The sequence below is a fragment of the Lissotriton helveticus genome, chromosome 7, assembly GCF_964261635.1.
Source record: "Lissotriton helveticus chromosome 7, aLisHel1.1, whole genome shotgun sequence".
Lineage (NCBI taxonomy): Eukaryota > Metazoa > Chordata > Amphibia > Caudata > Salamandridae > Lissotriton > Lissotriton helveticus.
The window spans coordinates 400,035,177-400,323,534 of NC_136068.1; the positions used below are offsets into that span (position 1 = coordinate 400,035,177).

A 288,358-nucleotide genomic window follows, 5' to 3' on the forward strand; every position below is an offset into this window, starting at 1 on the left:
GACATCTGGCTTTAATTAATGTAATCATTTGAAGCTTCCTAATGACATAGATATATTCTTTTAGAGAGCTATTGCAAGGAAGCTGCCAGCTAAGAGTAAAGTGTGTGCTTTTATAAAAAAACACATTAAAAAAATGCTTCCTGATGACACATTTATTTTTTAGGAGGGGAATGCTATATTGAAACTTGTAAATAGGTTTAAAATGTATACAGCGGTGGTAAGGAGTGAGAAGGCTAGATGGGTGCCACTCAAGAGTAGCACACAGTGGAAGCACAGGTGAAGGTGGCACCAGAGGATGGTTGACAGATGTGAGTGGGGAGAACATTTTAGGATGGGGAAAGTGTAGTATTGTTTTGGACTGTCATGAAGATAACCTGCCCAGAGGATGTATGTGTGAAACTAAACTTTTTACAAAGCAATAATAGTCCCTACTACAAATATACAATACCACTATTACCACCTACGTGGTTATTAATTCAAAGCATAATATTCATCTAAGCCAAAACGCAATTCAAAGTACGTCAGTAGATTACTGCACTATATAACATCAAGGCAAAAATTACTTAAAAACATCAAATTTTATTATAAAAAAGAGGGATTAGACTCCACATAAAAACAAGCACTGGCGTTGCCAATATGTTTCGCATTTGGAAAGTTGGAGCTATTGGTTTTGTAAATGACATTTTATATTTATATATCGTTATTGGCATTGTCAATAACCATATATAAATATAAAATGTCATTTACAAAACCAATAGCTCCAACTTTCCAAAGGCGAAACCTATTGGCAACGCCAGTGCTTGTTTAATTTATCTGCTTGTATGTAATAGAGAATATGGTAGTGGAAAAGGATGAGGAGATCCTCCTTTTTGGACACATTACTAACTTGCAATCGTCATGATTGGGCATTTCATTTGATAAAGGTATTAAAAATAGTGTCTGCTTAACTAACTTTGTGGAAAGACATAATTGTAAGAACACTGTTGGAGGGTTTGCTCTGAAGTTAATGTATAACTGGATACTCCCATTTTTGGAACTGTCTTTGGTGATAACATGGATTTCAATTCTCAAGGATCTTTACTTAAAGGGACGATGGATGGCATTGCACCGTTTCGTCAATCATCCTTGGCATAATGCATACTGAAAATGGCTAAAAAATAGAAATATTGAGTGGACTGGAGGGTAAAGAATGAGGCCATCATGCTTCTCAGGATATCCCAGAAAAACTTAAATGATAAATCAGATTAGCTTCAGCAGCAGTGGCTCTAGCTCTGTAAGTCTCTAGAGCTAAACTACTTTTTCGCAACATATTCTACATGGTTGTAAAGTGGCAATACCAAAACCAGTATAGCACATAATGTAAGAAAATTGGCATTCGTTTTCATCTTTATATTCCAGTAACACTAGAGCCACTGTTGATTTATGCAGAGCTTCAACTGATGACACATCAATGGCCACCCTCGCCATCTGTAACCATTTACACTGAATGAAGCTGTCCAGGTTATCAGGTCAAAAAAGTAGGAGGGTGCCTGCCTTGTATATACTTGAAGAGTCCCTATTCTGGAGCGGTTACTTTTTATCATTACTTCACACAATCAATGCAATGATTTCCTCGTTAGATTAATTTATAAGTCAAAGCATATTTGGGAAGAAGCTCCTGCCTACATTAGGAACTTGGGTTAGGAATTATGACTAATATTTTAACCAACTATTATGTGGGGTTCAGAAAAGATTTTCAAAGTAAAGCAATGAGCTTTAGGTTCAACCAGTTGGTGAAAGAATGTAAGAAAAGAGAAAAATACCTTCAGTACCAACATCTTGTTTTATGACCTTAAAGCCTACTTTTTGATAATATATCATGCCAGTGGCTTTGGAAGGAATTGGGGACCTGTACGATATTTAGATTCATCTGCAAAGGTGGAATTTTTTCAGGGAGGTAGAGGATATATAGGGAGGCTATCATCTCTTTTCCGGTTGGTCAAAGGATGCGCCAGGCTTGTGTGCTGGCTCCAACTTTGTTTACACTTTACATTAACCATGTAAAGTGCAGAATTACCGCGAAGATTAAGGTCCTTATTAACCCTGGGCGAAGCACTACGCTACGCTCGCGTAGTTTGCGCAACTTCGCACTACGCGAGCTGCACGTAGCACAGTGCGAACACGCGTAGTGCAGCGGTCACTTTTTGCTTGTTCGCGGTCCTCAACATCATGTTCGCGACCGCAAGCAAGCAAAATTACATCCCGGCGAGACTCAACGCGGGTAGTTCAGGTTTCTCATTGCGAGTGGTCGTGCATGCTCGCAACCGCTCACAATGAGAAACTACCAGTTCGCGTTGAGAAAGCTGCCGCTCGAGTAAAAATCTACTCGAGCGGCAGAAAAACTACAGCTCGCACTGTGCAAGATGCCGTTTTCAATGATTGCACAGTGCCGGATGCTTGTTCGCACTGTGCAATCATTGAAAATGCATCTTGCAAAGTGCGAACATGCTACTACGCAGCTCGCGTAGTGCTACGTGCACCTAACTTGGAAGAGTGGGGTCCATAATATTGTCAACTTATTGTCTGCGGATACCACAGTCTCCTGAATACCACTAGGAACGTAAATCCTACTGGACAAATTTACTATGTGCTTCAAGATGAGGTGACTTAATGTAAAGACCAGCAGGGCTTAGATCATGGCTTTCAAACTGCTTAAATCGTTTAGAAATAACTTGAGTCTGGATGACTCTCTGCTGGAGAAGGTGACAGACTGATTATTTAGGAATAAATGCCGATTCTCTGTGGCTGTTAAAAGCATTGCTTTATTATTCAAGCAATCAGGGCTTAAATTAAGTATTGCTATAAAAAATATAAAAATGAGGTTTATCTTGTTTACATGAGAAATCAAGTGTCTTAAAAGTCCACTGAAGCACACTTACAGCTCTGGTCTGTTACAAACTTCTTCCTCAAAAAGTCAAGTCACTGGTATTGCTGAAACATCTATAATGTGTGCAGATCTGGAATATTTTGAATCTGTAATCTTTCAGAGAAACACTAAAACAGGTACGGAGTATGAGAGGGAGTAGAGTAAGATGGAATAAATATGCAAGAGAAATTCTGCAGTAATGTTCCTTTGCCATATGAGTATACCAGAACTAATTTCAGAGGGTACAACTTATTCTGTCAATAGTGCATATAAGAGATGATTTGAATACATCTTTTACTGCTGTTAAATAATAGAGGCATTCCTTACCACCAGGCATCCCTTCGGATATGTAAACCTCACACAGATAAAACCCAGATTTTTTTTTTAGTATAACTAAATATTTGTTATGAACTTGGAACATTCACTTGAAATAACATAAGAAAACAACATAAAAAAGGTAGGTCATCTGATAGATAAAAATTGTTATTAGAAAGAATACCTGTAAGGAAATTCCTTTTTTTGTACAGTCTTTTGTATGGTTCGTATGGTCACCCCCATGTTTTTGACTGATGATGCTGGTTTTTAGACTCCGAGTGCACAGAGGTCTGCTAACCAGACCTTGGTGCCTGTGCCCTTTCCCATAAACTGGTTTGCCGAATTGGATCTTACCCCATTGGCTGAGCTAACGTATCTGAAAGTCCCTAGTAAATAGTACCCGGGGTACCCAGAGCCTCCAAGTTAGAGGATCCCCCAGGACTCGTTGGGCCACCCTGGGTGGTGACATGGGTAAAACAAGACTCCCAGACTGCCATCTGCAAACTGGAAGAGCAGTTTTAACTGCCTGGCCCAACATTTCCATTTAATGCAATGGCAAAGCCAAACTCCCATTGGTATATGTTCAGTTTCATAATCTTTTATTCGGTTACCACTTGTTTGCAACCATAAAAAGTACAGTTAAATGACAATAGGAAAAATAAAAATTATTATATATGCAAAAAAAAAATTTTAAATAAGTTTTTCAAACATAAAATAACATATTAGCCATCAAAAGATTGTCGAAGCTTAATGACAGATTTTAAAAATGTGGCTATACATTTTGCCGAATGAACAGTGTCCAGGAGTTGCAAAGAAAGAAATGCTTGCCGGCACGACCTAAGGCCGAGTGAACGTAGGAGCGGTAAAATCCAAATTTTTCGCGATGATTTGCAGTATGTACAGAAAAAAGTAATATGCATTGTTGATTGGGTTGATAGTTCATCACATGGGCAGTTCATAATATCGCTCGACCAGTTCTGTTTCCGTGGAAAAGTTACCAGCCGAAAGAAAGTGTGAAAACGAAATCTTGTTAACAAGTATTTTTCAAAGTTAGACAGATAATACAGTAAATAAGGTTGGATGGTTCTGTGGGGTTGAATTAATTGAATTTGGGCATTGAGAGGTTTTACAATCTCGATTGAACTGCGGAGTTCTCTTAGATGGGCCATGCTTATTTCCTTTAGCTCTTTTCTCGAGATGTCCTACACACTTGGTGGATCATCGAAATATGAGCTACGGCCAATGTCTCTGAAGAAGTTCTCCACGTACGCTAGCCAAGGTATCTTTCTCCAGTTCGTTAAAGCCATACAGTCCGTAATCAATGGGTCAGATGACACTCTGGTTTAGACCATATGCGTTGCCATAGAAGAATTGGTTGGGAACGTATATAGTCAATAATGTAGTCCATACCCAGCTCATTTTGGGAGGCGTAGATGGGAGCGCTTTCTGGGAGGGCTAGTAAATATTTGACAAACTTGTTCTCTACTGTTTGAATTGGCCCAACTGGGCCATAGCCCCAGACACCCGCACCATATGTGGCCACACTGTGGCATTTTGCGTAATACATTTTTAGGAGTTCTGGGGGTGCCGGTTTGCCAAATTTTCTGGAAAAGGAGATTAAAGCTGTTGTTGCTCGCTGAAAAAGTAGTTTTCGGCTAGCCACAGCCTGCCGCCAGCTCAAGGAATCGTCCACCAGGATGCCCAGGTATGGGTATGCAGAGGTTTTTTCCAATCTTGACTTTAACATAAATTGCTTTAGGGTTCTTGACCTTTGGGCCAATATGCATGGTAAACGTTTTTTTTATGTTAATTTTTAGGCCTAACGAACCCATAAAGGAGCAGTATTTGTTAAGTTGTTTTTGTAGTTGTACAAGTGTTCTAGCTATAATGACTGAGTCATCTGCATAAAGCAGCGTAGGTATGGGGCAGTGATTGATCTGGGGGTAAGTCCTGGCTCCCTTCTAGCAAGGCCAGCTCAAGTCCATTGGTGTAAAGATTGAACAGGAAGGGAGCCAGTACACATCCCTGCCTTACCCCTTTTTGAATGGAAAAAGGTGAGGATATCTCGCCATTTACTCCAAATCTAACGCAGGCTGTTGCGTCCGAGTAAAGTTCTCGCAAAAAAGTGATGAGTGATGGATCTACCTTGAGATCACTAAGGATAGTCCAAAGTTTGGAGTGCAGGACACAGTCAAAGGCTGCACTTAAGTCAACATACACAAGAAAGATGTTCCCTCCTTTTGCTGGGACGTACTTCCCGATCATAAGGGCAAGATTCAGGGCCTGCTCCACGGTTCCAAGGCCCTTCTGGAAGCCATATTGCAGGTCGGTCATGATGTTATTGGTCTGGGCCCAAGTTTGTAGTCGGTCCAATACAACCCGTCCCGCAACTTTGCTCATGGAGTCCAGAAGGGAAATAGGCCTATAACAGGCAGGATCATTTCGGTTACCCTTTTTAAAGATTGGAAGCAAAATAGACTTTGACCATGATTCTATCAGCCCAGTTGATGTTGTAGCAGAAAGGACCTGAGTGAGGAGAGGTGACCAAAGTTCAAAGTTGTATAAAAAGAAGTCTAAAGGAACACCATCCGGCCCAGGAGCCTTACCGGATTTAGATGCCTTGAGTGCTTTTACAACCTCCGCATGCGTAAACGTTATATTCATCGGGTAGATGGTTTTCTCCAACATATTGTCACTTCTCGACGGTTCTCGAGGAGAATCTGGTTGAAGGAATCCAAAGATTTTAGAGAAATAGGAAACCCATTCATCTGCTGTGATGGCTACATCCAGGTGCTGGTCCTTCGACGTATCAGCCAGAAATGGAGATCTTATTACTTGCCAGAAAAGAAGACTATCCTTATTCTGGCAGCTGAGATGTAGCTGAGCCCAAAGTTTGTTCTTAATTTCTCTCTTACGTTCCAATCTGGCTGAGTTATAAATTTTTCTTAAGCTAGAGATTTCAAGGGGGTCCCTCAGGGGTCTACAGAGAGCAGCCTTTAGATCCGAGAGCGCCTTACGACATTTTACGTTAAACCATCTCTCCGAATTAGTTTTTTTGTTTCTATATTTACCAATGAACTCCTCTTTGATAACCTCTAAAACTTTCTGGAAACTGGCCATGATTTTCTGCGGAGAGGAATCAATCGATAGGCAGTCTAGAACCCATGTTCTGGCTTTCTCGAGAACCCGTTCCGTGATTTCATGTGGATCAACCTTAGCCCATTTAACCGTATACCCATTTATCTTATTCATGGATAGAAGATTTTGCGTTAGGTGGCTAGTAATTGTAGAATGAAAAGTAACATTTTTAGGGGTGACTGTTACACTAATGGGGAAGTGGTCGCTACTCACATCTGACCCTGTGTAGAAGTTAATCACTTGGCCCTTTAGGCTCTGCGAGGTCAAGATGTAGTCAATAGTAGTTGAGTAACCCCTCCCATGAAATGTTGGAGAGAAGTCTGTTGGAATTTCTAGTAAGTCGTTTGCAAACTCAAGTTCTAATAAGAATAGGGACTCGTTTAATTTGTTGCCGCAGGAAGAGTGTACAAAATGTGACAGCGGGTTACCATATTCATCTAGCAATCCACAATTCCCGTTTCTATGATTGGGACATAGTGAGAGATTAAAATCACCGCCCCAAATCACATATACTGTAGTTGGGTGGAAATCATTTTTCAACAATTCTAAAAAAGTGGTAATTTCACTAAGCAATTTTATACAATCCGTTGTTACGGAATTATTATAATAATTGACCAGAATAAAAGTACTGTTTTTATTAAAATTTAATCGTAGTATTTGGTAACTTGGATCTTGTTTAAGATTTTGTATGGTTAGTGGAGGCAGAGTATTGGCGATATAAACGGCCAAACCCCCCTTAGGTCTGCCCATAGGTCCCTGGGTGGCTGGAATATGGAATGTTTTATAACCAGCTAGGTGATGGGAGTTGACTGACCAAGTTTCCTGGAAGCAGAGTACCTGGTGTTTAGTGATTGTAGCCAACCATGGTTGCAGTGATATTTTGGTTCGGAGACCTGCTACATTCCAGTATAGTATAGAAATGGTCAGGTCTGTGCTTGGTGGTGGATCAAGTAACTGAGCTGTTAGGGTATTGGAGGCTGTAGAAACTACTTGTCGATTAGACATATAAGCAGTTGAAGTCGATTGATTGGACTGCTTGCTGTCAGTAATTCTAATCTGATGTAGGTTTGTAGCCTTAGCCTCAAACAGAGCCTCCGTACTTTCATCTGGCGTTGTTTTTAGGTAAGCACAAGACGATTCTAGCAAGAGACCAGTTTCGGCTATTTTTTGAATGGGACATAGTTGTTGGACGAAAAATGTATCTGCAGCCTTACATGATAATGATTCAGGACTGTTATGGGCTTCAGGAGTTATTGAGACCTGGGGCGTAGTTAGAACGATTTTTAACGGTCAATCCACCCTTTCGAGGCAATCGTAACGATTTCTGGTTGGAAAACCCTGCCAACACTCCGTGGGGAAGAGGGGCCCTCCAGAGGGCCTATATTGGGGCTGCCAATTCTGTGGGTGCCAATCTCTGTTTCTGGTTCTGTGGCTATAAGCCACCTGGTTCCAGTGCCCTTCAGAGGGTTGTTGCCAGTAGGGAAATATTGATGGGTACTCTTTGGGGGGTAGAAAAAAGAGAGGTGGCAAGCATCAATGCCTCCCCTTTTTTCCAGTGATGGCCAGGAGCAGATATAGTTGACTGTTGTAGGATCTACACAGTTCACTATAACGCAGTTGCCCTGCAAGGATTTTCTTTCCTCCCCAATCCAAGTTACTCTACGAACTGAAGTTATTCCGCTAGAGTGATGTGGCTGTAGAGGTCTATTTAAACTTAACCACTGTATAACTTTATTCTTAAGAGACCAGGAAGATTCATTAGTACCTTCTGAAAGTTCGGGGACACCGGTAAGAATGACTACATAAGGAGAAGCCTCAGGTGGAAGATATACGGGACGCCTTGGACGCGCTCCCCTTTTAACTGTCTCTGGAGGTTTAATTGCCTGCGTTTTAGATGGTAGTGGTGTCTGATTAATATTTGCAGTTTGTTTAATGCTAGTCATAGCGCTTTGGGGGGCCTGAGACGGCCCAGGAGTAGCTCCTGTCAAAGTAGCTCCTGTCAAAGTCACACCTGTAACTGGGATAATCTGGGGAAGTGCTGTTGGAGTGGGATGTTTAGATTGTGTGATAGATACATTTATTGGTGGTAATAATTTGCTGCCAGCATCCGATTGGATCACTTGTGGAACTTTGGTTGAGGGTATCTTTTTTCCCTTCATCTGATTTGTGTGTTCGACAATAGACTGTGTGGATGGATTAATAGATAGTTGTGCTATCTGCTTTCCTAACTGCCTCAAGCTATTTTCCAAAGGTTTTAGGTGCTCAGTAAGGAGTTCCCTGATAGTTAATAATAGGAATGGAGTAGCATTGCAAACTGTACAAAGACTTTCAGGATGCAAGATTTTTGGTGTATTAGAAATGTCGTTCTCCATATTAATGTTATTCACTGAGAATTTATTGACAGTTTGTACGGTAGTGTTAGTAGTAGAAGTGGATTGGGGTGGCTGAAATAAATGGGCCCCCTCTAGCTCTGGTGGGGCCTCAGATCTGGGAGAGTTACAATGATGTTGTTTCCCATTTCCCCGTTTTGGAACGGCACCCTCCCTCAACCCCCGAAGACGCTTGTCCAATGATGTTTCCAGTGTTTGGCAAAGCTCTAAGTTGGGGGTGGTCTCTAGATCTTCCAGCGAGATTAAATCAGATATAGATTGAGTTGCTGAAAGATCCACAGAACAAAGAACTGTGTGGATTTCAGCGACATGCATAGGTGGAAGGGTCAATGTTGATGTAGTAGTAGGGCCATGGTGGATAGGAGATGCCGCGGTGGCCAGGAGACCCAAAGAGGATCGTTTGGCATTTACAAGATCTAAAGAGACTCTCCACTCCAATAAGGTGATACTCTGGTCAATGACCTCGTTTGTTCGTGAAATGAATTGGTCTATCGGACCAGTAAGCTGTGTTACACTTTGGACAGTTTTAGCGTTTTTCCTGGTTCCACGAGTCATTTTACTCGATTTGTGAGACTGGCAACCGATCAGGTAGATATTTCTAAAATTATTTCGAAGAGGGGGGGGCTCGGTTCGGTCCTTACCGGTCACTAACGGGCAACAACGGGCCCGCCCTTGGCCCGGGCTTTGCCCGGGCGCTCCCGCGACGCGGGTGATGGCGATGTTTTAATGCGCCTCCTGGCGCGTGGCTGGCGTCGCTGCCGCTCTGCCTGCTGGGACAGGTAGTCCCCCACTCGGCGGCCGCTTGGTTGTGATAGCGGCGGCGGGGGGACTACAAGGCAGGGCCAGCAGTCAGTGGGCAGATCGTGGAAGGTTCTGTAATTTCAGGCAGCATGGGAGAGATACAGCGGAGCGCCCTGCTCCAACGCTGTGAATAGGCAAAAAGCGGAACACCCGCTCCCCAGCGATGGCGATGTTTTAATGCGCCTCCTGGCGTGTGGCTGGCGCCGCTGCCGCTCTGCCTGCTGGGACAGGTAGTCCCCCACTCAGCGGCCGCTTGGTTGTGATAGCGGCGGCGGGGGGACTACAAGGCAGGGCCAGCAGTCAGTGGGCAGATCGTGGAAGGTTCTGTAATTTCAGGCAGCAGGGGAGAGATACAGCGGAGCGCCCTGCTCCAACGCTGTGATTAGGCAAAAAGCGGAACATGGTATATGTGTAAGTCACAAAGCAGGGTGCAACATATTCCACGATCAGGACCGGTCATTTTACATGTTCTGATAGTAAAAACATGGAACTGTCATTTTTATGGAGGAAAAGGGTGGATGCCCAATTGGAGAGTGCACTTACACGCCGATACCTTAGCTGTGCTAACTCTGGAACAATGTGACTAAAGTGGGTCATCCCAGATATCAAACAGCTTGTTACATTAAGCCAAACTTTATCCTCCGGTCGAAACTGCAGTGTGCAACTTAGGCAAAGTTTTCACTTTGTTGCCTTTAGTACCCTGTGCCTATACTGGTTGCGCACAGGTCCTGTTACAGAGACAGCTTTCTGCCCTCCTGGGGAGAGGTACTAATGATTCCCAGGAAAAGACACAATAGGGACCAGCTCTGGAAGGAGGTGTCACCTTCCTCCTGCAAAAAGCCACATGGGTGTTGGCCTAAAAGGCAAACTTCAAAGGCGAAGCCATCTTTGAACTGCAAATGGGTAACACTTGGGAGAGGGATTGCTCCATTGTTCAGGCAGACAAGCTGGCAATTGGGACATAAGGGAGGAAACCAGTTGCCACACTGGTTTTCAAGGCCCCCTTGGTAGCCAGTTAGCCGCCCCTCTGGGTTGGACTAGGGAGTTCCACATGCCGGGAGAGTAATTCTGCCATCTTGGGTGTGGGCAGAACGGTGCATTCTGGGATGCCCAGATGCCACACTTTACAGGTAGTGGTCACCAGGTCGGAGGGAACCTGGTAGCCCATTGGGTATCAACTGCATCCTGCCTCGAGGGCATTATCTGAGTATAAGGAGGGCCTTCATATCTTAAATGGACGGTAAGAAGGACCGAAGAAGATTGCCCTGCTGCACTATGGGACCAGCAAAGAGAGGCTGCACCGGCTTTGACTGCGCCTACTAAACCTGGTGGCTATTAACCCCTTCGACGCTCATGACGAGCTCAGCTCGTCATGAGGTACACCTCTCGTACGCTCATGACGACCTGAGCTCGTCATGAACCGCGGGTTTTTTAAAAGCTCAGCGCACAGCGGGAAAATGCGCCGCACGGATGGTGTTAAAGACGAGGGACTGTGCCTGCTGTGTCCAGCTCGAGGAGAAGTTGTGACCAGGACCCAAAACACACAAAGTTGTACCCAAAGTTTACTGAGCCCGGGTGTGCCATCAGAGTGAAGCTGGGACCCAGGAAGGATTGGCGTGTTACCACAATACTCTGCATCCGATAGTCCAGTGACAAATTAACTTCTGCCAGCACTGAGAGAACTTCAACGGACGTCGACTCTGAACCGCCTCACCAGCTTTGTGGACCGAGGAATAGTTGCAGCAAGGTCCCCTGTCGACCGCATCACATCCACAGCATCCTTTGAGCATCTCCAGCATCCTTCATCCCTTGCATCAGGACCACTTCCATAGGAAAGCCCTGTAAAGGATAAAAGTACCTGGAACTGACTGAAGACTGCTTCACCTGCTGATGTATCTGTTTCTGTGGACTTTGTCGATCCCTGTGACTGGCTCCATACTGGAGTTGGTCGCCTAAAGTGACTCCAAGTAATCAAATTCCAACTAGTTCAAACTTTTTAGTGAACATTTTTTTTAATTTGACACTGTTTGCTTGCAGTTGAGTGAAATAGCTTGCTATACTATACCTTGTAAATTCTTTAACACCGGAACCCTCTGTCAGATCTTTTTAGTTGTGGAGTCTTATAGTACAGTCTATTTTTATAAATTGGAATTCGACTTCTTTGGTGTCTTGTTGAGTACTTCAATTGTTTTGGTGCAGTTTAAATGCTTTACACTTGCTCCTTTGTGTAAGACTTGATGCTTACAGCCGCAGCTGCTCAGGGGTGAGCTGAAGGTTTGACAAACTAAACCTAAGGGTCCTAAAAGTGTTGATAAGTGTATTACATGCTGAGGTCACACAACCACACCATACATCAGATTTCCTCACACTACCCAAGGATGTTGCATCTCTGTACTTTTTGATTGTACAATGCATGGTATTTGCCTGTGAAATTTTAAAAGGACATATATGGTATCTTATCCCTGAAATGATTGCATAACAATTTTATGTTTTATGAATGTATTCATCGCATGTTTTACTGGTTGATATGTATCCGAAATAAAGTCTTTGAATACATTATGATTATTAAGTATGCATTGCATTGTATGGTAATAGAACAGTCCTACAAAAATAGATTTTAATGGTTGTTTTTTTGTGTTTATATTATCGATGTTGTATGCAGCAGTGTATAATCGAGATAGTTTTCTTGCTAAGCAAATAATGAAAAAACGAAACATAAAAAAAACATATTTACAAAGCCATTTTAGGCACACTATTACCAATAAAGACAGTCTAGGCAAACAGACTAAAACAGTAGCCTGGTCATGATTTTTCTTATTTATTATATTATGTACAAAATAGATTAGGACACAGTCGTATTGAGCTTTCTGACAGACAAGTCTTCATTAGAGATGTCTCCTGAAGGTGGATGTTCTAATCTCAAGGGCGAGGCAAATTAAGTATGAAGACTTTAGCAAACACTGGTTATTCCAATACAAACAACCACTGTCGAACATGTCAAATCCAATCTCTGAGAAGTTTAACAAAGTCAACGCTTGGTGGAGCAGCGAAGAGCAGAGGACTGAACAAGGGATTCATACAGGGAAAAACTGGCATTCTGCAGTTGCGGGGTAATGAGCGGAAACAACTTTCTGAAAAGGAGGATACGTGAGAAAAGAGACCAGAAGGGCCAATACTTAGTCCATGTTTTTAGCAACTGAAACAGCTGCGCATAGGGCTTCCTTCAGAACATTCAAGGTATATTTGCTCTCTTATCCCTGCCATCTCTCCTCCATCACTCCTCCTTCAACGTAAGTGTTTAAGAAGTAGGCATTCAGCTCCAGACTGCAACATCCTCTGGCTTGGTCTCCAGGACATTAGTAACCAGGCCGGTCCCGATGGTTCGGTTGCCGTCCCGCAGGGTGAATCGCTGGCCCTTCTCCAGCACCATAGGCTGCCGCAGGGTAAGGATCAGAGATGTGTCTTCCCCTGGCATTACCAGCTCCTATACGAGAGAGACAGTAAAGCAAAGCTCAGGCGAAAATCCAGTAAAGCAAAACTTGAGGGAAGAGGGCAGGTAAGGTGTGCAAGAAATAAAACAGGAGGAAGGATAAGCACATCTGCTGAGTAAGGCAAATCACAAAAAAGACGTCACGGCATGTGGCAAAAGGGAAAGCATGCAATACTAAACAGGATGGCAAAGTTACACAGGAAACACAAGCAAGCTAAGTTGGGGAAAATAAACATTAAGTTATAGAGCGAGATAACATTTAGGAGAAAGCTATGGTCAGGTCAGTATAGTTGTGTAGGAGTTTGATGCAGACGGGGAGTGCAACGGGGTAGAGGTCAAACATGATCACTCCAGGTGGAGCGAATATTTCCCATTACTAAGCTCAAGCATTTATTAGCTATAAATTCAACAATAAAAAAAACACTGGACTGTAACAATGTTTGTGTGCGTGTCTTCAGCTGCTTAGAGGGACTCGTGACAGCAGTGTTGTAATAGAATTTGATAGAGGAGACATTGTATACTAGTTATATTGCCAAGTTTAAGCTTGGCATGCTTTCCTGGCTTCTCCGCTAGACCCCACTGTGCAATAATGAGCACACTACTACATCACTGAGCTTCATTCCATTTACTTTCTAGCTGATTAAAGAGGATGTAATCAATTCTAAAAAAAAATTGAAGAGGGGCGTGGCCAAGATGGCAGCAGAGTAGCACCGTTTTCTAGGGGCTCCGCTCGCAGAGGCCGAATTAAGGCACCCATCAGCGACATTTGGACCTTAGAAAGGGCTACGCAGTGTCCCCAGGGTGCGCTGTGCAACGAGTGTTCCGGTGGACTCCTGAACACTGTGGGCATCGGCTGCGGAGCCCCGTGGTGCTGAGAGGGCTGTCCCGAGGTGCCCACTAGCAGCGGACCGACTCCGAGATAGCGGCATTCACGGCGTAGAGTGCTGAAGGTGTCCTGGTGGCTGAAAGTTGTACGGAACGGAACGGAGTGAGGCAGACGAGATCGTGGCCTCGCCCAGAGTTGGGAGAAGGCCTCCCCGGGGTCGGGACTCGTGCGGCAGTGGTGGCCTGAGGGGCCTGGATCCTGCAAAGAGACGGGGAGGTGCGGCCATCCCCTGTAGTCCCGGCCACGAGGGGGTGAGTGGCGGCGCCCCTCCAGACCCAGGGAGCAGGTCGGAGACGTGAAAACAGCATCCAGAGATTGCTGCTGCGGGTGCCTCGACGCGGGAGGCGAGGTCCGGCGGCCGCACCTGGAGCGGAGGGCGATGGCCACGTGTTGCGGCCGGCGAGAGGTGAACGCAGGGCCCCTAGAGGCCTGAGGGCGTGGAGCAACGCCAGAAGTCCCAAGGAGCAGGGGTGAGTGGCCTATGGCAGTGGCCTTGTGGAACCAGGTAGAGAACTGAGATCTAAGAGTGGGGTGCCAGCACCTGTATCTGTGGCAGGCCTGCTGACTGATCTGCTGGTGCACCGTCCCGAGACGGACGAGGGAAGTTAATGGATTTGTAGGCTTGGCGGGGGGACCACCTGCCCGCCGTGGCTGGACACGGTCCGGGTGCCCCTGTGAGAGTGAGGGTGGATGAGTCGGTGGGCCTCTATTTCTTTACCTGAAGCATCGCGTGGGGTGGACATTGCAGCCCTGGGACCTGCGAGCTGTGGCCATGGCCACACAACGCTCCAAGAAAGACACCAAGAGTAAGGACCCCTCCATCAAAGATCTGCTTCAGAAAACAGGTGGAAAGAAGGTTGGCGAGGTGGGGACGGATCCAGAGGCCGGCCATGCTGCTGAACCGATAACAAAATAATTCATGGAACAGCTCTTCAGTTCGCTCCGAGAGGACTTGCAGGCCTACGCCAAGAGATGGACTCCGAGGTCAAGGAGCTCCGGACGGAGCTCACTGAGGTGGGGGACAGAGTGGAGACTCTGGAACGCAATGGCGACCGCCGAGAGGAGGAACTCACTAACCAGGCCCAGGAACTCATCGACCTTCGTGAGCGGAATGAGGAGCTATACCTCAAGCTAGAAGATCTGGAAAACCATTCGAGGAGCTCCAACATCCGTATCCAGGGCGTGCCACTTCAGGCAGACTGCGGCAAGCTGAAGGATTGGGTCCTTTGTCTCTTTCGGCACATGGCCCCGGAGCTGCGGGACAAGGAGGTCACGTTGGATCGCACTCACCAAGCCAGGCGGCCTGCTTCCAGCCCTGGCCAACTGCAAGATATCCTGACCTGCCTGCATTCCTATTGACCGAAGGAGATTATCATGGCCGCTACGCGCGATCGGACGACCGTGGAATTTGAGGGCCTCCAGGTGGGAGTCCTCCAGGATCTCTCACCTCACACTGCAGGGGCGTAGGGAATTACGGCCGGTCACATCCTTCCTCCACGAGCAGGGTGTTCGGTACCGATGGGAGCACCCATTCAGCCTATCCTTTGTCTGGCAAAATGAAACGCATGGAGTGCGGAATCTACAGGAAGCGAAGGCTGTGCTGGGTAGCGCCGGACAGTGGCGGAGGACTCAGATGCGCTGGAGGGAGGTCCAGCACCCAGGAAGCCGCCAAGAACGGGTAGAAGACGTGGTCCTAGGAGGGGTGCCCAGACGAAACCGGAGGAGGAGGAGTGCCAACAAGAAAGGGCGGCCTTCCTGCGACAGCTATAAAGCCAGGAGAGCTCTGCGGACGGCAACCATTGAAGGACTCTGGGGGTCGGTGTCCTGTGACCTGCAGTCTGAACGAATAGTCCGAACCGAGTAGGTTGAGATATCGGTCTTGGTGGGGGGGAGCCCAATCCTCTGAGTGGTGATGTCCGATCGTCAGACACATGGAACCTTGCACGTCAGTGTGATCTTTTTTTCTTGGAAGAAGACATTGATGTCTTCCTTTGTTCTTCTCTTTCTTTTTCAGCTCTCTTTCTTTTGCTCTCTTCTTTTGCCTTCTCTTCCAGCCCATGAGAGACCTCATCAACTCACGGACAGGTAGGGTGAATAATCGACTCTGGTGGCCGGGGGCAGCGGGGGTGAGGCAACCTTGGGGAGCAGGATGGGCCTGCTGTACATATGGGGGATGCGCTGCTTATGTGTTGTATCCGCTTTTCCACTTCAGGGGCGCTCTGGACACTTGGCTCAACGCCCTGGGCCTACCTCCTCACACACAGATTGGATCTGCGTTGTATGGCTAGAGGGCTACCACGGGGAGCAGCAGTGGGGAGGGGGACCATTAGTGAGGCGTGGGAGGGGGGGCACATGCATCACGCTGCTGCTGGTTTCCTTTGTGACGGGCTCGGCCTGTGCACATCCGAGTCTCCTTAGATTCCCACATGACACGATTTAAAGTTGTAATTATGAGCTTCACTGTGCGGGGTCTTAACTCGCCAGCAAAGAGTCACGTGCTTCTTACCTTTTTGAGAGATACTATGTGTGATACCTCCCTCCTACAGGAGAACCACCTCATGCAGGCAGACTGGAAATGGCTTAGGTCCAAATGGTTTCATAGACAATATTTTAATCGAGGCCGGGTAAGAAGGCTGGAGGGGCGATTCTTTTGGGTTCGCACTTTCCTGGGACGGTGGTGGGAACCCACATGCAGGTCACTGGGCGTCTTCTGGCCTCGAGGGTACTGCTGGGGGAACGAGTGCACATGATAGCCTCGGTTTATCGCCCTAACAAGCAACAGGAAGCCTTCTTACGGGACACGATAAGATACATTTTGGAGTCTCCCAATAAGTATCTCATAATCGTGGTGATTTTAACTTGGTCCCTGCTGTGGAGCTGGCTAGGTCGACGCTTAAGGTGGGACACACAGACTATCTCTGACGGTATGCTTCAGAGACTGGGGGAGGCAGGTCTCACGGACACCTGGTGCCACCACGTTCCGACAGCAAGGGAATACACCTTTTTGCCGGCAGCCCATCAAACGTACGCCCGCATTGATCTATTTTGGACGTCAACTAGGGTCACAGCGTGCATTGAGGATGTGTCAATTGGGTTGGCGGCGCTCTCAAACCACTCCCCGGTTGTATTGATGTTGGTACTTCCAGGTGACGCACCACGTCAGAGCACTTGGCGTTTAAACCATAACTTGCTCACATATGATGTAATATCACTGAACAGCGGGGCGCTATCAAATCCTATTTGGAAGTGAATGACGTAGATTCGGTGGGGGTCGACATGCTTTGGGTCGACGTGAAGACTGTCCTTCGAGGACGCTGTATTGCCATTGCCGCCGGCCTGAATAGGGACTGTAAGGCAAAGAGGGGGGAATTGAGGATCAAATTAGAGAGGTGCATTGCCGCACTGGGGTGGTCCAAACACAGCGACCACTTACGCAAGCGAGGAAGCAACTACAGGCGTTAGACCTCAATCGCGCTGAATATGCCTTGCTCCACACTAAGCAGCGATATTACGAGGGAGGGAACAAGGTGGGGAGACTCTTGGTGCACGCTCTACGAGCGGAGATGGTGGCACGTCGGGTCGTGGAACTCACGACTGAGCAGGATGAGACCTTGCGGCGGATGGGGGCATAGCGTCTGAATTTGAGTCCTTCTACATGGCTCTATACGTAGCCGAGAGCCTGGACCCTACTGCGGCTGAAGAGTATACGCAAGTGCTGCCAGTGACCCCACTTCTGGACTCTGTTGCGATCAGGCTAGATGCGGACATTTGTCCTCATGACGTTCTTCGGGCCATCCAGGGTCTTTCGGTTGGTAAGGCCCAGGCGAAGACGGCTTCCAGGTCGACTTTTAGAAGATCTTCGCTTTAGACCTTGCTCCCCTCTTGGCGCGCCCGTTCAACACCTTTAGCACGTCTGGGAAACTTGCCCCATCTATGTCCATGGCAGAGGTTGAATATGCTACTTACCAGTATGCATCTGTTCTTGGCATGTAGGGCTGCTAACATTCATATCTATTGCATAGATCGCCGCCTAGTGTTGGGTCCGGATGATTGCACATTGTTGTCCTGGAAGAGTCTTCGAAGTATCACGAGATAGGTGGCTCCTCCCCTGGACTACAGTGCGCATGGGCATCGACTCCATCCCCAGATTGTTTTTAGCCATTGTGGCAGAGATGGAGTGAAATAGTGTAAAGGATGTCCATGCTAATGATGAATGCAAGAGAGTATCTGCAGCCGCTACGGGCACCGGGGAGGAGCGCGGGCGATATGAATGTTAGCAGCCCTACATGCCAAGAACAGATGCATACTGGTAAGTAGCATATTCAGTTTGAGGCATGTGGGCTGCTAAATTCATATCTATTGCATAGAATACACAGCAGTCCCTCCATTAAGGGCGGTTGCCCGTGCCAGCTGCAGAAGCTTGAAAGTGTCTTGAGAACAGCCTGTCCTACAGCTGCTTGCTGTTTGGAATGCACGTCAACACAGTAATGTTTGGTAAATGTGTGTGGTGTAGCCCATGTGGCTGCTCTACAAATGTCTTCCAAAGGAATGTTCCCCAGGAAAGCCATGGAGGCCCCCAACTTGCCTGTGGAGTGCGCCCTTGGGGGTATTGTTAAAGTACGCTTAGCCTTTTGATAACAGATTTGAATGCACTTAACAATCCATCTGGCTATTCCTGCTTTGGAAATGGGGTTGCCTTTGTGCTGCGATGAGAAGGCAACAAAAAGTTGTTGTGTTTTCCTAAAGTGTTGCGTTCTGTCAATGTAGTACATCAACGCCCTCCTAACGTCCAATGTATGAAGCATTCTTTCCGCTACGGTTTGTGGGTTTTGGAAGAATGCGGGTAGGTCAATAGTTTGGTTGATATGAAACTGTGACACTACTTTAGGAAGGAATTTGGGGTTAGTGCGGAGCACTACCCTGTTTGAATGTATTTGGATGAATGGCTCTTGGATTGTGAGCGCTTGCAGCTCACTAACACGTCTGAGCGATGTAATAGCAATGAGAAAAGCCACTTTCCATGTTAGAAATTGAATTTCGCAGGAGTGCAGTGGCTCGAAAGGTGGACCCACCAGCCTAGTGAGGACCACATTGAGGTTCCACACTGGAGCTGGTGGTGTTCTTGGAGGAATGACTCGCTTCAGTCCCTCCAGGAAGGCTTTAATGGCAGGCACCCTGAAAACAGAGAGATGCTGCCTATTCTGGAGATAAGCCGCTATGGCGGATAAGTGTATCCGAATGGAAGCGTACGCTAGATTGCATTTGTAAAGATGTAACAAATAGCAGATGATGTTAGGAATGGATGCATCTAGCGGGTTGATATTGTGGTCTGTACAGTAAATGACAAACCGCTTCAATTTTGCTGCATAGCAAGCTCTGGTAGTGGGCTTTCTTGCCTCCCGGATGATGTCCATGCATTCTGGAGGCAGGTTGAGGTAGTCAAATTCTAAGACCTCAGGAGCCAGATCGCCAGATTGAGCTGTTGCGGATCTGCATGCTGAATGTCTCCATGGTTCTGCGTCAGGAGCCTGGATGTGAGATGCAGCCTTTGATGCGGTACCCGGAAAGTTCTAGAAACGAATAGTTTTCTTACCTGTCGGTGTAGTTTTGCAGCTTGAAGATCTTTCTGGATTCACTATGCTGTGCATTATTCCGCGGTCTTGTGGTTGGGTCCGGATTCGTAGTCTTTTCTTTTTTTTTTTTCTTCGCCCAGGTGGGCGTCGGCGTCACACCCCCTTGGGTGTATTTCCGGTGACGTCGGCATGCTTCCTGCGGAAGCTCCCACTCTTGGGCGCCATCTTCGGGTTCTTTTTTTCCGTGTTTCTTTCGTTTCCGAAGTAATGGCAATGTTCTATTTCGTTTGTATTTACCGCTTTGTACTTTCAAAGTCCATTCTTTAGTTAACCACCTCTTCTCTCTCCAGTCTCATCTTTCTGGCGGAGGTGGGTGGGTTCGCTAGTGAATCCAGAAAGATCTTCAAGCTGCAAAACTACACCGACAGGTAAGAAAACTATTCGTTTTGCAGCGTGAATCTTTCTGGATTCACTATGCTGTGCATAGATTTTGTAGCGGTTTCTCATCTCTGTGGCGGCTGGGTGGAAGATGAGCGTTGGGTGTTGAATATGTGCTGTAGCACCTTCTGTCCCACTTGAGCTTCCTTGTTCATTTGTATGTCCACACAGTAGTGCTTCGTGAACGTGTGCACCGAAGCCCATGTTGCCGCCAGGCATATGTCCTCTATGGGTGTGTTAGCCAGGAAGGCTATTGTAGCGCCCTTCTTCCTGGTGGAGTGGGCACGTGTCCCCTCAGCCAGTTCCTGTCCTGCACGTTTGTGGCAGAGTTGAATTGTCTGTGCGATCCATCGTGCAATGGTCTTTTTGGTTACTGCTTTGCCCATGAAGCTGTTTGCGAATGACACAAAAAACTGTTTTGTTTTCCTGTGTCCCTTTGTCTTTTCAATGTAGTGCATGACTGCCCTTCTGGCGTCCAGGGTGTGCAGAGCTCGCTCTGCGCTGGTTGTAGGTTTTTGGAAAAAACTCGGTATCTGTATAGACTGGTTCATGTGAAATTTGGATACCACCTTCGGCATGAAGTGTGGGTCAGTCCTCATCACAACTCTATCGTTGTGTATTTGTATGTATGCTTCTTGTAGCGTCAGCGCTTGAAGCTCGCTTACTCTGCGTAAGGACGTTATTGCAACCAGGAAGGCTGTTTTCATAGTTAGCATCTTTAGGGAGGCCTTGTGAAGTGGTTCAAAGGGCTCTTTCATGAGTTCCGTTAGGACTGTGTTCAAGTTCCATGCAGGTGGCGGCACCCGCTTGGGTGGTGCGATCCTTTTCGCTCCTTCTAGGAATCTCTTCACCACGTGTGATGTGAAGAAACTCCTGCAAGTTTCTCCCCTTGTGTAGGCGACTATCGCTGCCAAGTGGACTCTTAAAGAGGATGAGCTAAGGTTCTTCTCCAGCAAGTGCGTCAGGTACCTTAGCACTGTGGAGTCCCTCTTCATTCGATTGTGTAGTCTTTCCTGTCTGCACCATATTGTGAACCTTTTCCATTTCGCAACGTAGCACTTTCGAGTGCTGGGCCTTCGTGCCTCCCTAAGTACTCTCAGGGTGCTTTCTGGTAGTCTCAAATGTGCGAACTCTATGTCCTCAGGAGCCACGCCACTAGGCTCATGCTCTCTGGCTCTGGATGTAGTACCTCTCCGTTCTGCATGGAGAGTAGGTCTTTCCTCCTGCTGAATCTGTGGGGTGCACACTGTGTCATCTCCATGATCTGCGAGTACCATGTCTGCCTCGCCCACTGTGGTGCGACCAGTATCAGTGTCATGTTGCTCGCTCTGCACTTGCTCAGCACTCTGTGCATCAGTGGTATCGGGGGAAAGGCGTAAGCAAATGTCCTTGACCAATCTATCCATAGGGCATTCCCCAGTGACCCCTCCTGGGGCTGCCTGGATGCGAAGTTTTGGCATTTTGCATTCTGGCGTGTGGCAAACAGGTCCACCGATGGTGTCCCCCACCTGTCGAACAGGCACCTTGTCTCCTGAGCATTGAGCTCCCACTCGTGGGATGCCGATGTCTGCCTGCTGAGCCAATCGGCTTGTATGTTGTCCTTCCCTGGTAGGTGTATGGCTAGCAGGTCTATCTTGAGAGGGATGGCCCATCTCCATATCTCCTGCGCCAGCGTTGAAAGCGGTGCTGACTGTGTGCCCCCCTGCTTGTTGATGTAGAACATCGCAGTGGTGTTGTCTGTTTGTATCAATACCTTGTGTTTGTACAGTCTTGTTTGAAAGGCTTTCAGTGCAAAGAAGATCGTCTTCAGTGCTAGGTAATTGATGTGCTTTGCCGCATCTGTTGTCGTCCACAGTCCCCTCACCTTGAGCTCCTCCATGTGAGCGCCCCATCCCTTCAGGGATGCGTCTGTGGTGATGGTCACTGTTGGCGTTGGGGGCGTTAGAGGCTTTCCCCTTGTTATGTTCTCCATGGTCCACCATGCCATCTCCTTCTGCACTGCGTGCGTTACAACCACTAGATCCTCCCAACCGCCTGTGGCTTGTGACCATTGCTCCTGCAGCCATTCTTGAATGGGTCTCATGTGGAGTCGTACATTTGGTACCAGGTGGATGCATGATGCCATCATGCCCATGATCTTGCTCGCAGTCCTCACTGTCCGAGCTTGTCCCTTCAGGTAGAGGCGAGTTTCCTTCACCAGCGCCCTCACCCTCTTCTCGCTGGGGAACACCTTACCCTGTAAGGTGTTGATCTGTGCCCCCAGGAAGATTTTGACCTGTTCCTGCTCCATTGATGATTTTTTCCAATGGATGGAGAACCCCAGGTTTATGAGCGTGCTCGTCACTGTATGTGCGTGCTGCTTGCATTTCTGGTATGAGTTTGCTTTCACCAGCCAGTCGTCCAGATAAGGGTATACGTGTATACCTTGCCTTCGTAGGTGTGCTGCGACTGCTGCGAGGCACTTTGTGAAAACTCTTGGTGCTGATTTTAGTCCGAAGGCCAGTGTCGTGAACTGGTAGTGGCTTTCTCCAATGGTGAACCTGAGCATGTGTTTGTGCTTTCTGTTCATTGGGATGTGCAGGTAGGCGTCTTTGAGGTCTATTGTGACCATGAAGTCCCCGGTCTGCAACTGTGGGAGCACCTCTTGCAGGGAGGTCATTTTGAATTTTTGCGTTCTTATGAATTTGTTCAGGAACCGTAAGTCTAGAATGGGCCTCATTGTCTCGTCTACCTTTGGTACCAGGAAGTACGTTGAGTATATTCCTGTGTTTCTTTCCTTGAAGGGTACCCGTTCTATGGCCTGTTTCCGCAGGAGTTCCTTCGCCTCCTCCTGAAGGCACTGCAGCTGCTTGCCTGCTAGTGGCTTTCTTTTTGGTTTTCTGCTTGTTGGTCTCCCCCTCCAATTCTATGCAGTATCCGAATTGGATAATGTTGAGGATCCATTTGTCTGATGTGATTTCTCTCCACTCTCGGAGGTAAAATCTTAATCTTCCTCCCACTGGTGTCATGTGGTCGTAGGTGTCTAGTTTGTCTTGACCCATCTGTACGTGCTGCCCCCTGGGACCTTTTTTGTGGGCGGGCACACAGAGTTTTTTGAAGTCACTTAGAGGTGGGCTGCTGCCCTCCTCTCCTATTTTGTCCCCGTCCATTTCTCCCTCGAAAGGACTGGCCTCTTTGTTGGTACTGCCAGGACTGCTTCTGCTGACCATGCTGAGCTTGCGGGTCTGACTGGTGCGTTTGCTGGAAAGCCTGGTGTGATGTACCTGGCTGGTTTCCGCCTCTCCCGCCGGGCCTCCGTGACGGGGTGCCCCTCTTGTTCCCTCTGAACTGCAATGCTCCCATGGATCTTGCTGTTTCGTTATCTTTTTTCAGTTGGCTGAGCGTTTCATCAACTGTTGTCCCGAAAAGCGTGCTGCCGTTGAACGGTGTGTTCAGGATGCTGTGTTGCACCTCCGGTTTGAAACCTGAAATCCTGAGCCAGGCGTGCCTCCTTTCCGTGACACCCATCATCATGAGCCTGCTGGCTGTGTCTGCCTCATCCAGGGCCGTCTTAAGGCAAGAATTAGCTGCGTTCTTTCCCTCTTCAACCAGCTTTTCGGCCTTCTGCCTGCCATCCTGGGGCAGGTCCTTCACCAACTGCCCCAGCCCCTCCATGATCTGGTACATGTGCCTGTTTATCAGGGCGTTGGAATTAGCCATACGCCAGTGGGTCGCGGCATTCCGTTCGATCCTTCTGCCCACCAGATCCATCCTTTTGCTCTCCTTATCCGGTGGCGGGCCCGAGGTAGTGGGTACTTTAGCCCTCCTCCTTGCTGTGGCCGTGATAATGGAGTCTGCGGAGACCGTGCCCTGAATGTAGGCTGGGTCCTTTGCGGCATGTTTGTACTTTTTCTCAGTTCTGGGAGTTCCTGCTTTGCATGTTGCGGGCTCCCTGAATGCTTCCTTCCCCTGTGCCAAGACGCTTTCGAGCATTGAGAGGAATTGGCTCCTCGTTTGCGTTGGGAGCAATGTTTCTAGAAGGAAGTCTGCTTTCTGCTTCTCTTCGTCGAGCTTGAGCTTGAAAGCTGCTGCGGCAGATTGTATCACCGAGTTGTAGGCCCCGATGTCGTCCGGCGGCGAGGGCCTCGAGGGGTAAGTGTCGACCACCTCCTCCGGGCTGTCGGTGTCGACATCGATGTAATCTACCTCCTGAAGGTCCGAGGGTGCCGACTCTGTGTCTGTCCTGCCATCCTCTTCCTCCCCATAGTTGTAACTATCGTAGGGATTCTCGTACTCCTCCTGGTCGTCGATCACCTCGACGTCCTGGTCTTGTTCCTCGGTGACTTCGGCGATCCCCTCTTCCTCCTCGACCGCCTCCACCACCGGTGGCTTGGTCTTGTGAGGGATCGTGAAGGCTTTCATCTTTGCGTCGAAATCTTTCTTCCGCTGCATGATGTTCTCCATTTCTGCCTCGAGGCGCCTTCTTTTCTTCTCCATCTCGGCCGCGTGTTCCGCGTCGGATGGGTCGGCCGCTCTCTTCGGCGGATGGCTCGTCGCCGTGCCTCTCGGAGTCGAAGGTTTCGACGTCGAACCGGATTTTGGGTCTCTGGTCGTCGTCGTCAGTTTTGGGTCTTTCTCCCTCGGCGTCGATCGATCCTTTTCGGGGACGATTTTCGACGTTTTCTGCTGATCAGCAGTCCTCGGCGCCGGGGACTCCTTCTCGGAGGATCCGCTGGGCCTGGGAGTAGTCGCGGACGCCGCCTTTTTTGGCGTCGGCGCTTTCGGGGTCTTGCCCTCGATTTTTCTAGACTCCGAGTCTCTCGGGTTCTTGGGGGCCGAAGAGTCTCCTACCTTGTCAGAAGTCTTCGTGTAATCGGTCTCTACGACCGTGTAGCTGTCGTCTTCGGCGGCAGCGTTGTCTTCTTCCTCGGAGGACATCCCCAGCTCGTAGAGTGACGGAGTCGGGGCCTTCCCCTGCAGGGCGGCGTGTGCTACCCTCTGCCTCTCTCTCACACGAAGGGTCTTCGGGGTGAAGGCGGAACAGGCGTTGCAGTCTCCGCTTTCGTGATCCACCGGTAGGCAAAGGTTGCATACCGGGTGCTGGTCCTTCTGCGCGTACTTGTGGTGGCAGTTACGGCAGAACTTGAACGGTGTGTTGTCCATCATCGAGCGTCCAGGGCCTCTCTGGTCGCGTGTTCGTCGACGGTCGAAGATCTCGATGGAAAACGCCTTATCCTTGCTGGTTTTTCGTCGATGAAGTCCCCTGGAGTCTTCAGATGACTTTTCCTCGTATTTTCTGTATTTTCTTTCTTCTTTCTCCAAAAATGTCTGGAGCCCAAATGGGAACGATCCAGACCCGACTGCGGAAAAAAAGAATCTGAAGATGGCGCCCAAGAGTGGGAGCTTCCGCAGGAAGCATGACGACGTCACCGGAAATACACCCAAGGGGGTGTGACGCCGACGCCCACCTGGGCAAAGAAAAAAAAAAGAAAAAAATAAATCTAAGAAAAGACTACGAATCCGGACCCAACCACAAGACCGCGGAATAATGCACAGCATAGTGAATCCAGAAAGATTCACGCTGCAAAACGTGGTGTACCATGGTTGGCGTGCCCATGTTGGAGCAACCAGGATGAGAGTCATCGAGTGTTGCTTTAGCTTTCTTGCCACCAGCGGAATGAGAGGCGCTGGGGGAAAAGCGTACGCAAATTTGCCTGACCAGTTCATCCATATCGCATTCCCTTGCGATTCCGGGTGAGGGAACCTGGCGGCAAAGCTTTGGCATTTTGCGTTTTCCCTTGTGGCAAACAGGTCTATCTCTGGATGACCCCACTGCTGGAAGTACGGGTGGAGTACTGATGGATGCATCTCCCACTCGTGCATTTGATGGCTGTATCTGCTGAGCAGATCCGCCATCTGATTGTCCTTGCCCGGGAGGTGTTCTGCCATGAGGAAAATGTTCCTCTGAATGGCCCACTTCCACATGCTCTGAGCCAGATGAGACAGCTGTGGCGAGTGAGTGCCTCCCTGTTTTTGGATGTAGTACATGGCTGTCATGTTGTCCGTCCGGATCAACACGACTTTATTGCACAGATGTACTTTGAAGGACTTTAGCGCCATGAATATTGATATCAATTCTAGGTAGTTGATGTGCAACTTCTGTTGCTGGGTGGACCACAGTCCCTGCACAGTGTAGTGGAGCACATGGGCTCCCCACCCTTGGAGAGATGCGTCCGTCGTTAGGATAATCTGTGGCACTGGCTCTTGGAACGGTCGTCCCTTGCAAAGGTTGTGTGGATTCCACCAATGCAGAGAGTTGTATGCCCGACCGGTCACCAACACTAGGTCTGTCAGTTGTCCCTGAGCCTGTGTCCTCTGATTTGCCAAGCATTCTTGGAGCGGACGCATGTGCAACCTCGCGTGCGGGACTATGAAGATGCAGGAGGCCATCATGCCTATCAACTGCATGAACACGCTCGCTGGTAGGGATTGTTACGGTCTGAACCTCTGGATCAGCGATTGAATTGTGTCGATCCTGACTGGGTTTGGCTGAGCCATAGCAGTCAGGGTGTTTATTGTCGCGCCCAGATACTGCCGCACATGGGCTGGTTGAAGGTGCGACTTTGGGTAGTTTAGCGAGAACCCCAGACTGTGAAGGAGGTGAATAGTGTGGGACATGTCCGCGGCGCACTGTTGTTCCGACTTTGCTTGAACAAGCCAGTCGTCTAGGTACGGGTAGACCTGTATGTTCTGCCGTCTGAGGTGCGCCGCCACTGTCGCCAGACACTTTGTAAACACTCTGGGGGCAGTAGTCACCCCGAAGGGTAGGACTTTGAACTGATAGTGCCTGTTTTGAATGGTGAACCTGAGGTATTTTCTGTGGGATGGGTGGAGTGGGATGTGGAAATAAGCATCCTTGAGGTCCAAGGTTGCTAGGAAGTCCCCTTGGTTTAGCAGTGGAAGAATTTGCTGCAGTGTCAGCATGTGAAAGTGTTCTGACAGTATATACATGTTGAGAGGGCGTAGATCCAGAATGGGTCTGAGGGATCCGTCCTTTTTTGGGATGAGGAAGTATAGGGAATAGACTCCTGTTCCTTCCTCCTCCATCGGTACGAGCTCGATTGCGCCTTTTCGCAGCATCACCACAACTTCCTGCTGCAATAAGTGCAAGTGCTCTGCCGACATAGGACGGTGTCTTGGGGGAATGTTGGGAGGAGTGGATGTTAACTCCAAACAATAACCGTACTGGATACGTTTTCTCACCCACCTGTCCGTGGTGATGGACGTCCAGACTGGCAGGAACTGCTGGAGTCTCCCCCCGACAGGTGTTGGATGGTCGTGGGGCAGTGACAGAGAGTCACTGTTTGTTGGCGGCAGAGGAACGGGAGTTGTTGTTCCCTCTGCCCCTGCCTTTGGCACTGTTACCTCTGTAACCCCCTCTACCCTGCTTGGGGTACGAGGATTGTGCACCACTTTTTGCGAATTGTGTTTGTTGACCCAACTGTCCTCTGGTAACACCACGTGCTCCTGAGCGACGAAAAGTGCTTCCCCTGAATTGTTGAGACTGAAGCGCCCCCATGGACTTAGCAGTCTCATTGTCCTTTTTAATCTTTTCCAGGGTGGTGTCAACATCTGGACCAAACAGTCTGTCTGGATTGACGGGCTGGTTGAGTATTGTAGTTTGAATATCGGGTTTAAATCCAGATATGCGAAGCCAAGCTTGTCGCCTTAACATGACGCTAGTGTTAATTCCCCTAGCCGCTGTATCCGCCACATCAAGTGCACACTTTATTGCTGCGTTTGAGATGAGCTTTCCCTCTTGTATGAGCATTTCGGCCCCTTCCTTAAACTGATCAGGTAGGTGTTGAAGGAGCTGTTCTAGGGTGTCGTAATGCGCCCTATCGTATCGTGCCAATAGTGCCTGTGTGTTTGCTATACGCCAGATATTGGCAGCTTGCGCAGCTACCCTTTTGCCGGATGCCTCAAGCACTTTCGACTCCTTGTCTGGGGGAGGAGCTTCACCCGTTGTTTGGGAGTTCGCCCTCTTGCGGGCATTGGCGACCACCAACGAATCCAGAGGCAACTGTCCCCGAATATATGCCGGGTCTCCAGGTGCTGGCCTGTATTTCTTTTCGATACGTGGGTTTACCACTCTCGCCCTGGTAGGTTCCTTAAAGATTTCTGGTGCATGTTTAAGGACACCTTTGAGCATAGGAAGTATTTTAACTGTTCTGTCTGAGACAGAGAAAGTGTCAAACAAAAAATCCTCCTCTACCGGGTCAGCATGCATGTCCACATCATGATTTGCTGCTGCCCTCTCTATCAAAGCATTAAACGCTGCTGAATCCTCTGTTGGTGATGTACGTGCCCCAAACCCTTGTGGATCTTGTACCACCTGATGTCCACCTTGGTCCCCAGTATCGCCATATGAGTCCAGTTGAACATCAGGGTCATTGTCAACTGGGAAATTGTACTGGTCATCTTGGTCATCATCCTCTCCACCTGATTGGTTGGGGGAAGGTGATGGGACTCCTTCTTGGTGGTGGCAGAACAGGTTCAACAAGGGCAGGAATGTCCTGTGCCGACCTTTTCTTTTTCAGTGGAATGACATAGGATTCCAGTGGTTGGCAAGTGATTTTCCTTTTGTAGAGTCAATTTCCCCATTTGGGCATCGATGTAATGCTCTGATTGGTCTTCAGAGGCGTGATGTCGATCCAAGCTTTTGTGCGTGGAAGTGTCCGACGTGTCAGCGATTTTCGGCACCGATCTGGGTGCAAATGCCTTCGGTGCCACCTTAGGTGGCAGAGAGTAGAGAAGCTTGGTCGAGGTCTTCGGAGGTGTGTCCACCGATTTCGGAGCCGACGGCGTGGGAGCCGTTGACGACAAAGTCTTCTCCCGAATACGTTTGAGGGAGTCGGTGACCTGCTTAGTGAAGGAAGCAGAGGGTTTAGAAACCGACGGCCGATGTTCGGTAGCGTCGGAGTCCCTCGGTGTCGACGAGTTTTCCGTCGACGAATCTTCGTTACTAACGGGTCGCGGCTCAGTTGCAGCCTTTGGCGCCGACGCCGTTGCTGCCGATCCGGCATCTTTGTGCCGATGCGTAGTGCCCCCTGTCTTCCGGTCATGGCTTTTAGTTGACTTTGACTCGACTGTGCGCTTACTGGTAGGCGCCGCAGTGGCGGCCGAAGGCGTGTCAACAGTCTTCGAGGTCCGCGCCGGAGCAACTGTGCTTGACACTTGATGGACGTCCTTCTTAGAGGATGATTCCTTGGGCACCTTTTGCGGCGCTGTCGACTCGACAGCCTTAGTCGACTTCTGTGGGCCGGAGGTCGACGGAGTCGATGAAGGAGCAGGCTTTGCTATTTTTTGTTGGACGTCGGCCATTTTAGGTTTTGTCGAATCCGATGGTTTCGATTTTGATGGGACGTCGGCCATCTTTGGTGCCGTCGAATCCGAAGGTTTCGGTTTGGATACGTGTAATGGCGGCTCCGCGTGATGTCCATTGCCGGGCCAGAAGGCGGGGCCGGGGATAGCGGTGCTGGGTCGTGGGTAAGGCCGAGTGGCGATCCCGTGACCTGAGCCTGAGTCATGTAGCTTTCGGGGCATAGCTCTTCCTCTGAGCTATCTTCCGCGGCCCCATAAACTTCGCCGTCGTCCCCTACCTCCTCGACGTATTCAAGGTCCAGGGCCTGTCCTTCGACTTGTTCTTCGGGCTCCGCCTCGACCTCCGTCGACGGTGGAGAAATCTGAAGATGATGGCTACCGCCTTCTTCTGCGGGGTCGTCGAATATGTCGTCGGGTGCCAGGGCCGCTCGCTGGGCCTCGAGGCGCGCCGCGCGCCGATGCTTGAGCGTCTTCTTTGACCTGAATTTTGAACAGGCCATGCAGTTTTCCTCGTTGTGGTCCGGCGAGAGGCATTTATTACAGACCGGATGCACATCGATATGTGGATATTTGGATCCACAGACGGGGCAGAACTTGAACGGGCTCCGCTCCATGTTAAGTTCGTCGGGGTCTTGCTGCGACGAGAGGGCCTCGATGTCCGAAGAGTTACTAGACTCCGCAGATTCCGGCTCAGAGAGTCGGAGGATGCTCGAGACCGTACGCAAACAATACCGACGCAGGTAACGAAGGCCTTTTGGCCTTAAGAACAAAGTTTTTCGGTTCCGACACGGAGACGTCGAAACCACATCCAAACCCAATGGCGGAAAAAAACAATCTGGGGATGGAGTCGATGCCCATGCGCACTGTAGTCCAGGGGAGGAGCCACCTATCTCGTGATACTTCGAAGACTCTTCCAGGACAACAATGTGCAATCATCCGGACCCAACACTAGGCGGCGATCTATGCAATAGATATGAATTTAGCAGCCCACATGCCTCGAACAGTGGTCATTCCTAAACTGGGAAAGGACCCTATAGAGTGTGCCTCCTACCGCCCTATCTCTCTGCTTAACGTGGACCTGAAGATATTCACCAGTATTTTGAACTCCCGCCTGGCCCCCCACATGCAAGGCCTGGTGGACCCAGACCAATCAGGTTTTATCCCAGACCGCAATTGCGGTGATGGGGCTTGACGATTATGGCACTTACTGGACAAGACGCAACGAACCGAGACCCTGGCGCTTCTCCTATCGGTGGATGCCGAAAAGGCATTTGACCGGGTCCATTGGCCCGATCTGCAAAAGGTTCTCTGCCGCTTCGGGCTCAGGGGGCGATATCGGAAATGGGTATGTTGCGTGTATACTGGTCCACAGGCCCGCATTCGGGTCAATGGGGTGTTCTCTCGTCCCTTTCAGACTGGACGCGGCACGAGGTCGGGGTGTCCCCTTACTCCCCTCCGCTTCGCACTCTATATGGAGCTGTTCACCGAAAGTGTCCGCCAAATCCCGGCGATCACTGGGATACATATGGGAGATAGGGACCACAGGATCTTGTTGTACGCCGACAATGTGCTCCTTTTCCTAACCAACCCATTGCTATCTCTCCTCCCTCTGCTGGCGGAGGTCGAGGCCTTAAGTGTGGCGTCAGGCTTTAAAATCAACTTGAAAAGGACTCGAGCTTTGAGCCTCACGCTGCCAGCGGGGGAACACCACCAACTATTGTTGCACTTTCCATTTTCATGGGCTGCTAGCGACATTATTTACCTGAGGCTCCGGGTTTTTTCAACCACTGCGAAGACTTCCCAGGTGAACTCTTCGGAAGCATTGGCCAAGGTCCGCCACAAACTGAACAGTTGGAAGAAACATGCCCTTTCATGGCTGGGCAAGATAGCAGCCGTCAAAATGACGATTCTGCCCCATCTGCTCTACATTATGCAGACACTCCGCCTATGTCCACCACCTACGACACTGGCTCAAATGCAGCAACTCATCAATAGCTTCATTTGAGGAGGGGGGAAAGAAGCCGCACATGGCTAGTCACCTCAAGTACTGGAGGAAGGACGAAGGGGGCCTTGATGTCCCCCGTCTCGGGCGCTACTACGAGATGGCGTAGCTGCAGTGGATGATAGAATGGTACCAACTAGAGTCCGAAAAACATTGGTGCTTCATGGACAGAGGTGTAGCAGGGATCCACATTTGGAAGGTCCCCTGGCTCCCTCGGCGTCACCGCCCACGGGGCGTGTACATCCCCCCCAGTCCTACGCGCTACTATGAAGGTGTGGGACAGTGTTCAGGAGAGGTGTCAGCTGTCCTCGGCCATGTCACCCTTGCCCCCCTTCATCGGGAAACCCAGACTTCCCCCGGCTTTAGTAGGGAACGCCTATTTGAAATGGCAAGAAGCAACTGTAAGCGTATAGGTGACCTTTTGATGAACAGGGAATCCTGGATTTTCCCCGGTTGGTAGCCCACTATGGGATCCCAAGGACGCGTACTGGCAGTATTTCGCACTGCGCCACTGGGTCACAGAACCCCAGGTCTGTCTGCATGCAGGTCGGCTCCTCATCTCAAACAAACGCCTCCTGTCAGATATCTATGTTTTTCTCAACAAGGCAAAGATTCAGGCTAAATCCGCAGCGCAGGTGGGAATCTGAGTTGGGTTGGGAGTTCTCACCCAAAGATTGGGTGGACATTATTCACAGGGCCCGGGCATCATCTTGCAGTACCTCGGGGAAGGAAATGCTCCTAAAAATTGTGGACTATTGGTATTACAGCCCGGTGCGGGTCGCCAAGTGGAAGCCTCGCAGCAGCGACCTCTGCTGGCGCCAATGCGGGCAAGCGGGTACAGTGTCCCACATTCTCCGGCATTGCCCTAAGATACAGGCATTCTGGGGAACTATTGTGCCCTTAATTGATCACATATACCAGACAGAACTCCCTAGATTCCCTAGGTACATACTGCTGGGTCTACCCAACCCTCTCACATACCCTCTCCGGTCCTGTAGGGGCAGGGCAATCACTTTAGCGTTGGGGCGGCCAAGCAGGTTCTCTTGGCAAAACGGGGCACGGCCGACATCCCGACTAAATTAGATTGGTTGTACAAACTGTGGGAAGTGGTGGGGATTGAAAGGATCAATGCGGGGATCAACCTCGCACATTGCCTATATTCGACAAGACCTGGGAGTCCACTGTGGCGTACTTATCCTCAGAGTCCATTGAGCTTACTTGCCCCCGATATTTAAAGGTCCTGAGATTCCCCACGACTCCTCTAACGGACCAGCAACTCCACCTGAAGGAAACACAGCCCTAGATCCCCATCAAGTCCTATCTCGAGTTGTGGGTGGCTACCTATCCTCTCCCTCTCCTGCATCTCTTGGGCTTCACTTTCTTCTAATCTCTTTTCTCTTTCTCTCTTCCCTTAATAATGTTTGACATTGACTCAGATGTTCCCCGCCGTTCAGTGGTAGTAGGTGGGTGTATTGTTCTAGCTTGTTGCATACTCAATAAAAACGACTTAAACCATAAACCAACTTGAATGATAATCCATTTTACCTCTTGCTGGATGAGAGCAAGAAAGCGTAAAAAACAGCATACAGTTAATAAAAACAAGTTAATTTAAACACTACTACTAATACTTAAAAAGCTACTCCTCCCGCCAAGCATGCCGAAACAGCCTCGTTTCTTTGGACACATTCCCTGGCTGACTCCGCACACACAGAGCATAGAGTGAGAATCCACGAGATCACTTGGCCCTGCCATTAGAACATTGTCACAACAAAACCTGCTATTTACAAATGGAACAAATGTGACAAGGAGCACAATAAAAAAATAACAACAAAGATGGCTCCCTCTGGGTTAACACTGTTTCAAATTAAGCCAATCTTAAAATCAATATGCTAAGGAAGGTCACCATTGAAAAGACACCCCATATCATCTAATGAGGCAGGGTTACCTTGTTTGAGGGCAATACGACCCTACAGGCCATGTCCCATGTCAGCGAGAACATCACAGGCATAAAGTTGGTGACAAAGGGTTTGTGTCGTCCGCCCTCCTCCTTACTGAGAATATAAACCTGCATGAGAGAGATAGGCAGGGAATCAGAAAACAGAGTAGTGAAACAAAGAGTAGGCTATGTATTTCCCCCCCTTCTAGGTAAGAATATCTCAGAAAACGACGAATCCCAAAACCTTTCTTGACTACCATATTAAACAAGCATTGGAAATGCAATAGGTCTCGGATTTATTTGAGTTAGAGCTAATGGCATTGTAAATGGCAATGTCTTTTAGCCATGTGTTATGGAGTGTATGCATGTGGTGTGTAGTGGAATTATGTGGTTTGGATTGGAATTGTTCACCCTACACACTCACACACTGTTTACCCTGCACACTCACACACTGTTCACCCTGCACACTCACACACTGTTCACCCTGCACACACACACTGTTCACCCTGCAAACACACACTGTTCACCCTGCAAATACACACTGTTCACCCTGCAAACACACACTGTTCACCCTGCACACACACACTGTTCATCCTACACACACACACACTGCTCACCCTACACACTCTCACACTGCTCACCCTGCACACTCACACACTGTCACCCTTCACACTCACACACTGCTCACCCTACACACTCACACACTGCTCACCCTACACACTCACACACTGCTCACACTCATACACTGCTCACCCTACACGCTTCACACACTGCTCACCCTGCACGCTCACACAATGTTCACCCTGCACGCTCACACACTGTTAACCCTGTATACTCACACACAGCTCACCCTGCACGCTCATACACTGCTCACACTACACACTCACACACACTCTGCCCTCAACAGCTCTCTGCCCTCAACTGCACTCTGCCCTCAACAGCACACAGCACTCTGCCCTCAACAGCACACAGCACTCTGCACTCAACAGCACACAGCACTCTGCACTCAAAAGCACACTGCCCTCAACAGCACACGGCACTCTGCCCTCAACAGCACACAGCACTCTGCCCTCAACAGCACTCTGCACTCTGCCCTCAACAGCACTCTGCACTCACACAATGTTCACCCTGCACGCTTACACACTGTTAACCCTGCATACTCACACACTGCTCACCCTGCACGCTCATACACTGCTCACACGACACACTCACACACTGCTCACCCTACGTAATGCGAAAAGACCTAGCTCTGCCCTTTGGCCTGTGCTTTAATCGTACAGTAGGTTGTGAGTAGTTGCGCTTGATTGGTTGAGGCGTCCCCTCCTTGCTGCTCCCCTCACAAAGGGCCGGCTGCCTCAATGAAGCTCCCAAGACACGTGCTCAGCTGTTCTTTGTTTGAGCTCCTGTGTGTCAGTGCACCGTGTAAGCGCACAAGCATACCCTGCTCTCTCTGGAACAGTCACTCTGCACTCTGCCCTCAACACTCTGCCCTCAACAGCACTCTGCCCTCAACAGCACTCTGCCCTCAACAGCACACAGCACTCTGCACTCAACAGCACACAGCACTCTGCCCTCAACAGCACACAGCACTCTGCCCTCAACAGCACACTGCCCTCAACAGCACACAGCACTCTGCACTCAACAGCACACAGCACTCTGCACTCAACAGCACACAGCACTCTGCACTCAACAGCACACAGCACTCTGCACTCAACAGCACACAGCACTCTGCCCTCAATAGCACACATCACTCTGCCCTCAACAGCACTCTGCACTCTGCCCTCAACAGCATGCACTCAACAGCACACAACACTCTGCCCTCAACAGCACACAGCACTCTGCACTCAACAGCACACAGCACTCTGCACTCAACAGCACGCAGCACTCTGCCCTCAACAGCACTCTGCCCTCAACAGCACTCTGCACTCTGCCCTCAACAGCACTCTGCACTCACACAATGTTCACCCTGCACGCTCACACACTGTTAACCCTGCATACTCACACACTGCTCACCCTGCACGCTCATACACTGCTCACACTACACACTCACACACTGCTCACCCTACGTAATGCGAAAAGACCTAGCTCTGCCCTTTGGCCTGTGCTTTAATCGTACAGTAGGTTGTGAGTAGTTGCGCTTGATTGGTTGAGGCGTCCCCTCCTTGCTGCTTCCCTCACAGAGGGCCGGCTGCCTCAATGAAGCTCCCAAGACACGTGTTCAGCTGTTCTTTGTTTTAGCTCCTGTGTGTCAGTGCACTGTGTAAGCGCACAAGCATACCCTGCTCTCTCTGGAACAGTCACTCTGCACTCTGCCCTCAACAGCACTCTGCCCTCAACAGCACACAGCACTCTGCCCTCAACAGCACACAGCACTCTGCACTCAACAGCACACAGCACTCTGCACACAACAGAACACAGCACTCTGCACACAACAGAACACATCACTCTGCCCTCAACAGCACTCTGCACTCTGCCCTCAACAGCATGCCCTCAACAGCACGCAGCACTCTGCACTCTGCCCTCAACAGCACTCTGCCCTCAACAGCACTCTGCCCTCAACAGCACTCTGCCCTCAACAGCACTCTGCCCTCAACAGCACTCTGCCCTCAACAGCACTCTGCCCTCAACAGCACTCTGCCCTCAACAGCACTCTGCCCTCAACAGCACTCTGCCCTCAACAGCACTCTGCCCTCAACAGCACTCTGCCCTCAACAGCACTCTGCCCTCAACAGCACTCTGCCCTCAACAGCACTCTGCACTCACACAATGTTCACCCTGCACGCTCACACACTGTTAACCCTGCATACTCACACACTACTCACCCTGCACGCTCATACACTGCTCACACTACACACTCACACACTGCTCACCGTACGTAATGCGAAAAGACCTAGCTCTGCCCTTTGGCCTGTGTTTAATCGCACAATAGGTTGTGAGTAGTTGCGCTTGATTGGTTGAGGCGTCCCCTCCTTCCTGCTCCCCTCACAGAGGGCAGGCTGCCTCAATGAAGCTCCCAAGACACGCGTTCAGCTGTTCTTTGTTTTAGCTCCTGTGTGTCAGTGCACCGTGTAAGCGCACAAGCATACCCTGCTCTCTCTGGAACAGTCACTCTGCACTCTGCCATCAACACTCTGCCCTCAACAGCACTCTGCCCTCAACAGCACTCTGCTCTCAAAAGCACACAGCACTCTGCACTCAACAGCACACAGCACTCTGCACTCAACAGCACACAGCACTCTGCACTCAACAGCACACAGCACTCTGCACTCAACAGCACACAGCACTCTGGTCTCAACAGCACACAGCACTCTGCCCTCAACAGCATCTGCACTCTGCCCTCAACAGCATGCACTCAACAGCACACAGCACTCTGCCCTCAACAGCACACATCACTCTGCACTCAACAGCACACGGCACTCTGCACTCAACAGCACACGGCACTCTGCCCTCAACAGCACTCGGCACTCTGCCCTCAACAGCACTCGGCACTCTGCCCTCAACAGCACTCGGCACTCTGCCCTCAACAGCACTCGGCACTCTGCCCTCAACAGCACTCGGCACTCTGCCCTCAACAGCACTCTGCACTCTTCCCTCAACAGCACACAGCACTCTGCCCTCAACAGCACTCTGCCCTCAACAGCACTCTGCCCTCAACAGCACTCTGCACGCAACAGCACTCTGCACGCAACAGCACTCTGTACTCAACAGCACACAACAATCTGCACTCAACTGCACACAGCACTCTGCCCTCAACAGCAGTCTGCCCTCAACAGCAGTCTGCACTCAACAGCAGTCTGCACTCAACAGCAGTCTGCACTCAACAGCAGTCTGCACTCAACAGCAGTCTGCACTCAACAGCAGTCTGCACTCAACAGCAGTCTGCACTCAACAGCAGTCTGCACTCAACAGCAGTCTGCACTCAACAGCAGTCTGCACTCAACAGCAGTCTGCACTCAACAGCAGTCTGCACTCAACAGCAGTCTGCACTCAACAGCAGTCTGCACTCAACAGCAGTCTGCACTCAACAGCAGTCTGCACTCAACAGCAGTCTGCACTCAACAGCAGTCTGCACTCAACAGCAGTCTGCACTCAACAGCAGTCTGCACTCAACAGCAGTCTGCACTCAACAGCAGTCTGCACTCAACAGCAGTCTGCACTCAACAGCACACAGCACTCTACACTCAACAGCACACAGCACTCTGCACTCAACAGCACACAGCACTCTGCACTCAACAGCACACAGCACTCAACAGCACACAGCACTCAACAGCACACAGCACTCTGCACTCAACAGCACACAGCACTCTGCACTCAACAGCACACAGCACTCAACAGCACACAGCACTCAACAGCACACAGCACTCAACAGCACACAGCACTCTGCACTCACCAGCACACAGCACTCAACAGCACACAGCACTCAACAGCACACAGCACTCTGCACTCAACAGCACTCTGCACTCAACAGCACTATACACTCAACAGCACTCTGCACTCAACAGCACTCTGCCCTCAACAGCACTCTGCCCTCACACAATGTTCACCCTGCACGCTCACACACTGTTAACCCTGCATACTCACACACTACTCACCCTGCACGCTCATACACTGCTCACACTACACACTCACACACTGCTCACCGTACGTAATGCGAAAAGACCTAGCTCTGCCCTTTGGCCTGTGTTTAATCGCACAATAGGTTGTGAGTAGTTGCGCTTGATTGGTTGAGGCGTCCCCTCCTTCCTGCTCCCCTCACAGAGGGCAGGCTGCCTCAATGAAGCTCCCAAGACACGCGTTCAGCTGTTCTTTGTTTTAGCTCCTGTGTGTCAGTGCACCGTGTAAGCGCACAAGCATACCCTGCTCTCTCTGGAACAGTCACTCTGCACTCTGCCATCAACACTCTGCCCTCAACAGCACTCTGCCCTCAACAGCACTCTGCCCTCAACAGCACTCTGCTCTCAAAAGCACACAGCACTCTGCACTCAACAGCACACAGCACTCTGCACTCAACAGCACACAGCACTCTGCACTCAACAGCACACAGCACTCTGCACTCAACAGCACACAGCACTCTGGCCTCAACAGCACACAGCACTCTGGCCTCAACAGCACACAGCACTCTGCCCTCAACAGCACACAGCACTCTGCCCTCAACAGCATCTGCACTCTGCCCTCAACAGCATGCACTCAACAGCACACAGCACTCTGCCCTCAACAGCACACATCACTCTGCACTCAACAGCACTCTGCCCTCAACAGCACTCTGCCCTCAACAGCACTCTGCACGCAACAGCACTCTGTACTCAACAGCACACAACAATCTGCACTCAACTGCACACAGCACTCTGCCCTCAACAGCAGTCTGCACTCAACAGCAGTCTGCACTCAACAGCAGTCTGCACTCAACAGCAGTCTGCACTCAACAGCAGTCTGCACTCAACAGCAGTCTGCACTCAACAGCAGTCTGCACTCAACAGCAGTCTGCACTCAACAGCAGTCTGCACTCAACAGCAGTCTGCACTCAACAGCAGTCTGCACTCAACAGCAGTCTGCACTCAACAGCAGTCTGCACTCAACAGCAGTCTGCACTCAACAGCAGTCTGCACTCAACAGCAGTCTGCACTCAACAGCAGTCTGCACTCAACAGCAGTCTGCACTCAACAGCAGTCTGCACTCAACAGCACACAGCACTCTACACTCAACAGCACACAGCACTCTGCACTCAACAGCACACAGCACTCTGCACTCAACAGCACACAGCACTCAACAGCACACAGCACTCAACAGCACACAGCACTCTGCACTCACCAGCACACAGCACTCAACAGCACACAGCACTCTGCACTCAACAGCACTCTGCACTCAACAGCACTATACACTCAACAGCACTCTGCACTCAACAGCACTCTGCCCTCAACAGCACTCTGCCCTCACACAATGTTCACCCTGCACGCTCACACACTGTTAACCCTGCATACTCACACACTACTCACCCTGCACGCTCATACACTGCTCACACTACACACTCACACACTGCTCACCGTACGTAATGCGAAAAGACCTAGCTCTGCCCTTTGGCCTGTGTTTAATCGCACAATAGGTTGTGAGTAGTTGCGCTTGATTGGTTGAGGCGTCCCCTCCTTCCTGCTCCCCTCACAGAGGGCAGGCTGCCTCAATGAAGCTCCCAAGACACGCGTTCAGCTGTTCTTTGTTTTAGCTCCTGTGTGTCAGTGCACCGTGTAAGCGCACAAGCATACCCTGCTCTCTCTGGAACAGTCACTCTGCACTCTGCCATCAACACTCTGCCCTCAACAGCACTCTGCCCTCAACAGCACTCTGCTCTCAAAAGCACACAGCACTCTGCACTCAACAGCACACAGCACTCTGCACTCAACAGCACACAGCACTCTGCACTCAACAGCACACAGCACTCTGCACTCAACAGCACACAGCACTCTGGCCTCAACAGCACACAGCACTCTGGCCTCAACAGCACACAGCACTCTGCCCTCAACAGCACACAGCACTCTGCCCTCAACAGCATCTGCACTCTGCCCTCAACAGCATGCACTCAACAGCACACAGCACTCTGCCCTCAACAGCACACATCACTCTGCACTCAACAGCACACAGCACTCTGCCCTCAACAGCACACAGCACTCTGCCCTCAACAGCACTCGGCACTCTGCCCTCAACAGCACTCGGCACTCTGCCCTCAACAGCACTCTGCACTCTGCCCTCAACAGCACTCTGCACTCTGCCCTCAACAGCACACAGCACTCTGCCCTCAACAGCACACAGCACTCTGGCCTCAACAGCACACAGCTCACTGCACTCAACAGCACACAGCTCACTGCACTCAACAGCACACAGCACTCTGCACTCAACAGCACACAGCACTCTGCACTCAACAGCACTCTGCACTCTGCACTCAACAGCACTCTGCACTCTTCCCTCAACAGCACACAGCACTCTGCCCTCAACAGCACACAGCACTCTGCCCTCAACAGCACTCTGCACTCTGCCCTCAACAGCACTCTGCACTCTGCCCTCAACAGCACTCTGCACTCTGCCCTCAACAGCACTCTGCACTCTGCCCTCAACAGCACTCTGCACTCTGCCCTCAACAGCACTCTGCACTCTGCCCTCAACAGCACTCTGCACTCTGCCCTCAACAGCACTCTGCACTCTGCATTCAACAGCACTCTGCACTCAACAGCACTCTGCACTCTGCATTCAACAGCACTCTGCACTCAACAGCACTCTGCTCTCAAAAGCACACAGCACTCTGCACTCAACAGCACACAGCACTCTGCACTCAACAGCACACAGCACTCTGCACTCAACAGCACACAGCACTCTGCACTCAACAGCACACAGCACTCTGGCCTCAACAGCACACAGCACTCTGGCCTCAACAGCACACAGCACTCTGCCCTCAACAGCACACAGCACTCTGCCCTCAACAGCATCTGCACTCTGCCCTCAACAGCATGCACTCAACAGCACACAGCACTCTGCCCTCAACAGCACACAGCACTCTGCACTCAACAGCACACGGCACTCTGCCCTCAACAGCACTCGGCACTCTGCCCTCAACAGCACTCGGCACTCTGCCCTCAACAGCACTCTGCACTCTGCCCTCAACAGCACTCTGCACTCTGCCCTCAACAGCACTCTGCACTCTGCCCTCAACAGCACTCTGCACTCTGCCCTCAACAGCACTCTGCACTCTGCCCTCAACAGCACTCTGCACTCTGCCCTCAACAGCACTCTGCACTCTGCCCTCAACAGCACTCTGCACTCTGCCCTCAACAGCACTCTGCACTCTGCATTCAACAGCACTCTGCACTCAACAGCACTCTGCACTCTGCACTCAACAGCACTCTGCACTCAACAGCACACAGCACTCAACAGCACACAGCACTCAACAGCACACAGCACTCAACAGCACACAGCACACAGCACTCAACAGCACACAGCACTCAATAGCACTCTGCACTCAACAGCACACAGCACTCTGGCCTCAACAGCACACAGCACTCTGCCCTCAACAGCACACAGCTCACTGCACTCAACAGCACACAGCACTCTGCACTCAACAGCACACAGCACTCTGCACTCAACAGCACTCTGCACTCTTCCCTCAACAGCACACAGCACTCTGCCCTCAACAGCACACAGCACTCTGCCCTCAACAGCACTCTGCCCTCAACAGCACTCTGCCCTCAACAGCACTCTGCCCTCAACAGCACTCTGCCCTCAACAGCACTCTGCCCTCTGCCCTCAACAGCACTCTGCACGCAACAGCACTCTGCACGCAACAGCACTCTGCACGCAACAGCACTCTGCACGCAACAGCACTCTGTACTCAACAGCACACAACAATCTGCACTCAACTGCACACAGCACTCTGCCCTCAACAGCACACAGCACTCTGCCCTCAACAGCACTCTGCACTCTGCCCTCAACAGCACTCTGCACTCAACAGCACTCTGCACTCAACAGCACTCTGCACTCAACAGCACTCTGCACTCAACAGCACTCTGCACTCAACAGCAGTCTGCACTCAACAGCAGTCTGCACTCAACAGCAGTCTGCACTCAACAGCAGTCTGCACTCAACAGCAGTCTGCACTCAACAGCAGTCTGCACTCAACAGCAGTCTGCACTCAACAGCAGTCTGCACTCAACAGCAGTCTGCACTCAACAGCAGTCTGCACTCAACAGCAGTCTGCACTCAACAGCAGTCTGCACTCAACAGCAGTCTGCACTCACCAGCACTCTACACTCACCAGCACACAGCACTCTACACTCAACAGCACACAGCACTCTGCACTCACCAGCACACAGCACACAGCACTCTGCACTCAACAGCACTCTGCACTCAACAGCACTATACACTCAACAGCACTATACACTCAACAGCACTCTGCACTCAACAGCACTCTGCACTCAACAGCACACAGCACTCTGCCCTCAACAGCACTCGGCACTCTGCCCTCAACAGCACTCGGCACTCTGCCCTCAACAGCACTCGGCACTCTGCCCTCAACAGCACTCTGCACTCTGCCCTCAACAGCACTCTGCACTCAACAGCACTCTGCACTCAACAGCACACAGCACTCTGCACTCAACAGCACTCTGCACTCAACAGCACACAGCACTCTGCACTCAACAGCACACAGCACTCAACAGCACACAGCACTCAACAGCACTCTGCACTCAACAGCATCTGCACTCTGCCCTCAACAGCATGCACTCAACAGCACACAGCACTCTGCCCTCAACAGCACACAGCACTCTGCACTCAACAGCACTCTGCCCTCAACAGCACTCTGCCCTCAACAGCACTCTGCCCTCAACAGCACTCTGCCCTCAACAGCACTCTGCCCTCAACAGCACTCTGCCCTCAACAGCACTCTGCCCTCAACAGCACTCTGCACGCAACAGCACTCTGCACGCAACAGCACTCTGTACTCAACAGCACACAACAATCTGCACTCAACTGCACACAGCAGTCTGCACTCAACAGCAGTCTGCACTCAACAGCAGTCTGCACTCAACAGCAGTCTGCACTCAACAGCAGTCTGCACTCAACAGCAGTCTGCACTCAACAGCAGTCTGCACTCAACAGCAGTCTGCACTCAACAGCAGTCTGCACTCAACAGCACACAGCACTCTGCACTCACCAGCACACAGCACTCAACAGCACACAGCACTCTGCACTCAACAGCACACAGCACTCAACAGCACACAGCACTCAACAGCACACAGCACTCAACAGCACACAGCACTCAACAGCACACAGCACTCAACAGCACACAGCACTCAACAGCACACAGCACTCAACAGCACACAGCACTCTGCACTCAACAGCACTATACACTCAACAGCACACAGCACTCTGCACTCAACAGCACTATACACTCAACAGCACACAGCACTCTGCACTCAACAGCACACAGCACTCTGCACTCAACAGCACACAGCACTCTGCACTCAACAGCACACAGCACTCTGCACTCACCAGCACACAGCACTCAACAGCACACAGCACTCTGCACTCAACAGCACACAGCACTCAACAGCACACAGCACTCAACAGCACACAGCACTCAACAGCACACAGCACTCAACAGCACACAGCACTCTGCACTCAACAGCACTCTGCACAATACAGCACTCTGCACAATACAGCACTCTGCACTCAACAGCACTCTGCACTCAACAGCACTCTGCACTCAACAGCACTCTGCACTCAACAGCACTCTGCACTCAACAGCACTCTGCACTCAACAGCACTCTGCACTCAACAGCACTCTGCACTCAACAGCACACAGCACTCTGCACTCACCAGCACACAGCACTCAACAGCACACAGCACTCTGCACTCAACAGCACACAGCACTCAACAGCACACAGCACTCAACAGCACACAGCACTCAACAGCACACAGCACTCAACAGCACACAGCACTCAACAGCACACAGCACTCTACACTCAACAGCACACAGCACTCTACACTCAACAGCACACAGCACTCTGCACTCAACAGCACTATACACTCAACAGCACACAGCACTCTGCACTCAACAGCACTATACACTCAACAGCACACAGCACTCTGCACTCAACAGCACTATACACTCAACAGCACACAGCACTCTGCACTCAACAGCACACAGCACTCTGCACTCAACAGCACACAGCACACAGCACTCAACAGCACACAGCACTCAACAGCACACAGCACTCAACAGCACTCTGCACTCTGCCCTCAACAGCACTCTGCACTCAACAGCACTCTGCACTCAACAGCACTCTGCACTCAACAGCAGTCTGCACTCAACAGCAGTCTGCACTCAACAGCAGTCTGCACTCAACAGCAGTCTGCACTCAACAGCAGTCTGCACTCAACAGCAGTCTGCACTCAACAGCAGTCTGCACTCAACAGCAGTCTGCACTCAACAGCAGTCTGCACTCAACAGCAGTCTGCACTCAACAGCAGTCTGCACTCAACAGCAGTCTGCACTCAACAGCAGTCTACACTCAACAGCACTCTACACTCAACAGCACTCTGCACTCAACAGCACTCTGCACTCAACAGCACTCTGCACTCAACAGCACTCTGCACTCAACAGCACTCTGCACTCAACAGCACACAGCACTCTGCACTCAACAGCACACAGCACTCTGCACTCAACAGCACACAGCACTCTGCACTCAACAGCACACAGCACTCTGCACTCTACAGCACACAGCACTCTGCACTCAACAGCACACAGCACTCTGCCCTCTACAGCACTCTGCCCTCTACAGCACTCTGCCCTCTACAGCACTCTGCCCTCTACAGCACTCTGCCCTCTACAGCACTCTGCCCTCTACAGCACTCTGCCCTCTACAGCACTCTGCCCTCTACAGCACTCTGCCCTCTACAGCACTCTGCCCTCTACAGCACTCTGCCCTCTACAGCACTCTGCCCTCTACAGCACTCTGCCCTCTACAGCACTCTGCCCTCTACAGCACTCTGCCCTCTACAGCACTCTGCCCTCTACAGCACTCTGCCCTCTACAGCACTCTGCCCTCTACAGCACTCTGCCCTCTACAGCACTCTGCCCTCTACAGCACTCTGCCCTCTACAGCACTCTGCCCTCTACAGCACTCTGCCCTCTACAGCACTCTGCCCTCTACAGCACTCTGCCCTCTACAGCACTCTGCCCTCTACAGCACTCTGCCCTCTACAGCACTCTGCCCTCTACAGCACTCTGCCCTCTACAGCACTCTGCCCTCTACAGCACTCTGCCCTCTACAGCACTCTGCACTGTACAGCACTCTGCACTGTACAGCACTCTGCACTGTACAGCACTCTGCACTGTACAGCACTCTGCACTCAACAGCACACATCACTCAACAGCACTCTGCACTCAACAGCACACATCACTCAAAAGCACTCTGCCCTCAACAGCACTCTGCCCTCAACAGCACTCTGCCCTCAGCAGCACTCTGCCCTCAGCAGCACTCTGCCCTCAGCAGCACTCTGCCCTCAGCAGCACTCTGCCCTCAGCAGCACTCTGCCCTCAGCAGCACTCTGCCCTCAGCATCACTCTGCCCTCAGCATCACTCTGCCCTCAGCAGCACTCTGCCCTCAGCAGCACTCTGCCCTCAGCAGCACTCTGCCCTCAGCAGCACTCTGCACAATACAGCACTCTGCACTCAACAGCACTCTGCACTCAACAGCACTCTGCACTCAACAGCACTCTGCACTCAACAGCACTCTGCACTCAACAGCACTCTGCACTCAACAGCACTCTGCACTCAACAGCACTCTGCACTCAACAGCACTCTGCACTCAACAGCACTCTGCACTCAACAGCACTCTGCACTCAACAGCACTCTGCCCTCAACAGCACTCTGCCCTCAACAGCACTCTGCCCTCAACAGCACTCTGCCCTCAACAGCACTCTGCCCTCAACAGCTCACAGCACTCTGCACCCAACAGCACACAGCACTCTGCACTCAACAGCACACAGCACTCTGCACTCAACAGCATACAGCACTCTGCACTCAACAGCACACAGCACTCTGCACTCAACAGCACCTAATGCTTATAGAGTGGTCTGTATTCCGGTTTGTACGGAGGACACATGGGTTGTCGACAAAGGGAAAGAAGGAATGGAAAGCAACAAAAGTGCCCAAACGCCTTGGATGGCATCCCTATGAGGCAAAAAGGGGCCTCGGAGAGGCTCTGTGGCACTGGCATACGTATAGTGTACAGGGGCCACTTTTTACAGACGCCTCACCTTGAATCCAACTGGTACAGAGTTTGAGGAGGATAGCATAACCTCACAGCGATCACACAATGAGCCAATGGAGAGCCCAGGATTGAAACTGAACATGGGGCCAACACTGGGGTTTAAGATGCCAAGGAAAAAGGCACAGGTGGGATTAAATGCACAGAATGCTCGTACATTTATTGTTTAAGCGCTGAGGTATTTCACAGGTACGGAGTAAGTGTTAGGAGGCTCAGGCAGGAAGGGTAGGGTTCACTTCATCCAGTGGGTTCTCTACTGTGTAACCCAGACACCAGGCTAGAGGTAATTTGTTAAAGCTTTTGCAATAAATTATAAGAAACACACCTCTGAGAAGCACCAACATTTTTTTTTTCATTTGAAGCACTGATACCCAGTAAATACCCAATACAGGAGATAACAACAATATTGAAGTAAAGTAAAGGACTGGGATGCGGCCGTGCAGGAGGGACTAGCACAGAGTTCAGGTCTGGGAAGGTTATTGACGGAGGACGAGTGTCTGCTCACAATTTGGAAGGCGTGTGGGGCCCTTGGGTTTCTGTGGCTGAATACATGATTTTGTTTAGTTGTGTCTAAATATGTTTTCCTGTCCGTAGAGCCTCCCCCTGCACCCGAACAACGCACGCAGAATAAATTATTATCTTGAAATAATATCACTGTAAGTAATCTCTGTGACCCCCCCCCATTTCTCACATGTGGTCCTGTTTTAGATCTAAAATAACCTTTTTTTATGGATGTTACGTTAAAGCAAATATATTTCTCTGCAAATTGTCTGTAATCGACACTCACACACCACTCAGAAAATTAAATCAAAGGAAAACGCAATTGAAAACAATCTGTTTAAAGAATTTTTCTGGGGCATCAGGGCAAGGTCTCTGCAGAACAAAGCTGGGTGGAATCAGTGTGCGCAATATATAATTGTACTACTGTGACTGGTATGGTAGAATTGCTGCAGCTGATACAGTGGAATTCTTGATCCGGAGTTCGTCCGGCTTCTTGCCCCGTTCACCTTTTCAGCAGTGTTTAAAAAGCTCCATTTGTGCCCGTGCCGGGTGGCAGAGGGCATCTAAATACCACGCCTACTTGCCTCTGGCAGCTTTGCCGAGGGGGTTGTGTCTCCTCCCTGCTGCTTGTCGCTATCAGCTGCCATTTGTTGGAGGGCTGCCCACCCAGCTGTGCAGAACGGGATCTGACAAATTAGGCTTGGAAGGAGCCACTCATAGACGGCTGGGGGCTGCTTGCTGCTGGGCTCAGGCACACTGGGTGCGTCGGTGGGGCCGTGCAGGAGGGACTAGCACGGAGTTCAGGTCTGGGAGGGTTAGTGACGGAGGACGAGTGTCTGCTTACAGGTTTAAAGGCGCGTGGGGTTCTCTGCTTTCTGTGGCTGAATTGCAAGATTTTAAAACAACACAGTATGATAAAATGTAATCTTCAAAAAACCGATAAAATATAATCTCGAAAAACGGACATACATTAAGCAGCTGCTAATACAACAAGGAAGCTGCGCGCTGAGCGCTGCAGAATTGTGAACGCGCCCGTTCACTAACGGAGGCACCCTGACAGCTCCTAATTATAATTTATGTACTTCTTTGCGCGAGCACGAACGAAATATGCCCAAAATGGCGGAACAAAACTACATTTACCCTATCACTTCAAGCCTATTAAAACGAAAACACAAGGAAGACGAATCACTGACCAGATGACAGAAAACGCTAAGGAATGTGTGGAATTCCTCTCACCAAGGCCCTAGGAGATACTTCTTCTTTTTTTTCTCCTTTAACATTAGTTCTCGAAACTCCTCCCAGTTTCACTGGGAGGAGTCAGTCCGAGCCCTAAAAATAATAATTTAGGCAGTCTATACCTCCTAATGCTGCCCTAAAACATTGTAAGTAAATCTCCCAAAAATAAAACTTCTCATTAGTTCTAAAAAAAGAATTCTTAACAAAAAAAAAAACATTTCCCTACTGTTGTGTAGTTTCAAAAAATATATAGGAGCTTAGTGACAAGACTGGTTCCGGGCACCGCGTAGGATATTTCTGCCTTTAGACCAGATATCGCTCAGTGCCACCATAAGCCTCCTAACCTTACCAAGGAGCGAATAGTTACTGGCAACCATTGAACAAGATAACCCTTGACCCTTCAGGGATCATGGAAACAGTACAGCACTTTTCGCTCAGTTAATCGTGCTCACTTAGTCTCAGAGTGAAACGTTGGGGAAGCTTTTCAATTAGCATTTACTGAACCAGTGCCATTCTAGTATAAAACATATGTGCTGCAACAATCAGTAGACAGAAGCAAACGTAAGAGATTACAAGCACTAAAACAGTAGATCCATTTCTCCCATGGTGCTAAAGCTATGAATATATGTAGGCATATATAAAAACAGTAATCTCTTCATACTCCTACGATGCAGATCCTACCTAAGAGTACCTAGAATGTATGTGGGTGTGAAGCCAGGAACCCCCTAGAAAGGAGCCAACCACATTACTTGATGGGAGAGAAGGAAGGACCCCGTCTTGGTCACGAGTCGGACACCCCTCAAGAGATGTCAGACCACTGCATGTTGAAGCTTCAGTGTGTTGGGACCTCAGTGTCAGCGTAGAAGCGTCTCCTCAAGCTACCTAGTGAAGGTGCGGTTCTTTTATATCAAAGGGGTAGCCCTGGGGGTTCTACCTAAATTGATATGTTATGATTTGGATTATGTAAATTAAGCGGAAACAATAATTGTAACCATGCAGAGTAGCCCTGTCGCCCAAGGATGAAGATCGGGATGACTTTAGTACAGAGAATGTTAATCCTGTTATATACGTCATGTGCAGGGGATTAAGATATGATGCTAAGAACCCTCATGCATAATAAAGGAGGCTAGTTTCAAGGAACCCAATCGACATTTATTCAGCACATAACTGGGTAAAAGGTTATTGCTAGAACCGTTATGTAGAGCAAGGTAGGACAAATGTAGGTAAAAGGTCGCTTTGCTATTAAGGCCTAGGTTAGGAGAAATAACACTACATGTTTTTTCCCAAAATGTATTGAATTAATGTCAAAGGGATATAGGTTATGGGTGTAGAGAAGAGGGGTTAAGTATACAAAGTTAGGTTTAACGATATAGGGTTATTAAAGTTTTGAGATTATAAGGGTTAGATGTTAAGGGTCAGGTGTTAAGAGTTTAGGGTATAATGGTATAGGTTTAAAGGTTAAGGGTATCGGGTTAATAGTTTGAGGTAAGGGGTTAAAGGTATAAGATTATGATAAAGAGATGATGGTTACAGAACGGTGTAGGTGAAGGGCATCATGTAAGAGGTTTGGTTTTAATGGTACCGGAATAACTCCTTCAATTATATATGCATGGTATCATGGTAGGATATGTTTAATTGTATTTATCAGGGACAAATGCAATAGTTTTCACAGTGTTTCTGCATTTAACTAATTTGAACAGAAAACAAAGTGATGCTATTTCTCAATGAATTAACTAGGAACTGCCTACCTACCCGTCAGATAATTCCTGAATCGTATGCAAATTCCAGGACATTTATCCTGGTTATACCAGCACTTGACAGAGGTTATTTAAGGCAACACCTCCAATCACATAGTTCTAGAATGTAGTCTCTATCCTAAGATTCTCCTCCCGTTAGACAATCTGTGAATGAGGAGGATAATCTAGGACTCTGTAAAATCCACATGAATCATCACATACCCTGTTTTTCCTCAAATCACACTTACCTGTGCCTCAACTTTCTGGTGGGGTTTTATGGAACCCGGCTTGCACATCACCATCCCCCTCCGAATATCTTCTCTCTTCAGCCCTCGCACAAGGGCACCGAGGTTATCGCCTGCCTCAGAACGGTCCAAGCTCTGATGGAACATTTCAATACCTGCAAAGTAGTAATAAAATGAGGTGCACAAAGGCTCCCCAAAAATCGATAAATATTTCTTCACCATCTATAAAATGTGAGGAAAAGCGTGTACAGAAGTAATAAGGTCAAGATGGACAGAAGCAGAGAAGAGGCTACCAAACAGATAGCAATAACACCTATAGCATTTTTCTGAACCAGAGGTATTAATCGAGCCCAAAAAGGGAGGTTCCAAGACATTACTGGGAAGTCTATCAACAGAATGAGATTATGTCCTCCTGCATGTATGCAGCTGAAACAAAACCTCAACAGTGATGAAACCAAAGACCATGGTCTGCACAGTAAGGTAAGCTGTATAGTGGTTGGTGACAGTTGGTAGACGTGCTAGGCGTCGGACCACTTATCCAAGCGGGGGCACAATAAGCAGTCAGTGTTTCAAATGCAACCATTTAGAAGTAGGTACATAGGTACATAGTACATAGTAGGTACATAGTAGGAATCTGACCTGTTACAACAGAGCGAATGTGTTTATTATGTCCAATAAATTCACATTCATCTCCTTTCTTCACTGTTCCTCTCTCCATTGTTCCAGTCACCACTGTTCCACGACCTGCCAGACATAAATGGACTAAATTACAAAAGCAATATAAAAAGGGCAACATTTACTTCCAACATGGAGGATTCATTAAGCAAATAAGATTCTAACCCTCACTTCATCCTTGAATTGATGTCCACATTCCTCACCATTCAAACTAAACATATGCCTCAACACTAACAACTCTCATGCCTCACCTTGATGTACTGATATTAGATTTCAGTAAGTATGTATACATTGCGCTCTGACGTGGGGAAAAGATGGTGGCGCGTCAAAATAAACAGATTAATATAAAAAATATTCACTCAGTGCTTCAATTGAAGAAAACCTCTAACTGTATCTTGGTAAAAAAAAAATTAAATTACACATCTAAAACCCTTTTCAGCAGGACAAGTCATGTGCCATACGCGGGCACGGTGGTGGACAGATTACTTGAGGTTTACCATGAGGCCCTCCAGAAGGGGCAGTTGCTAGACACCATGCGTGAAGCACTGATCCTGCTGGTGCATAAACCAAGAAGGACACAACTAAAGCCTCCTCATGTAGGCTACTCTCACTTTTAAACGTGGATGTTAAAATCCTCAGTGGCATATTGGCGGCATGTTTGTTGCCCCGACTACCAGCTTTAATTCGCACTGACCAAAGTGTATTTATCCCACAAAGAAGTACGCTTAATAATTTGAGACAACTGTTGCACGTCGTTCATGTACCGCAGCTAAGAGGTGATGATTATGTCCTGGCATGCCTGGACATCGAACAAGCACTCGACTCCGTGATCTGGGGCTACCTTTGGCAAGTACTGGAGATGGTGGCCCAAGTATATCAACAGGGTCAAACTACTCTGTACTAGCATGTAGGGGTTTTGAGTAGATTTCAACTGCATAGTGGCACTCGGCAGGGATGTACTCTACCACCCCTCCTATTTGCATTGGCTGTGGAGCCAATGGCGGAGGTGCTGTGCCGTTCCATGGACCCCAGGGGGATTGCAGAGGGTGAGACCAAGCACGTGGTTTAATTATGCGCTGATGATGTCCCATTTGAGGAGCCCTGAGTATTCTGTACCTATACTCCAGAATGCATTGCGGGAGTTTGGGGAGGTATCAGGACTTCATGTCAACCAAGGAAAATCTAAACTGTTCCCTCTGGGAGAGCTGGCTGAGATTCTTGCAGAGGCACTTCCACATGTGGGACTCCCCTGGGAGTCTGACAGCGTGAGATATCTGGTAATCATGATCGCTCACACAGATTAGAAGTTCCTGAATCTTAACACTGGCAGGGTAGTGGAGGGTTTGTGGGTGTCTGTCAGGTTCTGGAGAGACCTCCCTTTGTCCCTGATAGGCAGGGCTGCCATAGTAAAGTTGATCATGCTTCCCCGTTGTCTGTATACTGTACAGGGCACGCTCTATGAGATCCCAGACGATATTTCATGTAAATAGCCCAATTGTGGATCTGCTTTGGGTGAGTAGGAAGAAACGAGTAGGACTGACCATGCTCAAACCAACATGGGGCTGGGAAGGCTTTGAGATCCCAAACATGGAACTCTACTACAAGGCAGCTTACTTGCAGCACGCTATTCACAGGTTGGATCCTGAGGTCAACTGTGAAAAGGGGCTCCTGTGCAACTGCCATGGTGGGGAGACATTGCTTGCTTTGCTAATTTGGGGGTGTGGGAGGGGGTGTCCTATGGGTCCACCTGATGTCATTTCCAGGTGTGTAGGATATGAGAGACGGCGGTCACAACAATAATACGCCGAGCCCCGTACGCAAGGGAAATGCCAATATGGTATTTGAAGCGGTTCTTGAAGATCGCCGGGACCATATCTGTAAAGAAGTGAAGGGATGGGGGCTGCGAAGTAGTTAGTGACTGTAGTAATGTGCTTATTTCCCGGTCCATAGGCCTGATATACAGTGTGTTCATTTGAGTAGCACCATGGTGATAGAACATGGTGTTCTCAGATTGTTGAGGAGTTAGTTAAGTTGTACCTAGCACAGCTTGCTGGATGGATGGGACCTTTTGTACTTGGAATAAACTTCTTCCTCTACTCTGGATCTTCCTTTTATTCATGCTTCTTGATTTTACACTGGTGACGAGCTAAGGAGACTAACCCCAATGCGCCTACATGGATTTGAACATTCAACTACGTTTGAAGTGTGCGGTTCCAACGAACAAGTTACTTACTTTCGGTAATGATATATCTGTAAGAAACATTAGTTAGTGATAGATTCCTTACCTTAGAATTACCCCCAGGCGTCAGTCTGGATCCGGAAAGTTTTCGTCAGCAGTAACCCTGCGCGTCGGTAGGCGTCGTTGTGCGGCTCCGCGTACGTCGTAGTCGCCGAGATGACATAGTTGGAGCTACTTCGACACGCCAACGCGCGCGGACGTCAGTTCTGTACACTACTTTCCGCACCAGGATTGCAGTGCCATGCAAGATACTGACCACTGGTGTATTGAAACTGAGACCCTAAAAGAGATGACCTTAACCCAAGAAATCCGTTTGCAGAACGGGGAGAAGGGGTGGGGTGGTAAGGAATCTATCACTAATTAATCTTTCTTACAGATATATCGTTACCGAAGGTAAGTAACTTGTTCATCTGAAATAAACGCTTTATTGATAGAATCCTTGCCTTCCAAGATCACGGAAAACAGAACGGCCAAAGAAGAAGTCTCTCGGGACTTGACTGTCAAGGCAATAATGCTTAGTAAAAGAGTGCAGCGAGGCCCAAGTGGCTGCCCGACAGATGTTTGGCAGGGGGACACCACGTCCCAATGCAGTAGTAGCTGCTGTTGCCCTGGTAGAATGGGCGTGCAACTCCACCAGAGGTTCCTTTTTAGCCAGAGAATAACTGGCCTTGATACACAAGACGACCCAGCGGGAGATAGTCCTCTTGTGTACAGCCCGGCCTTTCTTGGCGCCGACGTAGCCGACAAAGAGCTGGCCATCCACCTGGAACTGTTTGAGTCCAGACGGTGGAGCCTCTCTTTCTCTCTGGAAGGGTGCGGAGGTGGAAAGAAAGTGGGCAAGGTGATAGTTTGCACGATGTGGAAGACAGTGACAACCTTTGGCAAGAAGGAAGGACGGGTGCGAAGCACAACCTGATCCGGATGAATCGACAGAAAGGGAGGCTTACAGGAAAGAGCCTAGAGCTCACTCAAGCGCCTAGCGGAGGTGATGGCAACCAGGAAAGCAGTTTTCAAAGTCAATAAACGAAGAGGACAGTTGTGAAGTGGCTCAAAAGGAGCGCACATCAAATAAGTAAGAACTAGATTCAAGTCCCACTGCGGCATAACAAACGGAATAGGAGGGAAAAGGTGTGTAATGCCTTTGAGAAATCCATTTAAAACTGGGAACTTGAAAAGAGAGGGCTGATCTGAGAAAGGCTGAAATAGCAGAAAGATAGCCCTTAATAGTGCCCAGAGCAGAGCCCTGCTGGGCCAGAGAAAGAAGGAACAAAATGACTTGTGAAAGGGGGAGAAAGGGGAACCACAGCCTTTGCTGTGCACCATGCCACAAATGTGTTCCACCTGCATGAGTATACCAATTTAGTTGAGGAATGCCTGGCTGCCAGAATGATATCACAGACTTCAGGAGGCAAGTCAAAAGGAATGAATCAACTGTCGCCAGTCAATCTCCACGCATGTAGGTGTAGGCTGGACAGGTTTGGGTGGAGGACCGTCCCCTGCTGCTGCTACAGAAGATCTTCCTGAAGAAGCAGTCGGATCGGGGATCCATGCTCATACTGAGTAGCTCGGGATACCAAACTCTTCGAGCCCAGTCTAACTTGGGCCCGGTCGCACCTGATCTTCTTCAGCACTCTGGGTAGAAGTGGAAAGGCCGCAGCTCCACTTGTGACGAAAGCGTCGCCGAGCGAGTGTCGCCTTGGAAAATTCCAACGCGCAGAAGAGATGACATTGCGCGTTCTCTTCGGTGGCAAATAGATCTAACCAAGGCTCTCCTAACTGTTGAAAGAGACCTTGCGCCACCTACGAGTGCAGACGCCATTCGTGATCCATCATGCACATGCGTTCAAGGAACCTGCAAAGTGTTGAACCGTCAAGGAAATACCTTCACGTTCCAGCCATGTCCAGAGACGCAGAGCCTCCTGACAGAGGGTCCACGCCTTGCTTGTTGCAATACCACATGGCGGTGGTGTTGTCTGTGTGCACCTGCACTACTCTCCCCTTGACAGAGGGAAGGAATGCCTTCAGTGCAAGTAGGATCACCCGCGGTTCTAGGAAGTTGATATGGAGCCTGGACTCCGCCGGAGACCAGAGGCCTCTGATCTCTGCCTCTCCCATATGGCCGCCCAGTCCCAGGAGGGACGCATCCGTCACCACTGTGCGCTCCGGTTGGGGGAGGGAGAAGATCTGCCACTGCAACTGCTGTGCAGTGCCCTCCGAGATCTGGAAGTGCTCGGACAGGTCCCCTTGATGCTGGGCCCACTAGAACTTCAGGTCCCAATGCAGAGCCCGCATATGCCATCTGGCATGATTGGTCAGCGGGATGCAGGAGGCCATGAGACCCAGCAGCCTCAAGGTCATCCTGACCGAAACCCAGTACAAGGGCCAAAAGATCAGAATCATAGCCCGAATGTCCCAGACTTGCTGTTCGGGGGGATAAACCCGAAACTGCACCGTGTCCAGAACTGCTCTGATAAAGAGGAGCATCTGAGAGCAAAGCAGGTGCCACTTCGGCACGTTGATGAGAACCCCAGCAAATGCAGGAGGTCGCAGTAGTCTGGAGGTGGGAGACGACTGCCTGGGGAGAGCCCGCCTTCAACAGCCAGTCATCGAGATAGGGGAAGACCGAAACCCCTGATCTGCGCAGATGAGCTGCGACCACCACCATCACTTTCGTGAACACCTGAGGGGAGCTGGTAGGGCCGAAAGGGAGCACGGTTAACTGAAAGCAGTTTTACATGTACAAAGTGCTTGTGGCCTATCGGGAACCGCTGGTAACGCCAGTGGGCCGGCAGGATAGGGATATGAAAATAGGCGTCCAGAAAGTCCAACGCTACCATACAGTCTTGCAGGTCTAGGGCAGACAAGACCTGAGAGCAAGCGTGAGCATCTTGAACTTCTCCTTCCTGAGGAAGCGATTGATCCGAAGGTCCACGATAGGACGCAGGCCCTTGTCCTTCTTTGGAACCAGGAAATAGTGGGAGTAACAACCACGATCTACTTCTGGCGCTGGAACGCGCTCGATGACCCCCTTGGCCAAGAGGACCGCAACTTCCTGTTGGAGAGGTACTAAGTGATCCCCCAACAAACAATGGTACTGAGGTGGCATGGCTGGAGGGGTTGTCTCGAAGGGGAGGGAGTATCCCTTTCGGACTATCTGCAAAACCCACCCGTCACCCCTGGGCCTTGGAGAAGAGGACCAAAGGTGTCCCCCCCCCCCTTCCCCAAGCATTGGAAGGCCTGAGCCCACTGGTTGGTTCAGCTCGACTGGCTTCCTAGTCAGAGCCTGCAGCCTCTTTTTACCGTGAATGATCCCCACTGAAAAGCATTGGGTTCCTGACACTGGTTTGCACCCTGCACCCTGCACCCGACCACCCTCATGCCGTTGATGGTTTACTGTTGGTGCTGCCTTGGACCTTGCCCACCACTCACCTGAACTCCTGGAGATTGGTCCTGTAAGTCGATGTGCTATACCTGTTGCAGAACTTTTTCTTCCTTCCATAGGAAACCATTGCAGAACTCAGAAATCGCATTAAGTGACCACTTTTTAAAGTGAAAAGAATTTATATTTAAAAATGTTCTCAGCTGAACTATTTTTCTCCAATTCCAAATCAGATATAAAGGTACTTCGTATTTTTATTAATTGATGTGGCTCTCTTTCTTGAGTCGTGTGTCTCATTTATTGATCATTGTGTGTATTTTGCAAATGTCTTGCACTCCTCTGTGCTAAGCCTAAGGCTGCTCAACCACACTACACCCTAACAGAGCACTTTGGGATTGCATAGCAAGCCCTGTCCACTCATAAGGGAATGCCTGTACTCTTTACACAGTAGATTAGATTTTTGATATATCACGTTAAGAGCCAGATTCCTACAGTGAGAGTGCACCAAGTGGTAAAGAAGGTTAGCTCCAATGCTAGATTTAAAAAAAGATAAGTTTTCCACAAAGGTTATCAGGCGTGCATATGCTTTAGTTATAATATGTTGTTAAAAACGTTGCATTTCCTTGCTTCTGTATAAATATTGTTGCCGTGGTTTATGGCTAGGGCTTGTTTTGGGCTACTCCCACCCCGACATTGTTCTTGTTTTTTTCCCCAAGTTGAAGCCCACTAATGCTTGTATGTCAGTGGAGCGAAAGGGGGAGGTGGGGGGGGGGGGCTACTTTGTTACTGAAAACCACTAGAGAAACCGAGCTGGGTACTGTGAAAGCCAGAACCAGTTCTCAGACAATGATCACAGACATGGTTAGTTAAGTTCTATGTGGGTCTGCAGACAGTAAAACAGTGCTTAATTTGTGCAGGTGCCCGTGGTGAGCACCAGCGCTAATTTTGGGGCTCAGGACTTCTTGAACATGGTTGCTTGTCTGGTTCCACCTGTGCCTAGACGTGATCTACACTTTCACAGCGCCATTCTCATCCACAAAGTCCTGTGAATCTGGAGTTAGCTGCACAGCTAAATGAAACCTTAACTCCGAGTGACCAAAGAGAAATCTGGCATTCTGCGCTCTGTGAAAGATGAGGTGGCCTGCAGTCTTGGCTCAACGCCCATTGGTTCTGGATTAATCACGTGCTAGCCCGTTCCTAAAAACGTGTAACTGGTCTGGTCCTCGCAATGCTTTGGGCTGAAGTTCGCTTCATATAAAACTGCAAAACAACAAACATGATTGCAGGCTTTGCATAATTGAATTTCCTTTGAGTGTTCCTGGGACAGGCAACGTAGGTGCACGAGAGAGGAGAGCAGTCAGGCTCATACAGCTCTTGCGGAGCTTCCCGTGTCCCTGGCCGGGGCCTCGCTTCCTCTGAGTGTATCCTGGGAGCCGTGCAGAGAGGCGGGACATGGTCCTTACACTTATTGTGCTGATATGTCACAGCATTGCACTGATCACTGGAAGGCTACATACTATGCAGAGATGATGATGGACGCCTGTCACAAGTAAAAACAAAGGTGGCACATCCTTAGTTTTTGTGCATATCTGGTAGATTTGTTTGTGGTATTTCAGTTGACAGAAGGCTCATTGCGGTGCTCATGTGATTTGGATTTTCAGGCTGCACTGTGCTACCCTGGGCTAGGAGTTAGTGATACACTGGTTGCAAGAAAAACCGGGCTGGGGCCCCATTGAGTGGAGCGCTGCGTGAGATAAGAGGGACCCTGAGACACGCACTGGTTCCATCCGCAGCTGGTCACATCCCTGCACTGATCAATGGGTTGGAGAGGACCTGTGGCTCAGAGCTCACTACACACCCGCCCCTCCCCCACAAACATTCACATTGTTTCTGCAAGGTGTTCCTGGAGTGACGCAGTTCGCCATGGCTCATACATACATCCACTCTCTGACCTTGCTCTCATTTTATTTTACTGCACAGTTTCTAGGTGAAAGCTCCGTTGAGTTCCGTTTACTCTTAATTTGAGGGTTTGCAGGCCAAGATCATAGAATCGAAAGTAAACGAAAAATACATTTTTTTGTTACCTTTATTTATGGTGCATCCAAAGATGCAAAACACAAACTCACTCCAGTCTCCAAATAACACAACCAATAACTTCCCGCCGTCATCGCGCAGTGATAGTTTGTGTAACAACAAATAAACAAGCTGCGCGGAAAAAAACAAATGCCAGCCAGTGGTGAAAGTCTTCAGCCGGTTGCTAAAGTCGTACATCTCCCAGTACTGGTGCAGTATTTCAATCTTCGCAGGGGAGCAGAGGCAGGAGATTACTGGGGTACAGAAGGCAAGAGGGGGAAACAAAAGGCAGCAGAATGGGGCAAAAACAAGAACAGGACAACAGAGGCACAAATTAAGCAGAAGCAGCAGGAAAAATAACTAGTCTTCCACACATCCGGCGTGCACACTATTACGTTCGTTGATTTGCTTTATTCTCCTGAAAATGAACGCTCTCTGCAATTGCGTAGGAAAGACATGATACTTTCCGACGGATAAAGGGTCCCTGAGAAGAGGGCATCCTTCCAGCCTTTTGGTAGTGGGGCACAGCAGCAACCTTCCTCTCTCTTATCCCTGAAGCCTAGGGGGGGGGAGCTCTCTCCAGCCCCTCGTCTGCATCTACTCCCCGGATAGGCGTGGGGGCTTCAGCAGGACGGAACAGGGATGTGTGCTGGAGTGAAACAAGCTACAAACTGAAAATAAAACGCTGCGATGTGGGCACTCGTGTGTCTGTGTGCGTGTGTGTGTGTGTGGGGGGGCCTGTATGTGCGTGCGTGCGTGCATGGGCGCTTGTGTGTCTGAAAGAATACAGCGAGCGCGTGCGCGTGATCGTTTCAAATCGCCTCCAAGGCGATGCGCACGGAAAGGAGACACGGCCACAATAAGTTCTCGGCGGAGACGCGCTTCCGCGCGTTCAGCCGAGCCCTAATGATAAAATATAATTATATGCGTCAGACGTACCTCTCACCAAAAACACAGCATACTATATACATTACCCCAACAAATTGCTGCGCCTGCTGCAGGAATCCCACGGCAGACTACCCACGTATAGTGTGACATTGGTATTCTGGTGACATAATAAAACGCAAGGATAAAGACAGAGTGGTCTGAAAATGTCACCACGCATAAACGGCAACATAAGACAATAATAGAGGTTGCCAGTGATGCATGCTGTTCAGTTTGCTTGAAAAAGGTAAAGATATATTGAAAATGTAAGTCAAATGCTGAACTATAATTTTTGGTAGTATTTAAAATGAAAATAATGATGAAGAATTTTGGACAAACCGTAGGTGGCTTAGTTGGAAAATACTAGCTTTTTGTAGAAAGAAAATTTGAAGGAGCTGTTTTGTGCAAGGTTTAGCTAATAATGAGCACTGATTGGAATTACAACTTTAAAGTTTTGTTAACCTTTCATGGATTGAACGTTTAATAAAAAACGATGGCAACTGGAAAAGCTCTACGGAGCACTTTGGGGTTGTCCTCATCATGACAAAACCTATGTTCCATGGACATCCATGGAATATTTTCCATTTTCATTTCACAGGTTGATGTGAAATATAGGTAATTATACCTCTGCATTTTGTGTAATTAAAGAATAGCAACATTCAAAATGAAATATGTTCACACACATACTTACTGGAAAAAAAACAAAGGTTAAAGTGAAGTTATAATTGGGTGAATATGGCAGTGAGAACATTAATGTTTAGAACAAAAAACCCCATAGAAATTCACCAGTTAAAGTAAGCAGAGCCAACTATAACTTGCGCCCCCACTATGCACTGCTTATGATCTTGGGCGTCTATGCCACCAGGGCCTGTGACAAATATCTATTTCTGGTAAAGAATACACTACTATCCCGTTTTTTTTTGTCATGAAGGATTTAGTATTAGATCTGGTCATCTACACTGCTAGATACACGGTTATCTAAAAAGTAGAAGTGGATAGACAGAATGTAATGATATGAACCTTAAATTCATGCAAAGATTGCCTTAAAAGTTATCAAATTAGTATCTTTTGTTTTTGGAACCAAAGTTCTAAGGAGGGTGACAGTTGCAAAAGAGCAATAGTCTAATTACTATAGATGAATTATCAGGATTTATGACATCATGCAGCCTTCCAAGGGTGACGTCTGTATAAGGCTTTGCCTATGCTGGTGTGTCTTATATAACTAGTAGTGCTACTGTAGCACTTTTAATTATTAAGTTCTCATTTTCAGCATATGTTTCTTAGGATTGAAACTGCAAGCATAGATAAAATGATTGTTTAAAAAACTAGTGTGCGCAAGTGTTGTGTTGCTTGTGTGCTCTGACATGCAGTGATATTTGTGGGTTATTTTCTATTCAGTCTATAGGATTGTGTTTCCCCAATATTCAAGGATAATCCTTTATACAGTACATCATTTATGTTGCAGAAGTATAAAATCTGAGAACAGTAAAAAAGGAAAAAGGAAATGTTGACTTATCATAACGTAGCATTAGAGCATGGGAAATGTGTAGTAATGTATTGCTATTAAAAAGTTATGCATTGCTAAAATGTAGGTTTATTTTATAATTTTATACATTTTAATACTAATTAAAAATATTTTTTTACAGCTATATGGCACATCTATTGTAGTAATGTGGCTTACAAATTAGTGCTTCCAGTGTTGTTGCATTAGATTACATTGTCATGGTGTTCTGGACTACAATTAAAAAATACATCTACTTACACAGTCAGACACCCACTTACAGTCCCATACAGGTCACTATACCCACTCACACACCTATACAGACACTCACCTCTCTCACACCCACAGCACTCAGAGACCCATTTGCATACCTATACAGACACTAGCATAGGTTGTCACACATCAACACACTCTCACTCACTCACACCCATGCAGCCACTCACAGACCCACAGTCACTCACCCATACACATCCACACTAACACACCCATACAGTCATGTACACAGCTACTGACACACCGTCCCTCAGACATCCACTCACACAACCATACAGCCACTCACAACTAGACACACACAGAGACCCCCACACACTTACATCCCCACTAACACACCCATAAGTCCCTCACACGCCTACTCACTCACGCACCCATACAAACAAGCACTCATTCACACACCCATACAACCCCTTGCACACCCACTCACAGACCCACATAGCTGCTGACACACCCAGACAGCCACTTACACAAGCACTGAACACACCTATACCAGGGCTCGAAAATTCCACTTGACCGCTGGCATAGTCTAGCTAAATTTAACAAGGTCGAGTTGTTTTAGGTCCTACTTGCCCTTTCTGGCGGGTAGGAAAACAAACCAAATTTTGTCCTCGGTCTATGAAAACGGAGCAAATGTGACAAGATAACAAGATTTAAAGGCATTTTTATTGCTCACAAACTTAATGAGCAATAAAGATGCCTTTAAATCTTGTTATCTTGTCACATTTGCTCCGCTTTCAGAGACGGAGGTCAAGTAGGTTGCAGTTAGGTCGAGGACATTTTTTAAGGTACTAGTCCTGCAGGACTAGTACCATTTTTGGGATTTTTCGAGCCCTGTATACAGCCAGTCACACATCCACTGAGACACCCAAACGCCCACTTACACATTAATTGGCATGTTGGTATTCTAGATGACATTGCAATACATTTGCAAGTGTCTTTCGCAATACGTATAGGTGTATTCACTTTGGTGAATATTAAGGTAGTCAGATGTACTACTATATGACATGTCTTATGAGGGGTAGGATATATGTATACATTGAACAATTCACGGACACTTAAACAATTGTACAAAAACAGAAAACATGCAGTTAGCTCTTTCTATGACCAGATGAAGAGGTTCTAAAAAGAACTTTTCTCTTGTGTCGGATGATTTTCAAAAAATGTTGCATACTTCTGTGGGCTTTTTTCATATGGATCAAAAATAACAAGGGTAAAAGGAATAAGGGTAGGCACCTTGGAAGAAGCAACTGGCTTCACTCTAAGACGAATGGAAGAAGGAACTGTTAGGTGAAAAAAATAATCAGTTGTGGTTGTTCACAGAATCCATGAACTCGGCATCAGATGACTTTCAGTCCCACTGGCAGATGGCATTGCCACAATGAGTAACCATGTCTCGTAGTTTGTGTGAGACAGCGGGGATGGTCATTGCAGGAAAGTAAGATCTGCTTTCATGGTTACCCCCACTATTTGCTGGGGTTATTCTGTTTTCTGACTAGTCTGACTGGGATCCTGCTAATCAGGACCACAGTCACTGTGCTTCTTCCCTAAATTTGACAATTGCGTACTTTGGTACCTTCCTAATTGGCTACTGGTGTACCCCTGTAAGTCCCTAGTATATGGTACAAAGGTACCAAGGGAATAGGTACACCAGGGGTCTCCCACGGGCTGCAGCATCTATTGTGCCACCCTTGAGAGACCACCCAAACTGTGACTACAGGCCTGCCATTGCAGCCTGTGTAAGTTGGTGCTAGCACCACTTACAACAGATATACGTTTCCTTATATCTGAGGTCACTATACTGAAAACCTACAAGTTACCCCTATGGCAGGCTCTTCAGTCCTGAGGGTGGGGTGCTTGGTTACAAGTGTGAGGGGGCCCCTGCAAGAGCAGCGCCCCCTTCAAAACCCAGAGTCGATTCTCCAGGCTTTGTAAGCATGGTCAGCCATTTAATACATATAGTGGACATCAAGTCAAATACAAGATGTCTAACTATGTGTTGGCTGCACTGAAACTGGTCATGTTTGGTATCCCACATGTTGGAATCCTACACCACCACAGATTCCCTAACACAGATTCCAGTGTTGGATGTCAGATGTACCTAGCACATGAAATTTCCCTTGTAGGACATATTAGGCAAATCAAGACTTGGGACAGGCGTGTCCCTGATTTTCACTGGCCACATATGTCTGAAGACACTAAAGAGTTTTGTCGCTCTTGTGCCACTTGCCAAGCCAGCGGAAAGTTAGGCGGCGCTACAAAGGCCCCCTTAATTCCACTTCCAGTGATTGGGGTTACCTTTGAGAGGGTAGGGATAGACATTGTTGGCCCCTTAAACCCTCCAACAGCATCTGGACACAGTTACATCCTGGTGGTGGTACACCATGCCACTAGGTACCCAGAAGCTATTTCACTTAGGACCACTACAGCTCCTGTAGTATCTAGGGCCCATCTGAGACTCTCTTCCAGAGAGGGGTTTCCTAAGGAGGTCTTGTCAGACAGGGGTACAAACTTCATGTCTAGCCACAGAACTGCAATGTGGAAAGAGTGTGGTGTAAATAAGTTTACCACGCCCTAACATCCACAGTGCAATGGGCTTGTAGAAAGGTTCAACAAGGCCGTCAAGGGTATGATCATGGAACTCCCAGAAAAGCTCAAGCGAAAATGGAATGTCTTACTACCCTGCTTTTTCTTTGCCTTCAGAGAGGTCCCTTAGAAGAGAGTGTGCTACAGCCCATTTGAAGCTTTATTTATATATTCAGTTAGGGTTCCATTGTGTCTGATTAAGGCAGGTTGGTACCAGCCTCTCATACCTCCTGAACAGAATATAGTGGACTATGTCCTTGGCCTGCATTCACATATGGCTGAGTACATGAAGAAGGCCAGCAAAACCCTTGAGGCCAGCCAGGAGCTTCAGAAAGCTTGACTTGACCAAAAGACTGAACTGAATGTTTACCAGACAGGATAGAAAGGGTAGGTGTTAGAGCCTGTGGCCCCAGCAGCTCTCCAAGACAAGTGGCGTGGCCCCCACACCACCCTTGAGAAAAAAGGTGAGGTCACCTACTTGGTGGACCTAGGCACTCCCGGAAGACCTTATTCATGTGAACAGCATATAGCCTTTGCTGACAGGGCTGACATGAGCTTGCTCATGGCAACTGATGAGGTACAGGAGGAAGAGAGTGACCCTCTAACTGATCTCCTCTCTCAAGACCCTGTTGATCGGTCAGTTGATGGGGTAGCCTTGGCAGGCAGCCTCACTGAACAGCAGCAAGCTGATTGTAGGCAAGTCCTCAATCAGTTTCCACACTTGTTTTCTGTGACACCCAGTCAAGCCACATGGTTTACCTATGGAGTGGACACAGGTGACAGTCTGCCTGTAGAGAGTAAAATATACAGACACCATGACCATGTCAGAGACTGCATCAGGACTGAGGTCCAAAACATGCTGGAGTTTGGGGTAATTGAACCTTCGAATATCCATTGAGCTGGTCCAGTAGTCCTTGTGCCAATACAGTATGGTACAGTTCTATGGAATGAGTGTTGAGGTATTTGATGAAGGGTGCATTAGCGTCTAAAGGTGTGCCTGGGAGTCTGATGGTGTTCACGAGGCCATTTCATGAGATGAGGTGATAAAAACTAGGTCTCATCATCAGTGGCTGAAGGAGAAGTAAATAAAGAGCAGGCAGATTGCACACAGGGAGAGATCTGTCCCAGCTACTAGTCTGTGGCCCTCTCCCTTTCTCACTCTTTGTTCCTCTCATTGTCAGTCATCCTGTCCCGTTCTAAATCTGTCCCTAATATAACCCTCTAGTCCTATACTCCCCATCAGTCTCTAAAAATTAAGCCAAGCTTTAGTGACTGCGATTTGCAAGCATTGTGGGTCATTTGTACACAATCAAAAAGCATTTTGAGAGCTTAGGACAAAATAATACATTTTGAATTTACATTTAGGTCTGACTTCAGACAGGTTTAGCGGTCTTGGAAGCTGCATGTTTAAAAAAAAACAACATAATGAAAATACAAACATACAGGGGCTTTCTTTCAGTTTGTTTTGCCCTCTCCATCCACTGGTCTGTTCAAGTGTCATTCACATCTTGCTTTCTCATTCCACAGCAAACAGCTTAAGGCAAGGGGTTAGGCAACTTTAGCCACTGGCTCGCTCATTGGCTGTTTGAGTGACTGCATTCTGCTTCTGCACATGTGTACATTTGACTAAAAAGTAGTCCACTTTAGTGTTAGTACTAGTGGGCAGGTATGCTCTTTCATTCCATGTTTATTTATTTACGATGGCTAACTTTTTACTTTATTTCTTTTTTTAAACATGCATGTCACCTTTAGATTATGGCATTTTGTTTTCTTATTACTTTAAAATGAAATGTTTAATGCCTATTGCATAAACAAACACACCTTGCATGCTTGCCAAAGCCAGGCCTATTGCTTTTGTCACTGCTTGTTCCTACAGGAATTACAGTGTCAGTAATGCAAAGTGTGGTTGGTAATTCTCCTCCAGTGCTCACTCTAAAAGTAATGTCCTTGCAATTATGAAACTTTTATACATGTTTAGACCGCTTGCACATTGCTGGCAATTTTGTTTGTACCTCAAAAATGGCTAGACAACAATTCACCAAACAGAGAAAAGGAACCAAAAGGCTGCTATTCCATTAATATCGGGGGCAGTTTTGTACAGTAGTTTCTGAGTTGTGCAGTTTGGTGAATGGTAACCCCAGTCAAATTCAAAAGACTGGAAACCTAAAAACATTTGAAACGTTAGACCAATCTGTGCACGCTCCTGGCTTGGCAGTTTAACACTCTTTCCTCTAAGTTTGGTTCAAATAGTTCAAGGGAAACAAAGTTATTAATGAAGAAAAACAAGGATTCTATATGGAGGGAGGTGTCAAAGGCCAATGATTTGCGAATATCACCAGAACAGTGAGACAGTCATTTAGTACCATAGAACCCACTCTGCACATCTAGGTCTATAATACAGATTTAAATATACTCTAGTGCTTTTGTTTAGTAAAATGAAGTGATGTAAAAACATATTTCACAGTGACCCAGAAAATATGAGTATTCCTAACAATCTATTCATTAAAGGTAAACACAACCTAAATATTTTAATTCCAACTAGTATCCTTTATTAACAGCACCTTGAAGAAATTAGCTTTCACAATCTTTCTTGTGCAACAGAATGTGCTTTTTAACAATGAAAACAGGGTAATTTTTGTCTAAATTCTACAGTTTTCAAAATTCTATTTATTGAAGATTTATTCATAGTACACTTGACATAGTAGCCACTGAAAATTATAAAGGTTCCCAATACAATGTACTGATCTCATGACTAAGTAATTTCTGAGCATCCATATTATTACAAAAGTTGATACTGAAAATTCCTCCAATAATAAAAGAAAGAATTACTATAAAACAAATGAAGAAACAAGCACTGGCGTTGCCAATAGGTCTCGCAGTAGGAAAGTTGGAGCTATTACAATTGCAAATAACAATGCCTTTTATTTTTGTTTTCATTTTAAAAACATAAAGGTCTTTGTCATTTACAAAACCAATAGCTCCAACTTTCCTACTGCGAGACCTATTGGCAAAGAGTGCAACCGAGGTTACTGAATGTTATTCACAATTTGAGTTTATAATTGATATGTATGTTTCCTTAATTGTGCAACACTTGTTTATGAAGGGCATCATGCGCAACTACATATATTAGTTCTGTTACATATGTATTTGTTTAGGAGACCCAATTGTCTAATAACAAGGAGTTACTGTTTAAACGTATCAACTATTGCTTTACAGACGTTTAAATGTATCTAAGTAAAACGTGATCAACATTTCTAATCTTGTCTGGTAACCCTACTATGGTAAACAAAAATCCTAATATCGTCCCCATGCCTTACATACGCACGTATCAAGAGTAGCTCGTGCTGTTTTATCCCTAATGAAAGTAAACAGCATTTGTAAAGTGAAAGTTAAGAACAGGCTACTAAGAGAGCAATGCTTCTTGCTAAATGAATGTGTCTATGTTAACTCTGGGATTACAAAAGATCACGATAACATGTTTGTCACTTGAAGTATGTGTTGTTGTGGTATACGGTGTCCAAATGTCAAACATGAGGGTTTCTGTTCAAGGCACGGTGAAAGTCTGGCCTTACTATGGGACTGTGCACTTTTTTGCATAGCAAACTTAGTGAGCAACAGAAAGAGCGACCTTTTTGACGTTTTATATTTTGATGTAGCTGTTGTTTCAGAGCGTTGGGAATCAGGGGTCGCATGCATCTCTGGGACCAGTAAGGCCAGCAGGAAATGCACTGAGTTTTGTGTACTTGTTAGTTATGTTTATTGTTTCTGCTCAAGATCGCAAACTGTCGGGAGACTTCCGGCTTTGCCACCCAGGACAGGCGGGATGTACACAAGTGTGAAGAGGTGTCAGTGTCACTGGCTGTAACTCAACCATCGACACAAACAAACTTGGTAGTGCGTAACCTAGAAGCCGTGGGAGCTTCGAGTCAACAACCGGATGAGGCATAGAACACAACACCATCTGTGGCCAGCTCAGTGAGGAGAGCTGCAAACTGCCATACCAGGGACGGTAAATACACACCAGATATCATACCATGGACTGTACCCAATCAGAAGGAAATGCCATGAGGGTGAATGCAGGCAGAGGATACACAGGAAGGGGGGAGAATCCGGAAGAAAGAGTCGAGAGAAGAGAGACGGGGAATGGGGTAGACGTGGTATGGGGAAGAAAGAGGCTAAAGGAAGGAACGGCATTAGAGTGCATAGAAAAAAAAGTACGGCCGGCCAGCCCTGATTAATTAGGGGAGGAGAAGCCGCAGAGCGCACGCTGGGCGAAGCCCTTTGATGTGCTGTGCGGCCGTAAATGCAATTAGGAGGGAGGGAGGCTGATGCGGCAGCCTGTGGTTCGACTGCATGTCTCCTGGTGCACAGATTACTAGCCCTGTTGCCTAGTCTGCACGACCACTGAAAGTAAAGAGAGGAAAGGAGAGAGAGAGAGAAAGAATGAGAGCGAAAGAATGAGAAAGAGAAAGAGAGGGAGAGAGAAAGAGGGAGAGAAAGGGAGAGAGAAAGAGGGAGAGAAAGGGAGAGAGAAAGAGAGGGAGAGAGAAAGAGAGAAAGCGAGAAAGAAAGAGAGCGAGAAAAAGAAAGAGAGCGAGAAAAAGAAAGAGAGAGAGAGAGAGAGAGAGGGAAAGAGGGAAAGAGGGAAAGAGGGAAAGAGGGAAAGAGGGAAAGAGGGAAAGAGGGAAAGAGGGAAAGAGGGAAAGAGGGAAAGAGGGAAAGAGGGAAAGAGGGAAAGAGGGAAAGAGGGAAAGAGGGAAAGAGGGAAAGAGGGAAAGAGGGAAAGAGAGAGAAAGAGAGAGAAAGAGAGAGAAAGAGAGAGAAAGAAAGAGAGGAGAAAGAGAAAGAGAAAGAGAAAGAGAAAGAGAAAGAAAGAGAGAAAGTGAAAGAAAGAAGGAAACAAAGAGAAAGAGAAAGAGAAAGAGAAAGAGAAAGAGAGAAAGAGAGAAAGAGAGAGAGAAAGAGTGAGACTAGCCCTCTGCAGGTACATAAACAGCCCAGGTCTGCAAAGAGCAGTAACAGGCAAATGGCCAGCCATCACCCATGGGTTATTAAGGCAGGCAGCAGCAATCTATCAGGACAACACTAGGGCATACATCTTGTGTCAAGCATGGAAACGATGCATTGCAAGGGTACAGGCTTAAGGTGCTGCAGAGACCTACATGGCTAACGTGTTGAGAAATGGTTGTGCACGAGGTCAAGGCCGATGATAACACGCCAAATCTGCATGCGTCGCAAGCCTCTCCCTTTACAGCGTCCAGTGTCACGTGCTATCGGGGATTCACCAGATTGGTTGAATTATGCGGCCATCTGTGAAAGTACGGCCGGTAGGACAACACTAGGGCATACATCTTGTGTCAAGCATGGAAACGATGCATTGCAAGGGCACAGGCTTAAGGTGCTGCAGAGACCTACATGGCTAACGTGTTGAGAAATGGTTGTGCACGAGGTCAAGGTCGATGATAACACGCCAAATCTGCATGCGTCGCAAGCCTCTCCCTTTACAGCGTCCAGTGTCACGTGCTATCGGGGATTCACCAGATTGGTTGAATTATGCGGCCATCTGTGAAAGTACGGCCGGCAGGACAACACTAGGGCATACATCTTGTGTTAAGCATGGAAACGATGCATTGCAAGGGCACAGGCTTAAGGTGCTGCAGAGACCTACATGGCTAACGTGTTGAGAAATGGTTGTGCACGAGGTCAAGGCCGATGATAACACGCCAAATCTGCATGCGTCGCAAGCCTCTCCCTTTACAGCGTCCAGTGTCACGTGCTATCGGGGATTCACCAGATTGGTTGAATTATGCGGCCATCTGTGAAAGTACGGCCGGCCGGCAAGCCATGATTAATTAGGGGAGGAGAAGCGTGTTAGGGGAGGAGAAGCCGCAGAGCGCACGCTGGGCAAAGCCCTTTGATGTGCTGTGCGGCCGTGAATGCGCGTGCTTGTTTGGTCACGTGAACTTAATGAAAACCGCAGCGCAAGAAGCCCTTGGTTTCAAGAGCGTTTTGAGGACATGAATTCTCGCTCCGCTCAATGCACTTGCGCGCATTGATAGGTCGCGAGACCTAAAAAACAACAAATAGCATTGGCATGTAAATATAACTGATGTGTTTGTTGCAATTCAACACACTGGAGGTTACACAGTTGTGATAATTAAATGACATTTCTAATATATGATCGAGCAGTACTGGTGGTCGGCATGTAGCAAAATAATAGATGTTCAAATAGGATCAAGCACGTAAGTCTTCATCTAATCAAACGACGGTTGTCTGAGTTAGCAGATATTATGTCAGTGGGGACCAAATATCTTTGGCTGTGCTTATATGGGCATTAATTCCCCCAATACTGGGTAAGTTGATCCTGGCAGTAAACCACATCTGACAGCCAGTCTGTTACACATGGCAAAGCACAGCGACCCCATCTCATTGCCACTCTATGCTTAGCCTACAGCAGAAGAGCAGTAATCCCACGCCTGTCTGGTGGTACTTCTTCCACGAATCCTAATAACGCCACCCGGGACGAGCGCTCAAGGGGCCATCCCAGAATACCATTGACTGTAGTAAAAATCTCTTCCCAGTACACAGAGATACCCGGGCTCGACCAGGCCAGATGTAAGAAGTCCACGACTAGGGAAAGGCATCTGTTGCAACTGGAATTCGCACTAAGTCCCATTCTGATCATTTGCACAGGGGTGTAATATAGTCTGTGAAGGAATTTAAAATGGATGAGGCGAAGGCGGTAATTGGAGAACAGAGCATGTACCTGCGCGCAGCAGTAATACCATTGGGCACCAGTCAATGGTGGTGTAATGTCGTCAGCCCAGGCTGTCCTACTGCTTGGGGTGCATATAGATGCATATATTTGCATGCTGGTATATAGCTTCATGACTAGCCTACGCGGTGAGGGGGCGATAAGAAATTAACCTGAAATGTCGGCAGGGCAATGGGAAACTAAGTATGTAATGAGCAAATTGAAGTGTGGCTGTATCGGCCTGCAGAGCGCCTTGTGGTGCTATGAAAGTATTGAATGGGTAATAAAGGACCAGATCTGGGGTTCCACCATGTTTGAAGGGCAGTGCAGTATCTCCCAGGCAATGCACGGTTGAGAACCCACATCCAGGCCAGCAAAACAAGACGAGACTGAGGCTGGCGATAAAAATGGAGAGGCATGGGGAGTAGCAAATTATTATATTTTTGCTATGAGATAACAGGAGATGCTTCCATGCAGCAGCAGGATAAGGAGGATGAGGAGAGATGTGTGTGCGTATATATATATATATATATATATATATATATATATATATATATATATATATATATATATATATATATATATATATATATATATATATATATATATATATATATATTTTTTTTTATATTTTTTTTTTACACTGACGAAGCCTGCGAAGGCGAAACGCGTCTGTAAGGGGTGAGGGGGGTTGGTGCTATTAAATTTTGAAACCGGATACCAGTGTGCCTACCTTCTTATTTCTGCAACCCATAAGATTGGACACAGAAACGTGCGTTTATATATATATATATATATATATATATATATATATATATATATATATATATATATATATATATATATATATATTCACTGAAAAAAAGCATAGGTTTCAGGCCTTATATAGTTAGGAATTAGCATTTAAAAAACCTTTAAAATTCAGTGAAAAAACTAAGTTTTAGGGGTGTTATAGTTAGCTGGACATTTCACTCATACAAAACCATTGAAATTGCTCCTATATAGTTAGTGGTACTAACTATATTTCGCGCACCCGCAATCCACTGCTGATGATGTCACATATTACATCATTCATGACATGGTCAGTGACATCACTGATGACATCTCAAATGACATCACTGATGACATCATCCAGTGAATGTGGTTTGCTTCGTTATTTAAATATGCATTATAGTTCAGTTCAGTTCTTTAGCTTTATTCGATTTTTTGTTTAAAATCATAAAAGCATACATTTAAAAACACTCATGACAAGAATTACATACAAATACACAAAATAGAAGGAAGATAAAACATTATTCCATGTTGCATAAATAAGTTCCCTTGTTTCATAGTAGAATTCATGTTTTTCCATACCCATGGCCAATGAACATTGTGACCGGATAGTTCAAGGTGGAGAAGTCATGGCCACACAGTGTACGCGTATTTCTGCCCTTCGGGTAAACTGATTCTGCCCTTAATTTTAGTCTAGGCGTATATGCCCTGCTTGGGTAGAAGTCTTGTAGGTCCCAGATGGATATAGGGCCAACACCTTCACGGGGGTACAAAGTTCGCAGGTAAGGAACGACTGAGCTACTTTTAAATTTTATTAGAACGAGGTCCCCGTCAATATCTTTCTGTAGGGGGCCTAGCCAGCCCACCCTTCTAACTGACTTGATAGTACCATCTAGACCAAGGGGCAATGGCCTGTTTTTAGTTAGCCAATATATGACTTTGTTAAGTAAGTCTTGTTCCCGCTCAGTTTTTCCATGTTTGATTTCGGGAACTCCTGCAAGAACACACACAAAGGGTGCAGCCTCCGGGGGTAGCTGTATGTGAGTAGTATTCTTATTAGGCTCTACTTTTGAAACAGTATATTGTAAAGGACCCGGTTTGTGATTAGCTTTAGGTACATCGGGGAGTGAAGGGCAGATTTTAATCTCTGCCCTCTCACCTGCATCCTAATTGTTAACCACCGCTATTCGAGCGGGTCCGGTTCCCGGGGTGGGCTCTTTCAGCAGCAGACATCTCGGAGTGGGGTAGTTGGTGTTTGTCTGCTCGGGCGCCATCTTCAGGGAGCGCTTTAGTGCGCAGAAGCACACAGGGGACGCCTATTTAAGGCGAGCTGCTTCAGGGTTAGCCCTGACTGACATTTACATCGCTGCCTAGCGCTTCGTGCGCACGACGCTTTTTTGCATTTTAAAACGACCTGGTTTATTATTTTATTTCTTCCTCAGTTATTTGCCTTGATTTTAATCTCTGCCCTCTCACCTGCATCCTAATTGTTAACCACCGCTATTCGAGCGGGTCCGGTTCCCGGGGTGGGCTCTTTCAGCAGCAGACATCTCGGAGTGGGGTAGTTGGTGTTTGTCTGCTCGGGCGCCATCTTCAGGGAGCGCTTTAGTGCGCAGAAGCTCACAGGGGACGCCTATTTAAAGCTCCCTGCCTAGCGCAGCGGGATCGCCTCTCGCGTAGCCTGAGTCGTGCCAGAGTCCTGCCCGTCTGCGCCCGTCCGCGTCAGACCGGGCCAGACTGCGCTTAGGGACTCTGATTTACAGCTATGCCTACTCCTGCACCTCAGGCTGTACCTATGATGTCCTATACAGGTGAGTTTTTGCGATCACTACGCCCTCCTAATTTATCCTGCTCTTGTTGTTCCTTACCGACCCATAATTTCAACTGTGGAGGTTGTACTTTTCGTACGGGTAAAATGTCTACCTGTAAGGCCATGAAACCGGTCCATTCGCGTGGTCGCAGAAGGACAAAGGTACCTCCTGCTAAACATCCTATTCTCCAGTTCTGGAATATTAATTGCCGGTCGCTACCTAAACATAAATCAAATATTTTTGATTTTTTGGTCGCTGAGAAACCTGATGCTCTGTTCCTAACGGAAACCTGGCTTCATGGTAGTTCCGGCCCGGATATTGCGTGTGCCGTCCCTAGCAATTATGTCATATTGAGACAGGACAGAGACTCTGGGAAAGGAGGAGGTATTGCTATAATTTTCAAGTCTTGTTACCTTTGCAAACTTGAAACTTTCCCTCTTCCTGGTTGTGAGGCAGCACTTTTTAAACTTGCTATTAACCCACAATTTACTTTATCTGGCCTTTTGATATATCGCCCTCCCGGCAATGCCCATACCTGGATATCCGTGCTCACCAACTCTATAGCTCCTCTACTTCTTAAAGCCGCAAATTTTACTATTCTTGGCGATTTAAATTTACATCTTGATGACACTTCTTGCGCCTTAAGTAAGAGTTTTTTAAGTGATTTAGAGGTATTGAGCCTGATGTTGTGCAATTCGGGTCCCACTCACTCGGCGGGGCATCAATTGGATCCAATTCTTTCCAATCTTTCCTTTGACTGCTCACAGAGTGCTCGTCCTTTGGACTGGACTGATCATTTCGCAGTCCACTTCGCCCTATCTGACATCAAACTGCCTATTTTGAATAGACAGGGCAAGGGCGAACTAGTCCATAGATGGGGTAAACTAGATATTTTGAAGTTTAACCAACATCTCTTTGATACTCGTCCTTTAAATGACGAAGCCCCTCTTAAAGACCTGAATTTGGCAGTTACATCTTGGCTCACGAATGCTGTAAACATCGTGCTTCCCCCTACTCCGAGACTTTCCAAACTCCATCGATGTCCGGCCCCCTGGTTCTCGCCCGATTTAAAGGTTCAGAGAACTAATTGTAAGGCCTTGGAAAGGAAATGGAGGCGCACTTACTCTGCTTCTCGAAAGATCGCTTACAAAGAAGCATTGAAGGGATACCATTCTAGGTGTAAAGAGGCAAGAGCTACATACACGACAAATATAGTGTCGCAAGCTCAGAATTGCCCTCGCACTCTATTTGCAGTGGTTAAAAAATTGACTGGTGCTGATACTTTACCGACCCCCCCAGTCTTGGAAGAAGCCCAATGTAATTCCATTGCGGAATTTTTTATCGCCAAAGTTGAGCGTATTAACAACTCCATGAGTGCCTCTAACACAGCAACTCAGTCTCAACTGGGGTGTGCGACTATGACTGTACCTTTGTCTCTAGGGGCAAAGATAACTAACTGGCTTCTGTTTGATGATGACTCGTTCCTCGCCTGCCTGAACAGTGTAAGATCTGGTTCACCGCGTGATCCGGTGCCTGCTAAAATCCTTAAGTTGCTCGATTTTGATTGTCGGCGCCCTCTTATGAGACTTCTTAATACCTCCCTGAGTGAGTCTCCTGTGCCACAGGACTGAAAGCATGCGATGGTGGTCCCACTTCTGAAAAAGGCTGGTGCGGACACATCAAACCTTGCCAACTTCAGACCTATTTCTTTGCTGCCTATCTTCTCAAAGATACTGGAGAGGCATGTTAACACGCAGCTTTCTCTTTTTATTGAAAATCAGGGCTTTTTACATCCATCCCAGTCCGGTTTTCGAGCTCACTATTCTACTGAGACTGCATTACTAGGGGTAACAGAGAGACTTCGGCACGGTATCGATCGCGGTGAAACTTCTGCTCTCATCCTTCTGGATCTGAGCGCAGCGTTCGATACCGTGTCCCATTCCATCTTATTAAATTCTCTCCATTCCCTTGGAATAGATGGCCCCGCACTTGCTTGGTTTGCCTCCTTTTTAAGTGAGCGCACATTCCAAGTTTTCTCTCAGAAAGCTGCATCCACGATATGTTCATCGGCGTATGGTGTCCCTCAGGGGTCTATTCTCAGCCCGCTGCTATTTAATATCTACATCAAACCTCTCGCTACCATCGCAGAGGAAGCCGGGCTGACTATTTTTTCATACGCCGATGACACGCAAATCGTTTTTTCCCTCTCCAGCACTGAAGATAACAGCGTGTCTGGTTTGAAAATTGGTTTGTCACTTGTGGCTGAGTGGATGCAGAGGCATCTCCTCAAGCTTAACGGTGATAAAACCGAGATCATTATTTTGGGGAAACAGAAAGATCTCTGGGGCCCTCAACACTGGCCCAGCACTATGGGTCCTACCCCTCTACCAGTCCAGGTGGTACGTAACCTGGGTTTTCTCATAGATGATAGACTGTCTATGAGGCAACAAGCCACCAAGGTGGCGGCCATTTGTTTTACTACCTTACGATGGCTCCAAAAAATTCTCTGGATGTTGCCTCATGCCGCTAGGAGAACCGTAGTCCAGGCGTTAGTAACATCTCGCCTGGACTACGGTAATGTTCTCTATCTTGGCGCAGATGCCGCGACTGTCAAAAAATTACAGGTCGTACAAAATTCATCAGCTCGTCTCCTTTGTAATATTCCGAGGAGGTCTTCGGCTGTGCAGGCTCTTCGCGATCTCCATTGGCTCAAGATCTCGAGTCGAATTAAATTCAAAGCCTTATGCTATCTTTTTAAAATCAAACAGGGTTCTGCCCCATTGTATCTACAAAGTTTAGTCCAACCCTATAGGCCCCAGCGTACTTTGAGATCATCGGCCAATTGTGATTATGTTATCCCCAGATTTAAGCTAGTGAAGATGGGTGGAAGATCCTTCTCCCATCTTGGCCCCAAGTATTGGAATGCCCTGCCCGTTGCCCTGAAGACCGAGACCAACATGCTCTGTTTTCGAAAAAAACTGAAGACTCTACTCTTTTAAACTAATTCCCTGTAGCTCTTGTTGCTAAATTCAGCTGTGTCTGATGTCAGTTTTCTTCTTCAGTCTATCCCTTGCGCCGGGAAACCCACTGCGGGTAGCTGTTGCGCATTATAAATTTTAAATAAATAAATAAAATAAATAAGGGATAGGGACTAGGGGACAAGTTTGAATGTTACTTTTGGTACCAAGTGAGCTCGGACAAATTGATGTTAAAGAAATTTCAGTGCGGGTTTGGCTGGCCTTTAAACATTTCTCTATTCCCAACAACCTATCCTCTAGGGTGGTAATTTTAACAATCAGTGGAGAGATGAGTGAGCCGACCATTTGTTCAATCTGAGCCAGAAAGTTCGAATTGAGGGAGGTTATCCATTGGTCTATTTTTTTTCCCGATTTTTGGAGGGGGTTAGTTGCAGTCAGTGGGGAGCTAAAACATAATTTTTGCTGTTTTGATTTATTCCCTATGTGCTTATCCCCATCCCACTTCCTTTTACTAGACAAGGACTGCGAAGAGACTGTGTTTGGCGTATTAACATTTTTGGGTTGGGCCCGGGGCTGGCGATTGGGGTAGACATACTGGTTTGTTCAACGAGGCAAGGGGAGGAACTTTTAATTTCATTTCTGGGTTCCACGGTGGCATACCTTGTTTTGCAGAGGGAATTTAGTTCATCCAGGAGCGAGAGGTGTTGCGTTATGCCATTGGTTGGGTCAAGCGATTGGTGAATAGATGTACTAGTCTTGGCAGTTTCAATCAAATTGACGGTGGACGGAGATGGCCTGCTTGGAACTTGTGTCCCTGGATGCAAGCCTCTATGGCTGATAGATCTATTGGTCACCCCCTTGTGTGTCATGATGGGGTTTGCGATTGTTAGGCTATCACAAGGTTATGACAAGGTCTCAAGAAAGTCTGAGGATATTAGAATGTTCTCAGCTAAAGTTCAGTTTGTGATCCCTTGCCAAAATGCCAAAAAGGACATAAAGTTATTACCTTAGCAGTGAAATGGAGTCAGGGGGAGTGGCCCCGTCCCGTTCTCCTCGTGCCACAGAGGGCCCGCCCTTTGCCCGGGCTTAGCCCGCGCGCGAGCCCGCTACGCGAGGGCTGTCCTTTTTCTATCCCCTCCGGGGGCGGAAGTAGCAGCAGAGGAGTCTGGGGGATGTAGTTTCCCCACCCCACGGCAGCCACTATCCTGTAGTTCTGCGGCGGCGGGGAGAAGCATCAAGGATTCCCAAATGTCCTGTGGGCAGCAGTGAGCAGGTAGGGGTGATTCTCCCCCCAAAACGAGTCTTCTACCCCCCACAACGAGTGTTCAAAGGAGCGCCCACTCCACCAGGGATGTCCTCCTTTTTCTATCCCCTCCGGGGGCGGAAGTAGCAGCAGAGGAGTCTGGGGGATGTAGTTTCCCCACCCCACGGCAGCCACTATCCTGTAGTTCTGCGGCGGCGGTGGAGAAGCATCAAGGATTCCCAAATGTCCTGTGGGCAGCAGTGAGCAGGTAGGAGTGATTCTCCCCCCAAAACGAGTCTTCTACCCCCCACGAGTGTTCAAAGGAGCGCCCACTCCACCAGGGCTGTCCTTTTTCTATCCCCTCCGGGGGCGGAAGTAGCAGCAGAGGAGTCTGGGGGATGTAGTTTCCCCACCCCACGGCAGCCACTATACTGTAGTTCTGCGGCGGCGGGGGAGAAGCATCAAGGATTCCCAAATGTCCTGTGGGCAGCAGTGAGCAGGTAGGGGTGATTCTCCCCCCAAAACGAGTCTTCTACCCCCCACAACGAGTGTTCAAAGGAGCGCCTTATATATATATATATAGCAATTTGCATTAAAGAATGAGTGGATATATAAAAATAAATATTTGGATGGAGGATTTAGTAGCAGTGTAATTGACTGTTTACTTGACCAATTTATAGTGTCTCACTAAATATAGTGGATAGTGACTAAACTGTTTGAATATCTGTATCACTTTGTCAGTTGTTGTGTAAACTGGTTCTCCAGTTGGTTACTAGCTATATGAAAGTCTGTATTAGTTATTGATTAGTTAACTGAGTATTTGTATGGGAGAGTGAATGTGTGTGTGGTTCGGTGTGGGGGGGGGGGGGTGACTGCCCAAAGATGTGTGAATAGTTGATTCACTAGATATATGAAGTTAAAACTACATGTTCTAACAGTTGTTTGGGTGAGTGAATATCTTTATGGGTGAGGTGATGAGCAAATATATTTCTCAATGGTACATGTCCAACAAACTAGAAAAATAAAAGGCAGTGCATGTGTAAGTTGTTGTATATTAATAAGTATACATAAGACTCAATGATTGTGTGAGTGACTGTATGGATAACTTTATACTTGTAATAATGATTTTATAATTCACTAAGTATGACTTACTATCTAAATGAATAGATGAAGTTGTGTTTGTATAAGTGTGTAGCTAAGTAAATATGTAAGTATGATCCATTGTTTGCATAAGTGAGTAGGATGACTTCATATGTGAATAGGATGTGTGCTGGTGTGTAATGTCGATTTAGGTGTATAAGTATTTTTGATAGTGTTCTATTGTTCATTGACAGCATGTATGAGTGAATCTACAGGTAAGTGATTAGATGTGTGTGTACATCTATGAATCACTGAGTGGGTTTTTAGATACTTGTATTGCTGTAACAATGGATTCAAATATGATACTCTGTATTTTACAAAGAGTGATGAAAGATTTTACTAGTGTATGAAAAGGTGTATGTGATTGTCACGTGGATGATGTCATCAGTGATGTCATCAGTGATGTCACTGACCATGTCATGACTGATGTAATATGTGACATCATCAGCAGTGGATTGCGGGTGCGCGAAATATAGTTAGTACAACTAACTATATAGGAGCAATTTCAATGGTTTTGTATGAGTGAAATGTCCAGCTAACTATAACAAGCCTAAAACTTATAGTTTTTTCAGTGAATTTTAAAAGTTTTTTAAATGCTAATTCCCAACTATATAAGGCCTGAAACCTATGGTTTTTTCAGTGAATTTCAAAGGTTTTTTAAATTCTAATTCCTAACTATATAAGGCATGAAACCTATGTTTTTTTCAGTGAATTTGCAAGGTTTTTTAAATGCTAATTCCTAACTATATAAGGCCTGAAACCTATGTTTTTTCCAGTGAATTTCAAAAGTTTTTTAATACTAATTCCTAACTATATAAGACCTGAAAGCCCACCAGGAATCTCCAGTATGCGCCAGGGGACTGCATTGCAGAGAGGTGTAATGAAGCCACGCCCCTTTTTACACCTCACTGCAACGCAGCCCCCGTGCATGTTTGAAGAGGGGGAACTAATTCCCCTTGCATACTGGGGGCCCCTGGGGGCCAACTAGCCCACCTTGAACCTCCAGTATGCGCCAGGGGGCTGCATTGCAGAGGTGTAATGAGGCTATGCCCCTTGTTACACCTCTCTGCAACGCAGCCCCCGTGCATGTTTGAAGAGGGGGAACTAATTCCCCTTGCATACTGGGGGTCCCTGGGTACACCTCTCTGCAACGCAGGCCACTGGCGCGTTTGCAGAGGGGGGACTAATTCCCCTTGCATACTGGGGGTCCCTGGGTCATATCTGCCCAAACGCCGAAATTCCGAACGATTGAAAATGACTTTTCATGAGAAACATTTGGATTTGGATTATCATGTCCTATACTTTGGAATTTTTGAAAGACTGACTTTGAGGATGCTATAAATTACTAAAGTCTGCCCGAATTGTGTGGATAAAATTGATACCTAGTCACTTTGAATAAGAATGTACTTGCGTCTCGTCTAACATTTGGAAGAAATATCTAGTTATATGACAACAGGATACCGACATAACTTGAAGGAAATAAGAACGCCCTGAAGAAGTTCTGTTGTACAGAACGAAACGCGTCAGCTGGCTGTGGTACATTTAAGGAAAATAAAAGCATTTGAATATACACCAAGATTCAGCGCTTCAATAAGGACTCTAAGTGATATGATTTGATTGGACTTATTGTGCAAGTGGTGCAGAGCCAAACTTTGTAATATTCTCCACTACTCTCTACTACTTACTCTCTACTACTCCACTACTCTCTACTACTTACTCTCTACTACTCCACTACTCTCTAATACTCACTCTCTACTACTCATTCTCTACTCACTCTACTACTCACTCTCTACTCACTCTACTACTCACTATCTACTACTTCTCTACTACTCACTATCTACTACTTCTCTACTACTCCCTATCTACTACTCTCTACTTCTAAATCTCTACTACTCACTCTCTACTTCTAAATCTCTACTACTCACTCTCTACTACTCACTCTCTACTACTCACTCTCTACTACTCACTCTCTACTACTCACTCTCTACTACTCACTCTCTACTACTCACTCTCTACTACTCACTCTCTCTACTACTCACTCTCTACTACTCACTCTCTCTACTACTCACTCTCTCTACTACTCACTCTCTCTACTACTCACTCTCTCTACTACTCACTCTCTCTGCTACTCACGCTCTCTGCTACTCACGCTCTCTGCTACTCACGCTCTCTGCTACTCACGCTCTCTGCTACTCACGCTCTACTACTCTACAACTCTCACTCTACTACTCACTCTACTACTCACTCTACTACTCACTCTACTACTCACTCTCTACTACTCACTCTCTACTACTCACTCTCTACTACTCACTCTCTACTACTCACTCTCTACTACTCACTCTCTACTACTCACTCTCTACTACTCTCTCTCTACTACTCTCTCTCTACTACTCACTCTACTATTCACTCTACTACTCACTCTCTGCTACTCTCTCTACTACTCACTCTCTACTCTATTACTCTCTCTACCTCTCTACCTCTCTCTACTTCTTTCTCTACTAGTCTCTACGTCTCTACCTCTACACACGCACACATACACATATATATGCATATGCATTTATGTATGTGTATATATATATATATATATATACACATATATACACACACACATATATAAACATATATATTCTGCATATCAATATAAATACAAATATAAATGCATGCATACATATATGCATACATATGCATGTTATTTACATGAAAGTTTTAAAAACACTAATAAAAGCAAAGCTAAAAAGCCACCTCATTACAAACAGAATGGCTTTAACTTAAACGAGGGCGAGATCTATTGCATTTTCAATGCTTGTTTACTTTGGTTCCATCAAGAAGGCATTCAGATGTGTCACACATTTGCCATAAATTCTGAATGTTAGCACTCTAGTTGCTCATTAGATCACTGTAGTAGAGCTACTGCTCACCAGGGAAGTCTGCTGCTAATCATACTTTCTATTTCTATGGCAAAATGAACCCCCTCATTTTGTTCCTTTTTAAATTAAATGTTTTCAGACTTACCACTTCATTCCAATCAAGATGGCTTCTGGTGTGCCATACTTTTGTCATAAGTAAGACTTTTAGCGCTCTAGTTGTTCTTTAGAACACTCTGGGACATTCTGTCATTGGGCTATACTTGGGCTACATCTGGGTGATATTTGGGCTACATTTGGGCTCTTTTGTCTCTGGTGGCCATCTTGGGAGACTGCATGTCAGAATTTTTTAATGAAATAGAAGAGGATTTGGGAAGTCACTCAAAATGTGCCCTAATTTTTCTTTCTGCAGCACTAATCATACTTTCTATGGCAAAATATACCCCCTCATTTTGTTCCTTTTTAAATTAAATGTTTTAAGAGTTACCACTTTATTCCAATCAAGTTGGCTTCAGGTGTGCCATACCTTTGTAATAAATAGGACCAGCGCTCTAGTTGTTCTTTGAAACACTCTAGGAGGCTGCAGTAGAACACAAAGGAATCAACTGACAGTCTCTGTCCTTGTTGGATGTACATGTTTTACTGAGAATGTCAGACTTCATTCTCACATGACTGAGAAAGATGATGTGAATTTACAGAAAATATGCTTTCAGTTTAGCTTGTAGATCCCCTTCCAAACCACTGTGGGAAAAGCATGAGATAATAGTTTTCTTTCAAACATGATTCATGATATCCTAGCAGAAGGCTTTTTCACATGGTAAAATCACCTTAGAACACACCACAATTCCTAAAATGAGTATGGTACCATCAACAAATGATTTATAATGTAACTAAGGTCCTAAAACCCTCTATTAACTACAATGCTTTTTAATGAGGTGCTATCATGTATATTGGTCCCAAGATGGCTGCCAACACTTCTTGGATGAAGTGCTGACAGCCAATCAGATCTCACGATGAGATGTGTGGTTAGGCTCCGCCCAGATATATATGTGTTTTTGAAGTTAATTTTCATAAAAACCACTGGAGAATTTTCACCAAATATAGCAAAGGCACTTCTGCGTACCAGTCCCTACAATTTTGCCAAGTTTGGTGTAATTCCGTTCAGCGGTTCGGGCTGTAGCCTTGTCAGAACGTCCTATGGAAATTAACATGGGGAAAACACGTTTTGGGACCCCCCTTTTTACGAATCTCCCCGAAACTTTCAGGGAAGGAGCGCAGCAGAGCTGGCCAAAATTTTGGAAAATTACACGCAAATTCCTCAACCGGCGCCAAAGTTATTCCCAATAGAATGTTGCGGATTTCCTATGGTAGCTAGGATATGATATATATATATATATATATATATATAGATATATATATATATATATATCTCTCTCAAGTCCTGGGATCTGGCACATGAGTGAGACTACTCCGTGTTTGTAACTCAAATCAAGATTGTAGGATGGAGAATTAAGACTACATATATTTTTGTTTTCGTTGATCGTGAGCCTGTTCCAAAACTACTTGCCTGGAATAATAAAAATGATTATTGTACTCTTATGTTGGGACTCCTTTTCCAGGGTGATGAGCTCCAGGCACTTTCACACAAAACAGTTCAAATATCAACATAACACAACAGTGACACAAATGTTTGGTGTGTGCATATAGTATTTACCTCAGGCTACCGAGCAGAAGCTCTGCCATGGACATCATGCAACAATCAAATGCTTGTCTTGAAGAACAAGCACCATCTAATTGGCTAGGCACCCACAAAAGAGAAGCTCAAAACTATTATGCCAAATAGTCTTGACTCTGTCCCCTACTTTAGGTGTTAAAACAGTCTCAGTGCAAAAAGTGCCCTCTCTTAAGAACACACCATAGTCGATGGTAGAAACCGCTTTGGTCTCATGCTAGGTACACAAAAGGTGATGTTCCTACTGGAGCATGGCTCAGGCTGATTTGCATAAAAATGGGTCTAGTGGCATGGTGAGCAAAATAATGATGGACTGAGATATGGTCTGAGTAATTACCTGTGGCTGAGATTAATTTCAAGCATTCCACCCATCTCTATTTGGTTAGCCATGGTAGGCACTTCATCTCACCTGGAATGGAGTAAACTCCCTCTATTGGTAGGAGGAAGGGTTTATCAAGGTCTCGAGCTGGAAGTGGTATGTACTTATCAACAGTATCCAAAAGGTGCATGATGGAGTTCAAGCCAATCTCTGGATTTCGATGCTGATTAAAAAAAGGTGTAGTTTTAGAGCTACTCAATACACTTATCGTACACAAATGTTAGTCACTGCTACGCTCATACAAGAAACCACCCAAACATTAAACTCTCCACCAGTGAGGCCTTCTCCAACCCAACTAAACCCAACACCCACTACAGTGAAACACCCCTACAGCTAAGAGTAAGTGCTATGACATTCATGGAAAAGTATCACCAGTCCTATATTCCCAGAACCAAACACATACACCAGCATAATCTGCCCAAAAGCAGATCCCATATCAAAACCCATTCATATCCATACCCCAAAGCCTGTCAAACAAATACTACACCAACAGCTTGCCCATTGAAAAATAAACTTTATTTGCACCCCTCCACCCAAAAAGGAGAGGACGTGTTCATTTAATAAAAAGGCTTCCACAGAATTGTCATGTTAACCTAAACCCCCTTAGTCTGAGCCACTCAAAATTTTGAAAACTAGCTAGGCCTCAATCTTAAGATTACATTTCCTTGGACCTCACCTCTAGCGCACACAGGGCAGAGCCCACAACAACAGGCGTTTTCTCTCCATCGTATCCAAATTCAGTCAGAAGCTCTCGGATCTCCAATTCCACCAGGTCTAACATTTCCTTGTCATCCACGGCGTCCGCTTTATTGATGTACACCACAATGTGTTCCACTCCAATCTGAAAGAGAGCGCAAAGGTCAGCACGGGGCAAGTCAGATGGTTTCCTGTGGCAATCAAAGGGTGAGGTAGGGCACATACCCCAATAAAGGATTGTCTCTCTGACAGCAGCAAGTGACCCCAGAACCATGGCATTATTTTCCAATGACTGCCAAAAACATTCCTGTGAATTATTAGGCTCACCTTCTGCTAGCCATAAGGTATTCTTTAGTTGATGTAGGCACTGGTGATGAAGAGGACACCCAGAAACTAATTCAATACTTTGTTAGTGGTATTAGTGAGCACTGTGGCACTCAACCCCACTTCAGAGAATGTTAAGACTCACCTGTTTTGCTAGCAGTAAGTGCTCCCTTGTCTGCGGCATCTGACCATCAGTTGCTGCTACCACTAATATGCAGCCGTCCATCTGGGAGGTGCCAGTGATCATGTTCTGAAAGGAAAAATAAGCACCAGATAAATCAACACAGACTTAACTCAACCAAGATGCATCCCAAATCCTCCACACCCACCCAGTACCTCATAATCAGGAATTCTGAGGCACTCAGCATGAAGCCTGAGGTACCATCCACAAGATAAATTCGAAGAAAACATTTTACTACTCCAGTATGCAAACTTCTACAGAGTTGCAAGCTTGTTAGAAAATTCCTGTACGAGGGTGAGATCCCAAACACTCAAGATACTTCACCAACTCATCTACTCTATGCTCCTCCTGTTTGCTTTGGCCTAAATAAGATGCAACTCTAAAATCTCACTTGGGGCACTCTTTTTCTAATAATTCTTTGGCAGAAACTTTGTATCCACTGTGCATTTAAATTGTATTGCTTAAGGCACTAGTTTATAATTTGTGACTTGCAATATTGAAGTATATTTGCATGTTTTATTAAAGCAATATGCTTCATCATTTAGCTGTTTTTGTCATTAAGTTTCATTAATTCCAATATGCTATATCATTTACTATAAAACCAATGACTTTACAGTCAGTCGGTTAAATCTCCAATGTAGTACGATTACAATTATAATATTTCGCGTTGTGCTTACATCCCTAACTGCTTATTCAAAGTTACATTTCCATTGTGTCACTTAAAATGATGCTGGTGGACTAGAGAGCTGTTTAAAAGATTGCTGTGGCTTAAGGAGGCTCCCACGGTTGGAGCTGAATATATATATATAATAACACCAGCAGGCTAAACTACAGAAAGAAATGGCCAAAGATACTGACATAGTTAAAGTGCATAATTAGGATTCAGAGGAACGCTCGCGGAGGAGCAATTTGCGTATTCTGGGCTTTCCTGAACTAACAGAAACGGGGAGAATGGAAGACTATATTGTAGAATTGCTGGCCCCTCTCCTGGGACATGAACAACTATACCAGATGTATATGGTCAAAGGAGCTCAGATTGCTAGGAACGAGGCCTGCTCCTAGAACCCTGCCACATCCAGTCAAAGCCTAACTGCCGTCTTACTGCGATTGAGATACCGTACACTGGTTGGCTAGAGACAAAGGAGCTCTGAAACACTCTGGATTCTAGTCTCATTCTACCTAGACTTCACAACAGCAGTGCAGAAAGCAAGGTAAACATTCCTAGAGGTAAAAAAAAATAAACTACTGGATGATAATGTTAAATAATCCATGCTATACTCATGTGATTCAACTGGGTTGGCAAGGCGCACTTCTTCAATTAACCTCAAGCAGTAGCAGAATTCTTTAACAAAATGATGCCAAACAAGAGCCAAAAGAGTAGAACCCAAGAGCCACCCACAAGCCAGGCACTGAGCGACGCAGAAAGAGAGCAACGAGAACTGACATCAACTGAGTTTAGATTCAACTGTTTGCCCACTATTAACCGAAGTATGCTCGGACAAACAAGTCCCCCATGCCCAAGGGAGGAAAGTCGCTGAGCTGCTACATGAACAATGTGAAGGACCATAATGGAGTGCATACAAATGAGCGTGAAATATTAAGAATAGTGTTCCTGGCAGCATGCAGTCAATTGTTTAAAACACTCCAACTCACCTAGCCTGGAACATAGAGTAGGAGAACGACTATACAAGAGACTGTCTCGTTGCCCGAGACACTGAACTGACGGATGTACCAAACTCCTCATTACCTTTTAGACAGTCTGCATTCACAATATTAGACACACTCTGGCTGCCTCACACCAGCTGCAGCCATTTATGATGTTGTCTACGACATTGGTTTGTGAGTTATGTGAATTTTCTTTGAATAACTCTTCGGGGGGAGGGTGGGTAGTAGGTGCCATGGAAAATGTGGGTTCAATGTGGGTGGGGTGAGGAAAGGACAGAGAATGCATTGTCTAAACATATATTAATACAATGTACAGGTGTTGTCATAATAATCTGTGGCAGATGGATAGTTCGTTCATGAGCTCAAGTTTAACTTAGTGCAATATACAGACAGCTGACAGGAAGACGAGTTCTTGACATGAAAAGTCTGGGGTCTTCTTAACCCCCCCCCCCCGAACTGGATATATACTGGTGTATGCCACACACATCACCGAAGATATACCGTGTTTACAGAAAATGCACTTGGTCAGAGAACGGGAGCTGAACGTTGCAAGTCTGTAGCAAAGTGCCCCTTTTTTTTGCATGGTAGCCCCTCCCCCGACGTTTGCCTGATGTTGATGCTCTTTATTAAGTGTGCCCTATGTTCCTGTTAACCAGGACCTGTGTTCTTTCCTTAAAACTGTACCTGTGCATCCCCCAATTGACACCTCTCTGGCCATATTTGATTCTCTTGTAAAAAAAAAAAGGTACCAGGGAAGGCCTCAAATGACTGCAGCACATATTGTGCCACCCTTAGAGACCCTGTACACATACGCACACTTTTTTGTTTTTTTGCAGGCTGCGTGGAAAAGTGAAGAGTCAACATGGCACATATACCTGTGTGAACAAAGCAAACACAAGGAGATGATGGAGGGAGTGATGAACATTGCAAACACTTACACCCCTGTCACAGATCTGGGTTGAATCCATCATCGTTCTTTAGCTCACTTTGCCACCCCAGTTCAGACACAGCTATTTGTAAATCAGTCTTGACCCTGTGCCTCATGGGAACAGCCCAGACCGAACTGCTAAGCCATGTCTTCCCTGGACCCCAAACAAGCATCCTGGGATCAGTTTCGGGCTAACAGCCCTCATCAGTCAGGCTAGCTTGAATACAGAACCTATGGCCGTAGGATGCTGGGTTCCAGGCTGGCAGTGAGAGGTGGGCAGACTTCTGACTGCGGGGCACGTTTGCCCCCATTAAGAAGAAAAAAAGCACACGCTCCCGCTTGTGAGCCCGCCGCCGGGTGTTTTCACACTAGTAATGGCCACGGGATGTAGAGCTGTATACCGCTCTACAGGAGGGTCTCCAGCCACCTTTTGATCCACCCTAAGGCATCAGTGACGTGTGAAGCGGACACGTGGTGGCACTTTGCTTGACCGGCCAGATGCTGCTGCCCCTGCTGCTTTCACGCGTGAACAGGTGACCTGTGGCCCCCACCATGTAGCTTCGGCTTAAGCCCTGCACTGCCTTGTCATCAGCAGAACAGACACACCTGGTACCAACCCTCAGAGACCGGGCACAGGCCCAGGGATGGAAGTACGCACCTATGAGGCCAACCCAGCCTTCCATCCTACAGAGTTCGTCAAATTCCACCAAGTACAGCAATGACAGTGCCTAGAGTTACAGCGCTGTAAAACTGCAGTAGTGCAGCAGGAAGCGCTGTGTCAGTCTGCTTCTTCTACCCCCAGGGGGGCACCTGTTCCCCTCCACTTCACCTCATGTAAGCCTGTGACATCCCTGTAGAGAACCCTCTGCTATCATGCACCGCATACAGAGTGTGGACCGTGCTGCAAATAAAATCATGAATTTTAATGTCATGCAATAAACAACATGTTCACACTACTGGCATCCATTTGCTTATTGAGTGTAGTATCTAGTGCTGTGTACAAGCGGCATAGAGGTTTCGGGTTCTGCATTTATGTAGAGCCTGATTTTCTAAATACGGACCACCTTGCACCCTGCAATTGTCATTTGTCCACCATATTTTAAAGCCCAATCCTATTCTTCTAATGTGATCTCAATCTGGCTCTCCCTTACCTGATAGAACTCTTATCATAGGTGGATATGACATCTTGTCCAACGTCATGCAATAAATTCTTATTTCAACCCAAGCCATATCACCTTCATACTACAACTGGTAGAAACTTCGACAATCTGGCTTCACCTTAAATGTAACTGCATCCCTGAAGCTCCAAGCGATTTCAAAGAACAGCTCTTTTCATAAACACCATCTTGTCGGTTACAAGTGCTAAAGGCACTAGTGCCTGGAGACGTCTACATGTAAAAAAACGCCATTGGAGAGGCACTGACAACGGAGTGCGAATGGGGTGTGTGAAAATGCACAGACAGCGGAGTGAGAGCAGGGGGTGCGAAAATGCACGGAGAACTGAGTGCGGGTGGGGGAGGGGGATGCGAAAGTGGATGGACAACTGAGTGCGGGCAGGGGAGGGGGGTGCGAAAATGTACAGAGAGCGGGGAAGGGGGGGACCAAAAAAACTGAGCGCGGTGTCCCTGAAGCGGGTGCGGCGCCCCGTAAAAAAATTTGAAATTAAAAAACAAAGCGAAATGCAAATTTTGTTAGGAAGCGCCCGCCATTACCTGTGCGTGCGGTGTCCCTTAATGAAGTAAATAGTTCTCGGAGCAGGTAATAAATGCTCCCGAGTTCTGACACAGTAAAAGATCCAGTCCTGATGGGCGGTCACAATAGGAGACAGGACGGTTACAAGGCGGGACTAAGAAGCCTCATTATCAATCTGCAGCCAGGATTTACCAAGGACAATGCCACCAGACAATGAAAAATATGGGCGGGGCTTCCACTCCACTTCTAAAAAATACCCTAATACAGCATGCCTCGCAGAGCGAGCAGCGCATGCGCTGCAACACTAGGCTCGACCTAATAAACAATATGGAAGTTTTTCGATAAGTATTTATTGAACATTCGTCATTCTAGTGTAAAATAGGTGTGCTGAAACAACCACTAGACAGAAACAGATAAATGATTAGAAGTGCTAAGAAGGTAAAAGGATGGTAGGTTTCTACCATCTTGCTATAACCATGAATACAGGTAAGTATATACAAGCATTGGCATTGCCAATAGGTCTCGCTTGTGGGACCTTTTTAAGTATTTAGTTTTGCAGCACAATATCCTTGTTGCACCAATGATATTGTGCTGCAAAACTAAATACTTATAAATAATAGTAAAAATTAGTGTGGACGAAGGAACATAAATTAAAACAAGACGGAATGGAAGGCAGAGAAGGGGAGGGGGGGAGGAGAAATGCGACACGGCGGGCAGGGGAGGGGGCTGAGTGGGGAGAGCGGCGAAAAAAATGTGAACAAATGCGTGCGCCGGGAAACTGAGCCATGAATAATTAGGGGAGGAGAAGCCGAGAAGCCGCAGAGCGCACGCTGGGCGAAGCCCTTTGATGTGCTGTGCGGCGGCCGTTAAAAAAATGCAATTAGGAGGGAGGGAGGCTGATGCGCGTGCTTGTTTGATCACGTGATTCACGTGAACTTAAACAAAACCGCAGCGCAAGAAGCCCTTGGTTTCACGAGGATTTCGAGCACTTGAATTTTCGCTCCGCTCGATGCGCTTGTGCGCATCGATAGGTCGCGAGACCTAAAAATGCGTACTCCTACGATGCTACCTTACCTAGATGTACCTAAGTGTACCTAGCATGTGGTTAGGTGTTAAGCCAAGAATACCTCTAGGATAAAATCAACCCCATTATCTGAAGTGAGAGACTGTGGGACCCTGTCTTGGTCTCGAGCTGGACACCCCGCAAGGGATGTTGGACCACTGCTAGATGGAGAAACTGCACGCAGGAACCTCAGCTTCTTGCGTCAGTATGTCGGCTTGGAAGTTGTGATCTCCTCTATCTCATCAAGATGTGATATTTATATACCCAAAGGTATCCCTAGGGGTTCTACCTTGCTGTGCTACTGTCAACTTAGGACGACGTCGGGAATTAATCTTGTACATAGTTATTTTGCAGGAGATGGTAGCCCTGCTGAGTTTCCAAGAATCCTCATGCATAATGTATGTTGCTATTGTTCAGAGAAAATGCCACGTTCTGTAAGCAGTACTGTAACTAGGAAAAGGGTCAGTCCTAGCAGCCGGTTATGCATGTAATGAAGGGATAAATATAGGTGAAAGGTTGGGATGTTACGCAAGCCTATATTGGGGTACCTATATGGCATATAACAGGAGGGATATAGGCCGGGACACACACTGACTTTACTCCTCAGCTTGTATCGCGCGGCCACAAAGGTGGTCTTGATTGAGATCTCAGATGGCCAACTGTGTATGCCCTTGATGAAATAATGCAGACATTTACTAAGTCCTACACCACCTGATATAGGTCAGAAACCACCCATACTGTTGCGGATATTTACCAATATTTAGAGAGGGTGACCTTGATGTGTTTGGAGGGAGCCAAGCGTAAGACCGATTACTCTGTCTAAGCAGCTATTAAATCCTTTAAAAAAAACAGGACAGCTGGCAAAGACAGACTCTCCAGAGAGTTCTACAAGACATAAATCAGTGCTCTTGATGGCCCATGAGGAGGCCTTGACAATGGGATGCCTCCTCCCTATTGATGCAAGAGGCCGTTGTAATAACCCTCCATAAACAAGCCCCCACTCACTGTGGTTCATACTGCCCTTTGTCCTGAATAGAGAAAATTACCGATCAGTGGGGTTTTATTACCTGTAGGTCCACTGTGGATAATCTGGAGACTCCGTCAACAATAACACACAAAACAAATCCAGACTTTGAGGCTGCAGCTGTGTTTCTTGATACACCCAAGACTTTTGATTCCGTAGCTAGGCGGTTCCTCTTCACAACATTGTGGAGAATGGGGTTGGGGAGGGACATAGTAAGATGTATTCCTCTTACATATTCAAACAACTGCAAGAGTAAGAGAAAATGAGCAGCTGTCCACCCCATACCTACACAGCGAGATATGCGCCAAGACTGCTCGCTGTCACCGATTTTGTGCGAGTTGGAGCCACTGGCAAGTATTCTAAGAGATGCACCTGGGGAGGGGCATACAGTTAAGGGGGACGTAGAATTTTGGTGTCAATCTATGTTCATGATATTATGCTACTGATCAGTAACACCGGGTACTTTATAAATCCCAATACTAAAGAGATGATAACTTTTGGCAGCTGGTCCGGCCGAACAATAAATTGGGACAAATCAGTTATGGTGCCATTGGCAAGCAGTGCAAAGAAGGTGGCACAAGACTACCCATTATTATGGAGTGTAGATCCAATTCAATACCTAGGCAGCTAATACTACTGACACACAGACGTGCTACTGCATAAAAACTATGGGGTGTGTATGTAGAAAATAATTTCCAATAATGATGAATAGAATAGGCTGTCTATGATGCTTGCGAGGAGGATACTCCTTACACAGCTACTCTACCGCAACCTACCAATACCACACACCTGCAACTATTTAAAAAAAAGTAGACACCCAAATAGCGCTAGTCACCAGGGCGGATAGGCCCATCAGAATAAGCTGGAAAACTATGCAGCCACCAAACCAGGATGGGGGTTTAAGGGAAGGCAGAAATACACATTGTGGACTACATGGTACGTACCTGGTCGCAATTGGCAGCCAGTACCATCAATGATGTGATGTACTCTTCCCCTACTCTTCTGTCACCTCATGCCCCCCCCCCCAGTCTTCCCCTATTGAATAACCAGTGACTGAAGGAGACATGTGAACCAGTAACCATCTAAATCACTGCTTGACAAAACTCCGCACTAAAGGGCACCGATAGATCGAGGTCTCATTTTTTACATTGGAGGCCTATAAAGACATGGGGCCTGACACCCCCATAGACATATATATTTACCACAGACTCTAGATCGGTCCTTGAGCACTATACAGGGTTCTAGCTGAACCAGCAGAAGGGACATTGTTAACACTAGTGATTCACGCGCATTTTCAACCAGAGTGATCTCCCTTATGTTTACCAGAGCAATGCAGCCTACGCGCAGCACAAAAATACAAAGGACAGTGTGGAGGAACTGGAGCCGAGACTTCGGAGAAGACGTGAGGGATGAAATATGGACATCCTTCTGTACACAAACGCAAATAATATCTGCTAATGGAAGACACAGATTGGTACACTACAAATAACTATATAGGATCTGGCACACAACAGTTAGCCTATATAGGAAAGGGCTTGAAACGGATACAAGATACCACAGATGCAGAGCCCGTGATGCAGACTTTCTGAACCTAGCATGGACATGCCCAACAATCCACCAATACTGGGAAGATATATTCCTGAAATGGAACGCTGTGGTCCAGACCTAAATATCTCAGTCATGGGCTCTCATAGGCAGGACTTATTGGCTTTGACAATACTTGTTTAGTTATCTGTTGGATTGTCTCCTTTAGCCTCAAAGAACCCATGTTCAACTTTCAAAGAAATCCGAAGTTGTTGGAATTGTATGTCTAGAAATATGTAGATTTTCTATTGTATATTCGCTGCTGCATATGTGTTCTAGTATTTGCAAATACATTTACCATTCGTATATTTAAAGGACCACCCATTCTATGATATTACTAAGTAGCATTCAGTCTACAGGAACATATGTTAACCCTTTGATTTCAGCAAACAGGGCTGGCATGCATTATTTGCTAAATCCAGGTTTCCTTTTAACTACAACTTTTATTAGGAATAATTCCAGAGCTTATAGCTATTCGAGGACTAGTTGCTAAAGGAGTCGTCACATATCCATTCTGCTGTCCAAAACCACTATTGTGCTTGAATGCACTGGAAGGCTAGAAAGGATAACTTCAGATCCTAAATGAGTCAACTGTATGTTTTCAAACTAGATTATTTGAAGGAAAATCTCATCTGCCTTTAACAATGGTTTATTAGAGTACGAACCCTTGCCACGACTGCCACAATTTCACCCGGCACCTTATCAACTGTGTCACTAATTTAAAGGTCTTGGTTTCTAGCCATTTTTGAACCAGCTTCAAATGCTTCTAGCTCCTTGTGAGATATCTGTGACAAGCTATGCATAGGTCTCAGCCTTTTCACCCAGTTCATGCAGTAACAGGGACAACCAAGAATCTTCAAATGAGGTGGTGCTCTTTGCTAATTAGGACCCTGGGTATTTGGCCCATTATGAAAACTGGTATCCCACGACCTCCTGGGACAGAACATAAAATTATATAAGTTGCACTAAAGATGTGAATGCCCAGCCAGCCTAGCGAGATTTTGCAGAGCCAACAAGGCAGTCAACCTGAATGATCAATAGAGCGCTATCATTTCTGCCGTCACTGATTCACACAAATCTCATTGCTCTGAAGGGCACTTTGCCCGAAATGCATTGCAACATTTGCAGTGTGAGAATGAACATTACGCTGACATGTATGCATATGAATACAGATGAAATACTCAAATTTAGCTGAAAGAATGAAAAAAAAGCATTTGAACTTGATAATCGAATTGTGGAGACTAATGTTAATACTGCAAAGTACTATACCAATGGACGTCACGATGTATACGTACATATAACTAACACACATCACAGTTTTTCAAATAACCCGATGTGACCTCCCCCTCAACCAGAGTCAGAAGTACATGGTCAGGCAGGCCCTGCAACCTAGGCCCGAAGCAACTGATTGACAGATCACAAGTGGGGTGATACGTAACCCTTAGCAAAATGCGGAAACAGAAAAACCCAGATAGATCCGACAGATAGGCAGCGACACCACAATGGTCTTAGGAGATTGGCCCCAATAAAACATTTGGCCAGAGGGGCGCGTTACCAAAAAGCCATAAAGTCAGATGGCACACTAAGGGGTCGATTAAGATTGTGGAAGGCCCATCACCGCTAGCCATGTGGTTGTGGTCCTTCCGCAATCGTACCACGATTTTCCCCCCACCACATTACGATGGCAGAGGGAATCGCGTTAGGACCGTGGCAGACGCAAAGACCGTCCTCCACCGGTCCGCCAAAAGCAATCTCACAGATTGCCTGACGGATGATCCTCAAGACCAGATATGGTAGCGGTGCCTAGCAGGCACCGTCCACCAAATCATGATGCGGGCTACAGCCGGCATTTCCATGGCAGCGACGCTGCCATGGAAAGGCTGGTGTGGGGGGGAGGGAGGGGGGGGGGGGAGCGGGTGCACTTGGGGGGTACACATGGTACCCCCCAAAATTTTACAGCACCAAGTGGCAGGCACTGTGTGGTGCCTGGCACGTAGTGCTGTGAAATGCAACACCCGGAATTTTCGCATCTCGGCCTGTGCTGCTGTCAGCAGCACCAACCGCAATATTAAAATGCAGGATCCATCCTCCATGGTGGCAGACGCATCCTGATCCGGTCTGTGGGACCGCCGCATGCATGGTGGACAGTCCCGGTTAACTCCAGGATGGCGAATGGACTACAGTCCGTCCGCCATCCTAATGGGACCCTAAGTTAGGAAAACACCGCCAATCCGGCAATCAGAAAAGCATGTACACTACACGCAGTGATCACGCACTCCCCATGTCGGACATCTGGACATATACCCATTAGCTCTGCATTGTGTCCACGAAGAGTCGAGACGCACCTGCGCTTCTTCTCAAACTACGGGATTTATGGCCGTGACTAGGCACAGATTCCGGTTATAAAAAGAATGCACAAATTGCTTTATTACATTTTGTGAAATGTATAAAACGAGGGCCAAAATCAATGTACTTTATTATTATTTTTTTTTTAGGGAACATTCTTAACTAGTCTTGCCAGTAGTGGACTGGCTCTGTCCGCCTGTGTGTGTTGTTTTTGCGTGTAGAGTCTGTAATCTACTATACGCAGCTCATCAAGGAGTTCCGTGTATTGTATTTTGGCCTCTTGCAGCTGTGTCAATTGCTCATTTGTCCCTGCTGCCTCCCCTTCCAATGTGTTGAGTTTACTTTCAAGCTCTGTGATACGTTCTATGAGAGCAAGTCTAACTCCCACCTTTGTGCCAATCGCTACTCCCCTTATAACTATTTTGAAGGAGTCCCATTCCAGTTGACGGGTACTAGCAGACCCTGTATTCTCAGAAATATTATCAATCGCCTCAGCTATCGTGCTACGGAAGACCTGGTCCTCCAGTAGTAAGGGCTGCAATTTCCAGGTCAGTATCGGGGTTGGTGTCCTACCCCATTGAAGGGTTAACTCTACTGGGTTATGATCCGATAATGTCTTGCCCATGTGCATCACACTGACAACAGAGCCCAGTAAAGCCACAGAACCAAAAAATCTGTATATGAGAGTATGTAGTCAGTGTGGCGGGGAGTAAAAGGAGTATTCCCTATTTCCCGGGTTTCTCAATCGCCAGGTGTCGTAGATTTCCCACCCTTCTGCCCAGCCTCTAAGCGCCTCCGCTTGCTTCCTACTTTCAGTTGCATGCAATGGGGGGTGCGATCTATCCAGAACAATGTCCAATACTGCATTAAAATCACCCCCCAACACCCAGTGATAACCAGACCAGTCCGTCAGTGCCACGCTAAGGGCTGCCAGGTATCTATCTTGGTCAGTGTTCGGGTCATATATACTCCCAAGAACTATGTGTGCCCCATCCAGCAAGCCATGAAGCAATACATATCGTCCATTTAGGTCCACTTTTTGCCCCGTAACAAAGGGGACATTATTTCGCAAATAACAACAAAGAAAAACTTGGAGGTCTATTAGATGAAGGAGAAGTGACCACGAGAAACTGACACACACCTATATCACGACTAACGGTGAGGGTCCATCAGTGATGAAAGAGTCCTATCAGCCCACCCATTTGGCGGAACCTCGTCATCTAGGACCTTATCAGCAGGTGCTCATATGGCCAAGCTCCAATGTACTTGCTTGGTGCCAACAGTTCCCATGCTGAAAGAAGATGAGTCCTCACTGCGAGTGGTACTGATAGGGTGCAGTGCTCAAGAAAAAGTGCGTGGTTAAAATGGCGGTCAAGGTAGAAAAAATATTTTTTTATTGGTATCTCCCTGGACGTCAGATTAAAACAGATGTGGCAACAGTGTGACAATATCACTGTCAGGTAAGCATCTAAGAATTAGGCCAACATGTTTCTGCCTTTGGTGTATAGTTTTACAGGCATTCGTCAGGGCCAAGCTGTGAAAACGGCTACTGCAACATCTATTGTGTTCACTATATAGAAATATTAGGAAATCAAAACAAACTATATGGCACGGTTGTTATGGTAAGTTGAGTCATGTGGCTGGGTAAGCCACCCTACCGTATCTGGTAGATCAACCATGCAGAGACCAATCCTTTCCTACGAAAAATGAAGAAAGAAAAAGCTGATATTGCATACATTGTACAAACTTTTGAATCAAAAAGGTGTGGAGGTCAAGTTCACGTGGTGTTAATACACTTCTAGCGACAGCTCAATGAGAGCCAGTCAAAAACATGACTTAGATGAAGTCAAAATCAGGTAATCTGAGTAATATAATATTTAAAGAGAAGAACAACTCACCCAGCACTGTGTGGGAGTCAAGCCTCACCTCACCCGGCAACGGCTCGGATAGAGAGGCCCCGCTCTGTGAGACATACGGAGAAAGACAATTTCAACATTTGATAAATGTCAGACTCAGTGTATGTAATGATATCTGAAGACAATCATAAAACTTGGTTTTTAATTTGCAGGCTCCATGTCCCAACCCTACGAAGGCATAAAGAAGGTGGGGTCGCCCTCGACTATGGTATATGATGTTCATTACCTCGGATCATCATGCTGTTAGACAGCGATTTAAGATAGATTTTTTAGGGGCTAGCATATTCCAAATTTCGAAAAGATGCTCCTGGCCCAGTTATGATATCAGCCAAGGGGAGGGAGGGACATATAATGCCCTACAACCTCTGCCTATTCACTCCTAGTTGTATAGTGCAGGAAGTCATCTCCAACTAGAAACAAGGTATAGATAAAGGAAATGTGCCCGCATACGAGTAGACCTCTGCACAAGGATCAGAGCTACAAGGGGGTGACCTTACCTGTCCGTCGGTACCTCCAAGTGTGACCGGAACCGAAGGGGAGGCGCCGACGGACAGGAAACAAGGAGCTTAAATACCCACGTGAATTGGGTAATAAGATGCTAATACACCGCACCTGCGAGACCCTGAAAGCGTCTACGCAGTGCGCATCTGGCGTCACAACGCAAGACGTGAGAGGAAGAGTATCACTTGCTCACGCATGCGCTCTAGAATCAAGGCACGGAGCCGTCATGCCCGGAACACCTAGCCGACGGAGCTTCGCGCATGCGTTAGTGTATATTGAAGCGTACACACTCTGACGCATGCGCGAGGGACATGCAATACACCACTCCGAATCTCTATTGAGAGGGAGGGGAACCGCGCCTGTGCGAAGACAGCGACACTGCCAGAAACAGTCTCGGCCGATCTGCGTATCTCAACAAAACACGCACAAGCTACCTAACCGCCTACGTAGAAAGACTCTGATGTGGCTACTCAGTTAAGGGAATTAGAGGCGTGATGGTAATAGTTTTAATGTATTCCTTCGTACAACCGATACGAGTCGAGTGAATGCAAAAGGGGACTGACATAACCAGTGGTGTTATTTATACTCTGACCAGGCGTGTAACTGCCTAATATTGTGTTAAATCAAGGATATATATACACTATTGATCTGTGAGTATTAGATTTCAGATAATAGCCACCTATAATGTTATTTAGAATAAAGCACCCCAAAATAACTAACAGAGATGATATTTTATGAAAAAGTCTCAGTGCAAACTTCTTTAGTATACACCTGCACTTAGTTAGTTCAGAAAATGGTGTTTACAAGGTGTTGTATGCGTCCTGACCATATGCCAGAAGGCTCCAGGTTTCTGCTTATTATGTAAATAGGTTCATAAGAAAATAAACTGGGTATATGGGATGAACCCAAGCAGATAGTGTAATTCATCTCTAAATGAACAAATGCTGGTTCAGTATGGAGTCTCAACACTGCCATCAATGTGGCTGGATAGGTGTAATTCATAGTGAGATCCAGGGTATGTTATCATTCAGACCCAAGACATCTGTCTTTAGTTTGTAAATCCAGCGTTGCTCTCTGAAGAATAGGAAATGTGACACATCCGTCACATGTGGTGGAATGAATGGTCGCTCCAGGACAACCCATTTCATTTCATCAGCCTTATTATTTCGCACCCATATCGCCCCGCCGGGCAAATGCGGAGTAGGTCGTGGAGAAGAGTTGCCCCCTCCATTCTTTCTGTAACTTAGACGCTTCATCACTAACTACTAAGGTGAGTTTCCTGAAGGAAAGCTATAGCAATCCTCCTATTAAGTTGTGTCAAGATGCGGTGTCTCTTGTGGACCGAGCCCATGCCCCTTACATTCCAGGTGCAATATGTACATTTGTTATGGGACGTCATCTTGAAGCAGGTGGTATAATTCCCATAAAGCATGTGAATTGCTAAACCCATGAATTGCCATGTGTGTGAGGGCCAAGCATGCATATCTAACTAAACTCCCCAATGCTAGGGTCCCTCAAAGAATAGCAGAGGACCAAACTTGAAAAAAAGTTCAAGATGAACTCTAAACAATAAATACCATAGTGCAGTCGCTAGGGGGGTGGAGGTGACAACTTCCCCATTCCAAACGGGCCTTATGCTGCACATTAGAAGAATAAACTTAATATGCTGTTACATTTCCCCTTAAAGCTTTTAGTAACTGGACCTTTTAAAGTAGCTAACAACTACACAGCCTATTGCGGATCATCTTATACATTACCATTCCCGACCATCCCCGAATGCAGTTCTAGTAGTCTATGGCGATTTGTGCAGTGATCGACAGGAACATTGTCAAGCTAGTCTCAGATTCAGAGCGTACTGTAGCCGCATCCGATGATTGCATCGAGGTCGCTGCAGTTTGGGCATCATGAGCCGCCAGCGCCGCTACCGTCAAAAGCGCATCGTGTTGACTATTCGTAATGTGTTCCGGAGTTGGGCTAGTGTCAGTAGCTTCCGTGACTCGTCAGACTTCCATCATGCGGACCCCGGCAGTCCGCTGCGAGGGAGATCGACGCATTTGGCTTGGCGGAAGTGAGGTCTGTGAGGCTGCCAGTGTAAATGTTCTCTAGCCAGTCAGCCGCTTCTTCGGAGTGGTCGAAAAAGATGGCTTTCTGTCCGTATATAAAACTTTCAGTCGGGCCGGGAAGAGCAGTGTATATTTCAAATTGTGTGCTCTCAAGTTCCTCTTTACTTCCTGGAAGGTGGCTCTGGCTTTTTGAACCGCTAGAGTAAAATCTGGGTAGAAGGAGATCGTTTGGTTTTCAAAACTTATAGGAGCGTTCCCTCTAGCGGCCAGCAAAATCGTGTTGCGGTCTTTATATTGCATGATGCGCGCTACCAGTGGTCTCGGCAGGGCACCCGGTTGAGGCGGTGTAGGCGGCACTCAATACGCTCTTTATACACTGTAGAGGGCCGTCAGTCCTTCCTTCACCACGTGGTCTCGTAGCCAGTCTTCCACGAAATGGGCGGGGTTAGACCCCTCGCTGCGCTCCGGGATTCCTAGAATTCAGACATTATTACGTTGAGACCTCCCCTCCGCGTCGCCACTGTCTTGCAAGCCCTTCAATTGGCGCTGGAATTGTTCGAGCTGGGAGGTGTGCATGGTTTGCTGCGGTATCAAATCATCCAGAGCCAGTTTGTTCAACTTCACTCTGTCCGTCAGTTTTATGGTCCGCTTGCAGCATGTTTAGATTGGTGGATAGCGTCCCCATTTGAGTTTCACTCGCTGCAGAGGAGTCCTGTATCGCTTTTCAAATTAAATCCATCTTGGCAGCATGTTGATCGGCTCCCGTGCTAGGCACCACTTCGTTGTCTGAACTGTTGGAGGGATCAATACTAGGTGCAAGGTGCAAGTCTTCATTAGAGGCTGCATCAGCCTGTTAAGTTCTATGGCGTCCCATGTTGCCGTGACGGCCGTGCGTGTTTCTCAGCTCCAGGATGTCCTTTGAGGGGCCGTCAAAGCACTCTTCGCCTCAGCTGCGCGTACCTCCCAAGGCCAGGCCGATCCTCGAGACCAGCCGGAAGGAGTCCTCTGGTGTGTTCCTTTGGCCATGCACTGCAACAGTGTCCTCATTGTCTTGTCCTTTCAGGGTGTGCTGCAAGTGATACCACCCAGCTCGTAAGCGCTCCGTGGAAGATCTAATCACACCTTCAGCTAGCACAATGACACCCCTATTTTACTATTGCGCTTCACACCTCCAGTGGTGCCACCCGCAGTCCATTGTCAGGCCATGTCTGCCTCACTAGTATGCACTCCCGCCTATATGGCAGGCAATCAGAAGCCTCTGCTCCTCAGCAGTGGTCGCGGCAGCGGTGCAGTCGTCCAACCACCACGTCGGTGTCAGTGTGCGCAGCCCCTCCTTCTCCAGGACCCGCTACCTCATGACCACAGGCGAGTCCAGCGATCACAGCCCATTCATAACTCCCCCCAGTTGACTCACAATATCTCGTCCCCTCCCAGGGCACGGACGGAACCACAGCTGTGCCGGGTGCAGGATTTCGTGCCCCCTTCACTAGGTCTTCCAGATCGGGCAATGAACGACGGCACCGTGGCACGATCGGCGGAGACCGCACTGCCGCCGCGGAGGGCCTTCTACACTCGCTAGCTCCTCGCAGTGCCAGCAGCCACAGAGCGCACCCAGGCACTAACCACACAGCAGAAGAGGTCCTCTAGTGGGGAGCAGTTCCAGTCCGGGGTCTCCTCCATTAGCCATCTTGCCTCCGCATCTCCTGGTATGTCGCAGCAAATCGGGCAGCCGACTCCTCCGCCCCAGCCTCACTCACCGTCAATATGGGTCGGGACCTTCACCCTCACCACGAATTCAGAAGTCGCCAGATTTTACAGCATACTCCTCGGTATCAGTGATCCCGAGCAGCTTCTTTCTGTCCAAGACGCGACTCTGCCCACCAGCACCGTGCCTGCTCCACACTGCCCAAAACTATCGTTTACACTGAGGTTAGGGATCCCAGGTCACGGCCAGTGGTTCCAAGAGCATTCTGCTGTCGTGGAATACAGAAATCAAGTTTGAAGGTCCAGGTAAATGCAGGATAGGTTGCCACGTGTCAGGGTGTGGAACGGAGCTCTCAGCTCATGTCCTCTATGCTCAACAGTTGGCCACGCCCCCCCACCCAAAATCAATGTACTTTGAGACATTCTTCAGACACCCGATTCTGTTGTCTACTCTCCTGGCCTCTACGTTTAATTAAGCCAACTGTTCCTGTTTTGCCAAACGCCTCTTGTCTCATTTTTCCAAGGTAAATTCATATTTGAGCAACACTCATTTCTGAATAGGTTTTTTAAAATTGATGAATTTGATTACATCCTACTTGAGGATTAACGCAGTGCACCTGATAGACGCTTTCCCTGATGCATGAAGTGCAACATTACAGCAAAGACAAAAGCACAAACTATTTAAATATATTTATATTAGAAATGGCGAACATATAATAAAAAGTGCACAATCACCTTTCACAACAAAATGGTAATGCAATAACACAGATTAATCAAAGGGCCCAGTTACTTTATTTCTATGGGGCACTATGAAAATTATGAATATTTCTTTTTCAATTAATGAACATAACATTTTAGAATGTACCATATTTATCTAAGCAGGTGTAAAGAAAAAAAGCGCTGAGGTCTGTTTCTGTGCAAAGGTTAACAAATATAACTGCGCATATAAAATCATGTCTACAGACATTTCTAACGAAAGATTGACTACTATCTGCAGTTAACACTCCCATAATTCTCCTAAGTTGACAACTTTGTCATCCTCTTATTTGAGTGGCAGTTTTTTCTTTGTCTCCTATTTTTCATTTTTTATATAAGTGTCTCTGTATTGTACTGTATTGTAATTGCATTTGTATAGCGCTTACTACACCCGACGAGGCATCAAAGTGCTTTTTCAACAAGTAGCCCGTTACTCCGGGAACCATAGAGGATTAGTGTTGAATTAGTATAGTGAAACATGCAAATAAACTTTAAGTGGTGGATATGTTAGTTAATCGGATTCGGAAGGACAGCAGAAGGATAGAAGAGGAAAGAAGGTTTGTATTTATATAGCGCTTCTAACCCCTAATGAGATGTTGAAGCATTTTTTTGGGTGAGCGGCACGCTACTCCGGAAATCCATGAAGGATAAGTAGTGAATTAGTATGGTGAAATATGAAAGTAATTTGAATAGTGGATATTAGTCAGTTATTTGGAGTGAGAAGGATAGCGGAGGGATAGAAAGGAAAGAAAGGTTTGCATTCATATATCGCCTGTTACCCCTGATGGGGTATTGTAGTGCTTTTCTGGCGAGTAGCAGGCTACTCCGGAACCCACATGTGAAACATTAATTTGTGTTTCAATTCATTTGTTAAATGTAGGGCATTTATTTTACTACTGGCATTGATATCACTGTATCAGTTGCAGGTTACCTAAACTAACTTGTTGACTGGTAACCTTGAGAATTAAGAGATCACATTTCAGACTAGATTGATAAATTGTGAGAATTAAAAGGTCCGCTTGGTAATATTGCACAACACTTCGTGATCAAACATTTTCTATTGATTCAGGAAGTAACTGGTTTGCTTTTGCATTAGCGGGACATTGATATGTTTGAGAATCATTATTACATGAAACACTATACAGTGCGAAAAGTACTTTGGAATTCTAATTGTATATGAATAAAGTAGCAAGTAAAAATGGATGGCACAAGAAAATAACAGAACCCAAGGGTTTATGAACGACAACACACAGCTTTAGGTGTCTATGAAGTATAGTTAGTTATACAAATAAAAAAAAACTTAGAAAAGATCTTCTTCCATCATGACACTTCATCATCTTTCAATTGTACATGGCCAATGTTAAGTGTCTCTATAAGTGCTGAATGTCCTTGTCAACTGTACTGTTAACCGCATCAACAATGGCCATATACCATTTATGCTATGTACAACTGTATCATGTTGCAAAGCTCTGTCACCTAGTGCTTTGAATGTGCTATATGAAGAACTAAAAAAAAATTGTCGAGCTATGAAAGGTTTTTACACTTAATCCATAGTTATGATTGTCCACAAACGCCTCACAGGACCTGAAAATATCCACTGCACGATAGCGGCTAAACGCAGATCAACAGAGAAGTCAAGAAAGGGACGTGGAATCTTTCTCTAAAGGAAACTTCATTACCACATGGCAAAATATCTTTAGGTAGATAATATGTGCGAGCATCATGTGAAGTGATGGCAATGAAAATACCTCAATTTAGACTTGAATTTTCAAACATGCAAGTCGGAACTGCGTTCTGGGAAAGCAGAAAAATGTATTACAATTTTTAAAAAAATGCAATAACAGACAACAGCTGGACTCTTTCTGTAACACAAAACTTATTGCAAACTAAGCAGGATGTAGACCTGATCTCGTGGAACAGCAGTCTATCAATGAAATGAAACAAAGTCAATGCTGTATAGTAATGCAACATCTGTTAGGACACAACAATAGCAACCAATTTTGAATGCAGGCAAGCAGAAAATGAACTGTATGCAGAAGTTTCAGAGTGTGTAAAGTTGCCAGCAATTACGCAGCTCCTCTCTTAGCGGAGCAATCTCGAGTCAGAATACAATCACTTCCAGGAATCCAGGGCTGTCCCCAGCCTGCGGGAGAACTATCACTAGCCAAGGTTGGGATGCAGTGAATGCAGCTGCCCAACATTAGGAAGACCTCCTCAATGTTCAGTCAAAGTACAACTTACTTGGCCAAGAGGTCCAGTATTTATGCCACGCCTGTTGCATATGGGAGAAAGCATGAACCAAGTGAAGTAAAGCTTTTCTTCACAAGGTGAGGGCAGTCCAAAAGCCCCTCTGATTTTGGATATAGGTAAAGGTCAACACATAGGGACTTAGGAAAAGAACTCAAGGATTTGGACTGTGCTGCTCAAACTGGGGCACTAGACACAATATAAAGAAGTCACCTGGACAACTTCTGAAAACTACAATGGTGGAAAATATCTGCATCCCCTGATCTCAGCCAACTCAAGCAAGAAAAAAAAGATCAAAGAGCAACAGGATATGAGCATTGGTCCGAAGATTGGATGAATCTCTTTGGTGTAACATGGAACTCATGAAGGCACACAAAAACAGAATCCATGTCTTCAGAAATTAGAAGGCTGCTTGAGAATTTTTTCGACAGCATGAAGAAATTGCAACAAGATGAAAGGTCAGGGTCGACTCAGAGGGAAGACTATGGAGTGTTTCTGTTTTGAGCGTGAAGGTTTAGTCTTTTTCCTGGAGATCTGATGAATGCTGATACTACTTCATTGTTTTGTAGACTGCTTTGTAACTCTCTTCCACCTCCTCATTTAAACACCCTTGGAGAAGTGCATCATCATCCTCCTCTTTTCTCAGATATGTAAAGCAGTTAGTATATTGTCAAGCCAGTTCGGAATGGTCAAGTATCTTTGTTGTTACACGTCAAATAAACCTACACCTATTCTTCCTCACCCAAAATAAGACTGGATTGGTGGAGGGGCTATGAATGCAGAAAAATGTAGGTCTCTTGGCCACCATGTCAAACTGCAACTTGAATGGAGATCGCCATCTTATACACTCATTCAGACAGTGCCATAAATGGATGCTACTATTTATTTACTACATCAGACTCTGCTGACCAATAGCACTGCAAAAAAGTTGAACACAGACTATCTACTTGACTCAAGGAAAAACAGAGCAGGTGTTAAAGTGGTAGGGCAGCAGTAGTTTAATAAGTCACGAAGAGGAATTCTGTCCAAACCGCTATTGCGGCAGTAGTATAGTTTTAAAGGCCCTAGTGAAAATGAAGGGACCTATATTGAACATTGCAGATTATTACAGATGCAAAACTGTTATAGACACCTACTTATAATATAAACATTTTCTAACAAGCTTTTACGCTGGTAAATGTTATGTACTGTTATATTAGCATTGTAATGAGGCTGTAATCATGTGGTGGAATTTCACGTGCATGTGGAATTACACCCATTGTTTGAGGGTATTGTTCCATGTTTGGCAGTTTCACTGGCTAGCATGGGAGGTGGTCACAGCTGTCAGCTACATTAAAATAGAAGACAGAAACCTACCCGACGGTCCTTTCAAGTTTTAATTATGGCAATTTTGTCGACGAGCTGGCCAGAGGTACTCCTGAGGTGCAGACAGTGACAGGAGTGTACAGCAGTTGTGTGACCACACAGAACCCGCGGCTCGCCCCATAGAAGCCTGCAGCACTGCGACTGAGAAGTGAAAGTCGATTAGGGCTGAGACCAGATTACAGCATGGCGATCTACAGCCATATTAGTGGCAAGTACAACCATATTTTATAGCTTAAGCCAGAGTCTGTAATTCTATTTTCCCTCGTTTGAGCCTCTGAAACCCAAGCACGTTCTTGATAACCCGAGCGTCACGTTCCATACATTCGGTAACGCACAGTGCCAATCTTGGGCAGTGTTTTTCACCAGCTCAAGCTTTTCAAGGCCCCAAGTCAAGATGTACTATGCAGCGTCCATCTTTACCCTCACTATCAACCTGGTTATCATATTTCAGCCGCACATACAGCCGTATTCTACAGTTCGCATCAAAACGGTTATGGACACACCTGCTAAAGATTATTAAGAGAGAAGTCATGGGACTGTGTCGGTGACACACACACCTGTTGTGTGCGTTTCTATAGAGGCATTCAAAAGGTGAGGCGCACACCCATTGTGTGCATTTCTACAGTGACGTACAGCATACCGCAAGTAGAGTGTTCTGTACTTCTACACTGACAATACTTTATTAGTACAGCTTTACAATACACAGCATTCAGTTGTAGTTGGGTGCTCACCTGTTGTAGGTTTCTATAGTCACATGAATTTTCAGTTTGTAGACATCCAAGAATAATGGCAACATCACATCTTGCAACAACCCCACCAAGTTTTTTTAGCTCAGCCAGGAGAACCTTCTGTTCCTTGGGAGAATTGGTTACCGATGAATGAGTTGCATAGTAAAATGAGGTTATCTTTGGTATTACTTGATGCGTTTTCAAGATGGATTTGTGGTAAATTCATTAAAGAAATCACCACCAAAAGTACCATTCAATGTTTGAATAGTATTTTCTTGGAGGAAGGTGTTCCATCTATAATCATTACAGACAATGGCACACAACTTATTTCTGATGAGATTTTTAAGAAGGGGTGGTATTTACCAACACCACACTTCTTTCTCTAATCCCCAGGGTAATGGCATGGTAGAAAGGGCCAATAGATTGGAGAATAGTGTTATTCAAATGGCTGTGGAGAGTGGAGAATGCGTGAAAAAGCAAGTTGAGGAGATTGTGTGGGCATAGCGCACCAATGTGCAAGCGGCAACTTCCAAATCCCCCTTTGAGGTCATGAGAAGTAGGTTACCCGGCTCAAAACAGGCACTGGTACATAGTTAACAGGACAAGGAGGTGACTGGCCCTGTGGCTGCTGATGAGGAGTCATAATTTCAAGGTTGGTGATTGGTTGGGATCAAAGCGGAGAGGTTTATGGAGGGTTTATCAAAATGTTGGGGTCTGTATAAAATCAAACCGGTATATCATTTTCATGCGTTACTTGAGAATGGTGAGAAGTGGAATCGTCAGAGAGTGGCTCTGTATCAGAAAGGTAGTGAGTGTCATGTTAGGAACGATGACAGAGAAAGTGGCTTTATGTTAATGAGTGATGGCAATTGTGTGGGCTCTCATCCTGTGTCTTCGGCGGTTCAAGGTGTTGCTGTGGAGAACAGGGCTGTAAGAGTATAGGCCATTCACTTGTGCAAGTTCTCACATTGAGTCTTCGGCTGTTCAAGATGTTGCTATTGAGAAAAGGTCTGTAAAGGAACGCAGGCCACCTACCTTTCTCAAAGATTATGTACAGTCAGTTTTTTGATTGTGTGCAGGGTTGTAATAATGCAACGTTTATTATATTCTCAAAGTTCCTTTATTTTATTTCTTCCTTGTTCCTTTTCCATTTTTGTTGGGAAGGAAAGGGGGTGTGTTATATACTATTACATTAGAATTGTAATGAGGCTGAATTCCACCCATTGTTTGAGGCTATCGTTCCATGTTTGGCAGCTTCCCTGGCCAGCATGGGAGGTGGTCACAAGTGCTGTCAGCTACATTAAAATACAACATAGAAACCTACTGGGCTGTCTTTTCATGCTTTGATTTATGGCAGTAAAGCTTCACCAGATGGAGATTTGCTCTAACTGGGGTCATTCCAATCTTTATTTTGACATCGAATTCTCCAAAGTACATGCTCTTCCTTCTCCCCCTCTCAGGACTCTCCCCATTTACCAATCTAAAACTGCAATTATTTAATTGACAATAATATTCTGAAATCTGAATGCCTACTTAGTTAACACCTTCACCGACCAGTCCTGAACCACCAACAGTATTAACCCCTTCGACGCTCATGACTAGCTCAGCTCGTCATGAGGTACACCTCTCGTACGCTCATGACGAGCTGAGCTCGTCATGAACCGCGGGTTTTTGAAATCTTCAGCGCACAGCGGGAAAATGCGTCGCACCAATGCGGTTAACAAGCCGATTCTGAAGGTAACCAAAACATAGGCAGAAAATGAGCCTCTTATCTTTCACCTCTGTCTCCTGGTGGAAAAATCCCCGCACTCAAGAATTGTACCCTTACATTTGACCCCAGGAAAGAGTAAAAGACCCTCAATAAAAGACCCATCTCAATGCATGTATACTCCTATCCCAATATTCATAAATCAAGATAAACTTACACATTTTATACGGACCTGGACCATTGTAAATATGTGAATTGTATTCAACATCAAATCACCTCTAGTGCTTCTGCAAACGTTCACAAGCGTGCAAGTAACCTGCATCGTACGGCACACAAAGTCAAGTTCCTGTTGAAACACATCACTGGTCTCCTTGTCTAGGTCGCCACTATATAAATATCTCCAAAATAAACTATCATCCTCCTGTCCCAAATCCCCCACCCCACATTATCTTCTAGACCTCCTCCTTCTAAGTCTGAGGACCAATCCCAGATCCCAGATCCAATATCCTCCTGCCCCTTTTCACCCAAGTGCCTCTTCTCCTCGTCTCAATTTCCAAACTCTCCATAGGGCAGTCAGCCTGTACCAGGGAACGTGATGTAATACCTTAACATAGTCAGCATGCCCAGGGCAGTCCGTATGTGCATAATGGCGGTTTGCAGTGGCGTACTCCACATGCGAAGCATTAATGGTGATCCCACGAGCCTTCTCTTCTGGAGCGTTGTCAATTTCTTCATATTTCTTAAACTTAGCTCCCCCCGCTTCGGCAAGAACTGTGGGGAATAAAAACAAATGTCAGAATTATGATAACCCTTGGCACTCTTAACTGCTGAGAGTAAACATTACTCTGTATTCACAAATATTCTACACTCTTATGTAGAAGCAAAGAGGGTATTCGATGGGGGCCAAGGAAGAAAAGAGAGAAAGACTAGAAGATTCCTTCTAAAGCTCTCCAATGTGTGGGCATGTATTTGAAGTAAGTGTATTATTTTACAAGTGGTCTAATGAAGGAGCTGCCTGAATTTTCAACACCGGTGGTCCTTGACCTATGGGTGTTCACAACAGTTTTTAAAATTAAATAGCATTTACCTTAATAAAGTATAAATAATTAAAGAAGCAAAATTGAAAAACGAAACACTTTTTCCACATCCAATTGTGAATTAAACAAAGCAGTTCAATATTTGTATGGTGTATACTTGTCTTTATATTTTACTTACACTTGTTTTGAGGTTTAAATCATGCTTGGGACGAGGATCTTCTGCTTCCTATAACAACTCATTGTTCCTTGTAATGATTCTGTGTGCTGGGGGAGGGTCCACAGAAGGCAAAAGGTTAAGAACCCCTCTTCTACACTTTTTCCTTAGCGCGCCTCAGCAATACAACAGCAGTGTATGGACTATTCCTTTTGCCTACCAAATGGAGTCCAGCAATTAGAGACACTTCCAGGGTAGCATTTAAAGGAAAGATTAAGTAGCCTGTACAATGAACTTTATCAATATTTACCGACTCGTTAGACCTACCCAAGTTGGATTGGTGATGGTGTACGTCAAAGGTATGAATTCAGTGCAGCCTGTATGAAACACCTCATTGATGTAGAATCACATCAGGAGCAAAAGTGACTCATGGAGGTCGGTCAGATATGTTGCGGCTGATTGAATAATAATACAGCATTGAAAATTGTTTGTGCCGTAAGTCCCGCAACCCGGTCCAATACCATGAGGATTGCAGAGTTGTGAGTTAGCGGGTCGAGAGCAGTAGTAGTGTTTGGCTCTTGGCAAGGACGGGAGTGTTTCTGCTGAGGTAGGTGAGGGCTTGTGGATTTGGAGCACTAGTGGGATGCGGCTCTTATTAGAAATAAGTTATTTGAAGACCAGCGCAAAAGCAAAATGAACAGCTAGGCCAAGGAGCAGCACCACTGCTTTCATGGATAGGTAAGGGGGAGCCTACACTGCTGCGGCAAATTCCTTGCCTGAAAGGTACCCCTACACACCTCAGTTAAGCACAGAGGGACAAGGAGACCGTCTGTCTCTGTACCTCAACATTGGCCATTTCTGCTGGTGGAGATCAATTTTATTCTATGTCGGGAGCAGAGGCAAGGATTATGCTAAATTTTCTTTCTTTATTCCTTTCAGCAGTGTTAAACTTTAAAAACTACATTTCCCATCAAACACCAGGAAAGGACTAAAAAACAAAAGTTCATCCAATCACAGCTCAGGTCATGTCCATAACATAGACTTTATCCTAGTTAACCCCCTCTTTCTCTCTTGCTCCCAGCCAAATGAGTAATAATTTTCTTTTGTGGCTACGGCTATCTTTTTACTGTACATAGCCCTGCCGCGGGAGCGTGAGTCAGCGCTCCATTTGCGACTTACATGCTCTGATGATTCCCGGGACCACTCAAGTGCAGTGAGGCAATTCACCCGTCAAGGGGCATACGGAGCTTCAGAGAACGGGTGCTACGTCTCGTTGCTCCGTAGGGGTCACGCTAATTTCCGATGGATAATGGAAGAGCCGACCTCCCGCGGAGCCCTCGGTCTACCTGGGCCGTCTTGGAAGCCCTTGGACGCCCCCCTAGGGTCTGTATAAAGCCTGTACGGGCATTTTCAAACTGGTTTCACCAGGTCTGTATTTCGACAATTTAAAACATCCCTAATTACCACATTGCACGCGTGGCCGCTGGTGGGGTTGGGGCCCAGGTGGTATTGTATCTTTCCCTATATAAGACTGAAGGAGTACTAGCCCCGGGCGCAGACCCCGAAGGAGTACTAACCTCAGAGCGTAGACCCCCAAAAAAGGTGCATCTGTGCACGTTCAATTAATACTGGTGCCATCCAGTGCCATAATCAAGACTTCTAGGGCTGCCTAAATAAGATCTGTAACAATAAGTCAGTATGTGAATTAAAGCCTGCGTTTCCTCCCGTATTAAGATACCATGCAGCATGACCAAGAGGAAGAGTCCATCTCGGTCCTTCCCTTGGATGGTGAATTCTGTGACCCAGCGGACGCCTCGGTTCACCAGGCCGTAGTGGTGGCCATGGGGCCCTTTGAAACGCAGCTCATGAATGAAATTGGCACACGTGCCAGACCCATAGATCTGTCCCAGACTCACCCTACGCCCTCCGGAATCCTACAGGAGACACGACCCCACAAACGCATAGGTGACCCCTCCATGGATCTTAGTTACTTTGAGAGGCTAAAAAAAGGCCTTCTTGGTGCGCACCGACGAAGGCCACAGGAAGACACGAAGGATGCATTTGGCGCGCAACTCGAATTACCCTAGCCCTATTCACCACCATTGGTCGAACATTTTGATTTAAATCACAATAGAGAGTGAGGAAGTATGATAGCTAGTTCACTTCCCCAGGGTATGTATATGGTAATCAATAGGAGCTAGCTACATTGATAACGCTCATGTTGTATGTGTCTTAACAAAACATATTAGTTTTTTTTAGAAGGCCCTCACCCACCAACCTAGTTGGTGGCATGCTTCACCATCGGGCCCTACCCGAGGCACCGAGTGTACCTCAGGTGTGCTACGATGCCTATGTGCAGCGGAGCAGGTTGTGTTAGGGGAGTGTGCAGTGATAGTGTTAAAGTAACTCGCTGGGACCTCTAGGATAGTTTTTTATTAGTGGGCCCTAGGCAGAGTTACAAACAATGCTTTTGGACGTGGTAGAAGAGACTTATGGTCTCCCACGTCCGGTGTGGTCAACTAGTTCAGCCAGGCCTTGGATTAAAAACTGGCTTTCTTCAGGACCTGTGAGAAAGTGAGTTCCTGTTGTTTAAGCAACTTCGTCAGGGCTAGGGATCCAAATGGACGTTTTCATGTGGGATTTGCATCCGGCCGGATGATTGGAAACGCCTCAGGTCCGAGGTCACGGTGACAAGACCCGTTGGAAGTCACCCGACGGATGCGCGATCGTGTGACGCGTGATTTCCGTTTCATTGAGGATGCCGGTATGCTGCAGTGACGCAACCGGATGGTTTGATGCAAATCCCACATGAAAACGTCCATTTGGATCCCTAGCCCTGACGAAGTTGCTTAAATTTGAAAACAGCAACAAAACATGTTGGCTAGTTGTTATTGATTATGACTTGATAGGAGTCATTTTTAATGTGGAAAAGCTTACAGCAAAGAATAAAGAGTATCAGTAGCAAGTAAGCTTTACCAATTTTTATTGATGAGGATTAGGTTTTTGTTCTCACGGGATCCTTGAACACGTGGATTATTTTTTCACATATAGGAAGTACACTCACATTTAGGTTTCTTCCTCTTGTTTTCATTGGGTTGAGGCTTTGTCTTATTACACACGCACATTTCCTTTCTGGAAAGAAGGTAAACAATGATAAGTGGGTTTCTGGCGAGTACCAGTCCGCTTTCCCCTATGGTGTTGCTACCGCGAGGTGCTTTCTTTCCTTTTCACAATTGTTCTGTGGATGGTAGTTTTTTTCTTTTTTAGAAATTAGATACACCACAGCCATATGACCAATTTATTTAATTAGTCACTGTAAATTGAGGTCGAAAAGATAGAGACTCTCTCGGGCTGTGACTTGAAAAATATTTCTGTGCTGGAGTGAACCAAGACCCTGAGGACATCCCCCGGCGATTCTAACTCAGAATCCAGAGACCAAGGGCTCTCTTCGACGACCTCGACGACGCCTGCAGCCTCAGGACAAAGGACCCCTCCGACCACGACCAGCAGGGGGTAAGATTTCCCGACCTCAAAAGACACCCCTGCACCCTGCGCCCCTCAGCCCCCTGTGCCCAACTCCTGGGTGCCTACCTATCCTCCAAGATCCCTACTTACCCCTCAAAGTATTGGTCGCTCCTGAAGATCCACCGTCCCGAGCCTGCAGCCTTTGTTCCCTTTTCAAGAACCTCATTGGATAACACTGAGTGCCCGACGGCTCAAAAGCACCCTGCCGCCCAAGTGCCCCTGGCAGTGCAACCTGTACCCTATTCTACTTCCCCATTTGCCCTGAGCAAGTGACCAGGAGCCCAGCTCCCACAGCCGCGTGGCCCGCTAGCCAGCAGCCACCAACCGAAGGCCCCCTGCCTCTCATTGGATAACATTGGGCCTAACTACCTCTGCACCCGGCCGCCCCTGTGCAGCTGAGGGTGTACTAACTGTACCTACCTGACCCTGGGGGCCCCCTGAGTCTATGCCCAGAACCTTAACTTCACCAGTCGAGTACTCACCTGGAAACCAATGACTCATTTTCCTGCCATAGGATAACATTGACTGGTTTGACTCGAAAAATCTTCTAAGTGTGAAGTTTTGAAACTTTAAAATATTTATCTAAAATCAGCTGAATAACGAATTTCGAATTACTCACCTGTGATCAGGAGAGAAGCCAGTACTATACCTTGTAGCCCAGTATTGGACCGCAAAAGTAATCACAACCGTGTTTGCTAGTAATCTAAATTTCTGCCATATGAAAGTATTGTCCGCTTTTCTGTAAAATTTCTTCTAAGTGTGAAGTTTTGAAATGTTAAAATATTTACTTAAAATCAGCCGAATATTGAAATCCGAAGCACTCACCTGTAATCAGGAGAGAAGCCAGTACTGTACCTTGTAATTAACAACAAGGGGTGGTGATGGACAAAGTCTCTGAATTAAGCAGAAAACTCTCACCCAGTCAAGAGATCAGGGCTATATCCAACACCGTTTTTTTTTAGCTCACTGCATCATCCCAGTTTCAGAACCTGGCTGTATGCAAATTAGTCTGTTCCTGTCCCAGTGCATGATGGGAACAGGGCAAACCAAAATACAAAGCCAACTCTTACACTGGAAAGGAAACAAGCTACCGGGGACCGGTTTCTGGCATTTCAGCCTCTTCGGCCCGGCTTGCTTGAATCCTGATGGTGCAGTGAGCAAGGGACTCATGTCTGAGCATACCCTTCCACGCTTAGGGTGGACAAAATAATTAACAACAAGGGGTGGTGATGGACAGAGTCTCTGAATTAAGCAGAAAATTCTCACCCAGTCAAGAGATCAGGGCTATATCCAACACCGTTTTTTTTAGCTCACTGCATCATCCCAGTTTCAGAACCTGGCTGTATGCAAATTAGTCTGTTCCTGTCCCAGTGCATGATGGGAACAGGGCAAACCAAACTACAAAGCCAACTCTTACACTGGAAAGGAAACAAGCTACCGGGGACCGGTTTCTGGCATTTCAGCCTCTTCGGCCCGGCTTGCTTGAATCCTGATGGTGCAGTGAGCAAGGGACTCATGTCTGAGCATACCCTTCCACGCTTAGGGTGGACAAAATAATTAACAACAAGGGTTGGTGATGGACAGAGTCTCTGAATTAAGCAGAAAACTCTCACCCAGTCAAGAGATCAGGGCTATATCCAACACCGTTTTTTTTAGCTCACTGCATCATCCCAGTTTCAGAACCTGGCTGTATGCAAATTAGTCTGTTCCTGTCCCAGTGCATGATGGGAACAGGGCAAACCAAACTACAAAGCCAACTCTTACACTGGAAAGGAAACAAGCTACCGGGGACCGGTTTCTGGCATTTCAGCCTCTTCGGCCCGGCTTGCTTGAATCCTGATGGTGCAGTGAGCAAGGGACTCATGTCTGAGCATACCCTTCCACGCTTAGGGTGGACAAAATAATTAACAACAAGGGGTGGTGATGGACAGAGTCTCTGAATTAAGCAGAAAACTCTCACCCAGTCAAGAGATCAGGGCTATATCCAACACCGTTTTTTTTAGCTCACTGCATCATCCCAGTTTCAGAACCTGGCTGTATGCAAATTAGTCTGTTCCTGTCCCAGTGCATGATGGGAACAGGGCAAACCAAACTACAAAGCCAACTCTTACACTGGAAAGGAAACAAGCTACCGGGGACCGGTTTCTGGCATTTCAGCCTCTTCGGCCCGGCTTGCTTGAATCCTGATGGTGCAGTGAGCAAGGGACTCATGTCTGAGCATACCCTTCCACGCTTAGGGTGGACAAAATAATTAACAACAAGGGGTGGTGATGGACAGAGTCTCTGAATTAAGCAGAAAACTCTCACCCAGTCAAGAGATCAGGGCTATATCCAACACCGTTTTTTTAAGCTCACTGCATCATCCCAGTTTCAGAACCTGGCTGTATGCAAATTAGTCTGTTCCTGTCCCAGTGCATGATGGGAACAGGGCAAACCAAACTACAAAGCCAACTCTTACACTGGAAAGGAAACAAGCTACCGGGGACCGGTTTCTGGCATTTCAGCCTCTTCGGCCCGGCTTGCTTGAATCCTGATGGTGCAGTGAGCAAGGGACTCATGTCTGAGCATACCCTTCCACGCTTAGGGTGGACAAAATAATTAACAACAAGGGGTGGTGATGGACAGAGTCTCTGAATTAAGCAGAAAACTCTCACCCAGTCAAGAGATCAGGGCTATATCCAACAATTAATAGTACTGTACCTTGTAGCCCAGTACTGAACCACAAAAGTAATCACAACCGTGTCTGCTAGTAATCTAAATTTCTGCCATAGGAAACCATTGACTGTTTTTCTATGAAATTTCTTTTAAGTGTGAAGTTTTGAAAACTGAAAATATTCATATAAAATCAGCTGAATTCCGAAATACTTACCTGTGATCAGGCGAGAAGCCAGTACTGTACCTTTCAGCCCAGTACTGAACCGTAAAAGTAATCCGTACCGGGTTTACTAGTAATCTGTATTTTCTCCATAGGAACCCATTGTCTGCTTTTCTTTTTTTTTTGTCATCATACATGCCACCAGAAGATGATTGCTCTAGATGGGATCTTTCTGTGCCTTCCACACAAATAAAGTTGGTTTCCGCCCCTGGATGTGTGCGGTCTACAGAGATCACCCAGAGGTAGGCTGTCTCCGTGTACAACTACCATTTACCTTGATGGACCCAAACAAATACCAGGGAGGACCGGACCACGAAACTCTGGCATAATCATTGGACCGTTGCTATTTCCTCAACCAGGCTTCGAGTGCTGACCAGATTTTATTGGCACTTACTCCGCCACAGGCCATATCTGACTTGCTGACCAACATAATATTTTTTAAACAATCAGCAAATCTAGGTGGAGCTACAGACTTCCATTCTCTACAGATTTCCCTTCTAGCGATAACTATCACGTAGAACAGAAATTGAGAAGCCGCATCATTCATAAGGTAGCCCGGAGGTAGGCCAAAGAAGACCAGTCTAGGGCAACAGGTGATCGGTGATAACAAAACCTCCTCCAAGAAACCACAAACTGCCACCCAGTATCTGGTAACCTCCGGGCAGTCCATAAACATGTGTTGGTCGTCAGCGGCTGGGTGTTTACATCTAGGACAGTAATAATTATTGGCTGCTACCCTAGACAATTTGGCTGGTGTCCAATATACCCTATATGCTGTAAACAAATGATTTCTTCTGAGATTTGCCGGCTTAATTATTCTCTGAGACATAGTAAAAGCATCAGTCCAAATTCTCTGTACCTCGTCAACATTCTAGGTTAAAACAGTACCCCAAAGATTTTCAAGTTCAGAGTTCAAACTATCCTTCACACCAGCAAGTGTCCTGTACCAGAAAGAGACCTCCCGCTTCCAGACTCCCCCTCTGCAGATGGAGTCTAGAATCAGGGTGCCCTCTCCGGTCCCCCAGACTTGTCTTGCCCACCACGCCGACAACTGATAGAACTTAAATCTGGTAAGGGAACCGTTGGTTAAGTTCGCAAAGGACTCCCATTCCATCAACCTAGTGTTTACGCATAAGTCGCCCCAAGTTTTTAACCCAGCTGCTTTAAGTGGCTGCGACAGTTGGTCTAGAAGGCATTCCGGAGTGCCATGGGACTCCTAAATTGGGGCCTGTAGGTTGTAATAAGGTATCCCCAATACTCTCCGGACATATCCCCAGTTCTTAAGGGCAGCCTGTAAGATCTTAAGGCAAACTTTTTTATAAAACTTTTGGTCACCGAATTTGAAAAGAAAATGTTCTACACCCTGCGGTTGGTCGTGTAACAATGCCTCAAAAAGACGGCCCTGTGAAGAGGAGTCCAATTTATTAGCCAATATCCTAAAATTCTTAAAGTGAAAGGCGTGACAGTATAAAAACAAGGCAGGTAAAGCCAGACCGCCCAGCCTCAAACCTCTCCTCAATTTCTTCCAGGCAATACTGGGCGATTTTGCGGCCCAAATAAACGAGCCGATCTTCCCTTGGAGACAAGCGATATCCTTAGAATTAAATAAAAGCGGGATAGAATTAAAAAGAAAAGTTATTTTGGGGAGAATAGTCATTTTGACCAGATTAACTCTCCCATATATGTTCAGAGGCAGACTTCCCCATCTTAGCAGTAGCTTATACACCTCCTTCGAAACTATCAAACTATCTGCCAACTCATTTTTGAAATATCTCTCAGTTTTTGAGTGAGATATATTCCCTTATACCTGATTTTTAGGTCTCGCGACCTGTCAATGCGCATGCGCATTGAGCGGAAGCGAGACTATAGGGCTGTAACCAGACTTTAACTAACTGGCGATTTGGTGCCGTGCCCGTGCGCTTTTAGGTCTATGCGCAAGCGCATTGACCTAAAATGCGCGTGCACAGCATCAAATCGTCAACCATCTGTTGCCCAGCTTGGTGCCGCTCCACCCCCTGTGGCATCAAAGGTTTTCACGGCCGGCCGGCCGTGCTTTCAGTTTGCCGCTCCACCCCCTGCGGCATCAAAGGCTTTCACGGCCGCCGGCCGTGCTTTCAGTTTCAGGAGCCTGCATTGTTTTCACGGCCGGCCTCCGGCCGTGACTCGTATTTCTCCTTCCTTCCAGTGCATTTCTCCTTCCTTATTTTCACTATGTGCATGCGTTAATTTATTCGCCCTTTATTTCATGGGTTATTATTCTTTGCATTAAGCGCGCTTTTCTGCCTGTCTCAACTCGTGCCGCAGTGACCCGCTGCAGTACAAGTGTCCGGTAATTTAAAGCCCGAGTTGAGGTCGGCTTCCCTTTGAATCATATCCCCTAACTCCTCCCGAGGAGAGGTCCGCTGCGTGACGTCTGCCTGACATTGCTCGGTTGGGGTTTCGGCTTTGCCAATGTTTGTTTGTATGTCTTCTTTCCAGTCAGTCCAGTACCTAATTCAAGTAGGGGGGAAATGTTAGCGTAATTCTCTACGATACAAAAACAACACATTTTCACCAGACAATCCTTAGTTTTAATTGTTTCTCATCGGTTTCCGTTCTCTGAAATACCTTCGTATTATTCACTGGATCCCTTAGACAGGGAACGACAACAACTTTAAACTTGCTTGTTAGAGTATCATGTGACTGACTCCCTGAAATGAGTAGGACTCCGGCCACTTCCTGGTTTCAGAAGCCGCCCGCTGCGGCTGGAAGATGGCTGGGTTTCTGTGTCTCTGCATGATGCTGGTGTCGGCTCTTTCTCCATTTACAGGTAACAGGTTCTTCCATTTTCTGTTCAGTAATGTTTAACAATGTACAAATACTTCCTAAAGCCAAGTTGCACAAGTTGGCTGGTTGTATAACCGTTTCCCTCGGGTATTTCAAATCGTTTTCTCATTTCAGTTCACGCATAGCTGCCGAGGTTTGAAATTGCTAACGTTTGACATTTTCATAATTTCGGTATACTTAGGAGTGAAATTCAACGACCGATGTGTGACACTTTCTAGCGAGTAAAATCATGCAGTGAAGTTCATGGAAACCGATAAATGCCAGAAGTTGCACCCTTTGGAGCAAAGAAAAACCGTGAGAGGATCTTGAAACTGCAGCAAAGCACCTGAAATGGAAGAACACTACTCTCTCCCTTTCGTGTGTTTGTTTTGGTTTATAGCTCTCCTCATAACAGCGTAGGGTGTCAGAGCACTTTACATCATGCACCCATAATCAGAGACAATGTGACAATCATACGTGCTAAACCAGTCTATAGGAAAGGTTACATAAAACAGGGAGGATTACAGAATGTATGAAAATTATTTGACTCATTTTTTATGCAAACGTATGTGTGCTGTTTTACAGTCCCAAAAGGTAATGGTCATGTTTTACATACAGCACTAGTTTTTGCAAAGCAACACGGAACGAAATAGCACAGAGTAACATTAGGTCTCTGTGAATTAACACTGGATGCTGCCATTTACAATGATCTAAAGATCACTCGTTAAAGTCCCAGAAAGGCAGACTCAGCCTTGCGTTCTTTAAAAGTTGGTAGACTGAGCGCCATTAAATTGGTAATAGTAACAGCTGTCATTTAACTCACTTAGAAACGGCTGCAGTGTGGCACGAAGTGCTATAAAAGGTTATGTAAATTCTACCTGGGTGCTTGAAGAGGTACAGGATCACGGACCTATATATTTGGTGGCAGGGCAAGAGGATTAGGAATCAGTTTATATATCAATACACTAAACCTGCATTATGTACTTGCCTTGGAGCACTTTACAATGACTGAATACCAGTGGCCACGAGACTGCAAGAACTAAAGAAAACAAGGGTCCATTATAATATAAAAAAAAGCATTGGCATAGCCAATAGGTCTCGCCTTAGGAACCTTATAAGTGTTTTCAAGGATATTGTGCTGAATAACTAAACACTTATAAGGTCCCAAATGCGAGACCTATTGGCTATGCCAATGCTTGTTTGTTTAGCCCCCTGTATGGGAATTAAATTATTCCAACCAATTATATCCGTTTTCTCCTTATTGATCTTATAGCCGGATACCTTTCCAAATTCCTCCGTCAATTCAAATAACCGGGGAATTGCAACAGCATGGTTAGAAGTATATAGAAGGAGGTCATCCGCATACAACGCCGTTTTAAGTTCCAACTCTCCAAGTTTAAAGGGAGAAATAAGACTATCAGCTCTAAGGGAACAAACAAAGGGCTCAATATAAACATCAAACAAAAGAGGGGACATGGGACAACCCTGCCTGGTGCCTCTAGAGATGTTGAACCATTCTGATAGGCCTCCATTCGCTAAAACATTTGCTCGGGATTCTTTTTTTTTTTTTTTTAAGTATTTTTATTGCGGAAAGTATAAAAAATACAATCGGGTAAGTCTACCCACTGGCACTGATAGATGAGAAATAACCAAAATTATCATACAGGATAATACACAGCCATGTAGCCCACAGCCTGGAGGCCAGGTGGCGTAAAGTCGGAAAGTGCCAAAAATATAAAGGCATAAATGTTTGCATTAAATAAATGTGGATCGCTAGTATCCGCCGTTTTTTCCCCCCTGTCTTTTGTTGACCCCGTCTCTTATCTTCCTTTATATTTCTTTTTTGATAAAACTACATTCCAACACGTAACAAAACAATTCCCCCCCATACTTGGCATCGCTATTAAAACTCGTGTAAATAGTTCAGTTACCACCTTATGGCCCGTTTGGGTACAGACATCACAGTCAGAAGCAAACCTCCGGGAATCAAGGCAAATCACATAAAAGTACAATAGGGAACATTCGTACGCGTCCAATAGGGCACTACCTCAAAACAGGTCCCTCCTCCCTCCTCGGATCCAGACTCCTCAGGGGTAAACAGTTCAGCACTGGTGGCATCTGAGTCCTCGCTGGGCAACCCCTCAGCACACATCACCCTCCATGCTAATAAGTCCTCCTGGAGCCTTTCATCTCGGCGTGTGCGCTGCATGTGTGTTTCCTCAGCCAAGGACCATTCCCTAACATCCCTAAGCCACAAGGATAACTCGGGGGCCCTCTGCCCCATCCAAGTGATCGCCACGCGCCGCCTCACCAACACCAGCAGCAACTGCAGCAACTTATAGGATAAATTCCTCTTTTTGGGCTTGGGGACCAGGGCCAAGAGACAATGAAGCGGAGACAGGGCAATCCGGAAACCCGTGACACGGTCAATGCGCTCCACCACCTCCTTCCAGAAGCTACCGATCAGCGGGCACTCCCAGGCCAAATGTAAGAATCCGGCTCTCCCCGCCCCACATCTAGGGCAGTTGTCCCGTCTATCTTCAGAGATACGGTGCAGGGAGACCGGGGTCATGTAAGTGCGATGTACAAAATTAAAGTGGATCAGTTTAAACCGCGGATTGCACAACACTTTCAGAGTCAGGAGTCCAATACGCTTGCGCTGTCCCGGCTCTAGAGCAATCCCCAGGTCCGCCTCCCAGGCCGCCAAGGACGGCGCGACCGGCAGGGCGGAATCCCGTCGCATGGCCGAGTACAGTAATGTGATCAGCCGCTTCCCCCTGCCGCAGGAAAGAAGGATGTTGAGGGTGTGGGTCAACGGGGGTGCTTCTGGGAACCGGGGCCAAGTCGCCTTTGCCATCTCCTGGAGTCCCCTATAGTGCAGGTATTGTCCCCTGCTCAGGCCAAAGGCTTCCGTAGCCCGTTCAAAGGACACAAAGGAGTCGTGTGGGTAAAGGTCCGCCAGAGTCTCATATCCGCCGTCCCGGAAGGACATATTCTCCTCCATAAGTGTCACCGGGGCCAAAATCCACACAGGCAGCTCCCTGTGAAAGGGGGCCCGCCGCAAGATTTTCTCAACAAACCGCTGCCAGACCCCTGCGGCATGTCGCACTACATAGGGCAGGGCCTCGTCCGCTCCCCGTCCTTCATCAGAGCCACCTGCAGCGTTTTCTCGTCCGCCCTGCCTGCCAGGAGCCGCAGTTCCCAATTGTCCGTTCCCGCGAACCACCTCGCGGCTGGCAGGAGCTGTGCTGCGTAATAATAGAGGTCAAACCTCGGAGCCTCCAGGCCTCCCTCCTCCCAGCTCCACGGTATGCAGGGCGACTCTAATGCGCCCGCCTGCCCAGAGCAGAGATGTGAGCAGCGTGTTGAGCGTACGAAATATTCGCGGGGGGAGCGGGCATAGGGTATTTTGCAGGACGTATAGCATTCTTGGCAACATCACCATTATAGCAACCGCTAACCATCCCATGAGGGAAAGAGGGAGCGTGTTCCAGAAGGATACAGACTGGTGCAGGGAGCGGAGCACCCGGTCAGCGTTGCGGGCCAGCAATTGTTCGTCCGAAGAAGCCACCTGGATTCCCAGATATCGGAAGGCCTCCAACTCCCATTTCAGCCCCATTTATGGAAGGCTCACTTTCGGGTCGACATCACAGCCCGCCAGGGGAAAGATCAGAGACTTCCCAGGGTTTATACGCAGTCCTGAGGCCGCAACCAAAGCGGTCCAGCAACCGCAGGAAAACGGGCAGCGATTCTCTCTGGGAGGTTAAATAGAACAGAGCGTCGTCCGCATAGAGGGAAATCACATTCACAGTATCTCCCACCCTGATACCCCACTGCTCCATCTCCGTACGAATAGAGACCGCCAAGGGCTCTATCGCCAGGGCGAAAAGGCGCGGCGACAGTGCCCCTTTCTAAAGACCATTCCTCAGAACGGGCCGACCCAAGCCGGACCCTTGCTCGAGGTGCTCCGTACAGGATCCGGATCCAATTGCAGAACACTGGCCCCAGCCCCGCCATTTAGAGCACCTCCAAGAGATACCCCCAGCTGACAGTGTCGAAGGCCTTGGCCAGGTCAATCGACACCAGGACTTGGGGATCCTCCCTACCACACACCTCATGGAGGATATGGTTCAGGCGCCGCAGATTCATTGCGTTGTTGCGACCAGGGATAAATCCACACTGGTCCTGATGCACCAAGTGCGCCATGTGTGGTGCCAGCCGGGTGGCCAGTAGTCTGGTAAGAATTTTCACGTCCGTATTGATCAGAGTTATAGGCCGGAACGCCGCAGGGTCGCAACTATCTCCTCCCGGTTTTAGAATCATACAAACCTCCCCCTGATTCATGGTGGGCGGGAGGATGCCACACTCCAGGGCCTCACTATAGACCCTCAAAAGGAGGGGGCCTAGGACATCTCCAAACAGTCTCCGCCCGGGGCCATAGCCCTCGGTAGGGCGGCCAATGCTACTCTGACCTCCCGGAGCGTTAAAACCGCGTCCAGGTCCTCCGCCGCCTCCTTCGAGAGGGCCCGGAGAGTCAATCCCTGGAGGTAAGGCCGATAGGAGGCCTCCGTTATCGAGGGGTCTGCAGTATACACCGCCTGCAAGCGAGATCGAAGGACTCCGAGAATATCAGACTCCGAGTGCACGATGTCCCCAGCGGGATCTCTCAAAGCAACTATCCGCTCCGGAGAAAATTCTCGCTTAAGAATCCAGGCCAGCAGTCGACCAGACTTGTCCCTCTCCCGGTGGAGACGCTACCGATATTGACCCAGAGTATAGTTATCCAGACGCGTAAGAATGTCATGAACGGACACCTGGGCCTCCCTCTCTGTCTCCCGGTCCGAGTCAACGGGATCCGACAGACTGACAGCGCCGGAGTCTATCCTCCGCGTCCCGCAAATCACAGAGCAATTGCTTCCGGACCCCATATGTGAGGCCCATGCATGCACCACGCACCACCGCTTTCAGGGCCTCCCATTTAGTTGAATAGGGCAAGTCCCCATCCCCCCAGTTTAGATCTATATAATTAGTCAGGGCCGTCGCCACATGGTCTCTTTCCACCTGGTCCTGTAAGAGGTCCATCGGCATCCTCCAGGTCCGGGGACGGGAAGGCTGGTACACCCACTGCGCTACGCACGTCACCGGAGCGTGGTCCGACAGAAAACGGGCCTGGTGAGTAACCGTCAGGGAAAGGGACACGGCAATATTAGCAGCGAGGATTCGATCCAGCCTACTATGGGTGTTATGCGTCGGGGTGTAACAGGTATACATTTTCTGAGCGGGGTGGCCCATGCGCCACACATCTACAACTCCTAAATTATGCATCACTTCCCGGAGTCGTGCCGTCATATGCGGCTTCGTGCCAGGAGGGGGGGGGGGGGGGGCGGTCCAAATCCGGATCCAACACGCAGTTGAAATCCCCAAACCAAAGGAAGGGGGCATCTAGGTCCGAAACAAGGACCTCCTGTAGATGGGAAAACAAGCCAGGATCATCCACATTAGGCGCATACGAATTTAAGATCAGGAAATCCCTACCATCAAACTTCACCCGCAGCAGCAAGTACCTGCCTTCTATGTCCGCTTCAACGTACCGGAAGGCGCAGGGAACCCCAGGCACCACCCAGATCAGGACCCCCCTGGCATAGGTAGAGAAGGAGGAATGGAATAGCTGGCCCCTCCATTTTTTGGACAGCTTCTGAGCACCCTCCTCATTCAAAGGAGTCTCCTGCAGACACGCAACGGAGACCCCATGGCGCCGGAAGGAGAGGACCCTGTGCCTTTTAGTACAAGTGCCCAGACCGAGCACGTTCCAGGTTAAGAATGTATAACCCATAATCGGTGATTACGCCCATCCGGGCTGCTAGGTACATTATCTGCGATCCGCCACCCACGGGCCCGAACAATAGTACACTCGATGCCTTTAACAATGCGCCCCAAGAACATCCCCCACTCTGCCAACCAATTCAACACTTCAAACCCCAAAAAAATTACAAACCCCCACCCCCGCCCACGAGCAAGATGACAGCAACAACGGAACATGCTACCCTGCCCTCACCTGCCAGTGCCAGGACGTACACAGCCACCCCATCCACCCCACACAACACTCACTCACAAACAATAAAACCAGACCCCCCCCCCCCCAGCTCCCTACGGTACCCAAGTCTAACATAAAAGTCTCCAGGCTCAACCAGGTGGGGGAGTCCCGAAGCAAGACACTGCCCTAGCAGACGTACCCCCATCCCACCATATAGACCCCATCCAGCAAGATGGAAGTCCACCGCCCCGCCCTGCAGCAAGAGGTCAAGTACTCCGGGCCCCAAGCATCAACGGCAAGGCCAGGACAACCCACAGGCCCACCATGATAGAGACAGACAATGCTCAGGCCACATATCACCTCATGGCGGGACCGTCTCTGCCAGCGACTCAGCCCCTCCAGTCTCCGGGACCACCGAGGCCGTGAAGATCGTGTCCTGCACCGTAGGTTGTAAGGTATCCGGGACCAGGACATCCCCAGACCCGGGAAGGCCCAGGCCCCCCGGCCCAGTCTCCGCCGGCAAAGGTTCCAGGAGCATAGCGCCGTCCTCACCCACCGTGATCCTGGGGTCCTCAGGAGCCGCCGACCCAGACCGGCGCCTTCGTCTGCCATGGCGTCGTCGCGAAGGGCGAGTTCCCCACGTCTCTCGGGGCCCCCCGCGTTCTCCTGGCGGAAGGTCGTCACCCCTGATCTCCAGCCATTCCCACACCTCCGCAGGGGACTCAAAGAAATGCGCCTTCCCCTGCGAGAGCACCTTGAGTTTGGCCGGGTACAACAGCATGTATTGCAGCTTCATCTCCCGGAGTTTTTGCTTTACCCCCCAAGAAGGATTTCCTCTGCTCCTGAACTTGTTGGGTATAGTCTGTGGTACTGAAATTCTGGACCCGTGTCATAAACATCATCGTATCATGACGATTTTGGTATGAGCAGACCGAGAATGACGAGTATACTATATACAAGCATTTTCGTCTTATTCGAGTGGCAAGATCACCCTGAAATCAGGGATTCCGTTCTGAACCCTCGGGTTCCATTTTGTGTATGGCAGCCATTTTGTGGTTGCCCTCACATAGGCCGATGACTAAGGCCAAAACTGGTCTTAGGGACACGTACACCTTTTGCTGATTCCTGTGTGACCTGGGCAAGCTGACTCCGTTGCCTAAAGCCAAACCTGCTCAGCCTGTTTCCCAGCGGCCGATCGAGATTAGGGATCAAGCCACAACATGCCATAAACTCTCTATTGCATACAACTATGTCTAATCTGACACACACCTGTCTCTGTTTCTTTCTTTATGGCTGCTTTACGATGAGGAGGTGCCCGTTTTTATTAGGGGTCCGTCCGATATCTGATAAAAAGTGTTGGGCCTTGCCGGGTAATTGATTGTGGGCTGGACAAACTGAAATACGGGCTTGTCATCATGATTCTGCTTTTTCTTTGTCGTGAAAATATGTGAATGGTCAACTGTAAAATAAGGAATGTTTGCCTAAAGCATAATATTTTGTATAAAAAGGGATGGCTGGCTTTGTAAGATTGAGCAGTCTCCTGAGAATATACACCGTGTTGTACTTCTAGGATACCTGTTACTAGCTGCAGCCAATAAATTTGATCTTTGAAGTCACCAAGAAGACTCTGCGTTTCTGTAGTCTGAGACAGGAGACCTCGAAGTCTTTGGGTGTGTTCCCTGGCACCGCTGGGTTCTTAAAAACCCAGTACTTCAGTTGGCTCCCAACGTGGGGCGATTTCAGCGGTACCGGTCCAAGCCAGAGGTTCGTGAGGAGCTTTGTGTGAAATTCTGGAGGAAGGCCAACCACTTCATCGACCCCTGTATGTCGTCGTGGTCCGAAAGTCTTTGCTGCGAGTTTCCCTGCTTGCCGACGGCTACTAAGGACTGCTGCCCTGACTATCGCCCTGTCTTGGACCCTTTGATGATTTGTAGAGCGAGACGATAGACGAGTCTTCTGGTGACATCATCGATACCTCAGTTAAGTATGAGTGGAGCGTCTCCCAGTCCTTAGTCTGGTTCTTAGTGTGGGTATCCCCTTGGGATCTTTGATTTGGAACTTGCAAGTACCAAAGCCGAGGGACTCGTGTATTCACGAGACTATCGTATTCGATATTCCCTTGAAGTTTGAAGCTAGACTAGAGAGCCAAGATGCCTGGTCTTGGCAGACTTGGAAATTTGTTTTGTTGTGGTCGAAATAGGGATTCCCGATTGGAGGACTCGTATCCGGTTCCTCAGATTGGAACTCCAACCTATGAGCTCTATGTGAAGCACGGCGTGGGCCCCATCACGTATAATGAAGTATGGATTCGATACACCAGGAAGGATGGTGTTTTAAAATGGACCCAATATGGTAGTTTTGACACAGAGATATTAGATAATCTAGAGGTTAGACTTTTTAAGAAGAAAGCCCGGCTGGCGATGTTGGACTCTTTCCGCCTATGGCAAAAGGAAGCCAAACAGAAAGAAATTAAATTAGCAAAGAAAAAGAAAAAAGAAAAGGGTATCTCGATAATGCAAGCTGCTATGCAGTATAAGGACAACGAAGAGGAGCAAGCGAGTGAGCAGTTGCACAGGCAACGTAAAATGGCGATTGATAAATGCTATCCAGTTTTGCCGCCTCTTCAGCAAAATGCAGCAACAGAACTTGAAAAAGATCCTATAATGTCTCATTTATTGAGTTCGCCATCCCCCTATGCGCAGAGTGCTACAGCACCTCCGCAACCTTTAGTTGTGCAACCTCTGGTTGTTGTGCCTCAGGTTCTTCTACAGCCGCCAGCTGCTCTTCAGTTGGCTCCTACTCCTCTGGTACAGCCTCCTCAAGGGCCGCCGACCATACCTGCTCCACCTGTGCTTCCTACGACTTTGCCTACTGTATTGACTACTTCTTCCAATATTCCTTCTGATACTGCCTCTGCGTCTGCTTTACCTCATTCTGTTTTTCCGCCTGTTCTTTTGTCGACTTCTCCTTCTGTTCGACAAAGAATGACTGATACTGTTGTTAACCTTCTATCTCCTTTCTTTGGGGCAGCAAGTATGACCCCGGTTTCAACACGCAAACAGTTGCGTAGTCAGTTGCCCGATTCTAGAGAGCGGGAGATATTGGATCATTTGGCGCATAAATGGGTTACAGACCCCACAAGATATGAGTTAGAGTCCGTTATGGATGTCTTCCGTCAATGGGAGGCACCGAAACAGAGATATGTTTTTGAGAAAATGTGTGTTTTTCTTTGTGAAGAATTGGAGGATAATGATTTGGAATCCAATCCGCCTGATTTGTGCCGTGTACGGTTCGAGTTTGCAAAAGGCACGATTGTGGGTCCCGATATTGAGAAAGCAGTTGAGACATTATTGTCGTTTAGGAGTGAGAATATTTCTCAACAATTGTTTGAGCCTGATCTTTCTGCTAAAAGGAAAATGAAACAATATCCAATGAGAGAAGTTCCCCCAGTTTGGAGAGAAGGGGACCCAAATGCTAATCCGGCCATTCCACCACACTTTCAGCCTGTTTGGGTACATGTTCCATGGAAAAGAGCTGAAGTTTTGGCCCTTAAGCAGACATTACCTGACCCCCATAAAAATCCTGCAGGGTACTATAAGGAATTATCACAGACTGCAGACTCATGCATTATGAATTTAGCTGACAGACATGTTGTTTGGAAATGTTGTTCCGCAGCCTTTATGGGGTTTGATTCGTCACGCGGATCATGCGCAGGAGTTGGGTGATACCTGGGTTAATATTGCTGCTGCAGATGGCCGACAAATTGGTGGTGCTAAACCTGAGCCTTTAGTTGCAGACCTTCCTGGTAAAATTGTTACGTACATGAAGACTTTAATGCCTGCTATGCGAGTGAATTGGGACAAATTGTCTGCATGTAAGCAGAAGAAAGATGAGACAGTCCGATTTCTTCGGAAGGTTTGAAGAAACGTTTATCGACCACAGTGGTCAAGATAGGAGTACAGAAGTTGGTCAACGGTTGTTCGTTGACAAGTTCGTACATAATTTGCTTCCTGAGTTGTGTAAGAAATTGAAAGATTCAGAGAGTTCTTGGGCCGTTTCCTCTTCAGCACAGATATTGGCTACAGCACGGGTATTATGAAAATAGAGATAAGGATGAAAAGGATAGAGCAGACAAGAAAACTAAAGAGCAGAAAAGGAAGGTTCTTTTACAACAGGCGTATCCGCCTCGTAGTAACCAGCGTGATTATCAGCAGCCTCAGCAGTTTCAGAGAAACTCACAAAGGACCGAATATCCTCAACAACGTTTCCCTGTAGGCCCCAATCAGTGTTCATATTGTAAGGAAGAGGGTCATTTCAAGTACAGTTGCCCTATTTTGTTACAACGTATGAATGGTGCTTCTGGTGCAAGAGGTCGAGGTGTTCAACAAGCACCTAGAGGTAGAGGACGTGGAAACTTCCCCCAGAACGCGCGTTCCTTTCCGCCTCAGAATTCAATGAATAGTTTTGATCAGCAGAATAACGCGTCTGGTAGTACTATGCTGATGACTACTATGCAGAAGATGAGAATATGGAAGGTAAAGATTGCTAGGACAGCCATAGACAAAGAGAGGGAGTTGTTTCAGTTCCAGTAGATCAGAGTGGACCTTATGTTGAGGTGATTACATCAGGTGTGTCAGAACCTTTTCTGTTGGATACTGGTGCTACAAAGAGTTCTATTATGCACTCTAAACTCCCTGGCGCACCTTTGTCTGGCGAGACGAATGTTTCAGTAGGTTTTTCTGGCGCCCCAGTTAGGAACCCGATTTCTAGTCCTATGTCCCTTTCTGTTGGACCTTGTGAATTCGAAGCACCCCTCATTCTGACAACAGGTTGTGGTGAGAACTTGTTAGGATTGGATCTGTTGAAAAGATTGTATGCAACCTTGTATTGTTCTCCTTCAGGAGTACAACTTACACTGGGTAAGAAAGTGGTCTCCCCAATGTATTTGTCGAAGGATAAACTTCCGACAGAATTGTCGTTTCTTCCTGATATTCTTTGGGCTACTGGTCCTAATGATGTGGGTCTTTTGGAAATACCGCCATATGTTGTGACATTGAAAGCCAATGTTAAAATGCCACGCATTCCCCAATACAAGATCTCTAGTGAAGGTGAAAAAGCGTTGCTAGCGATCATTTATGATTTGATTGAAAAAGATGTAATTGAAGAGACAAGAGGCAACGTTTGCAATAGTCCTGTTTTGCCTGTCCTAAAACGAACTGACCCTTCTCAGCCACCCGTTTACAGATTTGTGATCGATTTTAGAGAGGTGAATAAAATCGTTGTGCCACAATTTCCAGTTGTTCCTGACATCACTGCCCTATTGACTATGATTCCAGCTTCCGCGACTTGGTTCTCGGTGATTGACTTGAAGAATGCTTTCTTCAGCATCCCAATTGCCGAGGAGAGTAGGGATATTTTCGGCTTCTGTTTAGGAGGCCGAAGCTTCCGGTTCAAACGCGCTCCTCAGGGCTACTGTGAAAGTCCATCGATATATAGTCAGGCTTTAAAAACCCAGCTTGATACGATTGTTTTACCTGATGGCGCTACCCTTATTCAGTACGTTGACGATTTGCTAGTCGCTGCAGATACTGAGGAAATTTGTAAAGAAGCAACGTTGTCGTTGTTATGTCATTTGTCTGATTTGCATCACAAAGTGTCCCTTTCGAAATTACAATATTGTCGACAAGAAGTGACCTACTTAGGTCATCTCTTATCGAAGGAGGGAAGGAAACTGACCCCAGAAAGAATTCAGGCAATTGCAAAATTGAGTGTGCCAATGACACAGAGAGAAGTGCGTGCTTTCTTGGGTATCACGTCATATTGCAGACAATGGATACCGAATTTTTCTCTGCTGGCCAAACCTTTGGTAGCATTGACTTGTAAAGATACACCAAATCACCTTCCATGGTCTGAAGATTGTCAGAAAAGTTTTTCCGAATTGCGTATTGCATTATGTTCGGCTCCTGTGTTGGGTACCCCCGACTACAGTAAGCCCTTTACACTGTATGTCCATGAGAAAGAAGGATGTGCGTTGTCAGTGTTGACACAGTCTTTTGGAGACAAGCAGCGTCCATGCGCGTATTTCTCGTCGACTTTGGATCCGGTAGCTAGAGCGTTGCCGAGTTGTTTGAGAGCCACAGCGGCAGCAGCAGTTTCTATTCGGCAGTCTGCTGGTTTAGTGATGAATAATATGTTGATTGTAATGGTTCCACATGCAGTGGACACTTTGTTAAACAGGACCAAGACACAGCACTTAACTAGTGCTCGATTGTCAGGTTACGAGTTGACACTTTTAGCGAGTCATGTACACATAAAGAGATGCAACACGTTGAATCCAGCTACGTTGTTGCCGATTGTAGCAGAAACTGATGTTTCTGAACAGCATGATTGCTTTAAGACAGAGGAAGAAACGAAAGGGAGAGTAGATCTTAAGGACACTCCTCTTGTGAAGTGTGATGGTACCTTATCGGTGGATGGTTCATGCTTCAAGCTTCCGAATGGTGATACGACTGCGGCATATGATGTTACGACTTTGCATACGATTGTTGAAGCTGCACGTATCCCACATAATTCAGCTCAAGCAGCAGAGTTGATTGCACTTACAAGAGCGTGTGTGTTATCAAAAGGAATGAAAGTGACCATATATACTGACAGCCAGTATGCGTTTGGTGTGGCCCATAGTTTTGGACGATTGTGGAAAGAACATGGGTTTTTGACTTCGCATGGAGCCAAGATTCAGCATGGTCAGTTGGTGAATGAGCTTCTCGAGTCACTTACTTTGCCGTTGCAAGTCGCGATTGTGAAATGCAGTGCACATAAGAAGGTTACTGATGATGTTGGTCGTGGCAATGCATTTGCTGATGAAGTCGCGAAAGAAACAGCAAGGGATGTGATGAGTCGAATGTATGGTGCAGGCCCTGCGAGATGGGTCGGTGACATTGGAATGTGTGAAGATACGATAGAGAGTGTGAAGTCTATTCAAGCTGAAGCTACAGAGAAAGAGCTGAGTGTGTGGAGAGAAAGCACGGGTAAATTAGATGCAAATGGTTGTTGGGTTGAATTGTCAGAGCATCAGCGATGGTTGTTACCCGATTAGTACGTGCATGCAGTGGTTACAATGGCCCATGGAATGGCTCACATCAGTGTGAAAGGGATTTGTATGTTGTTGGCTCCAGTATGGCAACATGCTAGAATTCCTAAGTGTGCAGAGAATGTGGTCAAGAATTGCATGGTGTGCTTGAAATACAATCCTGGTATGGGAACTCCAACTCCAGCTGGTCATTTTGCACCTCCAACGTATCCGTTCGAGGTTTTGCAGCTAGATTTCATCCACATGGAGAGGTGCAACAACTTGAAATACGTACTCGTTGTTGTTTGTGCCTTTTCAAGATGGGTAGAAGCATATCCCCTGAAAGATAACACTGCCTTATCCACAGCTAAAGCCCTTGTCAAAGAGTTTTTCCCTAGGTTCGGCTTGCCGAGAATGGTCTGGAGTGATAATGGGAGTGAATTTGTGGGTCGAGTGATGAAGAGTGTATGTGAAGGGCTAGGTATACGCCAAAGGTTTCACGCTGCAAATCACCCCCAATCAGCTGGACTAGTAGAGTGCTACAATGGCACGATAAAACTGAAACTGGCCAAAATACAAGCGAGCTCTGGTCTTAAATGGCCTGATGCGTTGCCATTAGCACTTTTATCGACAAGAATGACTGTGCACTCACGAGTGGGACTTAGTCCGTACGAAATTGTGTTTGGCCGCCCGGCCAACATATGGGGAGTGCCTAGGCCGACAAAATTCAGTGAAATTGAACACCCTGTACTGCTCGATTACTTGTATGATTTGACGGCTAAATTGCGTGTTTTACACCAACAGGTTCACGATACTCTGCCTCAGGACTCTGAAGATCCAGGACACGCTATCGATCCTGGTTCGTGGGTGCTGGTCAAAAACTTCCAGCGGACAAAGAATGATCAGCCCCGTTGGACCGGCCCCCACCTAGTCCTTTTGTCAACGAGATCAGCCGTGCGAGTGGAAGGAAAAAATAACTGAATCCACGGCGTAGATTGTAAGAGGGTCCCTTTGCCTCTGCCGTACGACCGGTGGGTCCAGGAGGGTATTGCTGACTCAGACTGAGACTGTGCCTCGTTTTCTGCCTTTCAGCGATGCACGTGTAAAAGGAACAAATTCTGAATGTGAAAGTGACAATCTTTTGCAAGAAGCTGTACCACCGTCAATTCGATTGGACATTACCGAGCCTGAACTTTTGTTCCAAGACCAGACATTATCTGGAAAAAGCCGTTATAATCTGAGGCCGAGAACTATGGCCAAATAAATATTTTTCTTTGCTATTTCTTAAAGTGCAGCTCTCTCATCTGAGAAACTTTTTTATTTTTGTTTTTCGAACTACCATCCGGGTTCAGCTGTAGGGTCGCGGGCGACAAGTCTTTGGAGTGCAAGCCGAAGACACAAGGTCGACGGTTCTGGTTGGTTCTTGGGCGTTTCCCTTGGACTGACAGGCGCATTCCTTAGCACGGAACACCCTACCTCCGCGAGCAGCAAGGTTAGAGGATGGAGTTTTTCAAGATGGAGAGACCTGCCAAAGAGATGAACTTTAAGGCCAAAATGTGTACAATGATGACCAGAAAACGTTTTTTGATATTATGCATTTTCATGTTGCTTAGTGTAATGATGTTTTTAATAGGATATGTTTTATTCTCTTTTCGAGTGACATTTGCACCCACTACACAGCCCATACCTCCTTCTACTGTTTCCTCACATTCTTTTCACCCTTTGCCTGAACATGAGTCCGTTAGAAGACTAGAGTTCGTCAATAACTCCTTCGTTCAGCTTTTGCACCAACACCAATTAATAGTAAACACGACTAACTGTTGGGTGTGTGGTCTTATGCCTCATACTACTGATAAAGGAATCCCTTATCTGGTCCTGCCATTCGGCTACAATGGTTCTGTATCGGCATACAGAACGATGTTCATCTATGCTCGTGAAATCCACCCCCTACGTTCTGTAAAGGATAATCCAAAGAATAGTGCTCTAGTTAAGGGTATAGTAGATATGGTTAGAGGAGCTACTTCCTATGAGACTATCCCGAGAGATGAGACACTAGCGTATATTGGATGGAACATAACCGGATATGGAGTTAGTCCGAGTGAGAACCAGCGAGCAAAAAGATCCTCCCCGATTTGGGTTGTACCCCATCAGGGTCACTACTGTCTGCAAGGTGATGGTAAGAATCCCCGAGCTCAGCTAGGGAAGAGTATCTGCAATGAGACATACGTCTTTGCATCCCAAACTTCCCCTTCGTTCCTAGCAGCTAAGGGTACCTATTTCATCTGTCATGATAGAGCATACACATGGTTGCCCCCTGACTTCTCGGGCACATGTTTTGTTTCGTTCCTGTTGCCTCCCACCTACACAGCTGCGGCAGACTACCACAAGACAAGGGTAGTTAGAGGTGTCTTCAGTAAGGAAGACACTGCAGGACAAGAATTGGGAGATTTCCTGAAGGGTTTTCTGCCGTTTTGGGGACCTATGGTCAACAGTAGGAACATAAGGCAATTGACGAGGGTGGTTGAGTTCACCATTATTGAAACTGCCGGTGCCCTTAGTAACTTGACTGCCGAGCTCCAGTCGGATCGTCTTATGACTCTTCAGAACAGAGTTGCGCTAGATGTCATACTTTTAGACCGAGGTGGGGTATGTAAAGTGATCCAATCAAGTTGCTGCGTTTTCATTCCAGATAATGCTCCAACAGTGTACCAGGCCATTTCCAAACTGCATAAGATCTCCGAATCTATTCATGTGGATAAAAGAGATTTGTCATTGATGGGGTGGTTCTGGGAACTGTTATCCGCCTGGGGATGGAAAATTCTGATGGTCATTGGGATGATCTTAGGCATTCTTTTCCTGTTCTGTGTATGCGTACAGTGTGCTCCGGCTATATGTGGCCTCTGTGCTGCATTATGTGTAAGGAAACCTGTATCGAGAGATGAGCTAAGTAATGAGATGATGCTACAGCAACATTTCAATGATTTTACGAATATAGACCTGGACTCAGATTAGCGTGAGTGTAGGTTAATTGCCTATGTAAGGGCAAAAGGATTGTCTGTGGTACTGAAATTTTGGACCAGTGTCATAAACATCGTCGTATCATGACGATTTTGGTATCAGCAGACCGAGAATGACGAGTATACTATATACAAGCATTTTCGTCGTATTCGAGTGGCAAGATCACCCTGAAATCAGGGATTCCGTTCTGAACCCTCGGGTTCCATTTTGTGTATGGCAGCCATTTTGTGGTTGCCCTCACATAGGCCGATGACTAAGGCCAAAACGGGTCTTAGGGACACGTACACCTTTTGCTGACTCCTGTGTGACCTGGGCAAGCTGACTCCGTTGCCTAAAGCCAAACCTGCTCAGCCTGTTTGTTTCCCAGCGGCCGATCGAGATTAGGGATCAAGCCACAACATGCCATAAACTCTCTATTGCATACAACTATGTCTAATCTGACACACACCTGTCTCTGTTTCTTTCTTTATGGCTGCTTTACGATGAGGAGATGCCCGTTTTTATTAGGGGTCCGTCCGATATCTGATGAAAAGTGTTGGGCCTTGCCGGGTAATTGATTGTGGGCTGGACAAACTGAAATACGGGCTTGTCATCATGATTCTGCTTTTTCTTTGTCGTGAAAATATGTGAATGGTCAACTGTAAAATAAGGAATGTTTGCCCAAAGCATAATATTTTGTATAAAAAGGGATGGCTGGCTTTGTAAGATTGAGCAGTCTCCTGAGAATATACACCGTGTTGTACTTCTAGGATACCTGTTACTGGCTGCAGCCAATAAATTTGATCTTTGAAGTCACCAAGAAGACTCTGCGTTTCTGTAGCCTGAGACAGGAGAACTCGAAGTCTTTGGGTGTGTTCCCTGGCACCGCTGGGTTCTTAAAAACCCAGTACTTCAAGTCGGGGTAGATGGACACCCGGCTACTCTCAACGGTGAGATCCGCTGATTCCCTCGCAGGATACAATCTCGATCTCTATAGTTCAGGATCTTTGCGATCAGCTCCCTGGGGGGAGCCCCAGGACGCGGCGGCGGGACCAGAGCTCAGTGCGCCCGCTCGATGACAAAGACATCCGAGAGGCCCCTCGGACACAGCGTCGTTCGGATCCAGGTCTCCAAGAATCTCTCCGCATTACCAGCCTTCAGCCGTTCCGGCACCCCTAGGACCCTTATGTTGCTGCGACGTGCCCTCCCCTCTGCGTCCTCAGCTCTGCGCTCCAGGACATGCGTCGTGGCCGTGAGGTGCGTGACCGCCTTTTTCAGAGAGGCTACCTCACCCTGTAGTTGTGTGATATTGCCCTCAGCGTCCGAGACCTTATCCGCAACCTTCCGGAGATCGGTTCGTAGTAGGTTGACGTCAATTGAAACCGTCTCAATCTGCCGCTCCAATGCAGTATGTGAGCCCTGTACGGCCTTCAGCAGTTCCGCCCGGGAAGGCTCGCCAGAGCCCTCCGCCCCCTCGTCCTGCCCCGACTGGCGCGCGATCCGCAGCGAGGGCAGGCGTTGGGTGGTATATTGTGTAATAGTGTTGGGCTGCGTGGAGCGCGACATCCTGTCCTTGCGCATTGCCAGTATCCGAATCGCCTCGACCAGCACTCCAGTGGTGTATCCAAAGCACCCCCAGCTACAATCGCCTCGATGCGCGGCGCAGTCCGGTTCCCCAGGGCCAGCGCACTGTACGCCTGTTGTCCTTAGCCGCCCAACACCAGGTGTCCCCAAGCAGGCAGTCACCGAGAGGGGGTCGCCAACCTCAGCAGAGCTCCATCACCCGGAGTGCGTGGTCACGGCAGGCGGTACAGAGGCCACTCTCCCCATGAACCGCAACACCACCGTCAAGGAGGGGGGGTGGGGGGGGGGGGGGGTAAGGAGGCAGGGGGCGTCAATGCAGGAGGCCTACCAGGCAGTTCGGTCGTCCCCAGCTGTAAATCGAAGCGACGTCGCTCAGGCCAGCACTCAGGAAACACACCGCAGGGGGATCCTCTGGAGGGGAGCCCAGGCCACCGGCGCCCTCCAGGTCGCGCAGGGCATCGCACACGCCGGACCTCTCAGGGGCACCAAGGCAGCGTCCTCAGGGGCAATATGGGGCCACAGTCAGCCCCCACTGGAGATGCCCAGAAAAGGAATGGGACCTGTTGGGGCAAATCGGTGGCAACAGGTAATACGCCACCCAGTCCACTCTCCGGCAGCGGGGTCCGGGGTGAGCAGGCCCCTCGCGCCGCCCGGCCCCGGGGGCTCTCGGGCCAACAAGCAGGAGCGGACAGTCCGACCCACAGTCCCTCACCACACGTCCATAGACAGGGCCTCCCGGCCACTCAGGCCCTTCACCAGCAAGTCTCCAGCCAGGGCGGGGTGCCGCGGTGCGTCGTCAATGGGCATCAAGCCTTCCAGCAAGCAGGCCCGTCGTTGCGGTCAATGGCCGCACCCCCGCAAAAGCGAGACGCCGGCTCAGCAGGGGAGGGAGTCGCAGACCAGGCCTCTTGTGCTCCCAGGGCCGCTCACACTCCGTCCGCCACAGACTCCGCTGAAGCCCTCCAGGACACCCAGGGCAGTGTAGAGCCCCCCAGGCAGCGATCACCAATGTAGAAGTCCTCCGCGCCGCCAGCGGGGCGGCAGCCGGGGGGAGGGGCAGGCACCGCGTCTCTTCCCGCAGCAACGCCAGGCAGATAGGCCGTCAGCAGGACTCGCCGGCAGCCCACAGATCCCTCCAAGAAGGAGCCCCAGATAGCAGCGGGCACCGTGACCTCCGGAAACCGCAGCAAGGCAGGTCCGCTCCTCCGATTCCTCTCCGTTGTAGGCCGCAGACCCCGGCCTCGCGTAGGCAGATGCCCGGTCTCCACAGCACCAGCTCCCACTGCGGTGCTACTCGCAGAGTCCCGCCTCTGTCGCTCAGGTAAGGGGCCACCGGTGGGAGAGGAGCCCTCGACTCCCGATTTCGAATGATTAGGAGCCCAAAGAGGATGGTAAAACAGGATTTCTGGGTCCACAGTCCGGGAGCTGGTGGAGCTCACGTCCTGTCGGCCATGCTGCTTGGCCACGCCCCCCTTGCTCGGGATTCTTATATAGAGATTTGACTCCTTCAATAAAAAGCGAAGGGAAACCGAACCTAGTCATGGTGGCCCAAAGGTACGCCCAATTAACCTGGTTGAACGCTTTAGCTGCGTCGATTGCTATGCTGGTAAGTGGCAACCCTCTCTCCTCGGCAAAATCGATAGTCCCTATCACCTGGAACGTCAATTCATTAAGTTGCCTCCCAGGAATAAACCCTCTCTGGTCTGGGTGTATTATTGTTTTAATAATTCTAGCTAATCTGAAAGCCAGTATCCAGGAAAAAATCTTCAGATCAGAATTTAATAATGAAATAGGTCTATAAGACTCAATTCTTCGTGGGTCCTTATTTTGCTTGGCTATCAACGTTATGGTGGCTTCAGACCAAGAGGGAGGGATACTGTCCCCTGATAAGAAAATCCTATTGAATAGTGTCTTCAACACCGGAATAACTATATCAAGATTATCGGAATATAGTTCTACTGGCAGCCCATCCGGGCCTGCGGCTTTACCCCGGCTCATTTTCTTAAACTGCTGTTGTATCTCGCCTTCCGTAATTTCACTAGCCAGGAAGATCTGATCTGATTCCGATAATTGAGGCAAGTCTCTCATGGCTAACCAGGCATTAATCTCCTCTGCTCCAATACTGGAGTCCTCTTGGTATAACCCCTGCATAAACCCCCTAGCCTCCTCCCTGATCAGGTCATCCTCTGATATCAATAATTCAGATTCACGCTGGATCAAAGTCTTAATATTGTTTCCAATCCTCTCGGTCCTTGACTTCCAGGCCAGGAGAGCCCCACATTTTTCACCATATTCAAAATTCTTTCGTTTACTTATCTCCCATCTTTCCTTAATAAGCTTATCACTCCTGGCTTTAAACACAGATTGTAGTTCCAACAGCTCTTTCTCCAATTTTGGGATACTCTCCCCGGTTGTCAGAGCAGCCCGCTGCAGTTCTAGTTCTTTCTCCTTTATAACCTTGAGGTCCTCAGCATCTATTCTTTGTTTTTGTTTTTTAACAGCTTTGCTCCTATATATTGTTTGAGAGGTCAGTAACCCCCTTAAGTAGGCCTTAAAGGACTCCCAAACTACTTGCTCGGTGGAGGAGCCTATATTGAAATCGAAAAAAATCAGATATTCTCTCTTTTAACTCCAACCTTACACATTCATCTAGTAAGAGTATTCTATCCAGGGTCCACCTACGCTCTATCGACTTAGACTTAAAACTAATTACCAGTTCCACCACCGAGTGATCCGAGATACCTACTGGAATATGGGAAACTGATACAATATCCGAAAGCAAAGTCTGATCGGCCAAAAAATATACTGCTTATATTTTTTGCTGTAAAAAGAATATTCTCTCTTGCCCCCATATTTGGCTCGCCACAAATCCAGCAGGTTAAAATCTTTCATGATATTCTTAAGTACCAACGCTGTACTAGCAGGAGCACAGTATCTAGCCTTTGAGGTTGGATCCAATTGCTTATCGAAGACCAGATTGAAGTCTCCCCCTAATATCACAGGAGCAGAATGCTGAAATAGACTTGCCCCCAACTTTAACAAAGGACCAGAATTATCTTCATTCGGACCATAATACACTGCAAAGGTGAAAGGAGCACTACCTATAGAAAGGGCTGCCACCAGCCATCTGCCAGACTGATCGGTATCCCATTTCAGGATTTTAATCCCCTTATTAGCCCTGATAATGATTGCGACACCTCTTGTACATCCCATCTGCCTAGAACATAAAACATCCTGTACCCAACCTAATTTAGCAAATACTTGTTCGCACATTTTAGCCTCTAGGTGGGTCTCCTGCAGCAAGTACACATTGGCCTCTGAATTTTTAAAAAATTCGCAGACTCTCGATTGTTTCCTCGTCCCGCCCAAACCGTTAACATTCCAGGAGAGGCATTTTAAACTAACTGGCGTATTCATGACCCTGAGCTAACCCAAGGTTTCCCTAGATCTAGAGTTGTGAAAAAATAGAACAATCTTGCAACATATGAGGACCATTTTTCCTTTTTACCCCCCCCCCCCGGTGTAGCCCCACCCTAACCCTCCCCTGAGGAACCCACCCTTCATACCAGGTGCTAGTATCGCCTTTAGAAGCCCCTACCGAGGCGACACCGCGCATTGTCATAATTATGATTACCGGTCTTTATTACAAAGAAAAACAAAGAGGAGGGCGACTAAACACAAAAACTCCTTCTACCTGCTGTCGATATTAATCAATTATATATATATATATATATATATATATATATATATATATATAACTCTTTTTGAAAAAATTATTCATATATTTCCCTTTAACCACCCCCACGTGTACATATACCTTCACCCTATTGTTTTTTTTTTATTCCCCCCTTTTATATTGTCCTGTCTTTTCTTCCCCACCTATTATTTCTCCCTCTACCCCCTTACCCCATTTTACTTCCTGTTCCCCCTACCCCTTGTAGCCATCTCCTAGTCAACACCCGAACCCCCTATTCTCTATTTCTGTTTCATCTGGGAGAGGAGGTCATCAACATCTTCTGGTTGACTACAATTGTACATTTTGTTCCTCCACATAATTTTCATAATAGCCAGAAACTTCATTTGGACCTGGGACCCAAGTGATCTTAATTCCGGCATCCTTGAACCCAGCTCCCATTGTCTGCTTTTCTATGAAATTTCTTCCAAGTGTCTACTTTTGAAAACTTGAAATATTCTTTAAAAATCATACGAAATACTGAAACGCAATTACCTACCTGTTTTAAGTTAAGACCCCAGTGCTGGCCCCAGGAGACCAGTGCTGGATTACAAAAGTAACGCGATCGTACTTTACCTGCAACCTGAATTTTCTCCCATTGAATAACGTTGTCAGATTTACATTGAAAAGTTTCCATGTGTGAACTTTTATTTATTTAAGAGTTTTATATAGCGCTGGCTAGACCCGGAGGTATCAGAGCGCTTTACATGAGGTTCCACAAAAATTACACTACAAAATTACATCAGTTCCAATTTACATCAGTTGCTAGACAAACAAACGCAAGAGCATAGAAGACGAGATGATTGAAGTGTAGAGGGGGGCGTGGCTTGGACGCCGATGGGGAAGGCGGCGTGAGCTGGTAGCTCCGCGCCCGATCCCGAATATTCTCCTGTAAACTCTCCTGGACGTCGCCTGCACCACGAAACCAGACGTTGGAATACTTGGGGCAGCTGTTGAGGCCAGTTTCGAGACGAAGGAGGGTTCCGCTGGGCGACGAAAATCGACGGAGCTGGCCGGGAGCCCGGAGGCAACGACAAAATGGCGGCGGTCCCCGGCTGCACAGTGGCACTCTAACCTGGAGGCCCTTGACGAGGAGAAGGCGCCGGACCGAGATCCGGGTCCGGAGCGTGGCACACCTGCTTACTGGAGGCGTGTACTGGCGGGCAGATGGTGAGGGCCCCCTTGTTGGCAGCGCTGATGTGGATGTCCCGATCTGTACTGGAGGCCTAAGATGGCGGCCAGCAAGACGACGCCCTAGGAGGTATACCGCGCCTAACTCGTCAACCGAGGAACGTTTTGACCAGTGGAGTGGCGCCGAACTTTGAACTTGACTGCACGGTATCGCCTCGTAGCGGTGCGGCCCCGGGGCGGACACCGGCACTCGGAGGCCCCGGTTTCCCGGGGGAGCTGTGGTGGCGTTACGGCTGCTGTGCAGAAGGCCTCGAGGGCCGCAGTGGCCGGGGTGAAGAAGCCAAAGCTGCAGCCTGAAAGTGAAATGGGACGAGACGATGACCAGGAGGCTCATGGGCGCCCCACAGAGTCTACGCAGGAACAACGGCTTAATAAACGCCTCGACGATATCCTGGACGCAATAGCGTTGACGAAAGAGTCGTTGCACCAGGATATAGCACAGGTGGCAACGGGGCTAGGGCTCCTGAAAGCGGACCATGCCAAATTGGTGGACAGGGTTAAAGACACTGAGCTGGTCCTTCAAGACCTGAAACTGGCAGTGGTCACGGCGGAACATAAGCTGAAGGATGTGCTGACCCGCCTGGAGGTCCTGGAGCTGAAGGCCGAGGACTCTGAAAGCCGCAATAGGCGCAATAACGTCCGAGTGGTGGGCCTTCCGGAAAAATCCGAAGGTGGGGACATGGTCGAGTTTCTGGAGAACTGGTTCAGGACTGTGGTCGCCCCGGAGGGCCTCTCCCCCTTCTTCACCCTGGAGAGGGCACACAGGGTCCCGGCCAAGCCGCCTTTGCAGGGTCGTCCCCCCCGCCCGGTGGTGGCCAGAGTGTTACATTTTAAGGACAGAGACCTGCTGATTCGGAGAGCTCGTTCAGCGGGACCCTTCCAAGTGGAGAATAGCATGGTCACGATATTCCCGGACTACGCTCAAGACATTCAGAGGCGCAGGGCCTCCTATCTATCGGTGAAGAAAGAACTGAGAGATGAGGGGATCCAGTGTTCTCTGCTCTTCCCGGCCAAATTGAGGGTCATCATGGACGGATCTACGCATTTTTTCCTGACCCCGGAGGAGGCCTGGACATGGCTAGAATCGTATCGAGCTGGCACGGACCGGAGAGGAAGGGAGGAGTGGGGCCGCCGAAGCCGGTCCAGGTGCGCAAATCGCAGAGACTCCGCAAGCGGAATAGGGTGCTGCTGAAGAAACAAGCTGACCAGATGGCCGCCGACAAGCGAGGAGCTCTGGTGGCGACAGCGGCGATAACAGGCTCCCAGAAAAGTGGATCAGCAATGGGATCGGACTCTGAGGAAGCGGAGGAGAAATCGGGCCCGGAACTTTCCGATGTGGACGGTGCTGGAGGCCCTGTGGTCACGCCCCAGACGGCGGACGAAATCATGGGTGAATAAACCCTTTGGAGCAGAGTTTGCTGGGAACTGGCCCTGCTGAAACAGATATCCCGAGAGTCCATTGGAACTGAACTTCAGGTGACGCACTTTCGTACGGGATCTGGGGCTAGGAGTGACGGAGGCCCGTGCCGCCCGTTGGCCCGAACCAGCCCTTTTATTGCCCTTAAGGCTTTCTGTGGTGGCTACCACAGATTAGGATTGTGTGCATTGTTATGGGAGTTTGGATGGGGGCTGATGTGTTATTGGGTCCTGTTCTGGGGGGGGAGGGTTGAGGGAGTTCTGGGGGGTGTTGTGCTCGGGGGTCAGTGCTGTTTGGGTGTGGGCGGATTGACTGGGGTGCTGGAGGTGTTGAGAGGTGATCACAATGGGGGCATCACTTGATTTGAAATGTCTTACATGGAACGTGCGTGGTTTGCAGACTATGTCGAGACGCCATAGGGTGAATGCATACTTGGTGCGACGTGGCATCCAGATAGCCCTGCTTCAGGAGACCCATCTTACCAAGCTGGAATGCATTGCCTTGCAGAGAAGATGGCGTGGCCAGGTGTTCGGCACGGCATACTCTGCGTTTGCCAGGGGGGTCTTGATGTGGGTGCGGGCTGGAGTCCCCTTCCAGGCTACGAACCAGGTTATAGACCCGGAGGGTCGCTACGTGGCGGTGGAGGGTAGACTGTATGGCCGAGATGTAGTGCTTTGTAGTGTTTATGCCCCTAACTCGGAGCAGGCCCGTTTTTTGAGACACTATCGGGCTCTCTGGCACATTTCCTGGCGGGACAGGTCCTTTTGGGGGGTGACTTTACCTCGATTGCGGACCCACTGTTGGATAGGTCGCATCCACCATTGCATTCCTCCCCGGTTCATAGGCTAGCTACACAGAGGAGGGCGTGGCAGACCCAAGGGGGCCTCATAGATGTCTGGAGGAGACAACACCCCACTGATAGGGACTATTCCTACTTTTCCGCACTCCATGAGCTGCATGTTCGGATCGACTCGATCCTCTGTGGCGCCACAATAGCAGCCCTGGTATCACATTCGGAGTACTTGACTAGGACCATATCAGATCATAACCCCCAGTTGGTGCACATCAAATGGCAACGTGCTAGAACGGCGGTTCCCACGTGGAGGTTGAGGCCGGAGACTTTGGAAGATCAGGGTTTTAGTGCTGACCTCAGTGTGGGTATCGAGGGCTATTTTACCGACAATGATGGGACGGCCACCACTAGGGCTCTCGAATGGGATGCGTTTAAAGTGGTGGTCAGAGGGCTATGCATTGGAAAGTACTCCGGTGTGCGAACGACGCTTCTTGCTGATGTAGACAAGGCGGAGAGGGCACTGCGAGACCTGGAGCGCCGGCGGCCGGAACATCCGGCTCTGCACACACGGTTATTGGAGGCGAGAGAGCGAATGGCCGTAGAGACTGAAAGATTGAGGAGTTATGACTACCGGCTATACACGACGAAAGTACATGCGGAGGGAGATAAGGTGGGAACGCTGCTGGCAAAACTGGCCAACCCAATACCCAGGGGCTGTCCGATCATGAGTGTGCGCGATGAGTCGGGAGGGATGGTTTACTCCCAGACTGCAGTTGTTTCCCGCTTTCTGGACTATTATACAACCCTTTACAGTAGTCACTTGGAAGTGGGGATCCCCGATATAGAGGGTTACTTGGCAGAGATTCAGCTCCCTCTGATGGATGAGGATAGTGTTGAAGACCTGGGACGCGCGATAACGCTTCCCGAAATAAGAGGCGCAATCAAACAAATGGCTCGGAACAAAACACCGGGTGTAGACGGCTTACCGGTGGAATTTTATGCTAAATATGTTGATGTTCTGGCGCCTCGGCTGCTGGTGGTGTATGCCGAGGCGTTGGAGCTGGGATACTTACCTCAGTCAATGAGGGAAGCGCTGATAGTTCCACTCTTGAAGCCGGGTAAGGAGAGCGGTGATGCGACCTCCTATAGGCCGTTGTCCATACTGACGGTGGACTATAAAATTCTAAGTCGCATTCTGGCTACCAGACTCCTGCCTCACATGACCACGCTGGTCCATGCCGACCACGCTGGTCCATGCCGACCAGGCCGGGTTTATCCCGACCAGGAACACATCGATCAACATCCGTCGCCTTGTGCGTGTGTTGAAGAGTTCATTGGACCCAGACCAGATGCCGGCAGTGCTGTCTGTAGATATCGAAAAAGCTTTTGATAGCTTAGAGTGGAGTTCTCGAAAAGGTACTGGAGAAGTACGGTTTGGGTGAACACTTTGGACGCTGGACGAAAGTCCTTTACTCCTCGGCATCTGCCAGAGTGAGGCTGGGATCGGTAATCTCCTCTGTCTATCCAGTACGAAGAGGGACGAGACAGGGATGCTCTCTTTCCCCGCTGCTGTTCGCATTGGCGATGGAGCCACTAGCGGCCCGGGCTAGAACAGGGAGGGCCTATGCTGGAGTGCTGAGCGGCGGGTCCCCGCAATACATCTCTCTCTATGCAGATGACTTTCTGGTTTTCCTAGAGGACACGGCTGTTGCCCTGGATGGGGCGACTGAGATGCTGTCGCTTTTTGGGAGGTTATCAGGCCTGAAGGTGAACTGGAGCAAGACCTGCCTCTTTCCGTTGCGGGAGGCCATGCCCGGGCCACAGCTGGCCAGGGACATTATTTGGGAACCCTCGTGCTTCACCCATCTGGGGGTCCGCATTTACCACGGTGCCGATAACATGCTGGAGGGGAACGTGGGACGTTGTGTACGGGCCTTGAAATGCTGTATGGCATTCTGGGCGACCCTTCACCCTTTCGGTACACGGCAGGGCGGCGCTGCTGAAAATGGTGGCTTTGCCTAGGCTGCTTTATTATTTCCGCACGCTGCCGCTGTGGATTCCACAGTGGGTCTTTAAGGAGTTATGCACCATGACGACGGATTTTCTGTGGGGCCGCGGACGGCGCCGCGTGGCTCTGACTACGCTCCAGAGGCCGAGAGCGGAGGGTGGACTGGCGGTGCCTAATTTTGAGCTATACTATCTGGCGGCGCAGTTGCAGATCCTTACCCAGAATGTGGCGAAAGAGTTTAGAGGCCCTGCCCAGACCAGAGGGGAGAGGATACGGAGACATTTATTATCTTGTATTGTCATGCAGCAGAAACTCGAGTTCCGCGATTTGACCCTGGAGGAACAAACCCTACGTTTATGTTGGAATAGATGCCAGAAGCGGGTGGGGGAGGCTCACCCGTATGCTCCTGAAATCCCATTGGGTATGTTGACGGCGCTGCCACATGGTGGGGACTGGTCCCCGCTCCTGGATTGGGAGGATCTGGGTCTCCACATGGTAGGTGACCTTTATGCCGATGGTGCATTACTACCTTTCCGGATGGTGCAGGAACTTTTTGGCATCCCGGACGGTGGTTTCCTCCTCCATGCGGCCGTGACGACGGCGATACGTAAACACTGGAAGATGGGGCAGGCGGAGCCCGGCACGACCACGGCCTGCCAATATGTGGTAATGGCGGCAGGCACATTCAAGGCAGTCACTTGTCTCCATTACCGGATGTTGACCGAGAGCTTAGAACCACTCACGGTATTGAAGCTGAAATGGGAGGAGAGCATTGGAAAGCCCATACCGGATGCGGTCTGGGGCCACATATTACGAAGGACGTGGAAGGGGAGTAGAAATGCCCGGTTTCAGCTGGTACACTTTTTTGTTGTGCATAGGGCCTACCTTACCCCGGGGAAGATTAAGAGGCACTTCCAAGTTCAAGGGGCGGTATGCCCTAGGTGCCTGGCACCTGCTGTAGAGTTAGACCACATGTTGTGGAGCTGTCCGAAGTTGGGGACCTACTGGTTAGAGGTGGGGGAGATGCTTAAGGCAATCACTGATCGACAGGTGGAGTTTGACATAGCAACCTGTTTGCTGCTTTGGTTTCCCCACACAGCTAAAACGAAGATCACTAGCAAATTTATCGACCTGGGTCTCATATTAGCACAGCGGGAAATCACATGGCACTGGAAATCGAGAGAGGGCCCGTCTAGTAGACGGTGGACAACTGAATTACAGAAATGGGCCCAGGGAGAAAGCACGATCAGGTTTCAGCAGGCCACACGGACGTCCAATGAGAAGAGTATGGAGATGGCAAGGGCGTGGGAGGGGCTGGTACAAGCGCTGAAAGATCATTTGCTGGAGGACAGGGAAGGGGATGAATAATTACCCAACGGTTCCGTGAGACACGAATGGATCTACTGATACCCAGATCTCTTCTGACCATAAACGTATCTGCTATGATAAGGCCCACACCGGCAGCGACACTGAAGGGGGGAGGTGGGTGGGAAACTTGGGATTCTTTAGTAGTATAATTGTTAAATCGGATGATTGTGGGGATGCAGAAAAGCAGATAATGGTTCACTCAACTGCCTGATGAAGAGGACTTTTCTATGTTTTTTCTTTCTCCTAATTTTCATTTATTCATGACATCATGTGACTATCGCCGCCCGACCTCCGGGTTGTGGGCTGAACGGCTGTGTTATATTTCCACTATGATCTGTTGACAGTCATTACCTGATGTCGAAATATTGAAAAGTAAGCTTGTGTACCCCCATGATTCTGCAATAAAAATATAATTTACAAAAAAAAAAAAAAAGATTGAAGTGTAGAGGGGAAGGGGGTAAGGGTAAAGGGATAGGAAGAGGATACGGCCAAGAGACGAAAGGAAAGTCTGTCCAAAGTCCGGCTGGGTAGGTGACGGTCGAGGGGGAAGTCCCAAAACCCATCTCCTCTATAGCTATTAGGTAGCTCCACCGATAATTGGCCAAAATATTCATGAAAATTCACTACAGTAACTAAAAGGTTTTGCTCATCTGGTTTCAGCTTAGACCCCAGGACTGAATCTAGGATCTGGTCCTGGGACTACTAAAGTAATCTGTATAGTAATCAACTGTACTTACATGTGGAAAACTCATTGAGCTCAATGCTATAGTGTGTTTTAGGATTGTGTTGCTTACTGTCAATACTGTATTAATTCTGTGCACAAACTTTATTGCTCCTTTGCAAAGTAATTACATGAGAGTACTCATAACGAGAAAAGTATATTTTTTTATAACTGTTGGTTCTAAAAATAAAACAACTATATCTGTGGCTATAAAAACAATTGGCCTGGAGTTCAGTCCTTGAGTGAGTGAAACCTTTTGCTGACTGAGTGTGTACAACAAATGCTTTACACTGTCCTCTGGTACTGCCTTACTGCTCGACCAAGCTACCACTTTGGAGAGTAAGGTCAGTTCTGACTTTTACCTCGGTTATACCTCTGGGGTTGGTGGACTCTATACACACTGTACTTCATTCTAGTCCAGAAATATATAGAGCCACTTTCTCACAGGACCTATGTGTGAGGAGGTGAAACAAGGAACCTAAGTGTTTAAGCGTCCTATGTGAAGCACTCGCTATGGTGCTGTCGCTGTAAGAGGAGGGTTTCCTCTAAGTTTGTAATTCCCAATTTCAAGGGACAAACTCATGAGTCTCTGGCGGGGATCCAAGACCAAAGTGCACTTTGGAGTGATCTCAGGATCAGCTATTGCACCTCTTGTGGCCGGCCAGGAACTCCGTCTACAGCACCTTAGCGAGTGCTTCACATAGGATGCTTTAACACTTAAGTTCCTTGTTTCACCCTCTCACACATAGGTCCTGAAGAAAGCCAGTTTTTAATCTAACGCCTGGCTGAAACTAGTTGACCACACTGGACGTGGGAGACCATAAGACTCTCCTACCACATCCAAAAGCCTTGTTTTTAACTCTGCCTAGGGCCCACTAATAAAGTAACTCGCTGGGACCTCTAGGACAGTTTTTTAACCCCATGCTCAACACCATCACTGCACACTCACCTAACACAACCTGCTCCGCTGCAAACAGGCGTCGTAGCACACCTGAAGTACAGTCAGTGCCTCAGGTGGGGCCCCATGATGAAGCATGCCACCAACTAGGTTGGTGGGTGAGGGCCTTCTAAAAAACAAATGTTTTCCTAAGACACATACAACATGAGCGTTAACAATGTAGCTAGCTCCTATTGATTACCATATACGAAAATTTAGATTCCCATAATGAGGCAGGCCCTGGCACCCCTCTTCTGACGCTACCCATGAGGTCCCCATAGCCGCTCAGGCGGAAGATATCTCCGACATAATGAATCTTGACGGCATGGTGTACCCACGTTCAGCAGACTGGTTCCCAACGGCCAAAGTAGGCAATTATGTAGAAAGCCTACTAAGGAAACTCTCTACAGAAAGAGGCGTGTGCACGCCTTAATGCAGAATGCCCACGCCAGTGCCTTGCTGGCAAGGTGGCCCTTACACCGGAGATAGATACTAGAACGGCTACTTTTCTTCAGAAATATATCAGTGATCCCAAAAAAGGGACCAACAGATCGTGAACGTCCTGTCAGGATGTAATAGGGCCCCTCAGGAAAACTTTGGAGCTGGCGGAGGAGGTCAAGACTTCGGGTACAGGGATTTCCCCAGACTCGCCGTTAGGTTGGGCACAACAGGCAGCCATTTTCTTGGGGAAAGCGAATTGCGCTTTATCAGCAGAGCAGCGCCGCTCCCGGTTAAGAAAGGTGGAGCCCAAACTAGGGGACTTGGCGACGACAGGGGCAGTGGCACAAGTAGAGCTGTTCGGAGAGCCTTTCATAAAGGAATTGGGCAAGTTTGTCACCACGTTTACCTCCATGAACAAGGTTCAGGTCTCAATCAAGAACATTTTCCACTCTCAAATTTTTGTGGGAGACATGGCAGAGGGTGCTCGGCTGGCCATTACTACACCCAAGCCCCTCCCAGGATTAAGGCTTCTGTAAAGGGCAGGAACAGTCGCGATCCGGGGAATTCTTCCCCACCAGAAGAGGCTACAGGGAACGTAACCACAGAGGCGCCTCCAGGGAACAGTTCCAGCCACCCCAGTCATGCGAGTGTACTCCATTCCTCAGGATTAAAGGTCGGAGGTCGTTTAGCTCTGTTCTTGCACAACTGGCTGGAGAGCAGTTTAATGATACATTCGTTTTGACAAGGTAGCCAAATGCACACCTGTTTATCCATGTTACTCTTTTGTTAATTCCTTCTATAATCCTTTCACGTGCAGCCCGATACGTGGTCTGCCCAAGTGCCACGTGGACATAAACTTCAAAAATTGGAGCGGAGTTGCCCTCCCAACGGTCACACTCTAAAGCACCCCGCCAACCCACAGTTGTTATAAACATGCACTTGCAAAAAATGTTGTTCGAATTGGTTTACAGTCTCAAAAATGCAACTGTTCGATCATGCCCACGAAAGGATTATAGAAGGAATTAACAAAACTAATGTATCATTAAACTGCTCGCCAGCCAGTTGCACCCAAGAATCACTAACAAAAAAGAAAAACAGGAGCTCGTCACATGTGAGTTGGATGGAACATCGATGTATCCTGACTATGGAGTTGAAAGACGGAGTTGAGAGTCTGTCAGCTAAAACTCAAATGAACTATTGCATGATCTAACAGTTGCATTTTTGAGACTGTAAACCAATTCGAACAACATTTTTTGCAAGTGCATGTTTATATTATACGTGGTGTAAGCTACATAATGTTCTGTAATATTTTGTGACAATGGACGTTGTTAACAACTGTGGGTGGGCGGGGTGCTTTAGAGTGTGACCCAGAGAAGTGATGAAAACATGCGTTTTGTCTCCGGTGGTGCCTTATGGGAGTTGGAGTTTAGAAGGTTGAGGGAGTGATTATCTTGCCCCGTGGGATTGGTCCATAGTGAGGGGTGGCGTTTTGAGTCCGTATTTGAATGAGGAGGTAGGAGACCATGAACATATTACGGGACGTATTTTGGGAACGAGATGCGGGAGAAAGGATTCTGTGACTTGAGGAAGGTATGAACGATGGTTTGGTTGACGGGGACAGATTGTGTTTTGCGAAACGGGGATTACCAGGTAATGGAGGCATTAGGAGGTGAAACATGGGAGGGTATTTTATTGTGAGAAATGGGTCTGGGTACTCTTTGATTTCGCCGAGATGCGGATTAGCGGGAAAACGTCAGTCACTAGTTAAATTGAGTATGTTTTGCTTGCTGCAAGTCTTAAAATGTGTGAATACCGATTTGATAATGTAAATTAATTATTTCTGTTTTAACATTTATAGTGAACCCCTGAAGAAGGGCTTTAATAAGCCCGAAATGCATTGGGTATAAAGAAATTCATCTTCGAGGAAGTTTTAAGTGTAGATGACATGCTTCAGAAAAAGGCCCGGATGGGCATATTTGTTGCAGTAGAAACATTTTTGTATGCTAAACAGAGCCCCACATGTGACAAAAATAAGAGTTGTGGAAAATATCGACGTTTGGAATAAAAGTGGATTAAGTTTGAAAAGTTGTCAAGTATTTTGTGAGAGAATCACGAGGAATGCTGTGCGTCCGTTGGGAGTGCAACTCCGCTCCAATTTTTGAAGAATGCATATCAATTGTCTGGAGCTCATGGTGAGCTCATTTGCAGTCCAATGCACGACAAAGGACCAGGTAACTTGTTGTGTCCTTCTCAAGATAGATAACAGCTCAGCAGTTTACTACAGTACAAAAAGGGGTGGTGATGGACGGAGCATCTGAACCAATCAAACACTCACACCCAGTCAACAGATCGGGGTTTAATAAAAGAACAAAAACCAAATGCACACCAAAATACAGTAAAGAGAGAGATGCCTCAATGGACATAAAAGTACAATTAACAGTGATCGAAGCAGAGGAAAATGATTGTTGGATGAATCCTCTTTTATTGCATGAATGGCCAGCCGACACGTGTTTCGTCGTCAAGCGGTAACAGTGCTTGCACGACTCATCAGGGCTGTAGCGAGAAGAGGAAGGACCACAGGTCGCTTAGCCGGTGATACTTCCGACCCGGCCCTTGCTCGGGACCAGGCTAAAGGTGGTAAATGGATGTTGCTCCAGATCCAGTAGGACGATGTGGTGAAAATGATGCCGATATCAGGGCGATAGTCAGCGGGGAGGGTGCTCCCACACAGCAGTTCCGGGTACGGACCCGGGTCGGAAGTATCACCGGCTAAGCGACCTGTGGTCCTTCCTCTTCTCGCTACAGCCCTGATGAGTCGTGCAAGCACTGTTACCGCTTGACGACGAAACACGTGTCGGCTGGCCATTCATGCAATAAAAGAGGATTCATCCAACAATCATTTTCCTCTGCTTCGATCACTGTTAATTGTACTTTTATGTCCATTGAGGCATCTCTCTCTTTACTGTATTTTGGTGTGCATTTGGTTTTTGTTCTTGCTTTGTTTTGCGTGTGCTCCGCACACACTTGGAGGGGTTTAGGGCCTTTGTCCCCTCACCTACTTGCACCCAGACCTACCTATACTCTACACTAACGTGCGCTGTGCGCCTAGTATTTCCCTGTACCCCAAAAAACCCCATTTCTCCATAGGCTAGATCGGGGTTTAATCCTTCACCGTTCTTCAGCCCACTCAGACTCACGTCTGAGCATACCATGCCAACTTATGGCGAACAAAGCGTGTTTGCCATAAGTTGGCAGGGTATGCTCAGACGTGAGTCCCTTGCTCACTTTGCCACTGGATTCAAGCAAGTCTGGCTGAAGATGGCTGAAATGCCAGAAACTGGTCCTAGGAAGCTTGTTTCCGGTCCAGGGAAGGCATGGCTTGGCAGTTCGGGCTGGACTGTTCCCATGAGGCACAGGGTCAGACTGATTTGCATATGGCCATGTCTGAACTGGGGTGGCAGAGTGGGCTAAAGAACGGTGATGGATTAAACCCAGATCTGTTGACTGGGTGTGAGTGTTTGATTGGTTCAGATGCTCCGTCCATCACCACCCCCTTTTGTACTGCAGCAGTTTACTACATCAATCATCTGGGGGGCTCCAAATGGAAACTCCTGGTGGATCTAGCTAAGGATTTCTAGGCCATTTGCCTGTCCAACAAATGTCTAATTGACGGCAGAGTATCTCCCAGATGCACCCAACAAGGTAGCGGATGAGTGCTTGTGAGAATGGTAAGACTTGAATCTCTGGCAACTAGATCTGAAGGCCTTCAGAAGGTTGGAGGAGCGCCCGGGCCCATTCACAGTTTACCTTTTGGCGTCTAGGTTGGATCACCAAGTTTCAAGGTACGTCAGTTGGAAGCCAGACCAGTTAGCGGTGGCGACAGATGCCTTCCTCCAAAATTGGTCTGCAGAGCACAGGTACTTGTTCCTCCCCTTTGCGATGATCATGTGCTTTTCGACTCAGTTACAACATCAACCAGAGCACTAATCACTCCGCGCTGGCAGTCGCAAGTGTGGTTTCCAGTTCTTCTAGAACTTTCTTGTGGCTTTCCATTATTTCTATCGCATGCTCCAGATCTCCTTCGGGATCCTCTGGGTAATTGTCACCTACTTATTCTGCAACAGAGCATGTCGCTCATGGCGGATTACAGGGAACATTGGAGAGTCCTAGGACTTTCACGAACAGCTGAAACTAGGTTGGCCACCGCCTGGGCAGCTAGACACACGAAAAGATATAAATCTGCGTGGTCCAAACGGGCTGGTTGGTGTCTTCAAATCAGTTGAAGATCCCTGGGATGTGATGTTGTCCCCATATTGAATTTTGTGGCCTCTTTAAGCTCTAGGGTCAGGCAAACAATCAACTTGTATCATTCAGCGATCTCAATGGGCCATATGCCGATCTAGGGAGTGAATGTTGGAGAACATCCTCTGGTGTGCAAATTGATGAGGGGGATTCGGCTGGTTTCCTTCGCCGGAGCCTCATTACTCATCATTGTGGGATGTTAACAAGGTGCTCCCCCATTAAGTCTTGGCAGCGTAATGATTTTCTGTCACAAAAGGAATTTTTCGCAAAATTGGCAATGTTGTTATGCTTATTCTCCTGCCACAGGGTTTATGACGTCAGGGTGCTCAACATTACCGGGCTGGTTTTTACTCAACAAGGGGTTACCTTTAACATTTTGTAGAGAACAAAATCAAATTTCAGAGTGATATCCTATCTGGCTTTCGAGAAGTCTCCTAACTAGTGTATTGTATGATGTTTGAAGGCAAATGAAAATATGACTGAAGAAATCTGCCCTCCCTGAGATTGGCAGTTATTGATAGCACTGAAGAAACCTTTCAAAACACTATTGCCTGATGGATCCGTTGGGTCATACAAGATGCACACATTGATGCGTCGCAATTTGTAGCTCACTCTGTGAGAAAGGCAATGGCTTCTAAAGTCTTTAGTCTACCTGCATGACTAGAGGATATTCTTAATGCGGTACAATGGTCTTCAGACTATGTTCAAACAGTTTTTTTTTAAACCGGTGTCAGATATGGCATCTTTGGTGGTTGACAAGCTTTGAATGGGCATAACCCTTGCCTCTGGTCCGGATATAGAATTACAAATTTCTAAGCAATTGTAACGGGATGTTTCAATACTACAAAAGACACTGAGACAAGGAATATTTCTGCCCAGGTTTCTGTAAACTTCTCACTCGGAATGGTTAATCTTTTGGAATATGGCCTAAAATCATAGATTGTGGCCCAAATGGTCTTAAGATCGAAGTATGATTACTCTTCTTTAACTGAAAGTATCCCAGTCTTTTACATGCTATCCTGAATTTGCCTGTTCATCATTCTGTTGTCTGCATTGAGGCTTCCATTTAGTCCCGATAAGGGAGTGATAAGCTCTTATTTTTTTCCCCAAGTTCTGAGTCAACCAAAGGGGAGTAAAGAAAGGCACTGGAGAATTTTCGGTCACTCAAGAAAGACGAGGTTGACCAGGATACAATCAGAAATATGGACATGACCGGAGTTGTCGTTGGATAAACGTTTGTTTTGTAGTCCTTTCACAGTGTTTGATAGAAAAGGTAGTTTTTAAAGTTGAAGAGTACTGGAAGGAATAAAGAAAGAAAGTTGGGCATAATCCACACCTCCGTGTCCTTAATACAATTGAAACATTCCCTTACGATTGCTAGGAAACTTAATTCTCAAACTGTTTGACCCTTATTCTGGCCCTAATGTTCAAGCAGCGATCACTGGTTGAAGCCACAGTCAAGTCTAGCCCGATTAAGACCAGTAATCAATATCAACTGGTGAAACAATTGCCTGTTGTAGGTGTCCCCCATTCCCTGTGGGTGTTCCACCACCAGATACCATATAGTGACTACATCCGAGAGATCCTTAGATTTCAGAACTTGAACTTATGACACCTCTGCAATCATATAAGACTGTCTTCAAGTGGACACCAGGTCTCCTGGACATTACTGACATCACTAGGGGACCCAAATAATTTCTTGGGGTGGAGGCATTGTCTAGGTGTTACACATTTGGAAAGTAACATTTTTTTTAAGTGACCTTTGGAGAGCATGGTGGTTCATCAAAGTGAATTTGGATGGTAGTATACCTGTCAATCCCTTTAAAAAACAAACAGAAGGCGACCTGTAAACTTTCAAAGATTACTGAGTCAACCCCAACCCAGTCCAGTAAGATAACACTGGCCATAAGGCAACTATTACAACAAGCATTTGCAATGCAATAGGCCTCAAATTTGCGAGAGGTTAAGCTATTGGCATTGCCTTTTATTTATGTGTTTTGAAAACCTACAAGCGGTACTTTAACACGTACTTCTTAGGTTTTCTGAACACATAATTAAAAGGTATCGTCATTGCCAATGCCATTTGCTCAAACTGTCATAAATGTGAGACCTATTGCAATGCAAATGCTTGTTTTTTGTAGGGCACAGGGAGATGAAGTGATTTGGCATTGTGACATTAATGGTTAGCAAAAGTATCAATGTAGGACACTGCCCAGCAACCTTTGAGTGCTCAAAACTGAAAATACAGGATTTACAAACAACTTTCTCATTATTCATCAGCCTTACGTTTTTTTTTTTTTACGTTTTGCTCACTGATCTTAAAATCAGAGATGGATGCAAAGAAATACATTTGTTGCATGAAATTCGGTATTAAGGACTTGGGAGTTGTTCAGGAGAAGGACGTCGTCAGTATATGGTCGGTGTTTTGCATTAGAATAACTACACCTCTACCAAACAGGTTATTCACAAACCACCTCTTGGATTCATATAGGAAATGTGTTTTCACAGTGATTATAAATAGAATTGCTCATAGATATGACCACTTTCTACAGCAACTATTTTTTTCAACCCAAATCCAAATGGACTCACTTCTAGAACTTACATCAAACTCTATATATGAGAACAACTACTCTGCAGATATTAACAGCATGTTGGGATCCTCCTTAGCAACCACTGTTTTTGCTACAGTACGCCACATCATAGAATCAAAATCAAAACCTCACATTCTGACTAAATACTGTCAAACAAACTATTATGAGTTTCACTGACAGACTTATTGGATAATATCACTTCTACTAACATGAGGAAACCAACTATTTCTTTTCCCATCTTTCTTTGGCCGCTCGGACCATCCTTTCTTGAACATGCACGGTTTCCATGAAATCCAGCTTTTAACACTCCTACTTTAACATACGGCTGATCCTAATCCAATACCCGCACCCCCACCTCTTGTTCACACAAGTCTTACATTGCACAATCCATCTTTACTTCAATCAGTCTAAACATGCAGTGGCTCACATACCAATCACATGTATGATAACCGTATTATGCAGCTAAAACCCAATATATTTCTCTCAATATCAACTCGGTCACCCTTGCTTCTCTAATCCACCTTTAATTGGTCTTAATGCTGTAATCTTGTTTACTACTTTCTAGGTATCTTCAATGGTCAACAATTTCTTTTAATGCTGTGCTCCGTAAACTGTTGTGGTTTGGTTTCAAATAGAAAACTACATTGCACACAAAGAGAGGGCTGAGGATCAGGTGTACAACAGTCGCTACAGGAAGTAACCGTAATCTTTTCACTCTGCATGGGGTTGTGTGAAATGAGTGGTGGGGTGAGTCTGCTATGAATGCGGCAGGACTTTAATCTTCCAATCTTGTGGTGGTGGGGACACTCACTTTTGGTGATGGCTGCTGTCAGGGTGGTCTTGCCATGATCCACATGCCCAATGGTGCCAATGTTCAGGTGAGGTTTGTCCCGCTGATATGTTTTCTTTGCTTCCACAGCATATTGCCGCAGTAGTACAGAGCATAGAGCTGCTGGCTGGGCAAGAAAATTCTGAAAGTAGAGAAGACGCAGAAAAAGTCAGTTGGAAAAGAAGCCTTTTCCCTCAGTCAGAATACACAAGGTATGAACAGCTGTTTTTGTTAGCCAAACACAGCCCATTTTCATTAATTCTCAAAGCTCCAGATGATAAGAAACTTCTCTCCAGGACACCCCCCTGAGAATGTATTAATGTGTATATAGTTAACATATGGTGCCTAGGAAATCACTAAAAATAAACACTGACCCAAGAAGAATTAGCATCCAAGTCACTCAATAAAATGTCATGGAAACCAGGGAACCACTTTGAAGGTTGCACAAACCTCTGTAAATCCTGGGTCTCCTGTGCCAGACCCTGCAGATAGAGTTCAGTTCTATAATTTACCTTCCACTTGTCTCTCGGGAATCCACATTAATTCAAACTCTCTGCTGGGGCACTGAGAGTGTGTGCATCCCTGTAGATGTGGTGCTAACCCTTTCCACTTTTTCTGCACAGCTCTACAGACCATAGCAAATTACCCTGCATGTTTGCACAGCCCTATAAATTATGTACCTGGTTTTTCTAGGACAGTGCATCCCTTCAGATCATTTGCCTGAGATCTTTACAACCCTACAGGTTTTATGCCATGACTGGAGAGTCCCATGATATGGAGCCTCCTTCATTGAGATTCCCACAAACAGTTACAATTTTATAGCAAAAGAGCCAATCTTCAATAACATTACAATCTTGTTGGAATGCCTTCAATGACAATCCAATATTTTGGTACGCCACAGTAGCTGTGTAGTATGCGAAAGACATCTTGGGGAGTTTCAGAAAGTTGACTTGGGAATGCATTCTGCCCATTGCTTGCCATTGGCTTTGTGGTTTGTAACACGTTTTCTGGCTTTCCATTTGCTGGCTTTCTTTTCTTTAGGCTGTACAGTTCCAGTTTGTACCTCTGCATACCAAATCTGTGTTTACAGTATTCTTTCACAAAATAGGTTTCTGTAGTAAACAGATCTGTAAATATTGTTCTACTCTCGTCACATCTGCTTGGCATTCAAAGACAAAGGTCAAATGTAAAGCTGCGTCTTCAAGAAAGCTTGGTGTTTATTTTGCTTATGGCTGACTTCAAAGTGAGAGCATTTACAAGAATGAGGAATGCAGCGTACATTCTCCATGGAGCCCGCTTGTGCACTTTAAAACTTTTTTTTAGGCATAGCCATCTCAAAAGGTATCTCCTTCAGCTACACAAAACATTTGCTTTTCATTCATGGGACATGAAGTTCACTATTGGCATTGTCAAGCATGAACGCTTCTAAAATCATGTTTGAAAACTATTTCTTACTATAGCAAAGTGCTCTTATTTGACATGCTCAGCCCCACTTTTTGCCTGGTATCTGATGCAATTTTGACAGCAGTGCACTGGGTTCCTGCTATCCAGGTCCCCAGTACAAGATCTCTTTCCCTAAAACTATACAATTGCTTCCCCAATTGGCAATAACTTTAGCACCCCTTGTAAGTAGCTAGTAAACGGTACCCCTGGTAGCTAGGGCAAGGAGGCTAAAGGGGGTCTCTAAGGGCCGCTGCACATTGTGCCACCGAAAGATATCCCTCAGCATAAACATGTAAACTGGTATTGCAGGGTACGCCATGGTGCAGAGAAAAGTGAAGGAAACCATATGGTACACCTCATGTGTGCCATGCCTGCAAACACTGCATGCAGTATAGGTAAGACACCCCAAAAACAGGCCTTACAACCCTGAGACGTGTGCACTGTACTACATGTGTGGACAGTGAAAAACTGCCTCTTGACATGCTTGGGCACCACTTTTTTGCCTGGAAAATTATGGAGTTTTGATAGTGCACAGGGTCCCTGCCAACCAGGTCCACTGTACCAGTGCTTGTTCCATAAAACTATTCCACAATTGGCACTTTAGGAGTCCTCCAAGTCCCTATTAAATGGTACTTGGGTATCTAGGGCATTGGAACTGAAAAAAGTCCATTGGGGACCCCTCACCTAGGCCATGCAGACTGCCACTGCAGCATGCATGACCTGGTATAGACAAAACGACAAAATTGACATGGCACATGCCAACTAGCAATGTCTGCGGTATTGATAAGTCACACCTCTAGCAGATCTTTATCCCTAAGGGAGGGTGCACTATATCAGAGGTGTGGCATATCTGCATGAGCAGATGTGCTCCTTCAATATTGAAGTCTATTCTCAGGTACTGTAATTGCCAGAGAAACCATAGAGTACATGGGCTGGAAAATTAACACCTCGGGTTCCACAGCACCATAAGGGCTTCTCTGAACCCATGAGTGTTTGGTACCAAACTACTCCTCTCAATAAACCCACAGTTTATGCCAGTGTGGGATTTATTGAAACATGCACTCAGCGGGCACCTCAGAGGTGCGACCTGAAAACCTACTAACCCTGGTGTGGCCATAGACCGGCTTTAGACAGCCTGCCGCCACCAGATATGTTTCTACACACCTGGGTAGAGAGCCCCCGCTCGCTGGAACCAGAAACAAAGAATATCCTGGACAGAGGTGCCACACCTCTGCCACCAGGATCTACACATTGCTCGATAGGGAACCTTCAAAGGCCTTCTGCCTTTGTAATGCGACCCCCAGCCTCTGCTGCTAGTAGCAGATGGCAGCCCCCGGTTTACACCCCCACCTTGGGCAGAGAAACCATTGGTAAAAGCAAGAAAGCAGAGATGGGCACACCACCTATTCTAACTTCACCCGTAAGTTGTAGGAGGCATGGTGAAGCACATCTTTCAGTCTCCGCTATCTTGAAGATGAGGGCGAGGACTATGTCCCCTCCCACAGTAGGGCGTCATAATTGAGCATTGGCCCTACCTGTCCCTCTCTTAAAACACCCCTTACATTTAGTATTTAGGTGGCTCCCCCAGACCCCGAAAGTAGTTCCTGCCAACCTAGGAAGAAGGACGAAGAAGACACTGTGCAGAGACTGTTGATACCCAAAGACTTGGCCCCAGCCCTACCAGTCTGTCTGCAGCTCTCGAAGATCCTGCAAAGAAAAGACACCTGTCCTGCAGTCAGAGACCTCCACAACCCCTGAGAGGACTACCTGCCTCTAAGGAAGACCAGAACTACTGAGGACAGTGGCTCTGTCTACAAGAAAGCAACATCCTTGATCACTCTACATCCGACGCCTCCGGCCTGTGTCCAGGTTACCACCATTGCAGAAAAGGTTCCCCAGCAATCCAGAATCCCAGTCCAGCATTGTCTGACCCCTTATTGATTCCACGCCGATGCCTGAATGCGAAACCAAAGGCTCTCCAGACCGCGACTATCTCTGGTAAGAGAAACCAGACGTCAAAGGGCAGCCCTGCACCTGATGCCCCTGGGTCTTGGAGAGCTTGACTGACTGTGTCCCTAAAACCTACAGCTTTCCCACTCACCTCTGCTGTTGCTGGTTTCCTTCGTGCAGCCTTCAGTTCGTTGCCTGCAACCTGTTTTCCAAATTGAGTTTCTCCACTGAATTGCATTGGGTGTCTGACACAATGTTTGCACCCTACACCCTGCCACCCTAATGGCGCTGGTGGTGTATGTTTGGGGCTGCCTAATGGCCCCCTCTGTGCTTGTTTGAACTTCTGAAGTTTGAGCCCTGCAACCGATCTACTTACCTGCAAGCAGTGCCTCTTCAAGCACCCCCAGTCACAATGGATAACATTGGACCTGATCTTCAACTTTGACCTCTGCCCAAGGCCGCCTCAGTGCCGCTAAGGGTGTAGGGTGTGTGCCTACCTGACCCTTGCCCTCTGCTGACCCTGCAACCCGAAGACTATATTTTTAAGTGGTCTACTTAACCTATAAAACAGCATTGGTGTTTTCCTCCACAACATTGCCAAGACTGAAAAGTGCCCACTTTTGAAACTGAAAGGAATCTCTATTTAAAAACTTACTAACCTTTTTGCTAAGATCTTGGTCTTAAAATAAATACTAAGCAAAGCTGATTTTTTATAAAATTGGTGCGGATCTCCTTTTTGAGTTGTGAGTCAATTATTGGTCATTGTGTGCACAACAAATGTCTTACACACCTCTGTGTAAGGCCTAAGGCTGCTCGCCCACACTACCACAAATAGAGCACTTTGGGTTTGCATTGAGACCTGCATGCTTCTGTCAGAATCCCTGAACTCTGAGCACGGTACAAACACTTAATGGTATACCATTTACAGAGCCAGTTTCCTACATACATACATATCTGCAGCAGATATGCCCCTGTGATGTCTAAGTTGATTCTTAGATATTTCAAGTGAACAGGGAAGCCATTTTGAGTACATGTGCTGGACACTGGGGTTTATGAGTTCGCTTGCTACATGATGGATTCACTGAAACTAGAGATGTTTGAAATCAATTATCTCATTAATACGCCCACACTGATTCCAGTGATGGATTTATTAATACAAGCAACCAGAGGGCACCTTAGAGGTGCTCCCAGAAAACCTACAGACTACTTGTATACTGGCTGACTGATGTAGACCAGCCTGCCAACATAGTCAGAATTCTGCTCCCCTGCAGGTGAGAGCCGGTGCTCTATGAGGGCAGAAACAATGCCTGCTCCGGTAGGCATATGAAGGAAGGAGGCTTCAAAGGCCTCTGCCGCCTTTGAAATGCCACCCAAGGCTTCCCCAGACAGGTGAAATGCCACCCCCTGCCCGGGTCCATTTGGCATCAGGACAGGCGGGAAAATAATCAAGTCAGGAGGAATGTCCCTTATCAGGGTAATACCACCCCTAAGGGGGGCTACCTGAAGTAAACACGACTTTTAGAATTCCACCATCTTAGTTTTGGTGGAATTTGGCTCTCTGGGTCAGGGTTATGCCCACTTCCTACAGGAAGTGGTGACAGAGATGGGTGTAAATACCCAAATGTTAATTAGCCAATTGGCTACTACCTGTAATTCCCCGTAATGCCCCAAAAATTAGTATTTAGGTGGCACCCCTGCTACCAGGAAATTCGATTGGACAGATCAAGAAGAGAGGACAAAAAGAGCTGCAAGAACTGAAGACTGCTGTGGACTTTCAGAACCAACCCTGCCTGCACCACTTCTTGACAATCGTGAGCAGCGACTCATTCTGAGGCAGACCTGCTTCCAAGAAAAAGGAGACCGAGCATGAACGTTTCAAAATGTATGTTTGAAAACTATTCCTTAAAACAAAAAATACTCGCTTTTTAAAAAAAGTTAATAATAAATTAAGCCAACTGACAAATACATATAATAAATTAGGCTAAGGGTTAGCCTCAACTTTGGAGTACATTACAATTGCATCTTAAATGTGTAGAATAGTAATGGAAGAAAAACAAAGAGAAAAAAAAAGGAAAAAAGCAGGAATAAAAAATAAATTAAAAAAAGATAAGAAAAAATGCGAGTGCATAGCCATGGAGAAATCCAAGCTCCGACAATACAGAGCCTGGCTGGCACAATGATTATAGATAGCATTTGTTTTACCAGAGATCGGCTTCCACTCTATAGCCTAGCATAATCTCCTTATATGTGACCTGTGTGTCATGAAAAGTGTACAATCTAGAAAGCTGGCGCACACCTGCTCAGAAATCAATCAGGTTAGGACTAGCAGCATACAGATGTAAAATACTGGCCACCATACAACCACACTTGGAGCACCATCTTATACTCCCTGCAGATCCCAATCCACTCTGTAATTCCATCAGGAGTGTAGTATAACATACTTTTTTATTGCTGACATTTTAAATTAAAGGAATGTACAGAACCCTCCACAGTCTCTAAAGCGGCAAGAACTTCAGAAGGTAATATTTCGTCAGACAGAGCCGTACTCCATGACTGTTGTTGACCACATACTGGCAAAAACCATGGTAGACAGTGCTAATTAATGACTTCTTAGGTGGCTATGCAGACAAGTGAGTAAATCACCCGGAAGGACCACCCCAATCACCCTGAGGAGGCATCCCATTCGGCCACAAATCCAACCTCCACTTAAGCACCCACACCGACGGGCCCACAAACCTGATGGAACACCTTCACTTCAAGATACAGATCAACCCTACCACCACATTCGAGGCACCGTCACTTATAGACTGCCTGGACCCCGCGTACTTTGCTCCGATTCAATCACCAACATCATCACCTCCACCGACTACACCTTGCTCGGAGAACTCCACTTCCACCGTGACAACCTCCAAGACCCCAACTCCACCTCCCTCCTGGACACCCCCTCAACCTCAGACTCAAACAGGTCGTACCAGAACCCACTCACTCAGCAGGACACATCCTTGACCACATCTTCACAGCAGGAAACGCCACCACCTTCAAACACACCTCCGAACTCCTGCAGACGGACCATCACTGCATCCCACTTCACCTTCAAAACAATCACCACCCGCAAACCTCCACTCTAGCTCCTGTGCAGGAACTGGAACAAGATTCCCAACGACCAGCTCATCACCTCCCTCAGCAGCTCCACTCCAACCGCCACAGACAAGGATTCAACCACTTAAGCCCGTACCCCGCACAATTGGATCGCCAACACCATCGCCCCCCTCAAGAAAACTTCTAATACACATTCCAAGAAAGCCCGCTGCTTCTCCACCGAACTCCGAGAATCCAGACAAACCTGCAGACGCCTCGAAAAGATATGGAGAAGCACCAAAACAACAGCTAACCATAACAACTTCAAAGCAGCCACCACCGCCCACCACAAGCTCATCAGAAAGACAAGGAAGAAAGCTCTCCATAACACAATTTCCACCCACGCACACAGCAAGGAACTCTTCAACATTATCAAAGAGTTCTCCAACCAAACAGTGTGACTACCGACATCCCCCTCCCAGGACCTCTGCGATAAACTCTACTCCTTTTTCCACCACAAAATTAAGACTATGTACAACAACTTCGACAACAAACATCACGCAGAAGCAACACCCCCCACCCTACACTTGACTCACCACTGAAGACACCATGAAGACAACCCACTTCGGTCCCCCACAACATCTACCACAGAGCGGCCAACTTCATCGCCCCCGAGCTACAATGAACCATCAACCGCTCCTTCAAGAAGGACTCCTTCCCAGACTGGAAACACACTGAGATCAACTAGCTGTTGAAAAAAACGTAGGTGGATCCCACCGACCTCAAAAACTTCAGACCCATCTCCTTACTCCAGTACCCGGCGAAAGTCATAAAAAAAGCTGTCAACAGCCAGCTCGCCGCTTCATTGAAGAAAACAACATCCATAACACCTCCCAATCCGGCTTCAGGAAAAACCACAGGACCAAAACCATCCTCCTCGCCCCAACCAACAGACAACAACTGCTGCCTCCTCGACAGAGGGGAGACTGTGGCCCTCATCCTCCTGGACCTCTCCGCAGCCTTCGACACAGTCTCTCACCACACCCTAGCCCACAGACTCCACAATGCAGCCGACCACCTGCATAGTTCCCTAAGGATCCTCCATCAGCCCGACTCTGTTCAACATCTACTTGGCCCAGCTCACACCAATCATCAGACCCCATGGACTCAACATTGTATCCAACTCTGACAACACCCAACTCGTCCTCTCCCTATCCAATGAACCCAGTGTCTCTAAACACAACTTTCAAGAAGGAATGGAAGGGGTCGACAGGTGGATGAAGAACAGCTGCCTACAACTCAACACGGACAAAACCGAAGTACTCATCATGAGCCCACACCCTGGCGCCTGGAACAACTCCTGGTGGCCGTCGTCATCGGGGAGCCACCCTCCCCCACAGACCATGCACACAACCTCGGAATAATCCTGGTCTCTGACTCAAAATGGACCGCCAAGTCAACGCGGTCTCATCCTCCTATTTCCACACCCTTCGACTCCTACGAAAGACCTTCAATTGGATCTCCATTGGTTACAGGAAAACCATCACCCACGCCCTCATCAGCAGCAGACTACGGCAATGCTCTCGACGCCAGAATCTAACAGTAGAAACAATGATGCCCACGGTGCAGTTTTCTTTGGATACATTAGTTATAGGACAGATACTACTAATTATCTTTCCTTGACACAATATGTTATCTTCAGAATTAAATCAATCTTGCATTCTGGATAAACTTCATTCCTATACATGCAGGTCCAACAAATTAATAAATCAGAAAGGATTCAAAATATTGATTTCTATATTCTGTTTATCTTTCTTCTTTTCTATTATTTTGAAAACACATATATATATATATACAAACATTTAACAAATATATATATATATATATATATATATACACATATATACACACACACATATATACAATATTTATACAAACTATAAACATGGAACAAATTCAAACATAAGTCTTGAACCTTACTTCAGGTTCAAATGCCCCCAATAAATTCAAGCAAGGGATGTTAACCTATCATTATATCAATACATTCCCTATACTTAGGTCACCAACAACAAGTATAGAGGAGCTTATGAAGGTCTAATAATTTCTCCCTCCCTTTGTATCAAGCTCCTTTCTTTTAATTTCATATGTTTACAACCAATTATCTTATGTTGATGCCGTAAACAAGCAGAACCTCACCCGCAAACTCCAGAACGCCTCCGCCAGACTAGTCCTCAACCTGCCACACCACCCAACACCTGCCGACACTGCAATGGCTCCCCATCGAGAAGAGAATCAACTTCAAGCTTCTCACCCATGCCCACAAAGCCATGCACAACATCGGACCAGCCAACTTGAAACACAGCCTCTTGTTCCACGCACTCCAAAGATTCCTTTGATCAGCACAGCTCCCCATTGCTACGGTGACTTGCATAAGGAAGACCAGAACAGGAGGTCGCTCTTTCACCTTCCTCGCAGCCAAGGCATGGGACCCTCCCACTCGACCTCACACAGACGCCAACACTCTCCAAGTTCATGAAGGACCTCAAAACCTGGCTCTTCGACGGATCAACATAAACTTCAAGGATCTTCACATCATCCCCCCCCACCCCTTTCGAATAAGTAGTTGCGCTTTAACAAACCTATGATTGTTTGATAGATCGGAGCTTGTGACAATCAATATGAGCTTATAGCAAATCATGAAAAAAATCCCTAATCTGTAATGATTTAAAGAGGAAATGGTTGGGGAGATCATAGGTGACCTGCAGCCCATCAAATATATGGAACCTGTAAAAATCGTAAAGATGCCCTTAGCGTTCTACCCCGTAAGTAGGCACAGGCTTTGTAAATTAGATCATGGAATATAGCAGGAAGCCTTGGCATGGTCTCATAAAGGTGTATCGGGTGCATAAGGGGTAGAGAATATTTAGCAATAATCTCTGCCATATATAGTCTATATCCTTAGCAAACTTAAATATAGCCCACTTGAAATAGCTGGGATCCCCAAGTCTATATAAAAAATATATACTATCAGTTCCTAGCAGAAAGCAATAACAGAAAATAGTAGAGTGTGGATGGCCAACTGCCAAAAGATTGCAGAGATACCCAGCAAAAGCAAACCAAAAATAATGCTTAAACCCAGAGAGTTGAAGCGGTCCCCCCTCCCCCCAATCACCCTCCTCCCCTGACTATAAGGTAATTTAATAAGCTATGTTGCATGCCTAGCTCGCCTATAGCCCCAAATAAAACTGAAGATGACACTGTCTAACTGTTTGAAAAAAGAATTTGGGACCAGTGAGGGAATTGTCATAATAAATATAAGAATTTGGGCAGTACATTAATTTTAATAATATTACATTGGCTGATGATGCCAATGGGTAACTTATTTCAGCATTTTAGTTTCTATATGACAGATTGTAAGAGAGGCTCATAGTTTACCCTGACACGTTGTGCACTTGTGAGGTCAGCTGGATATCCAAATATGTGGCTGACGAGCGTACCCCAGGTATTGGAACTTTTGGCCTGAGGTTAAGAAGGATTTGAGTTTTACCTATGTTAAGCCTGTAGCCAGAGAATGTACCAAATCTATTAGCTTCATCTATAATAAAATGGAGAGCGGCTGATGGATTAGAAGAGTAGGTCGCCACATAATCAGCATATGCAGCAATTTTAGGTTTGCAGCCGCCAGAGGGAATACTTTGAATATAATCATTCTAATGCAGGGAACGAAGATATGACTCCATATAAAGAGCAAATAGTAAAGGAGATAGCGGACACCCCTGCCGGGTGCCACAATAGATCCAGAAAGGTATAGAAGATGCCCCCGCATAAGCCAATCAAGCACTAGAACTGCTATATAAAGCGTGTACCCATTTAAAGAAGCAATCACAAATGCCAAAAGCAGCCATTGTTGCTCAGAGACCCTCCCACACAATGCAATCAAACGTTTTCAAGCGTCTAACAGTATAATTCCCATATTCAAACCCGATTTCTCTGCCACATTAAAAGCTGCGACATTGACATAGCAAGTAATGTCCTACCTGAGAATAAAGCCAGGCTGCTGATGCGCCACAATACCGGACATAAGAGGAGCAAGAAGGACTGCAAGAATCTTTGTGAATACTTTTGTAGATGTTAATAAGAGATATGGGGCAAGATGAGCCTCGTTCCTCTGGTGGCTCACCTTTCTTTAAAAAAATGGCTATATTGATCATGTTCCAAGAACTAGGCACCTCTCCGCTAGCTGTGATAAAGTAAATGACTTTAAGCAAAAGAGAAAAGCTATTATCCTGAAAAGTTTTGTAAAATTCTAACAGGATTACATCATCATCCACCACCTTGCCAGAAGGTAGCATAGATAAAGCTACCTGGACAGCAGACAGCAGACATGTATCTCACAAAGAGTAGGTAAAGTGCATTCCTGAAGGGTTTACCAAGCCCTGTCAAGTCAAACATTTGAAGCCGACTATAAAGACCCTGTTAGAAATCACAGAATTACTCTGCAATTGCCTGTGGATGGGTATTTACCATACGATCATCTCCTTTAATAGAGCGAATAAGGCTCTTAGAATTCTGATAAAACCTGCTCACTATACGGATACTGAAGGGCCCGACTGCAACTGAAACTAACTGCAGCCTTCTCTTTCTATGCCCTCCCCAAGATTGACAGATAGTCTATCAGAGAAAGATATAGTATATGTTGATCAGACACCCCCAAATACAATGTCACACGCATGTATATATTCTAATTGAGTATTAACTAACAGAGTGAATGTGCGTTCATTTGACATCTCTAATTTTGCAGAGAACAAACTGCTGTGTACTGCCCCTAATAAAAGCCATTCAAAAAGGGGGGTGGTGATGGACAGAGTATCTGAATTAAGCAGAACACTCCAACCCAGTCAAAAGATCAGGGCTTGATCCATCACCGTTTTTTAGCTCACTGCACCATCCCAGTTTAGAACCTGGCTACATGCAAATTAGTCTGACCCTGGTCCAGTGCATCATGGGAACAGGGCAGACCAAACTACCAAGCCAATTCTTTACTGGAAAGGAAACAAGCTTCCGGGGACCGGTTTCTGGCATTACAGCCGTCTTCGGCCCGGCTTGCTTGAATCCTGATGGTGCAGTGAGCAAGGGACTCACATCTGAGCATACCCTTGCACACTTGTGGTGGCCAAAACGATTCAAAAAGGGGGGTGGTGATGGACAGAGTATCTGAATTAAGCAGAACACTCCTACCCAGTCAAAAGGTCAGGGCTTGATCCATCACCGTTTTTTAGCTCACTGCACCATCACAGTTCAGAACCTGGCTACATGCAAATTAGTCTGACCCTGGCCTTCATTGCATCCCAGACAACCGGCGGGGAGGCGGTGCCAATGATGATTTGCACAAACTCAAACAGGGTTTTTTACATAAATTGGAGATACTCCGAATTGAGAGTAAAAGAAAATGGATGCAGCTGATTTCTTGCTGCCTGTAGAATGGCAGAATAGTAATACAGGGTTGTGATCAGAAGTAACTTTGGGAAACACTCCCATACCTGCTGCTTGTAGTAAACTACCACTAACAAAAAACATGTCTATCCTAGAGTAGTGTCACTGCGGAGCTGAATATTAGGTATATCCTGGCTCAGATGGGTATAGACCACTCCATACATCACTCCAGTGTAGGCGAGCAAGTTCAAGAATTGAAGCCCTGGTTTACACCATTCGAGGAGAGGCCTGGTGATTGGTGGAATCAATACTTTATTCCAGGACACAATTAAAATTGCCCATATCCAAGAGTTTGCCAGACCATTACAGTAACTCAAGAGATAATCAGTCCAGAATGTCCGGCTCATCTACATTTGGCCCATAAACTGTGCAAAACGCATATTGTGTGCCATTAAATAATAGCTGAGCAATCGACCATCAACCTCTAGGATTCACAGCGGTTTTTAATCTCTTCCGTTATAGAGTTCCATTAGCCAGAATAGCTTACTCCCTCCTCCCCCACCCCCTGAACAGAAACAAACTGGGATGTATTAGCAACTACATTGTATTCAACATTAAATCGATCCGTATAGGCTAAATGCTTCTCAGCAAAAGATACTAAGTGAGGCTTATACATTTTGATCTCTTCTCTGGCTCGTTGTTGTTTGCTAGATATATTTAGGCCAGAAACGTTCCAGCACATACATTTGAATGCACCAATTTAAAAAAAAAAAAATCAGCTCGAAAAAAAAAAAAACAGCCCACATCAAAGGAAACTCACAGTCTGAAAAAAGAAAGCATTACCTCATTTAGTAGTGATTGACCATTTGACTTATTTTATCCTCCACCAGACCCCGCCCCCCTTCCAGCAATCGAACCCCCACCCAAAACTCTGGCAAAGGGAATCCTCCCTGTCTCAAGGCTGTCAATGGACTAGACAACCCAGAGAGGCCCCCCCCCCCATATGCTCTCCACAACCACCTGTCACAGACTGCACCCCGAAGTAAGAAAGTAACAGGAAAAGCAAGCAATGGGGAAGAGGCCAATAATCAAAAAAAGAAAGGGATCGAGAAACATCAAAACCCCCTCCCTCCCATGTTGAAACAAAAGAAGATTATTGTATACATATCAGTATAAGAAACCAGAAGGACAGCAGAAACAATCTATATAACTCCCCTTCAGATTGTGTATGATCTGTGCAGCATCCTGTTCTGTGAAGTATTATCGCAACCAACCATTTTAGATGATCTTGAACCCGGCTTGTTCTTGCAAGAAGACCTGTGCTCCGACAGCCTTTAGCAGACCAATGAGTTGACAAACTTTCCAGCGCCTGTCCATCGCAGATTTATAAAGATCTGAGCGGACTGAAATGGACATTGAATCGACCATCACAGGTGAGATGGTGTGCACTTGAATAGAAATACCATGTGTCTTAACAGAAAATTGCTCATGTAAATCAGGTTAGAGCGAGAGTTCACTGCCATGGCGCTGGAGGAATTAGTTTTGTTGATCAAATTAATAGGAAGTCTATGCACCCTCCAGATCTGAGAGTCCGTGTCCCAGTCGGCAAATTCGAGAAATGCTTCCCCAAACTGCTTTACCATGAATTGATGTGGGATGGTCACCGTCTTTCCCTTCTAGTATGCCAAAAACACGGAGGTTGCACAGTCTTTCCCTTCTAGTATGCCAAAAACACAGAGGTTGTTTCGTCTTGGTCGATTTTCCAAGTCCTTAATTTTAGATTGCATGGAGTCCAAAGACAATCATGACTATCAATGGACTTTTTGACACTGATCCCACATCGTACACGTCAAAGACACGTTGCTGGAGTTCCACCATTTCTGTAGAGAGGGACACTTTGCTAGTAACCTCAACAAAGATCGCTGTATAGTTGCATTGGCTGCTCAGACTTGGCCATAATGTTTTTGTGCTTCTATCCGCTGAGCCTGAAGCAGCTGCAATATAGGAATCCACGCAGAACTCAGATCTTGTCTGGAGTGGAAGAAGGACCGAAGAAGGACTGCCTTGAACTGGGGTGGCAAAGTGGGCTAAAGAACGGTGATGGATTAAACCCAGATCTTTTGACTGGGTGTGAGTGTTTGATTGGTTCAGATGCTCCGTCCATCACCACCCCCTTTTGTACCGCACAGTGGAACTGGCAAGGAGAGGCTGCACCGAAGTGGACTGCACCAGCTAAATCTGGTGACCAGCAAAGGATAGAGACGGTGCCTGCTGTGTCCTGCTGGAGAAGTAGTCGTCTCCAGTGCCCAGACAAAGCCAATAGACTCCAAGGGCCATGGAGCTGGCCTCCTGTTCACAACCTAGGGACACAGCAGCTGAGAAGCCTGCTGAGGCAGGTAGGTAGCCCAGAATCTTCAAGCTGCCGCCATACGCCACTGTGCAGCACGAGAGATCAGGACCTGATGCTTAAAGTTGCACCCAAACTCCCTGAGCCAGGTAGAATCATCGGAGGACAGCTTGGTCGCCCAGAAGCAGTTATCACCCAGGGAAGGATTTGGCTGTGACCGCAATACCGGAGGACTAGTAGCCCAGTGGCAACTGGACTTCTGCTAGCCCCAAGAGGACTTGGAGGGAGGTCAACCCTGTAACCAGGACCTCGCCCCCTTCAAGGACCAAGAAATAATCTCAAGAAGACCCCCATCGACTGCACCATATCCTTGAGCATTTTCAGCATCCCTTGCATCAGCACCAATTCCATTGGAATGCACTGCAAATTGAGATAAAGTGCTTGGAACTGCCTGGAGACTGCTTCACCTGTAGAGGTAACGAATTCCAAGAACCTTGCTGGCCCCCATGAATGGCTCCCTATCAGAGTTTGTTGCCTTAAGTGACAGCATTACAACTAGCCACCCTTTTTGGTGAAAAAGTTTCAAGTATCAAATTTGTAGAATTTGCCGATGCTTGTTGGCGGTTGAATGAACTGCTTGATGTAATATACTTTGTAAATTCTATATCTACGGAACACTGCTAATCTTTTCATTGTGGTTTCTGAAAATACATAAAAATAGTTTATTTTTATAAATTGGCGTCTGATTTCTTTGCTGTCGTGTGGATTTCTTCTTCAATTGCTTTGGTGCTGTTTAAATACTTTACACTTGTTCCTTTATGCAAGCCTTGCTGCTCAGAGCCACAGCTACCGAGAGTTGAGCTAAAGGTTTGACGAATGAAACTTAATTGTTCTAAAGGGGTTGGTAAGTGTATTTATTATAAGGCGAGAACACACAATCATATAGTGCTATACACACCATTTCCTCACACACCGCATTCAATCTTGATATTTTAATTCGTGATTTTCCAGTGATTGTGTAAAGAAAAACAAAATGTAATACATGGAGGCTCAGAATACCCCTCTCTTGGTGACCCTTCCATCCGTGAAGAATTCTGAATAGAATGATAGTATGTACATTAGTCATATTTAACAAACATTTCTGCTTCTCACTCTCATGGGGTTCTTCTGGTGACTAGGCACTTGGGTTGTACCAGTCCTCCTGTCAGACCCACGTGCTTCTGCAAAATATACACAAGGTACACAGGAGATCTTTGAAGAGGGCTGCCTCCATGTCATGTCCCTCCTTTCCATTTGAGATTATGTACTAAACCAACCATCCCCAAACCAATGAATGCTCAGCCCTTCATTCTTCACCAGCATAAAGACAAAACACACCAGAGTACAAAATGAGGCATCAATGGCAACAAAGACTCACCGCCTGGAGGCTGCTATGCAGAAAGTTGGAAACTGGCCTTCCTAAAACTGAAAGAAAAGAAAACTATCACAAATTAGATTAACTCAGGAAATCGGCACATTAAGTTGACAGGAGAGTGGGCACTTAGTGAGACTCCAAGGATCAAAGAAAGAGGAGGACTCTGGCAATGAGGGATGTTATCCAGACTTTGGTAGGTGCACAAACATTTAAGATTTCCCAGAATAGTCCCAGGTTTAGGAACTCTATCTCGGCGTCCAGACACATTTCTACAAATTTAATACACGTCCCTGTTTTGAGAGACCGATTCAGTACAATTAACATTCTGAGCTTGCCCGTAATTTCGTCAGTTTCTCTCCCTCTCTCATGTAACCATACTGTGGTGTGCATGTGTCACATAAATCACACACCAAGAAACTGTCGTAAGTTTATTAAGTAGAATACCAACGCCCATGAAGAGCAGGCAAGAACCTTCTGGAAATGCTGCTGTCCAGACCGATAATCCAGTTGGAATGTCGGACGGAGAGCAGCAGCAACTAAGGCAACAGAAGACAAACACATACAATTGAATATAAAGACACAGACTTACAACATGTAGACAGCTCGTGCACAACATATACACGTGCACAACATGTACAACAGCCCCAATACCACATCTGCCTTTCCTAATAGAAAACAGAAGGACAAAACTTAATTGCAACAGGGTTGGGACGGGTGGCCGGGTCGACTGGTGGACACCTGATGATGCCTCCCCTTCTACCCTACAGTCGGAGTCACCGAGGGATGAATGGAAACCACGCCAAGGAAAATACGAGGAAACATCTGCAGGTTCCTTTAACTGGGCGGACATAGACGGAGACGAGGCCACGCCTACCACTGACGTGGACGCATCGGGATGGTTGAAAACAGGGGAAGCCCTGTATGCGGCGTGTGACGTCACCGACGGCTCGAGAGGCGAAGGCGAGGAGAATCCTACGTTGGAGAACGAAGAGGACGATAGGACCGGTTTACCGGATTGCGGAGGAGAGCCAGGAGGCCAACGACCCTGTGTTCCGCCGTGCCACACTCCCGAGGGAGGAGTGTGGCTTGCTCAGGTACGGCGGCATTGGGCGGCTTGGGTGGGGAGAAAGAGTGCTCCCAGTACTTAGTATAAGTTCCCCGTTCGTGCCTCTCCTTGGTGTGTTTTCCCGATACCTGTTACCCGCAACCCCCCCCTTCGACCCTTCCTCCTTCCTTCCTCACCTCGCTCCTGTTCCCCGAAGCACTATTCACGAGTGTGCCTGTTCGACTGCACGTTCACACCGGTGTCCCATCACTAGCACGGGGTTCCCCTGGGGAGACTCTGTATCAGATTGGCAACTAACGGCCTCCCTCTTGTCCGTTTTCTTCCCCATCTTGGCTCCACCATCACTACACCGGGGAAGGCGGTCCCGAGAGAACACCACGTGTCCGGAACTCTGGAGAAAGAAGGCCTCAACACGGATAACCGGGAGTTCGCTAAAGAAAGACTCACTTACAGGACAAGACGCACAATCAAAATAAAGCCCAGTCTAATCCGATACTCTGGTCAGCCTCTTCCTGTTGCGGCGCCTGTTCCACCTCTAGCAAGTGTCCCCAGCCCCTCGCCCCAGGTTACAGTGGTGTCAGAAGTGGGATCTCTCCCCTCCGTACCAGACACAGCCATGGAACAGGTGGTGCAGCAGTTGATAGAGGGACAGCAAAAACTGGAATGGGCCATAGGCCAACAGATGTCAACTGCAGACGCAGACCGCGACCTGTTTAAAAACACGATTGCAGCGCAAATCGAGGGCTTGCAAAAAGTAGTACAAAGCGCCAACGTCCCTGTACCAACGGAGAGACGGGCATATGGGCCACATCCCTCGGGGATGCAACTTCAGAAGTATGTGCAAGGGGAAGATCCCGACGCTTTTCTCCTTAACTTTGAGCGTGCAGCAAGAGCGTGTGGGTGGCCTGAAGACAAATGGCCCTTCTTTCTTGCACCCTTGTTGTCTGGTGAGGCACAAGCCGCCTACCAAGTGGCTAATCATGCTGGGATAACACCATATGGAACAATCAAAGCGGTAATCCTGGACCACTTGGGCTTAGACACAGAGGCCTACAGACAGCGATTCCGAAAAGAAAAGGGGGTCGCTGGGGAACACCCAAAGACATTATATCTAAGACTGAAGATGGCAGCCGATAAATGGCTGAAACCAGAGAGTAGGAGTAAAGAGGAGATAATGACCAGCATCTATTTAGAACAGTTTATGGAGGCCTTGCCATACGGCACTCAACGGTGGCTCGGACAGCATTCAGGCCTTACGGCTGAACAAGCGATTGAGATGGCTTCCAATTACAACAGGGCACTGCCCCGTGCCTTTCCTTGGGAAACGGACAAGGGTCACAAAGGACCCCCAGGAATAGCAAAGCAAGACAGAAAACCAAAGCAGACCCCCGAAATGATAAAACCCAGACCCATTCGCCCTGAACTGCCTACCATAAGGGGTCCACAATGTTTCGATTGCGGAGAGTGGGGACATATCGCCAGAATGTGTCCACGGAAAAGACCAACCGAAGAACCCATGGAGGTTGGATACATTCCAAGGGCCGTGATGTACACCACGGAGATGGGTCCGTCTTTTTATGTAAGGGTACAAGTAAACAGCAAGTGTGTGAAAGCCCTGTTAGATTCTGGTTGCAAACAATCAGTTATTAAGAAGCAGTTGGTCTTACCCTCTCAGCTCGGCCATAACATGGTAGTACACATCAGATGTGTACACGGAGACGTGAAACCGTATCCTGTGGCTCACCTGACCCTTAGGCCCTTGGGGGGAGACCCTTGTGTAGTAAAGGTAGGAGTAGTGGAAACGCTACCTGAGGACCTGATTCTAGGGGTAGACAACCCTGACTTCCTGAGTCTCTTCCGGAAAAATATAGAACAGGCACCAGCAGCTTACTTAACCACAGACCCCTGGGAGTTAGATCGGGGTTTTAAGTTCGCCCAGATAAACGATCCATCCCTTCTGAACGCATGGGAGGCAGCCCATGTAGCCGAGGCAATACCAAATCAAGGGTATCCCAGGTTCAGAATTATCAACGACCTCTTGTACAGAGAAGGGAAGGCAGGTGATTCGCCACAATTAGTTGTTCCACAAGACTTTAGGGACCAAATCTTGTTTTATGCCCATGCACATCTAATGGCATGGCATAGTGGGGCTGAAAAGACTTTACAAAACATCACCAGACTCTTCTTCTGGCCTGGTATTTACAAAACAGCAGAAGTATACTGCCGACAGTGCGAGGTATGCCAGAAAAAGAACATGACTAGACCACCTGCAGTGCCCCTCCAACCCTTACCAGTCATAGGCAATCCCTTCGAGAGGGTAGGAATGGACCTTATTGGTCCCCTACCTCGCACCACCAGGGGACAAACTTATGCCCTAGTAATTGTCGATTACAATACTCGGTTCCCTGAAGCCTTTGCCCTCAGTGCACCTACAACAAGAAACGTGGCCGACAAATTAATTGAGCTGTTTTCACGAGTAGGGTTCCCCAGGGAAATCCTCACAGACCAGGGAACCCCTTTTGTTTCCAAACTGATGAAGGAGGTATGCCAAACATTGGAACTAAAACATATTCGTACCTCAGCATACCACCCCCAAACAGATGGCTTGGTTGAGCGATACAACCGCACTCTCAAGACCACTTTGAAAAAAATGTTGACAGCCGAGAATAAAGACTGGGACAAGTTGTTGCCCCTAGCACTCTACGTATTGAGGGCCCAAGTACAGAGCAGCCTAGGGTATTCCCCGTTCGAACTACTCTACGGACGTCAGCCCAGATCCCTCCTGGAAATCACAAAGGAAGCATGGGAGAAAGAAGAGGCGGCTGAACAAAGGTCCCTGTTAGAGTATACCAGACAGCTAAAATCAAGGCTGGGCAAATTGAGGGACCTGGCGTACTCCAACTTGGAGAAATCACAGGAGAAACAGAGACACCAGTACGATAAGGGCAAGAAGTGGAGGACCCTAAACCAAGGGGATTGGGCTTTGGTGCTTCTTCCGTCATCCACCCAGAAATTCAGGAGTGAATAGAAGGGGCCCTATAAAATAGTAGAGACCATAGGTAAAACTACTTACAGGGTACAAGTCACCCCTGGACGACAACAAACCTACCATATAAATATGTTAAAGAAGTGGATAGGGCCCCCACCCAAATCCGCTAACCTAATAGTGCCATCAGGAGAGGAAGGTACCACACTAGACAAGTTACCAGTTAACCCCGAATTGACAGAGTTGGAAATGAAGGAACTCAGACAAAAGCTACAGCAGTTCTCTCCAATGTTCTCAGACATTCCAGGATGTACCCATCTAGCCGAGCATTGCATAGAGACCGAACCCGGTAAGGTGGTCAAACAAAGAGCCTACCGTATACCGGCCGCCAGGAGAGCTGACGTGAAAAGAGAGGTTAAGGACATGCTTAAGCTAGGGGTTATCCGTCCCTCAAAGAGCAACTGGGCCTCGCCAATTGTGATGGTCCCTAAACCGGACGGGTCCACCCGGTTTTGTATGGACTTTCGGGCGTTAAATGCGATATCCTCCTTCGATGCATTTCCAATACCCAGAGTAGACGAGCTGATCGAGAGGATAGGTGAAGCTAAATACATCACCACCTTAGACCTGACTAAAGGCTACTGGCAGGTACCACTGCGTGAAAAAGATAGACAAAAAACAGCGTTTTCCACCGATGATGGGCTGTTTGAGTTCACGGTATTACCTTTCGGGCTTCACGGAGCCCCTGCTACGTTCCAGAGACTAATGAATACGGTGTTGGCCCCTCACAACGGATACAGCTCGGTGTACTTGGATGACATCGTCATCTTTAGTACCACATGGGAAGACCACCTGGAACACATAGTCCTCATTTTAAAGGCCCTACAAAAAGCAGGCCTGCACATAAACTCAAAGAAGTCAAGGGCGGCTTTTTCCAAGGTGAAATATCTGGGGTTCATGTTAGGGGAAGGGGTTATCGCTCCTCAAGAAGAGAAGGTAAAAGCAATCACTAGCACCCCGTTTCCGTCCACAAAGAAAGAACTTCTGGCTTTTTTAGGGCTGATAGGGTATTATAGGAGGTTCATCCTGAATTTTGCAGATCTGGCCGCTCCTTTGACAGATCTCCTTAAAAACAACAACAAAAACAGCATCGGGAAATACCCATCCCCAGAAGCCTGCAAGGCTTTCGAAGCCCTAAAACAAGCCATCACCTCAAGCCCGGTGCTGATTCCCCCGGACTTTGACAAACCCTTCTCTCTAGCAACAGATGCCTCGGATACTGGAATCGGAGCAGTTTTGTCGCAGTCTGGCGAGGATGGGTTGGAACACCCCGTCCTCTTTATAAGCCGTAAACTACACCAAAGGGAATGTAAATACCCTACAGTGGAGAAGGAATGCTTGGCGATCCGCTGGGCTGTCGACAAGTTGCGATATTACCTTGAAGGAAAAACGTTCACTCTATACTCAGACCACGCTCCCCTGCAATGGATGCAGAGAAACATGACTCAGAACGCCAGGGTACTCAGGTGGTTTTTGTTTCTTCAGCCTTTTGCGTTCCAGATAGTACACAGAAAAGGGACTGAGAACGGCAACGCTGATTACCTGTCGAGGGTGCCCCTTCTCCCCGACCGGGAGAATCCAAGGGGGGAGGAGTGTAACAGGGTTGGGACGGGTGGCCGGGTCGACTGGTGGACACCTGATGATGCCTCCCCTTCTACCCTACAGTCGGAGTCACCGAGGGATGAATGGAAACCACGCCAAGGAAAATACGAGGAAACATCTGCAGGTTCCTTTAACTGGGCGGACATAGACGGAGACGAGGCCACGCCTACCACTGACGTGGACGCATCGGGATGGTTGAAAACAGGGGAAGCCCTGTATGCGGCGTGTGACGTCACCGACGGCTCGAGAGGCGAAGGCGAGGAGAATCCTACGTTGGAGAACGAAGAGGACGATAGGACCGGTTTACCGGATTGCGGAGGAGAGCCAGGAGGCCAACGACCCTGTGTTCCGCCGTGCCACACTCCCGAGGGAGGAGTGTGGCTTGCTCAGGTACGGCGGCGTTGGGCGGCTTGGGTGGGGAGAAAGAGTGCTCCCAGTACTTAGTATAAGTTCCCCGTTTGTGCCTCTCCTTGGTGTGTTTTCCCGATACCTGTTACCCGCAACCCCCCCCTTCTACCCTTCCTCCTTCCTTCCTCACCTCGCTCCTGTTCCCTGAAGCACTATTCACGAGTGTGCCTGTTCGACTGCACGTTCACACCGGTGTCCCATCACTAGCACGGGGTTCCCCTGGGGAGACTCTGTATCAGATTGGCAACTAACGGCCTCCCTCTTGTCCGTTTTCTTCCCCATCTTGGCTCCACCATCACTACACCGGGGAAGGCGGTCCCGAGAGAACACCACGTGTCCGGAACTCTGGAGAAAGAAGGCCTCAACACGGATAACCGGGAGTTCGCTAAAGAAAGACTCACTTACAGGACAAGACGCACAATCAAAATAAAGCCCAGTCTAATCCGATACTCTGGTCAGCCTCTTCCTGTTGCGGCGCCTGTTCCACCTCTAGCAAGTGTCCCCAGCCCCTCGCCCCAGGTTACATTAATACAACCTAAGATATCAAAATCTACAAATGCATAAGCAATATACATGCAAAAAAGTTAAGCTATCCTGGCTGATGGCGCTGATAGCCAGAAACCAGTCCTAGGATGCTTGATTCCGGTCCAGGGAAGACATGGCTTGGCAGTTCGGGCTGGACTGTTCCCATGAGGCACAGGGTCAAGGCTGATTTGCATATGGCCATGTCTGACCTGGGGTGGTGTGAAGTGCAAAAAAACGATGGATTTAGGCCCAGATCTCTGTACTGGGGTGAATGTATGACATTGTTCTGCATTCTGTCCATCAACTGTTTTTGCATAAGCAATATACATTGCAAGAGAAAACAAAATAAAAGTCAATAAAAACGATTATCTTTGTACTTAATAGGCAACAAGATATTCCCCCATAGTATCAGTACATGTGGAAAGTGAAACAGATTAATCAAAAACAGTAGGGTTGCGATTACTCGCACAATACCACTCTTATTTTACCACCCACGATCTTTAAGTACAACAGCAGACTGCGCGAGGCACAAAAGTTGTGTGGGATCTGAAAAGTTAGACTCTCCTTTAACTACTGTTTTAACAAACACCCAGTCTCATATTTCAATATTTTTTTAAACTTTTTTGCACCACTTCAGCATCACTTGGAGCTATTTTGTATCTGTGATTAAAATTTTCCCCAACACAACCATAAACACTAGAATGTGTTTTAACCCTTTTCAACCAAATGTTGACACGAAACATCAACCTAGCTGGGAGCAAGACTAGTCCTTGCATCTCTTCCTCCTAGTAGGAAGAATGGTGAAAATCCTGTGACGAAATGAGGGGTATTAAGATAGTTCCAAACTTTCTTATGTAAAGATGTGCATACATCTAACCTGGATGCTATTAAGGATTATTCTTTAAAAGTATTGTATCTCTCCACTAATCCATTTGCCACTGAAAAGTAAAGAGGCGTTTTCTCATGTTTGATGTTATACTTCTCCAAAAAGAACATCATTCTTTTGGACACAAAATGAGTGCCATTGTCAGAAACAAGTATTTTAGGAATTCCTTCACTAGTAAAGACTTTCTAAAAAAATTAATACAAATGTCAGTGGTAGGCATAGAAACAAATTCCTAAAATATCCATTTAGAATAATAATCAGTAAGCACAAGCAAAAATGTAATGTCCTGTGGAAACACTTGAAAAATCAATTGCAACTAAGAAACAAGTTTGTTCCGGTAAAAGATTAGTATACTAGCTTTCAGCTTATTGAATTTACAGTGCTTATCAGACACTAAGCATTCAGAACATTTATTTACAATGGTTCAGAGCAACATCCATGCCAGGCCACCAATAATACTTTCTTAGTAACTTCTTAGTGCCAGACATCCCAGGATGCTCTTCATGCGGAGCACAAATTAACCTGTTCCCCAAACTTTCAGGTGGTATAAACAAATGTTGTCTAGTTAAACCATTTTCTGATGAGAACTCTGCAGAGACCTGTTCATAAGGTACAACATTTTTCTGCGAATTCAGCACAGGTGGCAAACCATTTTGCACGCGTTTTTTTACTTCAGAAAGCACACCATCCTTGTTATACGCTAACATCCACTTTCCTTCAGTGATGCATCCCTAAGATTGAGAAGGTCCAGGGCAAGGTTTCAATAAAACCTTGCAATACATGTGATAAAGTGTTAGACCTGTAGGCCCTTTGAGTGGTCCCTCCTATTATTTATTTTGTCCCTTTTTGCCTCCTAGTACTTTTCATTTTTTTTTGGCCACTGAAATTTTTAAGTGTTGTCCTAGGGGGTGGGTGCTACCTTGTCCCCATAATTTTATTAAGGCCTAGGTGCCCCTTATAAAGATGAAAATTTAGTCACACAAAATGGTGGCTGGTAACTGCCACAACTGATTACCTCAGGGACTGGCCCATAGACTTATATGGGGGATCTAGAATCTTCTGGCCTGTTCTGGACACTTGGGACTAGGGGTATAAAAGGCCAACCTGAGGGCGGCCATTTTGTCATACAGAGAGAGTCAGTTGGAGTACAGGCTGTGGCGCTAGGTGGGGTAGGACATTCAGAGGGTTGACTTCTTTCTACGGGTTGCCTCCTTACTGCTATCACCGCTCCCCCTTCCTGCAGACCTGACCCTGCTAGACTGCGTTCCTGATGTCCCTGGACAGAAGGTCCTCACGAGTCAAGAAGGACTGACCCCTAGCCTGGGGTGAACTTGAGAGACTTTAGGGGAGTGAGCTGAGAGGAAGTGCTGCCCCGCTGTCCAGTGAGCGAACAATAACCTAGAACCTTTGAAGGCCCTGCTACAGTAGCGAAAGGATAGTGAGAGCGAATTTCCCCCCCCTTTCAACCACATTCCGCCCACGCTGGTCCCATCTGTCCTCCCCCTCACCTGTGCTTAGCAGCGCTATCGAGTGATCGTCTTCCACACGTGAAACCTGGTGGAAGGTAGTGGGGCCCCCGTGGAGTGAGCTGCCTGTCCCGCAGCCCTAAGCCTGGTTGCGTAGCCAGGGACGTTGGTAGTTACTGGTTGAGAAGGAGGGGAAGGAATTAGTGGCGAAGACACCCGGAAGCCGTTGGCCGCTCTGAGGGAAAAGCGGAGTGAGTGGCCGGGGAAGTTGTGAAGGCGCGGTTCCGCGCAGGCCCTGTAGAGTGACAGCTAATCTCTGAAAGGGGGCGGAGTGGCAACCGGAGAACTGCAGCGTACGCGCAGGACCGGAGGAGAGCCACTAGTCTCCCGCGCCTGCTCACTGGTGCCGCTCGCTAAGAAGGCGACTGAGGCGGCTTAACGAAAGGCGGTGTTGTGGTAAATACCACGGTTCCATTGTTCCAGCGCGACCTCCCCTCGGTGTCGGCCCTGTGGTAGATCGGCCTGACCTGCGAGGGAGGCGTCGTTGGGAGCAGAGAGTGGCTGATTGAGAACTCCGGTCTCCCTCAACTGACAGAGGTGGCAGAGTCGGATATAAACACTATTCATCACAAGTAAGGAGAGACCTGGGGGCTGATATAGGACCCGAGATCAGAAGCTGAAGGTCCCAGGGGTGAGACCCCCCTCCCTTTGTGAATAATATTTAACTTTGTCGTGTTGGCCGTAGGAGCCATCCTGGCAAGACAAACAAACTGAGACTGTGAAGCCACCTGATCTCGAACTAATGTTGAATAGTAAAGTGAAGTAGGGTGCTAGTGCACAACGAGTTTACCGAACCATTATAAATCTGAAACTGAATAAGATTGGTGTCAATTCTTTTCCTTGCACAGGGGGAAGGGGAAAATTAACTCTGGCATTTCCTTGACAGTCACCTAATTCGATTTAACTACGCAGGTGGTATTAAGTGAACTACCACCTGAATGCGTGGGGTTACTTCCCTGTTCCTTTGAAGGTGAAAGACTCTTTCTTCCTAAGGTGCCAAGTCAGATCAACTTGTACAAAAAGAGACCTAAACTCTGTAGGCACTTCTAGTTTTATCCTTTTCGGGGACACCATTTATTGCATTATCATTACAAAACGTACTCCCCTTCCATTAGTTATCGGGGTAGTTGGTGTATCGTGGACTTATGCCTCATTAGAACAATCGCCCAATTCCCACACAGTAAAATTCAGTTGCGAGACAACATATACACCACACTTAAGTGTCAAACTGTGTAATGTGAAAACTGAAAAAGTGTAGGAGAGCAAGATGGCACCTCACGGGCGCACCACCAACTAGAACCTGGCAGGTACTCACCAGGATTGCCCTGTTCTCATCATTGGCACCATCGAGCTCAAAGCAAGAAAATGTGTCCAAGAAACACAAAAGAAATAGTTTTGTGAAAATATGCAGTGATGGAAGACCACAGAATAACCAGTAACGTGTCAAACAACATATAAAACCACACAACAACACAGATATGCCATTTTATTCTGTCTCTTGTGTTGGGTGCGGAGATTAAAAAAGAAGAAAGTGGTAATGGTTACTGACTATCCAACCAACACCACTTTACTTGCCGACATGTTTCATTGCCAACTGAGTTTATGGCAATTTCTTCAGGGCGTCATCTATATTAATGCCACTGCATATGGACAAATTAGTCTTCACAACTGAAAAACACACATAAAAACACTTTTGTATCAAACCTGCTACCTGGGCGGATGTCCCCTTAAAAATATTCGCATATAACTGAATGTTAATTACCCTCATTCAGCCATCAGTACTCGTACCAGCCGGGAGGGTAGAGTTCTCATAAAACTGCAACCGCAAGTGTCGGTTACTCTTCTTCCCCTTCAATTTTCTGCGTGGCAAATGAAATATAATAAACGATGTAAGGAAGGGAGGTGTACCTGATATACGCTATCATTCTATCGTAATGTGAGAGAGTGGTCGCCCCGAACGTACTTTCTCCCCTCTTTTCGATGAATTCACCTCCAAGGACTCGCTAGCTATCCACTACTCGATAGCACAACCGCGTCCCCAAATTTACAGCACTTCAGTGTCATTCCTCTGAAAATGCGAAGTATCTTGTAAAGGCGTGGTGTTATACCCTTTCAACTCGATCGTTCAAGTCCCCATGATCATATCAAGAAATTAAGTCAGGTGATAGCCCACTTCACAGACTCTATATGCCATCTCCATTTATCCGTGTTACTTAGCTGCAAAAAACGGCATATCCTCCCTCCCTCGAGCGAGTCACTCCCGACTTGTGGTAAATAAATAAATAATACCTCTATTTTTGAATGGATAAATGAATAACAGATAGCTCAATAAATAAGAGTCAAGATTCGAGGTAGTAGGAGTTTGCAGGTTTAATACAGCATAAAGGACAGGAACAGGACAACCTGCACAGGAATAGGATGACAGGGCCCGGCAGCTGCCGGGGCTGGATCTGGGATGAGCGCGCTAACTTTAATAACAGTACACAAGCATATATACTAAAACAGTTGCATTACAGTGAATACAATAGGCGGAGCAGTGGGTGTGGTCAATAGCAGTCGCGAAAGATAAGGGTGAAAGTAGGTGTAACAGGAGGCGTATACATAGACATGTGATGTAAACGTAACAGAGTATGTCATAAATGGGGCGGAAACATGGAGGGGGCTACCTAAGGAGCCGGGACCTCTAACCTAATGGTGCGCGCAAACTGACAATGACGTGTTACTAGGAGAAGCTGGGGGCTATGAACTCTGTGCTAGGAGCAGAGACTGAAGTCTGGAGAGTCAGGGCGACATGTGCCTAAACAATATCTAGTATCTGATGTTTAGGGAACATGTTGATAGAATCCAAAAGTTATCGGGGTAAAGGCTAACAGACTCTAAGACTGATGCATGCATTATTCTACATGTAGTGCGTTGAAGAATATTAAATGACCAGTAAATGCAGTATTTCTCTTACATGGAGACGTAAAGGCTAGACGATGACGGAAACTATTGATGCGATTCAGTAGCTTAGGAATGCAGAGAAGGAGGGCTGGACTGATAACTAGAATCATAACATACTCTTGGCAGACTCGTAGGCAGAGCCAGGCCGAGCCGGGCACTGCGAGGCAGGAAGTAAGTGAAGGGTCGAGGATACAGGTGGGGGCTGTATCGCTCCTCAGCGAGGGTTTCAGGAGACAGGAGCTGAATCTGGTGTCCGGGCCCTTTTGAGGCCTAGAAACGGGGACTTTTCAATGAAATAACGTGCACACTGAGAAACGTGGCAACGCAACTTTACATAGGCCTAATATTCGTAGTATTCACGAGAACTGGAAACTGGCATACTAGAGATGGACACAACTGTAATTGCGTCTTTAATCGAACATGGGGAATACATATGCATATTAATCATGCACACATAACATAAGATGGAGGACACGTAGGGACACAGAACATGGCAAAATTTACTTTTCCACATTCCCGCCTTGTCACTACGTTTCCATCAGGAAACATCAATATTCATGATACCATCTATCATTTTAGACAGTATCATTTGCTCGTCTCGAATCTTCTTGGAACTGGATTTGGAACGGGACTTGGGACTAGGAATACAAGATGTAGCACAAATGCCGCAAATCGCAGGGCCACATTGTAAACAGAGGCAGCAACTGAATATGATCGCTACTGCAATACCTAGAAAAGACAATACTTTCCATCCCCAGGCGGAAATTATATTCCAGAACCAACCGGACCATGTCCAGGTGCCTGGATTTTGGTGTAACATATGGGCAATTTTATGGAGTCTGGTTATAGCTGAATAAACAGACGGCGCGTTATTAGGAATGAAAATGCAGCAACTAGATCCGATGACTCTACATGCCCCGCCCCTATCGGCCAGTATGACGTCAAGGACGAGACGATTCTGGAGCACGACAATTCTCATAAAGGATTGTTCTTCGGTTAAGTTACCTAGAGCAGAAGTAGTCTCAATCACTACTGCTTCAAGTGTTCTGGTTAATCTACGTATCAGTTTACTATTCACGACAGTACCTAAGTAGGGGAAGACACCTTTATTGATATCTATGTATTGCTCTAGAGCAGTTTCAGTATAATCGACAATCGGGAGATCTCTCTTGTGTCTAGTATGTACTAGGTGGGAATTCCTATGATAGTCAGGTGTGAATAATGTAACATGCGGATAAAAGAATTATTACGCATAGCAAGACGATATGAGAGTTCATGAGGAGGCAGATCACTAAACGTGTGCTCTACTGTAACATTAGCAGACTTATTTACATGAGAAACTGGAAAACACAAGTAAAATGCATAACATGTGCAGGAAATCATAAGGCTAAAATATAGCAGAAAACATAAAATAATAATGCAACTTTTAGAGTTCTCACTAACTCTCTCTCTGTGGGGGTCTATTATATACATGTCAGAAACCGGTCTAACCGTTTCACCTAGGGGAGGACTTAGACAATCAAACTGGCTGACTTATTTTACTAGACCTTAATTTTTCCTTATACTCCTGCTGCGGAGTTTTCTCTAACAGGGAGGGATTCGTATCATAGTCTTTTGCGGGACAGTCCTTAAGAATAGTACTTTGGCAGTCTTTCAAATCCTCGGAAATGTTCTTGGTAACAGACTTCAATCCAAAAAATCTTTTCACATGTGACAAATGGACCCAGCCCTTCCTGCCTTCCAGCTTGACGGCAGTACGGGTGGTCAGGAGGACCTGTTTGGGTTCTTTCCAGCGAGGCTCCAGCGGACTTGAACGATCAAAGTTCCTCACAAGAACCATGCATCCGGGAACGATTTCATGCGGTGCCACCTCGGTATTGTCTGGAAATGCGGCGGCAACCTGTGAACGACAAGAGTGTAGGGCAGACATCAAGGAAGCTAGGTAATCTGTCAGCATATTACTTGAAACATCGGTAATACTTCGAGGTCTAGGTGTACCCCACATATTAGGGGGGCGGCCGAATACGACCTCGTACGGGGACAAACCTGATCTGGAATGTGCGACCATGCGCATATAAAACAAAGCAACTGGCAGAGCTACTAGCCAGTCTACACCTTTCTCTTTACATACTTTTGCAATTCGAATTTTCAGGGTCTGATTATGTCTCTCTACGAGACCGGCTGCTTCAGGATGGCGTACACAATGGAACTTCCACTGGTACCCTAACAACAGGGAAATATGTTTCATAAGCTCGGATGAGAATGGCTGGCCGTTATCAGAATATACGACTCTAGGGAGTCCATAACGGGGGAAGAATTCACGAACCAACTGCTTGGCAGTGGTCGCGGCTGTGTAATCTGGGACTGGATATGCCTCTGTCCATCTGGACAAAGCGCATACAACTACGAGGACATACTTGAAACCTCGACATCGCTCCATCTGAATATAATCCATTTGGAGGACTTCAAAAGGGTGGTCAGGGGGCTGGAACCCACCTTGTTCCACCGGGACACTTTTACCTGGGTTAAACTGGCAACATATCATACAAGTACGGACCTTCTGCTTGGCTGCAGCTCGTAAATGCTTGTTGAACCAAATGTTCTGGATACTATCTAACATAGCTTTTTCTCCTAAATGTGCTGGACTATGTGCGGTATTGATAATGACTTGAACCATAGAATCGGGGAGAAACCATGTGGCTCTTCCCTTCGTTACCCATCCCTGATCTGTCTGGACCCCTCCTTGTTCGGACCATTTCTTGATTTCATCGGGAGTAGCATGTAACTGGATATCTATGACATCTTGAGTAGGGTCCTTAACTGTCATACAGGTAGTCAGATCTGAAGTATGTGTCTGTGTCTTATTAACTGGAATGTCTGGTGTCTGAGCTGTAAGCTTGGCTGTGCGATCTGCTAGATCATTACCTTGGGAAATAATGTCAGTAACTTTCGTATGTGCTTTGCATTTCATAATAGCAATAGATGTCGGTAAGTGTATGGCATCTAACAGAGCTTGAATAAGGAGACCATGCTGAATCTTGGTTCCATGAGAAGTCATGAAACCTCTCTCCTGCCAGAGCACTCCAAAGTCGTGTACGACTCCAAATGCGTAACGTGAATCCGTGTAAATGTTAACTTTCAGGTTCTTGGCGTGTATGCAGGCTTGGGTCAGAGCAACTAGCTCTGCTGCTTGAGCGGACAGAGTGTCAATACGATGTGTCTCTATAACTTCAGTGTCAGTAGTCACTGCATACGCGGCTACTAGTTCTCCTGTACTTGTTCTCATACATGAACCATCCACATAAAGTGTCAGGTCGGGATCTGGTAATGGAATATCTGTCAGATCTTGTCTTGGCTTAGTCATAATATTAACTACTTCCACACAGTCGTGTGTGGCAGGATTTGAAGTAACTGATGGTAACAGTGTAGCAGGATTTAGAACGTTGCAGCGTCTGATTTCTATGTGTGGCTGGAACAGTGTCAATTCATAACCTGTTAAACGTGCAATTGTCAAGTGCTGAGTCTGTGTTCGGTTTAAAAGAACTTCCACAGAGTGTGGAACTTGTACTGTCAAGGAATGCCCTAACACTATGGAATCACTCTGTCTGATAGCTAGTGCTGTGGCTGCAACTGACTTGAGGCACGCAGGCAGCGCCTGGGCTACAGGATCTAGTGTGCTCGAAAAATAAGCACAGGGCTTGTATTGTCCTGCTTGATCTTGTGTGAGAACAGATAATGCTGTACCTTCACGTTCAGTGACGAAAAGTGTAAAAGGCTTACTGTAGTTCGGTGTAGCTAGAACTGGAGCTTGGCATAAGGCTTTCTTTAACTCATTGAAACTAAGTGTATGTTCAGATGTCCAAGGGAGGACAGTCGATACGGCTGCCTCCTGTGTCGTTAACTGTATCAGTGGCTTGACTAGAAATGCATACTGAGGAATCCATTGTCTGCAATAAGAAGTGAGGCCGATAAAAGCACGTACCTCCTTCTGGGTCTTGGGCTGAGGAAGACTCGCTATTAACTGGATACGGTCAGGTGTCAACTGCCTACCCCTCTTGGACAGTAAGTGGCCTAAATAGATCACTTGCTGGACACAGAATTGAAGCTTCGAAGGGGACACCTTGTGCCCCATCTCTGCTAGGAAATACAAGACTGTAAGGGATGCTCGCTCGCAAGCACGTTCAGAACGGGCTGTGATCAGTAGATCATCGACATACTGGAGCAGGGCAGTGTCAGTTGGCATGTGAATATTGTCTAGTTGTCTCTTAAGTGCTTGACTGTAAATACTAGGACTTTCTGTGAAACCTTGAGGAGCTCGTGTGAACATATAGCTCCTTCCATTTAAACAAAATCCGAAAAGGAACTGGCTGTCTGGATGAATGGGGACACTGAAAAACGCGTTCTTGAGGTCTATGACTGTAAAAAATGAGGCTTCAGAATCAATGGCTGTCAATAGGGAAGAGATATCTGGGACAACTGGGTACTGGGGAATAATACATTTGTTGAGTTCTCGAAGGTCAATCACTAATCGATATACTGGGGGTGCATTTGGATCAGTACGTTTCATGACTGGAATGATCGGAGAATTACATACATTGGAGTCAGTTTCTACAACTACTCCTTGAGCGATGAGCTCGTCAATAATTTTGGATAAGGCTGTTACAGCCTCAGGTGGCAATCTGTACTGTCTGATTCGTGGTAACACTACACCTGGTTTGAGAGTCACACGATGGGGTGTGATTTGCATGAAGCCAACATCAGTTGGACCTTGTGCCCATAGATGCTGCGGAACATTAGACAATCTCGGATCAAAATCTCGTAATACATAGTGACCCTTGAAGTCACGTAAGAACAATCGTATTCCCTCTGGGGAGCAGCAAATAACTGCACCTAATTCTTTCAGTGTTTTAATACCTAACAGATTTTCTGGGCATGACTTCGTAAGTAACAGATCAGTAGTGCGGGACAATGGACCTACTTCTAGAGTGACTGGCTTAGATATCTCGTTTACAATAGGCTTTCCTGAAAATCCAAGGGAAACATTTCTAGAGCCTGAGAGCGGAGCCCCTGGAACTTCGGCGTGACTTATAGTGGTCCTACTTGCCCCTGTATCAATCAGAAACTTTCTGTCTTTCCCTAATACTTGACTGTGAACATAGGGACCTTCTTGATCTACAGGTATCTCGATGAGAGGCAAGCCTACCTCCCTCTCTAGGCTGTTTCATGAATATGGCTGATACTCTGGATACTCGGACTGTGCATACTGGTACATCTGCTGTGTAACATGCTGTGTTGCAGCAATAGGCTGCGGTGCTGGAACTGTCTGTTGTACATTCTGTGGCTGAGAAGTCTGTGAAACTTGTTCTTGTCTAGGCGGACGTGGTCTTTCTTTAGTTTTACCAGTAGCTATATTATGTTTCAGAACTGCACACTCGTTTATATAGTGACCTGGCTGTTTACAATAATTGCAGGTCCCTTTAACGGGAACTGCAGGATGACTGGCTTGATTCGTACCCCTCTTCTGACTGTCTTGTGGAACAGTTTGTGCAACTAGTACTTTCATTTTCGTATCTTTCATACGTTTCCTTTCATGATCTTGCTCTTCTCTGATTCTATTCTGGTGGTATTGAAGCATCTGTAACATTTGGGACGGAGTATTAGCTTGCCAGGTACTTTCGACTTTCAAAACTCGGTTCTTAACTTGTGGACTTGAATTCTCGACTAATTTAGTAACAAAAAGATGAGGGTATGACTCGCTACTTGTCTTGAGGCCACTGTTTATAATAAAGCATTTCTCAAATCTAGAATAAAAATCACTAGTGTCTTCGTCTTGTTTCTGTTTACAGGCTGAGATTGCATCCCAGTCTTCCTTTTTAGTGGCTAATAATCTTGGCAAAACTTGTATCAATAATTCAGGTAATTCTTTACATTTCTCTCCTAGACCGGTACCTGGTACTCGTATCTTATCTTCAGCTTCTAGAACTGCCCAATCGATCTTTTTCTCTCCCACCTCCCATTCTTTTTCCTTGAGTTTTTCATATACCCCTGCGGGCAACAGGACTTTTAACATTTTAATAATATCTGGATACGTGTATTCTCCCATACGGAGCATGTCTTTTAATTTTCGGTGGAACCCTGCTGGATCTTTGTCATGACAGGGAATTAATTTCTTCATCTCTAAGAGTTCCATCTTTGTAATCGGGGTGTAAACAAACACTCGTTGCATTTCACCATCTGCTGTCCTGACTGGGTGTACTTCTCGTAACGGATTCTGTCTATCTATGTAAAAGGGTTTACTTTCTGGGGGTGAGACATGAACAAAATGCGGGTTCAAAAACGTTCTATATTTGTGGCGCTGTTCTAGAATAACACTAATTAAATCGGTACCTAGACCTTTCCATCTATACTGGAGTAACTCGTTCAGGACATCGTGTAACGGACCTGGATCAGAGTGTTGACCCTCATACAGAGTAATGAGGTGCTGGATCATATACATACCCACCAGTCGTTGCTCGGCTGGAGGCAGTTTCAGAAACATTTGTGCCACTATTTCGTCTGGAAAAGTGGTAGAATCAGTAATCCATCGGACTGCTGATCGGGCTAGTTCTTGTTCATGCATAGTACTTAACTCACTGTAACAGATTCGTGATTTCAGTATGTGATCGGTAGCTTGAAATACTTGTTCTAGAGAACCTTGCTCTGGTGCTGGATGAGGAACAGTTTTCTTGTAATCTAGACGTGAATGTCGGTCGGAAAGTCTAGTTCTACCTACATACGCTATTCTAGTGGGATTCTCGTCGTCTACCTCTTCAGTAGAAGAGTCATTTTCTTTCTCGTTTACTAGTGCTTCTTTGCGTTTCTCGTGTAACCTTATTATTTCTTTACGGATTTTCTTGTACATACTCTCTATACTACTGAGTGTCCTGTGTTTACCCTCGGCTATATTATCACTCCACCTTGTCAGGATTCTCATTTCGGCCGGATCTTTAGTCGGATAATCTTGTTCTCTTATTAGACAATTAATCAGAAACTTTAATATCATGAGCTGGATCTCAGCTTTCCTTTGAGACATAGCTGCGCCAATACTTTCTGGATCATCCCCTGTACGGATGAAACGATATATTCTGTCTAGATCTCCTTTCATATCCGGTAGGGTGTCCAAATACCCGGTCACCCGTCTTACACGGATGGAATATATTACTGTACTATCATCACCTGCAACTGGATCATAGCGGCATTCAGTGAGGGCTCGTCGGATATCTGCAACGGACTTATATTTGGGCGTGCGCTGTAACGCACATTCATGTAACTCGGCCAACGTTCTACGTTGGTGTGGTGGCGGGGTACCAGGAGGACCTCCTCCTGCGGCCCCTAAACTAGAATCGTCGACTGATACTCTTCGTGCTGGCAGAGTGGAAAATTGTAATGTAGGCTGGACCGGGGGTACCGTAGCGGGTACTGCAAAGGGTGCCCCGGTATCTGGGGGAGCAGGAATTGCCTGATTTACAGGGACTGGCGGAACAGGATTTGCATATTCCGGGACTGTGTCGTCCAAATAGGGCGAGATGAAAATATCAGCTGCGGTCGGTTTGTGACGTAGCTTAGTCGGAACTAATGGTGGCGGAAAATTACTGGATGCCTCCGGGGTCGCTTTTGGCAAGCCCTCGGCAAGAAGAGGATACATACCCTTAATAAGGGCATGCCTCTGTCTGTCTGACTGTTCGGTTTTGACTCGTTCACCTATCTCGATTAATTCCCTTTCTTGGGCTCGTTCTAAAGATTCTCTACTTAATTCTGACTTTCTGATTTCTTTTTTCGGTTCTCTTATGAAATTCTTTGCGCCATAACTCGATGGCATCTTTCTGTGACTGTCTGGCTTTCTTTTTCCATAATGCTTCTTCTACTCTCATGATGCACTCGGCATCCCACGTACCTGATACGGGCCATCTATACTTTTCCTCTAACTGTTTGGTATACTCTACCCATAAATCTAGATATAATATGGCACTTATGCCATGCTTTTGATACATAAAATGACCTGGACTGTCCCTAGGCGGGACAGGAACTGCTGCTTCTAGCAGACCTTTTCTGGTTTTTAACTGACGTAGTTTAGAAAATAAGGGCATGACTGAACTGTAACCTAGACACAATACGCAATTACAATACACAATGAACACGATAATTACTCCACATTCATACCACGACATTACAATACATGAAAAACATTTAAAATAACAGTTCGAACAGAATACTACCTGGAATACTGAAAACAGAATACATGAATTTTCTCGAGAAACAGAACTGACTAGAACAGAAACTAGATGTACTGCTAAAACAGTACGAAACTCACCGGTCTCATAAAGAGACACGTTAGGACCCGCATCCACCAAAGTGGACACTTCGTTTTGGGTCTGTGTACCACCAACCCACGGACCAGAGTCAATTAGATTGACCCTGTCTAGATACTACCCCAGCAATGGTACTCACCGGGCAGCAAGAACGGAAGGCCTCGGACTGGACTGGACTGCTTCGACGCCGGACGGACGAACTTCGGACTTCAGTTACGGGTGGGCCTCCGGATACCTCGGACCTTGGACTCTCGGCTTGGGCTCTGGTCGGGACTCGCCGCGTTCCTCCACCGCCTCGTCTGGATGCTGGACCGCCACCTCCGTCTCCTCCGTGGGCCTGAGGGATACTTGAAGCAGAAATATCTGCACGTGCACGGTATGGTTCCGTCACGGCTGCAGAGGGTCAGGGGGCCGGCGTGGCTTCACCGGCGCGTGGGGAAAGGGCAAGTCCCTGTTCAGGCGCCATTATGTGGTAAATAAATAAATAATACCTCTATTTTTGAATGGATAAATGAATAACAGATAGCTCAATAAATAAGAGTCAAGATTCGAGGTAGTAGGAGTTTGCAGGTTTAATACAGCATAAAGGACAGGAACAGGACAACCTGCACAGGAATAGGATGACAGGGCCCGGCAGCTGCCGGGGCTGGATCTGGGATGAGCGCGCTAACTTTAATAACAGTACACAAGCATATATACTAAAACAGTTGCATTACAGTGAATACAATAGGCGGAGCAGTGGGTGTGGTCAATAGCAGTCGCGAAAGATAAGGGTGAAAGTAGGTGTAACAGGAGGCGTATACATAGACATGTGATGTAAACGTAACAGAGTATGTCATAAATGGGGCGGAAACATGGAGGGGGCTACCTAAGGAGCCGGGACCTCTAACCTAATGGTGCGCGCAAACTGACAATGACGTGTTACTAGGAGAAGCTGGGGGCTATGAACTCTGTGCTAGGAGCAGAGACTGAAGTCTGGAGAGTCAGGGCGACATGTGCCTAAACAATATCTAGTATCTGATGTTTAGGGAACATGTTGATAGAATCCAAAAGTTATCGGGGTAAAGGCTAACAGACTCTAAGACTGATGCATGCATTATTCTACATGTAGTGCGTTGAAGAATATTAAATGACCAGTAAATGCAGTATTTCTCTTACATGGAGACGTAAAGGCTAGACGATGACGGAAACTATTGATGCGATTCAGTAGCTTAGGAATGCAGAGAAGGAGGGCTGGACTGATAACTAGAATCATAACATACTCTTGGCAGACTCGTAGGCAGAGCCAGGCCGAGCCGGGCACTGCGAGGCAGGAAGTAAGTGAAGGGTCGAGGATACAGGTGGGGGCTGTATCGCTCCTCAGCGAGGGTTTCAGGAGACAGGAGCTGAATCTGGTGTCCGGGCCCTTTTGAGGCCTAGAAACGGGGACTTTTCAATGAAATAACGTGCACACTGAGAAACGTGGCAACGCAACTTTACATAGGCCTAATATTCGTAGTATTCACGAGAACTGGAAACTGGCATACTAGAGATGGACACAACTGTAATTGCGTCTTTAATCGAACATGGGGAATACATATGCATATTAATCATGCACACATAACATAAGATGGAGGACACGTAGGGACACAGAACATGGCAAAATTTACTTTTCCACAGACTCACTCGGACTCATTCTATTAACCTCTTATCTCTACCCCTTAATATACTCCCGGAACCCTTACTCCTTACCGGGTCGGTGGAAGATACCTGGCGGTGTCTCAGCCAATGCTCGTTACAAACGAGTCTGCGCTGCGTATATTTCCTACACAGCGTCATATCGCGGTAGGACGTAGCCACCATTTTGGATTGGGCAAAACTCCATAAGAATCAATGTGTATGTCCCAAGTGTCGAACAATCTCGCGGGATCTCGATATACACCCCTCAAAACTTTATTAGGCATTGCAGTGTATACAGGTCGCTTTCAAAAAAGCTTTACACGAAAAATTGGTTATGTATCTCTGAAGATGTCAGCAATTACATTTATTTCTCAAGAGGTGACAAGTGTCGACCTGTGTGGTGTTTATTTAGTAAAATTGTTATATATCAATAAACAAACACCACTTGCACTATATTCTCATGTGAACAAATAGTGCTCATTGATTTTATTTGTTTACTCAATAAGCCCACAAACACGTATGTGGATTCTATAGCACTTTGCCGGGGACATATCTCCCTATATAGTATGTAACAGGAGCAATCGATGTAACTAAAACTCATGTCTCCAAACCATTAAAAGCATAGGACTCAATGTACAGCGTACTTCATATGGAATCCAAGTTCACGTACAATCTAGGGTTCCAAGTGAACACTCATACAGATGCCAAAGAGACATGTTCCTGACAGGTTCAATGTATTTTATTCCATTCTAATAAGTCGTTCAAACTGAATTTATCAGTTTTTTCTTGGAAAATCCATTTCACCTCCTTTGTGATTAGCAACCGCTCAACAGTACGTGCATCGCCTTTTACTTTTTCCAACACTACCCACTTGAATGAAGGTTTGTTGCTGTGGCAATGTTTCACCAATTTTGTAGTCAGTTTTCCAGATCTTATGGGTGCTGAAATGCTCCTGAATGCGAGTCTTTATTTTACGTGTGGTGAGCCCTATGTAGTGTAATCCACACTCACAGTCCAGTCTGTATACCACGTTCGTGGTGTTACAGTTACTGAACTGTCTCAACTCCCATTCCTTGCCCGTATTCAAAGTGACACTCGTAATCTTCGAAGTAAGAGAACAGACAGAACATGTACCGCAGGGATGGTGACCTGCAAGCCGTGTCCCGCTGTTATCTATAGAACTTTTGGTACGAGTATGCACTAGTTTATCCATCAAGTTACTGGACCGTCTGAAGGCAAATCTTGGAGGAGGCATTTTGAAGTCTTTATTAGACAGGATGGCCCAGTGTTTTCGTATTGACTGCCCGATTTTAGTGGCTAGGGGATCAAATGTCAGGACCACAGGAAGGCATTCTCTTTTCTCTTTTTTATTTACCTCCAACAAGGCACTCCTGGGAGTGTTTAGTGCTCTCTTTTTTGCATGCTTAATGTTTTTTGCTGGTTATTCCCTTTGCAAGAGTTTTTCACCCAGAACCTGCGATTTTAAGAAATCCAACAATCTGGTTTCATCTCCAGTCCACACGCAGAGCACATCGTCTATAGATCTCCTCCAGAGACGCACATGGTCTCTGAAGGGATTGGTGGTAGGGTAGACCATGTGCTCTTCGAACTGGCCTACATATATACATATATGCAGGCCAGGCTAGGAGCCATTGTGGCCCCCATGGAGGTCCCCATAGTTTGTAAGAACAACTTGTCCTTATAACAAAAAAAATGTGCGTGTGAGTGCCATTTCGATGCATTGAAACCAGATTGTTGGATTTCTTAAACTGGCTCAACCACCAAGATCAAAGTCTCCGATTTACTTGGTCGTACAGTAGGGATTCCGCTGTCTACTTGGATCTAGACATCAAGGCTAGTGGGAACACCTTGAGCACAAGTGTTCATCAAAAGCCTACGGATAGGAATTCATTATTGTCCTACCATCCACGGGCCCTTAGGGATAATTTACCCGTGGGCCAATTTCTCCGGTACCGCAGAAACTGCTCTACTACAGAGGTTTTTTCACAGCGTGAAGAAATTGCAATAAAAGCCACGATCCTACAGGTCACATTATCTAAGCTTGCTAAAGAGCTGTCCAGTCCAACCCTCTCATTCCTACTGGAAATTTTGAGAGCAAAAATCGGACCCACCCTTACGTATGGTAATGAAATATTTAGGGGTAAGCTAAACACAACTCTGAACCAACTTGTGATCAAGATTTACAAAAAAGTGCTACATTTGCCCAAATCTGCCTCTGCTGCCCAGATCAGGCTAGAACTGGGCTTATTAAATCATGAGGCTTTCAACACCGGCACATATCTAAACTGTTGCCACAAACTTAGAAAAGCAGCAATAGGTACTTTAGAGTCTCTAGTTTGGTTGGAGATCAGTCAGAAGAACCCCGGGGGCTCGTATGGCCGCCTTTTTACAGACTCTATTCGCGAAATGGCGGCGGGTGATCTATGGGCTCTCAACCCCAGCATGACAGCATTTAAAATATGTATCAAAAAGAGCGTCAGAATGTGCTCTCTTATTATGGACAAAGAGTTACTCCGCAGACGCAGTCATGCATGGTCAGTTATGAAGTCTTATGGGCGCATATCTCCGGCTACTTACCTCTCCTGTACTTATTCATTGCATTTAAAGCTGAGTTTTCTGGCCATTAGATTGGGGGTTTGGCGTTTTTTAAACGATCTGCCCACATGGCAGCGGACCACGGAAGATTTAACTTGCAGAGGGTGCGGCATGACAACTGAAACGCTAGAGCACGTGGTTTGCTTATGCCCCGCACTTACGTCCCAACGTAGACGTAAACTCAGAGTAGAGTGGAACAGGTTGGGTGTTCGGACATGTAGACAGGCAATTATCACCTCTCTGTGCCCAGAAAACATAGCTCTGAATATCGCCATTACAACATATATTCGGGATGCTTACCGTATCTTTACAGCAAAGGCGTAAGGAGCAGCAATCCCCCGCGCTGTCCCGCCCAGCGACCCAACTCAAGCTGCATTTTAGCCTTCAGTTTTAAGTATAAAATTATGAGTCTTAGTTGTTAAACGCCTGCACATAAATTCCCACTGCTCTTTGCTAAGTGTTATCGCTGTCTAATACTCAATTGTTTTAATTTTTAAAGTGTAATATAACTCTAGTAACAGGTGTCGATAGATTTTTACTGTTCAACTGTGAATGTTCAACTGTGAAAAAATATGTTTTGAAGTTTTTTAATTACAATGTATCGGATTGTGGATTCAATTTGTAATGCTTTTAAGGATATTTTTCTTTTATCCAAATAAAGATTTTTTACACACTACAGAGGTTTTTAACGAACAAGCGCAGGTTCTGGGTGAAAAACTCTTGCAAAGGGAGTACCCAGCAAAAATCATTAAGCATGCAAAAAAGAGAGCGCTAAACACTCCCAGGAGTGCCGTGTTGGAGGTAAATAAAAAAAGAGAAAAGAGAATGCCTTCCTGTGGTCCTGACATTTGATCCCCTAGCCACTAAAATCAGGCAGTCAATACGAAAACACTGGGCCATCCTGTCTAATAAAGACTTCAAAATGCCTCCTCCAAGATTTGCCTTCAGACGGTCCAGTAACTTGAAGGATAAACTAGTGCATACTCGTACCAAAAGTTCTATAGATAACAGCGGGACACGGCTTGCAGGTCACCATCCCTGCGGTACATGTTCTGTCTGTTCGCTTACTTCGAAGATTACGAGTGTCACTTTGAATACGGGCAAGTAATGGGAGTTGAGACAGTTCAGTAACTGTAACCCCACGAACGTGGTATACAGACTGGAGTGTGGATTACACTACATAGGGCTCACCACACGTAAAATAAAGACTCGCATTCAGGAGCATTTAAGCACCATAAGATCTGGAAAACTGACTACAAAATTGGTGAAACATTGCCACAGCAACAAACATTCATTCAAGTGGTCAGTGTTGGAAAAAGTAAAAGGCGATGCACGTACTGTTGAGCGGTTGCTAATCACAAAGGAGGCGAAATGGATTTTCCGAGAAAAAACTGATAAATTCGGTTTGAACGACTTCTTAGAATGGAATAAAATACATTGAACCTGTCAGGAACATGTCTCTTTGGCATCTGTATGAGTGTTCACTTGGAAACCTAGATTGTACGTGAACTTGGATTCCATATGAAGTACGCTGTACATTGAGTCCTATGCTTTTAATGGTTTGGAGACATGAGTTTTAGTTACATAGATTGCTCCTGTTACATACTATATAGGGACATGTGTCCCGGCATAGTGCTATAGAATCCACACACGTGTTTGTGGGCTTATTGAGTAAACAAATAAAATCAATGAGCACTATTTGTTCACATGAGAATATAGTGCAAGTGGTGTTTGTTTATTGATATATAACAATTTTACTAAATAAACACCACACGGGTCGACACTTGTCACCTCTTGAGAAATAAATGTAATTGCTGACATCTTCAGAGATACATAACCAATTTTTCGTGTAAAGCTTTTTTGAAAGCGACCTGTATACACTGCAATGCCTAATAAAGTTTTGAGGGGTGTATATCGAGATCCCGCAAGATTGTTCGACACTTGGGACATACACATTGATTCTTATGGAGTTTTGCCAATCCAAAATGGCGGCTACGTTCTACCGCGATATGACGCTGTGTAGGAAATATACACAGCGTAGACTCGTTTGTAACGAGTATTGGCTGAGACACCGCCAGGTATCTTCCACCGACCCGGTAAGGAGTAAGGGTTCCGGGAGTATATTACGGGGTAGAGATAAGAGATTAATAGAATGAGTCCGAGTGAGTCGGGAGTGACTCGCTCGAGGGAGGGAGGATATGCCGTTTTCTACAGCTAAGTAACACGGATAAATGGAGATGGCATATAGAGTCTGTGAAGTGGGCTATCACCTGACTTCATTTCTCGATATGATCATGGGGACTTGAACGATCGAGTTGAAAGGGTATAATACCACGCCTTTATAAGATACTTCGCATTTTCAGAGGAATGACACTGAAGTGCTGTAAATTTAGGGACGCGATTGTGCTATCGAGTAGTGGATAGCTAGCGAGTCCTTGGAGGTGAATTCATCGAAAAGAGGGGAGAAAGTACGTTCAGGGCAACCACTCTCTCACATTACGATAGAATGATAGCGTATATCAGGTACACCTCCCTTCCTTATATCGTTTATTATATTTCATTTGCCACACAGAAAATTGAAGGGGAAGAAGAGTAACCGACACTTGCGGTTGCAGTTTTATGAGAACTCTACCCTCCCGGCTGGTACGAGTACTGATGGCCGAATGAGGGTAATTAACATTCAGTTATATGCGAATATTTTTAAGGGGACATACGCCCAGGTAGCAGGTTTGATACAAAAGTGTTTTTATGTGTTTTTTTCAGTTGTGAAGACTAATTTGTCCATATGCAGTGGCCTTAATATAGATGACGCCCTGAAGAAATTGCCATAAACTCCGTTGGCAATGAAACATGTCGGCAAGTAAAGTGGTGTTGGTTGGATAGTCAGTAACCATTACCACTTTCTTCTTTTTTAATCTCCGCACCCAACACAAGAGACAAAATAAAATGGCATATCTGTGTGGTTTTATATGTTGTTTGACACTTTACTGGTTATTCTGTGGTCTTCCATCACTGCACATTTTCACAAAACTATTTCTTTTGTGTTTCTTGGACACATTTTCTTTCTTTGAGCTCGATGGTGCCAATGATGAGAACAGGGCAATCCTGGTGAGTACCTGCCAGGTTCCCGTTGGTGGTGCGCCCGTGAGGTGCCATCTTGCTCTCCCACACTTTTCAGTTTTCACATTACACAGTTTGACACTTAAGTGTGGTGTATATGTTGTCTCGCAACTGAATTTTACTTTGTGGGAATTGGGCGATTGTTCTAATGAGGCATAAGTCCACGATACACAACTACCCCGATAACTAATGGAAGGGGAGTACGTTTTGTAATGATAATGCAATAAATGGTGTACCCGAAAAGGATAAAACTAGGAGTGCCTACAGAGTCTAGGTCTCTTTTTGTACAAGTTGCATTATGAGTGGAGGGCGACCTATGACTAGCTTTACCCTCTAAGCTCCTGTTTGTTTTAAAGCCCAGTCAGATCAACCAAGAAATTGTCTTTAATGTAAAGTACATAAAGCACTTGTTGAACACATTGAGTTTAAGGAACAATGTATTGTTGAATTAACTTGGGGGAGGTACTTGATGTGAGTAGCGACAAACAGTCTGATGGAATAAGAAAACTCAAAAGAATTTTATAAAAGTGAACCGTAATATTCTAAATTGGTGTAGTGTCATTTTTGAGTTCCTGTGAGGGTGTGACGCAAGCTTAACACTTTTGCCTTTGGGAAAGACCTACCTACTCTGTGCCAGGCTACCCTATGTGGACTGGTGAACCCAGGTCCAACATATTTGGTATCCAGCGGTGGGATTAGAACTTGTGCTTGCGTCCACTTGGCAGTAACTCAGTGTGCACCACTTGCCTACACCTGGAGTTTTCTCCTAGCGGACTCCCTAATTAATATTTTTGCTTTTCCAAATTTACTCCTGGTGGTGGGTGGAGGTAACTCTCACTTTACCCCCTTTTCTTAACTTCTTCGGAGTGGCTGTCCCTGACCCTAAGTGGAAAAATGGAATTTGATCTGGAAGAAATGGAGAGCTATACTGTGGCCCAACTCCGAGACTTTTGCCAGAGAGAGGGGGTGTACTTCAAGCGAGGTGCGAGAAAGAGTGAACTTCAAACTAGCTTGAGGGCATGGGGGAAGCGCACCAAGAGGGGAAGATGGAGGAGTAAGAGGGGGACCGGGACACTGTTGTCGAGGTTGATGGTCTGTATCCACAAGAGGGGGGAAACCTACTAACAGGTCCCAGGACACTCTCAAGGGAGGGCAGCAGTATTTCCGTGAGGAGTCTAACTGAAGCTGAACTAGCGGACAGGAGGGAGGAGAGGCAGTTGAAATGGGAGTTGGCAAAATTAGAGAAGGAGAGGGAGGAGAAGAGGCTAGCTTATGAGTTGAGTCTCAGAGAGTTAGACCTTAAGGCCCTGCAAGTAGGTACTCCCAGTACTCCTAATGGTGGCAGCGAATCCAAAGATACAACCAGGGAACCCAGACCCTATTTGCCAAAGGACGTAGTCGCCAGCTACAGCGCAGGGGATGACATCGCAAAGTGGCTGGCTGCCTATGAGCTCTCCTTAAGAGCCCATGGGATATTGGAAAGACACTGGGGGGGTGGCTTGTATAAATACATGCCTCCTGCAGGAAGGGATACACTTTTGGCCCTAGAGCAGGGAGAGCAGACCCACTACCCCACCATGAAAGTGGCGCTGATAAAAAGTTTGGGCTGACTCCAGAAAAATACCGACAGAAGTTTAGGAGTAGTCACAAACTAGGCACACAGAATTGGGTGGATTTCCTAGACTATGCAAAGAAGGCCCTAGAGGGTTGGGTGCAAGGCAGCGAGGCGGGGGACTACGAGGGGTTGTATGATCTTATCCTCAAGGAGCACCTACTCGAGAAATGTTTTCCCGAGCTGCGACAACACCTGGTGGACAGCAGGCTGACCAGCCCCCGGAAGCTTGCTGAGGAGGCGGACATCTGGGCTAGTACCCGGGTGTCCTCAAAGGGGACTGGAGGGGACTCCCAAAGGACCGGATAGGGCCCCCCCAGAAGAAGGAGGGGGGAGATAAAAAGAGGGAGTTTTCAAAAGGCCCCCAAAACAATTTCCAGGGAAAAGGACCAGGATACATTCCCAAGGCTAACCCGCCAAGAAACCCTCATCCTGACCATAGTCAGCAGCCAAGGGTTGTCCGCTGCTATGAGTGTGGTGGGGTTGGGCACTATAAAGGTGATGTCAAGTGCCCAAAGAGACCACCCCCTCCCACTGGAGGAAAAGCCCCGGGAGTAGCTAGTGTAGTGCTCGGGGAGGAGTTGCCCTTAGATAGGGGGGGGGGGGGGAGTGGGCGGGTGTCACCTTAGTGTCCCTGGGAGATCAGGAGATGGTTCCTAATATCCAGGTGCCCTCAAATACTACCAAGTATGGGCAGTGGGTCACCATCAATGGCCAAAGAGGGGAAGCTCTGCGAGATACAGGAGCCAGTATGACTATGGTAAGAAGTCATCTGGTGTCTCCAGAGCAGGTGATTCCACATGTACTCCACCCCGCCGCGATGGCTGACGGCAGAATGGGCCACTACCCAGTGGCCGAGGTTCCATTTGAGTGGGAAGGGGTTGCAGGTCCACTTCGAGTTGCCGTAAGCCCTGCCGTGCCGGTTGATCGTCTGTTGGGGAATTATATGGAGCACAATGCTTGGAAAGAGGTGGAATACCGGACTCATTCCGAGATGCTGGGTACACCTAACTGGGCCTGTGTTAGTACAAGGTCCGCGGCTACCCGGAGGGGGAGTTCGCTTGGGCTGGAGCCTGGAACAAAGGCACAGCCAGCTGCCAAAAAGGGAAAGAAGCGGGGACAGGAGAAGCCTGCCCCGGCATCCACGCCCCGTGAGACGGATAGGCCACCTGCGGTGGTGGACCAGGAGTCCACGGAGGGGGATGTTATCCCCCTGGAGAACCTACCTATCCCTGCCGAGTGGCATGTGGAAGGGGGGCCTACCAGGGAGGAATTTTGTAAGGGCCAGAAGGAGTGCCCTACCCTTGAGGGACTGAGGCGACAGGCCGAAGCCCAGGCAGCAAATGTAAATGTAATATACTTGTAAAGCGCACAGCTGCCCCAGCAACGGGGCGTCCCGGCGCTGTATAACTCTGGGGAACCCATCCTGGCTTTTCCCTGTGGGATGGTCCCTTGCTGGGAGTCCCCAAGGTGGAGCCAGGCATCCCCGGAATTGGTGGGGCCGTTGTGGAGATTAGGCAAGCTAATGCCCAGAGTTGCCGAGTGGAACCCCTGATTAGAGTAAGCACCAAAGCGAGAATTATCGAGTCCGCTGACCAAGGTCTACGACCCTGCCGCGTCGGGAATTGAACCCTGGTCCCGGGCTGACTTCTGCTCTCAGGCCTGCCGCCTCTAACCAGTGAGCCACACTACTCCAGCAGGTAACGTTACAGGGAACTACCATATTTACTGGGAGGATGGTCTCCTCTACAGTGAGCCAAAGGCACCAGTGCACGGTTCGTCACGGGCCTTGGTTGTCCCTCAACGTTACCGAGCCTTTCTTTTAGAACTGGCTCATGAGATACCCTTGGCAGGACACTTAGGTCAGGACAAGACCTTTGCCCGGCTTGTCCCTCACTTTTATTGGCCTCAGATGAAGGTGGCGTCCGACACTTCCTGCCGGACATGTGTGTCTTGCCAAGCAAGTGGGAAAACAGGAGTGAAGCTGAAAGCTCCCCTGGAACCACTTCCTGTCGTTAGCACCCCCTTTGAAAGGGTGGGCATCGACATCGTGGGGCCATTGGATCCACCAACTTCAGCTGGTCACAGGTTTATCCTGGTTCTGTTGGATCACGCCACACGGTACTGAGAGGCCATTCCTCTGAGGACCATTACTGCACCTGCAGTGGCAAGGGCCCTCATGGGGATCTTTACTCGAGTGGGTTTCCCCAAGGAAGTCGTGTCCGACAGTGGGACCAACTTCATGTCAGCTTACATGCGGGCTATGTGGAAGGAGTGTGGGGTTACCTACCAGTTCACCACTCCTTACCACCCACAGACCAATGGTCTGGTGGAAAGGTTCAACAAAACCTTGAAAGGCATGATCAGAAGTCTGTCTGAGAGCCTGCGGAGGAAATGGGACGTCCTCCTACCCTGTCTGTTGTTTTCCTACAGGGAAGTTCCACAGAAGGGAGTGGGCTTCAGCCCCTTCGAGCTTCTGTATGGGCACCCTGTGCGTGGACCTCTCAGCCTGGTGAAAGACGGATGGGAAAAGACTCCCAGGAAGCTTCCCCAGGATGTGGTGAGCTACATGCTGGCCTTCCGGAGCCAAATGGCTAAGTTGTGGAAGCAAGCTTCAGACAACTTGGAAGCCAGCCAAGCAGTGATGAAGGAGTGGTTTGACCACAACGCTCACCCTGTACAGTTGGAGCCTGGCCAGAAAGTGTGGGTGATGGAACCTGGAGAGCTTAGTGCCCTCCAGGATCGCTGGACAGGTCCCTTTGGAGGTGATGGAGAAGAAGGGTAAGGCCACTTACTTAGTGGATCTGAAGACCCCCCGGCAGCCCCTGCGGGTGCTCCATGCTAATCGCCTCAAACCCCACCATGAGAGGCCCGAGGTCATTTTGATGATGGTGACTGATGGAGCAGAGGAGGAGGAGGAAAGTGAGCCTCTCCCTGATATATTTTCGTCTCAGGAAAAGGATGGGTCGATGGAGGGAGTAATTCTCTCCCCATCCCTAACTCCTGAACAGCTGGAGGACTGCCGCCAGGTCCTGGAGCAGTACTCCTCGCTGTTCTCCCTTATCCCAGGAAGGACCCACCTGTGTACCCATGATGTGGACACAGGAGACAGCCCACCAGTGAAGTCTAAGACCTACCGGCTGTCAGATAAGGTGAAGGCCAGCATCCACAGTGAAGTCACTAAGATGCTGGAGCTGGGAGTAATTGAACCTTCAAGTAGCCCCTGGTCCAGTCCGGTGGTTCTGGTACCAAAAGCTGCCCCACCGGGCACCACTCCAGAACTAAGGTTCTGTGTGGATTACCGGGGACTGAATTCAGTGACCAAGACTGATGCTCATCCGATCCCTAGGGCGGATGAACTTATTGACCGGCTGGGAGCTGCCCAATACTTGAGTACCTTTGACCTCACGTAATGCTACGTAGAGGGAGCAAAATGGAGAGTCTAAACGTTCCGCATGGTAAAGTGGCGCATGTAATGAATTACAGGTAAAGAAATGGAAAAAAATCTGAAATGGCCCGAGACAAAAGAATAAACTGACTATACGTACAAGAGTATCCAAGATCAAACCCAAGCGCCGTCCTTTTGCAGATTGGGGGGGGGGGGGGCGTGTTTTTCTTTCTCCCCTCTTCTCCATTGGCTGGAATGTAAACAACGGGCGTGTTTTTGACTTGTTGTTTACATTCCAGACAATGGAAAGAGGAGAGAAGGAAACGAAAAAACACCCCTCATTCCGAAAAAGACGGGGCTTAAATGGAAAGAATGACGTCACTGAGACTTCTTCTCCAATGGCTGGCCGTTATATTTCCATCTTACCAATACGTGCAATTCCTATTGGTGCCCTGAAGGAAGAAGTGTTATCAACAAAGGTTAACACCAAATTATTAATCATGTCCTTGTGTAACTCAACCGCATTAACCCTTACAGGAGTATAACTAGATCCCACAGCGGATCTACAAACACTTGGGAAATGTTCCATTTTTTTTTACACTTAACTGCTGGACAACTTGAATTGTTCCCCAAATGCTGTTTAGAACCACACCTATAGCACAACAGTTTCTTTTCATTTCCTGTAGTATTCTTCCATTTAGATATATGCTGGTGCGAACCTTTACTTGAAAGTGCACATACAGCATCATCATTCAGTTCAGTGACAGCGATAGCTTTTGAAGAAATGGATGCACAGAAGTTCTTGCACTTTTTTGCTGTAAAAACTGAAGATAAAACTGATCTTGCAAATATGTGTCAAGATAATCCCCAAATTCACACTTGGACGCTATTATACGTAGGTTGAAAACACACTCAATGCTCTCATCAACAAGTTGTTTCCTCTAATGAAAACTGTGCCTCTCAATCATTATATTGGGTTGTTCACAAAACCTTTTCTCTAACCTCTTTTAAGGTTGAGCCTTGGGAGCGCATGCGCTGCTCTGCGAGGCACGCTTTATTCGTGTATGGATTTGAAGCTCCGCCCACTCCCCATACATATTTTTCATTGGCTTGTGTCATTGTCCTTTGTAAATGCTGGCTTACGATTTGTTAATAGGCTTGTTAGTACCTCCTTAGTACTGTCTTGTCTTCATTTGTAACCTCCCATGAGGACTGGCACTTTTACTTCTGTTGTTACATGGTATGTCTTATTTAGTCTGTAAGCGTTATTTTCTTTAATGAGTTTCTCCTACTGCAGGCACGACATGCTTTCCTGCAACATTTAGCGCGCCATGCGCGCTTTTACTTTCCAAGCAGCCCGGGACAATGGCTGCTGGTTCTTAGAAGTGAAATAGGTCTCGCATTTACAAGAGTTTGAGCTATTGGCATTGTAAATAACAGGGCCTATTATTCGTGTGCTAATTATCAAATGTGAGACCTATTGCAGTGCAGATGCTTGTTTGCTTCTCTAAATACATCCCAAGGTATAAACTGCCCTGAAAGAGGTTCCCACTCCGGTAAGTTACCAAAGATCTCTTGTTGAGCATCCCCGAAGAACACAAATAGTAAAGGTTTCTAACTTTTATTAGAGTAGTTTTTAGCATCAGTAGACAATATCATTTTCAAAAGCCTGTACTATTGCAGTCACTTGACTAAAGTAAAGGCTTGCCTGGATTTTGTAGGAAAGGGTTAATATGCACAAGATGTAAATGATTAGACATTGTTAATGATGAAAATTGTAGTGAACAGAAAAATAGTGTTACGGTTAAACAGCACCCACCTCAGGGTAAGCAGTGCTGTAGCGGATTTCCAAAGCTCTAAACAATATGAAAGAAATGCACTGAAAACTGTGAGCAAGCAAGTACAACAAAATATTTTAACCTCCCCACAGCAGGAAGCAGCCATTTGACACTACGAGTCCAAAAATGGACGCATCCAAAAATGCTATGTGCCTGTCAATTTCATGGAGCAAAGAGCCGTCTGACAATGCTTCCCACAATGCCTTGCACGTGGAAACACTTTTGTGTATGACACCAAGACAATGCGCCCCGGAATTCCTAGCATGAGTACCTCAGGAGTACAAAGAGCGCTACTGCGCTTAAAGTTCTAAGCGTGATGAGGCAGGTAAGCAAAACTTTTTAAAAATCTAAGCCAGAGCCAAAGCACAACTTCTGAATTACAAGCCTGTAATGACCCAAAGAGATGCAATCAGAGCCAGACTAGCAGTGGCGGCCACTGGGCATTTCCCTGGTGCGCCAGAGAGGTGGGGGATGGTTTTCTGGCTGCGGGGGACAGATTTCTCACAGGGGTCCGGTTTTGTAGCAGTGCTGCAATATGGGCTCTATGTCACAAAAGTGGGAGTGGTGCTTTTTACTAGCAACCCCACCCCATCGACTGGGCCGGTCAAGCAGCAATCTGCAGGGCTAGTTGCTGTTCCCAGTCTGGCCCTGGGTGCAATCCAAAACAATCATTTACAATGCAACGGTTTCGCCTTTGCAAAAGTTTGAGCTATTGGCATTGTAAATGACAAACTTTTTATTTATGTGTTGGTTCTGAAAACAAATAAATAAATGGCATTGTCATTTACAATGGCAATAGCTTAATCTCTCGCAAATGCGAGACCTATTGCATTTTCAAAGCAATAGGTCACGTATTTACGCAAGTTTGTGCTATTGACATTGCAAATAATTCCCATTGCGCAGCACGCATACCCGGTCTGTACCAAGGGTTTTATTTATATAGCGGATGGAAACATGTGGGGGGGAGGGCACGCCAACTATTTTACCCCCTCACACACATTACCAGTAACGACACTATGAATAGTTCTAGTTTAGTAAAAATGTGGCTGGCCAGAAGTATCTGGCAGTCCCTGCTTTCCGAGGCGGTATTTCCTTTTAAAAATAAATGCAATGTTCACAGTTCCAGTTTAATACAGTGTGAATCGTCTCGGGTACCCGATTTTTAAAGAGGGAAGACTGTTTAAGCTGCAAGGAGCTTAAACCCTGTGATTTTAGGCTCAATGATCTGTGCACTCAGTTTTCTGCATCTTGGAGTTGACCCTCCCCAGTTACGCGGAGCACTAGCACGAATGTTTTCATCTACAGATGGTATGCGTGGGCTCCATTTCACACCTGGTTTCCTACCATCCTTGCACAACCTTCCATTCTAGCCTCAAACCACCGGTCTGACAATCCTAGCCCTGCAATCCAACACTAGCTAATCTCGAGCCCATTTGAACACGCGCCAATAATCATACCTACCCGGCCATGTTAGCTCGCCACTGGGGTAACTTGAGCAATAAGCAACACCTCGGTATTTGACAGACCGCAGCTCAACACCTGTCTGGGGTAGTAAGCACTACATAAATACAACGAGGGCCTGAACCAACACACCAGCGAGCAGAGCAAAGCATCTCCCCACAGCAGACCTTTGCTCCCTCAAGTGACTTGATCAGGAGGGGGTGCCAGGAAAGCATCCCCAATGCTGCCGCCCGACAATCTATTCCAGGCCGGACGGAAGAGGGGTGCATTAAATGCCAAGCTAAATACTGGGGTTAAGGACATCCCGCGTTAACATGCATGCAGTCGAGTGAGTCACCCTCTGAACATACAAGACATTCCCAGTGAGAGCCAGCCAGCCTATGGAAAACGAAACTGCCAATCTTGAAATGTAGATGCTGTTCCCTCGCCCACCTAGAGCGTCTCCTCGCCAACACGGAGAGCCTCTGCCCCAGTCCGTGAGCAGAGCCTCAGTCCGTGCTGAGTCCTCAGGGTCCCCTCGCCCGCTAGAGCTTGTCCAGGTTCTTGGGGTTGGTCAGGATCTCCCGGGCCAGCCGCCAGGTCTGCTTGGCCGCGCTCTCGAGCGCCGAGTGCGGCCGGCCCTGGAAGAGGTCGAGGTTGGGCAGGAAGTAGTGCGGGCAGCGGCGGCACTGCAGGCAGGAGATGAGCTGCAGCAGGATGCCGTTCAGCCAGTCGCCCAGGCAGGCCTCGTCCCAGTCGGACTCGCGCGGGTGCTACTCGTAGAGCAGCAGAGTCTTCATGTGGTAGCCGTGCAGGGGCTGCCCAGGCAGCTCCAGGTGCCGGTCGCGCAGCGTCTTGAGCACGGACAGGCACTTGTTGCGGCAGCCGCCCAGCAGCAGCCGGTCCTCGGCCTCGCTGAACTGCAGCACCCAGGCGTCGCTCTCGGCCGAGCTCTGCTTGCCGGACAGCGAGCAGCACTCATTGGAGACACAATGGAAATGACCAAAACATGCCGGAGAAAAAAAAACATCCGCCCACCGCCGCATGACGTTCTAAAAGGGGCGTAAATGAGAAAAAAATATACGGAACGCCCCCGAATCTGCTCGGAGAATAACAGACAGATCTCTCTTCCTATGCCTAGCCTCCATTGATAGAGCTAGCCAATGGAAGAGACAGGCGGGACAAAGCCCCGTACTGCTAAACAAAAGATTTCACCTGCGCGAACACTGCTGCGCAGTGGACGCCAGGCGAAACCTAAAACGCTTTGCTGTATAGGTAGGCACAGTTTGAAGGAAGCAATTCTCCCACAGTACTGAAGCAGCCAGAAAATCTTCAGTGGGCGACAATGTAAATTTCCCGTTGTCGCCAAATTGTGTTGTGTAAATGTCGCATAAATGACACACAAGAAACTGTCTTGTGTAAGCGTAGGTTTATTGAAAGTAGAATACAAATCCACGAAGAGCAGGCAAGAGCCCTACGGAAACGCTGCTGTCCAGACTGGTAATCCAGTTGAAATGTCGGCTGGACAACCGTAGCAACGAGGGCAACAGAACACAACCACATAAAATGTTATATAAACACACAGGCATACAACATGTACACGGCTCCTGCACAACATGTACACGTGCACAAATGTACAACAGCCCCAATACCACAGATACTTACAAGAGTGATATCTAAAGGAAGGTACCTTTAAAAGTACAACCGCTTAGCTTGTTTACTATTACAGAGAGAAAAAGGATAACAGCGGAGTCTGACACAACATCATACACCATCTCAACACTGTGCAGCATGCGCATGCAGCAACCAAAAAAGTGTTTTGGGACATAGAAAGTTAATTTGGAGTGAGAAATCACACAGATACATGTTTCATCTGACACGCCAAGGCTTTTTCAAGGAAGAACTACAATCGTTCCCAGGCAGATTTGGTCTTTAGCCTAAAGAAATAAAGTGAAAGATCAACTAAAAATTCTTTAAGTAATTAGTCCAGTGATAATGAAGCTGGGCCCTAGATTCAAGCCAAATGATGATAAAGACTATAGTGGGATTATTTATTAAATTTGCACATAGTTCCTGGATTCGCATCTTAAACTGCCGGGAAAGTAAAACCTGCTATAAATGCTAATCAAAAGGCACAGATCCTTATAATTATGGGGAACTTGTTTGATCTAATAGAAAATTAATTTGAAACAACCATGGTATAGGAACAGTGAAATACTGTAATGCATGCCATGTAGCAGATTCCCACCCATGCGGCTAGCCGGCATGGGACCTCAGGGAAGACGAAAGAGTGGAGGTAGCCCACTATGCTACAGATAAGATTTCACATGTTAAAGTGAAGTCATAATATCACACCAACTAACCGAAATACCCCTGGTTTACAAACTAGACCCAGGTGTAATTTTGATTACAAGAGTGGGCTCCATACCATACTCTATAGCAGGGGTCTCCAACCGGTCGATCGCGAGCTACCGGTAGCTCGCCGGCCCCATGGGAGTAGCTCGCGACGGCATTTAATGATTATGGCCTCACACTGAGTTCTCGCATCGATTTATTGTCCTTTCCTTCTCTTTGTAGGCCTTTTATGCGTGCTTGCCCTCGCCCAAACCAGCAGCGCAGATTGGCTGAAACAGAGCTTAGCTGGAGTGGGGCGGGCAGAAGAACATGACGTTCTTCCTGAACTCCGGAACAAGCAGGAACCGTGCCACCTGCCATTTCCAATCTTGCACCGCACAGTATATCCTGAAAGACATGGGCGCAGATAATCAGGACGGAACCCCTGACAGCTGTAATGAAGTAGGCGCAAGCACTAATGATCTACTGCCCCTTCCGAGAACCGCAGCAGCTGCCTTATTATCCTGAGCGGAGGACAGCAGCAGATTGGTAAGCGAACTCCAGTAGCTCCACCATAGTATGTTAATGCAGCTCAGTGTATTTAAGACCCTTTCTTTTGAACGTGCGTACCTTTACATCCGATACTTCCCCGACAACAAAAAAAAGAATTGGAGTGAAACGCTGCCTGGTTTGAATGATTCTGCAATACCTAATTAAGATACTAATAACAGCAAGACCAAACATGAGCCGCGGGTAGCACTATCCTCTTTGTGCAGCTGAAAAACAAGCACCAATAACTTTAATCCAGGGCTTTAATCATAACATTTCAGCAAATGTTCTGTTTTATGTTCAATAACTCTGCTGCCCAATTCAGCAAAGTCCCACTTTCAATTGCTACGGATTCAAAGATGTTGCATTTTTAATTCAAGAAACAAGCCAGTCGGAAAAGGCACTATGATGGCTAGTCAAAATGCTCTTACGGATAGCTATTCCCCTTGCTGTCCTCTAGCTGAAATACAATTGGTTAGTGGTCTAGTTACTCTTTATTTATGGGAATGTAATAGGCATAATCAGATAATAAATAAAATAATGCATTTAATTTTCACTTTTCTGGTTACCGAGTGCCGAGTCAGACAACAGGCAGCCCCAGCCACAGAGAGGCCAGCCCCAGCGACGAGCAGTCCGAGTTCATGAGAGGCAGAAGTGAATAAATGCATTCTCAGAGATGTCATTTAAACTGCTTTATTTGTCAGCATTGATTAATGAAAAGATCATCACCCGGTACACAGAGAGATAGACATAGAGGAGGCAGGAAGTGGGTGCAATCACAAACAGAAAATTAGTTAGCAGTGTTTTCAGAAAAGGACAATCAAAGCATGGGACCAGTGTAGTATGTACTGTTCTTATTTCACTTGGTTACTTTAAGGAATGTTTCACTAATGGTTCAAAATTCTAAATTGCAACCATGAATACAATCAAAATTCTTCTTTTTCTTGTTTTTCTGCAGCCGACGCGTTTCGTCCTAGAAGCAGGACGTCATCAGGGCTGCAATAGCAAACACACAATACAAATACATCAGTATATATATTCAATATCACTCAGTAATCACCTGTGAAATGAAACAACACATCTTCAGGTAACTTATTAAATCCAATACAGCTCATTGTGCCGAGTGGTACTGACCGAAAATTAAATGACTTAACAGTACTACAAATGAACGGGAAAACATTTCTCAAATCATCATATCGGTTCCAGCAAGTACATATTCCACAACATATTTGTTGTGCCTACTTTAAACACTTACATATTTAGTCTACATCCTGTGATGAAGTACTAGCAAACTGTTGTACAAGTGTTAGAAAACAACGTTCATTGATAGAGGACCGCTCACCTAATTTTGTTGAAGTGAGGCTCTTCTGTTATTTTAGCTTCTAATATTGAACCTGTGGTCTAGGCAAATATTGCTTCAAGAGGCCGGTTCTTCGTATATATAATAGTAACATTGACAAACTGGGGTGAGGCAGAAAAAAGGAAAGACCAATGAATTATCAAGTGAGGCAGTATAAGATAAAAGAGAACCAGAATAGTGAAGGCTATACTTGGGTAGATATATAGAAATTGACTTGATAATTCATTGGTCTTTCCTTTTTTCTGCCTCACCCCAGTTTGTCAATGTTACTATTATATATACGAAGAACCGGCCTCTTGAAGCAATATTTGCCTAGACCACAGGTTCAATATTAGAAGCTAAAATAACAGAAGAGCCTCACTTCAACAAAATTAGGTGAGCGGTCCTCTATCAATGAACGTTGTTTTCTAACACTTGTACAACAGTTTGCTAGTACTTCATCACAGGATGTAGACTAAATATGTAAGTGTTTAAAGTAGGCACAACAAATATGTTGTGGAATATGTACTTGCTGGAACCGATATGATGATTTGAGAAATGTTTTCCCGTTCATTTGTAGTACTGTTAAGTCATTTAATTTTCGGTCAGTACCACTCGGCACAATGAGCTGTATTGGATTTAATAAGTTACCTGAAGATGTGTTGTTTCATTTCACAGGTGATTACTGAGTGATATTGAATATATATACTGATGTATTTGTATTGTGTGTTTGCTATTGCAGCCCTGATGACGTCCTGCTTCTAGGACGAAACGCGTCGGCTGCAGAAAAACAAGAAAAAGAAGAATTTTGATTGTATTCATGGTTGCAATTTAGAATTTTGAACCATTGATTTATTTGTGTTTCTTTTTGTAAATTAAAATACCCAATTGTTTCTGATATAAATATTGCACTCCCAGCTCCTTTTTTTGTACTAGTTTAGTTTCACCTGGGGTGGGACGGTGCCCCGGTAGTTGGTGGAGTGTTAAACAGTGTGATTTTTAGTGTACTATCCCTAGTGCACCGTAGTAAACCCAACGTCGTCCCAAAATCTTTGTTGTGAAAATGTTTCACTAATGTTCTATTTGATGTTCTTAGAATGCCATGTTATCAGTGTTACTGTCATTACGAGCCTGTACTCTATCATCGCTGGTCGTGGGTTATTTACTTCTGGAATAAAACTTCTATCATCTAACTACAACTTCGTCTTCATCGCTCATTTCATCCGAAAAGCATACTACATTTATTGGCGACGTTTTGAGAAGCTTTTCGATTTCAGAAATTTCAGACCCACCGACGTAAAGATATTAATTATTGACTTCGGAGCCACGGAGACTACGGTGACTACAGAGAAATCAAGTAATCGTTTTACTTCTATTTTTCACTATCTCCGTGTCCAGAACTGTTAGTTTGTTCAACTTAATTCTACCTTAAAATTGGCGTGTCAACGGTCATTCGCTCGCTTGCCTTCGTTCAAACGCGAGCTGTGTTCTAAGCTCGTGACCCGAACCAACTTGCCTTCCTCTCGCGAAGCACGCCCAACAAAAGGTACGTAATTGGTCTCTACAGTAACGCGCATACCTGATTGACTTACGCATGCTGCGTTCAGCGTCATTACGCTAATCACGTCGGCGGCCATTTTCTGCAACAGAGTAATTGTGCTTTGTTTACTAGTCATTCAAATACGAAGACTTTTACTTCATGTCAAAAAAAAATTTAAACATAAGATTTGGTGAACGGAAAATATATAAATCGGTTCTGGTGGATTCTCATACCGATTCTTTTGCTAACAAGTAAGATTTTCTTCACTTTCTTCTACATGGCTACTTCTAATAACAGCAATAACAGTGGAATTGTTGCACCTCCATCATTTTTAGTTGCTCCTGGCAAGCCTCCTACACCCTGGCACAAATTGTTACGTGTATTCACTAATTATTTGGAGGCAATAGATGCTTTGGATTATCCTCCCTCAAGGAAAAGAGCTATTCTTTTTAATCATTTGGGAGATGCAGGTCAACAATTATTTGATAATTTAACTGTTGTTCAAGCTCCACCTGATGATGACACTTGGAATGTTTATACTGAAGCTTTAACGCGTCTTGGTAAACAATTTAAAGATGATCCATCCGTTATGGTCGAACGTCATGTTTTCTTTAAAAGGAAACAATCACAAGAAGAGTCCATAGAAGATTATTTAGCAACTTTGCGTGTACTTGCCTCAAAATGCGAGTTTGGTACTTATCTCGAAACTGCTCTGCGTGATCAGTTAGTTTTCAATTGTTTCAATAAAAAGATTCAGGAGCGGATTTTAACATGTAAAAATCCTACATTGGATGAAGTTATTATAATTGCGAAAAGCATCGAATGTTCAGTTATTTCGTCTAAAATTTTAGCTGAACAGAATGCCTCTTCCTCAGCTGTTTGTAATGTTTCACAAGCATCTAATGATAATTTTAATGTTAATGTTGTTTCTAACCGTTTTAGTGGTAAAAAAGTTTTTGAACAAAAATCCAACATATTTTGTTACAGGTGCGGTTCAAAATTTCATGTGGGAAACAACCCTAAGTGTCCAGCGCAAGGTAAAAGGTGTTCAAATTGTAAACGTATTGGTCACTTCGTTGCGTTATGTCGTTTACCCAGAGATAAAACTAAAGTTAATATGGTGTATTCTGAAGAAGAAATTTGTGATGCTTTGAATGTTTCTTCTTTATCTTTTATTCAGATTAATACTCTCTGTGACTTGAATGTCAAAGGTCCAATTTGTAAAATTTCTATTGGTGTACATACTATACAAGTTATGGCAGATTCGGGATCTCCGATTACCATCTTAGATGAACGTACTTTTCAGTGTTCTTGGGACAACACAAAATTATTTCCTACAGATGTGAATCCCAAAGCCTTTGGAGGGTTTGATATAACCATGCGTGGTTATTTGCCTGATAACATTGACTTTAAAGGGAGGATAATTTATACTAAGATTTACGTTGCACTTAAATGGTAGAGACATTTTGGGTTGGCAGGATCAGGCTAGGCTGGGTATTATTTTAAAACCTGGCCATCCTGAACCTGTTGCCTTAGGAGATCTACCAATCTTTGCCATCCTTGATTATTGAAATGATCCTATTCTGTGCAATGTTTTAGAAAAGTATAAAGATGTTTTTGATGACAGAATTGGTTTGGTAAAATTTTTTGAGCATACCATAAAATTGAAAGATAAGGTTTGCCCTGTTATTCAGAAGGTGCGTCCTGTTCCTCTATCTGTTAAACAAGATTTAAGGAAACACATTGAATCTCTAATTGCTCAAGACATTATTTGTCCTGTTGATTCATCGGAATGGGTTTCTGCTGCCGTTGTAGCACGAAAGCCTTCTGGTGATATTCGTTTGTGTGCAGACCTTCGTGTTCTTAATCGCAACATCGTAGTTGATGTGCATCCTTTGCCAAAGATTCATGATATGCTGGCCAATATTGGTAGTAGCAAATATTTTTCTACTATTGATTTGCGCTCAGCATATCATCAAATTCCATTATCTAAAGTGTCCCAACCCCTGACAACCTTTGTAACACCTTTTGGTGTCTATATGTATAAAAGACTACCCTTCGGACTCGCTTCCGCAGCTAGTATCTTTCAAAGGTTAATGGATACTATTTTTAATAATTGTCCTGGAATTCAAGCGTTCCAAGATGATATTTTGGTACACTCTGAATCTCTTGATCAACACTATATTTTAATGGAATATACATTGAAATCTTTACAAAATCATGGACTTACTGTCAACAAAAAGAAGTGCAGATTCTTAACTAATGAAGTTGATTATTTAGGCCACAATCTTTCAAAAGAAGGAATTAAACCTAAATCTTCCCTGTTAGAAGCTATCAAGAATGCTCCTTGTCCATTAGACAAAGACTCTTTGAGGGCGTTTTTGGGATTAAGCGAGTATTATGCTCGTTTTGTCAAAGGCTATGCCCTAGTTGTCCAACCTCTTAGAGATCTTTTGAAGAAGCACGCCAAATACGTTTGGTCTACCGAGTCTCAAGTTGCTTTTGACTCGATCAAAAACATGATTCTCTCTGCTCCGGCTATCAAACCTTTTTCCCATGGTGTTCAGAGCATCATTACAGTAGATGCCAGTTCCCGGGGACTTGGTGCTGTTCTTAGTCAAATGGTTAAAGGTGAAGAATGCACCATTGCCTTTGCTTCACGTTCATTAACTCCTGCCGAAGTTAATTATAGTACGATTGAGCGAGAGGCATTGGCATGTTCATGGTCTGTGGAGAAATTCAGAATGTATATTTGGGGAACAAGATTTCAATTGTACACAGACCATAAGCCTTTAATTTACATGCTTGGTGAAAGTTCCTCTAATAGGGCTTCCTCTCGTTTGGTTAGATTACTGGCACGACTCCAAGAGTTCAATTTTGAAATTAAATATTTGCCAGGTGGTAAAAACATCCGGGCAGATTGTTTATCACGCATTCCTTTACCCATACAAGGGTCAGTTAATTCTGATCTGGAGTGTGTTTTTGCAATTGATGATGCCCTTCAAGATTTTAAAATCACTAAACAAGATTGGTTACAGGCTATGGAGAACGATTCTTGCCTACTAAATGTTAAAAGATTTTTGATTAAAGGTTGGCCTATGGATAGGAGCATGTCCATGGAAGAGAAACATTATGCACAAGTTGCTTCTGAATTGTCTGTTTCTGGTGACATTTTATTCAGACAAGACAAGTTTGTTCCACCCTGTGGGATTAGACAATCCATCATTTCCTTAGCACATGAGGGTCATCCAGGTATCACCGGCACTACTAATAAAATTAAAACCACTTATTGGTGGCCTGGTATTGACAATCAGGTTAAATTGTTTGTCAATCAATGTCCACAGTGTTTATGCTCTGACAAGCATTGGAAGTTGTCCAATTCACCACTTGTACCAGTAGAATGGCCTGAAGCTCCTTGGCAGAAAATTGCCCTGGATTTTTCTGGTCCGTTTTCTGTTTTTAATTCTGGGAATAAATTTTTAATCGTTGCCATCGATTACTTTTCCAAATGGATTTATTTTTCTTTTGTCAAGAATCCTGATTCCTCTTCTGTGATTTCATTTTTGAAACGTTTATTTGTCATTGATGGTACTCCTCATGAAATTGTTTCCGACAACGGTTCACATTTTGTTTCAAGGGAAGTGAATGTGTTTTTAAACAACTTGGATGTTAAGCATACTTTTGTTCCTCTATATAGTCCTTCATCAAATGGTCTTGTTGAAAGAGCAAACCGTTTGTTGAAAGAGGCTGTTCAAACAGCCTGTGCTAATAGACTGGATGTTTCTGACTTTCTTAGTGAGAAAATCTGGAACTATAATTGTACTCCTCACAGTACCACAGGAGTTTCTCCTTTTGTTTTGCTTCGTGGTCGCATTCCGATTTCTAAGTTGAATCCTTCTTGGTTAATGAGGAGTTCTCTTGTCAATGTTGATTTATCTAAAATTCGTGAACGTGTTAAAATGAAACAAGAGTGTTACAGAGACCATTACGACAAACGTATGCATGTTGCAGAAAAATCTCTTGTTGCTGGTGATTGGGTTATCATCAAAAAACCTGTAAAAATCACTAAGGGTCAATCCAAATTTTCTGCTCCCGTGAAAGTCGTAAAAGTTTCTCGAACTGCAGCTCTCTTATTTGAAAGAGGTTGGTGGAACAAGAATGCGCTCATTAAGATTTCTGACCAACAAGCCAAGATTATTTCTTCTAACAAACAGAATTCAGATTTATTGGATAATTCGAATTCTGATTGGTTTGGTGTTGGTGAAACTTCTGTGCTTCCATCTGTTCCTATCAATCTTCCTGTAAATATCACTCCTGATTCTTTGTTGTTGGCTCACGGCGATTCCACAAATGTTACATCGCTCCCCACTTTGCAACCTGCTTTAAATGCTGATGGTAAGGGGGATAGTATGGGGGTTGGTCGCAGAACAAGATCTGTTCCTGTGAGACTTCATGATTATGTTTTGAATTAGTTTCCTTTTATGTTTCGAATTACATTTATCTTTTGTTTTTGTTTTTTTATTTTATTAGGGGAAGGATGTGTAGTATGTACTGTTCTTATTTCACTTGGTTGCTTTAAGGAATGTTTCACTAATCTTCTATTTGATGTTCTTAGAATGCCATGTTATCAGTGTTACTGTCATTACGAGCCTGTACTCTATCATCGCTGGTCGTGGGTTATTTACTTCTGGAATAAAACTTCTATCATCTAACTACAACTTCGTCTTCATCGCTCATTTCATCCGAAAAGCATACTACAACCAGGCCTGCAGCTGCAGTTTGTAACCTTGAAATGCGCCATCTGATCACGCAGATTAAAACAACTGGAAAAGCCTCAAGGCACTGTTCCTGACTGCCGCAGCAGGTGCTCTGCCCCATGAGCAAACTTAGTAAGACTGACCTGAGCGCTCTTCTGAGAACTGAAGCTTCTGTCCTGCAGGATGCCTCACAGATCTCGATTGTGAGGTAATTAATGGAGACTGTGACTTGCAGCGCTTCGTAACAGGTGCTTTAATCCCCTGATCTATTTTACTTTTATTGGAACTATTGAGCAATAGGTTAACGTAGATTAATGAAAGAGGTGCATTGATCTCTAATCTGTATATTCTAGGAAACTGTGATCTGCAGGTAGGGAGATTCCCTGTGTTATCCTATCCAACTATCATACTGCAGCAAGAACTGGTACCCTGCTGGTTACATCTGGAGCTCTGCAGCAAGCGCACTAACCTCCTAAGCTTTCATACTGGGTTTGAACCTGCGACCTGAAGGTTGCATGCCTACCTCTGCAGCAGGCGCATTAACACATATGCACATTTTGGCAGCAGGTACATTAATTCACTGAGTATGCTGCTATGGAACCATTACATGACCAGCATACATGGCCATTTGAAAATAAATGAAACTAGGTTTGCAACCTTTCAAAAAAGTGACATTTATTGTTTTAATAGTTTAATAGTTAATAGTTGGCAACGGCCAATAGTTGGCAACGGCCCAGACATGAGGAGAAGAGCAAGTGTAAGCAGCTGGAACGTAAATGGAGATTGAACTATCATCCTGTAGCCAAATTGGCCTACAAATCTGCCCTGAGTAAGTTCCGCAAACTAACACGCTCGTCCATGAGAGCTTACTTTTCCAATTTAATTCAACAGGCGCAGAATTCCTCCAAAACTCTTTTTTCCATAGTGAATGACTTCGTAAATCCTCCTGCTTTGAAATCCCTCTTTACTCCCACTCAAGATCTCTGCAATGGATTGTCTGATTTTTTTCAAGAGAAGATAGTTAAACTCTCTTCCTCCTTTGCAGCAATGGCTCCGGATTTCTCTGATGATTGCCTTGGCCTCCCCTCTTGTTCTCTCAACTCTTTTAGCGAGCTAACTCCTGATCTCGCGTTAGCTTTATTACGCAACGTTAAGTCTGGTTCCCCCCTGGACCTTGTTCCTGCCAAAATCATGGGTAATCTCGCCCCTATCCTTGTGAACCCTTTCCTTTCCATCTGGAATGCCTCTTTGACGCAAGGTCTATTCCCCTCAGTTTGGAAACAGGCCAGGTTGGTCCCCATACTGAAAAAACCTGGTGCAGACCCTATGCTTTTTAGCAACTATCGACCTATTTCTCTCTTGCCTAAACCCGCCAAGATACTGGAGAAGGTGGTTCAGAAACAAGTGGCGCTGTACTTAGAGTTAAATCAGCTGCTACACGACACTCAGTCCGGTTTTAGATCCGGCTACAGCACCGAGACTGCGCTGCTTGAAGTTTCTGATACTATTAGGGAATCAGTGGATAGGGGCGAGGAGGCCATGTTGGTCCTCCTCGACCTATCCGCTGCTTTTGATACTGTCTCCCACAAAATACTTACCTCCCGCCTACAGCAGCTAGGGGTCGGTGGGACAGTGCTGGCCTGGATTATTTCTTTCCTGTCTAGCCGTTCCCAAAGGGTTACGATGCACCCTTTTGAATCTGAAGACAAACCCCTCCTGTGTGGAGTGCCCCAGGGCTCTGCCCTGAGCCCTCTACTGTTTAATGCTTATGTGGCTCCTCTGGCCAAGGTAGTTGAATCCTGGGGCGTCAGGGTGGTCTCCTACGCTGACGATACTCAGCTTATCTTTTCCTTTCGAGACCATTCTGACTCCCTCTTCTCCAACTTTAGAAACTGCCTTGGTAACATATGCTCCTGGATGTCAGCCAATCACCTTGCCCTTAACACCGACAAAACCGAGGTTCTCTTTTTTAGTAAAAAATCCCCCCCCCCTGCAACCCTCTGGTGGCCTACCATTCTGAATCCCCCACCCTCTCCCGTGAAGGCAGCTCGTAACCTGGGCTTTATTTTTGACAACTCTTTGTCCGGAAATGCCCAAGTTAACAAAGTGGTAGGGGCCTGTTTCTCTAAACTCCGCATGATTAGAAAAATCTTCCCCTTCCTCCCACTATCCTCACGCAAAACCGTAGTCCAGGCCCTTATCATCACCCATCTGGACTATGCCAATAGTCTATATGCAGGTGCCCCGCACTATCTTATTGACCGCCTGCAAATGGTCCAAAATGCGGCAGCCCGGCTCATCGGGAACATCCCTGCCCGTACTTCAGTTAGAGCCTACCGAGAAGAACTCCATTGGCTTCCCATTTTACGACGTATAGACTTTAAAATCATGACCCTGACATTTCGGGCTATCCATGGTACTGGCCCACTTTATCTGAAAAAGCGTCTCAAGATCTCTGTTTCAGCCAGACATCTTAGATCCAATAACCTCCGTCTTCTGTTGGTTCCTAGATTCAGGCTTTCTCGGACTGGCGGCAGATCTTTCACCGTCACTGCCGCCAAGCTCTGGAATAGCCTCCCCCTTGACCTCAGGTTCTGCGAATCTGAGCCAGCCTTCCGCCGCAAACTCAAGACCTGGCTGTTCACTAGGCGGTAGGACTTGGAACTTCCTACTCCTCACCGTTCCCCTTTTTCTCTGTAAGATATGATCTTGGTTACTCCTCATGGGGACAGTCATGTAATTTTAGCGCCGGGACACCTCCATCGGAGGTAGCTGCGCGCTCTATAAGCTTCATAAATAAATAAATAAATAAATAAAGGAAAATCATATGTATAATAGCCTTTCTCCCTTTGTTTATTTGATAACGAAAAAAAGAGAGTGTTGCAGCATTTTCATAGTGCTTACTAACCCATTGTATGGCACTGAAGTAATTACATACATGGAGAGCAAGCTATGGTATGTGTAGTGTGGGTGGTTGCAAGTGTTTTCTCAGGTTTCTGATCCTGTGGGAAGTGTTTCCATGTCTTGACTGATGAACACCAAGGTGCGGTTATCATGTTATGGGACACAGTGAATGATGAGGTGTGCGACAGCCTTAAAGTCAATGACGCTGGGCGTGGGGGGGTCTCTCTGAAAAAATTGCGAGTTGCTTAACCTTTAGTAGCTCACTATGATTTTCACTGATCAGAAGTAGCTCCCACAACAGAAAAGGTTGGAGACACCTGCTCTATAGGGCCCCAATTATATGTGTTTTATGTTTTTTGTCTAATTTTTATGTCATTGATTTTTTAAGTTGTTAAGCATTTTTCACACTTTTTCCTGCATGTGAATTGCTCAAATAATACATCTCCAGACAGATGTGTGCTACAGAAGTGAGGTGTAACCCATGAATAGCCCATGAATAATTTGCACGCTGGATGTCGGCCAAACGTATTACAAATAATTTTGGTAAAACTGATGTCTTGATGTACGGGGTACATTTTGAAACATGGAATGTAACGCTGAACCTTCATAGCGAAATTACCACAAAAATGGCTGAAAGTTTTTAGTCAAGAAACAAGACTTAAAATACTGCACCGTGAAGATTACGTGATTTGCCCAGAATCACAGGAGTTGTTTTTTTTGCCGTCGTTACCGAGACTCGAACACAGATCCCCCAGGTCCGAGGTCGAGCGCCCTAGCCGTTAGGCCAACACCTCTCCTCTCCTTATAAGAACAATCTTAAGCAGATTTGTTCAGGTGTGCAACGTGATATGTGAAAATGTATTTAAACGTCGGGTTTGTGGATGCTCAACAGTTCAGTGGGAGAACTGCTTATATTTTGGAGTTAGTCTTAGTTTATGTAATTAATAATGTACCCGTTTCTTCTCCGACTTATACTGGGGTCGCTCTTCCTTTGGAGGTTTTTTATCCTGTATTTAAATGAAAATCTGAATGAACTAGCCAGGTATATTGCTTGTTAATGATCCTGAAATTGTTACCACGCGTCAGAGTTTTAAAAATGTGGAGTACATCACTTTAGCGACTCCGTCTCATTGCGGTCCTAAGCCGGGTTGTTGTACCTGCCGCCCTACAGTCCCCACCATCATTACCAGGTCGTAGTTCCACTCGCCAATCTTTGGTAAACCGAATGTGGGTGGTACATTGGCATGGGGGTACAAAGGGGTGGAGGCAGAGGTGATGATGGCATGGAAAATTAGAATGTAGTCGGTTGTAGTCCTTGGGTGACGAGTACAGAGATTTAGGTGGTGGGAGGGGCGGTTAGAAAATCAAGTTAACAAACAGAATTACTGGCTAAGTAAGAGCTGGCGGCGAGGGCTACTTAAGATCATATTCTGGTGTTGTCTAGTGCTGCAGTGGTAGTGGCACGTTGGGGCGAAAAGCTGGTGCAAATGATAAAAGGGTTCTGCTAAAGTAATAATACATTAGGGGTGCAAGTGTTCCTATCCTGACATAAGCATAGCACAATCCTCACCTCCAGTCCCGTAATACCCTTTTAATGACCCTTAACTTACCGACCGCTCGGCTCCTCACCAGCATCATGCGCGCCGCCATTTTGGATCAGACAGGACGTGATGTCATACCCCATCGAATTTCATTTCCGCATTCAGCCATCGAATTAGAAACAGTTACACAACACAGCGACCGCTCAAAACGAAAGATAGACAAGCATTCGAGAACTCACAAACTACACCACAAACCCGACGAATAACGTATGCCCTCTCATGTACACTGAGAAGGGTGCGAAGGGCTCCCAATTTATAAAAGGTAGTTAGGTCCAGTGTGTCATAATCATAAATAGGATAATGTTTTATTGGTATGTAGCATGCGATTACATTCCCCAAATAAGATTGCAAATCTAGAAAATATATTGGTACTTTATATTTCCTTGACTAAGAGGATGGGCAAAAATAGTGAGTAATTGTCAGTACCGAAGAGAGACTACAATAAGAGAAAATATAGATCTAATTATAATTCTTAATAGAAATACAATAAAATCTCATAATTTCTGCAGTATGTACTACAGGGTTTTGGTGGGTTGAAAAAAGTGGGAGCCTTTGAAAAGGGCGTTGCCTGTGTAATTAAGGGTGAGTTACATTGCTGTGATTCCTGTAGTGTTAAACCTAACCAGAATTTTGATGGCTCCCTGAGCTTTCTGTTATTGCTTCAAGGTGTATAAAACAACTGGCATACACCTAAAACCAGCCAGGGCTATTGGCTTTGGCAGTAATTGTTGGCTGTTTTAATATGATTGACAACCTTGGTTTTGTAATAAATGATGAATATTGAAAAATGTTCAAAAATTCAAAAGCTTTATTCGACAGCATTGTCATAAAAGCATTGACGCCCTAACCTATACATCAGTAAATACTATTCTAGAATACAATCACATTTTTAAAACACGCATTAAATTCAAAACGCTGACGAATCATGACTAAAAGGAACGCATTTACTGCTAAAAACTCAAGTTCACTACACATGATTAATTATAATCTACATAAAATCACGTTACATTTCCTCTGACTCCACTGGCTAAAGTGCGAGTGCGAATGATCCATGACCATCCCAGGTATTTTGCTACTGCAATTGCTAAAGGAGGGGAGCTGTTTGATTCCAAAATTCTAAGTGCTTCCTGGCACCTACGTGTCCCTAAATTCTGACACGCTGGTTTTAACCACCTCCTTCTTGGAGAAGCATAAAGAGGACAGACAAACAGAAAGTGCGAGATGTCCTCAACCAAGTCTTTGCAATGGTTGCATATATTAACATTGCTAGGCGACCACTTTTGTGTGAAAGCGTTAAGGGGCAAACTACCAGCTCTAAATTGGAAGTACAACTTTCTATCCATAGGTTTTGTAATAAAATCCCAGTATAGTTAACAAAATGGAGTAAATTTGATTTCCAAATACCGGGATGTTAACATGGAATGTGGGTTAGAGGTCAAAACAGATTGCAAAGTCATATCCCAGTACATTTTTTCACAATCTCCTTTGATGGAAAGGCAGTTGGGTCAGTGTTAGTCCATAAATGGTCTAGATGGAGTTTTGTTAATAGGTTCCGGATCTCGTTGAGCCATGTTACTGTATGGAACCGGTCCTTCTTAATAATGTCCATGAGGGCGGAGGCATAATGACCTAGCTCCGGCGTTGACATTATTCGTCTCCAGAATAGTAATGGGCGCAGTCGAGCCAGGTCCTCAATCTTTTTCCTCCCCAGGTCATTGTTGTAAATGGAAATAAGATCCACGAATGGTTATTGCAGGAAACAGCTTTATTGCAGCACAGAACAGGTAGGACCTTCCCTCATCTGACCAGAGCTCCAACTGCCAACAAGGCGAAGGAGAACTCCAGAACTAGGAACACTCACAGTAATCTAGAGTGCCAGCTCAAGAGAAGAGCTAAGCACTGTACAACATATCTTCCCCTCTTAACCAGAAAAGAAAACAAAATGTAAAAGAAATCACAAAGAAGATCAATGTACATAGTCATTCAAATAGGTGGGTGGACGACGAGAGCGAGGGCACCTCAACCTGGCTTCCACCAAGGAAGAAGAAGAAATGGTGGGAACAGAAGTAGTGAGGGCAGAATCAAGCAAAGATCTATCATGCACACACACAGAAGTAGAAGCATCCCCACTACCCACCTCCCCCCGTACTGTTGGTGGAGAGGTGGAAGAACTACCACCAGAAGTCAACAAGTACCCATTGCATCCCCCTGAACCACTAGCCCCTAAATCATCAGAAGAAAAATCCTTCCTCTTTTGGTATAGTGCTACCCTCCTATAATTCCAACTTTCCCCATTGGCCAGAACAACAAAATGTGGAAAGACTTTTTTAACTCTGTAGGGACCTCTAAACTTGCTAAGACCCTTAGTACACCTACCCGGCTTTACCTTAACAAGATCACCCACAGAGATGGGTAAGTGAACGTTTCCTTGGGATAAAGGCACTTCAATATCTAAACACCTCAACCAAGCAGGAGTCAATCTTGTCACAGGAGCACGCCCACGCATTAATTCAAAAGGGGATTTTTGACCATTCTTATGAGGCGTTGACCGGTAGGCCCAGACAAGTTCTTGTACACGCTCATGCGAAAAACAACCACCTTCTATAAACATTTGGATCACCCCCTTCACCAGACGATTTACCCTTTCACACAGACCATTTCCTTGCGGGTTGTAAAGACTAGTCTTCTGATGTCTGATGCCACATTCACGCACAAACGAAGCTATTTTCGAAGAAGTCAATTGAGTGCCATTATCCGAGATAAGGACAGAAGGATACCCCTCATTCAAGAAAACACCCTTCAGAAAGTTAATGGTGGTATCGGTGTTTATCTCCCTCACAAACTGTACACAAAGCCACTTCGAATAACAGTCAATTATAACAATGGCAAAACGTTGATTTAAAGGTAACTCACTCATAGGGCCTATGAAATCCAAACAGACACTGTGCCAAGGTACATTTTAATATGAAATAATAATAATAATATGAAACTTATAATGCGCTCGGCTTACCCGGGGGCATCCCGGCGCAACAGACCAAAAGGAGAGACTCAGCTAATCACTACCGGGGAAACAAGTGGGTCTTAAGCAGCTTCCTAAATGGTAGGATCTGGGGTTCTGAGCGAATCTTGAGGGGCAGAGAGTTCCAAAGAGAGGCCACCTGCACAGAGAAACGCCTACCCCCAGACCGGGCTCTTCTTACTCTCGCTGACTGCAAAAGGTGTTTTTGATCAGAGCGCAACAGACGTGGGGGTTTGTAAGGACGGGCCATATTGGCAAGAATGGGAGGACCTTTACCATATATGATTTTGTGAGCTGTACAAAGCGCTTTAAATTTCACCCGCTCCTTCACGGGGAGCCAGTGGAGCGCTTTAAGGGCCGGAGCAGCAGACTGCCTTCTGGGAACATCCATAAGGACTCTCGCAGCTGCATTTTGCACCTGTTGGAGGGTTTTAAAGGTAGCTTCAGGGGCACCGAGAAACAACGCATTCCCATAATCGAGCCTAGATAGAATTAGGCCGCGTATCAACAGCTTCCTTGCTGGACCGGGAAGCAGAGGTAACACCTTTCGGGCTGATCTCAGCAGACCAAAGCAAACCCCTGCGGTCTTCTTAGCATGAGTCCTGAAGGACAGATCATCTTCCAACCATATTCCCAAGGATTTGATCTCCTTCTTGGGGGATGGTGGATCACCAAGAGACCGGGGCCAACAGCTCGCAATGATGGAGGGACTGGAGTTACCCAGGAGCATCAGCTCGGTTTTACCTCCATTAAGCTTTAGAGCGGAGATGGACATCCAGCGATAGACATTGGCGAGGCAGTCATGTAATACCTCAGGGTGTGCCGCCAACTGCGTGAGGCCCACCACCAGCTGAGTATCATCAGCATAGCTGATGATCTTCACCCCTGAAGGTGCGACCACTCTTTCAAGTGGAGTCATATATGTATTAAATAAGGTAGGGCTCAGCGATGAGCCCTGCGGGACTCCACATTGAAGAGGGATTAGGGCAGATTGCTCTGACCCTTCCCAGACTTGGTAGAAACGGTCCGCAAGGAAAGAACCCAGCCATTTCAAAGCCGTCCCCGAGACACCTGCCTCTGACAGCCGTTGGAGGAGCACCTGATGACTCACGGTGTCAAAGGCAGCACTCAAGTCCAGGAGGATCACTGCCACTGACCCTCCTGTATCTAGAGTGCTCCTTGCCTCCTCCACTACTGCCAGCAAGGCAGTGTCTGTTCCATGGCCGGGGCGGAAACCAGTCTGGGAGTCTCTTAGCAGGTGGTTAGATTCAAGATGGTGAGAGAGCTGACGGTTGACCAGCTTCTCAGCAATTTTTGAAAAACCAGGAAGAAGTGAAATTGGCCTGAAGTTGGTCAAATCAGAAGGATCCAATCCTGTTTTTTTTCAATAAGGCTTTCACCACAGCCTTTTTCCATCTCTGTGGCACTATGCCCTGAGCAAGTGAAAGGTTTATGAGATCGGTCAAAGGAGTTGACAGGATGTTAACCACGAGCTTAAGGTGTTTTATCGGGACTGGGTCACTCGGAGAGCCACTCTTCATCTCCAACAGGACCTTTGTAACCTCCTCTTCCGAGAAGGGGCCAAAAGATGTTAGCCCAGTCGGGCGATTTATAGAACTAATAACTGGTTCCTGAGTTAGAGGGATAGTGGGTAAGGAGGATAATATTTTCTCTATTTTAGAGTGAAAGAATCTGGCCAGATCCTCACATTGTTCTTTAGGATTATCGTGTAGCACTGGAGGGATCGGGGCTTTCAGAAGTTCTTTAAAGATTTTGAACGATTCTCCTGAAGAATTACTTGCCCTCGCGATCCTATCGCTAAAGAAAATCTTTTTAGCGTCCTTCAGTGCACTTTTATATTTCCTCAACTCTCTCTTGTAGTTGGCCCGACTTTCCTCCGTCTGCTCTCTCCTCCAAGCACGTTCAAGCCTTTTACAAGAGGTTCTGATACACCTAAGTTCGGGGGTGTACCAGGGGGCAGAGCCAATTCTTCTCTCCCTGACAAGCCTCCTTTTATTCGGGATCAGCAAGTCCAGAGAGTTAGTTAGCCATTCGCCCAAGAGCTGATCAGCGATGTTGGGGTCATCCACAGGGTAGGGGCAAGTTCTGGCTAGCTCTTCCGCCCACCTGTCTACCGGAAGCTTCGACCAGAGTCGCTCCACAGTATGTTGCCTAGGTGTAGGATCTCTCCGGTTCCCCAGCCGCCAGCTAAACGGGATGAAATGGTGATCGGTCCAAGGGAGAGGCAACATCTGGAGGGCCTGCAGGTTCGCCGAATTTGCGAAGACCGCATCCAGCTGATGACCTCTATTATGAGTGGCTCCCATATTAACAAGATGTAGGTCAAGCGCACCAAGCGAGCTTATAAGACCCCTTGCCACCACATCATTGGGGTCGTCAAAATGAAAATTGAAGTCCCCAAGAGTGAGAAAGTTGGACGAGGCCGCAGCCAGTGGAATAACAGCTTCCATGAAGGAATCCACGAAATTCCCTAGCGTAGCGGGAGGCCGATACACAAAGAGGCCAGAGATAGAGACAGTCGAAGAAATGCAAAGGGTGAAGTGACAGCTTTCAGCGTTGTTGATGTCGCAGTCTGCTGCTTTGCATACAAATGTGTCTCTATAAACAATGGCCACTCCACCCCCTCTCCCATCCGGCCTATCAAGGTGAAACATAAGGTATCCCGGGGGAAGAGCGTTAACAATGTCGGGGTCGGAACTTGTATTCAGCCACGTTTCCGTAAGGAATAAAACATCCAAACTATGATCCAAAAGAAGGAGGTGGATTTCCGTGGAATGACAAGGAAGTGATCTGCAATTAAGCAGAGCCATAGTAAAAGAGTCAGGGTCCTTGACAGTGTTATGTGGGCGACAGCCAAGACAAGGTTTAAATACAGCACCCTCAGCCCAATAGTAGCAACAACTGGGATGTCTAGGCATGCGTAAAGCGAGCAATGAGTCCCGTGAATACCTATGGGAAGAGATCCGTGTGTTAGGAGAGTTGAGCAGAGTGGTATGCCCAGGGCCCGTCTGGGCCCGGACGGGCACAGACGGGCTTGACTCTGGCGAAACTCCGGCGACAATCCGGCGATGACGCTGCGTGATGACGCTGCGCGTCAGCATGGCTGACTTTATGTTCGCCGAGCGCGTGCACACTAGAGCGCTAACCGCGCCGCCTGCAATGTCCCCCCTCCCAATATGGCCACCAATCGAGACAGTGGACAGGGACCCGCTAAAACGCGGTGAGTATTCCAGAAATTATAGTGGGAGTAAGGTGGCAGCAGTGTGGGTCTGCAAGTGGCCCTAATTAAAAACGAGGGAAAACGAAGAAATAAGAATCAAAATAAATGGAAAAAACAGGAGTTTTAAAAGCGCATTAAATCCTACAGCCAACAGCAAGAACAGAGCTCTCCTAGCGCTTGCAGTCTTAGGTGTTAAGGGCGCTCACCTGTCACTTGCCTGCCTTTATGCTCGCCGAGCGCGTGCACACTAGAGCGCTAACCGCGCCGCCTGCAATGTCCCCCCTCCCTTTCAAATCCAATTTTCTGCGGTGACTGAGAACCCATAATTTTCAGACGTTTCTCCACTTCCTTGCAAAAACTACACCTCAGCACACAATCCACTGCATCACTATCAACAGAGGGCCACCAAAAGTTCTCCTTAACACGACGTTGGGTGAGACTTTGGCCCAAATGGCCCTCATGAGCTAAATCAAGAATCCTACTTCTTAACGAACCAGGAGGAACAAATCGATCACCCCGCATCAGAACATCTTTCCCTTCCAAAGAAAGTTCATCCAAGACCTTCAAAAACGGTCTAACCTGAGGGTCAACAGTGCTCTCTCTTCTTGCTCCTTTCGAGACAAGATTTATAACAGCCTTTAAAATTTGATCCTCCTCCATACCTTTTGACCACTCATCATGAGAAAAAGAACCACCTCCCACAAACATAACATCCTCTGCTATAGCAACAGCTAAATCATCCAAAACATCCTTTACAGGACCGTCACAGCTAGTGGATCGCACAGGAAGACGCGACAAGCAATCTGCTTGGATGTTTTTCCAGCCATGAACGAACTCAATCTCACATTGGTAGTCCTGTAGACGAGAGGCTAATATTGCCAACCTCGGAGACCCTTTTCCAGCACCACCTGAAGCTAAAATATTCAAAAGGGGTTTATGGTCTGTACGGAGAATAAATTTGTAACCCCACAAGTAGGTCCTAAAGTAACTCGTGCCCCAAGCAGCAGCAAGAGCTTCACGCTCTATGACTGAGTAATTAGATTCCGAGACAGACAAAGGCCTGGACGCAAACGCGATGGTCTTCTCTACCCCTCCATGCTTTTGCAGGAGAACTGCACCAAGACCTACAACACTGGCGTCAACCATCAAGATAGAGGACCTAGCAGTATCAAAAGGGGTAAGAACATTAGCAGATTTAAGTTCCCCTTTGATCATATTGAAGCAAGACTCATGCTCAATAGTCCAATTAAATTTGACACCCTTTTTCAATAAGTATCTCAAAGTGCAGTCTTCGAAGAGAAATCCCTCACGAATTTCGAGTAGAACTCGATCAAACCCATGAAGGATCGAAGTTGATCCTTGTCAACAGGGAAGGGAGCTAGTTCAATAGCCTCTAATAAGTTCTTCTTAGGTTTAACGCCTTCTTCAGACAGGCTAAAACCTAAGTACTCTATTTCCTTCAAAAGAAACGCACACTTCTCCCTTCTCAACGTCAGGCCAGCATCATCCACTCTTCGTAACACATTCTGCAAAATCCCATTGTGCTCCTCCAGAGAATCTCCATAGATCAAGATGTCATCTTGAAAGTATAGTACTTTATCTAGACCCTTAAAAACCTCGGACACAAGTCTCTGGAATACGCTAGCGGCAGAGACTAGTCCGAAGGGTAACCTCGTAAATTGGAAGGTCCCTTCGCTAGTGATGAATGCAGTCAGATGTTTGGACTTGTCATCTAAGCAAATTTGATGGTACGCATGCTTTAGATCCAACTTACTAAAAAACTTGGCTCCCTTGAGTGTCGAGACTAACTCACTAATGTTTGGTAGTGGGAACACATCGGCAACCACACACTTATTCAATGAACGCAGGTCCACACAGAACCTAATTTTATTGTCTGGTTTCTGTGAAATCACTACAGGTGAAACCCACGGGGACGCCTCAATGGGTTCAATAATGCCACCTTGAAGCATTTCTTCTAACGTAGCTTTAACCTCTTTTCGCAAAGAGAAAGGAACTCTCCTCATCTTATGCTGGACAGGACAACTACCTTCTTTGAGAATTATGTGATGTGAATAGCCTATGAGTTCTCCCAATTGATCTCTAAAGACATTCCTAAATTTATCCAGTATCTCATCTACAGATGAATTATCAACAATAGACACTGGATCATCAGACCTAGGATCAACCACAATGTGCAAATCATACTGATGGTGACGACCTAAAATGGCCGGTCTTTCAGTTGAAATGTAAACTTTTCCAGGTGCTGATCTATTTCTAAATTCAATCTTTGCCTCGAAGTAGCCTAATAGGTCAATTTTCTCCCCTTGATATCCAGACGGAAAAATGTCACACTCCTTCAAAACCCTTTCACCCCACACACTCTTCATCAAGGATAGTGGGATAATAGTCCACTTTGAACCCGTGTCAACCATGAGAGTAACAACTTTCTCATCAATCTTAAAGTCAGCTTTAAAAGCATTTCCCCTTCGATCCCTGCAAGAGCATACAGTGTCACACAGAACTAATATCTTGTTCATTTCACGTTTCAATTCACCACACTCATTGACTACAGTCACTCTCGAGTTATTTCTATTTTTACACATCTTTGCAAAGTGTCCCATTTTCCCACAACGTAGACACTCTTTGTTATTAGCAAAGCAGAACTTAGCATCTGAGGAATGCGAAAAACTCCCACACTTTGAACACATTTTTTGACTATTCTTATTACTCGATGATTGTTGCACATTCTTCTTTTGAAGAATATAGCCTTTTTTTTAACAATAGCAATAGCCATTGCTTCATCATCACTATTGTCACTAATCACACTCTTATTGGAAACTTCTGCAACTTTTGTTTCCAAACCACTCTTCTGTAACTCTCTCATACATTTCTCACTCTCCTCCACAACTTTAGCTAATTCAATAGCAACTTTCAACGTTGGATTCTTCGCTGCCCATAATCGTTCTTGGACCTTCCTGTTATTGGCTTGAACAATTAGTTGGTCCCTTATCAGTTCATCCGCCATTTGACCAAAATTGCATTTTACAGATAGTTCACGTAGTCGTGCAACGAATTCGTCAATGCTCTCATCCGCCAACTGTTTGTTTTTATAGAATTTATATCTTTGTAGGACAAGGTTTTCCTCTTTACCAAATCTGGTTTCAAGTCTTGCTACAGCCTCTTTAAACTCGTCTAAATCAGCTTGTGACCCAGAAGGTAAAACTTGCGGTAAGTATTTGAAAAGACGCTGTCCCTCTTTGCCCAACGTGGTCATCAAAAGAGCTTTCTTTCGTTTAGGTGGAAAGACTTCCCCATCTAGAGCCTGAATGTAGTTATTGAACATAACTATCCAGTCTTCCCACATTATAGATGGATTCCCCGGCTCACTCAAGAATTGCGGCGGTAAGGCAACATTGACTGCTTGAGCCATGAGGATAGTCTTGTACAGTCACAAAAGTAAAATGAGGGTTACGATGCAAAAAGCAGTTGTCACACGACAAAGTAAGGGCACAGTTTAAAATTGAAGACAAAAGAAAACCAGTCTGCTCATTAAATTATTATTATTTTTTTTTTTTGAGATTTAAAAATTATTGCTTACACCAAACAGGATATTCAAGGTCCGCTGACACTCGACACTGTTTCTGACATCAAACAGTGAAGATCCCGGTGAATTGCGTCTCCTAGGCGACCACCGACAGACAGTCTGAGAATTATTCAAAATGACCGATTGCGTCGTGCGCAGGGTCGGTCACGCTTCTGACGCCACAACAACAGCGTAGGTACGTAAGAGGAGGAATGCGCCTCAGTGACGCGGTTCACGTATAGCGTAGTAGCTACGCGACTCACTAGATCACGTTAGGATCTCGCTCACCGTCATTGAAGAGACGTTGAAGGAGTTGACGTCACTCACTTCGACGATGGAGACATCGGAAAGGGAAATCCTCCAGAAATCTTTCAGAGATAGTGATCACCTCCGCAATGAAGAGTTGTTCAACGCTGTGCACCACACGGGGTTCGCGAGGGAGTAGGACGCTACTGTTCTGTAATTCCTTCCCGAGCTGCAGATTCAATCGAGGAAGCTGTGGCCAGACGCATCGCCAGTCCAAGTCGCCAAATGTTGTAAATGGAAATAAGATCCACGAATGGTTATTGCAGGAAACAGCTTTATTGCAGCACAGAACAGGTAGGACCTTCCCTCATCTGACCAGAGCTCCAACTGCCAACAAGGCGAAGGAGAACTCCAGAACTAGGAACACTCACAGTAATCTAGAGTGCCAGCTCAAGAGAAGAGCTAAGCACTGTACAACAGTCATACAACAGGGGGATTGTTGGTGTGCTCTGTGGAACGCCAACCGGACGTCGGTTCAAGTTAGCTAAACCCCACAACTCTGAGCCATACAAACAGGCACTTAGCACCTTCATACTATAAATCTCCAACACAGGATGGATAGGTTTGGTTAATGAAGATTTATGTTTAAGTGCTAGGGCCCCTGCTAGTTGATGGAACTTTAAAACTGCTAAGTCAATATGGGACTTCCATTTCATATTGCCCTGTAGGGAGATACCAAGATAAGTAAAAGCCTCCACCTGTTCTAAGGCAGCCCCATTAAAAGTTATTGTGCCCCTAAATGGCTTTGCTGGATTCATACTCATAAACTTAGTCTTTGAAGTGTTTAGCTCCAAGCCCCGAATCTGGCAGAAATCCCCGAAAGCATTAATTGCCTTCTGGAGGCCACTAGGAGTTTGTGATACCAGCAACGTGTCATCAGCAAACATTAATACTGGTACACAAAATGTTCAATTGTGAAACTATGAACTAAACATTACTGAGACACCCCTCCAAAGGTACAACACACCTACTCAGTTGTAAGCACTGCATTTTGTTTTACTTTCGCCTCAATATTTTGATGACTATGTTCCTCCTTCACACACATTTGCACAGAATCACAATTGCAACCGGAATACGTGACAATTGACACCTTTCTGTCCCAATGACGGGCACTGTGACAAACTCAAATTGCCTCCAGCCTCAGCTCAAAGCTCTCAACTGTGGCCTGTTATTAATACCTCAAGGCGACTCAATTCAAAGTATGCACTGTGAAAGAGTAATATGCTACACAAACAAATACAGAAACACAACATCTTAGAAATAGCTAATACTCTTAGAAAATGCAAGATGAAGTAAAACATGTAGAATATAAACAGAAACGAAATCACTGACATGCGTTACCTTGATCTTGTTTAGATTAATTATTCAGAATTCAATCAGTGTTTTTGCCATTAAAGTTAAGGACATAAATATAGGGATAGATAGGGACCTGTATCAATGTCCTTTTTAATTACTACTGCGCCTGAGATCTGGAGTGACCTAGCCCACTTAAAACCTTGATATATTACAAGTGTCCCAGATCAGGGCACATGTGCTCCAGTCACTTTTTAGGTCGAGCCTAGCGGCAGCGCACATGCACTGCTCGCTCTGCGAGGCATGCTGCATTAGGGTATGCACTTGCAGCCCCGCCCACTATCTCCCCATATTTGTCGTTGGCTTTGTTTCATTGTCTTTCATAAAGGCTTGCTTCTGATTCATTATGAGGCTTGTTAGTCCCTCCTTAGTACCGACTTGCCTCCATTTGTTACCGCCCATAATGACTGGACATTTTACTTGGCTTGTTACACGGTCAGCTTTAACTAGTGGGTGAGCACTATTTTGTTTATGGACACTGATGGGGGCAATGGCTCGTGGGACGCCAACTTGGCAATGGTGGCCGCTTTTGGGATTTGAAGCCCTCTTTCACTTTTTCCACTGACATATTAAGTTATAAGCTCATGCAGCCAGTGGCATACTCATTGAGAGACTTATAGACAGACTGACAGACTTATTCAACGAGTCATGCGGCTACTAATATGTCTTGTCTGAGACTGAATGCATACAGGAGTTGGTACATCAGACAGTCATGCACCCACTGATATATTCACTCAGAGACTTATTCACCTGGTCACTGATCCACTCAAAGACTCATATGCCTACTGACGGATCCACTTAGACACTCGAAGTCCCACTGAGAGACCTATGCATCCACTCACAGATCCCTTTAGGCACACACATTGATGTAGCGACTCAGAGATGCACTCAGAGAATGAGGCACACACTGATATACCAACTAAAACATTGGCAGACTCGCTGAGACACCTGGTGAGACACTGATGCACCCAGTGAGAGGCCACTCAAACACTGATGCAAACACTCAAAGATCCACCTAGACACTTATACACCCATTGAGAGACCTGCTCTGATACTCAGATACCCATTCACAAGCCTAGACCGACACTAATGCATTCAGTCAGAAATCGACTTAGACACTCATGTATGCAGTCACAGATCCAGTCAGACATTTATACACTTAATTTCAAATGCACAAAGGCACTCATGCACCCAGTCACAGATTGATTGAGAGACTCATGCAACCAATCGCAGGCCCATTAAGACACTCATGCACCCGGGGGGGCGTGGCCAGCCACTGAACATGGCGGTCGTGTGTTGAGGGAGCTCCGGACCCGGGCCCTCAAAATCCTGATCTTATCCAGTTGCCGTGCTGTGAGGGTGCCTCAGAACGTAGTCTTCGGTGGCTGAGGGGCCTATGATCGCTCGGCACTGCCTGTGAAGAGCACCGACCCGCAGATTGAGGGGCTCCCCGCCGTGGACGCTGTCAGCCGTCCGGCGGAGACAATCGACCGCATGGGCCTATCGGCTGGGAGAGGCTGCCCTAGACAGCAAGGAATGACCCTGGAGCGCGCCCGCTACTGACTGTAGCTCAGCGCGACAGCGGCGGACACCGGTAGGAGCGACGGGCGCTACGGGGCGGGGCACGTCGCCGTGTGGAGAACTCTGAGAGCGCTGAGCACGGGAGGTGCTCCTACGCGAGCCTGGGGCTGCGCGGCCTCTACGGAGGGGGCGGAGATATGATGCGGCTGGAGCTGAAGGCGACCTATGCAAGCCTCGGCGGTTGATGGCTCCAAACTTCACATGTATGTAGGTGCCCTTATGGTTTGTAGAGCAGAGACCAGGGCCAAGAGGTGTGGGCCTGCCTAGGGGTGAACTTTATCTGGACTATCAACATTCCCTTAGATATTGCCTGGACACGTAAGGAGGCACACCGGGGAGCCGAATGTGAGGGCCTCCCCATTGTGTGGATACTTGGAGGTCCCCGCTCCCCCATCCCCCCTATTATACACAGAAAGAGGAGCTGTAACACACTACGGTACCCCACACAACGGGAGAGACCCATATAGGCTGTGCAGCCCCCCCCTCGTTCCGCCTAACAGGAACGGCGCCTGCCCGGCCCCTAGCTGTGCCTTTGATGATACCTGGCGACGGTGCTGCCCATATATTTGCGACTGGAGCCCGACTGGCATTCCCGGGAGGACTGAGTGTGTGCTACTAATTATTGATCCTGTGTAACTGACTGGATAAGACCGGGTGCCGCACTGTATAAAAGACATGGGGCGCAATAAACCAAGACAACAGGGTCAGGTTGGCCCAGACCCATCACAAGACACGCTGGACAGTGTGGATAGTACACCGGGGTCCGATTGTGTCCCTCCCACGGTGGTGCCTGCGCAGATGAATAAGTTGGACCTTATTCTGCAGGAAGTACGTGACTCCAGGAAGGCCATCGAGTCTCAGATAGGATCTTTGACCACGGGACTGAACCTGCTGAGGGCGGATCACGCGAAGGTAGCAGATACGGTGAAAGATCACACAACGACCCTAGCGGAGGTGCTCCCACAACAGAAACAGACTGCAGCCGAGGTGAAGCTCCTGCAAACGCAGGTAGCTGCATTATTGGACCGAGTGGAGGATGCAGAAGGGAGAGCGGGACGCAATAAAAGTCGGGTGATCGGCTTGCCGGAGAAAAGTGAGGGGACTGACACAACTGGCTACATGGAGCAGTGGTTTAGAGACCACGTCATGCTAGAAGGTCTCTCTTCGCAATATTGCATCGAACGGGCACACCGAATACCTACTGGGAGGCCGAAGCCGGGTGCCCCTCCAAGGCCTCTTCTTGCGAAATTCCTAAATTTCAGAGATAGGGATACACTATTGCAGAAGGCTAGAGAGATGGCACCGATTACCTTTGAGAACACGAGGGTCTCCCTGTATTCGGACTATACGGTGACGGTGCAACGACAACGCTCTTCCTTTATGGCGGTGAAGCGTCGATTGCGGGATCTGAATGTCAAGTACGCCCTGCTATTTCCGGCTCGCCTAAATGTAAATGTAAATGTAATGTAAATGTATTTCGATTTATATAGCGCACTAATCACCCAGGGGTCTCAAGGCACTTGCTTAGGGAACCCGTCCTGGTATTCCCCTGTGAGATACCCCGGCAGGGTATTCACAAGGTGAAAGCCAGGCATCCCGCCACGAGGGGCCGTAGTGGAGATTAAGCAAGCTATTGCCCAGAGTCGCAGAGTGTGACTCCGTGAGTCGAGTAGGCACCGGAGCGAGAATTGTCGAGTCCATGGAATTTTGAGCCCGAGACCCGCCGAGGCGGGGAATCGAACCCTGGTCCACGGCTGATCTCAGCTTCCGGGTCTGCCGCCTCTAACCACTGAGCCACGCTTCTCCGATCTAAAGATCCTACATGAACAAAAAACCTGCTTCTTCGAGAGTCCTGGTGACGTTGAGGACTGGATTGAGGTGATGGAGCTGACTAGCGCCGCGGACACCGCCAACCGCAGGGAACTGGAGAGAGGACCTCAGCAGACTGCCTCCTTGAGCCGTAGGATTGGCCGCTTCCGGAGAAACAACACGAATAAACGCATCACTTCACAGCGGCTGCAACAATATAAACAACAGGCGATCATAGCGACAGCAACCTTCACCAATGCCCCACGAGCTGGTACTGAAACGAAATCTTCTACAGAAGGAGAGGCATAGCACGGATCGGACTCTGAGAGGCCCTGTTCCCCACGGCTACACCGCAACTAATCACAGACTTATTTGGTTGATGCACCCACGCAAGTATATATTGTGCCTTTGTTTCTAACGTGTAACTAATGTACACTGTTGATACTCTATCCTTGCTGTACATTGGCTTACTGCTGATAGATATTGTTGGGCCCGGGTACCATTGTAGCTCTGGAGTGCTATGTAAAGGTACTACACCGACGCATGCGATGTGCAGGCGCCGCCCCCCATATGGCGAAGGCCCTTGGTTTGCAATTTTTAATTTGCTCGTTGCAATGTTATGTTGTGGTCTGGTATGGTTCTGGTCCCAGACCGTGTATTGGGTATGTTGGGGGGAGGGTTGGTCACCTTCATAACGTAGCTGCTACCATAGTCGTTCTTCCACGCAACATGTACACACCCCACAGGATGTCCAGATTATCGCAATGCATGGGTTGGGTAACTATACCATAATTACCTGGAATGTACGGGGTATTGGCACCACCCACAAAAGACATAGGATACACGCATATTTGCTACGCCGCAAGGTACAGATAGCCTACTTACAGGAATCACATATGGTGGACAGTGAAGTAGTAAAACTTAGAAAGAAATGGAGGGGACAGGTTTTCTCCACGTCTTACTCAGGTTACGCTAGGGGATCCACGATATGGGTGCGACATGGAGTGCCCTTTGTAGCACATGATCAAAAAATCGACAAAGAAGGCAGATACGTTTTTGTGAGGGGGTCACTGGACGGACAACTGGTGGTATTGGGCTCTATATACGCCCCTAACTTCGATCAGGACAAACACTGGGACCTGCTCAGTGGAGCGCTTGCAGGGTGGGATACATGCCCCTGGATACTTGGAGGGGATTATTATGCGGTATTAGATGTATCCTTAGATAGATCGCACCCGCCAATATGTGGTGCAGAGGTATTAAAACAAACTGAGGCGCTGGACCGCTGGATGACGGGGTGGAGACTCTGTGATGTATGGAGGATGCGACACCAAGCGCACCGGGAATACTCATTTTATTCGGCAGTACACGCTTTACATACAAGAATAGATAGGATCCTTTGCTCTGACGATGTCGCAGTACAGGTACTCCACTCTACATACTTACCCAAGACATTCTCCGACCATAATCCACAGGAGATTAATATTACGTGGGGTAGGATACCCTCACCGGTTCCCACGTGGCGCCTCTGGCCGCAATTATTGGAAGACTCAGTGTTTTGTACAGATAGACTGCACACAATAGACCGATATTTTACGGAAAATAGCAACACAGCGACAAGCAGATTAATAGAATGGGATGCATTTAAGGCAGTATTACGAGGCAGGGCGATTAGTGCAACGGTCGGTGCACGACAGGAGCTTCACAGATCTCTGATAGACACTGAAACGCAAATGGATAGGTTAGAACATCTGGCGGCGACTGATGCCACATACTCAGGGGCACTCCAGGAAATGAGGATTAAACATGCTGAACTGTTGGAATCCCTTAGAATTATAGATTACCAGGAATACACTTGAAGAACACATGTAGAAGCAGATAAGGCAGCAACTTTGCTAGCTAGATTGCTTCGAGATGCTCCTCCCACAATCATGATTAATGAAATCAGGAAGAAAGATGACACAATAGTTTGCACTCAGGGAGAGATTAATGAGGCCTTCAAGACATACTATGCTTCTTTATATAGTGCGCCTGAGGGGGTATCCACTGATCAGACGGATGCTTTCCTATCCACACTGACCTTTCCCACATTGCCGCCTCAGGCTCAAAAAGACCTAACAGGGGGGGCGTGGCCAAGATGGCGTCGGAGTAGGACGCATCTCTGAGCCTCTCCGACGCCGCACCGAAATTGCTTCGAATAGCGGGGTCCCTGGCGTGCTGCTCGGCACTAGCTGGATGTGAAGGCTGGCGGAGTGCTCCGGTGCCGCCAGAGGGGCGATTTGGAGCCTGCGGCGCCCTGTAGCGCGGATCCGGGCTGCGGCCTGTGAAGCAGCGGCCTCGAGTGCTGGGAGGTCCGACCTCGGCCTAAATGGAGCCTGGCCTTTGTGGACCCGATCAGTGCTGCCGGTCCCGGCTGGGTCCTGACTGTAGCGGGACGCACCATTCCCGCAGAGACGCTGACCTCGGTGCGGTGTGGTGAGAGGACACGGCGACGCCGACAGTGAGAGCCCGTGGCCTGGCTGGCCGAGTGCCGGCGGAGATAGCCCGGCTGGACGCGCGATTGGCTGACCCACCACCGGGACGCGTCGGAGGTGAGCCGGAGCAACGGAGGGGTGAGCGGAGCCGGAGGAGGGCGTGAGGTGTGCCGCTGCAACGGAAGGCCTGGCCCGGGGGGAGATCAGGAGAGGCGCCCTGGACTGGATGGGCGGAGGCTTGGCTGGTGACACCGGGGGAGCTCTCTCGGTCTCCCTGCAGTCTGCGACCAGGGTAGGCTGCCTATAACAGTTGCTGCTTGATCGAGGGGGCACATTGAATGGTCCCAGCGACCGGGACGCTTTGCTGCCTGGGATAAGCGGACTCGGAGGGCAAGCCGGCGGCGCCATTTTGGAGAGTCCCTGGAGGGCGCTCGGCGCTACACTTTCTTGGCTGCCTCCTAGCTGGGGGGCGCGCGACGCGGCCTTCTCGCACCGTCACCTGGCTGCTTAATTGGTCCGTGGTGGTACCTCTCTGGCCCAGTATTAGCGGGGGGGCCGCCACTGAAGAGCACGGAGACCGGATTGTGGGGTGCCAAGGTACTCGGCCGCCCGAGGGGCGATCTCCTCGTGCGAAGGCACACGGGACTCTCTTACGGAAGGGCCCTGCATAGCGACCTTTGGAGGGCTGGTCCTGAGGGTCCCTAGGCCTGGATTTCAGCGAGGGCGCAAACGAAGGGGTCCCGAGGGCTCTGTGCCGGACGCCAGCATCGGGGTGAGGTTCTTGCCGACTGTTGCCTGCTACCTGAATTGGAGGGAACTCCCGGTGCCCGCGGCACTGGCGGATCAGCGGGCGCTCTTGGGGGAGTGACGCAGCACTGCTAACGGAGTGTCCCGACCCCGGGGGTCACTGTCCTGAGCCTCGTCCTCCCGGCTGCACCTACCTGGGGCCTGGAGGTGGGAGTGCGGCGGCACTTCGCGGCCATGTCCAATTCACAGCGCAGGGTGGGGAAGACGGTGAAGGAGGGGACCTCCAAGTCATCGCAGCAACCAGCGTCGCCTGGCGCCAGCGGGTCCTCCAGACAGTCAGATGATGAGGCACCAGCGACTAAAGCGTTCATGAAAGAGCTTTTCGCGACTATTAAAGAGGACATCTCCGAACTAAGAACACAGTTGGCATCAGACCTCCGGGAGGTGAGGAGGGACGTAGATGGGATTGGCGAAAGGGTGGCGACGCTGGAGGACCATGACCTTAACATGGCAAATGATGTGCACCAGCTCCAGCAGGACGTCATACGGCTCACGGAGCAGAATCTGGATTTGCAAACCCACGCAGAAGACTTGGAGAACCGCTCCAGGAGAAATAACATTCGCATCAAGGCGGTACCGTGGGATGGTGAATCGGGGGACCTGCGTGGATACGTCCAGGCCTTGTTTCTTCAGATCTTAGAGGATGAAGAGCTGCGGGACATCCAGATGGACAGAGTGCATAGAGTGGGGCTGCCTAGAAGGGGAGGGGGCCCGCCGCCAGATATCCTCGTCTGTGTGCACGACTTTCAGGTCAAGGAGAGGATTCTGAGGAAAGCTAGGACTATCACCTCATTGCAATTTAGGGGCCATTGCCCCCAGCTTTACCAGGACCTGGCAGCGACTACCTTACAGAAACGAAGGGACTTCCGGCCTGTGACCGCCTTCCTCCGGGAGCGCGGGGTATCCTACTCCTGGGGTCATCCTTTCCGGATTATCTTTCGGTGGGAGAACAGGCTGAGGCAGATCAATTCCCTGCGGGTGGCGAAGGATCTCCTGGGCATCGAGGAGGAGGAACCGTCTCGGGAGGCTCGCAGCTCACCGTTCCGAAGGAGGCGTCGCTCTTCTTCCTGGCACAGGGTGGGCCCGTCCCCAGAGCGGCAACGACCGGACCCAGCGACTAGAGAGCAGGAAAGAGGGGCCGCTGTGGCGTCGGTGGCCTCCGCCACCGCGACGGATTCCCAGGCGAGCTCTGGAGCAGCATGACCCCGACATCATGGCATGGCGTCGGAGGGGCTCTTGGCCTGAGGTCCCCGGGGTATAATGGTACTTTTGGAGAAGACACCCCGGACCTTGGACCTGGGGGTCACCGAGTTGACACCCCTGCCCCAATTCCAGTCCGGTAGGGGACTTCCGAACCTTGACCTGCTGGAACTGAAGACCGCGAGGTTCAGGTTCAGTGCCTTGAGTTGCACTTTGTTGTTCTTTGTTCTGGGGGGGGGTGGGAGGTGGGTTTGTTAGCGCTCTAACTGTGGATGTCATGGCAGGGCGGTTGGGGTTGGGGATGGGGGTCGGGGGGTGGTGGCGGCGACAGTGTGTAATGATTGTGTGCTGAAGGTGCCTTTGTTGATATTCCCTCCTGTATTTCATATGGGACCCTTCCCTCGAGTCCTTGTGTCTGCCTCTCTTCCTTGGGAGTGGGCTCAGATGCGTGTGCAGGACCGGTGCGGGCACCGTGGCTGTTTAGGGGTGTGCACGGCGTGGAGTCTTTTTTGTCCCTTATGCCTATCAGCGTAGGAACTTGGAATGTGAAGGGCCTTAACTCCCCGCAGAAGCGGCAGAAACTCTGGAAGTACGTGGTGGATCACCACTTGGATGTGGTGGCTCTCCAGGAAACCCATCTAGCTAGGAGGGATGAGTTGAGGCTTCGTCATAGGCAGTTCCCTCTTATCTACAGGGCATCTGCGACCTCGAAGCATAGAGGGGTGGCCCTGCTCTTCCGGGCGTCTCTGCATTTTCAGCCCAAGGGAGTGAGTGTGGATAAGGAGGGCCGATGGCTGCTGGTGAAGGGATTGTTGCATGGCCGCCTGTGTACTTTTGCTGTATTGTACGCCCCTAATGCGGGACAGAATGGCTTTCTGCAGGGTCTGCTGAACAAGATGGGGGATTTTGTGGAGGGTCACTTACTCTTATTGGGTGATTTCAATATGGTATGGGACAGGAGTTTAGATAGTTCTGGGGCCCGCAGGGCAGACACTGGCGTCTTCTCAGACGAAACTACACGGCAGTTAGGTGATATGGGAATGATCGACAGTTGGCGCTTTACCCATGCTCAGACCAGGGATTACACCTTCTTTTCCAACGTGCATCAGTCATACTCCCGCATTGACTATATCTTGGTTAGTCAGGCTCTTCGGGGGGACATACAGTTGGCTACTATCTTTCCACTCTCGCTATCGGACCATAGTCTCGTGGTCCTGGGTCTACATTGGGCCCCCGGGGGGGATGGTTGGCGTAAGTGGTACTTCCCGGCAGCTCTGGTGCGCGATGAGGGGTCCTGTAAGGTCTTACGCAAGGCTATTGGTGAATTTTTTCTCCTCAATCCTCCTGCGGACACATCGGTGTATACCACATGGGACGCGTGCAAGGCCTCTTTAAGGGGCACGTGCCTCGCCCTCAACGCGAATCTGAACAAGCTGAGGCGCAAGGAGAGGGAAGCTCTTGAATCGGAACTGGCCTCTTTGGAACAGGCCCACAAGGAGAACCCCTCCAGGGTAACTCTGCGCCCCCTGACGGCGGTGCGAGGGAAACTGAGGGCCCATTATAATAACAGGGCGGAGTTTACTCTTCTGCGACTTAGGCGCACCTCCTACTCCCAGGGCAACAAGATCGGGCGCCATCTTGCCCGGCAACTCCGGGACAAATGCGAGAAAGATTATATAGGGGGAATTCGTGACCAGGCGGGCTTTGTACAGCATAGAGATGCGGACAAGGCAACCATATTCGGACGCTTCTATGCAGCGCTCTACTCGAGTGACGCTCTTGATCCGGGAGCACAATCCGAATTCCTGGTAGGTCTGCCTCTACCGAAAGTCTCTAAAGAATGGAATGACTTCCTGTCCTCCCCCATCACCCGGGAGGAGGTCTTAGATGCCATTAAAAGCCTGAAGATGCACAAGGCCCCAGGGCCTGACGGCTACACGGCCCTCTTTTACAAAACGTTCGCCTCTGAAGTTTGCGACTACTTAGTCTCCCTCTTCAACGCAATGGCGGTTGATGGTAGGACCGCGGACTCTATGGCCGAAGCATTGATCACTATTATCCCCAAGCCGGGGAAGGACCCTACTTTTTGTGCATCTTACCGCCCGATAGCTCTTCTCAATTTGGACGCCAAGCTGTACTCCTCTATTCTGGCGGGTAGACTGCAGGATCTGATGCCTGCCCTCATCCATCCTGATCAATCTGGGTTTATTAAGGGCAGGCAGACTCATGATAACCTGCGCCGCGTCGTACATCTCATAGAAAAGGCGGAACAATTTCGCATTCCCGCGGTGCTAGTGGGGTTCGACGCGGAGAAGGCTTTCGACCGCGTCGACTGGGGGTTTTTGCATCAGACGCTAGTGGCCTTCGGGTTCTCCCCCCTTTTCATACGGATGATTGAGGCCAACTACAGTGGCCCTACCTCTCGTGTGTTGGTCAACGGCCACAGGTCCGCGAGTTTTCGCCATTCCCGGGGGACGCGCCAGGGATGTCCCCTTTCGCCCCTACTTTTTGCCCTTAGTATAGAGCCGTTAGCATTGGCGGTGCGGGAGGACGAGAGGATTCTAGGACTTCCCTTTACAGGCGAGCAGCATAAGATCTCGCTCTTTGCTGACGACGTCCTGTTGTCCATCAGGGACCCAGAGCTGTCACTACCGCATGTCCACTCGGTACTCTCTGCCTACGAGGAAGTAGCGGGCTTCAAGGTTAATTTCGATAAATCCTACATCCTAAATCTGACCTTGTCGGCGGGGGAGGTGCAACGGACCCGGCTGCTTACTCTACTCGCTTGGGCGACGGAGTCCTTGCTCTACCTGGGCGTACGTCTGACTTCCACCGTGAATGATTGGCTGCCCCGGGACACCAAAGGTGGCCACCTACGAGGGCGGCCACCCTTAGTGCCATAGGATGGCACAGACCCTGAGCGGTCTAGTGGTTGGGGGGATTGGAGGTCCCCCCGTGATGTCACTTCCTGTGTCTTGGGGGAGGAGGGAGTGACTATATAGTCCAGGGGGCGAGGGTCAAGCGCCCTCTTTGTTCGTCGGACGCTGCTCGTGCTGACCCTCGCAGTCCCCTGCCTGGACCCTGAGCGGGTGACTGCCCGTTGCTGTTTTCAGGCCTCAACAGCCGCTCCGGCCGTAGTCAGTCCCCCTCCCCGTCCCGGCCCCTTAGATCCCCTTTCATCTCCCCTCGTCGAGCATCGTTGTGTATGAGGTAAGCGGGACACTCTATCGCCTCCCCCCGGGCCCCGTCCTTGGGCACAACCCAAGTTGCACAGGGCTCCGTGGTCAGTGACCACGGGGAGGTGGAGTTGTCCGTGGAGGAGTCGTGCGGCAATGGGGTCGTGCGGGGGGGCAGCAATAGAGAGGGGCCTGTAAGCATGGGCACATCGGGTGTTGGTCTGGCCGAGGCCACGCGGGCATAGAGCATGGGAGTCGATCGCAAGGTACATGGCTCACGAGCGGGGGACTAAGGCTCGGGATGCCTAAAGTGCGGGTATGACCGGATTAATTAGAGCTGCGATGAGGTGAGCGATTTGCACAACGATACAGGGAGAAGTACTATCGGTGTTTGAGGACCGCGCGTAAGGGGCCCGCGGTTCACGCTAGTCATGCCCTTTCGTGGCTCGCTCGCCGGCACTTTAATATGGCTGCAAGAGCGTTAAGCTACGAACCCCCCCACCCACTCCTACCCGACTACATTGTGTGATCCATAGAGCTGGGCAGGAGGGTTTCCCGCGTGGGGGAGGGATTGGCTCTTAAGGAGATCGCCCCCAGGCATACCCGCGAGGCTCGGGAGAGGGCTCTGGGGTTGTTTATCGATCGAGCCCAGGGCAGACGGGAGGCCCGACTCGGACACCAGGGTCACCCCTGCTGTTGGTCGCGGGGTCATTTTGCGCCGCGTTTGACCGGGGAATATAGTTTAGATATTTTTAGTAAGTCGGGCTCCGGAGCAGTTGATGATAGCCAATGCGGTGCTGCCACGGTGCCGTGCAGATCTTCATGGTAGGGCGTGTAGTGGCAGACACCCTCCTTATCTGTCAGTATGGATAGCTCAGTGAGCGGGAAGGTTGCTGCGGTTTTAAAACATTTCAACAGCAGTCTCCTGTTTAATTTTCCCGACATCGCATCTTATTCTTCTCAGATCTGCATGAACATACGGTCTATAGTTTATCCTGACTTTACTGACTTTTGTTGGCTCTGGGTAGGTTTACCAAAAGTGGCAGTGTTTTATAAATGGTATTTTGGAGTACGGTGGGTCGCGCTGTTTGACGCAGACAGTTTTTGATTACTGTTGGTTGCAGGGAGGGGCCTGGGCCAGGGGGTGTGCTTCAGTGGTCGCGCTGCAATAAGGCGCGCTGTAAAGAGTTGGTCGTACAAGTCCTTTGGGGGGCCAGTGCGTTGGTCAGGTTGTTGCACACCGCGCCCGGGTGTCTCGATTTCGCCTATGCTCGCCCCCTACAGGGCTCGCACGGGCGAGGGGCCCAGCCAGGTGCGGGCATTGTTGCCGGGGGCACGGCCTCTCGCTGCAATGCCAGGAATTTTTAGACGGGTGAGTCGGGGTATTGTGGGGCTTCGGAGCAACGGCTGCGTGCGGCGGGGGTCTCTGAATCACCTTATAAAGCTGGAAAACATGGTCCGGGGGGCCTCAGCAGCCTACAGCTCCCGCCCTGTCACCCTACCCCATGATCATCGCCAGCTGCAGTGCATACGGCAGTGGTCGCAGCACCGGTCGAGGTGCTGCGGCAAAGGACCTTTAGCGATGTGGGCCTCGCCCTCAGGGGATATGATTCCATCAGGCCGGTTTGTGTGCATTCCTTTCCTTGGATGGGCGCTGGGGATGTGTTTCTCCTTAGGGTGGTGTGCTCTAGCCCCCCCCCCCCCTTGTTCCGCTGGGCAGTGGGGACCACTTGGAGCCCGTAACTTGATCGTTGAGGTTACAGGCTGAATTACGGGGGGTTCAGAGCTGCTTGCAATCCGGTGGGAAATGAATGTATAGGCAACCAGTGCGCATGTAAAGCGCTCCAAGAACTTCGGGTCGAGTTCGCGCTTTATAAAGATTTGGTATGCTAATTAAAGAGCCCGGAAAAAGCTCAGTGCGGAGAGCTTTAGACTAATGATCTAAAGGTTCCCGGTTCGGTCCTGGGTTTGAGCAGAAGCTGGTTGGGGACCAAATCATCATCCTTAACACGCTTAGAAGCGTAAATAATATAACAAAATACACTTTTTCCCCGTGCCTGAATGTGCAGGCAACCGGTGCTCATGTAAAGCGCTCCAAGGACTTCCGGTCTACTTAGAGCCATAAGAATAGGCATGTAACTGAATTTAAATATAGTAATACCCCATACCCGAAGGTGTAAGCAATCGGTGCTCTTTTAAAGCGTGCCAAGACCTTCGGGTCGAGCTCGCGCTATAGAATTAGTCAATATTTGGAATAGTAGTCATAGTGCCCGAGATAGCTCCGTTCGGAGAGCATTAGACTAAAGAGTTAGTGGTTCCCGGTTCTATCCTGGGTTTCGGCAGAAGCCGTTCATTGACTAAATATGTATCCTTAACACGATTGCAAATGTGGAAAGTAAAAAAAAAAAAAAAAAATATTAGACACTTTTCTCCGTACCTGAATGTGCAAGCAACTGGTGCGGGGAGGTCCGGAAGGGTTGGGGACAAGCAGGGTAATGAGCCGAGGGGCCGAGCATCTGCCGGAAGGGTCAGGCCTGGAGTGCTTACAAAGTGTGGCTTGCACTCTACATTTGTAGAGGTCCCTGTTGCGGACTCTGTCAGTTTACATTCCTTCCTGATCTTCCTCACCACTGCCATTCTTTCGTATTACTGATAATGTGTGTCATGGGCCCAGCTGTGGTTAATGTCCCCACATGAATGCACGTTTGTGGCGAGGGTAGACAAAAAAGCCTTTCTGTCTTGAAGTGCTGGGGCCATGGAATCTATGCTACGAATTAACCAAAGTTAAACCGGAACAGTGCTGGCCTATTAGGATGTGGTGGCTTTGCATAAGGAAATGAGTGCATGAAATCATAGCCACCTGATGCAGAAACTCAGGATGGTGAGCATAGATAAAACAAAGCAGTAAAACAAGGAATGACTGAAATAACGTTTCAAGTCTAGAGGCTCGCCGCTGATTAGACTGTTTAGTTTAATATGCAGAGGTAATAGGAACTCTGTTGGCGGGTTTCTGCAGCTCATTGCTCCAGGCGTTAGATAGCGCGGACTTTTCCAGTTGGTGTCAGAGCGCTTCTCAGTGGGAACAGAACGGATACTAGCGAGTAAGATTGTGAACTTGTTTGGTATAAACAGTGAATTACAGGAGGAAAATGTGTCACGTGTGCACATTACGAAAGCTTATATAGTACTAGTGAAGAAAATACTGCAATACATGGCTGAAAGTCAACCATGGAAACATACGTTATGTAGGCAATGGTGCCACTCGTGCAAGTACCGAAATAAACAGAATGTAAGAAGTACCAAACAGTGTGTTACCAGAGATTAGTGACGGGTGCATTCTACAAAAGAGGACCTAACTCAGAGGGATAATACTGCAATAATAGGCGGACTGTCAATGCACTAGAACACACTGGGAAGACACGTCCATAGTCATGGAGAATAGAATTTCTTAATGTAAGGCCTTCCTTCAGATAATGGAGGACAACCATTACATTCGGAAGGGTGGTGGTAGGTGGACAAACTAGTCCTTGTAACTCCAAACAGGCTTGGCCTGGGTAGCGTGTGGGGCATTGATGGCCCATGTGTCATTGCAGAGAATCCAGATTGGTAGATAGGGGGGGAGAGCTTATAATGAATGTTTTCTGTTGCAAATGCAGGAACCGCGCTGGAGAAGCGCCATGCTCGGAGAGGTCTCTGCAGTTCTATGCGCCGGCGTTGGAGCATGGACTTTGCCCGTTGGGGGGCAGAACGCTTCGCAAGGGGGACAGAACCGTTACTCCCATAGGTGTTCTCAGTACGTAGCTACGCGAAGTTACAAGAAGCGAGTTTCAACAAGAGCTGATAGTAGAAGATGTTTTTTACTGGGCATCACAGTAGGCTTTGCCTATTCCGATAGGGCTAGACTACTTCCGTCGATTGAAGACCGTGATGCTGAGATATGTCTGGCAGGGTGGTCGAGCACGGCTTCCATTTTCGGTCCTGCGGCGCCCACGCTTGGAGGGGGGGGTTGGCTTTCCGGACATGCATTTGTACTACAAGGCCGCTCAACTGAGGATCATCGTGGAGTGGTCCCAACAACTGTCGGAAAAGCATTGGCTCCACATGTGTGGAAAAGTAAATTTTGCCATGTTCTGTGTCCCTACGTGTCATCCTCATATGTTATGTGTGCATGACTAATATGCTAGACAGGGGACACCATGCCAGTGGTGTTGTTTACTTGATAGGGGCTTGTTGGTTGCTGGTCAGCCAGCTGTACAGAATAGGAACAGACTGGGGGATGGCGCACTAGATGGACACCTGCAAAGCAGAGTTGGCAGCTAGTTGTGAAGTTCATGGACATCACTGTCGCAGTTCTCTGGCCGGAGGGCGGCAGAAGTGAGAAGGAAGTTTGGTTGCGTGCCAGCTTGGCGGTGCTGAGGAAGAGAGCAGACTTGTCCTTGCCTGAGCCGAGGGAGGCCGGTGATTGCAATGGTAGGGCAATAGGTTTGAAGGATGGAGAGTGTGTACTCCATGAGAGATCAAAAGATACTTGTTTGGATTAATATCCGTTCTTAAAAGACGTCATGCAGAGGCCAGAACTATTTCTGATTGCAGTGAGACATCTTTATTATTTCATAATGAAACATGGACAGCCAACACGTGTTTCGCCCCCTATTGGCGAGTTGCGCCGGGGCTTCCTCAGGGCTATTTACACAAATACAGCATATATTATTTCATTTCTGATTCCCTGCTCGTAGCTATCAGGCTGCGGGTGAGTATGTGGGTTGAATCCCGGAGTTCAATAGGTCCATGGCGCCAAGGAGAGGTGGATAGTGTTGCCCGACAAACTGGGAAGTAGCCGGAAACATAGGAGAACTTGTTGCATCAGGCTTGGGTTGCTACTTGCCATATGCACTGTGCGCTTTGATGTAGACGGGGTTCATTTACCCGAAGTTGATAGGACGATCTGTGGTTGATATAGAGGAAGCACTAGAAGCAGCAGGTTGTACTAATAGGAAGCTAGTAGGTGGGGGACTCTGGGGCGGCGGCGGCCACACCCAGAGCCATGGCGGAGTTACAGGGCGATCCAATGCAGAAAGGTACAGAGGGGTACCTTCTACAGGAGCACCGGTGGGTGCGAGAGCGGAATTAGCCCCCAGGGAGATCCACGCTGTGATGGATCCTGGAGGAGTGACGGCGCCCCGTTAGTCCTTCGGGCGGTTGTAGACCTGAGCAACCGGGGGTTGCCACAACGCTCTGCCCCCCGAGGGGGAGGGGCTTGAGTAAGGGGCAGAATAGAGGTCCGCCGAGGGGAGGGGTTAGACCTTCCCCCAAAACTGACAGCGCCCCCGCGGTTAACACCTCGGGGGGGTTATGGCTCATCAGGTGGGCGGGTCGCGAGAGGCGGCCTGCTCTGGATCGACCCGTAAGATAACCCAACTTGATGGCATAATGTATATGCTAATAAAACTGCAACATCTTTCTCCATCGAACTTGTGTTTTGTCCGTTATTGGTGGAGTGGTGTGTTGTTTGAAGAAAGGTCTGGGGTTGGGCCGATATTGGCACTATGATTGGCTGCCCCGGGACACCAAAGGTGGCCACCTACGAGGGCGGCCACCCTTAGTGCCATAGGATGGCACAGACCCTGAGCGGTCTAGTGGTTGGGGGGATTGGAGGTCCCCCCGTGATGTCACTTCCTGTGTCTTGGGGGAGGAGGGAGTGACTATATAGTCCAGGGGGCGAGGGTCAAGCGCCCTCTTTGTTCGTCGGACGCTGCTCGTGCTGACCCTCGCAGTCCCCTGCCTGGACCCTGAGCGGGTGACTGCCCGTTGCTGTTTTCCCCTCCCATCCGCTTACCCTGTTTTCGGGCAGTAAGTGGGGGGGGGGGGTGTTTTGCTATTAATATTACTGTCTTTATGTTGCAGGCGGAGTTACAGGGCGATCCAATGCAGAAAGGTACAGAGGGGTACCTTCTACAGGAGCACCGGTGGGTGCGAGAGCGGAATTAGCCCCCAGGGAGATCCACGCTGTGATGGATCCTGGAGGAGTGACGGCGCCCCGTTAGTCCTTCGGGCGGTTGTAGACCTGAGCAACCGGGGGTTGCCACAACGCTCTGCCCCCCGAGGGGGAGGGGCTTGAGTAAGGGGCGGAATAGAGGTCCGCCGAGGGGAGGGGTTAGACCTTCCCCCAAAACTGACAACGCCCCCGCGGTTAACACCTCGGGGGGGTTATGGCTCATCAGGTGGGCGGGTCGCGAGAGGCGGCCTGCTCTGGATCGACCCGTAAGATAACCCAACTTGATGGCATAATGTATATGCTAATAAAACTGCAACAACTTTCTCCATCAAACTTGTGTTTTGTCCGTTATTGGTGGAGTGGTGTGTTGTTTGAAGAAAGGTCTGGGGTTGGGCCGATATTGGCACTATGCCCTGTTCCACGCTAACTTCCCGCCGATGTTGTCTTCCGTTCGGACTGAGCTGGACCGTTGGAAGCCTAAATTTATCTCATGGCTGGGTAGGATACACGCCCTTAAAATGGTGCTCCTTCCCAAATTGTTGTACTTGTTTCAGGCTTTGCCTATTCCGATAGGGCTAGACTACTTCCGTCGATTGAAGACCGTGATGCTGAGATATGTCTGGCAGGGTGGTCGAGCACGGCTTCCATTTTCGGTCCTGCGGCGCCCACGCTTGGAGGGGGGGGTTGGCTTTCCGGACATGCATTTGTACTACAAGGCCGCTCAACTGAGGATCATCGTGGAGTGGTCCCAACAACTGTCGGAAAAGCATTGGCTCCACATGTGTGGAAAAGTAAATTTTGCCATGTTCTGTGTCCCTACGTGTCATCCTCATATGTTATGTGTGCATGACTAATATGCATATGTTATTCCCCATGTCCGATTCAAGACGCAATTACAGTTGTGTCCACCTCTGGTATGTCATTTTCCAGTCCTCGTGAATACTACGGATATCAGGCCTATGTAAAGTAATGTTGCCACGCTTCTCAGTGTGCACGTTATTTCATTATAAAGTCCCCGTTTCTAGGCCTCAACAGGGCCTGGACATCAGATTCAGCTCCTGTCTCCTGAAGCCTCGCTAAGGAGCGATCCAGCCCCCACCTGTATCCTCGACCTTTCACTTACTTCCTGCCTCGCAGTGCCTGGTGCAGCTTGGCTCTGCCTCTGAGTCTGCCAAATGTATGTTATAGTTCCAGTTATCAGTTCAGTCCTCCTTCTCTGCATTCCTAAGCTACTGAACTGCATCAATAGTTTCCGTCATTGTCTAGCCTTCAGGGCTCTACGTTAGAGAAATACTGTATTTAATGGTCATTTAATATTCTTCATCACGCACTACATGTAGAATAATGCATGGTCCAGTCTTAGAGTCAGTTAGCTTTTCCCCTCATGACTTCTAGTTTATATCAACATGTTCTCTAAACATCAGATACTAGATACTGTTTAGGTACATGTCGCTCCGACCCTCCAGACTTTAGTCTCTGCTCCTAGCACAGAGTTCATAGCCCCCAGCTTCTCCTCGTAACACGTCATTGCCAGTTTGCGCGCACCATCAGGTTAGAGGTCCCGGCTCCTTAGGTAGCCCCCTCCTATGTTTCCGCCCATTCATGACATATTCTGTTACGTCTGCACCACATGTCTATGTATACGCCCAGTTACACCTACTTTTACTGTTATCTTTCGCGACTGCTACGCGTCATGCCTTCTGTTCCACCCACTGCTACGCCTACTGCAATGTAATGCTATGTGTTCGCGCTATGTATATATGCTCGTGTATTGTTATCAAAAGTTAGCGCGCTCATCCCAGACCCAGCCCCAGCAGCTGCTGGGCCCTGTCATCCTATTCCTATGCAGGTTGTCCTGTTCCTATCCTTATGCTGTATTAAACCTGCAGAAACTCCTACTACCTCGAATCTTGACTCTTATTTATTGAGCTATCTGTTATGATATATGTCTAGTCAAAAATAGGGTATTATTTATTTATTTACCACATAATGGCGCCCGAATAGGGACTTGCCCTTTCCCCACGCGTCGGTGAAGCCACGCCGACCCCCTGACCCTCTGCAGCCGTGACGGAACCATACCGGCCACGTGCAGATATTTCTGCTTCAAGTATCCCTCAGGCCCACGGAGGAGACGGAGGAGGCGGTCCAGCATCCAAACGAGACGGTGGAGGAACGCGGCGAGTCCCGACCAGAGCCCAAGCCAAGAGTCCAAGGTCCGAGGTATCCGGAGGCCCACCCGTAACCGAAGTCCGAAGTTCGTCGTCCGTCGTCGTAGCAGTCCAGTCCAGTCCGAAGCTTTCCGTTCTTGCTGCCCGGTGAGTACCATTACTGGGGTAGTATCTAGACAGGGTCAATCTAAATTGACTCTGGTCCGTGGGTTGGTGGTACCCAGGCCCACAAACGAAGTGTTCACCTAGGTGGATACGGGTCTTGATGCGTCCCTTTATGGGACCGGTATGTTCCGTACTGTTTCAGCAGTGCATCCAGTAACTCTAGTCTGTTCCGTTCTCGAGAAATTCTTGTGTTTCTGTTCTCAGTATTCCAGGTAATATTTCTGTCCGAACTGTAATGTTATGATGTTGTTCAATGTATTTCCAATGTCGTGGTATGCCTGAATTGTTTTCCCAATTGTTATTGTTCCTCGTCTATTGTATTGTGTTCCGATTCAAGTTTACAATGTCTCTCTTTTCGAGATTACGTCAGTTAAAAACTAGAAAGGGTTTGTTAGAAGAAGCAGTTCCTGTTCCGCCTAGGGACAGTCCAGGTCACTTTATGTATCAGAAACATGGCATAAGCGCCATATTGTATCTAGATTTATGGGTAGATTATACCAAACAGTTAGAAGAAAAGTATAGATGGCCCGTATCGGATACATGGGATGCCGAATGCATCATGCGAGTAGAAGAAGCATTATGGAAAAAGAAAGCCAGACAGTCACAGAAAGATGCCATCGAGTTATGGCGCAAAGAAGCTCATAAAAGAACCGAAAAAGAAATCAGAAAGTCAGAACTAAGTAGAGAATCCCAAGAACGAGCCCAAGAAAGAGAATTAATCGAGATAGGTGAACGAGTTAGAACTGAGCAATCAGACAGACAGAGGCATGCCCTTAATAAGGGTATGTATCCTCTTCTTGCTGAGGGCTTGCCAAAAGCGACCCCAGAGGCATCCAGTAATTTCCCGCCACCATTAGTTCCGACCAAGCTACGTCACAAACCGACCGCAGCTGATATTTTTATTTCATCCTATCTGGACGACACAGTCCCCGAATATGCAAATCCTGTTCACGCTCCGCCAGTCCCTGTAAATCAGGTAATCCCTGCTCCTCCAGACACCGGGGTGCCCTTAACAGCCCCCCCGGGTCAGTCCGCCATACAAGTCCAGCCCACGTTACAATTACCGACCCTACCAGGACGAAAAGCATCAGTTGATGATTCTAGTTTAGGGGCCGCAGGGGGAGGTCTTCCTCAAACCCCGCCGCCATACAAGCGTTTATCAGCACTCGAATTACATGCTCAAGCATCACAGCGTACTCCTAAAAGTAATAAGTCTGTTGCAGAAATCAGGCAAACCCTTGGCGAATGTGTCTATGACCCAGTTCCAGGCGAATTTAATATGGTTTTATATTCCGTACGCATAAGGAGGGTGACCGAGTATCTAGTCACCTTGCCGAATATGAAAGAAGATCTAGACAGAATATATTGTTTCATCCGTACAGGGGATGATCCAGAAAGTATTAGTAATGCCATGTCTCAAAGGAAAGCCGAGATTCAGCGCATGATATTAAAGTTCTTAATTAACTGTCTAATAAGAGAACAAGATTACCCGTCTAAAGATCCAGAAGAAATGAAAACTCTGACAAAGTGGAGTGATAATATAGCCGAAGGAAAGCACAATACCATTAGTGCCATGGAAAGTATGTACAAGAAAATCCGTAGAGAGATAATAAAGATACACGAACAGCGTAAAGCAGCACAAGTAAGCGAGAAAGAAAGTACCTCTGATCCTGAAGAGGAAGACGATGAGAATACCGCCAGAATAGCGTATGTAGGGAAACCTAGATTTCCAGATCGCCATTTACGTCTAGAACCCAAGTCTACTTTCCATCATTCAGCACCAGAACAAGGTTCCCTAGAACAAGTATTTCAAGCTACCGATCACATTCTGAAATCACGAATCGGTTATAGTGAGTTAAGTACTATGCATGAACAGGAATTAGTGCGATCAGCAGTCCGATGGATTACTGATTCTACCACTTTTCCAGACGAAATAGTGGCACAAATGTTTCTGAAATTGCCCCCAGCCGAGCAGCGACTGGTGGGTATGTATATGATTCAGTACCTCATTACTCTGTATGAGGGTCAGCACTCTGATCCAGGCCCGTTACATGATACCCTGAACGAGTTACTCCAGTATAGATGGAGAGGTCTAGGTACCGATTTAATTAGTGTCATTTTAGAACAGCGTCACAAATATAGAACATTCTTGAACCCGCATTTTGTTCATGTCTCACCCCCAGAAAGTAAATCATTCTACATAGACAGACAGAATCCGTTACGAGAAGTCCACCCAGTTAAAGGAACGGGTGGCGAAATGCAACGAGTGTTTGTATACACTCCAATCACAAAGATGGAACTCCTTGAAATGAAGAAATTAATTCCCTGTCATGACAAAGATCCAGCAGGGTTCCATCGAGAATTAAAAGACATGCTCCGTATGGGAGAATACACTTACCCAGATATCATTAAAATGTTAAAGGTTCTGCTACCCGCAGGGGTGTATGAAAAGCTAAAGGAAAAAGAATGGGAGGTGGGAGAGAAGAAGATAGATTGGGCAGTCCTAGAAGCAGAAGATAAGATACGTGTACCAGGTACTGGTCTAGGAGAGAAATGTAAAGAATTACCAGAATTATTGATTCAAGTTTTACCCAGATTATTAACAACTAGAAAGGAAGACTGGGATGCAATCTCAGCCTGTAAACAGAAACAAGATGAAGATATTAGTGATTTTTATTCTAGGTTTGAAAAGTGCTTTAGTATCAACAGTGGTCTCAAGACAAGTAGTGAGTCATACCCTCACCTTTTCGTTACCAAATTAGTCGAGAATTCAAGTCCACCAATTAAAAACCGAGTTCTGAAAGTCGAAAGCACCTGGCAAGCAAATACTCCGTCCCAGATGCTCCAGATGCTCCAGTACCACCAGAATAGAATCAGGGAAGAGCAAGAACACGAGAGAAAACGTATGAAAGACACGAAAATGAAAGTGCTAGTTGCACAATCTGTTTCTCAAGACAGTCAGAAGAGGGGTCCGAATCAAGCCAGTCATCCTGCAGCTCCCGTTAAAGGGAACTGCAATTATTGTAAACAGCCAGGTCATTTTATAAATGAGTGTGCAGTTCTGAAACACAACATAGCTACTGGTAAGACTAAAGAAAGACCACGTCCGTCTAGACAGGAGCAAGTTTCACAGACTCCTCAGTCACAGAATGCACAACAGACAGTTACAGCACCGCAGCCTATTGCTGCAACACAGCATGTCACATCGCAGATGTACCAGTATGCACAGTCTGAGTATCCAGAGTACCAGCCATATTCATGAAACAGCCTAGAGAGGGAGGTAGGCTTGCCTCTCATCGAGATACCTGTAGATCAAGAAGGTCCCTATGTTCACAGTCAAGTATTAGGGAAAGACAGAAAGTTTTTGATTGATACAGGGGCAAGTAGGACCACAATTAGTCATGCCGAAGTTCCAGGGGCTCCGCTCTCAGGCTCAAGAAATGTTTCCCTTGGATTTTCAGGAAAGCCTATCGTTAATGAGATTTCAAAGCCAGTCACTCTAGAAGTAGGTCCATTGTCCCGCACTACTGATCTGTTACTTACTAAGTCATGTCCGCAAAACCTATTAGGCATTAAGACACTGAAAGAGTTAGGTGCCGTTATATGTTGTTCCCCAGAGGGAATACGTCTGTTCCTACGTGACTTTAAGGGTCACTATGTATTACGAGATTTTGATTCCAGACTGTCTAAAGTTCCGCAGCATTTATGGGCGCAAGGTCCAACTGATGTAGGTTACATGCAAATCACACCCCATCGTGTGACTCTCAAACCAGGTGTAGTGTTACCACGAATCAGGCAGTATAGATTGCCACCTGAGGCTGTAGCAGCCTTATCCAAAATTATTGACGAGCTCATGGCTCAAGGAGTAGTTGTAGAAACTGACTCCAATGTATGTAACTCTCCGATCATTCCAGTCATGAAACGTACTGATCCAAATGCACCCCCAGTATATCGATTAGTGATCGACCTACGAGAACTTAACAAATGTATTATCCCTCAGTATCCAGTTGTCCCAGATATCTCTTCCCTATTGACAGCCATTGATTCCGAAGCCACGTTCTTCACTGTCATAGACCTCAAGAACGCATTTTTTAGTGTTCCCATCCATCCAGATAGCCAGTTTCTTTTCGGATTCTGTTTAAATGGAAGGAGCTATATGTTCACACGCGCTCCTCAAGGTTTCACAGAAAGCCCTAGTATTTACAGTCAAGCACTCAAGAGACAACTAGACAATATTCACATGCCAACTGACACTGCCCTGCTCCAGTATGTCGATGATCTACTGATCACAGCCCGTTCTGAACGTGACTGCGAGCGAGCGTCACTGACGGTTCTGTATTTCCTAGCCGAGATGGGACACAAGGTGTCCCCTTCGAAGCTTCAATTCTGTGTCCAGCAAGTGGTCTACTTAGGACACTTACTGTCCAAGAGGGGTAGGCAGTTGACACCAGACCGTATCCAGCTAATAGCGAGTCTTCCCCAGCCCAAGACCCAGAAGGAGGTACGTGCCTTTATCGGCCTTACTTCTTATTGCAGACAATGGATTCCTCAGTATGCATTTCTAGCCAAGCCACTGATACAGTTAACGACACAGGAGGCAGCCGTATCGACTGTTCTCCCTTGGACATCTGAACATACACTTAGTTTCAACGAGTTAAAGAAAGCTTTATGCCAAGCTCCAGTTCTAGCCACACCGAACTACAGTAAGCCTTTTACACTTTTCGTCACAGAACGCGAAGGTACAGCATTATCTGTTCTTACACAAGATCAAGCAGGACAATACAAGCCTTGTGCTTATTTTTCGAGCACATTAGATCCAGTCGCCCAGGCTCTGCCTGCGTGCCTCAAGTCAGTTGCAGCCACAGCACTAGCTATCAGACAAAGTGATTCCATAGTTTTAGGACATACCTTGACAGTACAAGTCCCACACTCCGTGGAAGTTCTTTTAAACCGAACACAAACACAGCACTTGACAATTGCACGTTTAACAGGTTATGAATTGACACTGTTCCAGCCACACATAGATATTAGACGCTGCAACGTCCTGAATCCTGCTACACTGTTACCATCAGTTAGTTCAAATTCTGCCACACATGATTGCGTGGAAGTAGTCAACATTACGACAAAGCCAAGACAAGACCTGACAGATATTCCATTACCAGATCCCGACCTGACACTTTATGTGGATGGTTCATGTATGAGAACTAGTACAGGAGAACTAGTAGCCGCGTATGCAGTGACTACTGACACCGAAGTTATTGAAACACACCGTATTGATACCCTGTCCGCTCAAGCAGCAGAGCTAGTTGCTCTGACACAAGCCTGCATACACGCCAAGAACCTGAAAGTTAATGTTTACACAGATTCACGTTACGCATTTGGAGTTGTACACGACTTTGGAGTGCTCTGGCAGGAGAGAGGTTTCATGACTTCTCATGGAACCAAGATTCAGCATGGTCTCCTTATTCAAGCTCTGTTAGATGCCATACATTTACCGACATCCATTGCTATCATGAAATGCAAAGCACATACGAAAGTCACTGACATTATTTCTCAAGGTAATGATCTAGCAGATCGCACAGCCAAGCTTACAGCACAGACTCTAGACATTCCAGTTAACCTGACACACACTCCAGATCCGATTACATGTATGACAGTTAAGGACCCTACTCAAGATGTCATAGATATCCAGTTACATGCTACTCCCGATGAAATCAAGAAATGGTCTGAACAAGGAGGGGTCCAGACAGATCAAGGATGGTTAACGAAGGGTAGAGCCACATGGTTTCTCCCCGACTCTATGGTTCAAGTCATCATTAATACCGCACATAGTCCAGCACATTTAGGAGAAAAAGCTATGTTAGACAGTATCCAGAACATTTGGTTCAACAAACATTTACGAGCTGCAGCCAAGCAGAAAGTCCGTACCTGTATGATATGTTGTCAGTTTAATCCAGGTAAAAGTGTCCCGGTGGAACAAGGTGGATTCCAGCCTCCTGACCACCCTTTTGAAGTCCTCCAGATGGATTATATTCAGATGGAGCGATGTCGAGGTTTCAAGTATGTCCTTGTAGTTGTATGCGCTTTGTCCAGATGGACAGAAGCATATCCAGTCCCAGATTACACAGCCGCGACCACTGCCAAGCAGTTGGTTCGTGAGTTCTTCCCCCGTTATGGACTCCCTAGAGTCGTATATTCTGATAACGGTCAGCCATTCTCATCTGAGTTGATGAAGCACGTTTTCCTGTTGTTAGGGTACCAGTGGAAGTTCCATTGTGTACGCCATCCTGAAGCAGCCGGTCTCGTAGAGAGACATAATCAGACTCTGAAAATCCGAATTGCTAAAATATGCAAAGAAAAAGGTGTGGACTGGCTAGTAGCTCTGCCAGTCGCTTTGTTTTATATGCGCATGGTCGCACATTCCAGATCAGGTCTGTCCCCGTATGAGGTCGTATTCGGCCGCCCCCCTAACATGTGGGGTACTCCTAGACCCCGAAGTATTACTGATGTTTCATGTAATATGCTGACAGATTACCTAGCTTCCTTGATGTCTGCCCTCAACTCATGTCGTTCACAGGTTGCCGCCGCATTTCCAGACAATACCGAGGTGGCACCGCATGAGATCGTTCCAGGTTCGATGGTGCTCGTCCGGAACTTTGACAGATCAAGTCCGCTGGAGCCACGTTGGAAGGAGCCCCGTCAGGTCCTCCTCACCACCCGTACAGCTGTGAAATTGGAAGGTCGCCGCGGCTGGGTGCATCTTTCGCACGTCAAGAAATTCTACGGATTAAAGCCGGTCTCTAAAAACATTTCCCAGGATATCAAGACTTGTCAAAACATTGTTCCTAAGGACTGTCCCGCAAATGACATTGATTCAAAACCTCCCCTGTTAGAGAAAACTCCGCAGCAGGAGTATAAGCAAAAACTCCGGTCTAGTAAAATAAGTCAGTCAGTTTGATTGTATAAGTCCTCCCCTAGGTGAAACGGTTAGACTGTTTCTGACATGTATAAAATAGACCCCCATAGTGAGAGAGTTAGTAAAAACTCAATTCAATGTATCGTTTTTCTAAGTTTCATATTATTCATCAGCATTATGATTTCCTGCACCAGTTATGCCTTTTTCCTATATTTTCCAGTTCCTCATGTAAATAAGCATTCTAATGTTACAGTAGAACACACGTTTAGTGATCTGCCCCCTCATGAACTGTCCTACCGCCTCGCTATGCGTAATAACTCATTTATCCGCATGTTACATTATTCACACCAGACCAGCAATGCCACTAATTGTTGGGTGTGTGGTCGACTCCCCCCTTTCCAGACCCCGAATGGAGTTCTGCCACTTTTTCCTTATCCATTCTCACATAATGGTTCGTGTGGAGCATGGTCCACGTTAACGTCATCCTCAACAGATATGTCTTTTCTTAACAGCACATGTTTCCCAGACAAGCAAGGTTTCCCCCACAGAACAGGTTTAGATCTAGAAAATGAAGTGTATAATTTAGGTAACTATTCGTCGAATTTCATGGTCCTGAATGTTCAGTCTGATACTACTCCAGACTCACCTGCTATTTCAGTATTACCAGTCAAAGGCGAATTATGTGTCCGTAATTATGGTTCTGTACACGTAGGACATAGTGATTGTACCACTATTATCAAGTATAGTGACAGTGGGAAATCTATTTTTAAAAGCTTCATGTCATTCTTATTTTGTTTGTGGTCAAACTGCATATGTTCGTCTGCCCCTCGATTGGGAGGGAACCTGTTATATTGCCTTCCTACTGCCACCTGTTTTTCTAGCCCCACCTGACTACCATAGGAATTCCTTCCTAGTACATACTAGACACAAGAGAAATCTCCCGATTGTCGATTATACTGAAACTGCTGCAGAACAATTCATTGATATTGATAAAGGTGTGTTCCCTTATTTAGGTACAGTTGTAAACAGTAAGCTAATCCGTAGGTTAACAAGAACCCTTGAAGCTGTAGTAGATGAGACTGCCTCCGCTCTAGGTAACTTAACCGAAGAGCAATCCTTTATGAGAATTGTTGTGCTCCAGAATCGTCTCGTCCTTGACGTCATACTGGCCGATAGGGGCGGGGCCTGTAGAGTCCTCGGATCCAGTTGTTGCATTTTCATTCCAAATAACGCGCCGTCTGTTTATTCAGCTATAACCAGACTTCATAAAATTGCCCATCTGTTACACCAAGATCCAGGCACCTGGACATGGTCCGGTTGGTTCTGGAATATAATTTCCGCCTGGGGATGGAAAGTCCTGTCCTTTCTAGGTATCGCAGTAGCAATCATATTCAGCTGCTGCCTCTGTATACAATGTGGCCCTGCGATTTGCGGCATGTGTGCTACCTCTTGTATTCCTAGTCCCAAGCCCCGTTCTAAATCCCGTTCCAAGACAATTCGAGATGAACAAATGGTACTGTATGAAATGATAGATGGTATCATGAATATTAATGTTTCCTGATGGAAACGTAGTGACAAGGAGGGAATGTGGAAAAGTAAATTTTGCCATGTTCTGTGTCCCTACGTGTCATCCTCATATGTTATGTGTGTATGACTAATATGCATATGTTATTCCCCATGTCCGATTCAAGACGCAATTACAGTTGTGTCCACCTCTGGTATGTCATTTTCCAGTCCTCGTGAATACTACGGATATCAGGCCTATGTAAAGTAATGTTGCCACGCTTCTCAGTGTGCACGTTATTTCATTATAAAGTCCCCGTTTCTAGGCCTCAACAGGGCCTGGACATCAGATTCAGCTCCTGTCTCCTGAAGCCTCGCTAAGGAGCGATCCAGCCCCCACCTGTATCCTCGACCTTTCACTTACTTCCTGCCTCGCAGTGCCCGGTGCAGCTTGGCTCTGCCTCTGAGTCTGCCAAATGTATGTTATAGTTCCAGTTATCAGTTCAGTCCTCCTTCTCTGCATTCCTAAGCTACTGAACTGCATCAATAGTTTCCGTCATTGTCTAGCCTTCAGGGCTCTACGTTAGAGAAATACTGTATTTAATGGTCATTTAATATTCTTCATCACGCACTACATGTAGAATAATGCATGGTCCAGTCTTAGAGTCAGTTAGCTTTTCCCCTCATGACTTCTAGTTTATATCAACATGTTCTCTAAACATCAGATACTAGATACTGTTTAGGTACATGTCGCTCCGACCCTCCAGACTTTAGTCTCTGCTCCTAGCACAGAGTTCATAGCCCCCAGCTTCTCCTCGTAACACGTCATTGCCAGTTTGCGCGCACCATCAGGTTAGAGGTCCCGGCTCCTTAGGTAGCCCCCTCCTATGTTTCCGCCCATTCATGACATATTCTGTTACGTCTGCACCACATGTCTATGTATACGCCCAGTTACACCTACTTTTACTGTTATCTTTCGCGACTGCTACGCGTCATGCCTTCTGTTCCACCCACTGCTACGCCTACTGCAATGTAATGCTATGTGTTCGCGCTATGTATATATGCTCGTGTATTGTTATCAAAAGTTAGCGCGCTCATCCCAGACCCAGCCCCAGCAGCTGCTGGGCCCTGTCATCCTATTCCTATGCAGGTTGTCCTGTTCCTATCCTTATGCTGTATTAAACCTGCAGAAACTCCTACTACCTCGAATCTTGACTCTTATTTATTGAGCTATCTGTTATGATATATGTCTAGTCAAAAATAGGGTATTATTTATTTATTTACCACACATGGATCGGAGCGTTGTGGGCCGCTCCATCTGGGATCTGGCCTGGAAGCCTAAAGCAGACCGGCCCAAAAATGCTTACATTAGCACTCCCACGAGCACAGTGTTGAAGGTCTGGGACACGGTGAGCGGCAATGACCGTTGGACCACATTCCCCCCGATTCATTTCAACCCGGCCTTTCCCCCGGCTCTGACGGACGGTCCCTTTGAAGCATGGAGGGAGGGTGGCTGTAGAGCCCTCACCCACTTGTTCCATGGCGTCGAGCCCCTCACTTTCCACAACTGTATGCGGGACTATGGCGTTCTTCCAACGGAACGCTTCAGACATCTCCAGCTCCTGCACTGGGCGACGTCGCCTGCTGTAGTGGACGCTGCTACCAGACCCTTGTCGAAATTTGAGTCCTTCCTTCTTCGTACCTCCACCATGAGGGGAACGATTTCTTTCCTGTACAAATTATTGCTGGACTCTGCCGTGACACCACGGCCGAGATATCAAGACCATTGGGAACTTACATTGGGGAGGGACATTTCTACTAGTGAGTGGCAGGGCCTATGGAGGGACGTGACGGCGCACAATCACTCTACTGACCTTAGAGAGGCACATATGAAACTCATCTTTGACTGGTACCTTTATCCCTCTAAATTGCATCGCATATTTCCCACTGCTTCAGATAGGTGTTGGCGGGGCTGTGGGATGTTGGAAAACTTTAGCCATATATGGTGGGAATGCCCCACCATCAAGCCATTCTGGGCTGAGATCCTATCCCACATAAAAGACATTTTGGGTTATCCGATCCCGGACTCCATGGCTTTTGTCTTACTGGGGCTTAGGGACCCACTGCTCGAACACCAGACTAGGGCGGATAAGCGTGTTATGTGGTTGTGTCTGGGTGCGGCTAAGATGACTCTAGCAGCTGCGTGGAAGTCCCCAAATGCCCCCGCTATTTCCTTGTGGCATGCCCGATTGTGGCGTCTGTTGAGCATGGAACGCCTCTCTGACATCTTTCTGGGGAATTTTAAGAACTTTGTGTACAACTGGGGCCCGCTTGTGCGATTTCTGTCCCGAGGCCTGCCTTCGGCTGTATGTCCTTCAACGCTGCGGTCCCTTCATCTCTTCCAAATATGATTGCAAGAATATCTGTATTGCGGTGGGTGCTTGCTGGTCGCTGCCACTGGGGGGAGGGTGATGTTGGGGAGGGACGAGGGTGGGGAGATTGTTGGGGACATTGTCTTGAGTTTCTTCTTTAGTTGCGACTGGCTCTGGCTGGGGATGGCTACTGGGCCTTGGCAGGAGTTTGGGCTGTTCTTACTGTCTGCGGGTACTGAGTCCACTGTTGCGATGTCTATCCTGGGCTAGGGACTGACCTGAGTGGACTCTTCCCCGTTGCTTTGTTGGACTATTGCCAGCTTCTTGTGGACTTTGGAGCTTTGATGCCCTTCTTCTTCGAATGATTCCCTCCCTATTTTTGCTCCCCCTGTGTGGGTTTTGTGGCGGTATGTCGCCTGTCTTTCTCTCTTTCTTCCTGATTCCCCTCTTACTGTTTCCCTACCCCTCTTGTTTCCTCTGATATACTGCAAAATAAAAAAAATAAAAAAAAAAATAAAAAGACCTAACAGGGCCCATCACCCCACAAGAAATCAGGACTGCTATGAAGGGACTTCCCTTTAATAAGACCCCTGGTATGGATGGCCTCCCCATCGAATTTTACACTACATATGCGGAAACATTGGTGCCCAAATTAACCGACTTATATAAGGCAATTTGGGATACGGGCACACTGCCTCTCACTACCGCACAGGCACTGGTCATATCACTGCGTAAGCCAGGCAGGGACCATATGGACATGGCCAATTACCGCCCGCTATCACTGCTTCCCACCGAGTATAAAATACTAAGCAAAGTGCTGGCTAATAGGCTACAGCCATTCCTCTCACACTTGATACACGTGGATCAGACAGGGTTCCTGCCGGCACGTAGCACTTCCCTGAATATTAGGAAACTACATCATTTGATGTCAGAAGCGCCAAAGCAATTCCCCCACACAGGCTGTCTCTCTCTAGACCTCAAGCAGGCATTCGACTCGCTCCACTGGGAATATATGCTTAGGGCGCTACCGCGCTTTGGGATACCTGAGGGGTTTATGAAGTGGCTACGACTGCTATACACAGCTCCGACAGCGAGGGCAAGGACGGGCAGACACATCTCGAGCGAATACATAATACACAGAGGGACGCGAAAGGGTTGCCCGTTATCGCCCCTGATTTTTATTCTGGCACTAGAACCCCTTGCGATAGCAATGAGGCAGACCCTTCCACATATGGGAATAACACTCAGACACACCACCCACCTTTTTTCGGCATATGCAGATGACATGATTGTCTATCTTCGCAATCTACGCCAGCCCTTAGCTCCAATTTATGATCTGGTTAGGCGATTTGAGACCCTGTCCGGCCTAGCTGTTAACATTACCAAATTGCACGCATTCTTCTTTGTGGATAGCGATGATGCCACGGAAGTGGAATTTGGGGATACTACCCTACAGGTCGCTCCAACCACATTTAAATACTTGGGTATTCAAGTGTATAGACCCATGTCGATATGCTGGAGGGCAACCTCGATAGAACGATATGATCCCTGCGGTCCAGCGTTGTTTTTTGGACCTCACTGCCCTTATCCATTATCGGAAGAGTTGCAATAACAAAGATGATAGTTCTACCACGACTGCTTTATTATTTTACGAATTTGCCCATCGCAGTGCCACTGTCCACTTTTAGAACACTGAACACGATGATTGTGGGTCTAATCTGGGGTACAGGACGACGGCGCATTAGCCTGAAAAAGCTTCAAGTAGGAACTAGTAGGGGGGGGCTGGGAGGCCCAGACTTCCGGGCGTATTACTACGCCTGCCAGCTACAGTGGTTATCATACTGGGCGGCAGGGCGTAACCTCCATGAAACTGGATACACTGATACGGACATGGATAACGGTGCTCTGCACGCTCTCTTACTGCCAGGACACAAAGCACCGAGAGATCTGCCTACATTGTTAGATGCCGCGCTTACATGCTGGAAGGCGGTGCTCAAATATGCCAAGGCGACCTCCACGTATGTAAGCAATATACCATTGCTGGGCATCCCGCTTGCCGCTGGTACACTCAATAAACACAAGATAACACCCTGGGCAGAGGCTGGTGTCACCACAGTGGCGGACCTTTTTAGCCATGAGCTCCTACTGGAACATGAAACGTTTATTCATGAGACGGGTGCCCGCCACACTTATTTCTGACACATGCTGCACTGATACAATACATTAAGAAACATTGGGCACCACATGGACAGGAACCCGACCAAAATGAGTTGGTAAAGATGGTACACTATATGGGGGGGGGGAGGCACCTAATCCGCTGGATATACCATGGGATCAGCACACATACTAGGCTACCCTTAGATCCCCTGCGTAAGATTTGGGTGGAGGAGATAGGCCGGGAACCGTCAGATAAAGAATGGGCAGTGATCCTGGAACACCCCAGGAAGGTGTCCCGGAACTCGAGATTCAAATTCATTCAAACCATGATACTACACCGTGCCTATCTGACTCCAGAAAAACTGGATAAAATGTTCCCACAGACACAGCACTCCTGCTCTAGATGCCACATAGCGGGGGTGGGACTCCTGCATATGTTATGGACATGCCCTAAACTGCTAGACTATTGGGTCAGGATCAGAGAGGTTACAGGAATGGCAGCTCACCTTGCGTTGCAGGATACGGTGGAGGAATGCCTGCTAGGACTACACAAATACAGATCCACACACAAGGTACAATACCGATTCATTGACCTGGCACTGCTCCTAGCTCTTAGGAATATCACGATGCGTTGGAAGTCTAGCAAGCCTCCTGAGGTGCACAGATGGCATACGGAAATGTTAAAGTGGGGCAGTGCAGAGGGCGCAGCGCTGAGAAGAGAAGCGGCGCGAGGATTACGAAAGACGCCAATAGCGCTGGAATGGAAGGCTATGTTGGAAGAGCTCAAGTCTACAGAGGTTGATATGTCAGTTTAAAGGTATCCATGTCTGTGTGGACATTACCACCAATTGTCCATACCTTGGTATATAATGAACTGCAAAGTTGTGTTATACCTTACCATATTGGACAAGATGTTGATGGGGTGTACAAGTACCGATGCTGCTGCTACATCTGGAATGTGACCACTGTTTATAGGGCGGGGGGGGGGAATTACAAGGGAGGTTTTTGAGAATATCCGTCATAAGGTGATAGATATGTGCTCTGTCGGTGGAAAATGTAACAATGATTATGGGAATGATATGCTATCAACCTTATATGACCACTCTACATGACTGTATACGGTACTTAAAAATCAATAAAATATGTTTAAAAAAAAAAAAGACACTCATGCACCCAGTCCTAGACCAACTGATACAGTCACACAGTTAGTTACATAACCACGCATAGACTGATGCACTCTGCCACAGATCCAGTCAAATATTTATACAGTGAATGGGAGAGTGGAACTGGGTTAGAGGATCGGCAATGACTCCTGTGATCCTGGGCAAATCACATAATCTCCCCGTGCCTAGCAAAAATGAATGTGTCCTCATGTAATGCAACTGGTGCTATGGAAAGCGCTCTGACACCTGATTCGGGTCAAGTTTGCGCTATATAAAACTCTGTAAAATAAAAAAAATTAAAAATATATATATGTTATTATAGACTAATTTTGATAGTAAGGTGTTTAGTGTGTTGGTTATAATCTATTTAGCATTTATACGTTTTGTATGTGGTGTTGGCTATTGAATGTCTGCTTTTGTTTTGTCATTTTGCGACATATCCATGGTGATCGTGGCTACCAATATCATTGCTGTGCCCGGGGTCATCGCGAAAAGGGTAAAAACGGTTTTAAAGATGGTTTTTATACAAACTCCCAGGCAAAATATGATTTTTTAACAACGCTCTAATAAACCCCTAGTGTCTAAAATACTGTAAAATGTGCGGATATATGTGTTTTACACTTTATTAAAAAATGGCGCAATCATCGCGACTACCGACGTCATCGCGACTATTGGCGTCATCGCGAAGACGGAAAGTAGGGTTCAAAGACAGTTTTTTGGAAAACTTACTAGAAAAATATGTCTACAAACATGCTTTTTAAGTAATGATGTAGTTGGTAATGTGTGTATTGTAATAGTTAGAATGAATTTTTTTAGGTAAAACCTTTTTATTTGGTGGTGGTCGTTGAATGTCTACTTTTGTATTGCGATTTCATGACATGATCGCGCTCATTTCAAAATTTCATAAAACTATTTATCGAGAACATTAACACAATTTTGGGCTCTTAGGTGGCTTTGACAAGAGCCTTTGTGTTGAAAGCGTGTATAAGACAACTACAGATAAGACTGTATGCAGAGTTTCAGGTTGCTTAGAAACACCCTGTTCCCCTCGTCTGTAAAGGGAACTCCATCACTTCTATAAATTCCATGCATGTTAAAACATAGGTTGTTGTTGGTAATAGAGCCCATGTTATGGTCTCCGAGGAAAGCAGAAACCGTTTTATTAACATGTTTCTTGGCTTTGTCAGTCTGTGGACAGAATTGATTAGACCCCTTCCATTTCTGTCACTGACATATGCTAGTGTACACCAAGACAGTGTGAGGGTAAAGCATCATCAACTCAGCAACGGCATCCTTCATTAGGATTTCCAGTCCTACTCCAGTTAATGTGCCTAGGTAATTGCCACCACAGTGCACAATTATGAGATCAGGAGCTGGGGAATCCACAATGCTCTACCAAAGGCACCAATTGATGACACTTTAACCCTCTCTAGCCAATCCAAATAATGTCCAAATTAGCCAAACCCATGTCCCTGCCAATACTTCTCTTTCTTGCAGCCTCGCCAGGCCAATAGATATAGTGTGGCCCACAAGCCCCACACTAAGCATTTTGAAAGAACAAGGAGTAGCACACAGGACAGGTCTTCAGCTGAATATCACAGTTGGTGTAATAAAAGACAGTGACAATTCATGTGTGCTGGTGGTTTGAAAAAACTAAAAATGTGATTTGATGGAGGGAATATGCAAGTGAATACAAGTAGGAAGCATTTGGAAATGATTAGTAAATAGCTGTTTGATTAGGTCTGGTAAATAGAAAGAAATGTAATAGAGAGTTGGATAAGCTTTATTAAATGTGCAGTAAACCACACCTACTGTAGTTCATTTTGTAGCTAGTATGGCCCTTCTGGAATGTGCTGAGAACTTGTGACCTACTAGTTCAAGTGTATTTCTATGGAGACTCTGCAGAAGGTGTATTGGGGGAAGGGTGTTAAAGAGAGAGGTGTCAGTTTTTGCAAACTGGAGAGGTTTAGGTTCATTGTTTTATAGGGAGGGTAAGATTACCCATACACTCATACATTCCTCTGTGAGCCCCATCAACGTCTAAATGGCGCCCCTCGCAGAAATCATCAGAAGCCACAGACTCAAGATTGTCTCCTATGCCTATGACATCCAGCTGATCCTCTCCCTCACCAATGAACCCACAACCACCAGAACCAACTTCCACAGGGGAATGAAGGCAGCCGTCACCTGGATGAAAAACAGCTGCCTCAAGTTCAACTCGTACAAGACTGTAGTGCTCATCATGGGTCCCATCTCTTCAACCTGGGACGAATCCTGGTGGTCAGCTGATCTGGGACCTCCTCCCGCCCCTACAGACCACACATGCAACCTTGTAATCATACTGGACTCATCCCCCTCAATGAACCACCAAATCAACTCAGTTTCATCAGCCTGCTTCTACACACTCCCTCTGCTTTGAAAGGCATTCAGATGGATCCCCACAGAATCCAGAAAGACTGTCACCCACTTCACAAGCAGACTCGCTATGACAACACAGTTAACACAGGTGTCACCCAGAAACAACTCAATTAGACAACCTCCTGAATCACTATTCGTGGACATCTATCACTGCGCCTCCAAAGGACAAGTAAAAATGGATCTCATCTTCCACACGGAAAGACCCGAAACATGGAATTCCATCCTCAGATCGCAAATCAATATCTCTAAAATGACGAACACGTCCCATAGCTGCAAACTGACTTTCTCAGCCCCTAACCTCACTAGGCGAAATGGGAACACCACTGCGACCATCTACTCCAATGGCACAGTCCTGATACAAGCCAACAATGACAACCTAGAAATCTTTGATGCTCTCTTCCCATCCCTCCGGACCTACCCCTCCCACGCACTCCTCCCCTGCCCACCCATCCTCCTCTCCCTGAAGAACCCGACCCACCAACAGAACTCACCCACCATCCTCATGCACCCTAGTAATAACACCTACCTCCGGCCGTGAGACACCACCTCCAACACTACCAGAGAAAACAAAACCCCTCTACCCCCTCTGGCAAACTTCCTCTCCCGACCCCACCCTCCTTCCCTCCCAACCCACTTCAAACGACCTCAACACACAGTACGCGACTCCCAACCCCGTCCCCAGTCCCTCATGCAATTTAACATCCACACCACAACATGGCCCCACGCCTCCCCGCACCACCGAGCCCACCTAGATCCCACACGGACACCTCATCCACTAAAGGGCAACCTAACAAAGTTAGGCTCTCCCCCCCAGGTTTAACTTTCCCGCACAGAACACCCACACTGACACAGAGACTGGGCAGCGGCTCACCATGCGTGAAAGGCAAATTACAACCATAATCCAGGGTCTTAGTGAAATCCTTATCAACCTCGCCGCACCCATAAAGTCTCACCATTACCCTTCCTTACCCTCTCTCTCTCAACTGAAGCTTCCAATGCTCCCCATCTGGAAGGGATCTCTACCCACTCTCTCATCAGACACAGAGGCCCAAAAGAACTAGAGATGTCACTTCTGCTAGTGAAGAGGCAGCTCCCGCTTCCTCGTACGACAATCTTCTTACTGCCACCCCCCAATCCAAAATACAGGTGATCACAGGACTGGGAAGAGAACAGTCACCTCCGAAATCCCCCAGACCCCCAGCCACACGCACTATCATCCCCACGGTCCCCCGAACGATAAAACACACAACAGAGAGGTCCCCCACAACTGCATGCTCATAAACTGCAGATCGGCCACCAAGCATGCCACAGAGCTAGCGGAATCCATCATCACCCACCACATAGTTATAGCATTCATCACTGAGACATGGCTAAATGACTCCTCAATTCCACTCATGGATACTCTTGTCCCCCCCTGGCTTTGCTATCACCAACAAAGATAGAAAAGATCAAAGAGGTGGAGGCATAGCCATCATCCACAAAAACAATATTTCCGTGATGGAAATAGACTCCTTCACCTACAATACCTTTGAGTACCTAACCTCCAACAGTAACACTAGCAACAACAAAACACTCATCTGCCACCTCATTTACCACCCCCCAGGCAACACCACCACATTCACCGAAGACATGTCCGACCTGATTGCCCACTGCTCTCTCCGAGATATGAACAACCTTATTCTGGGGGACCTCAATCTTCACTGGAATGAAGAAAGCAACCTGCTAATCCAGAACCTGAAGAAGCTGCTTCACAGCAACAACCTTACCCAACACTGCTTAGAGGAAACCCATAACAAAGGAGTAATCTTAGACGCCATTATCGCCCAGCACAACACTGTCATGATAGACCGCATCCTGCCTGTGGACTGGTCCGACCACCACTTAATCCTTTTCCACCTCACTCAGCCTATCACACATAAACCCTCCACTTAAGACCCTCCAAAATGGTCTAAAACTTCACCCAGATGAACATGACTGACCTAGTGGGAAGGGTTAACTCTCTCCTCACTGCCTTCACGGACGATCTATCCACAACAGAACTCACCGCCCACTACAACACAAACATGACCTCCATTCTAGATCAAGTAGCCCCCTTAAAACAAAAAAAAACCAGGAACATCCCATCCAGATCTTGGTTTAACACGGACATTAACAACGAAAGAAGACAACTAAGAGCTACAAAAAGGCTATGGAGGAGCAACCCCTCCTCAAACCTACTCGAAGAACTCAAAGCAGCCCGAAGGAAATACAAAAAACACATCTGCAGCAAAAAATCTACCTACTTCTGCGCCGCCCTGGACAATGCAAAAAACAGGCCCAACAACCTGTTCAAAATCATCAGACAACAAACCTCCAACCCCCCGGAATCCTCCCTACAGGTGTCACAGACCTGTGTGATAACTTCGCCAACTTCTTTGAAGAGAACATCACCAAGATTGAGCTCTCACTGGACATCAACGTCAACCTGGTCTGCAAAAACCTGCCTCCAGCGACAGTAGATAGCTCACCCAAGCACCCCACAAAAACCTGAAAGTCCTTATACCCATCCCGGAAATGGAGATCCTCAAACTGATCTCCACCTCCAAACCAGCCTCTCACGTCCTTGAACCGATTCCCACAAAATCTGAGTCTCTCCATAGCCCCGTTCTAGTGCAAGATCATTAACAGCTCACTGAGAACCGGCATCATATCTGAATGCCTCAAAGTTGGCCAAGTCGCGACACTACTAAAAAAAACAGGCCTTGACGCCAAGGAACTGAATAACTTCAGACCCGTCTCCAATCTCCCCCCCCCTATCCAAAATCCTGGAAAAATGCGTCCTCCAACAACTGACTCAGCACACGGATAACATCAACCTTTTTGACCCCCACCAATCGGGTTTTAGAAAAGGCTACAGCATCGAGACCATGATCCTTAACATCACAGACGACGTCCACAAATCCTTCAATACCGAGCAATGCTGCCTCCTCATCCTCCTAGACCTATTGGCAGCCTTTGACACGGTTGATCACCAACTTCTCATCAAGGCTTTACAAGAAAGGGTAGGAGCTGATGAAGTGGTCCTACACTGGTTCTCCTCCTTCTTACACAGCCGCTCACAAAGGATAAAAAAAAACTTTTCCTCCGACCTACACCCTGTCAACAGGGGCGTCCCCCAAGATTCAATGCTCTCGCCTCAACTGTTCAACATGGAACCACTCACCACCATCCTCAAAAAAGCTAACATCCCTTTCCACCTCTATGCAGATGACACGCAAATCTATCTTAAAACCTCCTCTATTGATGACATTCACAGACTAAATGTCACTCTAAAAGAAATCCAACATTGGCTGTCGCTTAACCACTTAAAACTCAACCAAGACAAAACCAAAATACTCCTCATCTCCAACAAAGAGGTGAACCCTCATATTTCAGAATGGCTAAAAGCTTTGGATGCTCTTAACGGCAATCACACTCTAACCCACTCCATTAAATCATTAGGAATTACCCTAGACTCAAAACTCAACATGGCAAATTACATCAAGAACTCCGCAAAGAGTGCCTTCGTCAACCTGAAGTTACTTAACAAAATAAAACCATTCATCCCAACAAATGACCTCCAACAAGCCACCCAATCACTGGTACTATCCAGACTCGACTATGAGAATGCCACCCTCACTGGTACAACAAAATCTCACCTAGCCCCCTCAAAACTATTCTCAACGCAGCAGCTAGAATGGTCACTGGAACAAGGAAATACGTTCACATCTCACCAGCACTCAGAGGACTAAAATGGCTCCCAATCGAACTGTGTGCCAGATACACAACTGCCTGCCTCACACATAAAGCCCTGCACACAGGAAAACCTGAGTATTTGGCTGCCAAACTCAAGAGGGCTGGTCAGACAAGGAACCTCAGGAGCTCCAGCACCCTACTACTCATCCCCATGAAAACACGCAAACAAAAAACTGCTGCACGGTTCTTCGCCGGTAAAGCACCCAAAATCTGGAACACCATCCCAGTCAGTATCAGGACTATCCCGTCCTTCACAAAGTTAAAAAAAAGCAACTTAAAGTCATTTTCCTCAACCGCTCCCCGGAATGGATAGCTGCCAGCAAAACGCTATCCCCTGCTCGCGGTCTCTTCCTGACATTTTTGTTCTAAGACTTACCTCCTCCCTGCTATTTGACCCCACGCTGCTCCACCCCCCCCTAATTGGTTCAACCCCAAGACAACGTGCACTCTATGAGGTTATTTCAGGACTCACGGACCATCTCAATGCTGCTCAGCACACTTGGACTTCAGAACCTATTATGTAGAATCCTGCTTTATTGTGTCAACCCCAAGACAACGTGCACTCTATGAGGTTATCTCAGGACTCATGTACTACCTCAATGCTACTCAGCACACTTGGACTGTCAAACTTATATGCTGAATACTGCTTATTGTATGAATCTTGCTCAAAAACTGTTGTGAAGCGCTCCGATCTCCCGGGTCGGGCTAGCACTATATAAAACGCCTTAATTAATAAATAAATAAATAAACTACAGAAACTACAGAACATTCAAAATGCTACTGCCAGACTGGTCCTCGACATCCCCTGCTGCAGCCACAACATGCAACACCTCCGAAAACTCCACTGGCTCTCAGTCAACAAGAGAATCCCCTTCAAGTTCCTCACACATGCCTATAAAGCTCTCCACGACATAGGACCAGCATACCTGAACCACCGCCTCACATTCCACATACCCGATAGACAACTCCGTTCTGCCCATCACGCCCTAGCCTTCGTCCCTACGATCCAGAAGACCAGAACTGGAGGAGGTTCCTTCTCCTACCTTGCCACCAAGACCACAACCTGCCCCCCCTGCCTCAGGCAATCCGCTTCGCTAACCCAGTTCAAGAAGGACCTCAAGTCCTGGATCTTTGAATGATCATCCACACCCTGAAGGAGCAGCAGCTCCCCCCAGCGTGATTAGACCCTCATAGATGAGTAGTCATGCTTTACAAACCCCAAATTGATTGATTGATTGGCTCATCCAATCACTCATGCACTACCCAAGCAGGCATATAATCACTGAGGCACTACTCAGGCTCTCATGCAATCACCGACGCACTACCTATGTACTCAAAGTCAAATATAACTTTATTTGATTGTTAAAAAGCAATCATAAAAGTACACATAGAAACAGTTCATTAAAATCTTTAAGAAAAATACATTTTACAATTTATCTTTGGCATACAAAAAATTTCATCAATTGCAGGGGATTCAAAATCCGTAATGTCTTGACTTTTAAAGTGCATTTAGGTGATCATACTTTTCCTACTGCGCATCACATTTTTTAAGAATAATGTAGTTGTTGCGACACACAGATGATTATCAAGACATTGAATGTTAAACATGGCCACACGACATTGATGATGGCCCATTTCTCTCAAGAATGGTAATAGAACATTATGTCCTATCACATCGTAAAATTTACAGAATAGAAAAACATGGCTAGTACTCTGAGGTGAAATGCCATCACAGAGACAGGGAGGTAAATCGTGCATTCAGTTATTTTCTGTAGGGAAGCTAACCAGTCTATGGAAAGTACCAAATCTAAAGCGAGACAATAAGAATCTTTCATAATTGTCTAGCACATAGATGAAATAGGGCTGAATATTAAAAGTCGTTAATATCATTTGATGTTGCAGAACAGAAGGTTTTAAGATCTCAGTTGCAACTCTTAGAGAGTCCAGGAAGGCTAAGCCCTCCCTCTTCAAGTCTTTACGCAAGATAGCTGAGGTATTAGTAGGATTTAAAAAAGATTCCACTTTTCCAATGTCTTTTAAAAAGTTACAAACATATCTCAGCCACGGTATCCTCATGGCTCCCTCTAATTTTAGAATATCTGTCAAGATGTCTCTATTAAGCTGTGTAGCTTCTTGTGTTCACAGCCTGTGCCATAGCAGTACAGGCTCCAGCTTAATTAGATCAGATATGAAAGCAAGACCCAGCTCTGCATGGCAGTTGTAATTAGGGGTGCTCTTGGGAACCGCAAGGATAAACTTTAAGAAGGAATTTTCTACTACCTGGATAGGCGAGGGGTCGGCAAAACCCAATACCCCGCTACCATAGGTAGCACCAGCCACACATTTAGCTTTATAGATCTTAATTAGCTCCACAGGTGGTCTGGTGCCTAATTTCCTTGAAAAAGTCTTAAGAGCGGCCGTCGAATGAATCATCGCAAGTTTTTTAGCTGACACAGCCTGCGACCACGACTCGCTCTGAGTGAAGAGTATCCCAAGATAGGAAAACTGCTTGGTAGATTCAAGCTTCTGTCCTGCTATAAATATGGCCCTCTTAGGTTTGCAGTGCCTGCCGCAATACATAGTAAAAGTTTTGGTTGTATTAACTTTTAAACTCAGCTCATTCATGAAGTGGAAAAAGCTATCTACCACACGCTGTAATCCCACTTGAGTACGTGACATAAGAACAGCGTCGTCAGCGTACAAAAGCGCTGGGATGGGGCGGCCTGCTACGTATGGGGGATCCAGACTGTTATTGCACATAGCTTCTTCCAATCCATTTATATACAAGTTTAAAAGGAAAGGGGCCAAGACACAGCCCTGTCTGACCCCACTCCTGATTGAAATTTTATCGGTGTATTCCCCCTTTAGGCCAAAGCGAACGTGGGCTGAAGCATCGCTATAAAAACGTTTAAGATAATAAATAATATTTTCTTCAACCCCAAGTTGTCCCAGTAAGATCCACAGTTTGGAGTGGATCACACAGTCAAATGCGGCCGAGAGGTCAACGAAGGCCAGGAACAGGTTGCCCTTCTTGGCCCTTGTATACTTCCCGACCAGCATTGGTAGGTTTAAACCCTGTTCCACTGTCCCTAAACCAGAACGGAAGCCATACTGGAGATCAGATAAAATAGAGTTTTCTTCTGCCCACATCAAAAGCCGGTCCAAAATTATTCGACCTGCTATTTTGGTGAAGGAATCTAAGAGGGAAATGGGCCTGTAACAACCCGGATCTTGTCTGTCCCCCTTTTTATAAATAGGGACTATTACAGATTCCACCCAAGTGGGCAGAAAATCTGCAACACAGCTGGCATTAAGTACCTGGACCAGAAGAGGGCCCCACAAAAAAGGGGTGGTCTTAAAAATGTCTATGGGGACACCATCTGGGCCAGGTGCCTTACCACCCTGGCTTACACACAGGGCTTATTCAACTCCCTCCAGGGTAAAACACAAATTTCTAGAGGTAGGATATTCGGAGTGAGATATCACAGATCCCACTTGACCTTCGCCCTCATACACTCTAGAAAAATGCCTAATCCAATCAGATTCAGGAATTGCACTTTCCAACTTAGGACCATCCTCATCCCTAAGAAAAGGAGTTCTGATGAGTTTCCAGAAACCCACACTATCATTCCTGGTGGAAGCTAGATGCAGAGCTTCCCAGGCTTCAGCTCTCAGCATATTCTTCCTATCCTTTATTGCTATTTTATATTACTTCCTAAGTCTACCAACCTCCCCGATACACCTGGGATTCTTGTGCAATTCCTTCTTTAGGAGAGCATAAGCCCTGGTACACTTAGAATCGAACCAACCTCCCTTCTGCTTATGGTTTTTAAATTGCCTCACAAAGGAGGACTTCATTTCATTCGAAATTGTCGAGAAGGAAGCAAGAAGCATTTCAGGGGGAGAATCTACCCTTAAACAAGTCATTATTTCATGTAGACATTTAGCAACCACTAATTTAATTATTTCTGCTTGATTCACCATGGCCCTTTTTAACGTATATCCATTAACGCCACCAATAGCTAGATTCACGTCCACGATGTCCCTTTCTTTATGATTTATCAGAGTGGACGTTGTTGGCAGCTGGATGGCAACACAGAGCGGGGAGTGGTCACTTAATGCGATGTCAGAGACATTAAAGGAATAGATTCTACCACCACATTTGTTAGAAACAATAGCATAGTTAATGGTTGTAGTGTAGCCCCTTCCGTGGAATGTTGAGGAAGGGACAGATGGTAAAGTACAAAATTCATTTGCAAATCCTAAATCAAATTTAGCTAACAAATTATTAAATTGTTTCCCTAGATGGGAGTGATTAAAATGTAAATGGCCCAAGCTATCATCCTGAGTTATACCACACCTATTATCCTTCACCATACTGCACAGTGTACAATTAAAATCCCCAGACAAGAGTATCATCAATTTATGTCTATAAGCCTTTTCCTGCAAAAACAGTGCTTTGGTCAGTTTACTCAAAACAATAGATATATCGCCAGGAGGAATATTGTTATATAGGTTAACAAGAGCAATCGGAGTATCAAAAGCCAAGACAAGTACTAAAAATTGAAAATAAATGTCTGTAATGGGCTCAGTTACTCTTGCAAGGTCCAGTTTGTTAGACAAGTAAATACTCAAACCACCCTTTGCTCTTCCATGTAAAACGGCCACAGCTGGAGTATGGAAGGTCCTGAAACCATTTCAATGGACCGGATCAAGACTCCAGGTTTCTTGAAAACAGAGCATATCTTGTGTCTGAATGAAATCCCACCAGATTGGATTGGCGATTTTAGATCTAATACCAGCAATATTCCAAGAGGAAATTTTACACACCAATGGGACTATCAGGGGGATAGCCGGGATGACAGAGGCGGAACCAGTTGGTATAGAAGAGACCCTATGGTCACTGCCCACCTCTGATCCCCCATCTATAGTCACGGAGCCCCCTGTATGTCCCAAAGTCCCAGGGGTAGTCGGGACTATACTAAACACTTTCCCCCCCATCTGTCATTGTGGTTTCCCCATTACCAGAATAGGGGATAGGGTCAACCACTACGTCTAGAGGAGTGAGGGTGGTATTATCTACCAGTAGTCAGTCATTGTTTTCTAGGCCACTAAGAGTGTCAAATGGATTAAATATTGGTACACCATATCTGCTACCCAATGGTCCATCAAAGTTTAGAGGTGGACGGGGGGGGGGAGCTAAACACCTAATTGGTCGAGATGGACAATAAAAATAACCGAGGGGAAGAATGTTAACAAAGTCTGGGTCCAGTGTCCCGGTATAACCTCTCTCGATTAGAATACGCACCAATTGTGGTGACCGGAATGATAGAATTACACAGTCGCCCCTCAATGTTTTATCTGAGGTGCCCAACCAGCTCACTCTTCTGGCCATTTTAAATTCTGAAAACAAATGGTTTTTAAGCCCAAACTTGGTAGATAGAAAGTGAATAGATTTATTCCTTAAGGTCGACCAATGTTCAAAGGCATTAGGGGGTAATGAAGGAACATTGGCTAACACCACAGTATATGGTGTCGCTTCTGGGGGCAAATTCAAAATAGGTAAACTTAAAATTGCACTTGCCTCAATTTTATCCTCAGCCCTTCTAGATTGAACTGCTGGGGTTGAGACAGGTAACCCAGGAGTATTATTTCCTGTATCCCCCCTTGGTTTTTTATGCTATAATCGACCAGTGACCTTGGAATTATTAGTTTGGTCTTAACTTTGAGTTACTGGTACCGGTAAGATAGTTTTGGGATTTACATTCGAACAAGTAGCAGTAGATTGGGGTAGTATAGAAATTGATTTATCCTGGGATAGCTTCTGCTTAATATCGAGCTTTCCCTCAATATTGGTCAACCTTATTTCAATATTCCTAACCTTTAAGCAGATAGGTTCCAAAAGCGTTGTTAAGAGGGTCTCCATTCTTTCACAGAATGAGTCCTCTGCTATTGGGACCCTAGCACTGGTTGATGGTAATACAATTTCTGGCTGGTTATTCGTCTTTGTTTCCTTTTTTCCCAATAGGCTTTTCAACAACCTTCCTTTGCTTACTACTAGTGTTCCCTTTACCATTCTTTACAACTTGACCTTCCTTAGTGGTGTGCTTTGATTTACGTCTATCCTTCTGCCCTCTAGTTCTGACACACGGACTGTCACTATTATCAGTTATAATAGAGACAGAAATTGGGCTTAAAGGTGTGCCACACCCCACCTTTTCTGTAGAATCCTCATTCAAAGGAAGTGGATCGAGAGTTACATCGCTAGTGAAAAATGTGGGGGTCACAGATAGCCTTGTTAAAGAGGGCAAGGGTTCAGTGGAAACAGGGAGCACCCCGAAAGGTATCTCATTAGTTGGTAAAGTGGGATGAACCCCAGGTAAGCCAACAAAAGATGGGGCTAACATCGAATCCTGAGAGTTAGTAGTAAACATTGAAACGTTTGTAACAGGTAAGGGAGGGAGGGAACCAGCAGGAAGTGATAAGCGCCTTTCTGTGCTTTCGATGGCAGAGGCAACTACCCCAATAGTCTTCTGCAGCATTCTGTCAATAGCTGTCAGACTGGGAAGGGGTGGGTTGGAGACTACCCTTTGTTTAGCTATTGGGGCAGTTTGTATAGGAATATTCTTCCCCATTATTAAGCACTGAGTGTGAATGAAATAAATCAATGAGTGGATAAATATCCTAGACAAGATATCAATATCACCATACGCCAAAGAGTTTAACACATTTATGGGACAGATAAGAAAGAGCACTTAGACGAGCTCTTAATGAAATAAAACACAATTAAACCCCAATAAAGGTGATTGCTTTTTAAGCTAAAAGACACTGTTTGCTATTTAGTGCCATACAACTTAAGATATATTATGAACCTGTATACAGAGTCCAAGAGGGGTGGCCCAGCCCGGCCTCTTCCGGCCCGGACGGCCACAGACGGTCCCGCCCTTGTCCCGGGCTTAGCCCGACATGACCCGCGTGCGATCCCGCGACGCGGGGGCTCTCCTCTCTTATGTAGCGCCTCCGGGCGCGGTGTAGGTGGTGGCGGCTTCTGCCGCAGAGGCTCCTGGTCGTTGTGGTCCCCTCGCTCCTCGCTGCGCTGATGGTAAAAGTGCAGCAGCGGGAGGGAGACCGGCAGCAGCACAGCGGGACACCAACAAAGGACTCCGTAATAAGTAATGCCCCCAAAATGCTTTAACAGAGCCCCGCTCCACCGGGGCTCTCCTCTCTTATGTAGCGCCTCCGGGCGCGGTGTAGGCGGTGGCGGCTTCCGCCGCTGAGGCTCCTGGTCGTTGTGGTCCCCTCGCTCCTCGCTGCGCTGATGTAAAAAGTGCAGCAGCGGGAGGGAGACCAGCAGTGGCACAGCGGGACACCAACAAAGGACACCGCAATAAGTAATGCCCCAAAATGCTTTAACAGAGCCCCCTATGTTCTCATCCACTCACCCATCACTACCCAAGCACTCATTCAACACCCAGGTATTACACATTCACTCATCCAATCACCCATACACTACCCATGCACTCATTCAGTCACCCAGGCACTACTCATGCACTCATCCAATCACCCATGCACAACCTAAGCACTCATCAACTTACCTAGTCACTACCCAAGCCCTCATTTAATCACCCAGGTACTACACATTTACTCATCCAGTCACACAGATACGACCCATTCACTCATCCAATCACCCAGGCAGTATCCATGCACTCATCCAATCACCCTGGCTCTACCCATGCACTCATCCAATCAACCAGACTCTACTCAGGCACTGATGTAATCACCCAGGCATTACTCAGGCACTCATCCAATCACCCAACCGCTACCCATGCACTGATCCAATCACACAACCACTACCCATGCACTCATTCAACCCCCCAGGTACTACCCTTGCACTCATCCAATCACCCATGTACTACCCATGCTCTCATCAAATCCCCCAGGCACTACTCATGCAGTGATCCAATCATCCTGACATTACCCATACGCTCATCCAATCACCCAGGCACGATCCACGCACTTATGCAATCACCAATGCAGTCATCCAATCACCCAGGCACTACTCATGCAGTGATCCAATCACCCAGGCACTAATCCAATTACCTTGGCACTATCCATACTCTCATCCAATCACACAGGCACTATCCCAGCACTCACTTAATCAACCAGGCACTACCCATGCAGTCATGCAATTACCTAGGCTCTAGCCATGCACTCGTGCAATCATCCAGGCTCTACTGATGCACTCATGCAAGCACCAAGGCACTACTCATGCACTCATCCAATCATCCTGGCCCTGCCCATACGCTCATCCATTCACCCAGGCACTACCCATGCAATCACCCAGGCACTACTCATACAATCATCCAGGCACTACCCATGCCCTCATCCAATCACCCAGGCACTACCCATGCACAAATCCAATCACCCTGGCACTACCCATACACTCATCCAATCACACAGGCACTGCCCATGAAGTCATACAATTACCCTGACTCTACCCATGCACTAATTCAATCACCTAGACACTACTGATGCACTCATGCAATCACCCAAGCACTACTCATACACTCATCCAATCACCCAGGCACTACCTATTCATTCATCCAGTCACCCTGGAACTACTCATACACTCATCCAATCATCCAAGCACTACTCATGCACTCATGCAATCTCCCAGGTACTACTCATATACTCATACATTCACCTAGATACTACCTATGCACTCATACATTCACCCGGGCACTACCCAGGTACTACCCATGCACTCATCCAATCACCAAGACACTAGCCATGCACTCATCTAATTACTCAGGGACTTCCTATGCACTCATTCAATCATTCAGATACAACCCATGCAGTCATACAATTACCCAGGTACTACCCATACACTCATATATTCACACCGGCAACACTCTTAAACTCCTTCCAACACACCACTTATGCACTCGTTCAATCTTTAAAGCACCACTCATGTGCTCATTCTAATGTCCATGCAGCACTCATGCACTCATTCCTTCATTTAACGTATTTTTTTTAATCAGAAAAGGGTGTTTTCAAAAGAACAATTTTTTTTTTTTCAGAATTGATTTTTTTTTAATCGAAAACAACATAATTGTGAGCACTGATTAAAAAAGTGTGGTTGAAGTGCTGCAATGAAATAGGACAAAAATGAACAAGTATGGTTTTTCATGGGGGAGCTAGGTGGCGCACGACCAAGATGGCCGCACACCGGTACGGCTCTCGCCAGTCGGGTGATAAAACCTACCTCAGACCCATCCTGAGTCGCCAAATTGGCTCTTACTTGAGCCGTACTGCTGCTGGAATACCTGGGGTCCACCAGCCTTAGCGCGAGCGGTGACAGAGCTGCGGGTGCTTTGATGTGAGGTTCAGCGGCTTGGTGCTGGGACCCGCGTTGGTAGTCTGCGGTGACGAGCAGAGCCCGCGCACTGCGCGAGACTGAGGTCTGAGGCGGAAGTGAAGGCCTGGGCCCAATTGCTGCTACTAAACTCAACTCAGCCGGCGGCGCCAACCTGAATGCGGGTACTGCCTGGCTTGAGACCAGCATACCCGAGGTGAGGAGGTGTGTGGAGGAAATTGTCTTCGAAGGGGCACTGACGGGGACAAGCACCAGAATCCCCTGCCTCCTGTACAATACCTGGTGAAGTTAGGACGGCAATTCCTTGGGGTTGCGGTACCGCGACCTGCCCTTCGTTAGTGGTGGGAACTCAGCTATATGATTTCGGGGGTCCATGAGCCAGATACAGCACTGCAGATAAAGCACGTCGGTATTGAGGTCCTCTTCACGCGCACAACTGGATTTTTACGATGGCGGCGTATGCCTTGTCCCTGCCAGTGCAGACTGCGTGGCTTGTGGACTGGCCACAAAGCAAGGCGCCACACTTTGATAATTACCTTCCCCTGTGAAAGGAGATTGCATTGAAGCCGTCCATACTGTCCACAGACAGACATTGAAGTAGAACAGCATTTATCCTGAGCTAACATTGAAAAAAGATATATATTCAGTTGAATGAACAAATCACAAATCACTGTTTTTTCTTCTTTTTCTTTCTTTTATTTCACGTGATGAATGTTCATAAAACTTCTCTAGCCGACATGTGTTTCGTCTGATATGGTGTTACCCACAGACTTCTTCAAGGCTTATTTTCATTCAATTTCGACCTGTAAGATTTCTTTCTTGTCACCCCTACTGCAATGTCTTTTGGGGTTGATATATCCAATGGGTTAATTCTCCGCGTTCTTCCAGCCCATTAATAAAAAGGGTAGTGTCAGTCTATTCTCTCCGTTTTATATCACTCGGGTATTTTCCTCCTGTGACGATCTCTCGTCTCCAACAAAAAGTATCTCTGGCGTTCAGAAGAAAAAACAGTGATTTGTGATTTGTTCATTCAACTGAATATATATCTTTTTTCAATGTTAGCTCAGGATAAATGCTGTTCTGTATAAAAGGGCATCGACTTGATCATGCCTGTGGTGTTTAGTGAGATGGCCTAAACCATATCCTTGGAGCTTTCCAGATTGTACTAATCCTGACAGATATCACTGTGACCCAGCGCAAGTGTAACCTAGCCATCACTTCTTGTATTTGCTAGACATTGAAGTAGCATGTGAGGAAGGGGAGCAGTTCCTCCATGTTTCACTCCCTGCTTCTTCCGAACATAAGCACTGATTGTACAGCGTAAAGACTAAAATTATTGAGCAGCAGCTTGGACTTTGTGCGGGGTAGCACAGCAGTGTGGCACTCTTGGAGTATACTTGCAGTACCTGCACCCCTGTGCTTTCCAAGGGTCAGAAACCATTTTATTCCCCTGTGATGTGGGCACACCTAACATACAGAGAGCTCGATGGGCGGAACGGACACAAAGCAATCCAAAATCCCCTTCGAAGCGCGTAAACCGGCAACGTGGACCCTACAGAATCGGATGTGATGGAAGGCCAAGTCAAAGACTGGAAGGCACTACTTCTCAGTATGAAAAACAGCCTCGCGTCCATAGACACGAAAATGGACATCATGAACGCGAGGTTGGATTCAGTGGTACATAACCTGGACCAACATGACTACAGGCTTAAAGAAGCGGAAACCAGGATATCAGACCTGGAGGATGGAACCACGGAGAGCAGGGAGCGGGTCTCGCAAATGGACAAACTTTTTAAGATAATCGTGGAAGAGAATGAAGATTAAGAGGCCCGCTCTCGGTGAAATAATGTCCGCATCCTAGGCCTTGCGGAGATGACAGCTACGGGCCGAATTGAGGATTTTATCGAACTTCTGCTAGGGGAGCTGTTTGGGAGAGAATCCTTCTCTGCACACATGGTGATAGAACGAGCGCAAAGGTCCCTGGCTACGCATCCACCTCCAGTAGCGCCTCCACGCCTGGTGATAGTCCGATTTCTAAACTATAGAGATCAGGACACGGTGCTGTGTTTAGCCCGGGAGAAGAAACAGGTCCCCTACGACAACACTACACTTGCTTTCTACCCCGATTTCAAGCAGCAGGTATAAGAGGCGAGGGGTAAATATGCTGCAGTTAAGAAAAAACTGCAATCTCAGGATATCCCGTATGTGATGCTGCATCAGGCGAAACTTCGTATCACCCACCATGGAAAACAACACTTTTTTCAAAACCCGAACCAAACTGAAAATTACCTAAAAAGACACCAGCAACTATTCCCTACAGAGACGACCGCCCAATCACGTTCCAGGTCCCAATCTCCAATGTCGGCCCCTGACTGACTGCTGTACTTTCCATCCCGATGAGCTGCTGCCTATCTATACCTGGACTCCGAGCAGGTATTTACTACAACCTAAATTAGTGAACTTTTACATGCAAAGAGACTCTAAAAGATAAACTGCCCGAGTACCCCCCTTCCTCCCAAAGTTGCTACTGGGCTACTGGGCTGATGACGCCCTAGTGGCAGGTGGGTGTGACACGGGAGGGGAGTTGGCATGTCGCTGGCCCCTGGTGACTGCTCCATGAGGGTGATCCCCATTCTTTAGTTATCTGTTGATTTTTAATTTAGTCCGTAGTTGTAGAGGGAGGGAAGCTATGCCCGACAAGTTGGGGAAGTCGGTGTGGGTGGGGGGGGGGGGATCTTATGCCCTGAAATGGGTGATGCTAGTCTGTTACCTAGCCTTCAACACCATCGTACATTACCTAGTTGTTTAATGGGAGGAAATGACTGACACACCCGTAACAAACAACCAGATGCACATACTTTCTTGGAATGTCCGTGGGCTAAATAACCCTCGGAAAAAGTGACAAATCATAGGGTACCTAGAGAGACACTACATACACATAGCCCTCTTGCAAGAAACCCATCTCAATCCCAAGGTTGCCCCTATGTTTGCAGCAAGATGGGCGTTGCTTTGCATCTTACTCCACATACGCTAGAGGGGTTGCAATCCTTTATTTAAGGAGGGACTGACGCTGACCCTCAGGGACGCTACTGTTTGATTTGGGGATGACTAGCCTCTAAAGACATTTCGATTGAATTATTATGGTCCCGATACAGATGACCCCCAGACTTTAACTGCATTATGGAATAAGATCCAGACACTAGGTTCAACTTACTTATTATGGGGGGGATTTTAATACAACCATGTTCCCGGACCTGGATAGATCTAACGCTACCGCATCGCATTACGCGTCCACTCAAAAACTGCTGGTGGACCTAGTGTCTTCACACTGCCTTCTTGATGCGTGACGACACACACATCCCACACAAAAAGAGGGAACAGATCACTCTGCAGTGCACTCTTTGTGGTCTAGAATAGATTTTGGGTTTATCTCAGTGGGAATGGCACACTGGGTAGATGCGGTCACTCACCTAGCAGGCACTTATTCGGACCACTCACCTGTTTATTTGACATTGAAGCCTCTGACAGATCAACCCCCTTATGCCCAATGGCGCCTTAACCCTACGCATCTTCTGGATATGGTATTTAGGACTGAACTCGACCAAGAAATGCAAGATTTTTTTACGTGAAATACAAGATTTTTTTACGTGCAATACGGCATCAGTTCCTAGCTTCACCACAGTATGGGATGCTTTTAAAGTCACTATAAGGGGTTATTGTATATTGAAGGGAGGGGGGATCCTTAAAGACATACGGAGAGAATTAAGCTGGCTGGAAAGGGACATTAAAATCCTGGAGCAGAGCCTTTCTTCCGCAGAGGAAGGGAGGCTCGTGCCAAACTGCATGGCAAGCTGACAGAATATGCAGATGTGGCAGACAGAGAGTGCAAATTCAGGAGTAAATATCATGTAGCACAAATGTATGGGGAGGGAGATCATCCAGGAAAGGTTTTAGCTAACTTAGTTCGCCCATTCAAGTTCTCAAACTATATAGCCGAAATACGGGACTCTGACGGGGTAACTCACAGGAACTTCCCAGACCAATTCTGTATATTTGTACAGTTCTACGAGGCCTTATACACCTCTCAGCAAGGTCAAGCACTTGACCTCCCTCAAAACTAAGAGGACACGGCTTTAGCGGGGCTTGGTGATACCCAGCGGGAATTTGTAAGTGCCGAACTGGAATTGGACGAAATCACTACGGCCATAATGTAAATACGCTCAGGGCGTTCACCTGGATCGGACGGCCTCCCTATAGAATTTTATAAGACATTCTTGAGCCAACTGGCCCCCATACTAAAATAGGTTTTTTATGAAGGCAGGGAAGAGGGGTGTCTCTTGAAAACTATGAGGGAGGCCTAGATAGTCTCACTACTTAAACCAGATACATCCCCGACCCATTGCGAATCTTATAGTCCCCTTTCACTCTTAAACTTTGACACTAAAATACTGGCGAAGGCACTCCGTAACCGACTCACTCTCCTGATGGAACGACTGGTCCTGCTGGACCAGTCGGGGTTCCTCCCTAATCGTGCTACATCTCACAACCTCCGAACGCTCCTGGCAGTGATACAGCATATAGATCCCAACAGCTTCGTCGTTGCAGTGTTCCTTTATGCCACCAAAGCCTTTGATTCGGTGGAGTGGGACTATCTCCTCGGAACCCTATGATATATGGGAATGCCCCCTGCTTTTCCGGGTTGGGTGGAAATGTTGTATACAAAACCGATTGCTACTGTGCTCCTCAATGGTACCCGATCGGCTGGTTTCCCCATTTCGAGAGGCACACAGCAGGGCTGCCCCCTCTAATACATCTTATTTGCCCTAGCATTTGAACCCCTGGCTGCGAAAATTAGACAGCACCACATGGAACGGGCATTGGTATATCCCTCCAGACAGCTCCTGGTTTCGCTATATGCGGACGATATCACCCTATATGTTAAGAACCCACAGGACAACCTTAATCCTATTCTGCGAGAAATCACTACATTTGGGGTCATTTCAGGCATAAACATTAATTGGGCCAAGTCGGCAGTGTTCCCTCTTACCGATGAGACTAAGCTGCCTGGAACTGTCTGGAAGTGTGATGAAGTTAAGTATCT

The 288,358-nt window shown here is 47.0% G+C and overlaps 1 protein-coding gene across 1 annotated transcript; it reads right to left on the reverse strand.

The window, feature by feature from the left end:
* Positions 1-12,351: 12,351 nt before the first annotated feature.
* Positions 12,352-222,824, reverse strand: TUFM (Tu translation elongation factor, mitochondrial). The gene is made up of 11 exons (XM_078652266.1): positions 222,711-222,824; positions 171,658-171,704; positions 155,972-156,131; positions 108,183-108,349; positions 84,253-84,357; positions 83,764-83,928; positions 83,118-83,250; positions 50,408-50,512; positions 49,772-49,923; positions 33,247-33,366; positions 12,352-13,033 (listed from the first exon to the last, which is right to left on the reverse strand). The coding sequence occupies exons 1-11, from the start codon at positions 222,748-222,750 to the stop codon at positions 12,863-12,865; spliced, it is 1,365 nt and encodes a 454-aa protein (XP_078508392.1). The 5' UTR covers positions 222,751-222,824; the 3' UTR covers positions 12,352-12,862.
* Positions 222,825-288,358: the final 65,534 nt, after the last annotated feature.

What these genes read in the sequence shown, in the direction of transcription:
- TUFM (XM_078652266.1), bottom strand. Translation starts at nt 222,750, where the DNA reads ATGGCGGCGCGCATGATGCTGGTGAGGAGCCGAGCGGTCG. An exon ending in GGTGAGGAGCCGAGCGGTCG is followed by an intron (nt 171,705 to 222,710) that starts GTAAGTTAAGGG and finishes CTTTTCTTTCAG; the next exon opens with TTTTAGGAAGGCCAGTTTCC. An exon ending in GGGAGTTTACTCCATTCCAG is followed by an intron (nt 50,513 to 83,117) that starts GTGAGATGAAGT and finishes TATGTCTGGCAG; the next exon opens with GTCGTGGAACAGTGGTGACT.